The 216,236-nt window shown below is 34.6% G+C and overlaps 6 protein-coding genes and 1 long non-coding RNA gene across 9 annotated transcripts; 3 read left to right on the top strand and 4 right to left on the bottom strand.

The window, feature by feature from the left end:
- Positions 1–67,005: 67,005 nt before the first annotated feature.
- Positions 67,006–72,798, bottom strand: LOC128549880 (protein THEM6-like). Of its 2 annotated transcripts, XM_053527551.1 has the most exons (4): positions 72,546–72,798; positions 72,069–72,131; positions 70,163–70,374; positions 67,006–69,668 (listed from the first exon to the last, which is right to left on the bottom strand). In XM_053527551.1, the coding sequence occupies exons 1-4, from the start codon at positions 72,688–72,690 to the stop codon at positions 69,444–69,446; spliced, it is 645 nt and encodes a 214-aa protein (XP_053383526.1). In that variant the 5' UTR covers positions 72,691–72,798; the 3' UTR covers positions 67,006–69,443. The 2 variants fall into 2 exon arrangements, with proteins under 2 accessions (XP_053383526.1, XP_053383528.1); XM_053527553.1 differs by having other exon boundaries at positions 72,069–72,798.
- Positions 72,799–73,963: 1,165 nt separating this feature from the next.
- On the bottom strand, positions 73,964–82,647 carry LOC123535842 (protein THEM6-like). The gene is made up of 3 exons (XM_053527554.1): positions 82,339–82,647; positions 77,764–77,975; positions 73,964–74,501 (listed from the first exon to the last, which is right to left on the bottom strand). Exons 1-3 carry the CDS (start codon positions 82,544–82,546, stop codon positions 74,460–74,462), a joined length of 462 nt encoding a protein of 153 aa, XP_053383529.1. The 5' UTR covers positions 82,547–82,647; the 3' UTR covers positions 73,964–74,459.
- On the top strand, positions 77,972–82,345 carry LOC128549881 (uncharacterized). Its single transcript, XR_008367990.1, has 3 exons — positions 77,972–78,831; positions 80,829–80,958; positions 81,897–82,345. It is a non-coding gene; the product is annotated as an uncharacterized LOC128549881 (long non-coding RNA).
- Positions 82,648–87,600: 4,953 nt separating the features above from the next.
- Positions 87,601–117,133, bottom strand: LOC123537146 (putative ammonium transporter 1). Its single transcript, XM_045320723.2, has 12 exons — positions 116,929–117,133; positions 116,496–116,693; positions 112,324–112,413; positions 111,482–111,709; positions 110,714–110,820; positions 107,777–107,914; positions 107,170–107,403; positions 106,160–106,298; positions 105,470–105,564; positions 101,608–101,734; positions 89,180–89,317; positions 87,601–88,711 (listed from the first exon to the last, which is right to left on the bottom strand). The coding sequence occupies exons 2-12, from the start codon at positions 116,623–116,625 to the stop codon at positions 88,593–88,595; spliced, it is 1,545 nt and encodes a 514-aa protein (XP_045176658.1). The 5' UTR covers positions 116,626–116,693; positions 116,929–117,133; the 3' UTR covers positions 87,601–88,592.
- A 3,006-nt stretch (positions 117,134–120,139) lies between these two features.
- On the top strand, positions 120,140–126,075 carry LOC123535841 (uncharacterized). The gene is made up of 2 exons (XM_045318595.2): positions 120,140–120,375; positions 124,869–126,075. The coding sequence occupies exons 1-2, from the start codon at positions 120,140–120,142 to the stop codon at positions 126,073–126,075; spliced, it is 1,443 nt and encodes a 480-aa protein (XP_045174530.1).
- Positions 126,076–138,081: 12,006 nt separating this feature from the next.
- LOC123536427 (caspase-6-like) lies at positions 138,082–167,247 on the bottom strand. 2 transcript variants are annotated; one of them, XM_045319613.2, is made up of 4 exons: positions 154,022–154,516; positions 151,653–152,136; positions 139,342–139,391; positions 138,082–138,869 (listed from the first exon to the last, which is right to left on the bottom strand). In XM_045319613.2, the coding sequence occupies exons 2-4, from the start codon at positions 152,098–152,100 to the stop codon at positions 138,357–138,359; spliced, it is 1,011 nt and encodes a 336-aa protein (XP_045175548.1). In that variant the 5' UTR covers positions 152,101–152,136; positions 154,022–154,516; the 3' UTR covers positions 138,082–138,356. The 2 variants fall into 2 exon arrangements, with proteins under 2 accessions (XP_045175548.1, XP_053383530.1); XM_053527555.1 differs by lacking the exons at positions 151,653–152,136; positions 154,022–154,516 and adding an exon at positions 166,755–167,247.
- A 21,571-nt stretch (positions 167,248–188,818) lies between these two features.
- Positions 188,819–190,564, top strand: LOC123535840 (uncharacterized). The gene has a single exon (XM_045318594.2). The coding sequence runs from the start codon at positions 188,819–188,821 to the stop codon at positions 190,562–190,564; it is 1,746 nt and encodes a 581-aa protein (XP_045174529.2).
- The last annotated feature ends 25,672 nt before the right edge of the window (positions 190,565–216,236 follow it).

Here is a 216,236-nt window from a genome sequence, read left to right on the forward strand (position 1 = left end):
CATATCTTAGATGTTCCTCTAATCATTTCTTGAGAAATTTTCTTTGGACCTCTTGTGCACACAGGCACCCCCTCAGGGACTGGAGTATAAGGAAAAATGGCCCATTTTCTATGAAATACTGACTTAGTAAAAAGAAATAATGATCCCGATTATAACTTCATTGCCTAATTGATCACTAACTGAATATATATTAACGTCGGTAACCTAAGAAATCATTCTATATACTTGTTGTTTGTTAGTTGTTGCTCTTGTTACTGTCGCCTCATTAATACTATATAGACTCTACATGAACAAGTTTCGAATCGATCTAGATATCATCAAAAAAAAATCATGTGACTCAAGTTTGGTGAAGATTTCGTCAAAATGTGATTTCTAAAGCATTCACTTGTTTTTTCTAAGATTTGACCTGGTGACCTAGTTTAGACCCAACATAACCTAGTTTCAAACGTGACTTAGATATCATTAAATTATTCATTTTGACCAAGTTTGGTGAGGATTAGGCAAACATTGTGATTTTCGAACTGATGACCTTCTTTTGACCCCACATGTTCCAGACTTGATCTGGATTTTATTAAAGTTGATATTGTGACCAAGTTTGGTCATGATCGAACCAAAATGTGGCCTGTAGTTAAAGTGGTCGAAAAGTAAAGATAATCGTATTTCCATGATACTCGCTATGTATATATACAATGAGACCTTCGGTTAATTTTGTATGTTTCAGATTTTTCGTATTCCATTTCGTTGCCTAGCAACGGGCTTTTTGTGCAACTGGTGAACATTTAAGAATTCTTTTGCATGAATTGCTTATTCTTTTAGTGTTAAATGATTTCTAAAACCACTTTTCGAATGCTCGTGAAAAGGGAAACAGAATGATAATTATAAGTTTGTTACTGATAGTTCCATTTTTTCACTGTGTGGGGCGTTTAAATGTAACAAAATTCGCAATTTTGGGGATGCAAAAACCATACAAACTTTGGTGAGAGATTTGGTCTACGGAAAATGATTCAAACCACTTGTCACTTACAGTGATTTTGCTTAAATATGTGGTTGGAGTTGCCGGGTGGTTAAGGTCGTTGACTCCTAATCCAGCGGCCCGGGATCGATAATATGAAGGTCAGGGACATCTGTATATAGATTACTTTGTATGTCTTGCCACAAGGTTTGTTGCGTGTAACTATGAACTAGATTGCGGCTGCTCTTTTTGATCTCTCTGTTGACCCTTTAGCCACGTAAAAGAAAAATAGCCACATTAAAGCTTACGGAATGAATGACATCAAAGAAAAAGTACGGTTACATCTTGGCCCTCTAGCCACCTAAATATGCAATGTAAGCACGGACTAAGGAACAATCGAAGAGTTCAGTCGCTATAGCCAGTGGCATGAAAAGGAAAATTTAAGCAGAACTTTGCGAAATAAGTAAAAGGTTACAGGACAGTTTTTTACAACATATGATTTCGTTTAACTATTAACTTGTGATCTTTTTAAATAGAAGACAGACTGACAGACAGTCAAACAGTTTTTATTTACATTCAGGTTCTACAGCATGAATACATGAGAACAATATGATTTATTGTATTACCAAATGTGGGTGTATATATATACCTAGCAATTATATTAAAACAAACATTTACATGTTTTTTGTTTTTTTCGTGTGTTTTTTTTTTTTTGTAAATGGGGACAGTGGCACCAGCGTGTTTGTTCCGCGCGCACACGATTAATAGGCTGAACACCACTAAATCCGGCTGATCTTTATTTTATATAAAATTCACTCACTTTAAAACGGGGTTTCGACATTTTCTAGCATATCAGATTTTCAGAGACTTACATTTCCATAAAGAACTATATCGCTACTTTAGAAAAACAAAAAGAAAAGGGGGTGTTAACCTTTATATAAGAAAACTACAGTTCGCTAAATACATATATATATAATGCTAATATTAATTTCATTTTATTGTAAAAAGCGTTAAAAGTAAGGTATCAAACTGACAATTCTTTTAAGGTATTAGGCCCCTAATAGTAATGTTTAGAAAATGGCATTTGCTTGGTATATTCTTACAGTTGACCGTGCTTCACATTTTGTTGCAAAATTTTAAAAACTTTTACCGTGCCGTTTTTTATAAATTTTATGTAATTTATTGTATTTCCGCAAGCTCAAGTAGAGACAAATTTCAAAGTGGCGGCCTTTATCCAAAACGTTTGCAGAAAATTTCATTATACCATTATTTTTTTTGAAAGACATCAAACTATTGGTAAACAATTATAAAACTTAAAAAAAAACAGTCATATCATTTTTCTAGGATGCCTCAATTAAACGGTTTTTATGAGACAGAATTCTAACTCGAACATTGAAAAATTAAGGTCAAATCCTGGGGGGTCTGTTTTGAATTTGCTCACTTCATTCAAAAATAACCTTGGGGCAGAAGTAAAAACCTACCACATTTCTTCCAAAATATGTAATCTAAAGAATTAAGGCAAAATAGGAACTTTACCGCTTTGAACTCAGTATTTTAAAGATGTCTAACTCTACCCTCATTTCAGAGGTAAATTCACTTTGAACAGCAAGAAATCGCTTATCAAATGAATTTTTTTCCACTTTTGTACAATAAATCAATAACAGGTCTTTAAAGAACTTACTAGAAAAAAAAAAGGAAAATAAAGAAAAAAAAATTTCGAGATGTGAACATCTTTTATTATACCTCTTTTTTGTCTATAATGATAAAAAAATCCCATTACCCGAGAAAGAGATATTTTGACTATCGAAAACTTTTTCAACCTTTATAACACGTGACTAAGTGAATGTGACCGTTAGGTCATGTGACCGCGTTGATATTTAGAATCTCATATAAGGGCAATTAACTGCTTCAAGGCTATATACCAATAAAAGAAATTGTTCTTTGCTACATATAAAATTCAGCTACTTCAGAACAATTTTGTTACAGTTCTAGATTTTCACTCCGTCGTGACCTATTTTCCAAAAGATTCCATACATTTGCTTCGAGAAAACGAAAGAAAAAGGGATGTGAATACCTGTAGTATGCAGTGAAATGCAAGTAAACTAAAGTCAGGTACCCTCATTTTGGGCCCGCATTTCAGAAAGCGGTCCGCAGAATAAACACTCTATTTTCCTATTCAAGTAAACAACTCGAAATCATGCAAATACTAGCAAGAAAGTGTTCTATTTTTGTAAAAATTTCATTTCACAAGTGAATCCCCTTTTGGGCCCCCTGATTTACGCGAAAAATGCGCGAAAAAAACGGAAAAACGAGGATCTATTTTTCAGGGGGCTTCTTTTGACTACATCACGGAAGCACCATTATTGTCCGAATAACTGCTATATAACCCCATCTTTTAGCCATATGATTGCCTCCCTTTTACACATAATTATAGTAGTAACGTCACTATTCAGTGTGTACACAGGCAATAACCGCGCTAAAGATAAAACTGTTAAATTAAATTAATTAAAAAACATTTTAAAACATCTTGTACAAAAGTTTGTTCGGTATAATAAAATAAATACTATATGGCAGCGTATGTGACATTGGATTGTCAACCTCGAAACAGAAAGTCACCACGCGGCATTCGCCTCGGTTGACATTCTGCCCTCGGGTTGACAAAATTTAATTTCACACACGCTGCTGTATGATATTATATATGAGTGTCGACATCTATCTCGACAGTATGACATAATATTTTGAGCGCAAGACATCTTATTTCAATCGCACAACATCCCATCATGAGAGCATGACTTTTAAACTCCAGCACTCGACATGTTAATTCGAAAGCACGAAATCACGTCTCGATCACTTGACACCTTATATCTACTGAAAAAATATGATATATGCGTTATAGAAAGGCCCTTGCCACCGAGGGATCACACCCTAATATGTTGATAGCAACCAATGGCAAACTGATTGACCCTGCCAAGAAGTGTAAACTGCACCGATCTTGTGCCTTTGCACAAATGAGACTTAAATCTGTCCATGGAAGTATTCCTGTGTACCAGTGAAGCTGTGGGAAAAACGAATGATTTCCTGTCAAGTGATCATGGGTTCTAATTCTGTGTTGGAATTTTAGTAAATGTCATAAGGCGACAATCCAGCTGAAGATCATTGTGTTGTCCTCATTGCACTGTTTCAACCGAGCAGGTTACCCTTTATATTTTGCATATCTTAGTTTCTTGGCATTGCCTCCTAGTATCACATTTTATTCTACCTTTCCAAATTGATCCCCTTTGTCATCCACCCTACCCCACAAACAATTTCTGTTTCCTTAAAATTACTTCTTTACTATATTTTAGATTCCTGTATCATTATTAATAATAACAATATTATCATTATTCATTCAATACCTTCCCCACCTTTACCCCATCCCTATCACACGCCTCAAATACACGACATTAACATCCCGTATCATTTAAGTGGAAACTTTAACATCTCCCTGTCAAAAACGCTGTCCCTATTTCAAAATAATTTCACTTTTTTTCTTGCGTGACCCTCTATCAAAACAGCCAACTATAAAGGCAAGGTGAGCAAGGTCCTCGTCTTTCAATATGTACAAGAAAGTAGTATACATGTGTATAGATAATTATACATGTTAAGACTGCTGCCTTCAGAAAGTATACATGTAATAGAATGTATAACTTCCGTTGGGCTTAAAGCTAATACCACATTATTTTACTATTGAAGATCCAAGCCTATTACATAATTGATTATAAATACATGTCTTAGTTTTCAATAGGCATTGTCGACATAAAAGTTCATGTTACGATATATATCTGTTTTACAAATTCTTGCGACATTTAATGTCAAAAGTGCAACTTATAGGCAGATGATTTTGCGGCAACACGTTGCTAACGGTGGATGCAACATTTAATTTCATTCTTGCGACGTTTAACGGTACTTGCGACATTTAACGCTAGTGCGACAGTAAATGGTGCTAAAGTAAGTTGCGTAATGTTTTGGGCCGTATGTTAAATGCCCGGATACGTCAGTTCCTCAGTGAAAAATCATATATATGGGGGACCGCTGCTTTGTGGAAAATACATATTTCTATCCTATAAATTGACGTAAATACACATGTTTTGATACTTGTAAAATAAATATGGTCATTATATGACCTTCACATTCGTTATAGCACATTCTAACACGACCCGATTTATTTTCATACTTAACAAAGAAGACTGAAACTGTTTATTATTATTCAAAACACACAATGATCGTACGTCAGAATCATTACGCCAAGCGTAACGTCATAACGGTGCGCTGTTAAAGAAAATCACATGGAACATGCAAATATCTAGAGAATATCTTGAAAGATGTAGACAGAAATCTTTAATAACTTGCTAAAGTCAAAAGTATATTATCTCAAATTTCGCGCCCTGTGTGGCTGCGTTTCTTTAGTAAAGCACCGTTGAACGTGTTTATCATGATGATGATGATGATAATAATAATAATGATGATGATAATGATAATAATAACTTGGTCATGCCTAAAAACCAACTTAATCACTAATGATTCCCAGCCGAACGTGTAGGACATAGCTCGATTTGTCAACTAGAGGTTTCCCTTGCCATTCATAAACAACAATTTAAGAGCTCTATCTCTCCGCAAAATAGTCTCTGTGTTTAAGTATTGTCATTTAATAATAATTACATATATATACAACTAAAATTGCACCGATGCACTTAAAATTCGCTTGCCTGACACGTTACACTTCCCAACAAATGCTAGCTATCTGTCATCGGTACGTATCCCTGAATTAAATGTACGACAGTGACGTAATAATAATGCGAGGTCACTGACGGCGACAAGAACGAGATTATAAGCCAGTGGGCGACTTTCTACGGGTATTGCAAAATGCTCATTTAGTAACATAGTATATTTTGCACAAAACTATTTGATACATATTTTTCTTTTCGTTATTATATATTGCTATGTTCACAATCATTTCCAGAAAGCTTAAGTACCTCAATGTTCGCAATTAAATTTAGATAAAGATTGAAAGAAAACTTTAAAGCGCTAAACCTTTTTATTCGGATTTCTTTTCTTTTCTTGGGCGGCTTAGATTATCCAAGCCTGAAAAAATCCTCGAGCCATATATAACATCAAAGATTAAGATACTGTGATAATAACTAATATCGTATTTCATATTAAACGAAAGAAATTTACTTTTTATAAATGTAATTGGAGTAATATATGTATTGTTCTAAACAGAAAAAAATATATGTCATATGATCACCGTTATATAATATTACAACTACTCCTTGCCACTGAAAATCAATTAGCATTTACCCCAACAATGGTGAGACAATCTTTGTAGCAAGATTCTGTGCTTGTCGATTTAAATGTGCCAACATAGGAAATCTAAAATCTTCTCTGTTCCTCTTGTATTGTATTTCATAATCACTAAAATTATCAAACTTCCTTTAAATAATAAATTAATTGCCATGGCAAAAATTAAAAAAAAAAACAACTGAGTTATCGATATGAAACAACATATTTCTACCAATACATTCGTTTGGAGATAGTTAAAATCACTTTTGATGAAAAATTAAAAAAAAAATTGTAGCAGTGAGCACAATGCCCAACTATAGTGCTGCCTCACTAGAATATCACGCCGTAAAAACGTGATATGATACCCCATCTAGTAACATTATACTGACACCGGGCTGACAAGTCCTAGGAGCGCCAAGTGAGGAAGCTTCTAGAACCATTTTTTACGTCTTTGGTATGACGCGACCGGGCATCGAACCTATAACCGGTTCCGCTGGTGTGTGACTTTCTACAGGTTTTGCAAAATGCTCATTTTTGTAACATAACATATGTTGCACAAACCTATGTGCAAGGGAAATTCTGATACACATTTTTCCTATTCGTCATTAAAAATCGCTGTATTCACAATCATGTCTTGAATGCTTAAGTACCTCAATGCAGATCAAGAATATACGTTTGAAATACACATCCCTAAAGACTTAAAACACTAAATACTAAGTCGCGATTTATTTCTAAAATTTATCAAACTGTGTTTATATCTGATAAATGCATATTTGTAAATTGAATGAAAATGTACATTAGAAAATGATTTAGTCACACAAAGCAAGAAAAAGTCTTACAGAGTAATTATTGACCTATCATCTCAAAGGTTTATGACCATAGTGTAAATAAAATCACCTCACATAAAACATATTCGGGCACATTCTGTGTTGGCTTATAATTTGATTTGTTATCCGAATATAAATCTTACGCTTAGTTACGTAAGTTTGCAAAATACACAGATTTCAATGGTATTAAGGAGATAAATTTCCTTGTGGCATGACACACACATCATGACGTTACAAAGAGTGAAATAGTTTTGCTAGATTTATAGATACTTTTAACTGAAAAAATACACCCCATGTCTATATATAAATCACATTGTTAAAAATATCGCATTTAAGTAAGATATATTAAAACATTTTGGTTCAATTCTTGCACATCTGATCTCTGAACCGTGATCATCAGGTGACAAACCATTCGAAGGCCTTTATTATTTTTATTCTTACATGGTCGTTGAAATGTTTTGATAAAATTTTGCTTTATCCAAGTAGTAATTAACCGGACGTCATGCGACAATTTGACGTCATAATGGACTTCAAAATGCTCTTTTACCGGTTTGCGCGTCAACCGTTGTTTATCGCAGATTCTAACACAACCCGATTCATTTTTCTAGCTGAATATAACATATATTTTCCTGACGTCACAATTATTACGTCAAAGCGTTAGACGGCATACAATCGCGCAGGAAAAGATAGCAACTGAAAACAGGCAAATATTTGATGGATGTAGTCAAGGGTGTACTTTAAAGTTCTTCGTAACGTATTAGAATCGAAATAATATAACTTATTTAGCGATTTGTTCTTGAATAAAATTATTGTTATGTATGTCGTTCAGATGCGTATTATTATATCGCTCGAGCTGCGCCGCTTATTTCTTGGATATTCAAAGATTCACTACTTTCGTCTTTGTTTATCTGGCACCCAAAATCCAGCCATGTTAAAATGTGCAATATATTTAATGGTAAATCGCTCTCTTTTTCATATGTGATCGATTTATTAACTGCAGCTAGACTAGCAGGACTTTGTGAAAACATGTACGATATAACAGTGTTTGTATTTTTCTATGAAAGATTTCCCTCATTTGTTCTTTTGTGCCCACGAACCTTTTAATCTAAATAAGCTCCCGGGAACGCGTAACTAACCAATATAATAACACATTAATCACAGTTATGCGACAAATATGCACAATCTATTTCCATGTACTGATTTCCTCCCTTTTAATTGAGTTAACTGATGTTTTTCAGAAAAATCATGTATTTGATCGCGGATAATGTTACAAAATTGTAAATTGTATTGTTATAAGGGTTTTGTATTGAAAAATGAATATTATATTACACTATTATTATAATACATGTTACGGTAATTATGGTAAAAAGGAAGGATCGATAGCTGTATATAAATCACAATGAACGATTTTTGTCTTTTTTTCTGAAATATATGATTTATTTATATTTTTTTCAATTCTGTATTCCTAAAAAGATAAATTATATAACAATTTTGTTTCATTAAAAGATATAACTACTTGAGAGCAAACATGCATTTATTACTATAAATAGAAAGATATTAACACAAAACACTTAAATCCCAAAAATCCATAATTTTTGTTTAAAACTGAGCAAAATATGACGATTAAAAATGCAATTTGCTGAAAATATCCATAATATGAGTTGTTTGCCCCTGACAAGAGTAAGTGCGAAAAGTTAGTGTTCCGTATCCAGATTTCTATTTGACATTAACCTTCAATAATTGTATGTTCATAGTTTGTCTCTGCTAAAAAGTGCAAGATTGAGTAACTTATGAGCGTAGCTAAAATAACTGGGTGCAACGTTGATGAGTAATAAGTCCTTCTCAGCCATCTTGGGGGGAAGGGGTGGTGGGGGGAGGAGGGGGGCGAGTACGGACACCCTCGGCCCAGCCCTGGATCCGGACCTGGCAAGGCTATCAATATGACCGCTAGGATTTCTGCCTCACCTTGCCTGAATAATGTCGTGAGGCAAATGATATTCTTATATATTCTAATGATATTAACATACTTCTTTGAACTTTTATAGTTGAATTTTTCGTCAGTGTGATAGGCGTACTTTTTACATTTTTTAACTCCTCAAACTTTAACCGAGGCAATTGCCTCGGTTTGTTTCAGTGTGGCTACGGTGCTGACAAAGGAAGTAAAAGCCCTTAACCCTTACAGTACAAACAAATTTTGAACAATTTATGAAAAACTAATATTCTTTCTCACGACTTGTATTTTTAAGAATACTCCGAAAGGTTTAAGGCATATTGAATATTTTCTCCAAATTAGGAGCTCATAATGTTCTTCTACATCATGCAAAGATAGTTTAAAAGAATTCCTCTAACCTTATGACACCAGTAACTGATCAGACATCTTTAAGTTTCCTTCAACGTCTCTACACTAATCACTATCAGCACAAATATATAAACATGGAAATATTCAAAATAATCCATATATACTATAATAGTCAAAAACTAAAATTTAAAAACATTTTGACATCTAAGGTAGAGTTTGCCTGTATACTGCAACTAATAGATTACTAAATACAAATACTGTTATTATTAGCAGAAACACTCATAACGCCATTGATGACTTGTAAACTGAGTGTGCCTCACGCGCTATAATCAAACTTGATCTGGTTAAACAAAACGTATCCAAAGTCTATCGTTGACATTACTAAGTTAAGCAGATTAACATTGGGGATAATATGGTGCAAAAATCATAGCATTTGGTATCATATGAGGTGAAAAACACAGTGCTAAAGATGCATATAAGTGTAAGTAGAATAGATAAAATAGAGCTGAAAATGAATCACAGGTATATTATCGAAAGGATAATGAATAGCTTGACTGACCCTACTGATTATAGAATCACAACTTGTTTCAAAACGGTCCTCGTTTTGAAGCGGTTGTATCCTCATAACACCAGATATGCAAATCACTTAAGCCGCAAATTAAAAAGACATCGTCAACTTCATGGGCAATGGTGTTCATATCATCAATGCCCATGTTAATTAACATAATCAATTAATGTGATTTCTCTTGGCGTATGAGGAAGCAGTGTTAACAATTTCATAATAGAGAACATTTATAAATGTGCGAAAATAATTAAAGAATATTGATACAAATGAGGACGTCTAGGTACCCGTCTGAAATCCAATCAGTCGATGTTTGTATTCCATGACACCACGCAGCGATAAGCTGAGATCATATTAAACTAATAAAGAGGTAAATTGATTAAAGACTATTTTGGATGTTTTTCTTTCTACCTTTCCCTCTGTATTTAATTTTGCTTAGTAAAAATAATTTAAAAATAAGATAAAAGACAGATTCAACAAAGAAATATGTGAAACAAATAATTAACCGTACGTATATTAAGCTGATTTCAAGCTGATTTGACCGGGTGAACAGCATACTATTTTTTTTTTTTGTAATTTGAAACACGGAAATAAAACAGCGAAAGACAGACATTGATTTCCTTAATTATTTTTTCTTGGGCATTGAAACTGTAATGAACATAGAATTGTTTCACATTAGAGACGGATAAGTACTCCTCCTAAAATAACTTTCTGTTTTGTCTGTATGTCAAATCTTTTGCATTATTCGCAGTATATACGGAGTAAATATCTAAAATATTTCATGATTTTGGTGACTTGTACGTCTACGTACATACACATCTCGTAGTGTATCCTGGAAAAAGTGGAAACACCACTGGTCACCCAAAAAGACATATAAGAAAATGCTACAGGCTCAGTTTGACTGATGCGTGTTCATTGACGGTAGTGAAAATGCATGGTACATGATTAATGAAAAAGTCATCAACATTTTTTATCATTTCGTAAAGTGTCGTCAGCGTATAAAAGCGAGAACGTATTGACAAGACTTTGCGTTGATGGGAAGACTGAGGGAAAAAGCCAAATATTTCTCAATTAATGCTTGACCCTTAGAGTATTCGGTATGTATCCTTCAAAAACAGTCACGATATTTGTATGACTGAATCGAGAACAAATCAGATATCAAAATACGATTTTCGAACAGAAAACCCGTACGGAACAAACTATCGCTACCAGGGGAAAAGCCAAGAGATCCAACACATATGCCTTGTTTAAGTATTTGCATCGTATTTAGTGGGTCTAGGAAATAGCAAAATAAGGTTTTCCTAATAATCAAGATAGAATGCAAACATCATTAAGGATAGAGATATGTTGTGAAAGCGTACTGTAACACTGTTTGCAGTATTGCGTTTTATTTAGTCCGATGTGTAGGAAAATTACTGTTCTTTCGCATTCAAGTGTAGTTCCGTACCAGTGGAAAATAAAAATGACATTTTTTCTGTTTGAAACAGTGGAAATGTCAATTTTATTTCACTGATAATTTTCAGTATTTCACTGAAGAGCATAAAATAATAAAGCTGTATTAACGACATGATAGAATAATTATACTATTGCATAAAAAATAGTTTTAAAATACTGAAAAATCATTGTCTTATCTTCAAATAGAAACTGGAAACTAGTATTTTCAGTTATTTACTGGAAATCAAAGTTTGCCTATTTTCCAAAAAAAAAAAAAAAAAAAAAAAAATGATGTGTGTAAATGTGTAAATTTCTTTTCTATTGTCATGGAAACCGATTCTAAATCACCCATGCACCATTAGAATATAGAGATGTATAGATAAAGAACCTGTGATGAAATGTTAAGAAAAATACACGGTTACGTTATTTTTTGGTCATACGGGAAAACCGAAAGTTTTTTCCGTCTTTAGATAATGTGTACGTGTATATGTCAAAGTAAACCTATATATCTTTCGACTTGGGAATATTTTCTATACCGTCACCGTTTTCATCGGAACTGGCACCGCGAAGTTCGCAGTAAATAATTTTCAGGACGACATTCGATAAAATAAAATTGCTTATGTACAATCATAAGCAGTGCTACCGGCGCCTCATTACTGTTTCAGATGTGTGAAAAAGAAAACAGATTATCCTTATTCTATTGTATTCTAACGAGTTGAAAGTTTGCGGTATTAATAGAATCGGTGTTATTCGGGTTTCTTCATGTAACGAGTTAATGGATGATTCAAGCGGCCCGCATATTGTTTCCAATATCAAATAATAATGTACATTACAACAGTGTTTGAATAGCAAAATCACCGCCAGTTTTTTTTAAATGTAGAAAAGCCAGTTATGAATTACAAAAATGGCAATGTAAAACGAATCCAGACACGCTGCCGTAGCAAAATTTATTAAATAATTTTATTATAAAATAAGGTCACAGTTCCCCATGGTCCAATGGTTAGCGTACATGCTTCATATGCGCGAGGTCCGGAGTTCGAACCCCAGAAATCATTAATATGTATAGTTAACCAATGTTCTGCCTGTAACAGAAATTCAAAGGCATGGAAAAGTATATGTTGCTTATCTTCCCTCCCTTCAACAGTCTTCACATACATTGCAACTACTTTCTTAAAAATTAATTTATTGACTAGAATTTTACACTTGGATAAAATGTTGGCTGTAAACTTGAGAGGCCTCAACTACGATCACTATCGAGCTAAGAAATTAACCTTGATCATAATCAAAAAGGCCCTAGATTATTAGGAGTTTGGTAAATTAAATTGGAATTTCTTGAATTTCGACCAACAGTGTTTGTGTTATGGATAAAATTCTAGTCAAGAACATTTTAGAATGAATTTGAAATAAGACTTTTACATGTAAATTGTTGTTTGTCTTTCTCCCATACAAGAGGTTTACCATAGCTGTATATGTCCTAAAGAGTGCCTTTTGACAATAATGGCATACAAAAGAATTGCAATAGTCAGTGTTTAGGATAACAGGATTATGTAAGTTCCGGTATCTATACTATAAAAGTTTTTAGAAGAACATGAGGTTGTATGTAAAGTGTTGTTTTTTGTGTTTTTTTTTCTCAAACTATTTGTAACACACGAACTGAAAAGAAACTTTGCATTCCCGGATTCAGAAATTTGTATTAGAGAAACAAATCGATAGCAAAGACATGATCGTTGAGGCGCAAAGCGTCGAGTGTAGGTATGTACCGAAGTGGGTATACTGGACAGTTTTAAATATTAGTACGTATGTAACTGGTGGCTTATGGTGCAATTTGGAACTAGATTCTGAGCACCCAAATATCACTATTATCTTTAACTCATGAACATTATTTTCCACCGTCAGTCTAGTCTTGACACATTAGAAGAAATAATTAGAGCTACGGTTCATTTAAACCAAACATTTAAAAACATTTGCCTCTGTTAATAATTTTCATACCAAGAGCAAAACCGTCAGGCTTACTGTCAAAATTGAAAATATCAGAAAGAACAATTTATGCAGAAAGAAGAAAAAATCCGTATGACTAGGTTTTCCCGTCAGATTGGCAGCTCCTAATTTCATATTATCATTCTATAATGTGTTATTTTCAAATCTTTAATGTTTAGTAAGGCATAATCTGTCGCTTAAATAACATGAAAAATACACGCCATATACGGCCACATCATACTGCTTCCATGACGTTCTTAACGTCAAGTTCCTAAGTGCCTTCGGATACTTACTTAAAAGCACTTAAGGAGGTAGGTTACCTTTATATTTGTATGTGCGCATGTCCAACCGGAATAGCACAGTAAAATGGTGTAAAAATACTTCAGAAAATGGGAAAAGCATGAAACTTGGTACATAACTACTTTAGGGCAAAATACTAAAAATGAGCATGAGACCCACTCCGAAAAATCCAATATGGCCGAAAAATCCAAGATGGCCGCCATATATGTATATATTTTCAAAAATACATAATATCATATATAAAATTTCTATTGACACTTACAGTTATCAGTATAATAAGCTAAAACCACCTGCCTGAATAAATCCAAACATATTATATTAACAAAAATACCGCTCTTCCAACAAAAATGAAAAAAGTTGTCTCCCTTGGATAAAATGTGCTATTAAGCAAAAGAAAAGTCATAATGCATTTATATGAATCAAAATTAAGTATATAATGGTAACTGGCATATCAAGAAAGTTTAAAAATGCAACAGTCTTGTGCAGAACTTTACAACAATTGTAAATTAATTAATTATAAATACATTCGAACTTCGGTAACTGGAACCCATCAGGACCGACTAAATTTATTCGAATTATCGGTAGTACTAGTATGAGTGATCGAAAAATATATTATAAAGGAATTTGTTTGGGACCTGACGATAGATTAATTGAAGAATGGTGTTCGAATTATCAGAGTTTGAGCAAACGAAGTTTTAGTCTGTAATGTGTATTAGTGAATAAATGACATGTGTTTCACTTTGTCATTAGTTTTCGTGACTCAGAATTTGTAAGTGTTGCTGTATTCATTTCAATTTATTTACACTAAGAGAACTAATGACAGTTAATAAAACTATATAATTCATTAATTATGTTAGTGTGATAGACCATGTGAACATCCCTGGCCTGTCAGATCATCATGATTTCTTTGGGAAAAAGTCATTGCCGGTTGATCAACGTAATCAAATTTACATTTGCATGTCCCTGTAATATTCTGTTTTTGTCAAATTGTAGCACATTGTGCCATAATAATGGTTTTATAGTTTAATGTCATAAGCATATAATGTACAGTCACTAATGTCCTGATCACTCTCAGGCAAAGACCATGAAGATCATACTGCTTCCTGATAATTTTGACTCGGTGGGGACGGGGATCAAACTCGAAAAATGTGCAGTTCTAAAGTTCATACTGCGCGCTTTTAACATCCTTGCCAGGTTCTCACGGCGTCTAACACGTTCACACTAATTTTCTTACCACGCGCTTCTTCACGTCCAGTGTGTTCTTACTACATTCTTAGTACGATCAGTCAGATTGCACCTCTCGCTTACCATGCTTTAACCATATGCTTATCACCTTTTCACTGCATTCGTCGGCTACTTATAAATACTACGCCATGTGCCTCTTTTTTTTCATTCCTTCTGCAAGTTATATTGACATAATTGTGTCCGCATCTACACTCAACAACCATAAATAACAATAAATGACGACCCCCCACCCCACCCCAACGCCCCAATGAAGAAAAAAGAGCAGTCTTATAGAGAGAGACTGCGGTGGAATAAGCAAAAGCAGTGTGAAGGATATACGGAGGTCCAAAAGTCCACTACAAGCTGCCAGTGCTGCTGAGTCCATGATTATGTGGCAATTCCTGATGATGTTCGATACCCATTGCTGATTGAAAACGAAGTGATTGGGAATTGGATCCAGTATTCATACTTAATTATCAGAATCTGAACCAATCATGGTGAGAACCTTCTGCAAACGTGACATAGATGTGTTAAGAACCGAAAGAACGTATTAATAACCTTATGCGGTATACTACAATGTGGCATGCACGTAGCATGGTCATAGCACACAAGCGTAGATAAGTTGTAGTAAGAACTCCATTGACGTAGCAAGAACGCAATGATAACCCAATGAGAGCGCAGTGAGCACGCCATACAGCCTTTCCCGTCCGCACCACGCTTGTACTATGTCCTACTAGGTTTTAGTTAATTATTACTACGTCCTTCCTGCTTCCTGATTAGACCGCGTTCTCACTACATTTGTTTTGAACATGTCCAAAATTCGACCGCGTTCTCTACACTCATGGAGACCATAATTATTACTTATCATGTTCTTATCGGAGTCTACTGTATTTCTTCTACATTGTACAAGTTCTTACTGCGTCCTGCTAGTTTTTACGACGTAGTGGGAACGTGGCTGAGTGTAACGGGGGTATAAATTAAGAGCAGAATCTATCATTTCTACAAGAAAAATGTGCTCTAATATCTATTTCTGGACATTTTACTGAAATTAAAATTAAATTAAATGTGAGTACTTGAGGATTTTTTCTAATGAGCACAGGTACATTCGAAACACAATTTTAATACCAATTTAAATTACTAGTTTTAAGACGACAAATATTATCTATTTACCATTTGTACTTCCAGTTAAGCAGTCCAATGTAAGAATAACACTGTCTTGTCAAACAAAACAAACCAGTACAGCTCGCGCTTACCGGTGAATCAAGCTTTTAAATGCATTTTCTACATCTTCCTACAAACAAACTGTTCGTATTATAGACTATTATATTTCTGGGGTATAAATGGAGGCTTTCGATACTCTTCTTTACAGCAAAACATGTCAAGTAGCTTGACCAACCATCTGTTCACATATAGATTAGGGCTATAATGTGCATTCCTGCATCGTCTGCACACCTCTTGAACATACTAAAAAGGGTTGCCCATTAGGTCGGGCACATATGGGTGTCGGGTGTTCTATCATTTTCCTAAAATTCCTAGTCAAGATAAATAAGGCTGACCAGAGAGATCTTTGATATACTGGAACCTTTCCAATAGTTTTTGTCTCAAGTACCCGAGTCTCGTACCAATAGCTCCTCAAGTGCATTTGCAACCTCGATAAAGTCTGTCGAGGAAGACGTAATTTGTCAAACGTGCTGAAATGCTCTGCACTGCCTTATGCAAGTTAACTAAAGTTCTCGACAATCTCGTGCTTGTGTGTACTGACAAGAGTAACTGACATGTACCTTATTTCAGATTTCAGCTCACTGTTCAGAGTAATATATTTCACAGAATAGTTACTAAGTGTTGTCCATGACAACAACTTTTATATTTTCAGCCTTACTCTTCTTTGTTACACAGTTAGCAATTTATTACGCAGACATTGTGACTGCGGGTGCATAATAAGGAACATTGTTTCATTTGATCCTACTAGCCCGTCGCTATAATCTATTCTTGCATTCCGAAGTCCCAAACTGAAAGGGGTAGTTGTCGTACTTGGTGTCAAAGAAACTACAATTTTATATAGCAACTAAGTTAATTGACCTTCACATTCTCCATATTACTTACCATCTATAAACAAGGTTTCATAAAGAAGTCTTTAGAATTTGCAATTTTGAAGTTATTGAAGAATCCGCCATTTGCAAATGATGGACCGACATACAGACGGACAAAATGATGTACAAGAGGAGAAAATAAGATAACAAGCATGTTCTCAATTTGTCCCTCGGTCTATGTAAAATTTCTCAAGAAACAATCTCTCCTTGTTTTGAAGAAATGCAGGATGACACTTTGTGTCATATTCGTGCACTATTTGTTGCCATAGCAACAACATTTGTTGCCATAGGAACAAAATTAAATGACATTGGCATTCTCTGCGTTGCCATCTATCCATGTACCACGTATCATGAAAAATTCTGCTGTAGTTTCAAATTTATTGCAGTATCCCACTCTGCATGGCTGACGTATTGACATGCATACAGGGGCAACCCATAAGCCCCATCTGGCTAAATACTGGTAAGGGAATAACAACAATGTTTCAATATGCTGCTGTGGAGGGAATTCAAGTGAAATAATATAAATTACATATATTAAAACAAAATATTCTTAAAAATATGAAAACTACACAATGATAATATTAAACTAAGTTTTAAAGGTTAGATTTTTGCCGTTACCATGGGAACAGAAAGAAACTAACATCATTTGAATTGATATTTTTGCATTTGATGCAAATTTAGGATTTATTTTATTATATACATTTATATTTAGTGCATTTTGAGGGTGAATGTAAATATAATGACCTTTCATTAGAGTCTTCTAAGGTAAATATTGAGTTTTGGCGGCCATTTTTGAAAATGGCCGCCATATCGGCCATCTTGACAGATATCAAATGGGTCCCATGAAAAAAATGTTTTTAATGCTTTAAAAAATAGCTGTGCCAATTTTGGTGCTTTTCCCATTTTCTGAAGTATTTTGGCATTTTCTGTTACGAATTGATCGCACTAGAAGCTAACGTGACGATTTACGACGACGTTTACGACAAACTAAATGTGTTTGTATATTTATTCTTCTGAAAACAAATCATAGACCTGTCTTCGATCTGACGCTTTATGGTTTAATATTGCAGAAATAATGAATAAATTGGCGCAGAAACGCTTCAAAACAATGTTGCCTTAAAATGACGTCATTGACGTCATGACGTTACGTGTCAGTTACCGCGCAAAATTTATAGCTTTTATCTTGAAAGTACGTAATTCTGTGCATTTTCTTTATTCAAACTATTTTCAAATAACCATTTTTTGCTGAAATATTTTTATGAGTCTTTTGCTCTAAATAATAATCAATATTTTGCTTCTTTATATAGTTATATTGAAATGTTATGCGGAATGTAAGTAAATGGATGATGGTAACCAATGTTATTTGGAATATAGTTGGGTGAGAGGTTACTTGTTACGGCCATTTTCAAATAAAAAATCTAGCAGTTTGATTTGTAATACCTATTTTTCAGGTTCCGTTGATAATTTGTTACTTATATACTAAAACTAAGATCTAAAATTGTTCAAATTTCAGTAGAAAATTGTGGTTTCTTGAATTGAATTAATGTTACCATGGAAACGAAGCCCGTGACCTATGTATCTAAATGTAAAATTCAAAAGCGTTGACACTAGTCTATTTAAGAAACACAGCTTCGGCTTTTTATTTTCATTTCAACAATATCCATGAGAATAATAGTAGCATGCTGAACGATTTTTTCATGAAAAATGCCAGACGAGGGGTACTGCTGTAAGTATTCTAAGCTTAGAAATTTTTTTGAATAAATGCAGATAACACGAAAATATATCTTACGTTAGAAATAATATGTTTTAAAGCTACATCGACTAGAAAGATAATCTTATTCAATATTATTTTATAAGAAATTACGACAAAAAGCAAGATATGAGCCATTTTAAACATCTCTGTTGCCATGGTTACTTTAAACCTTAAGAAAAATAGGGTACCATGTATAGTGCTTGGTATTTTGCTAATAATATTACCCAAATATTCCATGTTGGTCATTAACAGAATGGCACTGAAGCCGTCGAAAACCCCTATTTTTATACATAGTTGTTTAAAAATGAGAGAAAATGCGTTACCACGGAAACACGAGCCCCGCGACATATACATTTTAAGCTTATATTAGAAAGCTAACGCGCATACTAGTAAAATTAGAGATTATGCTGACTTCTACGGATATCAATGAAACTAACATACACTGAAAAGTGTTAAATATCCGTATTTTCCTTCTTCTTTCAATATGAAATACCTTTGGAGGGTCATGTTCTTAAAACCTGGATAAAAATTGAACTTGAAGGGACAGAGACAAACGAAACTGAGATTTTAGCAGTTAAAACTTCATATTACACGAAATACAAAAAGATGCTGCGGTTCAACTAATTTGAATTTACCCTTGTAACAAGGTAACCTACCTCCTTAAGTGTAGTGAAAATAATACCTTCAAATTTTCAGATTAGAAAGGTAAAATAATGTTCTTTATGGCTATTTTGTCATCTTAGTCATGGGGGCCGTTTAATGACAGGTTTTGAAACGGAACTGTGGTACCTTCTTGATTTTGCTATAAGGATTAATGGCAAACTAGGCTATAGCATATATTCGGATATAGAAATCAATTTTTAAGGCCTGTCATAGTAACTTTTTATTCTTTAAGTTCTGGTAAAACGGACTCGTATATAGAACACACTTGATACAAATAACACTTACTTCCGGCCAAAACGTATACATTCGATTACAAAATCTTCGTTTGCAACGAACAGAAAGGTCCTATTGTTTAGGATAATACACACAGTTTTGTGCTCTTGGATAAACTGAAGTTTTTAAATTAATTTTGGACATTGGAAAGTTGAAATTTATATGTGGATGGGAGTTTTAAACTGGACTTTATTTAGGACTATTTTTTAATCATGAGTGATAGTTCACTTTGTAGAAAATAGACACTTTTTGTTTTTCAATATACCATAATAGATTGATAAAACAGGTTTGGATTATACATGTATAATGGTATTCTGTATGACCTACAGCATGGATTTAGGGAAAAAAGATCATGCGTTACTCAGTTAGTTATGTTAGTAAATGATCTGGTCACTTCAGTCTACAATAAGAAACAAGAAGATCTTATACTACTAGATTTTAGAAAGGCTTTCGACAACGTAAGCCATGAGAAAGTCCTTCTAAAAATGCACGGATATGGAGTCAGAGGTAACACACTAAGATGGGTCAAAGGCTTCTTAGATAATAGGATCCAATCAGTAGTCCTAAATGGCGCTACCTCTGATTCCATTCCAGTATCATCAGGTGTCCCACAGGGGTCTGTACTTGGTCCCCTGCTCTTCCTAGCTTACATACATGACCTCCCACAAAACGTCAGTTCCAAGTCCGTCTGTTTGCAGATGACACGGCAATATATCTAACTCTATCTCACTGTCATCTGCAGACATATCTGTCACTCTCCAAAATGACCTAAAGCTTCTAGAAAAGTGGGAGTTGGAGTGGGATATGGAGTTCAACCCCTCCAAGTGTCAAATGATCCACGCCACTAGAAGGAAACATCCTATCCCTACTCAGTATTACCTACATGGAGTCCAACTTGAACCGGTCAGCTCAGCTAAATACCTAGGCGTGAATATCTCAAATGACCTATCATGGGACAATCACATAAACAGGTCAACCAAGAAAGCTAACCAAACCCTAGGGTTCTTACGAAGAAACATTAATGTCAAATCCCAACCCATTAAGACCATTGCTTACCAGACTCTGGTCCGACCCCAGCTCGAATGTGCCTCCGAGGTATGGTGGCCCCACACCCAAACTCAAATTGACCAAATTGAAAGCGTCCAAAGGAGAGCCGCCCGTTGGATCAAAACCGACTACGGCCGTACTTCCAGTGTAACAGATATGCTACACTCCCTAAACCTTCGTCGACTGGATTTAAAGCGTATAGATTCTAGGTTATCACTCTTCAATAAGATTCATCATGATCTGATTGCTATCCCAGTCGTAGATTACCTGACCCCAATGACCCGTTGTGTCCGCTATGGCCATTCCCTAAGTTACAGGTTAATTACTGCAACCACTGACTATTACAAACTTTCTTATTTTCCGAGAACAGTGTACCATTGGAATCAACTTCCCCCCCAGTGTCGCCCACCTCCCTACCCTAGAGCAGTTCAGTGTTGCAGTTTGCAGCCTTGACCATGTCTCGCCCGAGTTATCCTGCAAACTCAAGTTTTAACCTTTTTATATCACCAAAATTATTTTTAGTTTCTTCCACTCTAAATTTTTATCATTATATTCTTTCTCTTTTTGATTTTGACGCGCAAAACGTCTACGTTCCCGCAAGGGGTTTGACGTCAACGGCAGATAGATAGATAGATGTTTACTCAGCCATTACAATAGCTGACCACATGAATACCTGTACCTGTAGGTTTACATAAGATATACAATTGATTAGCGTTATTATAATGTGAAAAATGTAGCCTGATGAGAAATATGGAAGACTGTTGTAGACATAGATATTATTTTCTGAATTATCTTTTGGAGTATTTCTGACTAATTGCTACGAAATGTGGATTGATATTAATACATTTAGGGCTAGAATCGGACTGTTTGCCCTTGCTTGCAAAACACGTCAGAAATTATTAAATATGGAAAATATAAACCATTTACAACTTGCAGTGATATTCATCTCCGGAGTTTCGCTTGCTGCATTCTGGTATTAGATGTTTTGGGTTTTTGGTGCGGACTGTTACATAGTTGTAGCCTGATGAGAAATATGGAAGACTGTTGTAGACATATATATTATTTTCTGAATTATCTTTAAAATTTGGAGTATTTCTGACTAATTGTTAAAAATTATTAAATATGGAAAATATAAACCATTTACAACTGGCAGTGATATTCATCTCCGGAGTTTCACTTGCTGCATTCTGGTATTAGGTGTTTTGGGTTTTTGGTGCGGACTGTTACATGATTTTAGTTTTATCAAAGGCTATCTTGTCACACCTGAGAACTCTGCAGCTCCAGTCTTTTGTGAGACGGTGTCTATGTCATTCACACATACATCTAGGGTATTAATAACAAATAAGAGTCCTCGATGTTCAGTTGAAATGTATGGTGGGCAGTATATGACATACTCAAAACGGTTAATCCTATTATCAGCGGATGTAGAGATAAATCCTGGGCCTGTAGAAGATTAAAATACACAGAACATCTTGAACGCTATTATTGAAACTAAGGATGAAATCCGAGGCGTTAAAGATGAAATTAAAGGATTAAAGTTTGAATTATTCTCTTTCTATTGGAACAAAGGTTGAAACAGTTAAAGGTAATCAGTCGCAGTTGGAAGAGAGAATGAGAAACATTGAGGACAAGATATATTAGGTGAATGATATTTCGGCATTATCATTAAATGAAGAAAAAGGTGAAAATAGGTTAAGTCATATAGAAAAACAGCTGGTGATAATAGAGTCTAATAAATTGAAATCGACTTTGAGAATCTTTGGTCTAGAAGAGAAAGAAAATGAAGATAAACCGCTGATGTTTATAATTGAGGAGGAAATCCTGAGTGTGACTGAGGAAATTTAAAAAGGAACTATAAGGTTTCTCCTGAGGTTATAGTTCATGCTTAAAGAGTTCGCACATACTTATGCTCTGAATCGGGGCTAATCGATTGCACTTCTGACATTATTTGAATGAAAAAACAAAATTAAACCAATGACAAATCAATATGAAATTATTTGTTTAAATTTATTTGTTTAGATCAAATATACCGAAAATGACACTGAACACAATCTGTAAGATATCTCTCATTATACTTCAAGCGTTTGATATACAGTTCATTTATTGTGAACTATGTCCGCTATACAGAAATAGCGGTCCATAGATATAGTAAAAAAAATCTTTCCCCTGGCCCGATGTGTTTCTTCTATATGTAGATAAATATATATATTTATTTAAAGCTGAGACTTTTATGAGGTTGATGTATTGCGATTTACCATGGTTTCTCTTGCTCACTTCTGAAAGTTTTAATAATGTATCCTGAATATCTAATCCACAGGTCTAAAGTTTTATGATTCTATAGCTGCTTAAATGTTTTGTCTGTCTTTCTAAACATTTTTCTCAAAATTATTTTCACGGAGATGCACTGTTTTTTTTTTCATACAGGAGTTAAGCTTGTTTATGTTTTATACATGCCGGAATCCTACGCCAAAAATCGAATTTTCATTTTGTTAAAGCTTCTATACGAAATTACTCACTGTGCACTTTTCTTTCTAAATGATACATTGTATACAGTGTCCATATGGACAGCATGGACAATTTCTTACTTATGTTCGCATTTGGCATAACATACATGTTGACTTTTGACAGTCCACTTATGTGTTTTAAACTATGTAACAGACCTGTTTGTCTTAGCTCTCCAATTCAGACAGTTCTGGTGTTTCTATTCGCGACATTTTTTCTTTTCGATATTTCACAAATTTCAATATACAAATGATTGCAGTTACAACAACAAACATCAGAACTGCAAAAAGACCTTTTGATTCATCAGAGAACGCGTCATTTTCTGAGTCGTTATCTTCAATTATATTAATGTCAGCACTATTGTCCACGGTTTTGCTTGTTTTCGGTTTGAATGTTTGTTTCAACTTGATAAACTCCGCTCTTAACGTTGCAACGTGTCCTGCAAACATGTAACTCGAATTTATATTTGTGAGGTTTTGGTAAACAACATCAATACAGACAATCATGCCTCCTTCAAAGGAAGATGAGAGCATCTGTTTGTCCTTTAGACCAACAATATCATGGTACATGTCTGCTTCGTTTTCACTTAACTCAATTCGGTAACACAAATTTGCATTAGAGACATACATCTGCTTAAATCTTTTGTCCGGTTTTTTTATATTTACGGACTGCCTTTAAATCTTTTCTATCAGCCCTAAGTGTTCCACCAATGAAAACTAATGTCGGACTATTGGATATCGTGGTTACCGTCAGGACTGATGCTGATCCAGTTTTAATTTTCAAAATGCCAATTTGTTTCTGAAATTCCGAGAATGCCATTAACATATCGACATAGGTATTCTTGCTGGGAAACATGATAAACGATATAACAAAGATATCGTAGTTATTCTCAATTTGCCATAGACCATACGTAAATTGCTGGAATAGCTCTGCAGCAGTTGCTGAAACTCTGTCAACATAGACTTGACGGAATTTATTTCGACTGGCTTGGTCTAACTTCTGAATGCGCCTGACATCAAACATCGCTGTGAAGAAGATATTTTCTAAGTGCGTGAATAACGGATAACACAGACCGTTCTGAGGATAAAATAGAATAGGGCACAGCACACGGTCACATGCAACCTGAAAACAACATAAAACAGATTTTTATATAAACATAAAAATAGATGATCTAATATGAAGACATCAAATGTGACTGAAATTGAAAATATAAATATTATTTCCGTCCCATGGGAAAGCCATTTCCCATGGGGAAATGACCGTTTCCCATAGGAAATCGGCCATTTCCCATGGAAACAGAATATTATAATAGCAATATTTATTAAAATAATAAGACTAGAATGAAGAAAGTTGTTGGCTGCTATATGGATGATATGGGCTATCATTCAGTACCATTTAAAAGTTCAAAGCTTTTGTAGAAGTACTTGACGTTTTTGCCAATTATTGTCCGTGGCAAATTAAAATTGGCGGCCATTATAACATCAATCTACATTATTTTGGTAAGGGTAATTACGTATTTATGCATGTCATTTTTCTGTTTTCTGTTTTTTCTGTGGTCCAAATGATCAGCATTTGTATACGATAGTGGGTAGGGTAAGGAATTTACATCATGAGTTGTGATCAGGCCCGTTTAGATTTTCCAATTTTCCAATCCTCGAGTAGAATAATGATAATGCACGTTAATCACCATTTCAGACCTTAATTGAGACCTAGTTTCAAGAAATTTAATCCTTTAAGAAAGTTTAAAGTTAGAACAAGATGCTGTTCATAAGACAGCATGCTCGACTTTTCTTAGTGCTGGACCAAAGCTTTGCCAGTAAAAGGGCCATAATAGTCAAAAGCTTTGAAAGTAACAGACCTATTGGACGCTATATAAAACTTAAACAAAAATATTCTAAGTTAAAATGGCGCATAACTCTGTCAAAATTGAATCTGAGTTATGGGGATTGTTTCTCCTGGTGTAGATTTTGATAGTAAATAACTGTTTTAAAGTTTCAAGTCAAAAGCTTTTATAGTAACAGAGATATTTGACTTGATCAAAAACTTCGAAAAGTCGAGCGGAAATGCTACATTTTCATAGCAGTAAATATTCAAGTCACATCACATATCTATGTTATGATAATGGTTTAAGGTTATGCATTGTTATATATTATATAATTTCTAACAGCCTTTCAAAAGCATACATTATTTGATTACACTGTACCGTATGCGGTATCACGAGATTGCTTTGTTGTGGGTCTGCAGGTCAAATTCTCTCAATCCCTGGTGAATTTTTTTAAATGTAAAATGGCTTTACATTCTATTCTAAGGTTATTAGTCAATCGAGAGCCAGATCAAGACAAATATATTTCTTCGCTCTCCGCTCACTCCTGATTTTCTCAAAAAAAAAAAAAAAATATTTTTCCGCTCACCGCCTCAATTTTTTTCAGAAAAAAATCCGATGAACAACTTTTCAATTTGGTGTGGCCTAAATCTAAGGTATAATTACACTAATGTACTCAACAACTTGTCTGAAGTCAAGAGCACCAAGAGCCTAACTTTTAAGGGCACGACTAAGAAAGGTGCAAGACAAAATTCCGCTCCCTCTGTCAGTTTTTTTTTTAGGATTTGGGAGAAAAGCATCAAGGAGTCTTACCTTTATTAGTCATCGCACCATCAAAAAGGAAAGCGTAGCGATTAACTGTAGAGGGGTCAATCACCAAACATGCACTGTGCTTCACGATTTTCACCTTGTATCCTCTTTTGAAAAACATTTTAACACATTTTACAAATATCTGATTAAAATATAGACTATGTTTAGTTTTCGGAATTTTATAAACTACATCTCCATAGTATTTCGGATGTGTAAATCCAAGTTTTAAAAATATTTTAAGGTTTGTATTATATATCTTTAACAGTTCGGACGATCTGTTGTACAATTTAGTGAAAGCTTTCCGTAGCTTATGATAACGGTAACCCTGTTGTAATAAGTTTTTGGTGGTATGAAGATTTCTATCATTAAAATCCTCTATCTTTGAGAAAGCTCTTGCAAAATGATTAAGTAGTGAAATTTAGACACCGTATGATGTTGCTCGAGGGACACCTCCATCAAGGAGGGGGAAGTAAATAATTTCAAAATTAAAATCTTGTCTGTTATCATGTATTTTCTTTTCTAGATTATTATTCGCAATTGTTAGATTTAAGTCCAAAAAATGACGCTAAAATACAAACGAGAAAAAATCAGTTTCATAAGAGCAGAAAAGAAAGCATTTTTGTCGGACATCACGTAGCAAATTTCTTTCCTTCTCAGTTTGATGAATGCGCCAGTAAGAAAAAAGTTTTGATGAGCGTGTCTTTCCATACACTCTAAAACATGTGAATGTGCGTTTCTCAAGCACACATTGGTGGCTTACCAGTAAGCGTATCCAAATATTTTGTTCAGTGTGTTTCAATACTTACCGTTTGCATAATAATATTGACAGTAGCTGCGCAAATGTTACATGTCATTCTATATACCGAAACTAATAATAATTTATCAAGGCCAATTTCGCATATGGGTCATGATCATTCAATAAGTAGGTCACTAAAGGATGAGTGATGAATAATACTGGTGGTGATGATAATATTGTTGATTGACGATATTTGCTGATGGTGAACGATGTTGATGATGATGATTCATGAATGGTTCAGATGATAATGACGAATAGTAATGGTAATGAATGGAGATAATAATCAGTTTATAGATAAAAAAGCTCTGAGTTAAGAAAAATGATTATATAGGCTTCTATATCCATTATCATAACAACGAGTCAGAATGACTTCTTTTGCACTGTCTTAAAACTGCTGATTTTGCATAGAAACTCTTCAATCTGTATTTAGTTTCGGATTCATGATATCTGACAAAGTGTGAAGCAACTTATTGTGAAGCAACATTACATGTATGATACGCTACACATTTAAATGAATACGTGCAGAAAGTTGTCTTATTTCTAATAACATTGTGTGCTTGTTTTAATTAATATTTTGAACATGCCAGCTGCTTCAAATCGTTAAATTTTACGTTTATATGCACGTGCATGTAATTTGTCGTTATATTTCGGTTTTCTATATTTACAAATATCTTATAAAAGGTTGCTCGTCTCTTGTGATCCAGGTTTGGCAAAAAAAAACCATTGAGTCAAATACAAGATCCCAGATAATGCTACTCTTACAAACCATACGTACATCACTAATGATGCACAAACGGTTGTTAATTGCTCTACTCTTTTTTTAATATCAGCAAAATACCCATTCCATTGCCAGATGATAAAACACGTGTCAAAAAGTTTCTGGTAGTCTGCTTGCTCAAGGGATTGTTAAAAGGTATAAAAGAATTTCAGCCTATGGTCAAATGAGTTAATAGACATAGTGATTTACAGTTATATTTTTACATATTTAAGCACACATAAACTTTTTGAACTCAGTTCCTAGACACACATATTGCCATTAAAATATATCATATATAATGCCAACAAACAATCTTTGATAATTGTATATTTTGTAAATAATTCAATACAGGTATCTTAAGCATTGATTTATATAGAAAATTGGGTTCCTATTTTATCGGTGACGTATGTATCAATACTTAGGTTACTTGCTATTATAGTTGAAAAGAAAACAACGTTACTGTACTACTTAGATATGATTGAAAATGTATTTTTTTTATATCCGGTATATCGAGATAATATTCATACAATATGAAAGAAAGAAATGTCGATCTTACAGTTCTTTTTTATGAATAAATGACAATATATGATTCGGTGCATGAAATGGTCTTAAACGGTCTGCCATGTTTGTTTTGTGATTTATTTGATCATTACCTCATATTTCACTTATAGTTGAAACAGAAAACAAATTAACAAAAGTGTTTTTTTTCCTTCATTTTTAAATGAATCATATATATATATATATATATATAACAAATAAAAAAGAACCCGGAACGGGAACAAAATATCGTAAAATTATAAAATGACTTCACACGCTCGCTTAGTTTTTCTTAAATTTTAATATAAAAGTCACAAACTAGTTTCGCCGTGAATGGCTCATCAGTGTGTCTAAATATATAACAATAAGAGAAATATTGTTATATATTTAGACACACTGATGAGCCATTCACGGCGAAACTAGTTTGTGACTTTTATATTAAAATTTAAGAAAAACTAAGCGAGCGTGTGAAGTCATTTTATAATTTTACGATATATATATATATATATATATATATACTAGCGTATAAAACACTCTGATCGAGAAGGACTGAACATCGGAAAGAATTTCTAATATATTCATCACAGGGTACATGTATTATTTAAGTATTTCTTCGTATTTTATTTATCAATTGGAAATAAAAAATAATTTTTGTTTTTAAATGAAAGAAAGACAAAATACTAGTCAACGCATAAAACACGCTGATCGTAATTGGAAATGACCTGATGTATATTTATCATTGCACTTTATTTCATTATTCTTTTATGAGTCATATAAACACATATAGAAAATAAATGCAATTTTAGCCAATTCAATTCAATTCATTTTATTTTTTCTCAGGTCACAATACATGACAACATGAGGTATACATAATATTACTTAAACAAGTGAAAATTAATCGAATTGAATCAGATAAGATCAATTTAAGAAACACATTCTTCGATTAGTTCTGATTGAGTTTGACTGGATTATCACACCTATCGATTATAACCATTAATTAGGATATTTATAAGTAAAAAAGTTTGCACGCGACAATTTTTTCCGCACACTTTTATTATACCTTTGACTTCTAAAAAGCTGACCACCTCTATGTCTTTCTATGTGCTTTCTTCAAAGAATTTTGCTTTGATACTAAGGATGTAAAGTGTTTTTTTTTTTACTATTCATGTTTTTCAATAAAATACACAAAGGATTATGTGTGCTCTGTTTGCATGGAATTTTTGTTTGGCATGGAACAGTGTGACTGCATATCCTGTAAGGTAAGTGCATTTAGATATGACTGTACAACATATGACATAATTATCCATATCATTTGAAAGTGAAGAACAACAGGTTAATTTGATATAATATTCTATTTTTAGAAAACGAAGATACAACCGTATTCCTGTAAATTTTCAACGAATGATATGTCAGAGCAAGATGGATTTTTATGTTTCCGTTGTTTATTTTATTCCTCCTCTTTTCTCTCAGACGTTCATGTCGACAAAATAAGACCAGTCATTTTCGAAATAACCCACATCTCTATTTCTTAATTTAATTTATCGGAAAAGAAAGTTGCTTCGAGATCTACATTTTTGTTATCTAAGTTCGACATTTGTAACGTTTACAAGATGAACAGGTTCGATGTAGATTCAATATAACTCCGTAACCGTGGCCTCGGGTACATAACAAAACTTCATATTTAGCAGCAAAAAACGAAACACTATACTTTACTTTACATGCACATATTAGAGGATAACAAACCCGCATTCTATCTCTATACTATCTCCACTTGTCATGTCCCTGGAAACTGGATCCGCCCCTAACAATCACCGTGAAAATGAACCAATGACAATCACCGTGAAAATGAAGACTATGTGTACTCTTTCCATGCAATATATTTTGGTAAAAGTCAGTTTTTAGTTAATTAATATTTAAGAAATAATAAGTACCCAATCGTGTTTTATCGCAGAATAATCCGTGATTTGAGTTCTTACGCGTAATAATACATCACAAAGTCCGAGGCCTGAGTGATATATTGTTTCGCATAAGAACGAAAAACTCGGACTATTCTACGATAAATCACACTTAAGAAATTATTATTTCGATTCTAACACGACACACTAGTATCAACAGTGTTAGAAGAAAAAAGGTTACTACTTTTTATGACCGAGGTACACACCTGGATAGGATAACGTCATTGCACGCCCGTCGGTTATTGCAGAATAACCCGCGATAGATTTTGCTCTACATGTATGTATGTTATTTGCTGGTTAGAATTTTTAATATTACAAGTTTGAAGCGTAGTACACTAAAGAAAAACAGTGGTGTCGCACTATGTGAGCCGCGCCATGAGAAAAATCAACATAGTGGCTTTGCGACTATAGCATGGATCCAGACCAGCCTGCGCATCCGCTGTCCATGCTGTTCACTTTCAAAGCCTATCGCAATTAGAGAAACCGTTCGTAAACAACATGAATCCTGACCAGACTACGCGGTCTACGCAGGTTGGTCTGGATCCATGCTGGTCGCAAAGCCACTGTGTTAATTTCCTTATGATGTGGCTCATGTATATATAGATATTTGATGAAAATGTTTAAGAGTTTAGAATAATTGCTGATTTACGTAATGTTAAGGCAATGTCAAGATGCCAAGATAGTTGATCGTCAATAAAGTGATAAAGTTTCGGCCACACGGTCTAGTGTCACATGTGATACGCTTTATGCACGCGTCTGCATTCTCTGACATACCTAATTATGCTGATAATGCATAATGGAAAAAGGATGACACTGAAAAGTTAAATGATTTGAACCGCGCCATGAATAAACCAATATAGTGCGTTTCCGACCAGCATCCGCGCAGTCTGGTCCATGCTGTTCGCTAACGGTTTCTCTAATTGCAATAGACTTTGAAAGCAAAAAACATTGATCCGCGCAGTCTGGTCTGCATCCATGCTGGTCGCAAAGCCACTGTGTTGGTTTTCTCATGGCGTGGCTCATTTGTGTCATGCGTAATCAAATTCATGGGACATAAAAAGTTGAATATTATCTTTTATTATTAATGGTTACATTCTTTTCAGTACCTGATGCACTATGTTGACTAGGTAAATCTCTGTGATTTATATGGGAATGGAATACTGTCTGTATGTGAAAAATGTACAATTTCAAAATTGTACATCTTCAGGCGCGTAGGAAGGCCTAAGGAAAGCTGATTCACCAAAAAGGCGAGGGATATGGGGACGGCTTAGGTCCCCATCGGGTCCAGGACAGAGCCCCCGGCGAAAAAAATGGTTTGCAGAAAATAATATAATATTTAAAGCTCTTACTGTTGATATAACCAATTAAAATTTTACAATTTATGGTAGCTCTAATTGAAGAAACCTTATAAACCAATACAAATTTTAAGCCATATATAACCCAATTTTAGACCATGATTTTAAAAATTAGGAGACAAAAGCTCGCACCCACTTTACATTTCGGCAAAGATGGTCATCGGTTTTAACTAAATTATTTTTAACTTTAATTTTAGAACAGAATTTTAAATATATTTTGGTACAAATAAAAGTCAGAAATCTTAGTCTTTGTGTTTCCATTTTTCGGCAAAGGCCGACTCTGATTTTATCAAAATTTACCGATTTTATCGAATTTTACTCTATTTTAGCAATTGCGATGTCGATATCTATTGCCTCCGGGTATTATCACCTGGATGTTTATTTCAATTTCAAGAGGTTTTCCATAAGAAATTAAACAAGCATAATCGACATGCACTTTTAGTTACAATCTATGTAAAAGAAGGGACTTTTGATAAGAAATTAAAAAAAATATTTTACCAAAAAATACTTAATATGTAGTTTCTTAAATGTTAATTTGTAGTTTTGTCTTTCAAGTCACAAAATATCAATAAATAAAACAAATAACTTTTAGAATTGACATTGTAAAATCATGTTGATTTATAGTTAATACTGGTCTTTTTTTCTGTGTGACATGTAGTATATGTTATCAAATGTTTCGGACCCCAGGTTAAAATCCTGATAATGACCTTGTTAGATTTTTACAACCACGTCCATTTAGTCATATATATATACATATATAAGTGTTGCAAAATAACACTTAAAAAGAAATGATGCGAAAAGTAAAATGGCATTATAATTATATTCAAAACGCATTTATAGCCTTATCAGTGTTGTATATGTCTGTGTTGTTTTAACGCTCCTTATTAAGTGGTAATTGGGGGCCAATAAATCGGATATATACGCGAGACGGATCAACAATTTCTATCAGCTTTCATTACAGTATAGAAACGACATTCATGTAAAATCATTTTAAATTGGACATGTACAATCAATTATAAAATTTTCATAACGACGATTTTATAATAACAAAAAAAAAATCTTGAAACCAGTTCAAATTTTCACGAAAGTAAAATCATATTTCCACACAATGAAAACAAATGATCATGATCATATTTTTTTCTAATTTTTAGTTGATATCATGAAAACATACGTATTGCTGATGCAGTTTAAAACACTTACTAAAAATATTTTTATATTTATCTTGCATTCATAGAAAATTTATTTGTTATCATGATATATTTTTAGTTTTTATTAAAACCGTCATTATTGTTGCAAAAGTTTAATGAAACTTATGTGGTTGAAAATCAATTCCTTTTAAAATGCAGATATTTTATTTACATCAAAATCCTCCGTACATAATTTCCGCCTTTAATTTGACCTAGGTGGACCTTGAATTTATTATCTTTTTCATTCGTTGTTATAATTGGTTATACTGCGCTACGTAGTTTTGGTAATTTATCATCTAAAAACTAAAAATAAAATTTATACCAAAGTTTTTATACAAGTTTACAAGTTTATTCATATGAATTTCAGAAGGTCTTAGACCCAAGAGGACATGTGATACATTATATGGCGGCATATATAAGACAGTTTTACAATGAAATTTGACAAATATAAACCACACACACACATATATATACTGCTAGGCGCTTTGCCGTAATTGGTCTGGTATAGTGTGGTGGTGATTTAGTTCGTATAAATTCTCTCTAGTATATAATTTATAATGCGAACTGATCTCACGTATGGGAAAGTCAACTGTTCTGAATATAATTATATCCCTTAATGCAAACTATCTCTATATATTCAATGTATCTTATTGGGTTAGTGGACTTGCTCTGGCATGTGCGTGTTCGTTTGTACTGCTAGGCGCTTTGCCGTAATTGGTCTGGTATAGTGTGGTGGTGATTTAGTTCGTATAAATTCTCCCTTATATCCTAGCGGATCTCACGTATGGGAAAGTCAACTGTTCTGAATATAATTATATCCCTTAATGCAAACTATCTCTATATATTCAATGTATCCTCGAGATCCAGTTAACTTTCAGAGAGAGAAAATATAGCTTCTCTGGTCCCAATCAGTTAAAAAGACTAAAATGTCACTAATGATTTGTGAGACATGAAAACAGAGATTTGAGTATATATATGCAAATGTTGAACCAGTACAAATGTGTAGTACAATTCGGGCTCGTATATAAAGCAGCATCGAAACTAATCTTATTGGGTTAGTGGACTTGCTCTGGCATGTGCACGTTCGTTTGTACTGCTAGGCGCTTTGCCGTAATTGGTCTGGTATAGTGTGGTGGTGATTTAGTTCGTATAAATTCTCTCTACTATATATATATATATATATACGCTAATTGTAAAATTTATATGTAAATAGAAATATATATATATATATATATATATATATATATATATACGCTAATTGGAATAAATTTATATGTAAATATAAATTTGTCAATGACTACGGCTGACAATAGTTGCAGACAATGGCTACTGACAATGATTATATGGCGGTATATGTAACACATTTTTATATATATATAAATACCGAGCGTTCCTCACTTTTTCTTGCCCAGAAAAGCCTTTCGACATTGTATGGCCAATAGAAACCTTTCTCGTTTCATTTTTAATTGACATACATTGTAATTGGCATAACTGACACTGATATTTAATTGAAAATTTAAAAAATGTAAGAACAATCACATAAAAATAAATGCGCATCTCTTTCTTTTTAGAACTAGGATAATAACTGCAATATTTCATTGAATTTCTTATGTTGTAAAATTTGTGATATTAACACAAAATGTATTATTCGCAAAGGAAAATTGATTTAAAACTTACACGTCGAATAAAAAAAAAATCAGTCACAAATTAACTAAACTGATTAAATCATTTACTTTAACCTTTTGATCACGATACCGCATGTTCACGCGACACTAATATGTCGTCTGCACATGACGCTACAACAACAACTTCGCACAGAAGTTAATAATTCTTTAAAATCAAATGGAAATTAACCGTCTGAGAACGAATCAAATTTTTATTTTACAAAAATGAAATAAATATCATTCAAAAGATAAATTTATTGAGAGTAGGAAACGATTTGCACCTAAGCTTTCATATTAATGTTTATATCCAAAGAATTACTTTTAAGAAACGCATGTATGAGACTTTTCCAAATTTTATATGGAAAATAGAAGGGAAAAAATGACAAATCGATGGCATTAAACATCATGTTAGGAAAGAGTCAATAATAAAAATAAAATTCAATTTGAAAATAGCATGTGGTGAATCAAATGTTGAACTTTGGTAATATTTTTGCACCTAAGGTTTCTTATTTTTAGTAATTTTGTTATTAAGTAAAATGTGTACATGTCCTTCTTATTTCTATATAGAAAATCTGACCGCTATCGATTACTGGCCGGAGAAATATTCTTCGGTATATTTTAAACAGTATAATCTTTAATCTAAAGAGAACTAATATAAGTGGCCTCGAAATAACTTTTTGAAGGACACAATTAAGAACATTACAAAATAAACATTAAAAGTTAGGCCAGCATTCTTTTGTGTATGTGTTAGGGACCTATGGTGGCATACAAGCGCACGGTCCGGGACACCGGCCACCATAGGAAAGTCCAGCGGTGATGATGTACACACCGCAAAATTTAGGCGTTACACAGTGATAGTGTATTCATTATTTAATATTATCACCTGAAACTTTCAGCACCGCTAGAAAATTTAAGGCAATTTTGATAAGATAATAGCAGAATGTTTCAGCAAAGATAAATAGAAACAACCGATTTTTTTTATATAAAATTACCTGTAAAATTTCATACAGCGCGATCGTAAATAGCTATTTTGTTTTATAGTAAATAAATGTAATACATTACGGGCAGAAGATATCAAAAACAGAATAGAAAAATCTTTAATAACTAAAAAATGGCAGCATTTTAAAAACATAGAGTGAACAGTGTTATCAAACAAATTTCTGTTAAATTACCTATAGCTGCATCGTTCGTGTATAGTTTATAGCGGATTTTAATAAGTTCTAAATAAATCTTTTTTCTTAATTTTATTATGTTGTTTTTAATGGTAAAAAATAGAGTATAAACAGTCCAGGGCTGTGGCAGTTGTCCCCTTGGATGTATTGTGTCTAAGTCAGGAAGGGAAACCGCGGGAATCCTTGTGGATGAATTCGTAAATTAATAACTTGCATACAGTATTAAAACATTTTTGTAACATCTATTTGAAATTTGGAACGCTGGAAAGTAACACCTAAAACATTAAAAAACCACAAAAAAAACACAATAAAACCACCACCAATACCCAGACATTATGCATGGCCGTATGGACTACTGAGGCAACCGAGGCACTTGCCTCAGTGGATTTTTTGCAAGGCGACTATTTTTGGTATCCAGGTTTTGTTTTGCCATAGCTCTATGAATTACCAGCCGTTCTTGAAGAATCTGATCTCGGTTTGGAAAGTATTATTCGAATAGATGTGTTATAAAAACTATGGAACTAACTATAGCATATATCTACGACGTCGCAACTGTGTGACGTATGTGAGATATGTCAGTATCGTACTACGGTTGTTCAAAGTGCGCATTTCAGATTAGTATTTTCAATAGGCTCAGCAGCATCCGAAAATACCAGCGTAAACTGTATTTTTGTAGATTTGTAAATTTCAGAAGTAAATACAGGGCTGTAGCTTGACTACTTTGTTTAATCTTAAATACCACATACCTCAATCTCCTCCCCACAATAAAAACTGTTACAAATCATTGCGTAAATTATTGCATCTATTTCGGACTCCTTCTTACGAGGACATGTTTAAAAAAATATAAGATCTCGATTTTTCAGTCGTTCAGTTAAAATGTTCTACTTTTTAATGTTATTTATATGCTAGTTCAGTGAGTGATAAAACATTCGGTTTCATATGCATATCTGAAACTATGGGATATGGTCAAAATAAATGTTTAATATTTACCTTATACAGATTTTGATAATCCTAATCCTACTGCTTAGTAAATATTAAACAACTGTTATTTTTATAATAATTTCTATTGTAGTCGCGCACTTTAATTTCACAGTAAATGTTCACCGTGCTCAAATGTAAATGATACCATACTGGTTTATGTCAAAATAAGTTTTACCACTATTGCAAAAAGTGGATGGATGTAACATAATTTGATATCCTTTCAATCATGATCCTTCCATCATTCAAACACGTCAATGAAGAAACTTTAGTAATCTTCAAAAGATTCATCAGATACAATGGCGGCCAAAATGTGTTTACTGTGTAAAAAAGACAGTATATCATATCAGATACATTTGTATCATAATCGAAACATGGCGGCTAAATGCAAAAAAAAGTTTTTACAATACAATGGGAAAATTGCATTTAAATGTAAATAGCGACATGAATGCTGCAAACAAAGTATTTTGCGTTTCAGTTGCTTGGATCACATTACTATATTATATGCACATAAGCTGCAGCGTCATTGCATTTGTAAAACAATATGAGAAAAAAAGCTGTTGACAGCTGCTTTCTAATGATATCAAGAGACAGAAACTTCCTGTTGCACGTTTACACTAACCATTCCTTCAAAATTGTACGGGTATTTTATACTAATAAAAAGTTGTGTTTTTTTTTTGTAATATATTTTTATTTCCAATAAATACAGCACATTTACAACAAATACATCAGTGACAGTTTATTTCTTTTCAATATTGATAGACAAGTACTTTCTTAATTAATCTTCATTTTATTTTTATTATATATGTCTATATTATTGGAAAAATGTGATAAAAAAGGAGGAGGGTAAAAAAAAAACATTAAAGGAGAAAACGGAAAGAAAAAACAAAAAAAAAGGAAATGAAGATTCGGATGTTCTAGATAGAATTTATATACTGTTATTGATGGAAAAATGCATTTTTAGCTCATACAAAATGGTATTAAGACAGCTCATATTATTTCTCCAATACTATCAAAAACTGACCATTTTTGCCTGTGTTGTTCTATTTTGTTATGTATTGTGGCTATTTCCAATTCTATTTCAATTCGAAGTTTCAAATATAAAATGAAATTGTCAAAGGTAAAAGTTTTCTATTTTTCACCTGAAAAATATAGGATTTCATTAAAAAAGATCAGAAAATTTATTACATTTCTATTTTACTAATAAAAAAGTTATGATACTTGAATAGCTGCTTAATTAATACCTGTAGGTGAACGCTACGGCATGATGTAATGTATACCTTTATCGCAGTTTAACATTAAATGCGTGACAAAAGTCTCTGAATCTTTATTTCATCTTACACCTCATCTCTTCAGCCTTTAAATTTTATTTATTGATTTTCTTTTTTTTATATTTTATTATCGAAAAATGACGATCTGTTTGTCTGTGCGTATGTTAGTATGTTGAGTTACGTGCCTGCCTTGTGCATTATAGATCTACTCCGGTCATACTGGCCAGTCGGTTTCAGAAGAAGCTACAAGTTCTATTTCTTTTCCAACAATCTTCACCCTTGGGGAGATTCAACTGACCTGCACAAAGGGAAGTGGATTCCCTTTTTCACATCCTCCCGCTGAATAGCTTCAGAATTGGTTGCGCTACGCCTTGACCCCCTATATATGTAATAAAATAGGCGTGTATAAAACGTACCAAATAGCTATTACCAAACATTCACAAGGATTGCATTTATCATTCGTGTAACATTCGGATCCCAAATTGAAATTCGCGCTCTTCGCATCGTCATTTCGTACTTAGGCACTTACAACCGGAGCAAAAAAAAATCCACAAGAAAAGTTTACATCCTACGTTTTCTGGCGATTTTATGTTTAATTTCCTACAATATAAATTCATTTTTTTTCGAAACCTAATCTGATTTCAAAGCATGGTTTAGATTCAAAATAAACCGACCGACGAATTTGTTGGAGCCAAATGCAAAATCACTTGAAACTTAATTATTTATCATTTTAGTTTATATCATATGTATTTCATTTTATTAAGCGCTACGTTGCTGTTGAAGCGTTCTATGCAGACGATAGGTAATGCCGCGGGGTTATGTGGTTTCATGATCAATTGATGAAACTTCATTTATGCTGTAATCATCAATTAATTAAGAAATAATGTATAGCAAAACAGTGCTTTATCACTATTTATACACGATGGGCGGTTATACGTCGGGCGTAATAATTTCACGAGGGCGCACTGATTTGCTATAAATTATTTCGATTCTAATATGTTCTTTATTGTAAAATTTATATCAAATATGATGGAACTGTTTCTTCGCGCAAGCATGGCGCCAATAGTAGGTATTTGTTAAAACACGCCAGGACCGGAAACGGTAATACGTCTTGCTGCAGAATTCAGTTTGAGCGAAAATTATTGCACAAATTACTCAGCAAAGCGAATAACTAATTCAGTATGACATTGTGTATAAATCAAACAAATCATTTGTGCAATGTGACATTTCGTTTAAAACATGTTATTAAGTAAAATATTTCATGAAATTTGAAAGCGCTATTCCTTGATGCGTACATGGCGCTAAATATCACGTTGACGTGACGTCAACATCACATCGTTGTGATGATTAAAGCATTGTTAGCCATATTAGAATATCTATTTGAATGTTCTTTTCAACCTAATGAGGTTTAATTCTAAGTTAACGTCACAATGTGCAATGTTTTGTCAATGTTTGTTTGTTTGCAGTTACCGCCAAAATTAGTAAATATACAATCCATTCATAAATATGTCAGTCAGTGCAGTGCATTTCAACGCTGTCTAGTCTAAAATTCCATCCCGTCCAATAAATTTGTATTCGATGCATTGTATTTTGAAACCATTTAACACAAAACTTCATTCCATCCATCTAAACATGGAACGATGCATTGAAAAACTTGTTGCGATGCACCGTACCATGAAATCATCCAACAAAACATGATACCATCCAGCTCAATGTGAAGCCGTTTAACACAACATGAGTACGTGCAGTGTAAAATGAAATGATTTATTACAACTTGACGCCATCTAATGCATATTGAAACCGCTTTGTGTAATTAAGAGCGGTGTATTATAACTTGATGCCATGCTGTCCAATGTGATGACGTTTAACGCAACATTCGTGCAGTGTAAAATGAAACGATTCATTAAAGCTTGGCGCCGTCTAATGCATACTGAAACCGTGTTGTGTGATTTGGAGCGGCGTATCAAAATTTGATGCCATGCAGCCAGATGTGAAGCCGTTTAACGAAACACGAGTATGTGCATTGTAAAAGGTTAATAAGGCTATCAGTTCATAAGTTTGCCAGTCAGTCAAGCACACAAACTGAAAAATTGGCTAAAAAAGAGACCCCAAATTATACTGGTGGTGTATAATTTAAGTTTCCATGAAAATTTTTTGTCATGTTGTTATTTCATTATCAAAATGCTACCTACATGTCAAGCATAGATCTGTCATGTGATTTTACCCCAAAGAATGCAAAGAAAGTAGGGAAAATAGCTCTACAGAGCAAAAAAAAAAAAAATGAGGACTATTTGCATCCGCCATTACTATTTTTTTCGCGCCATTTTTCTATTTAGTGTCTGTATGCCTATAAACGAAAGTAGGGTGTTTATTCTGCGGACCGCTTTCTGAAATGCGGCAATATGAGGGTACCTGATTTCGTTTAACTTACATTATGCTGCATACTATTCAACACCCCCTTTTTCTGTTTTGTTGAGGCAAATGTATGGATTTTTGTGGAAAAATAGGTCTACGACAGAGTGAAAATCTAGAAATTGTTTTGAGGCAGCTGAATTTTATATGAAAAAAAACGAACATTTTTATTGGTATATAGCCACACCAGACATGGAAGTGTGACCTATTTGCCCTCGAGCCAGCCAGTCATTAAGAACTAAATAGGTATGTATTTAACAGATGTTAGATGTTAAAACAAGGATTATCTTATCATAGAAAAATAAATCTACAAAAATTGATTTGTTTCAAGTGAAATGATGCTGTTGCACCGACATTTTCGAAACACAGGTTGATATGAATGTTACATGATTGATTCTTTAATATAAGATTCTTTCACTGGTTATAGGTGCAGATGGGAATTTCCGGCCTCGAGGGTAACTGTTTAGGCGGTAACGAGGTTCCTGCCGAGTTACCGCCTAAACAGTTACCCGAGAGCCGGATATTCCCATCTGCACCTATAACCAGTGATATAATCTTTTTCTTGCATACCGATATCAAGATATAATAATAAAAATAAAATCAGTCGAACGGCTTTCTTTTTAGAACTATTTCTTATAGCAGCGTATTTAACCCTTTCGCTGCCAACGGAAAATTCAAAAGATGCCAAAGTGACGTCGATGACGTCGAAAACCGTTAGAGAATCTTGACGTCAGCGGTTATGTTCATGCTAATTGATGCTTTAATTGAATTGTTTTACATTGCGATTATAATTAGGGGTTTTTGTCAGTAAATGAAATTTTCTTAAATCCGATCATATACAGGTTATTTGTTTGTGTGAGATTAAAGTATCTTTCACGAGTGAACACCGAATACAATATTTTCATGAGTGGTTTACCCACAGGTGAAAATATAAGATATGGCGTCCATAAGTGAAAGATATTTAGATATTACATGTAAAAACAAAGAAATTTTCTTTTTATTTCTGTTTTGACTAACTTTACCCATTTTATAGTTTCTTACAAGTGAAAAATATCTTCAGTATTTAATATTTTTCACTGAAAATACCAGCTATATTTCACTCTAACATTTCGATAAATCACTGAAAAACATTTAATAAGACAGTTAATTCTATATGTTTAGAGCTAAAATGAATACTTTGGCAATACACTGTACTTGTTTTCTCGGGTCGTGGGTTCGTTCTTGGGTAAATCACATATATAACTGTAAGCTTCAACATGCATATTCTGATCACTCTTAATTAGGGATAAGAACAGACAATTTTTCTCTTTTGTGAAACATCCGAGGACATAAAACTATGAAAACACTTTATTATGATGTTACATATGACAATTTACAGAAGACAGAACATGCGCGAATGCCGAGAACTGTTGGATAACCCGTGAAACAAGATATTTTATGCTGTGAAAAAAAGTATATATTTCGTCTGTATATTTGGCGGATAAGAAACAAAAACAAAGACTTCTCGTTTGCAGTACATCGTAAGCTGATCGGATTTTACGTTCGATATATGACAAACAAATTTTAAAATTGATAATCGCTGTGGCAGCATTATGATTTACATAGACAAATTGCCACACTTGATCTTTCCTAATACGAATACTCCTGAAACTCATTCCAAAATATTCCGTTGCTTTGTGGATGTTTACAACTTTGAGCAAGATAATTAATTACCCCTTAAATCTCCTTATGAGTTGTGCATGATTTGAAAATATTTGAGCGTTTTTCTTCAAACCAATTTTAACCGATTCAATTTTGTCTTAATATTTGCTTTTATTTTTCTTTTGCCTCAAAGGGACAGCCTCAAGACGAACAGATAGCAAACGTTCACTATTGTATACATATTGGATATGTATACATACTGGATATGAAACGTCACAAATCATTAGTATTTCAAGTTTGATATAAAACTACGTGCAGCTAATTTATTCTGTTTTACATCACATTGACTGACTACCGCTTTAGGGAGCTTTTAGGCAAGCCCCTTAAGGTTCATGTAAAGTGTTTGAGACTGCCCCTCGAGTAAATTTTTGTTTCATGTTTTGAGACCTCATAGGCCTTTGTTTTGCATACATTGTATAACCAAACCGTTCAGAAGGAGTAGACATGTCATTCAAGAGAGGTTGTTTTGCTCTGTACAATAATATTTCTCTTTTATGACATGTACTTTGCTTGTCCATATTCGGTTTTGTAAAAAATATCAAACTTCTTTTTCAAAAATATTTTGACATTAGGTATTTACTTATTGTGTGCCTAACATATTCTCCAGGTACTCCCAGAGTTAAAATTGCTACAATACATCTACATTTCAAAAATTTGCCAAAATTGCAAAACGAAAGTGAAAGTAGAGCTGTCAAAATGACAAAATACTCCTATATTTCAGGAAATATGTAAGTTAACTGTATTCCAATACTAGGAGTACCTAGATAAATATGTTACAGACACAAACAAAACGTATTTAAAGAAAAAATACTTTTGAAAAAAAAGTTTGATATTTTTCTACAAAATAGAACCGTGACGGTCGAAGTACCTGCAATTTTAGACAAAATACTTATTCTCAAAGAAGCTTACCTTTGTGTAATGTATTCCCTACTTCCTCTAAACAATTCAGTGTATTTATAATAAATAGAAACGGTCTTCGAAGAATAAATTTCCAAAATCAAAATTCACCTGAGGGGTGGTGTCCAAACACTTTACATGAACCTTAATGGCGTACAATAGGGGCCTCCGTGGCCGAGTGGTTAAGGTCGCTGACTTCAAATCACTTGCCCCTCATCGATGTGGGTTCGAGCCTCACTCGGGTTCGAGCCTCACTCGGGGCGTTGAATTCTTCATGTGAGGAAGCCATCCAGCTGGCTTACGGAAGGTCGGTGGTTCTACCCAGGTGCCCGCTCGTGATGAAATAATGCACGGAGGGGGACCTGGGGTCTTCCTCCACCATTAAAGCTGGAAAGTCGCCATATGACCTATCATGTGTCGGTGCGACGTTAAATCCAACAAAAACAAAAAACAGAAAAAAAACCAACATATTGAAGACAATTATAGTTATGCCTCTGACTATGTAATTATTGTAATTTGCAACAACAGCTCCATTACAATCATTGCCAACATAATATTAGACATTCTTAACTAAATAAAAAATATCAACAACGGTAGTTACTTTCAACATACATGGAACTGAAACTGAACTATTTATGCAATTTTTCAGAAGCGATTTAGTTACATGTGGTTTTAAATTAATAAAATATATGTTGATGTTTTTATGGATTTACCGATATTTTTTCACGAGCATTTTAGTTACATACGGTGTTTCTTTACCAGTTTCCCCCGATCTTCAGCCGATCACCACAGGGAGCCGTGATATGTCTCGCCCAGGATCCGAGCTCCTGAATATGAATATATAGCTTCCCGGCGAGCATAATATAAAGTAAATACATTTCATTGTACTTGTCTTTAAAAGTAGATATGGCATTATTTCTTTTAATTATTTTATTACGATTTCTTTACATAAACCTGAAAAGAAGAGCTTAAACGCTGTCATGTTACAATAAATGATAATCGAGAGAGTTTTAGCCAAATTTATAGGGAATCGATCCTACCGATTTTCGTCGCTTTGAAGTCGGGATCGATCCCTCTACAGTAGCATGCGATATACCGAATGTGATATATACTATCGAATTAAAAAAATATGTGCTTCCGGCACGTGCACAGAGCGTCTGACTTCGGACTTTGGAAGAATAACGCTTTTTCCTTGTGACATAACTTGCGTCTTGCACATCATACAAATATGGGCAGTGTTGTTTTTTATTCAAAATCTACCTTTAAATTGATAGGGAATCGACCCTGCGCGAAACGACGAAAATCGGGATCGATCCCTCTACGGTAACATTCGATATACCGGATGACATATTTATTATCGAAAATGTGTCCTTCAATTTCTCATTAAACAATCGAGCATTTTCATCATTTTTTTTTCAATGGTTGAAAGTGCGGATAGAAATATGTAACTCTCGGGTAACTGTTTTGCGGTAATGCGGCCCGCTTGAAGATGCGAATGAAAATATATGGCTCTCGGGTAACTGTTTAGGCGGTATCAAGGCTCCGAGAGTCATAAATTTTCAATCCACACCAACTAATGGTAGATTCTTCTTCCTGCATACCGTATTCTTCAATTAAATATAACAAATGATTTCCTTTTAAGTACTATTTCATCATAGTAGCGTATGAATTTACGCATTCATTCATAAATTACAGTATGTGAGTCATCTTAAACCCCGAGGGTAAGTTCACATCGGAGCTCTAGGGAAGGGTAGGCTGTTGTGTAAATGATACTTACCCCACCAGTAAAGTAACTGACCAATCAAAAATTGGGCCGTGGAAGTATGTAAGACTTTTTTCCCTGCACACTGAGCGCTGTGATAAAAGCAAGGAACCAGTAAACCCTACCCCGCCATGGAGTTTGCGGAGTTCAGGTCTTCAGCAGGGAAGATACGATGGTGTACTAACTTATACCGTTCAAGTGGGTTATCGAGTACAGTGTCAGTCTCTACTCTACCCTAGAGCTTCGATGTGAACTTACCCCGAAGTGTATGACGAGTTTTTCCAGCACCGGCAAACCTGTCTGGTATGCAAGAAGGTTTTTTCCAACACCGACAAAAACACGGGAAAATCCTGTCCAGCATGCAAGAAAAGGCAAATTGCGTTGCGCATATCATGTGTGACTTCTCTAATTTTAAAAATAAAAGTTCACGTACTGAGGTGTTACAATGTAACTATAATGTGAGCCTAAAAATCTACTTTTACTCTTAACTCGGCTTTCCCTCTACTATGGAAACACGTGTGCAACTAAAAATGTGAACGTTACTTTTTATATTTCAAAAAGAGCCATGAAAGGGAAATGAATCACAAAAAAAAATAAAACAAACAAACAATACATTGTACGATAAAGATGAATGTAGAAACTGTGTTCCGTCGTTCATTTAAAAAAAACAACAACAACATAAGTTTGAAAATATCCTAATTATCCTAATAGTATTCAATATCTAAACACACCATAGTTTAATTAAAAGTTCTTTTGTTTTCATATCGACATCGTTTCAAATATTATAGGTAAAAACTATATTTTTATTTGTTTGTCTGTACTTGAGTGCGCGTTGTATGCGTTGTTTGATTTCATTTTTTTCAACACCGGCAATGATTATAATATCTTTATAAACTAATTACAACACACATATTTATATATATTTAGTATTATTTACATACTTCATTGGATGTCTAGTGTATTTTTATCACATCGGTACCGTACGGGGAATGTCTCGAACAGTCGCACACTTATTTATACAGTTCAAATTATTTGAATATTGATTCAGTCTCCTTCGAGATATGAAGTATAATCATATTATATTAAAAATGAAATAAAATGTTGTTTAGTTTTTAAAGTCAGATCGACATAATTGTATGTCATGTGGCGACTCTCTAGAACCGTTGACCTTCCGTTTGCCAGCCGGATGCTCCTCACATATAATAATTCAACACCCTAACGAACCAGCGACGGTGAAGGTCAAGTGATTCGAAGTCAGTGACCTTTATCACTCTGCCAATGAGACCCCTAAACACAATTCAATGGGGTCTAACTGTAAACATTCTCTAGATTCAGATTAATGTAAACATTACTCAAGCTGAAGGCACCTTAACAATAAAATCTTGCAAAGTATTACTTTATTTCAGGATCACAATTATTTTTTATATCTGTAAAATATTCATCATGATTTTATGAAAGATATAGGTTACAAGTTTGTTAAACTGTCGAGACATTTCAAAGGCAGTGCACGACACTTGGAAGTTCCTTACACAGAGCGTGAAAAGGACTTTTTCAGTAAAATATTTTATGCCTCCAGTTTGATTCAATAGAACTTTGTTCGACTTTTTATTAGGAAATATCTTAGTTTTTAAATGGTTTGCTAGGCTGAACAAGTACTATCAACATAATATTTAGTAATTTGTTCAATGTATTTCGATTTACTGAATAAGAAACATTTCAATTGAATATTTCTTCTCGCAAAACGTGCGTTGTAGTCATTTTATCACGTTTCTTCGGTCAGTCGTACAACACCCAAACCAACGATAGGTATTTATTATTTCGGCGGGAACTTTTGATACGTTAACGTCTTTAAAGTGACGTCAACTCGAAAATGACGTCATAATATGCCAGTAAGATTGTTATGTTTTCATTTCCATAGAGACAATAGTATGTATATCTGCTTGGAAAATAATAACACTGACATCAAATAAACGGGGTAAATGTTCAGTATAGATCGGCCCAAATCGGCCCTTGGCACTCAACGTAGTAAACAACATCGGCCCAAAATCGGCCCTTGGCACAGAAGTGGTTAAACAAAGCGCGGGAAATCAACGTCCGTAAACAGGAAAGACGTCATGACGTTTCAAAGACAAATAACAATGTTTAGTTTCGGTTTTGTTTTATCAGTTGCAGCGTAACGTTATGAATTTTTGATAAAATAACGTGTTTTGAATCGAGAAATATACTATCAGGAACAAAGGGGAACTGTCAAGGTATTGGATTTTTATTTCGTTTTTCGAAATAAAATATAAATAACTACATAAATCTTGTACATATATGTAGTTCGTAATACGTCATTTAAAGCACGAGAGTCATCTTACACCCCGGGGTGTAAGATAGATTTTTCCAGCACCGGTAAAAATACCGGAAATCCCCGTCTGGTATGCAAGAATACTTGTTCTATTGACATATTACTCTTTAACAGCTCAATCACTTTTTCCTTTTATAAAGTGGAAAGAAAATATCGCGTTTATTCATAATTATTATTGTTATTATCATTAATATTATTATCAAAAGTATAAGGGATTACAGATTATTCTTTTCTTTTTAACCTGTGCTATACCTGCTTGAGTTTAGCTCCACGAATATACTAAACCACGGTCACATTTTTCTGAACTTAACGCTAATAAATACAGACAGACAGATGGACGGACGGACGGACAGACAGATTATTGACGTAAACTGTGTTGTTTTTTTCAAACAATATAAACATAATTATACATTTAAATATTGCCGTGTGATTGTATACAAATAACGTAAAGAGTAAGCATGTTTCAATAAAATATTTCTATTTTCATACTGACTGTATCTGACAACATTTGAATTTAATTGAAAATATTCGGGAATTTGGCTGTTAACAACAACAACAACAACAACAACACATTTATTAGCAAAATTCGGCAATAACATGCCTTTGGCTAATGAACAGAAAAAAAACAACACATTTTATATCTTAATCACAATGTGCACATACATGACGATATTTAACAATATATTTAGATAGTACTATCAAATATAATTGTGGTAACCATATATAAATTATACAATTCAACACAAAGTTAACATAGACGCAGTGCTTCCGCTGCTGTCACCAACATGATAATTATATTTGTAATAAATTACATGATCACCCCTAGTCCTCTAATAAAAAGGTGTTAATAAGCGATAAACATGCAAAAAGATATTGATTGGTAATAAAGTTCTTTGCTTTCTACGGCTGTCTCAGGCGCTCCGAAAACAATTTACTCACAATGTTGCATTATATCAATTCAATTATATATGGCTAAAAATTTCGGTATATATATAATTGTGTGAGTCTTCAAAATACGAGACAAAGGCTATATCGTATTTTTATTTAAGAAGAAACAGATATAATCTATAATGCGTATAACAGGCTAGTTTGGCTATATGGAAAGAAAGATATTATAATTCACAATGTGTAGCAAAGCTGATTATCAAGTAACTATCTACTTGCAAAGTACATTATATGTTATGAAATATAGCCATTTTTATTTATTAACATGATATGTCAGCAGTGTAATTTTGAAATAGAAAAGCAAAAAAACATAAAACCATAAAATACCTATCACTTATAGTATGTGGGGTAACATATTTTTATGACCCGCCTTGAAACAACACTGACCGGATATTGTTTACCCCTAGGCAATATTGTAATACATAATAAAAGTCAAAGGCTAATTTTAAGATATTTGTTACAATTAAATCAAATAATAGATGTCGCAATTTTTTAAAACGAATGATTAAAGAATGTACCAAAAACATGCATTAATTGAAGAATACAGAATAATATATACAAAGGAGGTTCGGAAAGAAGCAGAATTATCAGTTCATCAAGGCTATCTTTCAAATTTAAGTTTGGTCATATTATGAATAAAAGAAAATGATTTTTGTTTGTTTAAAAATTATTTAAAAAATCCCATGTGAAGAAAAAAAGATGACCGCGTCGGAGATCGGACCCGGACCACTGCCGCAATAAAAAAGTCTCCAGATCGTTCGGCAAAAAATAATAAAGATATCTGGAAATTAATAAATTAATCATCGTTATATTTCTTAAGAATGCTTTGAAACTCAATTACTGACAGATTATATTTTACGGAAAAACATGCGAATTAGTTGCTTTAAGTATATTTTGCAATGAAAATTAAAAGAATTTGTATATTTAATGCGAATTGAACACTAAATCCTCCATAGCGTTATTTTAAACGACAGCGGATCTAGGTTTCGGCGTTTCTGAGTTGGTTTTTTTTCTGTCAATGTAAAATGCCTGCAATTTATAGGCTTTGAACTATAGGCTGAACACCACTAAATCCAGCTGTTCTTTATTTCATATAAAATCTACTCACATCATAACGGTTTTTCGACATTTTCTAGCATATCAGATTTTCAGAGACTTATATTCCCATAAAGAACTAGATCGCTACTTTAGAAAAACAAGAAGAAAAGGGGGTGTTAACTTTTATATAAGAAAACTACAGTTCGTTAAATACAACCCGCTGAATTTACTACTTTTCGCTTCTTTCAATTTCTCTTTACTGGTCATTAAATTCTTACGCCGCCATTTTTACCTAGCATGCGATAGGAACATGTCGATTTCAATAGAATGTAAAGTGATACATACTGAAACGCGGTAGGGTAAAAGTAAGCACGTTGCTGCCGAGAAAATGCACTAGGAAAGGAAAAAAGATCAGTACTATTTATATTGGACTACTTGTGACTAGACCTGCGTAGGCTTACATTCTATTTGGTAGTGATCAGCCTATAAGAGAAAAATTTTATTTAGTCTTTCCATGAATTTGCATTCATTCTCAAAGTACACCTGTTTTACAATGATTCTGCTTAGTTTTGGTGCAAAATATTGAGAAAATCTAGAGAAATGACAATTCATTACAGGCCACCCCCATCCTCAAAATTACCCGCAATTTAGCCCTGAGCAAGCAATAATTCAATTTTTTTACCTTATTCGTGGAGTTTTCATTTAAGATTCATTTAATCATTACGATGTTTGTCATTTTCATTCAGAAGCATGCTTATTTCAATAATATACAGACAATTGAAGAGCAAAAATGCGAGAAAAGACATTTACTAGGTTCTAAAACGAACCAAAATAGAACCACCTGGTCGAAAATTCGATCTAAATTCCAAAAACACAAGAAATTTAACAGTTTTCAGTCATTTGTTACCGTTTTACATCATAAAAAATAGATTAATTGCATTTCCAATCATTTTCGAGGAGTTTCAGAAAATACCATGTATTGCCCCTTATAGGCTGAACACCACTAAATCCAGCTGTTCTTTATTTCATATAAAATCTACTCACATCATAACGGTTTTTCGACATTTTCTAGCATATCAGATTTTCAGAGACTTATATTCCCATAAAGAACTAGATCGCTACTTTAGAAAAACAAGAAGAAAAGGGGGTGTTAACTTTTATATAAGAAAACTACAGTTCGTTAAATACAACCCGCTGAATTTACTACTTTTCGCTTCTTTCAATTTCTCTTTACTGGTCATTAAATTCTTACGCCGCCATTTTTACCTAGCATGCGATAGGAACATGTCGATTTCAATAGAATGTAAAGTGATACATACTGAAACGCGGTAGGGTAAAAGTAAGCACGTTGCTGCCGAGAAAATGCACTAGGAAAGGAAAAAAGATCAGTACTATTTATATTGGACTACTTGTGACTAGACCTGCGTAGGCTTACATTCTATTTGGTAGTGATCAGCCTATAACAATTTGTACCCACAAAGTCAGACTAGCAGACGACAACATTTTCCGTAACAGCTTCCGAGTACTTACGGATAACGGCGGAAAAAGCCGGAATTTTTTAAGAAATGTTCACTGTACACACTAAAATGCAAAAAGGACCAAACAAACTATTATAAAATTTAAAACAAATTACACATAACGAAAACTGAATAATTTTTCTACATTTTTAGGGGTATCGAATTTTTGATTTTTTGCTGAAAAAATCTCATTTTATCTGTTATATTTGAAAAAGTCAGTTTTTTTTACCCGTTTCCTTCAGAGTCTATATGAGCTGAGGTGGGTCTATTTAAAGTAAAAAAGGACCAACCAAATATTAAAATATTTTTTTAAAAAAATATTCATAATATCCGGAATAAATTAAACTTTAATTTGTGGGGTATCGAATTTTTGATTTCCAAATAGAACTTTTTCTATTTAAGTTTAAGTATTTTTTTCCTTCTTTGTTTATATAGGCAAATTTATCGATTTTCCTATTCGCGCAGTCTGGTCAGGATCCATGCTGTTCGCTAACAGTTTCTCCAATTCCAATAGGCTTTAAAAGCGAACAGCATGGAGCCTGACCAGACTGCGCGGATGCGCAGGCTGGTCTGGATCCATGCTGGTCGCATACCCACTATGTTGGTTTTCTCATGGCACGGCTCATATATGTTCAATGGCCAGGAAATTACATCTTTTTTCTATAATATTCACAACAAGCGCTTTCAGTGTTAAAGATATCTTCAGGCTGTTACATTTTGAAATAATAAAATGTCATGACGTCATAACAATACAACATGAGACAGTCGTGAAAAGACGTTGCGGAGAACTTCACCTGGACGTTTATGATAATTCTATGGATGTTTTATATATGCTGACGTTTTCGTCACTTTGACGTAATATATAGTGCCATACATCCAATAAGAAAACGTGTTCCCTATTTCATCCGCTTTTTAATATAAATACACATTAGAATTGAAATGGTATATGGCAGAACCAAGTTTAGATGCGTTTAAAAACTCCGAATCTGTTATACTACCCGTAGAATAATTTTCCCAGCCTAAGCCTTTTTAACTGTTTTCCACTTCGTCGTGTTCAGGTATATTAAAACATGGTTCTGTCATATAAATTTCTAAAATGACAACAGGCATTATTGTTCTCTATGTTTTTATGTGAATTTGGATTTCAAACAAAAGCAAATCATAAAGCATATTTCCATCTTCAATGTTGGATAATAGCCTTGTATAACGAGTGATTTTCCGCTAATATTTGACATAATTCAAGACTGGAAAGAGTGAGCCAAAAGAAAGCCAGGAATCTTCTTCACACAAAAGAGTTATAAAATTTCTTTTCCACAACGGTGAGGGGCAAGTGTTTCCAATACCAGCACAACTATACCCACTTGGCAATGGAGGCCTTATACTAAAATCAGTAATATTGTGTTGAAATTCGAATTGAAACTAAATTTGCTGCATTTATAATATTGTGTTCATCTCCATGTCCTACATTTAAAAATGCTCTTTTCGGAAATAAAGGTAAACAAGACTGATTTTGACACAAATATTTACAATGTAACAGTACTTATCTGAATCAACTTTTTCCTACAATATATTTGTCAATTTCTTTCATATTTAGTATCAAGATACAGTTTTTAAAATTTCTCACAAAATTTAAAAATGTATATTGACAAAAACATGAAAATATCTACCAGCTCAAATGATGGTATGATATAATTTTATACATTCAACAGTCTCATCTAAATTTTTAAAAAGTTACAGAAATATACATAAAATGACTGAATTCATTAATTTAAAAGGCAAGAGAGTTTTAACAAAAGAAAAAGAAAAACCTCTGTCTTGTTAGGTCTTAGGAATAAATCAGAATTTGAATTGATAATTGGCCATGTATAAATGAAAAGGCTTGTTTTATAAAAAAAAAAAAAGCTGTTTGATACAAATGCATGTATTTTGGTGACATTTTAAAATGAATGGAGGTCGTCAAATGATTGAAATGATGACTTTTCAATGAGTTGAAATTTTAATTTTGTATGAAAGCATATTTGTATAATTGTGTAAGATATTTGATAAATACTCTGCTAGAATCATGAATGATATCATCAAACATATTGGGGTGGCGGGACTTAGAAGTTTCAATTAGTATATAGCCGAAATTGTGTAATTACAGTAACAAAAAACTACGAAGACGTATATTGTCAATATCTGAAAGTTTTTTATTTCCCCTGGCAGTCAGTGTGGAACTTTGCCACTTACTTAAGACATACAAAGTGTGATTTTATGTTAAAAACTTTTATGTTACATTCTACATTAATTGAATGGTTACTATCCCATTTGTTGTAAACTTCACGACAATTCTAACACCTTCAACAGTTTTGAAGTTCCTTATATTACTGGAAGTGCATCTTGAAACTTCTCTAACGTTTTGAAAATTTGCTGCTGTAAGTTCAAGATGAGGATGGAATGCAATGGAAGGACACTACTTTTGATTTCATTGCCTCTCCCAAATTTTAGTTTCCAAAACATGAAAAAGAGAGTTATCGAACCTATATCGATCGTTTGGTATCATAATGGGAAAGAAGGTATGAATGAAGTTCCATTTCATTGAGCTAGCCGAGAATCGTTCACACGGTGTCTACATACGATCTTGAAACCAACACCAATGTCGTATTACTACAACCAAACCGGTAATTGTCATCATGGTGAGCTAAGAATGTACATCAAGAAGGAAATGTATGTATTAAATGGACATATACTAATATACCAACATGAAAATATCAACAAACTCAAATGATGGTATGATATAATTTTATACATTCAACAGTCTCATCTAAATTTTTAAAAAGTTACAGAAATATACATAAATGTCTGTTATTTGTAAATGACTGAATTCATTAATTTAAAAGGCAAGAGAGTTTTAACAAAAGAAAAAGAAAAACCTCTGTCTTGTTAGGTCTTAGGAATAAATCAGAATTTGAATTGATAATTGGCCATGTATAAATGAAAAGGCTTGTTTTTTTTTAAAAAAAAACTGTTTGATACAAATGCATGTATTTTGGTGACCTTTTAAAATGAATGGAGGTCGTCAAATGATTGAAATGATGACTTTTCAATGAGTTGAAATTTTAATTTTGTATGAAAGCATATTTGTATAATTGTGTAAGATATTTGATAAATACTCTGCTAGAATCATGAATGATATCATCAAACATATTGGGGTGGCGGGACTTAGAAATTTCAATTAGTATATAGCCGAAATCGTGTATTTACAGTAACAAAAAACTACGAAGACGTAATTTGTCAATATCTGAAAGTTTTTTATTTCCCCTGGCAGTCAGTGTGGAACTTTCCCACTTACTTAAGACATACAAAGTGTGATTTTATGTTAAAAACTTTTATGTTACATTCTACATTAATTGAATGGTTACTATCCCATTTGTTGTAAACTTCACGACAATTCTAACACCTTCAACAGTTTTGAAGTTCCTTATATTACTGGAAGTACATCTTGAAACTTCTCTAACGTTTTGAAAATTTGCTGCTGTAAGTTCAAGATGAGGATGGAATGCAATGGAAGGACACTACTTTTGATTTCATTGCCTCTCCCAAATTTTAGTTTCCAAAACATGAAAAAGAGAGTTATCGAACCTATATCGATCGTTTGGTATCATAATGGGAAAGAAGGTATGAATGAAGTTCCATTTCATTGAGCTAGCCGAGAATCGTTCACACGGTGTCTACATACGATATTGAAACCAACACCAATGTCGTATTACTACAACCAAACCGGTGATTGTCATCATGGTGAGCTAAGAATGTACATCAAGAAGGAAATGTATGTATTAAATAGACATACATGTGTATACTAATATACCAACATGAACATGTGAATAGGTAAAATAAGTTTTCTTTGATATTATAATGTTGCCTCCGCGAAATGCGCAAGAGCAGCTCAAGAAATATTCTAGAATCATTCAAATACTAATTTCATGAACTGTCCCTTAACTGTTATTAAGAGTTCTAAAATATTTCAGGTACACAATGAACAAATAGTTCATCAAATATTCTTGACCAAAGTTCTGGACAGTTCAAGAATTTGACTTCAAGTTTATGATCATTTCTTGGATATATTTTGCTCATTAGACTTATTTCTTGTGGAAAAACCTAAAGTTTCAAACGTGTAGATATACGTGTAGTCATTTTGACGATAATTTTACACTTTTCAGCAGATGCTTATCAGTATGTAGAGGAGTTGTGTATATTAAGTAGAAGTATAGAAACCTCGACAGCTTAAAACATTTTAAATATCTACGAAAAGAAGCTTCCATCTATAATTTGTCAATTTCTTGATTCTTACTAAAAGTACATTTATGGAAATACCCATCAAATTAAAAGAGGATACAATGCGAAAATCAAGAAGTACGATTACTGATATCATGAACTCAGGAAAGCTTTTACTAAATTTTACCTAAGATGGTCAGAACTGTTAAAGAAATATAATATTTACCTTAAAACACTTTTAAAACTTGGTCTTACAATCTGGAATACTACGGAAATGTAGTTTATGAAATTAGGAAAATTAAACACTGTTCTTATTTTAATCAGATATTTGAAAAATGTCTTTAAAAGATTATCAAAAGAGGATACAATGCAAAAGTCGTGTAGCACAGCGCATGTTTGGTGGTTGGCCCTCTACAGTTAATCGCTACGCTTTCTTATTTGGTGATGCAATGACTAATAAGGTGTATGACCCCTTGAAGCGTTCCTCCTATATCCTTCAAAACGGACCGAGTGAGTGGAATTTTGTCTTGCAGCTTTTTTAGTCGTGCCCTTAAAAGTGAGGTTCTTGGTGCTCTGACTTCAGACAAGGTGTTGAGTATATTGGTGTACTTATACCTTAGATTGACCCTAATTTTATGTTTTACTTGATATGATCTGGTATAATGTCACTAAAGTTAGAGCCTTTCTCAGCGGGTAATGATCTTATTTAAAATGTGTGTGTTGTCTAACTTTTTGAAAATAGGATAAGTGGGAGATTGGCATGCTCTAAACGCTTTAAATCTCTAGTTTTCTTTATATAGGTTACTGACCGTTCCAAGGCGGTGTCCCTATTTTCAACTTGTTTTCTGTCCGTCTTGTATATTATGTTGCGTATATTATCTTGTTTTTGTAAGCGTTTCTTTCCTCTTTCTCCTCACTACCCCATTGCCCCCTCCATTCTTTTCCATTGCATTAGCGCTCCATTGCTTTTGCATCCCCTCTGCTTTTACTATGAGTACGTTATCGTTCCCGCCTTAATTTTGTGGCTGCCGGTGACCAGCTGTTGTTTATTTTTCCTGCTTATGTGTGCGCATGCGTGTGCTTGTACGTCTGTGTGTCTTGGGCGGTGCCCCACAGTATTATTATATCTTACTTGTCTGTTTGTTTATCTATGTATGCTAGTTGTGTGTGTTTGTGTATGTGCGTGTGTGTGTGCGTGCATGTCGTTTGTACGTATGTGTCTGCTCTACTGTGGTTTATGTTGTTTGGTAACTGTGTTTAAGGAACGTAGCATTCCCTTTTGAATAATCATCCTTGTTCCACTCCCCACCCCCCTCCACAAGACCTGTATTCCAGCCACGTATGTGACAATAAGCCCAAACGATAAACCATGGTATGATTCTGTAATACGTCGTGTATCCAGGCAAAAAATCGCCAAAAACGATAGCTATTAAACCAAAAAATATGTGTCTGATTGGAACGAATACTAAAAATTACGTAATTAAGAAAGGTATTTAATAAAACATGCAAAACATATTTTTTTCAATAATTTAGAATTTACTCTCTTTGATACAAGTTCTAGCAACCCGAGATTTTATTGGAAAATAGTTAAATTATTAGTAAAACAGTGCAAAAGTAGCGAAGTTATTCATACACTTGAAGTAAATGAAAACGGTAATATTTCTCATTTTATTTCAGATATAGAAAAAGTAAACTGTCTTAATGATTACTTTGTTTATATTTCAACTGTTGACTCCTCTAGATCTAACCTTTCACCATTTGCATTGAAAAGTACGAACATTTTGACTGAATTTTTAATCAATAAACTACAAATTACTGATATTCTATCATCTTTGCCTTGCTTTGCAGATGAAGTTAGCCACAGAATGCTAAAAGAATGAAAAATTCAGTGTATACTTTTTAATGATCTTTGACTGAATGTGAATATCCAGACATGTGGTTCTTATAATTATAGATTATAATTTCTTGTAATTTTTCAAAACACTGTTAACATAACAACTGTTTTTTTTAATTTGTTTAGTGATCATTTGAATTCACATATGAAAATCCTTTTTCTTTCATTTAATTGAAACACTAATAGCGTTTGATAAACATTCAAACAAATCATAATCCGAAAGTTTGAATTTTCCCCGAGGATTTTGTCTTCGTCAAATATAAAAAACGCGAAATTAGCATATATTTATCATCATTATTGAAATGTTATTGTACTTACTGGCATAGCATAACGCCATCTCGTAAGTGTGTGTTTAAAAGTTTTCCAGTCATAGTTGGGATAAAAAAAAACACAATATACAGGGATGATATTAGAAACATTTGGAATACATAGTTTGGACTGAGTGAACAACCGAAACTATTTAAGGATAAAGTAAACAATCGTGGCTGCATCATGCCTAGATAATGGATTTATGTACATGTACATACACTGAGCTAGGGGATGGTGTTGTGTAACATAGATTGATTTTGATATAATTAAGTTACAGTTCAAAGTTTGAATGCAGAACTGATGAAGGTATCATAGTAAGTAAAATGAAGATACTAGTTCGTATGCTAAAAATTACTTTTATTTTGCTTGAACTTTATTTCGCGAATTTGCTATTAATTGTCCTATTGAATTTATTCGTGCAATGTTGGATCTCGACGCTGTGTAAAAAGAGACTAACAATGAATTGATATATACCAGATTTACACTGGGACAAATCTGTCCAAAGTTTCCCGAAAACTTTCCGTTCGTAAGGAATAAATCTCATGAAACTCAGTAAAGGTAAGGGGGCTCCGTGGCCGAGTGGTTAAGGTCGTTGTGTTCAAATCACTTGCCTCTCATCTATGTGGGATCAAGCCTCACTCGGGTCACCGAATTCTTCGATGGTTCTACCCAGATGCCCGCTCGTGGAAAAATAATGCACAGGGAGCATCTGGGGTCTTCCTCCACCATCAAAGCTGGAAAGTCACAATATGACATTGAGTCGGTGCGACGTTAGTACCAACAAAATAAATAAATCAGCAAAGGTAAAGTTCTCATGATTGATAAGCATTCTACAGTAATGTCTGCTTACAATAGGGTGGGTGCTCCATAGCCAAGTGGTTAAGGTCGCTGACTTAAAATCACTAACCCCTTACCGGTGCGGTTCTAGCCCACTCGTGGTGTTGAATCTTCATGTGAGAAGCCATCTAGCTGGCTTACGAAGGTCAGTGGTTCTACCCGGGTGCCCGCCCTTTATGAAATAAGCACGGAGGGCACGGTCTTCCCCCACCATCAAATCTGAAAGTCGCAATATACATATTGTGTCGTGCGACGTTATACCAACAAAATAAATAGATCAGCAAAGGTAAAGTTCCTCATGATTGATAAGCATTCTACAGTAATGTCTGTTACAATAGGTGGGTGCTCCACAGCCGAGTGGTTAAGGTCGCTGACTTAAAATCACTAACCCCTTACCGGTGTGTGTTCGAGCCCACTCGTGGTGTTGAATTCTTCATGTGAAGAAGCCATCTAGCTGGCTTACGGAAAGTCAGTGGTTCTACCCGGATGCCCGCCCTTGAAATAATGCAAATAATGCACGGAGGGCACCTGGGTCTTCCCCCACCATCAAAGCTTGAAAGTCGCAATATGACATTATTGTGTCGGTGCGACGTTAATACCAACAAAATAAATAGATCAGCAAAGGTAAAGTTCTCATGATTGATAAGCATTCTACAGTAATGTCTGCTTACAATAGGTGGGTGCTCCACAGCCGAGTGGTTAAGGTCGCTGACTTAAAATCACTAACCCCTTACCGGTGTGTGTTCGAGCCCACTCGTGGTGTTGAATTCTTCATGTGAAGAAGCCATCTAGCTGGCTTACGGAAAGTCAGTGGTTCTACCCGGATGCCCGCCCGTGATGAAATAATGCACGGATGGGAACCTGGGGTCTTCCTCCACCATCAAAGCTGGAAAGTCACAATATGACATTGTGTCGGTGCGACGTTAGTACCAACAAAATAAATAAATCAGCAAAGGTAAAGTTCTCATGATTGATAAGCATTCTACAGTAATGTCTGCTTACAATAGGGTGGGTGCTCCATAGCCAAGTGGTTAAGGTCGCTGACTTAAAATCACTAACCCCTTACCGGTGCGGGTTCTAGCCCACTCGTGGTGTTGAATTCTTCATGTGAGGAAGCCATCTAGCTGGCTTACGGAAGGTCAGTGGTTCTACCCGGGTGCCCGCCCTTTATGAAATAATGCACGGAGGGGCACCTGGGTCTTCCCCCACCATCAAAGCTGGAAAGTCGCAATATGACATTGTGTCGGTGCGACGTTAATACCAACAAAATAAATAAATCAGCAAAGGTAAAGTTCTCATGATTGATAAGCATTCTACAGTAATGTCTGCTTACAATAGGTGGGTGCTCCATAGCCAAGTGGTTAAGGTTGCTGATTTAAAATCACTAACCCCTTACCTGTGTTGGTTCGAGCCCACTCGTGGTGTTGAATTTTCCATGTGAAGAAGCCATCTAGTTGGCTTACGGAAGGTCAGTGGTTCTACCCGGGTGCCCGCCCGTGATGAAATAATGCACGGAGGGGAATCTGGGATCTTCCTCCACCATCAAAGCTGGAAAGTCGTAATATGACATAATTGTGTCGGTGCGACGTTAATACCAACAAAATAAATAAATCAGCAATGGTAAAGTACTCATGATTGATAAGTGTTCTACAGTAAATTATAAATGTCTACTTACAACATAACCAAGTGGTTGAGGTCGCTGACTTAAAATTACTTACACCTCACCGATATTGGTTCGAGCCTACTCGGGGCGTTAAATTGTTCATGTAAGGAAGCCATCTAGTTGGCTTACGGAAGGTCAGTGGTTCTACCCGGGTGCCCGCCCGTGATGAAATAATGCCGAGAGGAGCACCTGGGGTCTTCCTCCGTCATTACAGCTGGAAATTCGCTATATGACCAATAATTGTGTCTAACCGACGTTAACCCCCCCCCCCTCCCCCGCCCAAACAATACTTACAATAGGATCATGCTCTCCCAGGCATACATCATGCATCCAAATCTTGAAGCCTTTGGTGTTCCAGCCGCCTCCGCTAGATCATAATTCTACAAAATGATAGACCAATCATACAATAGTTTTATAACACAACAATTGTCGTGATTTTTTACAATAGAATTCACAAAATGGGAACTGAGCTCTCATATTGAACGAGAATTAATTTATCACTTATGCATTGGGGTAAACAAAAAATATTGTCTACCATTTATCAGCATGTATGTTTCTCCATAAAACCTTCCATGAACATAAAAAGTATCTCTGCAAACACAGGAATATTGTTAAACAGTCACCCCCGTCTTCAAGCAAATCCCGTGACGATGGTAAAACCATGTGCTTGTAAAATAGCAACGCACTTGCCTGGTAAATCAAACGTATGTGTAAGAAAATAAGAAGAAGAAAACTTTTACTGAACTCAAAATACTTTCAAATAATTTTATTGTTTACATCATTAACAGGTGCGTGTAATTATGCATATATGTTTTCTGATAAAGGGAGTACTGCCGAGGAACTGAGTTCAAAAACTTTATGTCGGCTTAAATTTGTAAAATATACAAAAATATACATCACTATGTCTATTTACTCATTTGGCCATAGGCTGAAATACTTTTATACGTTTTAACTATCCCTTAAGCAATCAGATTACCAGAAACGTTTTTACACAGGTTTTATCAACTTGCAATTCCTTTCGTCACATTTAGATACATAGTGATAGTATGTATAGCAAATAAATAAAGCGCATAACTATATACCCCTACACTATAAAATCTATAAGAAAACCTTTTGGAAACATAGAATGCAACCAAGCAAAATAATAGCAGATTCGGTTTGATTGAGTCTCTTTATGAGAGGTAATGGATAGTGCAACACCCCTCATGCCACCTAGCATAACTTTAGCACAATTCTATGACATTGATATTGAATGGACCCCATGATCAAAAAGGACCAGACAAAATAACACTGAATCCAATACGAGGAAACGTTTTACGGCCGTCACACGGCACATTAAGATTGTTGTTTTGACAGTTAATAGAATATACAAAGAAATTAATAGCTGACGTCTTGTCATGAGAGGTCATGTATAGTGCAATACCCCTCATGCCACCTAGCGCCTGCTTAAGCGGAATTCTATTACATTGATATTGGATTGACTCCTTGTTCCCAACGTACTAGAAAATACAATGACACTGAGTCATAGTACGAGGAGACTTTTTACGACCGCCACACGGCACTTAATTATTGCTGTTGTGATAGTCTGTAAAAACTATAAGAGGAACAAGACGTTATATGCATAAATTCGAAATATTCAAAAATATATTTGGGGTACAATTTTCCTGAAAAGATAAGAGTACATAATCAATTATATTTAAGCTGCACAAAAATCACAAAACCAGAATTTAATAACATGATGTTTTAACCCCTCTTATTTACATAAAACAGTGCTACATTTCAATTGGAAACAGCTGCCAAAGTAACTGGGAAGGTTCACGCTTTAACATAAGTGTTGTGATCTAGGGGACATACTAGTAGTATATCCCTTAGAACACCTGACCGAAGTCAAGACTGCCCTTAAAAGATTGACTTCTAGTTTTACTTTCGCTGTTTTCCTAGACCTTTAACGGTAGCCTTGCTGTATTCCTTATTAGCGGATATTTATGTTTGTATGTTCTTTCTGTGTTTTGTCATTGAATTCATTTGTGTTTATATATACCTGTGCTCGGTGTACATTTATGTGTACTTCAATTTCCTTAGAACTGCTGACTGAAGTCATTACTGCCCTAAAAAGATTGACTTCCAGTTTTACTTTCGCTGTTTTCATAGACATTAGTGGATATTTATGTTTGTATCTTCTTTTTGTGTTTTGTCATTGAATTCATTTGTGTTTATATATTATACCTGTGCTCTGTATACATTTATGTGTATTCCTTCTGTTTTCTTAGAACACTTGACTGAAGTCAGTACTGCCCTAAAAAGAGTTACTTCTACTTTTACTTTCGCTGTTTTCCTAGACTTTTACCGATAGCCCTGCTGTATTCTTTATTCATGGATGTTTTATGTCTGTATATTCGTTCTGTATTTTGTTCTTTATTTTTTTGTGTGTGTTTATGTTTATATGTGCTAGGTATATATTTATGTGTACCTCTACTTCCATGGGAAGTGTTGTATGTTCGGATAGTTTTAAGAGAGCTGTAAAACTCCATACCGAACAAGAGTTTAATTAAGAATTCTGACACGGCCAGCAAATAACCTATATACATGTAGAGCAAAATCTATCTCGGGTTATTCTGCAATATACCACTCGCGTGCAATGACGTCATCCGATCCAGATGCGTAGAACGGTCGTAAAAAGTAGTTACCACTTTTTTCTAACATTTTTGATACTAGTATGTCGTGTTAGAATCGAAATAATTAGTTCCCAAGTGTGATTTATCGTAGAATAACCCGAGTTTTTCGTTCTTATGCGAAACAATATATCACTCAGGCCTACGGCTTTCGTGATATATTCTTACGCATAAGAACTCAAAACTCGGGTTATTCTACGATAAACCACATTTGGGAACTTATTATTTCTTAAATTCTACGATAAACCACGTTTGGGAACTTATTATTTTTTTGAGTTCTTATGCGAAACAATATATCACTCATGCCTTAGTTATTCTACAATAAATCACACTTGGGAACTTATAATTTCGATTCTAACACGACATACTAGTATCAAAAGTGTTAGAACAAAATGGTAACTACTTTTTACGACCGTGCTACGCACCTGGATCGGATGACGTCATTGCACGCGAGTGGTTTATTGCAGAATAACCCGAGATAGATTTTGCTCTACATGTATGCAGGTTATTTGTTGGTCGTGTTAGAATTAGTATTAATTTTTATTTTTTTATAGTAATGTGTATTTCTCAAAGTAGTACATAAAAGACAAATACAAAGATGTACACCTGAAAAAGATTTGAAGGACTGTTTGATCATCTGCAAAAATTTGTTATGATTAGGATTTTTTATTACATGAGAAGGGACTGATTTGACCTTCTTGATATCCTTTTTGAAAGGTAAACTGTAAACAATACGTAAATATCTGGCAATAAACATGTCTGTTGTAAGAATTTTGAAATAACAAAATGTCTTAATTAACCCTTAGCCTGCTGGCGGATTTGGTTTTGCGACCAGTGCAGATCAGCAGGCTGATCATGGTCTGCACTGTTCGCTTTTTCAGTCAGTAAATTTTCAGTGAACACTACTTTGAATAATAAGTGGTACTGCCCAAATAAAATGATGTACCAGTCCAATTTTAGAAATTTAGCAGGGTAAAGGTTAAGTGATTCTAAAAGGCTTATATTGTCTAAGGTTTGCTATACTGACAGAGAAAGTCGTGGATGCGTAAGAGCAAAAAAGAGGTCCGACATAGACAGTCCATAGGAACAATATAATTTTTGTATACGATGTGGCCACGACTCTGGAGATCAAAATCAGGGTTTAGGATGTCAATGATGTAACGCTTGAGAACATTCGCAACGAATTAAAAACAATACGCCAAATTAGTTTAACTGGAATAAAAGATGCAAAACTGGTGGCAATTTCGAAAGGGGTAATAATTAAGCTCAGAAATGCCAAACGTAAAAAATATAAGTAATGGATGAATTTAATTAAGATAATTTTTTATGAAAAGGTCTTTAATAGGAAAAAATGAAAGCCAGAAGAAAATGAATGCTGAAGCGTTGAACAGCAACTAATTGAAATTATTTCAAACAGTTTTTTTACATTAAAACTGTGTTTTTAAATTGGATTTGAAATGTTTTGTTTAGTTTTTAATTGGGTTTCGTGTTTTTAAAGGAAGGCATTAACGCGTTTTCTACTGGTACAATGAATGATTAACATTTCCATTTAGATCTTTAAATGATTCCGCTTTCGTAGCAAAGGAAATTTTAAACTAACATCAAATCATGAAAAAAGGGGATAAAAGTGAATGATGCACATGACGCTGTACACTGATATATATGGTATTTTTCACAAAAAATAATTTTTCAAAAACCTCTTTGATGGCATATAATTCACAACAATTCACATTTAAGTACGTGTAGATCTTTTGTCATATGATAATTATGGTTTTTAAAAGTAGCATTATCTGGAATGTTGTAATTTGTTTTGCCAAACCTAGATCATAAGAGACGAGCAAACTTTTATAAGTTATAAGCTATTTGTAAATATAGAAAGCCGAAATATTACGACAAATTACATGCACATGTATATGAATATGATTTACATATACATGATTTTAAAATGTAACGATTTGAAACAGCTGGCATCTTAGATTGCAATCTGACTAAAGTACATCTTAAAAAGTTTATCAAAAGAGGATACAATGTGAAAATGTGAAAATCCAAGATGGCACTAGGTCGCTCACCTGAGAAACACACCATAACAGTGTAAACATGTTTGACCTAGTGATTTCATGGAAAAAAAAATATTCTGACCAATTATCATTAAATTGTAGCAAAAATCTCGAGTACAAACAAGTATTTTCTTTTATTTGACCTAGTGACCTAGAATTTTACCCCAGATGACCCATATTCGAACTTGACCTAGATTTCATCAAGGCTATCATTCTGACCAAATTTCATGAAGATCCATTGAAAAATACAGCTTCTATCGCATACACAAGGTTTTTCTTTGATCTGACCTAGTGACCTAGTTTTTGACCCCAGACAACCCATACTCTAAAAACTTCTATAAGAACTCATATAAATAAAAAACTGAATTAGCAAAACCAGCACAAAAGTGCGACAGAAAAGAAAAATGGTTTTAGGAAATCAATTATCCCCTCAAATCAGATTTGAGAGGAACTGATCAGCAACTTTCTCACAGAGAGCAAATACATTCAATATAATATTTAGGAACGTAGTAAAACAATCAGTGCAATCACAAATGTGGCCTCTAGAGTGTTTACAAGCTTTTCCTTTGATTTGACCTAGTAACCTAGTTTTTGACCCCATCTGACCCAGATTAAACTTGACCTATAGATCATCAAGATTAACATTCTGACCAAGTTTCAATTAGATATGGTCATAAATGTGGCCACTACAGTGTTAACAAGCTTTTCCTTTGATTTGACTTGGTGACCTAGTTTTTAACCCCAGATGACCCAAAATCAAACTCGTCAAAGATTTTATTTAGAGTAACATTCTGACCAAGTTTCATTAAGATTGGGCCAAAATTGTGACCTCTAGAGTGTATACAAGCTTTTCCTTTGATTTAACCTGGTGACCTACTTTTTAACTCCATCTGACCCAGATTTGAACTTGACCTATGGATCATGAAGACTAACATTCTGACCAAGTTTCTTTAAGATATGATCATAAATGTGGCCTCTAGAGTGTTAACTAGCTTTTTCCTTTGATTTGACCTGGTGTCCTAGTTTTTGACCCTACATGATCCAGATTAAAACTGAGTCTTGAGATCATCAAGATTAACATTCTGACCAAGTTTCATGAAGATATAGTCATAAATGTAACCTCTACAGTGTTAACAAGCTTTTCCTTTGATCTGACCTGGTGACCTAGTTTTTGACCCCAGATGACCCAATATCAAACTCGTCCAAGATTTTATTGAGGGTAACATTCTGACCAAGTTTCATTCATTAAGATTAGGTCAAAATTGTGACCTCTACAGTGTTAACAGTCAAATTATTGACGACGGACGGACGGACGACGACGGACAACGGACACAGGGCGATCATAAAAGCTCACCTTGAGCACTTCGTGCTCAGGTGAGCTAAAAATACAGCCTCTATCACATACACAAGGTTTTCCTTTGATTTGACCTAGTGACCTACTTTTTGACCCAAGATGACCTATATTGAAACTTGATCTAAATTTCATCAAGGCAATCATTCTGACCTAATTTCATGAAGATCAATTGAAAAATATAGTCTCTATCGCATACACAAGGTATTTCTTTGATTTGACCTAGTGACCTACTTTTTGACTCCAGATGACCCATATTCAAACTTGACCTAGACTTCACCAATGCAATCATTCTGACCAAATTTCATGAAGATCAATTGAAAAATACAACCTCTATCACATACACAAGTTTTTTCTTTGAAATGACCTAGTGACCTAATTTTTTTATCCCAGATGACCCATATTCGAACTTGACCTAGATTTCATCTAGGCAATCATTCTAACCAAAATTCATGAAGATTAATTGAAAACTACAGCCTCTGTCGTATACACAAGGTTTTTCTTTGATTTGACCTAGTGATTTAGTTTTTGATCCCAAATGACCTATTTTCAAACTCGGCTAGATTTTATCAAGATAATCATTCTGACAAAATTTCATGAAGAGCAGTTGAAAAATACAGCCTCTATCGCATACACAAACTAAATGTTGACAGACAGACAGACGACGGACGCCGGACATCGAGCGATCACAAAAACTCACCTGAGCATTGCTCTGGTGAGCTAAAAAACGGACGGAGGGACTGGAATTTTGTCTTGCAGCTTTCTTTTTCGTGCTCTTAAAAGTTAGGCTCTTGGTGCTCTTGACTCAAGACAAGTTGTTGAGTACATTAGTGTAATTATACCTTAGATTGACCATAATTTTATGTTTTACTTAATATGATCTGGTATTTTTCACTAATGTTAGAGCCTTTCTCAGCGTAGAATAATTTTATTTACATTGTGTTGTCTAACATGTTGAAAATAGGGAAAGTGCGAGGTTGGCATGCCCTAAACGCGTTTAAACTCCCTGTTTCCTTTATATAGGTTACTGACCGTTCCAAGGCGGTTCCCCTATTTTCAACTTGTTTTCTGTCCGTCTTGTATCTTGTGTTGCGTATGTCGTCTTATTTGTGGTTAGCGTGTCCTCCCTCTTTTTTCTCACTAGTTTTAATGCATTATTCTGCGATCTCAGATTTCTGGATGGCGTATATATTTCTAATATGTTTACTACATAAGCTGGTGATTGATCTTCGAGTGCCTTATATGTAATCTACCCTACACTGCACAGGAAGCCAATGGAGTCCGCACTTTCTTCAGATAGCTCTGACTGGTTTTGTGTACATTGTGTAATTCTTTGGTCCCCAGGACAGGCCCTTGAGGTACACTGTACTTCATGAGCACTGGTTGTGATAGCTCACCATCTATGCATACTTATCATTATCATTTATCATCATCAATAGTAGTATACATCCAACACTTTCATCAGTATTAATTTTTTCATCAGTACTGTTTTTCGGCATCACCAATATTATTCTTAATCAAAAAATCATTCATCATTATCATCATGATCATTTATCATCATTTTCTCGTCAAATCAGCCATCATCAGTACCGTCCATTTATTCATTTATCATCATCTTCAATATCACTCATTATCATCATCATTTCCTTGCCATTATTATAAAAATCCAATCCTAATTTGAAAACGCCTAATTCAGACCATAAGGACTTTGATTCCAATCAGAAGGACCTGTTTTTAGAGTGGCCATTTTTATACATTTTCATAAAACTAATTGATAATTTTGACCGAACCTTTCCAGAATAAAAAATGCAAACAAAACAAATTGTTAATAATTTGTTATGACAGATAAACATAGAGTATGTAAAATATACATATATACACCGAAAACTAAAACAGTTTTTACTTGTATCTTTTAAACAACAATGAACTAATTGTGAATAAGCATCTCTATATATGAATAAACATGCACTGATAAATGTTTAAAAGAAGAGTCGGTCAAAAACTAAGAGAGGAAGGCTCAAGACTTTTGCGCATATAATGGTGGTTAAAATGTCGGAATTAATTATAGTTATACATGGGACACTTTCTTGCACAACTTAACATATAAACAGCGTAATCAAAATACAAAGAAACTAACTGTGAATGCACAGAGCACCAATTGTACTGCACTCATAAGAATGTATGTCATTCATTTGTGTGGTTCATTGTTCTATACTATTTTATATACATAATACATATGTCCAAACAGAACGGGTATTTAAGGTTCAATTAGTCTGCAAGTTATAGGAAATAACAACATTAATGATATTAATAGAATTGAATGCAGTCATTTTAAAGTAACATTATCCGAATGATTTTTAGAATGTTTTGTATTTCTTGTTTTCATATTGATATTCAATTGATAGTAAACGAAATAAAAAAGGGATGACATTGTTTCACTATCACAGCCTCCACAAAAAGAAACCAAACAACACTGTGTACAATGATATATTACATACAGAAAATAAATAATTATTATACAACAAGGACAAAACATTCAAATGGAGAATTGCATTGAAATAGTCAATGGCAAAATCCCACTGGGAAATGACACGCTTAACCCGATCATATTCCATAAAATAGAATGTAGGAATAGACTCCCTTGAGTCACTGAAAACACCGCAAACAGAGTCCGAACCACACTGTGCGTAGTATATCGTTAGACTTATTATCAATATGTGCAGATGTATCTTGATACATAAACAATGACTTCAGTGGCGCTTAAGGAAACTCTAAGGGGTGGAGGGGTGACCTGTTTTAACATTTATTATGCAAACGGTAATTAGAGTTTTCTCCACATTTCTCAGAAAAAAAACCATAAAGTGTAGCATACCAAATTGAAGGTAAAAGATAGAAATATACTATGGTACTATTTTAATAACATTTGTGCATTGAGAGACTCTTTGAATATAACCAAATAGGTAAAACTCTCTTGTCATCTTCAAACAGATTCAAATCTCTCATCAGTACATGTACTTCGAATGAGCCACAACTGTGTGTGCAGTATGGGAGGTCAATAAACTATCAAAGTGTTTCACAATTTTGTCCTAAATTGCCAGGAAAAAAAGAGTCACAGACAAATCAATTATTTTTCTGTTTCCTTCCCCCCATTGAATTAAACGTGATATAATTCAAGAATGGGCTCAATGTGATACAATTTTATAGCTCATCCTGCCATGTATTAATAACATTATTAATACTTAATATTCACAAATAATTAGGCCTTTCCACAAAGACAGCCAGTAAAAAGCCATTATATCTAGCTGGTGAAAATCAGTTACTCAAAGCAATATAACTCCCACTAATGCTCCCTCTAGAGCCTTGGATGACCACATTCTTCTTCTTCTTATTATTATTTATTATTATACCAGGTTTATTTATCGCCCTTTTCATGATAAACACGTTCAAGGGTGCTTTACATATACTGCAGCCACACAGGGCGCTACTAGTACAGACACAGAGCGACCTGACCAGCGGGACAGAGTGAGATAAGGCCCCTAGAACAGACAGAGAGAACTTTTCAGATACAGATGTGTCCGGTTAACTTAGCCTAGCTCTTTTCGAATAGACAGTCTGGTTCTTTAACGTGCCCGGTGTATAGCACCGATACACGCGAAGCCGTTTTTCCTGGGAAGAACCAGTACAGGCCTCTAGTTAGGTGGGAGACACTCAAGAAGAGCATCTCAGAACTTTCCATTGCCTGGACCGGGATTCGAACCCCGGACCTCTGGACTGACAGTCAAGCGTGTTTCCACTAGATCATCGGCCCACCTATTATCAGTATTGAGATTCAGGAAATCAGATACTAAGCTGATGGTCCGAGTACTGTGAATAAATTTATAGCCTTGCTGTTCTTTTCAGAAGAGTGTTATTGTAAACACATGTCAAATATTTACTGTTTATCCTGGAAATTAATCAAATGGAGGTTTTATAGTTGAACTTTTATTATTTATTTTTATTTTTTTGCATCTAATAGAGGAAAGTATAGTGAATTGATATGAAAAAGAAACTAAAACAATGTCCAAAAATGTTTCACCCCTTAGAGTATCCTTAAATAATTTGATTATTTAAAATGTGCAAGCAAATTTAACCTATAAGGTTCATCAGTGTGAACATGATTTATTTCCTTTTCCAGGTTTAGTTCCATGCATAGTTTATGTCATTGTCCAATGCACTTGATGACACAGCTGAAGCTTGAAATGCATTAACTAATTTAACTTTATAGCTTCTTAGAAATATCCATGTTTATTTCTTGAAGCTTACGAACCAAATTCGATAGAACTTGTTTACTTTGGACACAATCCTTTCCCAAAACATTTAGTACTTGTGACGTTGTTACTCCAGTCAGTCTGTGGATTGATAAAATTGTTGCACATTCCTTCTTATCAAGGTTCCTCATCACTGTCTGCTTCATATAACATGACGTATCATCCCAGTATACAATCTGAAAAAAATGTACGTTTCCCAAATTGTAATCGGTTTACAAATTACAAATAACAAAAGAAATGGATTTTAACATCGGTTTTGCTCAGTACAGACCTTGAGCGGTCGTTCTACGCATGTCGCACCCCGCTGAGGCACCTGAGTAAGTCACGTGATATTCCATTATGTCCAAAATGGTCGACAGTAACGATTTCCGAATAAAGTAAATATGATAGATATGCAGTCTTTATGTTAGCGTCACTCTTTTAATAATTTAAGTTTACAGCTTTGAAACAGACATGACTATTTACATCACAAGTTACTTTTTGCACAATAATGCAGTTTTGCCATGAAAATATGAAATATATCAATATATACATGTATATACAATGACAAAAGGTGCTATGAACAGATCAGTTTGTCATTGGTTTAAAATGTGATTACTTAAATGTGAGTTCCTGAACTGTATTTGTTTTATTTTTCACATGTTTATACTTATTTGAAAGGCATACCTACCTTAGCAATTATTTTGAATGTTTCAAACATCTTAATCGGGTATTCATATGTCATATGATATGCTGTAACTTTTATTTCTCCTTTCAGAGTTGCCAACGCATCATGGACGAAATTCTCTACCCAGAATTCAGTTTGACCAAAGCCACATTCGCGCAGGAGTCGTCCAGTTGTTATCTGTAGACCTATATCAACGTCTGTTGGCAAACATATCACTGCAGAGGAAAACATATATTATATGAAAGACTTATAAACATTTTCGTTGTAAACAACTCATTCGATTCTTTCGGACTGGTAATAACCCAGAGGATAACAGTGACGTTTTTCACGATTTGCCTGTGTACATCGGTGATTTATATGTCCTAAATTTAGTTTTACATGTGGTGCGTTTGAAGAGCATGTAAATCAGGCACTTTTAAACTATCGCTAGCAATGCATTTTTATTCAAATCTGTGAAAAGATGCTTTGAAAGCATAGAATGCAACCAAGCAACATGATAGCAGATTGTTCTTGGTAATGAAATGTGGAACAACCCTCACGCCCCCTAGCGACTTTTTGCGCAGAATTCTCTATAATTGTAAATGTCTAATGTAAACACAATCAGAAAATGCGGTTAGGGGCCTCCATGACCGAGTGATTAAGGCCGCTGACTTCAAATCACTTGCCCCTCTTCGATGTGGGTGCGAGTCTCTCTCGGGGTTTTGAATTCTTCATATGAGGAAGCCATCCAGCTGGCTTACGGACGATCTGGGTCCACCATTAAAGCTGGAAAGTCGTCATTTTGTTTGGGTTAAACGTCGCACCGACACAATTATAGGTCATATGGTAACTTTCCAGCTTTGATGGTAGAGGAAGACAAAATGTTGTATCATTTAGCGTCGGTTGTATCATTTAGCGTCAGTTTTGTATCATTTAAGTTAAACGTCAGTTGTATCATTTAGCGTATTGTATCATTTAGCGTTCCCACACCCCTCCGTGCATTATTTCATCACGAGCGGGCACCTGAGTAGAACCACCGACCTTCCGTAAGCCAGCTGGATGGCTTACTCACATGAAGAATTCAACGCCCCGAGTGAGGCTCGAACCCACATCGATGAGGGGCAAGTAATTTTAAGTCAGCGACCTTAACCACTCGGCCACGGAGACCCCCGAAAAGTCGTCATACGACCTAAAATTGTGTCGGCGCGACGCTAATTTGACAAAAAAAGGAACCCTTGTCTGCACAATAGCAGCTGCATTTATGATTTGATATACAACAAGTGAAATCAGATAGGGGACAGTTTTGACGTCAGGGGCAGGAATGAAAATATTTTGTATAGAACCACTTGATGATACTACATACCAAATATTTAAGCTCTGGGTCTTGCGACTTTGGACAAGAGTGTCAAAGATTTTTCTCATTTTAGCTCTGTATGTTAAGTCTAGCGAAACCTTTTCAATAAAATCACAATGCGTCCGGTCAAGTTTGGTGAAGCTGAATCAAGCGGCACGAGAGTAGAAACTGTTTGGTGCAAATTTTGGATAAACTGACGGATAATGAACAGCCAATTATCCTGAAATATCACCATGAATACTAAATGCTCAGCAGAACTAAACTTGCCCTTTTTTATTTTCTGATATTTGCCCACATGTATGTTTTATTTATATATATGGCATTATTTACAGTATAATAAGTGTCTGCTTTATCTAACCTTTTCTTCTAGTACATATAAACTGCCCGGTCTAAAAAATAAGTAAAAATTGAACCTGATCCAAACGGCCACCTTCCGTCCGATATTCCACTATCACCCCTATACATAATCTTTTAAACTTGATTACTCTGGTATATGGCATAAATACTGTGTATATTTTATTGCATTCAAAAAGGGTCATTAAGGACAGTATACATGTGAAAATTGATCATTTTTACCTTTGAAGATATTGGTGTCCATCAATTTCTTAGGTTTATACCTTCTCCTCATCTTGCAGAAATGTAATACCAGCAATCTGACTAAAGTACATATCCTATTACGCTACGCATAGGATCTGAGAACGACCTATTCATGGCCTCGTTCTGACGACCCTTTCGCTAGCCAATCTGAGCCTAGCTTACAACATTTTGCAAATCTACCTGTAGCCTTGACTTTTAATATTTACAATTCTGATGTCGTATTGTGTCAGATGACCGGTTAGCTCAGTCGGTTGGCCACTTGCTTTGTAAGCGAGGGGTCCCGGGTTCGAGCCTTGAAATAACCGCATATTTTTCTTACTCTTTGGCATTCGAACAAGTCGTCTGATTGGTTAAAATAAAAATAGCAATACTGGAAATCCAAAATATACAGAAGACGTATGTGAATGGGTCGTTCTCAGATCTTCGTTTAGAAGATCAAGTACTTCAGTCAGATTGGTAATACCAGCACGTTCCTCCATATTGCATGAACATCACAAGTTAAACATATAAACAACCCAACCACAATACACAGAAAACCATTGAACATCCACAAAACACCAGTCAGAATGCACAATATCAAATATAAACATGTGTAATTCATTTGTACACGTGGTTGATTATATGTTTATTTCACAGATCTATAACTTCCAATACAACGGTTATTTTATAAATATACAATCTTCATGTAGAACGGCTATTTTACAGATGTTTAATGTTCAAGTAAAGCGGGTATTAAGCAAGTCATATTCAAATGTTTACACACAATAAATAGATAAAGTTACATACTTCGTACACGGTTTATTTTTATGTATGTACTAATTTTGTATCGTCAAATAAGAAGGGTTAACTGTTTAACGTTTTTTGTTGTTGTTTTGTTTACAAAATGTCTGGTTATTGCATAGTTGTTATTATGGCTAATGCAATCTTTTCATACATTTTACAGAAAAAAATAGTAAAGATATGAAATAATATCATACTAACTTTCAAACTGGTTGGTAAGTATAACAATTAAAAACAGTTTTCACTTTTTGTATAGCGCGTATAAATATAGCTAAATTTGCTAGTCTTTTAGTGACCTATGTATATCGGATCCCTCCCTGTGGTAAATAATTAAACGGATCCCTCTCAGTTCGCGCACAGGACACTCTTTGTGGTAAACAATGAACTCTAACGTCAGGGAGCTCAGAAAATCAAAATTTTCGTCCTAAACACAGGTTTCTGCATAAAAACATATGAACCACGGGAAGACGTAGCTATATACCATTGCCTTTTCATCATTACATTTTTATTATCAGTTAACACAAGTCCAAACGAAGATGAGCGCCAAGCGAGGAAGCAACTAGAGTATTCCCTAACACGCGCAATGGTAACAGAATGCATGGCACGTGAATAAAAAGATGTTTTAATAAATGATATAAAAATCAAGTCTTGAGAACTATCAAAGCAAGTACTAAATGTACGCAAGTGGTAGAAATCCCATTCATCTAATTAACTGTCATAGCCAAAACTAAATGGTACAAATAAAGACACCGGTCACCGTGGCCTAGTGGTTAAGGCGTCCGCCTCGGGATCGGGAGGTCGAAGGTTCGAGCCCCATGGGGATCGTTCGTCCGGGGGATGTTTGTCATAAGACTCGTTCCGAAATGGCCGGTTCGTGAGCCGCGAGCTAGTAAAATGAATGGTTACCGACTTCTATCCGCCTGGCGCCTGGCATAGTGGTAGGAGTTGGGAGGTAATTGGTACGCACAATAAAAGTGTCTCATAAGCCAAATTGGCTGGCCCTTTCAGTAGGGGTGACACTATAATAAACAACCTTTACCTAAAGACTACGACGAAAGAACACTGGTCTATATAAAAACACATATATTTTATAATATTTTTATTGAAATGTTTTCTCTAAATAACCTAAATGTGCGCTAAACATGCTTTCAAAGTACGGCTCTGTGACTATTTTTGTAATAGAAAGTTCCATGTTTGAAGGTAAATTTGGCGCTTTTTTCCGATCATACAGTTGACAAATTTGGTACCATAAAGCCACAGAAAATCAGAATTCCTCTAATTACTATAGACACCAATATTTGTATTTTTACTTATAAGCTGATTTAACTCATATTTGATGCCAACACCATCTTTTTATAAACAAACGGGTGTATTTTTGTAATATTCTCACACACTTTTCCATTTGTGTTTGACCTTTTTGAAATATGTAGAGTGAAATTCTTGAAAGCTCTGTGTCACATTTACGTAATCATTTTTCTGGAATTCTACGGTTTTATCTTTACTTCCAATTAGAGTAGACACTTCAGTTCCTTCTAGGTGATGCACGGATAAAATGGTGGCGCATAAACACTTATCAGTATATCTAAGAACTTACTGTGACACGTAAAATGCAGTTTCATCCCAGGAAATGACCTGAAAACGTATAAACACAAAAGTAAGGTACTAGTAACTGACTTTGTTCACCATATTTCCTACGAAACTATAAACATGACTGAATTATGATTCGAATATTTCACTTCAGGTGTGCTTGTTTTCCCCGCCAACACCGCGTGCAATGACATCACGAAATATTATTTATCAAGTAGAACGCTTGGTCTACAGGGTATATAAAAATAGAGAACGATAACGAAAACATTATCGGAAAAGTCGATTATGTCTTTATTGGTAATTCAGGGTTTACTTCATGGTAAATCAGGGTTATTTTTATAGTCAATACAATTCAAAAGTAGTACAACTATTTTGTCACGGTTAATGGTTTCACTACCCGATTCCCCTTTTCTCAAAAGTAACATTTAACATGTTATTGTTACAAATATTAATGGATCGCGATAATTTTATTTTAACGGTACCTGGTAAAATCCAAAAACAGGTAAAGCAGGTGTATTTTCCGATAAGTGGTGTTCATTTGTATATTGTAGTATTCTTTACTCTAGACACGATGCGTCATTCCATAACAGATTTGTAGTCAAGTGGATAGTGTGTTGGATCTCTATTCTTTTTATGTTTGTATGGTGTAGGTTCGAGTCCTTCTTTTTTAAAAATGATTTTACTAATTCTTTTTTTGCAGGTCTTTTTTATATCATCTTTTGTATTTATTTTTGCTTTCATTCTTACAAGAGTTTTCTCTATTCATTTTGCAATGTTAATAGATTTAACATCGATTCTCATATGAGATCTTCTGAAAAATATTAATATGTACTTAGTATAAGTGCACAAGAAAATCATGATACAAATAGTTTTGCCTGCATTCTTTTCCAGGTAAAAACATGTTAAAAAATTTAAAAAAAAAGTAGCTCGTCCCATATTCGAACCAGCACCGTAAGCTTACAAATCATACGTGTAATCCACTAGACCACGCCGCAACTTACATCGGTTTTGTGATATAAGATATTTGTCATGTAATGTTTCCACCTGATTCCCTATTTCATTGTTATGGGTTGATCCGGTATTAGTAAATAAAGGCCACAGTTATCGCGTTTTGTTAATACCGTGCGAGAGTACAGTCCATAAAATAAACAAACGTGTTTGTAAATATGGACGGATCCAAATGGAAGGGGAAGAAGCATTTCATAGAAATATTTCGATGGCAAAATACAATACATATAGCCCTGACCAACCTATAAACCGGGACAGTCTATTTTATAAGTGCAACAACACGGTTGACCCCCATTCTTATTGACGAATTGTATTTAGAATGTTTTTGTTTATAATTTTGCTGCCGCATTTGTTGTTATAAACATAAAATGTGTGTTTCTTCTTAATGATATTTCCTATTATCATATAAATTTGACATAGCATTCTTTAAGTCTCGTGTGTCTGTTGTAAAACGTCTCCCCATACTCGGACTCAGAGTTATTATATTTCATTGTCCTTTTGGTTCATGGAGAACATTTATTTTGTCTTTCGTAGATTTCCGCTTAAAGTTTGTGTCATGGGGCGTGAGAGGTGTTGCACATTTCATTACCTCTTATGAACAGACTCAATTTTACGCTCTAAATGATGTTTTGACAGATTTTAAATATCAAAATATCACAACAGCAGTCTATAAGTGTCGTATGGAAGCTGCAGATAGGCCACCCCGCACAGTTCCGCTTAAAGCCGGTGCTAGGGGACGTCATTACCTCTTATAAACAGACTCTATCAAACCTAGTCTGCTGTTATTTTGCTTGGTTGCGTTCCAGAGTGTCTTTGACATATTTTATCAACTATCACAACAGTCTTTAAGTGCTGTGTGGCTGTTGTAAAATGTCTACCCGTACTCGGACTCAGTGTTGTTATAATTCCTGGTCCTTTTAGATCATGGAGAATATTCATATTGCCTTTAATACAGTTCTGCTTAAAGCCGGTGCTAGGAGACATGAGTAGTGTTGCACATTAAGCCCCCATTACACTCAGACGAAGACCATGAAGACCGCACTACGTCTTGAAAATTTCGATGAACGCGGCGGGAACGGGGTCAAATTCGAAAAATGTTACGTTCATACTACGTCCTTACAACGACCCTGCTAGGTTCTCACTGCGTCTAACACGTTTCCACTAATTTCTTACCACGCGCGTCTTCACGCGCTCACCACGTCCTTACTACGAGCAGTCAGATTGCACCACGCGCTTACCACGCGCTTATCACGTTCTCGCTACCTTCGTTGGCTCCAATGACGTAGCAAGAATGCAGTGACAACCCAGTGAGAACGACATGCAATCTAATCCCGTCCGCACCACGCTTTTACCTCGTCAAATAAGTTTGTTTGTTTGTTTTAGGTTTAACGCCGTTTTTCAACAGTATTTCAGTCATGTAACGGAGGGCAGTTAACCTAACCAGTGTTCCCTGGATACTGTACCAGTACAAACCTGTTCTTCGCAAGTAACTGCCAACTTCCCCACATGAACCAGAGGTGGAGGACTAATGATTTCAGACACAATGTCGTTTATCAAATAGTCACGGAGAACAGACGCCCCGCCCGAGGATCGAACTCACGACCCCGCGATCCGTAGACCAACGCTCTTACCTACTGAGCTAAGCGGGCGGGCTTCGTCAAATAAGTACCTACTAGGTTTCGTCAAATAAGTACCTACTAGGTTTTAGTTACGTTATTATTACGTAAATGCCGTCGTTACTACCGTCCTTATTAAGTTCTCACTGCGTCCTGATTCGACCACGTCCTCACTGCGTTTGCTTTGAACATGTCCAAAGTTCGACCGCGTCCTCCACGTCCATGAAGACCATATCACGTCCTTATCGGTGTCTACTGCGTTCCTTCTACGTTGTACAAGTTCTTACTGCGTCCTGCCAGTTTTTTTAGGACGTGATGTGAACGTGGCTGAGTACGATGGGGGTATTATATAACCTCTCAGGAACAGACACAATAAAACCAAGTCTGCTATGATGTTGATTGCTTGCGTTTTATGCTTCCAAATAATCTTTGGACAGGTTTTTATAGATTTTTCTATCAGAGTAGAAAGTATTTTGATTCCACTGTTTGGGGTGTTCTGTACTTCCGGGAAATCTACCCTTAACTTAATAATATACCATTCTTTGATTACCTCTCTTAATGCTTCTAAATGTACGCGTTCATCACTGAAATTTTGCATGTCCTCCAATTAGACAACTTAAGTATTTTTATAAACTAAAGTTTAAAGTGTAACTTGATTTTTACTTCATCAAAAAACAACTTACATGAGAAATTATTTCAAAGCTTTCAAACAACTTTATTGGATATTTGTAGCGTATATACCGCCCTGCTACATGTATTGCTGCCTGTCGGGAATACAAAGCGTCGTACATGAAATTCTCAGTCCAAAATTTTGTGTGAGCAAATGTACATTCTTGTAGCAGACGACTTTCTGTTAGATGTAAGTTCATGTCTACGTCTGTTGGAAGACACATAACTGAAATAAACATAGCGTACAATAAGTCACAAAAGTGACTTCCCTTTCATCATTTAGTCAAAACTGATAATAAAACATTACTAGAAAGTAAAAAAAAAAATTAATCGTTAACAATTAACTTTAAAACATGATTCTCGAACAAAAGAACGGAATACTCTACGGCTATTATCCATACCATGAACGTTATGTATTGAATCCACAACAGCAATCGGCAAATTAAGAATTCTCCGTACGAGGTTTCGGCATTTCCCGCTTTTGTTCGGAGTTATGGTGTCACCCCGGTATAGAAGTACTTCCGGGTCGTTGTATCCTAGAAAGTAGTTCTTTGAAATTTTGAAGTTCCCAATTTAACGCTATCCCTACTTTGACATGTTATATTCCAAATGTATTTATTGATACTGTGTACATTTTTTGTCATTTCTGATGTCTTTAACAGTTGTTCTATGTGTGTTTTTCAGGATTACATTTCTGTGCGGAAGGATTAAAAAACTACACCAGACTGGTGGCCATGACAGATGTCAGTGGGAAATTTAAACATGGACTAGATACTTTGATGTGTAGCAAAAAAGTTCATCGTTGATGGTGGTGTTTTTCTGTGATATATTGACTGGGATAGTATTACTCTTCAGAAATACAGAGCTGTCAATGCTGCAATTTTGTTGTGAAATTCACAATCCATGTCCAAAAGTGCTTGTTTTACTATACAGCAAAGAAGGAGAAATTGTACCGGGCCGACACCTATATGGCAAATTCAGAAAGTGGAATATCTCAGCAACCATAGGGTTTACAGTCATGAAACTTCACACACTAGTAGCTGATAACAATACAAATCAGTGGCTAAAAGGATATTTCCAAGGTTTGTGAAATTTTAATTTTATTCAAATTTTAAAAATTCAGTAGTTGAATTTTCTTTGAAATTTGAGTAATAGTTGTCTCCTCTTGATTTGTCAGTCTTCTACTATAGTGCAAAGATACTGAACAAGCAGGAAGCTTTAAAAAGGCTATATAAAAAGAAGACACATAGTTTTTCACTTTAATTTTAAGAAAAAAATATAAATTTAAATTTCTTAAATTTTTTTTAAAAAAATTCTATTTCGCATAGCGTCTCTTTTCCGAAGAATTTATAAGTATATATATGTGAACATGTTACAAAGTGCCGCAGTAGACCGTGGATGAACAGTGTCGTATGTGTGGAAGCTGTACATTTTGGACAGGATGGGTTTATAAATGAGGCTATAGTCGGTTTCGTAACAGGAGTCGGAGAGACTGATTGCTTGTCGGGCCTGGATCTCGAACCGGCCCTCGGGCTATTATCACCTTGCCAGGGTCATTATCACTCAAAGGCACCGCTCTCCCATGTATTTACCTGTTTATTAAATGTTTACCTATAATATAGTAAGAAATGTATTTTTGTGTCATTTCTATGGGTAGGTCTACTTGCATCTTCTGGAACAATAAATTTCAGCTTTTCAGTTTCTATATTATTTGTATAAGAGTCTATTTAGATCTACTGTATAAAATCAAATACCTGGATAGTTGTACTTTCTTGCTTATTCCACAATTTAGGGATAAAAATACGATATTTCACGAATAATACACGATGTTACGCTCAAGATGATAAAATAAAACGGAAATATTCGCTGTTTTACCTCCAGGAAACGCGATGACGTCATTTCTGTTTACGGACGTTAATTTCCCGCGCTAACGCCAGGGCCATTATCGATAATGGCCCCGGGGCTTATTATGATAATGTGATAATGCATGACGCAATGCGATAATGGGATATTTTTCAGCACAAATTTGTTACTATTTATAGGTACTCATGTAATAAACTGATGTTAAAGCCAGTCAGCAGGCGTCTCATATATGATATAAAGAAATTGCGTGAATGTTCGTTCCCTTGCGTATGAGACGCATAACTAATATTACACGAAATAATTATTTTTCTCATTTCAGTCAAATCCAATGTGCTACCGGCATTTTGGCATTGAAGGACATTGCTTACCGGTGTGCCGAGTGCATTTGTCGGCATTATTAATGTATAACAAGTTTTCTTTACACTGACAGGACATTGGTTGTATTACACAGGGAATTACATGGAGGTTGCTTCAGTGTGATAAAATAGTTGTTGTTGTTGTTGTTGTTTGTGTATTATTTTATTTATTCATTTGTTTTTTTCAGTTTAGAACATATTCCGAGCTTTCAGCTTCAGCCCGCATCAGGCCGTCGTCAGATACATTCTGCCTTGAATGGGATGCTTCTATTCTGATTTGCTTTTCAGGTTTACAATGCAGGTCTGTGTTACTAAGAAAATATTTAACGGGGCTGATTCCTGGGTCGGCCTCGTGCAGTTTCCTTAATATGTATTTGTCCTGGTACCGACTGGAAACACAACTTGACGGTATTTGTATTTCAGTTTTGCTCGATTCATTCTACTTCATTCTTTAGATAGGACTTTTCCTGTTGGGACTTTTATTCATGTTTTTCTGTATGTTATTTTTTCATAGCATTTATGTGTTTCAATTTTTAAATGTGCATTTCAGATACTTTGTTGTCTGTGCTGAAAGAGGTTGTCTGGTAATAGTTATTTTAATATTCTTTTCACTGTTTCAGCTAACATATATGTAGAAAAGTATTCAGTTGCAGTGTTTTAATGACAGACTTCCTGTAAAGTTCCTGAACCAGTTGATATCAGAATGATTAAAGAAATGATAGATGGTACCAATCTGTGAATATTATGTCACTTTTTTCTATAGGTGTTCCTGATCACACTTAGAAACTATACACAACACACTCAGCTGTTTCTCAGAAAGGCCGACACCCGGTTCACAATCTTTCTTTTGTCATTTGCAGGCGATGAATTCCATATGTCAGAAGGAAATTTAGAATCGTACAACTAGTCAGCAGCTACCATAAACCAGACCAACCTATTAAGTCGAGCGGGCAGAAGCTGTGATTCCCAGTGTAACACCGCAGAATGACGGTTTAGTTTTCGGTAAGCGATTTACATGTTCCACCGGTGCATTGCCCTCTGGTCCTAATGTCTTTAGTCAGAACTGTAGCCTAAAATGTCAGTAACTGCTTGATAGTTTCAGGGGTACCCTGAGCTGTGTCTGGCTCCAGTTGGAGTTCTTGACCTTCCGCACTTGCCTGCTTCCAAGATGGCGCGGATCGGCTTTGCATTTGGCGCTTCAGGCATTGTTCGGCTAGCCGAAGAAATAATTCATTTTAAGATAGGCTGTGATGTATTGATCTGTTTTACTTCCAGTAATTGTCATAATATAATCACATATTGGTCTTTGCTTGTGGGCTTTGGTCTTTCAATCATTAAAAGGTTTCATTTTTCTGCAATTGTAGTGGGTAAATTATGCATTTTTACTAAAAATTGCATATTTTAAAGTAAATTTTCATTTTGATACATCATTTTTCAAAATAAATAAGCTTAAAGTTACATAAAACATACTATAAGCATTAACTAGTGATATCACAGTTGATTTCATGAAAATCTGATTGAAATTTTCAGAAGGAAGGCAAATTTTGTAATGTGCCTTTTTCTCTCAAAATTCCGGTTTCCGAGCCAATTTCTCCGCAAAGTAGGTCTAATGTTTGAAATGTTTCTGCGGGACAAAATTTTCTTTGCGATGACAATGTCTTGTGTAACTTTTCTCGCAAAACCCTAAGTTACAAGATTTTATGGGAAAAATTTGGCTAAATTAAAAAATTTGATAAGATTTAGGTGTCACCCCGTATAGAAGTACTTCCGGGTCGTTGTATCCTAGAAAGTAGTTCTTTGAAATTTTGAAGTTCCCAATTTAACGCTATCCCTACTTTGACTGTTATATTCCAAATGTTTTATTGATACTGTGTACATTTTTTGTCATTTCTGATGTCTTTAACAGTTGTTCTATGTGTGTTTTTCAGGATTACATTTCTGTGCGGAAGGATTAAAAAACTACACCAGACTGGTGGCCATGACAGATGTCAGTGGGAAATTTAAACATGGACTAGATACTTTGATGTGTAGCAAAAAAAGTTCATCGTTGATGGTGGTGTTTTTCTGTGATATATTGACTGGGATAGTATTACTCTTCAGAAATACAGAGCTGTCAATGCTGCAATTTTGTTGTGAAATTCACAATCCATGTCCAAAAGTGCTTGTTTTACTATACAGCAAAGAAGGAGAAATTGTACCGGGCCGACACCTTATGTCCGAAGAATGCCGAATTATCAAACGAGAATATGTAATCACACGGAAATTGCCGAGTGTTATTACGGGTCCATTACCTTAATACAAAGAAATGATACTTTGCAAGTTAAGAATGTAACAAAAGAAAATTAAGTTTCAAAAAAAAAAGATTGTTACCTTTGAACCCATTTGCGTCCATTAATTTCTTAGGACTAAACCTTCTTGTAATTTTGTAGTAACAGATGTAGAAGATTCTTTTTATAATGTTATACATGTCATACAATACGCATATAAAAAGCGCAAGTAATAAGCATAACAGGGATTCGAAACTCCAAAACACGCCGAACACCAGACAGAAAATAACAAACAAAACTGTAAATCCCATTCCTAAAATTAATTAAAATAAAAAACTTAAGATATTACATACAATTCGTTTGTTTTTATACAATAATATATAACATTCGCTTTTATAAATCAGTCGATATAATTTTAAATAGCACATTCTTTTGTTTATTGTAATACAATACATGAATAATCAATCAATAATGCGTTAAAGTTCGTTAATTTAAACTACTGGTATTCAAATGAGATTAAGAGAGCATAATGTTAATAATAACTTAGGTTTATAAAATTTATAAACGTTCCCTTTTTGTCGGTATCCTATTTTTACCTAATTTAGAGATAAAATTATTGTTTGAATACAATAGATAAAGTACCGTGTGAAACGCTGACTTCAAACAAATACGAGTAAGAACAGAAAGGAGTTACAGTATAGATGATTGCCGAGTATAATCTGGTATAATAATAATATAATAATAATAATAATAATAATAATAATGATAAAACCACAAATATTGTGAATTAAAGAACATGCGTACAGTGGCTCGTTTTAGTATGTTGCGAATATATAAATTCTTTTTGAGATAGTAAACACATTAATCTACTGATAAGGATATTCTTAAACATTCGTACAATGAGATTGTCCGGTCAATTCGAAAACAGTATGTTGAATTTACAACTGATGTGTACTTTATTCACAAAAATATATTGTAAAATGACAAGAGATTCAACAGAAATACCCATGCTCCAACAAAAACAGAAACCTTTATCTGTGTATGTATGGATATGTAAATGATAGACATGTAGACAAAGTAAAACAAATAGACCATAGGGCTAATACTAACATATTTAGGAATACAGTAGGTCACCGCCTTAGAACAGTTGGTAGCAAAAACAGAACTGAAGAGCTTCTACTAATTTACTGAACGCAAATCCAAATACTAAGCCTTAAGCCCAACCAGGGCAAAGTGGTTACGGTCGCTGACGTTGAATCACCTGCCCCTCACCGATGTAGGTTCGAGCCTCACTCGGGGCGTTGGATTCTTTATGTGAGGAAGCCATCCAGCTGGCTTGCGGAAGGTCGGTGGTTAAATAATGCACGAAGGGGCACCTGGGGTCTTCCTGCACCATCAAAGCTGGAAAGTTGCAATATGACCTATAATTGTGTCGGTGCCACGTTGAATCCAGCAAAACATACAAACTTAAGCCCAACCGTGTCCCAAAGTTGCATAACAGTGTAAGTATAGGAGTTATCCCCTTACATAAGTAATGGTACTGAGAGGCACAATGTACAAAATGCACTAGTATACATAGAAAGGAAACATCAGAAACCATAAACACAGTTTAGTTTAGTTTAATCATATTTTATTGCTTATTATTATTTACATTAACATATATCAATAAGTGTACATGTACAGCCAAAAAAAAAATAGCAAATGGGTCGAGCCACAAGTTCTTGCAACAACAGTAAACGGCCCTTCCCAAAACCATATACACATGTATACTCAGTGCCTTTAAAGAAACCAAAGCAACAGGAGAAACACAATTTAAGGCCTGCCGAAACCGGCCTAAAGACAACTTTCAAAGCACCTCAGTACCTGTGGGGTTTTAGCACTGCCTATGATGTAGTTTTCCATATGTACAGCAGACACAAAGACGAAAGCAATGCGTAAAACTGTAAAAGGGCTGAACATCATGCATGCGGTGTGTCTCAAAATAGTCGGGTCATAGCCACTTATGATAAAACGTTATAATATAATCTGTTCAAAAGCGTTTACAAAAACAGTATAACTAAACTATTTTATCCTGTTAGAATGCCTTCTTGGCGGAAAGTGATTTTGCCTTTGCGACCAGTGCAGACAAAGATCAACCTGCACGTCCGTGCAGTCTGATCATGGTCTGCACTGTTCGCTATTCAGTCAGTATATTTTCAGTGAACACCCCTTTGAATAATAAATTTTACTGCCAAAATTCAATGATGGACCAGTCCATTTTAGAAATTTAGCAGGGTAAAGGCTAAGGTGTATTATACTCAGTCATGTTTGTGATATCCATATCGTGTTTCCCCTTTTTTACCTGTTTTTCATTCGCAATTACTGAATGCAACTTATAGATTTTATTAACCCTTATCATGCTGGACACGGCTGATTCTGCCTTTGCGATCAGTGTAGATCATGGTCAGCCTGCACATCCGTGCCGTCTGATCATGGTCTGCACTGTTCGCCATTCAGTCAGTATCTTTTAGTAAGCACCCCTTTTAAAAGCTAACGGTACTATCCAAATTTAAAGATGGGCAAGTTAATTGTAGAAATTTAGCAGGATAAGGGTTAAAAAGGTCAATATTTTCATAGACATTTACGTTATTAACTTCTACAGTTAACTTTCCTATTAAATCCTTCCATGAAATTTCCTGAAATTTTGTTTGTTTTTAGACATCAACCAATAAAAATGTTAGTCATTAAGTTTGTTATAAATTTCTAAAATCTGCACAAAAATGCCAAGTTAGGTTAAAATGTCCTTGAAATATTTTATAGTGTTTTGTAATTTATTTTTTCTTTATTACAATTGCTAACAGAAAGGTTTTCAATACTAAAGAAATTTTGACCACAGTTGGAAATGTTTGTGGTAAAACAGACAAACTGAAAATTACATTGACCCATCATTATAATGAATAAAAAACTTCCATTTTAAGAGTTAAAGTTTGACTTTTTTAAAATTGTTTCATAGTTTTTATTCAAAATCATTCCCTAGATCCAGTAAATAGCTTCAGATCGTTCAGTACGACATTAATGTTGTGCTAGTGGTACCGTTAGTTTTTCTGCTTGAACATTTCGGCTTTGGTGGTCCACAATACTCCGGCTTTACTGTGAAATCATTTAAATTCGCTGGCATGATATTTCGCGCAAACACGAAAAAAAACTGTTTCGCGCGGGTTTTAATTCGCGCAGTTTCAATTTTAGAAAAAAAAATAGAATAAAATAATAATAAAAGCGCGGTCTTAAATTCGCGCATCAGTCCTAGCGCGAAATACGCGAAAATTCGTCCTACGCGAATAAAAATGATTTCACAGTATTAGCTTTGGGTATTGTTTAATCACATTTTGGATATGGTGCCTGCTTTTAAATTTTGTCATTTGACTATGCAGGCTCAATAATCTCTGATCCCCGCTCTAAATTCTAGTTGGTTTGTTCTGCCCATTGTTTTAATTGGGTACCATATGCCGCTTTTCATGAACTGCATCCTAGTAGATCATTGACGGGTTCATGTACACCGCCATATGAACACATCTGTGGATGTCTATAAATTACAATTTGATACTTGTCACATGTGCAATGTTGCGTTCTGCTCATCCAGGAGCTACAGGGCGTAGACGGTTGATTAAAATCTTAGCTAAATTCTATCCAAAACACCAAACATTCGGGTTTCTCGGACATCTCATTTCGACAAAAACTACTTTTCATACTTCCTTCTTGATAACAATATTAAAGGTTGATCTTTTCTAAATCATTCAATCCCAATTCTAATGACATTTTCCTGTGATGAAAATTTGCTAAAACGCAACTGTAAAAATTGTCTTTATGCTTTATTCCCACCGACTGATATCCTAGCATAATATATAACACTAACTGTCTTCAAAAGCTTTCTATTTCTTTTACAGATATGACCAGTACATGGGAGTAGACTATATTTAGGTCTTGCCTCCTATCGTAAATACTCTGTTTAACTCAGCTTGCGATAGCTAATATATCTAAGATATCCCATATCTACTGACTTAATATCATACTGCAGAGATTAACCTGACGGGGATTACTGTTATTTACACTGTCAGGTGACTTTGGAACATGGTGGGGGTAAGAGCGAGCTTGGGTGCGCACCATAAACCGGTTTAAGCTCCCCAGTGGTGTTTTTGCAACTGACCGTTCCAAGGCGGTGCCCCATTGTGTTCCTTTATTTGTTCGTTTTGTCCTCGTGTGTTTGCTTTGTATGTGAGTGTGTGTTGGCAGTGTGCACATCTGCATGCTGTGAGTTTTGTTTTGAAGAGGCTGTGTTTTTTGGAACGTGGCATTCCCTGCTTATTATTTATCCTTGTTCTTTATTGTCCAAAATTTAAAGTGGTATGGAGAAAAAATGTATCGATATTTTGTAGGTCAAAAGCTGCAAGGTTGTAAATGTCTCTTTTTACTTTAAACCTAGGTGTAAAAGGTAATTCACATCAACAAATCTACACAAAGATGTTAAGGTAAGCCTAAAAGGTTGTAAGTGTCTCGTTTTACTTTAAACCTAGGGGTACATGATAATCAATTTCAACATGTAAAGGCGAGTATGATCCCCATAAAATAACAACCATATGATAAACTGTTCCGACTGTACAACATATTTCAGTAATAACTACCGTTGTTGAATCACTCTGTGTTTTTTTTTACTTTAAATTCTGTTGTATATCTTCTATTCTAACATGGCTCGATTTGATTGCCAGTTAAACAACGAAGAAATTCAAGCTCTGTATATTCTGCGATACTAGTAAACAACGATTGACGCGCGGACCGTTAAGAGAGCATTATGACGTCAAAAGCCGCATGACGCCCGGTTCATTACTACTCGAATAAATGAAGTCCAGCAAATTTTTACCAAAATACATCAATAAACATATTAGAATGAAAACAATCAAGGCCTTCTTGTGATTTGTCGTCTTATTTACCATGGTTCGTCGTTCAGATGCTAACGCCCTCGTGGTTCAATTCATGCGCATCTGAACTCTTAACCGTGATAAATTAGACGACAAACCACTCGAAGGCCTTGATTATTTGTTAAGCATTTTATTTAACATTCAAAAAGCTCTTTGATGATATTTACAGAAATTATGAACGGTTTGACAATAAAAGAAAGAGGATATCTGACTATAACAGTTTTATAAAAATCATAATCTCAATATAAAGTTTTCAATTTTGGAAAATATTGATAATATAACAGTGCGTATTATAAGTATGAACTTATGTATGATTTATGTTAAATCTGAAGACATCCAGCTATGAAAGAACATATTTTTGGTAGATGACAAATTATGTGTGTAGGCAAAAGGAACTGAGTATTATACGGAAACAAGTTTATAAGTTTTATTAAAAATCTGTTTAAAAATATGTATATAATTAAAACAGCAACAAAAATATCTATATACAAGTATGATATAACGCTGCGTTAACTTTTTAATATATGCCCGTAATATTTCGAAATACATATTATACAATATATTATTACAAAAAAGATGATAAATACCATCGTACTGTACCACTTTTGTTGAAATAATCAATATCTGATAGTACCTATGTCTCATTTGGGATTTTCAACTTTCAACTTTTATTTCAATACTTAGGCTCATACAAAATGAATAGCAAAGTATCCCAGTAAAGAAAAACATTTCAAATAATATCAATGGAGGTAATATATGTATGTTTAATGCAGCGATATATTAGTCAAACGGCAGCCTATCATAGCATGGATCATAAATTTATGCATTGTTTCTGAAGATAATTTAGATGATTTAGCATCGAAATATAAAACTAAAGTTTATTTGTTTAATATTGCAGCTTTCCAAAGGCTTTACAGGTATCCTTTAAGTTGATTATTAATGAAAACTAGATAGTATTAGGGAAATACTAGATGATCGTCTATTCAATTGATTTCTAGGATTATGCTTCATGTAACCATGAACATTCATTCAAAAGATACATCTATACAAATAGTTATCAGTATATAACAAATTTAGCATCGTATTTGTACATACAGTGTACTAACAAAACAATGAAATAATTCTATTTCAGCATATACGTATCAGACAATAGGATACTATTCCAGCATTATAGAAAAATTTCCGCTCTTCAAAAATAGCCGTGGTGTACTAAATATTATGGGGATATGTTAATAAGTTTACGCACCTGAATATTTTATTCCATATTTACTATAAGACAGAGTCTTAATATTAGTTCTTTATTCATGTAAGTTTATTAGTCCCTTCTCTTCTTTCACTCTATATTGTAGATATACATATCTATTTTCAAACCGTTTATATAATATTTTCAAGCAACATTTTCTCTTCATAACTGTGTTGATGAACCAGTAAACGCCGGGTTTGCATGCCCATTTTTGTTTCTCATGGCATTTACTTCCGGGTTCTCTCCGTTGTGTTGTTTCTCCTCGATTTTGATCGAAACATCTAAAACAAATACAGAAAAGGTAAATGTGGTTGGATGCTTTTACTTTGGCATTCATTATATTCCGAAATATATTATATATTTTACTGACTGAATTATTACAAAAAGATGATATATACCTTTGTTTTGTAAATTGCAATTTAGACTTTCTGAGAAAATCCAGAAGTTCATTCTGTGTGATCAATTACAATCGTCCTAAACAGCATGCATGACTTAGAAAAGAGAAAAAACAGCTTTAAATCGAATTATTTTTTTCTCAATATATGGCCTGGACGAGATTTATTTACATATTTCTTGTATTTGTTTCATTTTTTCACGAAAAACAGTAGTTTTAAAATACCATGAGTATAATTGTACTCTTCCGCTAATTTAGGGTCTACAAAAGGTTATGAAAGGATCACATGCCTTTAATCACACTTCTTCCCTGGCTTATTTAGATGCAGAGAAAAAGAAATAAAACAAGTCACTACCTTCTGATATTGCTGTCACTGTACTGGATGCGATGGCCTTTTTCGCCAGACCAGAGAGCGTGTCGCCCCTTTCGCCCCATCCATGACCGTATGCCTCGGCCGGGTAAGCGGTTTCTCCGTGTTTAGGGATATCTAGACCTGAAATATGTAAAGAGAAACTATTAACTGAATGGTTTACTTTAGATATATGTTTTATCTTCACTGAATGACTTTTTCATTACCTCTCATGAACAGACTCAGTGAGGCCGAGTCGGCCACTATATTTTGTTCTTCGACTGGTTGATTTTTCTACGGTTCCAAACGATGTTTTATATATGATCATTTTATATAACAGCACAGGCTTCCAATTACAAAACCAAAGAATCTTCTTACATATTTTACTGCCAATTTCAGAAAAGCTCGCCGAATGGGCGTTTACATCGAACGCAGGTAGTAAATGACGTAGATGTCACTCTAGTTATCGGTGAGAGGATGACGCGTGTAGTTTGCTCCGCCCATAAGTATATTTCTATCGATCGCAGTGGTTTAAATGTACAAAAAAGCGATGTAAAGGGCTAGGTATAAAAGTAAAATATTACGGGAATTTATTTCAAGATAATCCTGCATAATGCATACATACATGTGCATGACACGTCCGCAGCATATGCACATAAAATTATTAAGATTAAAGATTTAAACCGTCTGAAGATCGACACTGATGTACTCTAAACGAAATACAACAAAACTGCTATTATTTCTTAGTTCGATTCTCTCACACCGAATCATTCGGAGAAGTAACAACAAAACACTGTGATGTAATGAGTAGGTACAGTCTCGTATTGTGTATTATACCATAACAATATTTCTTTACAAATATACAGTGTCACTATATCGTAAAAAACAACAACAAAGTTTTGTATAAAATGTTTTCAAACTTTTCAGTCTGTTTGTTAAACACTCGATCTATGTGTCTTTCAATCTAATCATGTGTCAACACTTTCAATGTTCATTCCAAATGTATTACATAAGCACAGTTCAAGTATCGAAATTGTAGAATGACAACTCTCGTTATGTAGTCCAACATAAACAATCCATCATTTGTTTTCCTAGTTCTTGTAAACGATCACTTCAATCATTTGTAAATTTAATGACTATTAATAAACTCTGATAATGTAGCAGTTGACCTCTTTATAATCGACACTGTTTACTTTCAAATACAGGTAACTAATAATTATTTTGCAATATAGCCCCAAGGTAATTTTATGACGGATTATCTTTGAACACCCCTGGATACATAGCTATCAAACGTAATATACTGGGAATAAAGCAGTTATAGGAGGGAGGGTATGGTATCTAAATGTACGTAACATTTACACAATATGAAGACTTCGAATTAATAGAAAACCAATAATTGGAGTATATAAACCTCGGACGCACGATAATCTTGTGCAAGTTACTAAACGGATTACAACTGAATGATTTACTATTCTTGGGATAAATATATTAATTTTACTTCTCATTAATGTCCAATACAAATTTCTCATTAGTTTAACTTGAATAAAATATCATATTCTCCGGTGATTTTATATCTAATGCGCAAAATCGTTTATTTCAATTTCTGCGCATGTGATATGATCCATAATTTCTTATGATCCATAAATTCTTATCACATGCGCAACAGCGCTATTTCGTTTTTTCTGCGTATGTGACATCATTTTTTCATATCTCCTGTTGACAGATTGGTACATTCGCATTGATTAAAGGACTAAAACGATAAATTTTCGGGCGAGGCGCTTATACTTTAGGACTAAACTACATTTTCTAGTGTTCATGCATGTGTTAACCCGATCGAATCATATTTAATGATTGGTTCTACGTGCCAAACATTTCGAAAATAATTCTTTATCAAATATTGAATCGAAACTATCACCATCAGACTGGAAATGATGTAACTAAGAAAACGTGTGCTAATGCTTAAATGTTTTGTTTAGAAATAAGAAAGTTTTCGCCGTTTTCCAAATGTTTAGATATGCGCATAAATATAGAGGCCAACGATATGTAAATCTATCAAAAGAGTTTTATTTTATTAAACAGCAAACTCGTTACACGTGAAGACTCCTTTATTCGGTTAATAATTGTTTTATTTATAAAACATTATATTGATTTTCCAGAAGTTAATGTTTGGACCATTATGTATTTTCGGTATAATCAAAAGTGTTCTAAGAAAAATGTTCACCCCTCAAAATATGAATATAGACCTCGACTGGCGCCTCGGTCGATATTCATATCTTGCGGTGAACATTTTTCATATTGCCATCTCAGAAATGCAATATTTATATAATATTGTCCGTCATTATTGACCTGGAACTCGTGAATATTCCTTATGTTGTTACTGATTTGTTGTACAAAAGTGAAAAAAATATGATAAAGTAATTTCTTGCTGTTCAAAGTGAATTTACCACTGAAACGTAGACATCTTAAAAAAAAACTGAGTTACATGCGTTAAAAGTTCTCTATTTTGCCATAACTCTTTAGAGTACATATTGTGTAAGAAATGAAGGTAGGTATTACTTCTGTCCCAAGTTTATTTTTTAATGAAGTGAGCAAAATTTAGAACAGTCCTAAAGGACTTGACCTTAATTTTTCAATGTAGGAGTTACAATTCAGTCTCATTAAAGCCATTTTACTTGATGATATTCAGTTTTATTTTGTGTTTCATGATAGTTGTTTACCAATAGTTTGACCTTTCTTTTGATCAAATTAATGGAATAATGATTTCTCTGCAAACGTTTTGGACAGAGGCCATCTCTTGATTTTTTTCTCCACTTTAATAAGCTTGAAGAAATATCATGAATTATATAAAACTTACAGAAATCGGCACGGTAAAAAAATTTGAATTTTGCATACAAACAGTAAATTGCTGTAACATTTGAAATATTCACCATTATAAGTTGGTCATAGGTTAGATATTCAACACTGACAAGTGTTCCTTTATTCAACGGTAAATTCAAGCAACCGGTGTCAGTACACGATAAAAGTTAATCATGAAAGAAATTCTTCAAAATGTGAATATGTTTCTGACATATTGTAAAAATAAAGCAATATCAATAAAATTACATTACATCGAATTCATAAAAATGGTTTGAACTGAATTCGAACCCGTGGCTGCGTTCGTGGAAGCCGGAGAGCTTACCACAACACCACCATGTCATAATAAACTATAGGGGTTATTTTAATTAATGTAGATATTTTCGGAATACAAATATAACGTAAAATAACGAACACGCCCGAAAATATGATGACGATTAATAAGCAGATGAGTGCCAGGTCAATACGTACGGACAATGCCACACATTTGTCTGTTATTGTTCAAAGGTGTAATTTGTATTTACTTTAAATTGATATATCCAGTCTTGGTAAAATGTCCACGTATGTCGGTCATGGAAATTTGTTCAATCGCGGAAAATATAGCATACTCCATGTTGTCGTTACACATTGCACTATAAGGTTCATTTTTCAGTTTTGATTTCAGTTGTGAAAAAACAAACTCCGCAACATTTAAGTCCGGTGAATAGCTTGGAGTAAACACATAGTGTATGCCAAGGTTGTCCAAAAATAGCGACAAAGCTCGACCGCCGGCATTCCTGTGCGTTGGGCAGTTGTCAACAATAACTATATCCCCGGCGGTTAGAATAGGAGCCCCGTAAATGTCAGTCCCGTAGACAGCAGCATCTTCCCAAAACTCCAGGTAGGACTGGGTATTAGACGGCCCGTGAACAACGTCTGCGTATACACCGTCAGTCCAACAAGCAAATTCAGTGTGACGTTTTTAGTCTGACGTCGATCCTGTACTTCGATGACTCTTTCACCAACCGGCCCGTGACCATATACTGTCGTATTTGCCTCCGGAAGTTTAAAACCCGATTCGTCGAAAAACTTCAGTTTGTAAGGATTTGCTTCATGCAACTCATCTAAAAACGCTTGAGTGTAGACCAAGTTCTGTAGTGTAAATCTATCCTTACATGGTCTTTGCATTTTTTTGTATGTCCACTCCTGGTCAAATCTGTGCCGTATAGTTCTGCTTATTGTAGGTAGCGAAACGTCGACATCAGCATTCTGAAGAAGTTTCTTTTGATATCAAATCCGTACACTGATGGCTTCTCGTTTACCAAGTACTCGACATATTCCAGTTTTTGGGTCACTCATTATGGGCTTCCGTCCACGGTTGTGCGGATGGGCTTCAACTGTCCCAAAGTCACAGTATTCCTTCCAGACTGTTCTTACTGTTGAACGAGACACTTTCAACTGTAAGGATACCTGCGTGAATACGCCTCTTGGAATTTCTCCTGAATATGGATTACCACCTTTTTCCATAATAACGTTTTTTATGAGATAGCGCATGTCTTTGCTTAAATGCTGTCCAGGAATATATTCCCTACCATATTCATTTACTTTCTTTGCGCACTCTTTTGACATCTTTACGAGACAAAAAGAAAACGTGTTTGACTACTTTTGAATGATTTTGTTACAATTGATTGACAAGTACAGCCAACAGGTGTTAACTGACGTTATCAAACGCGCCTGAGGCTATGCATATAAGGACTTCAGTTAAATACTACATGGCCCATGCTTACACCAATAAATTCCCTTTTTGCTTGGAAATAACCCCGAGTATTAACATATGGAGGGTCAAATTAAACTAACCATTCATTTCATTGGGTAAAATGCAGAGAAAATGCAAAACTAAAATGAGTTAACACTGCGTGTAATGCAGCACTTTTACCTAGGACTCTGATCATGATGGAGGCAGATATTGTGACCGTAAAAGTACATTATTCGTATCATGGCGAACCTAGGTGTTCGCCATTTCCAACGGCTCTAAAAGACTTAGTAAACTTGGGAAGGTGTGGATTTGTTGCATTAATTAAGCAAAATGTGCAATAATCCGTCGATATGATAGTGTTAGGCTTTCGTATTTTGATGAAGATAAAGTGTGGGTTGATTTGACAGATGAAAGTTTCATGGATTTTCTAAAAACTACAACGTGCACTGGCGGAACTGATCACCGAAACTTAATGTAAAAGTGTTGATGGAGCTTCTCCGGCAACTCCCGTTGCAAAACGACAAAAAAGGATTGAAACCGATGGTAAGAAAATTTTCTTAATGCATAGTGAAAATGAAACTACTGTGAAATACTGTGCTGCACGGGAAATGCGCAAAGTTTCTAATTTCGCTTTCTTAGTTTACACTTGCTTCAACTCCTATTTTGCACTATACCAATACAAATGCATCAAAACAACAGCTTTATTGTTTTAAACTCGAAAAAAAAAAATGGTGATCACTATCTATGGAGACCAACAGTATTTCAGTTATAACTTTCAGCGTCTTAAGCGGAAAGAGTGGCTCCTTAAAAGGCACCGAAAGAAGGGGCCGTTGAATTCATGGTCAAAGTCCGCTTTATAATAAGGGAATTGAACCTGTGACCTCCTTCTTAGAGTCCAATGCTCTTACTCTACTCTACAGTTTCTCTTATTTCGCGGATGTGCTTGCTTTTCCTGGCCCGTACTTAACAGCAAATCTGCATGTGCTAGTTTTTTCATGACAGAGCTTGCATTTAAATTTACACTACTCTGGTACTGTTTCACATGGTGTACATTTCTTTAAATAAACAACATTTCTTCGATAGTAGTTTATACAAGTCTAGAAGTGAATGATATTTATTTCGACTTTAAAATATTGCAAACTTACTTTTCACTAAAAAGAGGCGTGACATTTTACAGAAGTGCATTAAGACTTGAAAGTTTCCAACATAATTCCTTCTTTGTGATTCGCACGGCGGGACAAAAATGTTTGCTTGTGTACAGAAAATATATACAATGCTACAGTAGTGTACAAACAAAATTCGTCTCTTTTCGTCTTCAAACTTTGTTCTTAATCAACCTAGTTGCGGAGAAAACATGAAAAAAACCCATAAATCTTCGCATTTTCAGTTTTGTTTTTCAAGCAAAGTTAAAACCACAAATATTCGTAAGAGATTTTTTCAAGTACGCTAAGTGATCAAGTTTCGGTTTTGACTGCCCAATCAAATTTCAAACTCGAATGCTTAAAATTGTAAGATTCGACAGAAAACATTTATATACTAGTAGTCGGGTATAAGATCTTGCTTCAAAATAAAAGAAAACGCTGAAGCACTTCTTTCCACACTTTGTCCGGGGTCATTGCTTTTTCAGATGTTTATAGATATTTGATGGAAATTCGAGAAACTTGATGTAGAGTTATTGTCAGAAATAAAATTTTATTCAACGAATAATTGTTCTATATATCAACTTACTGATTGTTGCCACTGCACTTAAGGTAGTTCTGCACGTTTGATAAACCGAAAGTGCTGGCCAAACGTCATTTATCCGGAAAACGTAGAATAAAGCCTGGATTCGGCGTACGGAAATGGAAATCATTTTATGAATTATTCGAGTAAATTTATTACAATGGCAATGAACCTACATTTTTAAAGTCGAACTATGATGTAAAAACAAATCCCACGTTAAAAAAATCAAAATAATATCTTAAAATTAGCGTGAACTGTCTCAAAAATAAGCACACGGACCTATACATTTTATTTCACTAAATTATAGGACATTATAACTGTGAGAAGTTTCATCAAAACCTGCATTGTAGAAAAAGTTCTATTCACGAAAATGGTATGAAAGTCATGATTTTCCATATGAAATATTGCACGAGGTCCAATTTTTCAAATCAGTCTAGCAAAAAAAAAAACAACAACAAAAAACAAGCACACGACCTTATCATTTTTATTTGCTAAACTTTCAAGGTATATTCTGAAGTTTTGAAAAATCAGTTTAACCAAATTGCTACATTGTAGAAAAAAAGCGATCAAAACGTGCAGAATAACCTTAAGATGTTTCTTTTTCCCTTCGTCTTTTCATCGTGGTGGTGGTGATGATGATGATGATGATGATGATCAGTATCTGATTTTTTTTCAGGCTACTCACGACGGAAGTTGGAAGAAGTATTTAACAATTCTAACCTTACAGAAACAAGATCGGGTACACCAGAGTTCACGTACAAATCTCCTGTTGCTATTGACATTGCCTTGAAAGAAGAGGAACTAGAACTAAAACGTTGTGAACTTCGTAGTCTAGAGACAGCATACGATGAGAAATGCGAAATGTACAATTTAAACATCATAAAAGATAAAAGTAAGAAAAGATGTACAAAATGTCACCTCAGAACCAATCATACGCAAAGAAGCTGTGATTTGGGCCAGTGTGAGGATGTTCGCCAGTGCGGCGAGCTGGATTTTCATCATGAGGAAAAAACTACCATTAACGAACTTATTAGAAGAAAACAAAATGTTGAAAAGGATATAAAAACAATTGAATTAGAGCTGAAGTGAAAAAGGAGGCGCACATTTCTACAGCCAAAACGTTTGAGAGACAGATTAGGGACTTTGTCATTAATAGCAATCCGGAGAAATATCTGGTAAATGGTACCGGACCAGGAGTGATAAACATTAAACTGCAGGCTGATATGCAATTTTAAAGAAACACTACAGTAGCAAAGTACCACGTGACTTAGAACGGGAGTCGCATTATTTCCAGACTGTCATTGCACAGAAAGATAACAGCTATCGTAAAAATTGTAAACTAAAAAACCCTGTTGAGAAACGTTTAGAAACAAACCCAGTTTTTCCGGTGAGGTTTCCGAAACCAACGGCAACAGTTGGTTCACAAGACAAAATGGACGAATCTACACCTTTTGCGTCACCATTTGATGTAACCCGACATGGACAAGTTCCAACACCATTGTATTTTCCGTTTCAGTTTATGGCACCAAACGGGCCTCCTCTACATATACCAGGGATAACGACACCGTTTCCCGTGACCACAAATGACTGCCAAAGGCAATCCGGACAACCATTGCCCGGTGCACCACCTTTGCCACCCTCATATGAAGATGTCGTGCCAACATCAAGTAATTCTGGATGATCATGCTATGACACGAACACACGTCCAGACTGTCGTGTGCATGTTACAGTTCTGTTTGCTTTCTTTCTATCTGGATATCCCAGGAAGGGATTTGAACTCGTTGATAAATTAATTATAATGAGTATGATTTAGTTTTATTACACAAATTTGTTTCAAATAGTTTAGAAACAGCACCTTGATTAGTATTTTGCTATTAATAAGAAATGTAAGACCACATATCTGACATTTGTACGACTTAGTGTTGAAAATAGATTAACCAATATTGTATCTCATTACCGTGTTTTAGTTTTTTGTTTTGTTTTTTTTTTAACAAGGCGAATCAGGTCTTATTCCAGATTATTTCATAGTATGAAACTATTTTGGCGACATTGACTATATTGTAAACACACCATTTGTCAACATGCATACTGTTGCAAGATTTTAATACACTGTGGTAACATACATGACATAATGACCCCATCACTCCTGATCAGATGAGACATTGTGTTTTACATTTCGGAAAAAATTTCTTTCTTTTTTTCGTCAAGACCAGTATATCTAGCTCAAAAATTACCGTAGCTCGTGGCAATGACCTATAATAACTGCTAGAACATACATAATTATATATGTTATGTGAAAAAAAAAACATAATCATGTCGCGACCAGAGATTTTTTGTCATTAAATCGTTTTAAAGTTATGATGACGGCACGAGATATACTTTTATCTCAAGATCATGCAATACTTTTTAGTCCATGCCTCTTATTGTGACTGTTAATTACATTTGATTTATTACTTTAATACATAAAATCAGTAAAGAATAAAGATTTAATAAAGTAAGCAAAAATTTAAGTTGCTTTATTTATTTATTTATTTATTTATTCATTCATTCATTTATTTGTTTGTTTATATACTTAAAATATCTTGTCGAAATACAACTGAAAGCTTTGTCCCTAGAATCGTAAACGTCAGATAATAACTAGTATATACATGTACAGTGCCTTTCTGTTTTTAGAGGCTCAAAGTTCTGTCACACCTTGCTGAAAATAATATGTTACATACAGAATGGAATTCTATGACCTTGTAATAAAGAGATTTATTGTCCAGTCGCCACTCGACGGTTTACATGCAGTCCTCCTGCCATGTTCATGGCTATTTTAGCGCGCCAGTTATGACTGATATCACCTTACTGAACATGCTTTAGGTCACTGATACAGCACTAAGTCATGTTCAATAATTCATTTCTTCTTCACATGTTTATCGCACAGTTCTGTAAAGAGCTCAACGCACGCTGAGTGCGACTGCAGTCTTCGCACTTTTTTATTGTCATTTTTGCTTCAAAAATTACTAAATGTTGCAGATAAACAAGCAGTCAATATTCTTTAAACTAATACGTATTTCCTTTCTTACATGGTAAAAAGCTACATATGATGAGGTGTAATCCGATTGTCGGTAAAATACAATGTGATGAGGTCACTACTAGTATAATTATGCGTCCATCTGAGTTTGGTCTCTAAAATGCTACATGTATTTCGATTTTTCAAAGTTCGACGCCCAGAATTGTCAAAGTTGGACAAGATATGATAGGAAAACTATAGTTATGATTTTAAACTTTCAAAAACACACGTGATTCTGATTAACAGATTAACTGCATATAACTGTATATTGTCAAATTGTACGATCGTTAAATTCTAGTATTTGTGACAGGCAATCTAACGGTGAATAAAGTATATGCAAGATCGCCTTTTAACAATTCAAAGTCTATCATCACAGTTTTAAATGAAAAGATAAAATACTTTTACTGATATTTCTTCAAACGAGTCCTCTTTTGAGACACGTAAGTTCTATCTGTATATATACGCGTGATGTGTAAAATACTAAAGCAAAGGATTGTCATCGATTGAAATTTCATAGGAAAAGTCTTCCATACATTTTTCATAGAAACCCGTTATTACTGCATACAGAAACCAAGTGGTATGCGATGTCATGAATATTTTAGTCAAACGGAAAAAAAATAGATGTAAAAATAAGCTGTTAGTCTAACTCCTCGCCCTAAATCAATGCTGACTTCTGCTTTATTGCAATAATCTACCCGTGTGATTTCTAAACTCCGAATTGTAGTATCCATCCATCGTGTGACTATCCCCGTAGTCAAGTGGTTAGTCGCTAACTTGAAATCACTGTAACCTCTGATTTGGTAAATTGGGTGGGTAGGGAGGGCATGGGTTCGAGCCTTGCTACCGATCATATCTCTTTATCTGAGAAATTTGGTAGTTTCTTGCAGAGGTTCTTCCAATGTACCACGGCTATATTCCAGTTAATTCAAGCCAATATTTGCTAGAATCTCAAACTCACAGAACTGTTTATTACCTTTATAGCTTGAGTAACGTATTTAAACAGGGAGTTTATGTTTAAATTAAATATTGTTTGCTTTTTTTGATATGAAAAGTGATGCCAATCGGGCTATGATTTACTATTGTAAACTTAGATCTGTGACCAAGTGATAAAAATACATGTGTAATTTTACATGTATAAACTTTATGCGCTGACTTAATTTGCATTTTGTAGTGAGGCTAGAATGGATTAATGATTTTTATTATCGGTGACAGTAAAATTAAGTACTTTTAGATAATGCGACACTAATCGGGACAGTTTTACTGAATTGTAATCAGTCACAGATTGTAAAAAAATTTTGATTTGAAACTGATTCTGAGATACGGCTTAAACTGTAATATCTTATCTTTTTAAAACCATAAATACGTCGTATGACTGACAAGTTACGCGTTGTTTAGACAAATTAATGGAAAAACCCCGCATCACTTGACTCGCGTCTTGGGCGGAGTTTATGTAAATGACGATTACAAAATTAGCCACTCACGATAAGAAAATCGATATCAGTCAGTGACTACAAGTGTATGATGCAAACACTGAAACGGCGAGCTATTCTGAAATTGGCAGTATTTACTTTCATAAGAGCATTATTCAACCCGTACGTGGGGACTGTTGTTACATATCCTCGTCCTTTTGGATCATGGAGTCCGTTCAATATTTATTACAGTTCCACTTAAACCATTGCTAGGGGTGGGGATCAGGGAGTGGGGATAATGCACATTTCATTACCTCTCATAAACAGATTCAGTTTGACCCTGTCTGTTATTATTTTATATTGATGCGTCCTATGTTTCAAAGAGCTAATGTTACATATTTTATCATTACATTCTATCACATAAATAGCCGTTTCCTTAAAATTCGGTACACTTCCTGTTCATCTGAGTGATGACGGTGATTATTATATTACTTATTATTACATGACCCTTTATATAAATCGGCGGTCCATAGTTTATGCTATTGACCGGTCTATAGTTCAACACTAAAACTTGTAGAGCTAAAGTCAGAACTTAAAGAACAAGAGCTGTCCGTAAAACAGCACGCTCGACTTTTCTCAGTGCTTGACTCTGAATTAGAACTTTGCCAGTAAAAACTTTATAAAATTTTAACCAAAAACATCTAAGTTAAAAAGGAGCATAACTCTGCTAAAATTCAAATTAGAGTTATGGGGATTGTTTCTCCTGGTGTAGACTTTGATAGTAAATAACTATTGTAAGTTTCAAGTCAAAACCTTTGATAGTAACAGAGATTTTTGACTTTATCAAAAACTTTAACGAACGCCGACGCCGGGGGAGTGCAATAGCTCTACTTTTCCTTCGAAAAGTCGAGCTAAAAAGGGGGAAAATTAATCTGTAATGTCATATCGGAACTCGGTATATAGTTTTGATTATTGACTGGCAAATAGGTCAGAGATATCGTATAAAATTTGGAAAGTTGCATAATTTCATTGCCTTGCAATACGTGTAGGGGACATACTTTGGAATATTGCGATTTTGGACTGCGTATTCCGTACACTAATAGTAACACTTAAGAATTACTCTTTAAAGTTTAAACAGTTCTACAATACCAAACGTGTTAATTAAGTGTTTCGTATATATCTTAACAAGGACAAAGACCCAATTTAAAAGGAATGGCCACGACTCAAGAAATTGGAATCCCTGCAGCAGATCATATATGCAATGTGTACATAAGGATAGGTACAAATCATTCAGGAGAAAGTTTCAATTGAACAGTTCGATATAAACACGTGTACTGTCTCATATAAATGAACCAATTACTCTTCAAGAAAATATTAACATTTTATATATAAACATTGCATTGTACGAACGGAAATTTGTTCATCCATACCAGTTATAAATGATAAAATTGAACATATTTATCTTCGTAACTGCCACGTTTTCCTAAACGATTTATACCCAAACATTACACAGACAAAGTAAAACAAACTGACGATAAGGATAAAATAAATGCAGAAAGAACGTATAAATCCATTGAATGGTCAATGGCAAAACACCCCCGTGATTCAAAGCCATCAGTTTTCAGGTTTGAACAAAAAAACAACAAATAAACATGTGTACCTTTCATCTCATAGTCGAAGGAGACACGGAGCAAGCGGGCTTTCATCAGAATAAAGAAGGTTAGGAAGCTGAGAAGTGCTGACCACGCAAAAATAGCACAAAGTCCGGCTAGCTGCCACGCTAAATGCTGCAATAAAAGACAGAGTTGAAGTGAACACCACTGGAATCGTCCTACATTCTTTACAGCTCCTCGTTCAAAATTGTTTTGTTATTTTATGGGGTTTTTTTTAGGTAAATTTTTTTTTTTTGCAAAACTTGCCCTTTGATCTTATTTATACAATAATTTTGAAAAATATCCCTTTGAATTACATAGTAAATGTGTTGAAATGAGGAAAGCGTTTGTGATTCTCTTAAAACATAGGAAAAAAATCTGCATGGGGTTTTACAAAAATAAAATTATTGTTTCATCTTAATGTCCGATAAACAACTTATATCAAAAAGGGTGAAAATAAAATATTCAGGTTATTAGTTCCATTTTCAGGTATTTGATATGACGTTGCTAGGGAGCGAACCCATGTCCTTCCGCACGTGAAACAGACACCATTAAGCGGCTACAAGCCTAAGGGTGTATTATGGCATACAGACACTAATACGGAAAATGGCATAATGGCGGATTCAAAATTGTCCACAGTTGTTTTGCTCTGTAGAGCTATTATCCTTATTTTCTTTGCAATTTTTGGCTAAAACTAGAATGTGTCTGTAGGACACAGGGTGTGCCCCCCTCCTGGTACATTTGTCACAAATAAGGGGAAATAATTCAAATGTTTGCAGTCTTAAGGGGGTATAGCCTCAAAAAATATTATGAGAAGGATTCATTATTCTATACCATATACTTCTTGAGCTATGAGCATCACATACAAAAAATCCACTATTTTGGCTACTTCAAGGGCCATTACTCTGTAATAAACGCTAAGATTCTCAAGAAGAATGCCAAGTGTGCAAGGTCGCAATATGATAAAGACTCAAGCAAGGTTTCATAATTTACATTAAATACTTTTTGAGTTAGGCACATAATTAGGTGAAAATGTGCATTTTTTTACTATTTCAGGGGCCATAACTTTAAAAATAGGGGGAGGAGCCAGCAAATAAATAAGAGGTGTGCAAGTTCATATCATAATAAAGACCCATGTAAGTTTTCATCCATTCATATCATATACTTTTTGAGCTAGGTGCCTCACAAGGTGAAAATGTTCATTTTTGACTATTTCGGGGGCCATAACTCTGAAAATAGGGGGCGGAGGCAGATAAAAAATAGGAGGTGCGCAAGTTCATATCATGATAAAGACTCACGCAAGGTTTAATCAATTTATATGTAATACTTTTTGAGTTAGGTGCGTCACAAGGTAAAAATGTGCATTTTTGACTATTTCAGAGGCCATAACTCTGGATATAGGGGGCGGAGCCAGATGAAAAATAGGAGGTGCGCAAGTTCATATCATGATAAAGACTCATGTAAGGTTTAATAAATGTATATTAAATACTTTTTAAGCTAGGCGCGTCACCATGTGAAAATGTGCATTTTTGACTATTTCAGCGACCATAACTCTGGAAATAGGGGGCGAACCCAGATGAAAAATAGAATGTGCGCAAGTTCATATCATGATTAAGACTCATGCAAGGTTTCATGAATCTATATCAAATACTTTTTGAGGTAGGCGTGTCTCAAGGTGAAAATGTGCATTTTTGACTATTTCAGGGGCCATAACTCTAAAAATAGGGGGCGGAGCCAGACGAAAAATAAGAGGTGCGCAAGTTCATATCATGATAAAGACTCATGCAAGGTTTCATCAATTTATATCAAATACTTTTTGAGCCAGGCGCGTCAAGAACTTCGGACGGACGCACAGACGCACGGACGGATGGAAAAGAGCAAATCTATATGCCCCCACCACTCATGGGGTAGGGTGGGGGGGCACAATCAATGAAAAAAAAAGTTACCTATTGTTCCTATAGCGACCTAAGTATGCAAACGTAAGCTCGGAAGGACGGAAGGAGAGCGTTCCTATAGTCCCCTCCAGTGTTCCACCAGTAGGGGACTAATAACACACAAATGGAATAAAGCCCCGAAGAGGCTGTATGTTAAATGTGTTTGGCCGAGAGAGCTAAGACGCTTTTCCTATGGAGATAAAGACCCAGGGTTCGATGAACAGCAGAAAATAATGTAAGACGTATTATTCCAAGTAAACATATTTCCGCACTATTTTTTTTCATTTTTCTCTGCACCAAAACTTTCGAAAACAACATTTTATCAAATTTTAAATCGAAACCATCTAAGAATATAAGTCTCAAACTATGTTTAGTTCAGAAATAAGAAAGTTATGGCCGTTTATTTAATATCAATGTTATCTGATTCGGCATTAATGCAAAGCTGACACACGCGGATGAATACAAAAATGATAAACAAGGGGCTCGTATATGTGTGAACCAAATTGTTTGATTAATAACAATAATACTGGAATTATTTATGAGTGAAAGAGAATGAAGAAAAGATCACTCCTGTGCACATTTATAAACAATCTAATAATTTTCATATAATGTTTTAGGATTAAATTAATCAGAATCAATTTAACTAACATCTGTTTCCTGGCCTACTCGACTGGGAGTTAATCGTTCAATTAACATTTGTATGGTTGATATATACAATTCAATGACAAACATTTGAGAGAATTGCATCGATACCTTTGAGGATAAAGTAAGTTATGTTTAATTAAAACAAACCTCAGTTCTTGTCTTGATATTCCGCTGCAGCAAATTGCTTCTAAAAATAACTTGTTTATTGTGTCAAATGCGTGTCTGGTGTTTTGTGCAATCGTAGAGATTAATTAATTTCCCTAGATTAACATTAATGAGATTGCATAAACAAGAAAGTAGAGTGGGCTGATTTTGTACTTCAACGATTTTAATATTTTTACACTAAGTGTCAAAAAGATATTAAAATCCCTTGATGGATGGCAGGGTTATGGATTGCACAGGAAAACCTGAAACCTATTGAAATTTGACCTCCACGTGTGACCTTGACCTTTGTGTTCGGGATCTGGGTGTTGCGCATGATGGACGGACGGACGCTGCAATTACTATATGCCGCTCCCAAGGACATTGAGGCATAAAATCTGCTTACAACGAAATCAAGAAAAATTGTTTCAACTCTGCGTTATTGACCCTCACGAGGAATGGAAATAACCTTATACAATAAAACATTGGCAAACCCGTGTTATGCCGGTAACGTAAACGGCAAGAAAAAATGAATAAACGACCAAGCCGGCGTACGCCGATTACGCGAGCTACAGGTTAAAAACAACAAATTTCTAATTTATTATGATTTTCTATAATTGTGGCCTGTTACAAATAATTTAGAGCGATTTTTTTTTCTTGTCGTATTGTTCTGCATTTACTGGTAATAACTGTCTAATGTCTATCCGAATTTATATCGAGAAAAGAACCGGCGCAAATCGGCGTTCGCCGGATGGAACCGGGAAGTGCACAGAAGCCAAATGAATGCCGAGCTCAGTGGTTGCCAGTCAGACGGCCTACTTCGCATATGCGAAACGAATTGACCCAATAACTGCAACTTTAATGAAGATCCATCAATCCACATGTCAGAAAATGAAGTAAGTTTTGGGATTTACTGTTATTTGTTTTCATTTGTCTTGATACAAAAGGGCATACTGACTATACTAATGATATTTTATCAAATAACTTTAATAAGGAGTTTCCGTCATTTGTTTCAAGTTAGAAGTTTTAAAATTGAGCTAAATAATCATTTTTGTTATCCTCCAATACAAAGGGTAATTAAAAGTTATAAGAAGAGAATATAAATTGCAAGATTTCTTATTTATCATGGTCACTTGTATCAAGTACTCACATATGCAGAACGCTTGTCCCAGTTGTAAATGATCCCATAATCAGAGGAAAACAAAGGCACAGTCAGAACACCAACAAGCCCTCCTCCAAAATGCACTATAAAAGTGAATATTCATATATACTGGTAATTATTATCCTTTAGCCTGCTAAATTTTTAAAATGGACTGGTCCACATTCAATTTGGGTAATACCATTTATTATTTGAAGGGGTGTTCACTGAAAATTTACTGACTGAATAGCGAACTGTGCAGACCATGATCAGACTGCATGGATATGCAGGCTGATCTTGGTCTGCAGTGGTTGCAAAGGCAGAATCACTTGCCGCCAGCAGGCTAAGGGTTATTCAACACTGGTTATTGACATTTATCAGACTTCGGACTGGACACGAATATGCAATCCAAAATGTGTACAATCTAAAATTTGTCTTCCAATTAAGTCATTTCGGTGAAAATATCTAAGACCTTTCTTTCATTTCAGATTTCAAAAGGAAACACCATGATTATTTTTTTGTTTTTTTTAAAGTTTGAAAATCAAAAAGATATTTATACATCAGGTGTAGTTAGGTAGTGTCAAACGAAATATTTCCATCAGTTTTACACTTCTATGCTGTATTTTTTTTTTATCAGTAATCAGTATGATTATAAGGATATTTGTGTCTAATAGAAAAGGGGACAAAAGAAAGAATAGTTACCGGCAGTGGCGTCCAGAGGATCGTCGACCTTCAGTTTAACTACCAGCCATGTAAATATCATGTATGCAATACCGCCCAATATACCAGTTATAAAACCCATGTATGTCTGGAATTGGTTACACCCTGCACATATAGCCACCTGAAAATAAAAAAATGAGCATCTGTTACTAATGTAATCAATATAAAATTGAGATTACATTATTGTACACTGTATGTTAACATGAAATCCCTATCATGAATGCATTAGTACTATTTTTTTTCAAACCATCACCAAAAGAAAATGTTTCATTCATTTTTTGTCTAACTTTTAACAAATTATTTTTAAAGGATTACTCAAATTATTAAGTTGAATTTGAACATACTTGTGTATGTTATTGTCCTATGTTTTCCTATATTCATATTTAAAAAGAACAGTCGAGATTAATTTAGTGACAAGACATTACATGTATCTGGCCCCGTATTCACAAAACATTTATCGGTCTCAGCTGAGTTTGAGTTTGAAATTTTGATATCAGTTTACGAAACTCAAGGTAATACCACTGGAATAATCATCATACTGATAGTCACTTCAAATGTTGTAACTTAAAATTAGTTTAAACCTGCATTTAGATACAAATGACAATAAAGTTTCATATCAAACTCGCTGAGTCTGAAAATGTTGTGAAACGGGCCTGGTTTCTGCTTTTGTTGTTGTTGAAATAATCGAGTTCATTCACCGTCTAATGCCAGAGAAGGGTCGTGTTGGATGTTAAACGTTTGATTGCCCTCGTGAACAGACCCAATCAAAGCAAGTCTGGTATTATTTTGCTTAGTTGCGGTCTGTGCCTAAAGTTTTAAATCAAATGACGAAAAAAGTCTCAGAAATGATACTTGCTTCGCTCTATCACTGCTGCCCGAGTTTTAATAAAAAAATGGAGATGGCGTTTAATTTGTCCTGGAATGTGACTAAAGCACGGGAATTGGAATCCTATAGGCTATACGCGACAAACACAAACCAATAAAATAATTACCATTCCTGTAAGACAACCATTTAATGTCGTCAGAAAACTCCATTTCTTGTCACCAAAGTATTTTATCTTATTCAGAATCAGTGTAGTAAAGGCACCACCACTTGCCGCCAATACTGTGTTGACAACAGCAAGAGCGATTGCAGCGCCATCTCCTTCCGCTGATATGGAACCCTGGGAAGATCCGTTGAATGCAAAGAACCCAAAGACGAGTATAAAACCACCAAGTGAAGCGAACTGTATAAGGAAATAAAAATAAAGTCAAGATAAATATCAATGCACTGGTGTAAATAACAACACTAATATATTAGCCATCGAAGATAAATTATGATAACTTTTAGGTGTCTTTCCATATAATATATTTGCAATCCGATTATTTTTCGCAAAAAAAATAATAATGACCTACTTAGTATCTAATGCGGATATAGGACAGCGAGAGCAAGTTAATTAATTAAGTGTCTGTACATCGGAATTGGGTGTCTAAACAATATAATGACATTCAATACCGAAACTGGGTGTTTAAATGCCGGAATTGAATGTCTGATGCTGAAACTGAAAGTCCAAGTACTGGAATTTAGAGTCGAAATATCAAAATTGAGTGTCTAATTACCGGAATGGAGTGCCCTCTGATATCGACAGGTTTTCCAGTATATTTATCGAACCTACCAATACGTGGACCGAGTGCCCAAGCCCCGACAAAGGCAATTATTCCGCCTACCATATGCACTACCCCGCTTCCTGCAAAATCCTGTAAGACACAAAAAAGTTTGTGATATCATGCACGACGTGCACATGTACATTTTTATTTTTTTCTTCAGTAACGTGTTTGGTGACATATTTAGAAAACACACTAAAATTTAGGCGTCACGTTCAAAAACACTTGCTTAGTTTATTTTTGTAGTTTTCAACAGTGTACATTTACATGTGTAGATACATTTATCTAAAACTGAAACAAACATTTGTTTAAAAACGGCTTTTCCGCACAGATGTACATTTTAGAAGCCGTTCAGATGAAAATACGTGGTAGTATAACATTACCTCAACAGCCAAGTAATTGATTTATTAAGTGGCTGCATAATATGCCACACCATAAAACTCAGTTGAAACAGTTTATCTCAAATATGGTTATAACTATTACCAGTTATTTGTTTTGGGGCGGAGCAGCCACTTTCAGTAATCGATTAGCTATTTATAAAGCCTAACAAAAGATTGTACTTAAAAAAGATATGTTCCTTCCATAAAAAAATATACTGAATAAACATAAATATTCAACAAAAATAATGTTTTTTACGAACAGGTCAATTTGCTACTTAAACAGTTTTCATGCAGAAAAGTCTGGAATATGTTTTAGCATAATCATTTCATTGCATAAGAACTTGCATGCTATCGATGAAATGAGAACATCCAGTACTATAATTACTACAATGTTGTATCTGCAAAAATAATATGGATAATTTTGAAAGCTTAAACACTATTATGTGAAGTATTGTCCCTGTTCACTCTACATTTTCAAATCTGACAACAATTACTCTGCAAAAATCTGGCATAGATGCCTTACCCATTTACAGGTTTGGTCCAACATTTGACCTTTCTGATTAAAAAAGACTGAAAAAAGAAATTCCTTATCACCCCACTCCTCCCCAGTCAGTCTCTCAGAGCTTTGATTAGACACACAATGTACTACATCTCTCTTTCTTAGTTTATTACAGATATGCCCTACTCTAATCATTTTCTGTAGTTATTGTACAAGAACGGGCAATGCTTAATAGCACCTATACCTTTGCATAATTGATAATGATACAGGTGAAGATAAAAAGAGGATGGTGAAGGCATTTCAAATGAAAAGACACCCCCAGGGCACGGAGTGATAATACGCTGATAATGTAAACCTTCACACAGATCGAAACAGCGTAACAGTGCACTTATTTAATGACTGTAATGACATGCCCTTAACCCTTACCTGCTCAATTTCTATAATGAATTTGTCCATCTTTCAATTTAGACAGTACCATTAACTGTTTAAAAAGGTGCTTACCAAAAATATAATGACTGAATGGCGGACAGTGCAGATCTTGATCAGACTACACGGATGTGCAGGCTGATCATGATCTACACTGGTCGCAACGGCAGAATCAGTTGTGTCAAGCATGATAAAGAATATATTCACATTTGTTTACTTGACTGTACGATTATATTACAAGTAAATGCATGTTTCGTCCTTTATACTGTAGGTGAGGGTCAGCCCTTAAGTATGGCAAATCTAGCGTTAAAACAAGTTGTATCAGATCATGTGACCTGGATTATGCACTGTGAATATTATAGACCAGTACTATGCTGGCATGAATGATAAGAGCCGTACCTGGTCGCAAATACACTATGTTGGTTTTCTCATAAATGGATCTCTAATCAGGGATGGAATATACATGTATGTCAGTACCATGCCAGCACGGATGACAAATTCTACGATAGAACGAGGTGCATGTAGTTCATGGGTTATTAAAGAAGGTCAGTACCATGCCAGCACGGATGATAAATTCTACGATAGAACGAGGTGCATGTAGTTCATGGGTTATTAAAGAAGGTCAGTACCATGCCAGCACGGATGATAAATTCATGTAGTTCATGGGTTATTAAAGAAGGTCAGTACCATGCCAGCACGAACGAGCCGCAGGTAGTTCATGGGTTATTAAAGAAGGTCAGTACTATGCCAGCACGGAGGATACATTCTACGATAGAACGAGGGGCAGGTAGTTCATGGGTTATTAAAGAAGGTCAGTACTATGCCAGCACGGACGATAAATTCTACGATAGAACGAGGTGCAGTTAGTTCATGGGTTATTAAAGAAGGTCAGCACGATGCCAGCACGGAGGATAAACTCTACGATAGAACGAGGTGCAGGTAGTTCATGGGTTATTATAGAAGGTCAGTACTATGCCAGCATGGACGATAAATTCTACGATAGAACGAGGTGCAGGTAGTTCATGGGTTATTACAGAAGGTCAGTACTATGCCAGCACGGACGATAAATTCTACGATAGAACGAGGTGCAGGTAGTTAATGGGTTATTAAAGAAGGCCAGCACGAACGATAAACTCTGCAATAAAACGGGCTGCAAGTAGTTCATGGGTTATTAAATGAGGTCAGTACCAGACCAGTGTGAAATGTTAAATCCTGGTCAGTATATAATGAACTGAAGTATGGTCATTGAGCATTAGGGGATGTTAGTGCTAGACCAGTATATGATCCTAACCTTTACCCTGCTAAATTTCTATAATGAACTTGTCCATCTTTCAATTTGGACAGTACCATTACCTGTTAAAAGGGTTGCTTACCAAAAAGATACTGACTGAATGGCGAACAGTGCAGATCATTTTCAGACTACAAAGATGTGCAGTCTGATCATGATCTACACAGGTCGCAAAGGCAGAATCAACCGTGTCCAGCATAATAAGGGTTAAGGTGCAATCATGTCACGGCGTATAGAGTTCATCAGTACCGCGTCACCACGGATTAAACATTTTCCTGCTTTTGATACGATGTACTTACGTTGTATCCGATAGACACAGTTTCACCATCAATTTCGTATGTGTCGCCATTTACAAGCCAGCCCTCTTCAGACCACGCCCAATGTGTAACCACGGGGTAAATAAAACCTATTGTAGTCAGAAAAATGTAGATTAACATTACAACACGTTTGTCATATAAACTCTTATTTTAGATTTGGTACCTAGTTTACTAAAACCTATGCACGTTGCTATGGTTCTTTAAGCAATGAGTTAAGGCAGCAACGTCATCAATATTGCCGTAAGCATCAAAACAGTGTCAAGCCTTGTTTGTTTGTTAGTTAGTTTGTTCATAAAATTTTATTTTATTGGGTTTTAAGTCACAACCACACAATCAAAGTAATAAGACGTCTTTACTGTTGTTAAATGGTGAGGAAAAATACATGTAACCGGCCGCGCAATAATTCTGACACGGGTAGCAACCGGGTAGAAACACCGCCCTTTCGCAAGCCAGCTGTAAGGCTTCCCTCGCACAACAATCCGAGCAGAGCTTGAACCTTCAGAGTTGAGAAACAAGTAAATTAAAGGCAGTGACTCTAACATATCTACCACGGAGTCTAATTACATTTCAAAAGTCCATTCGAAATAGGGAGATAAAACCCTAAATTGTACACGACGTTTGAATTCATTTCCTTAGAATATTTCAAACATAATAAACAGAGAGAATATTGAGATATAGTGTTTTATGTAATTATTTGACTTTTAAAATAATATGCAAAAAGGATTTGGAGGAACAAACATCAAACTTTACCTGTGACTAGTGTACTATATACAAGGTAAGCGGTAAAGTCGCATCTTTCTGCGACGGCACCAGACACTATGGTTGCCGCAGTGGCTGCAAATACAAACTGGAAAAACCAGTGCGCGTACATCGTTTCTGGTAGGCCACTGTGTGCAAAGTAGGTGTAGCCTATGAATGCATTGCCCTTTCCAAACGCCAAAGCGTATCCAATCAGCCAGTACGACACGCCTCCGAAAACTGCAAAAGAGGAAGGGCTTTATCAACATAGCAACAGTTGATGCAACATGAAAGTGATAGTCTTAAATTCGATGTAAACATACAACCATTTTTTATATTAAATTTCTTTCTATCTGTACACACTAACTATGAAATTAATGAAGAGGTGAAGAATGAATGTTATATTATTGTTAATGGACTTTTCAACTGGGCATTATGATATGATATATACCAGCAAAATACATGTATCACTGCACAATATTGCACAGCGGAAAAGTCCATAACTGTTTTATTATATGAAATATAGAGACCCATAACTGTCGTTAATTTCATGACCGTAATAAAATGTAAAAAGTAAATACAGATATATGTAAAATGGCGCTTAAATAAACAAAAAGATGACAAGCGCCTTTGAATTATAGCATAAAATACTAGTATATAGATATTTAAGGTAGTGGACCCGTAATGACAATCAGAAAATAACGTACATGTTTTCTTCTTATGGAAAGTCATGTCCGCGCTGAGCTACATTAACGTGCGAAGAATGCCGAATCGCATAACGAGACAACGTTTTCACACGGAAATAGCCGAGTGAAATTACGGGCATGTACCTTAATTTACATATGTAAACTTACAAGAGTCAAGGGCGTTCTTTATGAGGATATTTACGGTATTCTTGCTCCTAACTGCTCCTGCTTCTAAAAACGCAAAACCAGCCTGCATCACTGAAACAGACAAAAAAGTTTTAATTTACGAAACGAAGATTTATATGAACAAGACAAGGTTTTCTGGACTTAGTAAGGCAGGTTCAGTTACCTGCAGTGAAAACAGCAATGGACCTGATAATTAGCAAATAAAAGTAACGATTTTTATCTGCTACTGTAACACATCTAACTAGCTACTAGAACTGTTTAGAGCAATTGTCATTTTAATTAGGGGGTCTATAACAAATATTATGTAAATAATAATTCCCTAGAACAATCTAAATTACCTTAATATTTATATATAATTCCTTCGCATCTGAACTCCAAACAATGATTTTATTCAACGACAAATCGCAAAATGAGTATATTTATTCTTAAATGAATGATTCCCTAGAAAAATCTAAATTACAGTAAATGATAATTCCCTAGAACAATCTGACGTACACTGACGTACACTAAAAGGATAATTCCTTACAACAGACCAACGTACAGTAAATGATAATTCTCTAGAACAATCTTACGTACATTAAAATGATAATTCCTTAAAACAGACCAACGTATGTAGTAAATGATAATTCTCTAGAACAATCTGACGTACACTAAAATGATGATTTCCTGGAACAATCTAACGTACAGTAAATAATAATTCCCTAGAACAATCTAGATTACAGTATATCATCATTCCCTTGAACAATCTAACTTACATCAAAATGGTAATTCCCAAGAACAATCAAACCTAAAGTTGATTATAATTCCGTAGAACAATCTTAATAACAGTAAATGATAATTCTCAAGAACAATCTAACGTACAGTAAATGATAATTCCCATGCTTATCAAAAACATTGTATCCAAATTTTCCTTCCACCATGTCTGCCATTTTTGTATTTCCTCCAATTCTATCGTCAACTCCGAAACATTAGACGAATTCATCTTTTGCAATATCTTTAATCGATGTTTTAAGTATCTTTAATACGCAGACAGAGCGGCACAGTGTACTACTTCATGCATGTTTTATTTTTTCTTATTTTGTTTTCGTATTTTTCTTTCCTTTTAGCTCATTCGCTTTCTCCGTTAATGCATCTTTTCAACTGGTATAATTACAAGATGTACGCAGCGTCTAACCAGGTAACATACCAGTTCGAATGTATTGAATAAGTCCATTTCCAAGAATTTCTATAAACGCGCTTATCTTTTTTTTTTTCTATAAAAGTAATCTTTTTTACCGTTACTAAGACTTTTAGCAGATTAGCAAGGAATGAACTTGACTAAAACTTTCCTGATATTAAGTAATGCCGTTCAAATCATGGAAAATGATAACTGTTTTTATCTTTGCGGTGACTTGCGTTCGGCTTTAATTAGTTTTACTAAGCTAGAACTACCTTAAAGTCTTGTGGGAGACGTAAATGCAATCTTTTAATGCATCGTTCTATATTTAAATGTTCGTAATTCCATTAAAGCTCACAATACCCTTAGGACACGAAAGGCTGCCCGTTTTTGTATATATACATCAGCCCATGACAACATAAACTGATTTCATATTTCCCATTGGGAAAGTACAGATTACTAAATGTTCCACTGTCTGATTTAATGTATAGGATACATGACATTGGCATTGCAGATATTTTAAACAATAAAACCATGTTACTGAGGATTTTATTTTCATATTGAGCTCTGGCATTTGGTATATGCCAGAAGGACTGCCCTGGGACAAATAAAATAACCAATATGAAATCATTGATTAATGAAAATTTCATTATTCAACACTGTATTAGTCGGAATGTTTTAAAGCAGCATGCCTCCAGATTTGGCTAAAAAATAATCTTTCTTTTAAAATGAAGTTTGATCATATTATGGACATTAGAATATGAATTTTTGTTTCTAACATATTTTAAAAGTTCCAATCAAGAAAAAAGATGACCGCGTCGGGAATCGAACCCCGGACCGCCGCGGCAATAAAGACATTTTCCCGTCGTCGTAACCAATAGCGCTATAGCTGAAGTAGTGAATAATGACTTCATAATATAGATATTTATAATCGAGACAGTTTACCTTGAGTAAAAGCGTGACAAACGCTTTTCGATTTTAATTGTAAAAAGTAGTAAAAACAGCAAATTCTCAAGTGCTTCCGTAACAGAAAGTTTGTCAGTAATTAAGTTTTAAAGCCTTCTTAAGAAATATAGCATTTATTTCAAGATATCTAAACAAAATAGTTTGGGTTTTTTTGTCAAACGATCTGGAGGCATGCTGCTTTAATTTCGTATTAGTCCTATTTCTTCGTATTCGTCTTGATTGTTTTTTGATTGTTTTTTTTTTTTTTTTTTTTTTTTTTTTTTTTTTTTTTTTTTTGTTTTTTTTATTCATATTGGCTCAGTTGAATTTGGTATTGGCTATGTCTGTTTCATGTGATAGGAACAATTTGAATCATATGACGTCAAATATTGCTCATTTGAATAATAAGATCAAATTTAAGAAGTTATTCAAATAAATGCAAAAATTCATTTTCACAATGGCCATCAAAAGCACTGTAGAAATAACTTTAATCAGTCCTAATCAATGTTGCACCAAATTCCCACTAACTAAAGACGCATAAATTTTGCTCGTTGCAACAATGAAAACGCATTTGCCTTCTTTGTTGTTTTAAATAAAGACTTGAGGGCAATTTTCTCTAGGGACCTCCACACAATCATATGATATCAAAGTATATGTTACTGTGTAAAATATGTCACATTACCACGACTTCGCAAATATAGATACTATGTGAATTATATGGTACATATCGGAACAACTATCTGAATGACATACTCATTTATAAACTACGTTACGTTACAATGGAATATTTGCCATACTGACGTTTTAATTTCAAAATAGATTTTATATCCGATGCGTGACGTCACTGACGTCAATTTCATCTATGTCGCCGCATTAAAATGTTCTTGAACGACGATATTTTCAATTCTGATAAAGCTAAAGAATATTTATAATAATGATTATAAGTGTAGATGCGTATGTAATTAAGAGATAATTAGCTTTGCATTGAAAAATACGTGGAATATTTTGCACTCCTAAAGTAGCACAATAACTCCGCAGCTGAGTTTGCGCATATCTCTCAATAAAGCGTGCATATAATTTTCTAGTATTAAACAATTTTCTACCAAGAGAAATGAATAGTCCTATTTATCCTTCCATCGCCATAAATATTAAAGATGAGTTTTCTTTACAACTCAGAATCGCATGATTTCAAAAATCAATGCTTTAGGTCTAAAGGCTAAGGCAATAAAAGTGCTTGATTAATTGATTAATTAATTATTTCATTAACTGATCGAGTTGAATGATATAGAATGCTTATAGTACATTGGAGTAATTCTGCAACTTAGAAGTGTTGCTGGAAACCACCGGCGAAATCTTCGTCAGCAGTGTAGGTAACAGATAATAGAATATACGAAAAGAGAAACTGTCATAAAATGTTACTTAAATGCGACTGAGCACCTTTAATGTTTTACTGCACATGAAGTGCATGATGGATCTATATCGCTTAGAAATATGTTAATTTATGTTTGGGTAAAGATAATCTAAAGGGAAATTGACAATGATTTTGGATTTATTCCATTTTCTATAATAAAACGAGCACTCGCAAAACATACATGCCGCCCACAGTGTTTCCAAAGATTTTAGACTAATGATAAGGTACTACTCTCTTATAGAACATTATGTGCCCAGTCAAGTTCTGTTTATATGCAGATATTGTAATACTTCTATCAATAGATTAGCCGTTCTTTCTTTTTTTTCATCTTTTTTTCTTCTTCATTTTTTTAATAACTCCGCTACAAGCAACAACAAAGTGATGACAAAAGAGTCGAATTCCAACTCCTACCCCAATCCCAAAAAATTCTAAACAATTCATCCAGTAAACGATTTAAACTATGAATTTATGAAAATTAACGGTTATACACAGAGACATCCTCGTCCATCACAGGTTCGAACCAAGGTAGACAATTTCATTGACAATTTCAAAAATTGTAAACAAAAATAAATTTAGTGTTATTCTTTTATAAAATTAGGGAAAACTTTATTGACCAAAAGTTAAATTGTCAAAATGACTTACGATAAATTATAAATCCCATCACTATTAAAAAGAACTGGTCCATATTGTCCGCATTTGTAGCACGGCTTTCCTCCAAACCCACGAGACTCTCGTTCAGTTTCGACAAAAACTCTCTGGTAACTTCAGCCATTTTCCCTCCGATCTCCAGTGAAAATGCTAATTAATTTTACCAAAATTAACAGTTTTTTCCGCTTTTAACTGAAAAATATAAAAAATTGCTATTAAATGCTATTAAATGTTAATATCAACAATAGTATGTTAACATATGTTGAAAAGTTTGACAGAATATTAAAACATAGTGTGGAATAACGTCTATATCAGAAGACGACATCTTGTTGAATGGATCCTGTTTAGTGGTCAACAAGAGTCCAAAATTATCCAAACCAACATTGTAACAACAAAATGATCCTGGCCAAAATGCCGTCCTTGTTACCTGTGCTCATACAATTATTTTTTAGATACAAGTTTGTCGCCCCAGATTTTTCTTCTTATCTAACTATGATGTTATAATCCTTGCACTAAAAGAAATAACGCATGTGTTAGCTAGTTTTAAAATGTCTCCATGCAAACATTAAAGATATCCTGAAATTATGTAAACCTGATTTTATCCTGATGTACGTCGCGTTATTTTTTTGCAGTTTTCAAATTTTCGATCCTATCCTTACCACAGGGACTACGAAAACTACCGATCTGTATATTCTTCATGCATGTAAATGAAATTAGGAAGCATATAACTGGTGCATAGATTCTGCTGTAGACCGGTGTATAGTTCAGACTTGAACTTGGTTTACTTGAAGGAAAAACATGAAAATCTATTATAACAGGATTTTCTATATTATCTGTATTTTCGGTCTATGCTCAATACGCATTTTTTCGGGTTAAATGTAAATTATATGTAAATTTATGCCTTCGGACATAGGGCAAATAGTTTAAGCATTTCAATAGGCAAATCTAATCATTTTACTTCAATCGCGGTAAATAAATAGTTCATGGGGATTTAATGCAACATTTTTTTTTAGTTTAACGCACATTTTTTACCAATTTTTAAATGGTGTGAAAAAAGATGTTTAAACAAAAAACTACTGGTAGGTAAAATGCAGGTTCGCAAGCCGACATAAATGCAAAACTCTAATTTAGCATATGGTGTGATGAAAAAATTCATTGTTGCCTAAAATTAAATGAATTTTAGTCCGAAAATGTGTTAAATGGGTAATTTCACTGGTTCTGACAAGCCTCTGTGGGCACAATGTTCACGGACACTCAAGTTTTAGAGAAATTAGTTTAAAAAATCGGTTAATAAGAGCTGTATTAACATAATCTCGCTATCTAAAAGATCTGCAAATACCTGAAAGAAATGTCAAAAACTTTATGCATTATCATAATTTTTACGTTTATATGCAGAATATGTATCGCAAATATTATGTTTATTTCGGCCGAAGAACCGAATACCGTAGTTCGTCTTTAAACACAACCCTTATTAAGCAATGGGCATGTTCTTTTCAGGGACTCGTGTTACATGAAGTAATATGTATAATATGTATAACAGTGGAAATATTTTAATGAAAATACTACATAGCAAAATTCTGGATTAACTTTTGAGAAATAAAGGCAGACATACTAAATACAGTTCTCATCATACCGTAAGCATATGTATATGGTGTTAAAGAATCACAGTTAAATGATCACATTTATATAAGTAAATAATATTAATGTGACTAAACTTTGATGGAAAAGGCGTGAAAACATTCACGTCTATATACTAGTATACGGTACATACGGACCGAGTCCTTTAACCTTTAGCATGCTAGATAAATTGTCGTCTGCTGGAAATGTCGTCTGCTAAAATTGTAAAGTTCATTCAATTTGCTCCAAAATTGGAAGAAATATTGTCAGAGTAGCAAACAGCTTGGAACCTGATCAGACGCCGATCTGGTTCCAAGCTGTTTGCAAAGGCTGTTAAATTCGCCTGCAGCAGGCTAAGGGTTAAACAGACCATAAAATCAAAACAAGTTGATGCTAAATTACTTCGTCAAAATGTCAGTTAATCAGTTAAAATAATCTCAATATCTTCAAAATTGTAAAGAAACTTGCGGTACAGGTTTTTCCAGTTTCAGTTGCCCCCGGTATTCTCGCCAGCTTGGGGAGTATGATGCAGCTGATAAAGATGTACAAAACCCGCTATGGTCCATACATATTAAACGCATCAAACCATCCATGATCAACCGGTTATTTAAATGTAAATGAATAACACATATTACATACAAATTAAGCGGAAAAATGAAAACTTACTCTTAAACATTACCACTACTTTGACAATAAATTATCGTTGTAAAACTGTTATATATTAGTCGAAAGCGTATTCTAACATATGATAGGGATAACGCATGTTTTAGGGCCTTTTTCGGCCCGGAAGGGCAAGAATACCGACGTATCCTGAACAATTCTGCAGATGTTATAAAACGAACTGAACACGCACTAACGCCATTCTTGTACAAAAACATGCAAAAAGCTAATGATATTATAATGCAATAATGTTATCCATCAACGTCATAAAATGCAATTTTGTATCATTACAAATATATTCTTTTTTGTGTGTTTTACGCCAGAATAGCATTAACGCATGAACGTTTGATATGCAGATGATCCAGATGGCTCATCAATGGTTGATGCCCGAGCTCGGTAAAAACATGCGTTATCCCTTCAAACAAAATGACAATTCATTTTAACACGTCCGATATAGCATATAATACATGTGATACTGAAGCCTCAAACTTACGGCTCTTGCAAGTTTTTAAAAATATTGTTAAACTTTGAATACAAACTACTGTCGGTTTCAAAATTTTTAGTACTCCATTTTTAGATTGCATGAAATAGGATGTACTCTTGGTTTACATGTAAACAAAAATTAGAAAGGATATACATGTATATATAACAAAAACATTTTTATGTTGCTTTATGGGGTGGTTTGGTAAAGTATTCCATTGGCCCTTTATTCGTTATGGTAACGAAGCTATCACATTAAAACTTTAAAGACGACTATTGAGCTACAATAACCAAGCGTCTTTACATGTATATGCAAAATGTATACGAAAATTGTTTTAATGACACTGGACAGAGATTTCTTGACCTACAGTTTACAAGTTTATATGGGTTTGTTATATCAGTTATTATAAAATTAATTGGAAATTTCTACCCAAAATATCCGCTTAATATCTGATTAATACTAAAGTATTAAGAATCCATAACTTAACAATAGGATCACGTACATTAATCCCAAATGAAATACATGTTGTAAAAATATTTCAATAGAATTATTTGATCATGTCATAAGTCCAGTATTTAAGATCGAAACTTCAGAGTGGTCGCTGTGTTTATTTACTTGTTTAATATATACTTAATAAACCATGGACCTGAGCCAGCATCTTTGAAGTAATTTGCGTGGGAATTCATAGAAGCTTTACTTTGTATGTTCGGATATGACCAAAGCGTTTGACTAGCCATTTTATTGTTGACAGAATGCTTAATTGAAGAGAGAAAAGTATTATAATAAATTATAATAATTATAATATAATTTAATTGGAGATTAAAGAGTTTTATAAGACAATGAAGATAACTCTTGTAACTAAGATAGAAATGTGTTAATTATGTCAGAAACGGATGTTCAGAGGCTGTCGCTCGTGGGAGTCAATCCCAACAGCCGCTCTTTAAAGTTTCTTAACACGAAAAACAACATAGCATCACTGAGCCTTAAGAAACAGTTAGCGTTGTTCGAGCGGCAGAAATCCTTCAGTATCGCGCTCATTGACTCACAGAGGCACGATGCCCAAGCGTTGCTGAAACAGGTCAAAAGGCTGGAACATGATTCCGAGGAAAATCAAAGGTTTGTAGAATTTGATTGTTCTATCGCAAGACGAAGGTCAGTGTTTTTTAAACTACATGTATTTTCTTTCATTATTTTGTTAATTTTACAGTTTACATTTTATATGTTTATAAAAGGCTTATTGATAAACTAAAAAATGACTCACGGGTTGAGAACTGCTGAATCAGAAATATATGGACTTTCCGCAAATTTAACAAGACGTAAAACTAAATTGGCATAAAATATTAATTTGGAGACCAGTCTCTGAATGGGCCATATCCATTGGTCAATTTCAAATTTATGATCAGATTCAGTCGGTCAGCTTCTTGAGTTTTGAGACTTTGTCTCCAAATATAGCTTTGTAATCCCTTAAAGTACCGGAACCAGATAATTCTTCGGTTATGCATAAACTTTACTTACACTGAAGCTAGAACAGCTCGGAAAACTAAAATGAATGTTCATTCATTCATTCATTCATCTGTAAAATGTGAAACCTCTCTAATTCTTACTCGGCTAATAGTTAACTCAATTTAGCGAAACTATAGGCTCAGTTGCGCAGTTAGAAATTGTTTAATAAGTCATACATCAGTCAGTTAACAAATTGATACTTCATTTTATTTATTGGCAATTCGGAGTTAGCAACCACGTTTCAGATTTAATAATACATGGTGAATAAAGTTCAAGAAATGGTAAACAGTATCTTTAAAAAAATGTCAATATGAGAGTTTTATTTTATTTGCCGCAAAAATTCCATTTTGAACGAGTATACATACTCCTTCACTTAAGAGCAACCCCAGTTTTGAATCGTTTACTGTTACACACGCAACAACAAAACAAAACAAAACGTTAAGGTTAAAAAGTTTCACCAACTGATACTTAACACGTGAATTTCAATATGATACTGTTTTTTAGAATACAAACTTTAAAAAAAGTGAATTGAGCCTCGTGGGCAGGCAGACCTTTTTAAAAGTGTGAAACGGTAAGAATATAAACTTTAGCTTGCTGGCGGCAAGTGAGTCTGCCTTTGCGACCAGTGCAGACCAAGATCAGCCTGCACATCCACTTCCATGTAGGCTGATCATGGTCTGCACTGTTCGCTATTCAGTCAGCAAATTTTCATTGAAAACCCCTACGAATAATATATGGTACTGCAAAAATTGAATGATGGGCCGGTCCATTTTAGGAATTTAGCAAGGTAAAGGATAATAGGACTGGCATAATATAGCTGGCATTTTAAAAAGAAATATCAACGTGAATCGAAGCTGTATAAAATGTTTATCTTCTAAAATTCATCCATTGTTTTCTAGTAAAAGATGTTTTAACAAGTTATTGTTTGCATTATTTGTTATTTTCCCTTTCAAAATATAAACATTGATATACCATTCCACTGCATAATGAATCATTTATTCATCGTTTTTAACCAAAATCAGCATTTCGTGATGATTTCAGAAAATTTCAAATTATCGAATTGCATCCTTGTTTTTAAAATATGCATTATTACATTGTGCAATAGCTATAATGAGGACCCGGGGAAATCAAGTCACGTAGTTATTTCATCGGATACATGGATAAAAATTCCTAAGGTGGCGAAATGCGATCTACCCTAATTTTATAAAGCAGTTAGTTAAGGTAGTTCTGCACGTTTGATAAACCGGAAGTGATGGCGTAACGTCATTTATCCAGAAAACGTAAGATAAAGCCTGGATTCGGCGTACGGAAATGAAAATCATTTTATGAACTATTGGCAACATGTGAGTAAATTCATTACAATGGCACTGTTACTATCTTTCTAAAGTTAAACTATGAAATTAAAACACCTGACAGTTAAATATTTCAAAATAATGTCTTAAAATTAGCTTGAAGTATGCGGCTCACTTTAATCATAGTCAAATATCTCAAAAATAATAAGCACACGGACCTATACTTTTAATTTCATCACATTATAGGCCATGTGTTTATTTACGACTGTGAAAATGTTCAATAAAATCTACATTTTAGAAACAATTTCTATCCGCGAGCATGTTATGAAAGTTGTGATTTTCCCATAGGCTCCCATTATGAAAAATTGTGTCAGATCCAAATTTTCAAATAAGTCTAGCAAAAAAATCAAGCACACGACCCTATCTTTTTTATTTGCTGAATTTTCTAAGTGTATTCTGAAGTTTTGAAAAGTCACAATTTAATCAAATTCTACATTGTAGAAAAATTTCGATCCGAACGTGGAGAAGTACCTTAATCAAGTAATGATTTTTCGAAGAAATGATATCTTCTTTTACAATTTACAGTTTTCCCGCTTTCATCATCGAGACTTGAGTGTATTCAAAGGTACACATATACTAAATGAGTTTAGTAATGAAAATGTGTATATACAAAATCTCATTTTTTTCTTCTACTAATGCTGTAGAATGTTAGACAATAGATAGATCTCTTCTCAAATGTCTACATGTTAAATCAATTCATCCCTCTCTAAACTGTGGGGTATATTTGCATTTTACATCGTTAGTAGACTCTTTTCATCGTATGTATGAGGTATGCATGTATATCCGCATGGAGTTTTCAGTCCAATGGAAATGAAAATATAAAACTTGAAGCTATCCGCAAAAGCTTCTTAATAATATTTTTGTTTGTGCAAAATGTCAAATATTATCACAACCTCAACTAACTTTTTCTTTTTCCTTTGCGAGTTTAAAACAACCATTTAAATCACTAATGAAAACTTTAATCACAAGAGTTAATCAGTGAGAAGAGATTAACAGATTACGGTTTTATAAACTGTTAGTAATACGATATTTGAAACATGGCCAGTTCATGACCGGCGTAACACGTTTAATAAACCCCGTTCAGGGTAAAATGACGAAATGTCTGTACAATATATATTGTATAGAGTTATAGGATACAAACTACTAAATTAAATGAAAACTTAGCTGGTGTAGTAACCAGTAGTCCAAATATAGATAGTCCTAGCTCGTGCCCTTTCTCAATATCATCATCTTTTCTTTTCTACTACCGCGTTTTAGTGTATTTTGTAACATTCTGCCCCTGTCGCTAGATAAAAATGGCGATGAAAGAATTCTATGTCTAGAAAAGAGGCATTTCAAAGAATCAAAAAGGAGTAAATTCGATGAACGTTATTAAGTAAGTAGAATTCATACAAAGTAAAGAACAGTCGAATTTAGTGTATATTAAACCGTGTAGAACTAAGTTTAAAGACCAGTCACAACACCAGAATCTGACTGGTTGTATCTGTGCATAATTATGAAATTGACCAATTGGAAGGTTGTATTCTGAGGCATGTCTCCACTATGGATTGGTGTATTGTCGGAGCAATGTAGGAAAATGACCGGCGGTGCAAAAGCTAATAAAGAAGTCACAATGAACTTTCGATCTGTTTTAAAGATGTCTCGATTTATAGAATTTTTTAATCCACCCATACTCATATTAAAGGAAACCTACTGAATTTTTACAAGCTGGATGAATGTTATATAATAAGTAAATTTATTAAGCCCTTGTCTGACAGGATTCGAACCTGGACGTCAGTGTTTAGAACACTTGTTCTTTCATTGCAATGTAAATGTTTGATCGGTCATTTCAACATAGTTTTTAATATTTTGGAAACGGTAATGGTGTAGTTTTACTGTAGTTTGTCAGATGAAATGTGGCCGATATAATTAAACTAAAAAAAAAAATACGAGTATCTTGACAATCTTGTTTGATGCTCATCTATTCATGCAGCCGAATATAACTTGGTGCATTTATTAACGGTTAGCTCCATATTTTGAGAAAAGAAATGAAACGAAACCAAGTCATAGAAATAAAAGGTTATTTTACATGAAAATTTAACAGGATAAAAAAACATTTATATTACTGTATAAAACAATTGTCAATTTACTGATATAAACATTGAATTCCGGAAAAGAACTGCAAAAATGGGCCACACTTTCGGACAGTTCATCGCCTTTAAATCTCACTATTTTCAAAGAACTATTTACATATCTTTGTGTTGATGCATTTGCAATAATGTCCAAGTGATGAAATTATTTCTTTACAAATGGCATTCATTTTTAAAAGAGGACAACTTTTTGAGAATATTTAAGTATCCAGTCGTACAGGACAGTATGGTAGAACATGTAATGGACAGGTAGATTGTTGGTAAAGATGTTGTTCGTTTATCAAATATTTCTGTGTTTTGATGATATACTCCTAAACCTTAAAGACGCGCCACAGAATATTTGTATTCCTTTGTTTCCATGATAGCAATCATACATAACTTGCATGAAAAAAAAGAGAAATACAAGTGTCTAGTTACAAACTGACAGTAATATATATTAGGCCAAGACAATGTGTTTAATGCCAATGTTTGGTGTATTAAATAGAGTTTAGACCACACTTTGTTTCTATATTGTAAGACAGTTATTTATCTATGTTTGCAAAATAGTACTGAAAAGAGCTCCAAAACAGGACTTGCACAATAAACAAGTTATGTATTCAAAAATATTACTTGTTCCTAATTTCAGATTACTCGGTCGAGATGGCGATTCTATTACTCCGCCACCCCCTGTAACTCGTCAACGACGACGTCGGAAGATTCGTCTTGCGAGAACAGCACCGGCGCATATGCATCATTCCGACGACGAAACTCAACATACAGCATTTGACAAAAGGCGCCAAGATGTCAGATCCGGTCCGGAGACGCAGGCGGAAAAAGATCAAATGCTAAAATTAGACAGAAAACAATCCGTGTTTCTGCAGTTGCCCGGCAAAGGAAAACAAACGCATGCTTATTATGATATTGATGTGCCTAAAAGACCAGAGTTACCTAGACCCAATCCTAAAACGCTGCTTGATGTAATGGTAGGACTGAATGCGTTTTCGCATTTACCAAGAGCAAGAAGCAATTCAAATGAAATGAGTGATTCATATCGCGGAGACAGTCGAATGTCGATTATTGATGAAGATTCAATTTATGGTAGCCATGAAAATATAGCTAGATCATTCATGACTCAATGGAAAAACAAAGTAGCCTCCCGTAAGTTTAGCATAATTAATAAACTTGATAGTCAAATGGCTCCACCACCAGTGCAAAGGTGCGACTCCATTGCTCTTAGCAGCGTCCCGGAAGAAGACATGTCTATTCGCGGTCATTCTCGAAATCACCGGAAGTCAAAATGGACAGTACGTCATCAAATGAAACAACCGTCTTTACCAGCCATTGATGATGAGGAAGAACGTAAAGAACATTTTTTAGAATGGATGGGTGAACAAAAAGCTAAGCTACGAATAGAAAAAGAATCTGTGTTTGCAAACTACCCAAAAGATAAACAAGCCCAGAGAAGAAAGTCTTTTACATGCTGGTTACAAGACAGACAAGAACATATCAAGCGTGACGAGTTCAGCGATGAAGAAGATGACGACATAGCAGATGGTGTACGGGAATTTCTTGAAGAGGATGATGATGATGTAGACAACGGAAAACCTGCAAATATTGGCGATTTAATGAGAACATTATTGAAAATAAAGACCAGATTTAAAGACCCACTCGATTCCCGTGTAAGGAGATTCAATAAAGAAATTGATGCATTAAAGGCAAGAGATGAAGCTCTTAGGAACAAAGAGCCAACGGCGTCACAGAAACGTCGTTGGAAAATGTTAATGTACGGAATTGACGCGGCTTTAGCGGATTCTAGTGATGACGAAGATTATAACTATTATAACACTATCTGATGCGTGTATGATAACCTTAAATCTTAATATTTGTTTGAATGCAAAATACAAGAAAAAATTCTATGCTGAAGCTGTTGCTGAAAATGCGGGTCGTCCTCAAAAGCAGGAGTCACACCATAATTGATAATAACATCCAAAAAAGCGCAGCGTGTTTCTCTGACATTTGTCTGTGGTCTGTGAAACGAAAGCAATGGCAACGGTTGATCTTGTTAACAAGTCCAAGAGTATATTAATCAGTAATCAACCAGAGGTTCAAACTTAAAGCAAAAGCTGTCAAGTTCACTTTGAACAAAATGCGATGAAAATTGCTAAATAAAAGTGACTGTCATACATATTTACTATTTTTAATTTCGATTTTTTGTCAGAAATAAAACGCCAAATGCATGTGTTTCAACAGAACGACACAACATAATTTCAGCCGACTGGTGTTATGTGTAGATCAAACTTGTTACTAGTACCTTTAATAATGAACAAAAAGTTTATAGTAATAGGTCCGTAAGGAATAGCGATAATTTCTGTGCCGTTACGAATTCCGTATTCTCCGTACAAGCTACATTAGCAAAGTAACCTCTGGAGATTAAGTCATCGCACGTATATTGCCAACTGTCATTAACGGGTATGGGTATATTACCTTAAAAAAATCAAGTTGTTTGCACGTGTCCAAGTATGACTCAGAGAGGCGTTAAGTCCTTCATCTGTGACCGGGTGAGGCATATTGTTTTATGGTTAATTAACTGGATTAAGTGAGTGAGTGAGTTCGAGTTGATTTCTATTAATAGACCGATACATGTCGTTTTCAATTAACATTTCAGTCTGCACGTGGACCGGTCACCAGGGGAGGTAATTAAAGTCACGGCTTGGGATTAGCTTATTACAGACCAAAGTTCAGTTTGAGCTATTTTATATTAGCTTGAAAGAAAGCATGGAGTTTTTTTTTTAACAGCTCCCGTCACACACAAAAAAAAAATCAACAATTTCTTGTTTCTCGCCTCATTTTATTCCATGCCTTTTCACCTCTTGTGTATACATATAATAGAAGCTCGGCCAGTATAGATCGAATAATTAATAACTGGCATTTCGTAAACTGGCGTATTTTTCAGTCGAAACTGGTCTTTTGATTCGGTCATTTTAAATTACTTCATGTTTTTCCCCCAAAGAAAAACACGGAAGAATGTACAACAGATATATTCATCCCTCCTTCCTATCTGGCTCTTTTCTATCTTTTTTTTCTTTTTTACGAGAACACGTTTTGATTGTTCTCTTAGTTTTAGGTTATGTCTAAGAACCAGGTTCAGTCAAATTACTATTCGTAAAATTAAGATAAATATATAAAAATACTACGAATGTCAGTGTATTTATAATTATTATTTCAAGGGGAAATATAAATGGTGCAGACAGTACTTCTTTCGTAGTTCTTTACTGTATTGTGTCCGTAATAACATTATATAGAAGTCTTGTTCATGTATAAAGGGACATCATGAATTCAAGTGAAAAAATATATTTTTAAAATATTGAAATTGGCTACCGCAAACTCGGGTTATTCTACGATAAACCTAATTTTGATATTTATTATTTCTTAATTATAAAATATATCTTGAGCACTTATTACCTCTTAACAACTAAACTAGTTGGTTTTGAGACAAACCCGTCATATAACTGTCAGCTGTTAAGTGCAATTGCATTGACGTACGATGCAGAAGTAGGATACTGAGCCAGAACACATCTAGGATCGTAATTATTTAGAACGACAAGAAACCATAAAATGTGACAAGTCGGACTACACTTGGTGTGCCATATTTCGGACAACTAGAAAACAGAATGTGACAACTCGGGCCGTATTTAGGACGGCAAGTGACCAAAGCAGGTGACTGCCCGGGTCATAATTAGGATGGCCTGTAATCAGAGCCGGTCGGACAACCCGAACACTATTTCGGACGATAACGATTTTCGGACCACACAAAATGTATTTTGTCGAAATGTTCTTGAACAACTCGCATGACACTGAGGTCAACAATAATCATTTTAAACAAATTAAAGTCAGCTATTGCAACTTTAACCTATGTCGACATTTTATAGTGAGCAAATATATCGTAATGCGAAAATCAAGTTTATCTTCAACCAAATTAAGTTTATCAAGTTTATCTTTAACCAAATCAAATTTATCTTTAACAATCATCCTGAAAATAGCGCTGACACATTTGGTCTGAAAAAGAGAAAAGCGTAAGATTTAAACACTCCCAGTTGGTTATACCCACACGAAATAATCCATTGAGCTACAACACCGTGAAATCATTGCGCAGTCTGTAATAACCTCTTTCTCGTGTTTCAGTTATTAAAACACACTTTTGCTATATCATTTTAATATCCAAATTAGATTTTCCTTTAAAATCAGTCATACCTCTCAACGGTAATTAATTTCGGCTTTCCCTATGCAGAGAATAGATGTTTATAGAAAAAAAATCTGCCTCGACTGATCTTTTATTGATACTGTTTACCGTAGTTTTTTGTCAATAATTCATGCTTTATTGATTGGTCAAATATCCTGAAATAGTACTCATACAATACATTAATTACTCATTACCTTCTCTCATTAATAAGAAATAGATGAAAGATGAAAGAAAGAATTGCCAAGTAAGTATGTCGTGCGCTTTTCATTTTTTATACAAAGAGTTACATGGTAAATTTGCCAGAACGATTTCAAAAGTTGAATTTCGTCGACGCTTTTAAATAAATGGTTAATGCAACTGTATGCACTCACAATTAGCTCGGGGAAAAACAGTGTTTAGTTTCCAGTTTGCAGTCCTTCATGCCTTAAAATCATCCTGTATTTTAAAATAACCTCTATGCAACATTATTCATAATTAATTAGGTTTAAAAATCGGTTGTGGGCATTAATTTTTTGCGGACACATATATTTTATAATTATAAATTAATTGCTTGCAAGAGTTATCTTTCCTGTGGTTATTGCTAATGTATGTCACATACCGGTATTCTAAAAACTGATACATTGTGATGCGTACACTTTTCGATATTTTTATACCCAAGGACTTAAGATTAAACTTCAAAGAAAATAAAACACTTACATTCGTTTAAAGCACTAGTTTCAATCACAGGGTTTGTGTGAAAAATGAAGAAAAAAAAAACTGTCTTAAGATAATTCCTTTTTTTTTCACTAAAAAGACTAAAAGACTAAAGCCGGCATTTGTAAATATATTTATCAAATCTATATGCATTGTAAAAAGTTGCCAAACATGATGTAATATTATCATACCATTGTAATTAGGGACAAAGAGGAGATATTTTAAGTGCATGAGATGGAACGCTGTTATAATAACAAAGAATGGCCGCAGGTGAGGAGAAAGGTTTTAGCACGTCTTTATGAACGTTGTAACATTAACAATTTAATTTCTTTTTACGGCGCATTCCTAAAGGGTTTGAGATTGTGCAGATACCGTGATCCTTACAATTTGTTGATGGCGTAGTTGTTCATTATCTGTTATACGTTTTAGAGCAAATATTTTAAAAGACTGCCAAAAAGTGGCAAGCTCTTATGTCAATGTTTTAAGGAGCAAGTCATGGTTTGACAGACTCTTTACTCGCCGAAAGTGGACGCAGTAGGGCGGATTATAACACTGACCCGATTTAAGGTGGTATATATGACGCTTCTTGAGAAATCATTCGCTATAGCCTTAAAGGTTTTATCTCTTTTTAAGTCATAATCATTCCATTTCAGCAAATCATAGGAAAGAGTGTTTATTAATTCATAGGATGGTGTAGAAAATCTTGTTTTCTTCATGAAAATATCCCTTAAACCTTATACAGCACAGTAGTTTCTTTGATTTTCGGTTCAACTTATGTCTACGTTCAACACTGGTTTTCGAATATGTTCTAGACCCTACATGCTGGGTACAATATATGGATGTGTACGTAGATGTATCCACTTTACATTTGTACTATCTAAAAGTCAATAAAAGCAGCCCATTAATATGTCTGGCCTTTGCTGAACGGTAGGTCTTCAAAGTTTGACGATAAAAGGCAAGAGGTTGGGGAGAAATTTTAAGTTAGTAACTCAAAATTTTGAGATACGCAATTCCGGTTAATTAATAAGTTAAACAGACCTGGTATCAATGCTCTTCCATACTAAGTCAAGTTTGCCATTTCATTTTTTAAGTCTATAAACTACTAAAGTGATGTTTATTTTTTTAACTTGCTAGATTCTACTTTTGGTAGGTGTTCCGATATTTTTTCAAAAAAAATGTAGTTATTAGATTATAAAAAGAGGACATTTTATTATATAATGTGATTATATCATAATTATGTATAATCGATTGTTAATTATATAGAGTCGTTATTTCTTTATATGAATAGATCTAGGTACATTTATGCGGGTGTGCATTCAGGCTACTGCTACTACTATACCAATATCCACTTCGTAACCGGAGTCTTTCCGTTGATCTGAGGAGTACAATGTAGCACTTGGTGAATTGTTAAAGTATCAGACTATTATTACACGTGATTGTTGTCTTAATGCACAACCTTTTTTCACGGTCTATGTGTTGAAATAAAGAGCTGGCTTCCAGTGACATTGGTTAATGTCGTGCGAAATGTGTTCGTAATTCTAATTTGAGCTTCGAACTTCGAACTTGCAATCGCTGACATATCTCTAACCGATCACCCGGGCAATAGTCATCGGCAAAGAGAAAGTTCTGCACATTTGGATAGTTCTATAAAAGTTATGCAGCAAAGAAAGCATCATATTGAAGAAGACAAATGCATGTCTGTCTCCTAGCACATAAGAAGTATGGCGTGTCAAACGTTGCAAAATTCAATAACTGTTTATGTGTGTTCTATAATTGCACATATATTATGTTCTATAAAGTTATATTTGTTCAGTGAAGAATTAGATATGTATGTGGTAAAAGTCGTGTGTATATTGTATAACTGTATATTTGTTGTATAATTGCAATATATATTTTATAAAGTTATATTTATATTGTATTTTTTTATATATGTGGTAAAAGTCATGTGTAAATATTGTATTTATAAGCTGATATATATATGGAGTACAATGTAACTTATATTTATGTCCGATAATTCTGTCTTTATATATTCCAAAGTAAGCATTGATATGTGTGTTCTATAATTGCATCTTGGGATATGTTCCCGACATTTGTAACAAAGGATTTCATTGGATGGTAAATGGTTAGAGAACACCAACTGTTTTCCCATAGACTTACATTATAACATTATGGCGTGTTAATCGAAACATGTATATCTAATTACATGTTTTTCAAGAACTATCCTAGTTCTACCAAACTATAGAACGAAAAACATATCAATAGTCATATAGCCACTCATTTCAATTGAGATGGCCATAGCTTAAATGACTTCAGCTTTATACCTATTGATGCTATCCATGATGATATGAGGAGGCTTCTTAAAAAAAATTCCTATAGTTTTTTTTCTTTCATAGATTTTTTTTTCAAATTCACACATATGATAGGAACATTTTTGCTGAAAACAATGAAGAAATAAAAAAACAATGGGTCACCAGGCTTATTTTTGTGAACAATTGTTTTGAGCATACCCACTGTTGCTGCAATTCCTAGCGGTTTTTTAACATTTTCATTATTTTCTGCTTTTCTTTTTATAAATACCAACAAAAACATGAATCAAGACGGCACGGGTCCTGCTTGGCTGAATCTTGGGCCATCATATTTTCAAGGTCAAAAGGCCAAGGTCGGATGAGCGACTAAGTTCCATCATGACTCTCTTTGTAATAATATTGTCCATTCGTCACGAAATAATCTTTTTGTAAATCATGAGATTATTATTAATACCGTTTTGCGTTGGGTGTGTACATATCCAACGTATTTTGGTACTACATTTTTGCAAACTACCAAATTACGTTGAGTGTAACGCATTTTGGTAGTGACTACCAAAACTCGGCCGAATTTTATTGGTGACTACCAAAAATCATGGCTACCATTTTGAGGTGCAAAATTGCATATATATGTGAAGCTTCACGTTTTTAATAAACTGTGTGGTCACTTAAAAATATACATCAACCATCCGAGAAATCATTTTTCTGTCACCGTTTAGAATTATTATTTAGAATATTACAGTACTGTAGGAAATTTACAGTATTCTGTTACGCTGTATTAACTGAACGTATTTAGCACGGTAACGTCATGATTTCTATAATCTAACGCGTCGCGCTTTTCGGCATTTAACAATGATTTTCAAAGTTTTAGCAAAAATCCAGCCAGAACACATGTCTTTTTTATTTGATAAATTTTAAGGGCGGACGCAGCAGCAGACTGTTTCAAAATATAAAACAATTTGAACGCAGGGAAAAGAAGTTATAGGGCAATATACATAAATTTGCATGTACAAATTTTATAACGATTTCGGCGTCAGCCAATTTGTTTTCAGAAAAATGACGGTCTTATTACATTTAGATTTTGTCAAATACATAAGAACAGACAACTCAATGCGCAATCGAAAAAAAAAACAAAACAATGAAATCGTCAAAATATTAGGGAAACTATGACAGAAAAACGAGCATTTAAAGTGAAAAATCGGGTGCCATCAAGAGGCGCATTTAACGTGAACGTACAAGTGTAAAATCGAAAAAGATACATATATCCTGAAAATGTAGGGTTTGATCTATATTTGAGCCAAATTTCATACTTTTCCGTCAAACTTCTGCATTCCGGTCCTAAGGTGTAGATCGACTTTAAATAGAGGGGTTGGCCTTGTCAGAGGAGTCATATCTTCATAACCCGATGTCCGAATTTAATAAATGGTACCTTGTTGCAAGAGGCAAGCCAGTATCCAGAGAAAACAGGCCTAGTCGGGTTCGAACCTGGTCGGCTAGGGGTAAAGGTCATAGGTCAAAGCGCGGTAATATTCCCAAAATATGAACTTTTCAGAGCAGTCAAGGCAGTCCTGAAAACTCAAGCACTACCTTCACTGAGTCAAACGACACCATTGGAGCAATTCTCACGGCTCCCAGGGTCTTGGCCAGTACCCTATCACTAATAACAGGTTTGGTCATTTTCAAATACCTGTCCTGAAATCTGATGGCATCATATGGACTTGTAAGTAGCTTAAATGTAAAGCTAAGACATCTACAAACATATTCATTTAGGTAGGTATCTGGGGTGTAGAGACTCGAACAAGGGTCATTATCTAACATAGTGTCATTATCAACTGAAATTCAGTTTAAATTACAATACCGTACCTCCATGTATTACCTCCCCTTACACGGTCAAAATCTGTAGCCAGAACCCATACCTTGTCGACCATGTTTAAAAGTGGTACAAGTTTAGATCAAAAGGGACCCAACTGAACAAATAACCCGTTTTGAACCCTACCTTTTAGCCGTATATGACCTGCCCTGACCTCTAGGGCTACCCCAGGTACTTTAACATGGTCTCAATCAATAGATCAATAGCCAGGACTCCAACCTACATGAAAATGTATGATATAGTTATATTACTTTTGGCATAGGGGCTCAAGCCCGGTCGAAAACCTCTTAGATATGGTCAAAATAGGAACTTAGAAGACCAAATGGTTAAGTTACGTGTCTCGCCCTGACCCTACGGCTATCCAAGGTACTCGAACATGGCCTCAATTGATAGTTAGGATCAAAATATAGCTCACAAATATTTAAGAAATAATAAATAAAATCATAGGTTGGAGTTCAGATGCGAACGAATTATAGTACGAGTGATATAATAATTACGCATCTACAAACGACGAGTATTTTTTATTCAAGAGCAAATTGCTGTTTGAGTTATATTGTTACGCTCCTGCCCTTGCGTGACGCCTCAGTGATTAAATACCGTTATACGGCCTATATGCTAGGACAGTGATCAGTAGCTGCCTAACACATACGCCGATAAAGCTGACAGTATGTAGCCCTTGGGTGTAATCTAGGACTGGACTCGACTGTACAGTGGATGTGTATATTGATAGTGTTGGCACTATTAATTACTTGGCCTCAATATTTACTAAAATACTGTAGAAGTGACTGGACACTCAACGGTTTGCTCAAGGTAGACTGAAACTAAATGAATGTTTAGTGTGACTGGCACTCTATAGGTTGCCAATTATGACAGGAACTATATAGACTGAAACTCTTTGAACTGGAACTATTGTAGACTGCTGTAGGCTGCTGGCCGTGACTGGAACACTGTAGACTGCTCGCCGTGACTGAAACTCTGTAAGGTTGCTCTCCGTGACTGGACACTGTAGACTGCTCGCCGTGACTGGAAGACTGTAGACTGCTCGCCATGACTGGACGACTGTAGACTGCTCGCTGTGACTGGAACTCCGTAGGCTGCTCGCCGTGACTGGAACACTGTAGACTGCTCGCTGCTTGGCTTGCGTCGAGTGGTTCTACCCTATAAATATCTAGTGTTTGGACTCCAACATTCTTTTATTTCAGATGACCCTTGGGAAATACTTATAACTAGAAAAATACCTCGGAAGACTATTAAGTGAAAATATGCGACCAAACAATCAAAGATGCACGGTAAAACAGTCGCGACGCAACCACTAGTCTAAGAATTAACACCAACCGTCAGCACCCGAGATAAAATTGATCAAGTATAATTACACTGAAAATATCTACAAAAAGAATATTCTGAATAATTACATTTATTTTATCTAACAAATATACTGCCAAACATGGAAAAAAAATAAAGCACACCTTTCAGATTTCGATTCCAAGTAAAAATTTCGTAAAATTTTAATATCAGCCAAAACGGTGTGCAAGTGCGAATTTTGAAGTTGGAGACTACGACTGAAACTGTGGGTGGGTATTTTACCCCCACAGAAACAGCCCACAACCCCACAGCGTGGAGTTATAGAAAACGAACGCGACACAGAAAAATTGTGGGGACCACAGATTTTTCGTGGGATCGTCCACAACTCCACAGTGTGGGACTGTGGAATGAGCGCGCCACAGATTTATCGTGGGAATGGCCAAATGCCTTAAAAATACAAAAATACATATCGTAAATATTGCAAAATTATAAAGAGGTATAATAAAAACCTCATATCTACGTTTCCTTGACATATGAGAGCTGATCATTATAAAAAAACGAGTAAAATGCAGTATGAAGGCCGTCCCACATTCTTCACTGTTGCATAGCAACTGCTCACCGTGAAGATAAATATGGCGAAAACAGTAAGTGCGCTGTGACAAAACATTAAAAATAGCAACGTTATACATCAAATTTCAAGGAATTATTAAGCAGTTATACTTAATAAAGTTTGCTACATCATATGAGATCAGGATTTAGCACCAGGAATGTTTACTGGCAAAATACAGAATTGTTGCGCGGAAATGGAATACATTCACAAACATTGACAGAGTTCTGACAAGGAAAACAGCTGCAAAAGTGAAGGATAGATCAAAATGCTGGTACAATACGTAATGTTGGGTTGATGTCTTGATGTCTTGTGAATTTAACCCAAGACAGCAACCAACTTCATGCGTTGTCGCCAGTAAAAGCTGCAAAAATAAAAATAAACAGCCCGAATGAAAGAAGAAAGAATGAAAAGAAGTCGCAATCAAATTTAATAACACAACAGTTAAAATAACATATTTTTATTAGTCTTAGGCATATTACAGGTCATTGGTATATATAAGCATATTTAGGCATACGCAAAATTACATAGCAGTAGTAGATAATACATAGCAGTAGTACATAATTATAACCTTGTTATCATAAAAAGGAAAATCAGACATAAACAGTGAGTATTAACATACACCTTACACAAACATGTATAAAACTTTTACATACTGTATACTTTAATATACATATGCTACGATTGCCCCGGTCACAATAACGCTACGAGCTCCGTACGTATAGGTTTTTAGTCGAATTTTGGCAAACTCGTACGGCGTCCGTACGGACATCATTAACTCGTACGAGCGTCGTACGGATTTTTTGAACTCGTAGAGGACTCGGGAATTCGATGAAAATGTTTCACCGAGCTCCCGAGTTCTCTATGAGCTCGTAGAGATTTTCGAAGTCGGGAGCAGCTCGCAACACGGGCACCGAAAGAACTCGTACGGCATTGCACGATGTCCGTGCGAATTTGGAAAACTGCGAGGCTTGCCGTTGCCCGCACGATGTCCGTACGATATTAAGGACACCGTGCGGAGAACGTGCTATGTCCACGCGGGGCTCACAGGGCGGTACGATTGCCGTATGGGCTCCGTACGACTTCCTTTGTGATTCAAGGTGGTATAAAAACACAGTGCCTACGGACACCGTATGAGTGCCGTGCGAGCGCCTTACGAACCCACGAGCAACGTATGAGGTACGGCCGGGCACCTTTCGAACTCGACATGACTTGTCTGCGATGTCCGTACGGATATCTTACGATTGCATCCTCTAAAGATCGTACGGGGCCCGTAGGTACTGTGACCAGACGCTACGATTGTACAGAGACCGTAAGGATTCTAAAATTGGTGGACTTGTACATTTTTTTAAGGTTTCGAAGTAGGCCTTGAGAAACAAAAATCAAACAACACCAAATCATAGAAAGAAAGAGTTGTTTGACATGAAAATTAAACAGCATGTAAAACATGTATATTACTTTACGAAACAAGTGTCAGTATACTGCTATAAACATTTAATTCCGGAAAAGGACTGCCTAAATGAGCTCCACTTCCGGACAGTTAAACGCCTTTGAAAACTCACCATTTTCAAAGAACAGTTACACATGTTCGTTTTGATGCATTTGCAATAGCGTGCGAGTGGTGAAATTTCGCATAACAAGGTGGAACACAGTTTTCAGCAATTGTTTATCTTTATTTCTTTACAAATGGTATTCATTTCCAAAGGGAGACAACTTTTTCCGATTATTTTAAGTACAAATGGCATTCATTTTCAAAGGGAGACAACTTTTTCCGATTATTTTAAGTAATCTTCGAGTAAAATGTTGTCTCCCTTTGAAAATGAATGCCATTTGTAAAGAAATAAAGATAAACAATTGCTGAAAACTATATTCCACCTTGTTATGTGAAATTTCACCACTCGCACGCAATTGCAAATGCATCGAAACGAACATGTGTAACAGTTGTTTGAAAATGGTGAGTATTTAAAGGCGTTTGACTGTCCGGAAGTGGGGCCCCTATAGGCAGTCTTTTTCTGGAATTCAAAGTTTATATCAGTATACTGACACTTGTTTCGTAAAGTAATATATCGTCGGAAGCCCTTGAGCCGTCCCTTCCCTTGACCCGTTACCATGTTTAGTTTTGACTTCTATCTCGCAAGATTTCTCATCGCACATGTGCAAACTGTGGAAAAACATTTTACTTTCATTTTAATTTTTTCTTGGAAGAAGATGATGAATTATGCAGTGAAAACATGAATTATCAGCATAATTTCATTTTGAATCAACTAAAACTTACTTTTTATTCCCATCCTCAAAAGATTCATCGAAGATTCTTTGTAATAAAAAATTATTTTTCAGGATAAAATTTACGTCTGCTTTGTTTACATTTCCTCAATGAAAGTCACGTGATGTGACAAATAACTTGGTGTGACGTCACAAGTGCATTCCCAAAATGGCCGATATCTAACTGACAAGTGCTGTTTTTCTGTTAGTTTCTTTTTATAACTTGGAAAACTATTCTGAAAATATTGCATGGATTGAAAGGAATAGGAACATTTATTAAGGTAAGATTAAAATTTTCTGAAAGTGTTAAAGATTTTAAATGCATTTTTGCTGGAAATCATTAACGGGACGGCTCATGGGCTACCGAGGATACATGTTTTACATGCTGTTCAATTTTCATGTCAAACAACTCTTTCTTCCTATGATTTGGTGTTGTTTGATTTTTGTTTCTCAAGGCCTACTTCGAAACCTTAAAACAGTACGGACATCGTAAGGTTTTTATGACCGAGGCATTACTGATTTATGTCTCTGATGAAAAGATTGTCTCTGTCTTAAGGCCTTTCCGAAAAATATACAATGATAGTTTAATAAGTACACTTATATTTGTCAAATTCAAAATTTCAATGAAGTTATAAGCACATGGACATTTACAATAATAGTTACTTATATACCTTTTTCCTTCTGTCTTGCATTTCAGAATTAAATGTAATTCGTCCTCAACTTTAGAAGGTAAAGATACATGATAGATATAAAACCGCGTCTATCACCGCCAATATAAGTAGATATGATATTAGTTGCGTATATATATTTGCATAAAATATTGATTTATGTCAAAGAAACAAATCGCTGAAGTATATCTACAGCGCCGGTCTGTCAGTTGGCATATTTTCAGATTCATCCGCTACGTCTTTAAATATCAGCGGTTCTATTAGCCTATGTACAATAGAGGGTGCATTTTTATATCCGTCATGCGTTTCTCGACTTCTAGCAACACTACCTGCAGCTTCCGTAAGTATTTTAAGGAAGTTCATCTCGGTGTCTTTTTTAAAGTTATGCTCATCAATAGCATTACATAACTCATCAATCAGCCACGAGCCTTTTGACGTATCTCGTTTGGCCCTCTTTCCTGCAGCAGACGGATACACAATCAGAAAATTCTTTGGGATAAAACACTGGGGCGACCCGGTGTTAACTTCCTCAGGATCTGCATCGCTTTCTTCAACTGACGAAGAAACATCCGTACCTTCTTGACGGGCGTCGGCTGTGGTATTGTTAGTGTTTTCCAGCTGATCTCCCTGGCCTAATTCATTTCCGGTCTTTGGCTGCGCATCGTTTCCGTCTGCTGAATTTGTCTCAGTGTCATCGAGGTTCTATATACAAATGTTCACAAATGATATATATGAATGTCTAAGGGTAATTTCACTAAATATTTGGTACATGTCGGCTTAAAGTTCTATCAGAAATCAAATTTTTAACATCAGCCGCCGTGCATTTAACTATAACACAACTTACATGTTAAATATTGATAATAATCATCCAATTTTTTCGTATTGTACGGGTTGTACTTTTCTGTTGATACAAAGACTACTGTAGCTCATCAGCAGATCACTGGACTTGTTATCCCGATGTCATAGCTTCAAATTTCTTAAAGCTTGGTATAATTATTTCGTTAATGCACAGTCCAGGAAACAGTTTACATGTAACCCTGATACCATGGCCTCAACTATCTTCATTCTAGGTATCGATATGTCATTACTGCACCATCCAGGAAAGATTGCACTTAAGAAAGTAAGAACGAAAATATTTAAGACGGACATAGAAGAATTCTATATTTGTACTCACAATGTTTTGTATACCAATATCCACATTGTAACCGGGGTCTTCCCGTTGATCTGAGGAATAAAATGTAGCTCTTGGTGAATTATTAAATTATTAGATTATTATTACACGTGATTAAGGTCTTAATGCACAACCTTATTTCATGTTTTATATGTTGAAATAAAGAGCTGTCTTCCCGTGACATCGGTTAATGTCGTGCGAAATGTGTTCGTAATTCTAATTTGGGCTTCGAACTTGCAATCGCTGACAACTCTCTAACCGATTACCCGGGTAAGACATAGCATCAATATTCATCGGCAAAGAGAAAGTTCTGCACCTTTGGATAGTTCTATAAAAGTTATACAACAAAGAAAGCATCATATTGAAGAAGACAACTGCATGCCTGTCTCCTAGCACATAAGAAGTATAGCGTGTCAAACGTTGCCAAATTCAATAGCTGCTTATGTGTGTTCTATAATTACATATATGAGCCGCGCCATGAGAAAACCAACATAGTGGCTTTGCGACCAGCATGGATCCAGACCAGCCTGCGCATCTGCGCAGTCTGGTCAGGATCCATGCTGTTCGCTAATGGTTTCTCTAATTGCTATAGGCTTCGAAAGTGAACAGCATGGATCCTGACCAGACTGCGCGGATGCACAGGCTGGTTTGGATCCATACTGGTCGCAAAGCCATTATGTTGGTTTTCTCATGGCGCAGCTCATATATGTTCTATAAAGTTATAATTGTTTTGTATATTCAATATGTATGTGGTAAAAGTCTTGTATATATATATGGAGTAAACATGTAACTTGTATTTATGTTCGATTATTCTGTCTATATATATTCCATAGTACGCATTGATATGTGTGTTCTATAACTGCATCTTGGGATATGTTCCCGACATTTGTAACAAAGGATCTCATTGGATGGTAAATGGTTAGAAACTGTTTTCCCATAGACTTACATGATAACATTATGGCGTATAAATCGAAACATGTATATCTAATTACATGTTTTTCAAGAACTATCCTAGTTCTACCAAACTATCGACAACAAACATATCAATAGTCATGTAGCAACTCATTTCAATCGAGGTGGTCATAGTTTAAATGACTTTAGCTTTATACCTACTGATGTTTCCATGATGATATGAGGCTTCTTAAAAAGAATTCCAATAGTTTTTTTTTTCTTTCATAGTTTTTTTTTTTCAAATTCACATATATGATAGGAAAACTTTGCTTTAAACAATGAACAAATAAAAAACAATGGGTCACCAGGCTTGTTTTTGTGAAAAATTGTTTTGAACATATCCACTGTTGCTGCAATTCCTAGCGGTTTTTTAACATTTTCATTATTTTCTGCTTTTTTATAAAAACCAACAAAACCAGGCCCGTAGCTACACTGAGGCACAGGGAGGCCGGTTCCTCCCTGTTTTTCTGCCAAGATTATGAGAAAAAAAAAGGTTTTGAGTCACCATCTTAAAAAGCATAACCGAACTGAGGCACTACTATTTCATTTTAATTTGTTAAACTATTTTCCACCATTTTCTTAATATCACAAATAATTACACTATACTGTGAAAAATGATGACCGAAGCGAGAGACTAAATTTTACCGAAGCAAACGAGTATGTGCATTTGTTCGTGGTTGTTAGGTAAATTTGAATGGTAAAGGCAAAGCCCCGACAAGCATTAATTTGGAAGGTTGTGTCCCACCCTCCTCCATTGGAGAGTTTGTGCGGGCTTCCCAAAATATAGGATATATCATATGAAAACACACTTTGTTGCGCTGTTTTTATATTAAAGAGAAAAAAATACCCTTTCACTCCGCGATCTACCCCGGGTACTAATACCGATTTATGGTTCGTCTGTAATGTCTCTCTTGCGATGGAGGTCTCGGATGCAAACAGGACTTACTTTTTGGGAGGTGTATGTCTATAATATTCTTCTTGATGGAGCTGCTGATTTATCTCATACGAGTAAAATTAAATGTAAAAAATGTTCAAACATTTTCCCCTAAAATCAAAGTTCCATCTAATGTTGCTCTCATGCTGAAAAGAACATTAGTTTTCTATAAAAATAATCTTCTTTCATACAATGACAAGGCCATACCAAATTGATTTGTCGTTCGTCGGAACTACCGCATCAATGATTTCATTCCCGAGAAAAAGAAAAAAAAATTAACCCGCCCGCACGTACATAAAAATCGCCGAAAAAATTTTTTTTTCTGATTACGCGGTCCGGAATGATAACGGTAAAACAGGTTTTATCGCTTATTTAATGCGTCAAAATGATATTGATCGGAATCCATGCGTTCGTAATACATGTAGCTGATGACACAAACTCAAAAAGTCAGGAATTATGGTGTTGTTCATCATTTGTTTTAAATCTGTCTGTGCTAGTGCCACACATGGTCTTCGATGTGCCGGTAGGTGATGAAGTAGGCACGTTCTACGATTGTAAACAGTGAAAAGAATAAAGCCCGATTGTAAGACGTGCACGGCCTCGGGGTTTCTGTTGAAAATATTTGGATTAAACATAGAAATATTGTTCAGATAAAGTTTTCAAACCATTTGTTATCAATTGTTTAGTTCAATATTTTAGATCTACTGTAGCCAGTGCTTTCTTAAAAAAATTGTTCACAGATCCTAACTGATCGTTTTGAACGTAATTTCTTTAGTAGGCCAGTCAGATATTCTATCAAAATGCATATATTTTCATTTAAAATAATAGCATTTCAAATAAGTAGTGTAGATATAAAAAATTATTTCTGTCGTATTGTAACCTAATTTTCCCTGTTTATATATTAAATAATTGGCTGTGAATTGATTGAAAGAAAGAATCTGAAAAAAACAGACATTCCCAACTCAAAATTTCTTGGTCAATCAAACCACAACAAATAACACTTTTAAGAGTGGCCATATTGGGATCATTTTTTGTCCCTCTGTTAACATTTTTGACTGAAATGAACCTCTGCCACAAAAACTTAAGCTAACCTTATCTGTTATGAAATTATTCCACTGGGATTTGAACAATTTCAAAGCATTTGTGTGCCCAACTCCGTTTGGTTTCATTGGTCAAGTGATTTATTACTTTCCCCTCACCTCTACCGTTTGGAGTTTCACTGGGAGCACAAAATTGCTCATGTGTCAAAGCCATCTAACTGGGTTTTAGAAGATATTTTATTCCACTTGGGTGCCCGTTTTGTCTTAAATATTCCTCATCCTCTGCCGTTAAATGGGCACGCCTTTAGATTAATGTAGAACAATCAAAATTAAAATAAGACACTCATCCCTCAGTAATTATAAATACAAAATAAAATCAAAGTGATTCAGTGAGTTTTAGCAAGAATTTATTTGCAAAACCGTTTATGTAGTCTTTAAAACATATAGAAAAGCTATCTACTGTGTTAGTCACACTGTAAATGTTTAAGTTCTGTGTTATTCTTATAGAAATGTTAACTTCATGTATAATCATAACTGCCAAAAAAAAAAATACCCGCTCGCTCCATGTAAAAGCTACCCGCCTCTGAAAAAATCAAAATTGAGAAAAAAAAATAAAAATAAAAATTTCGCTCGCTCGCTCCCATTTTTTGTTTTTTGAAAATTTTTCGAAGAACTATTAATCAATTTGGTATGGCCCAAGGATGTTGCTACAAAGACTGGCTATCAGTATACATGGTATAACTCGCCACAGAGGTAAGAGCAAAAAGCGTTTTAACAAATTGTTTGCGGCGTGAAATTAAAATAAAACTTCATTATGTTGAAAAGAACATTCAAATCCATATTAATTAATGATTACAGCATAAATGGAGTTTCATCAATTGCTCATGATACCACATGCTCTACCTATCGTCTGCTTCAACAAGAATTTCGCGCTTAATATTCTTCAAAATAAATGAAAATAAAGTGCGCCGTTCTCCATCAATGACATTTTGATAAAAATGAAATACATATAAACTATAATGATAAATCATAAAGTTTCAAATGATTTTGCTTTTGGCACCAACAAATTCATCGATTTATTTTGAATCTTAACCATACTCTGAAATAAATTAGGTTTGAAAAAAAAGAAAGATTTATATGGTAGGAAATTAGACAAAGTAGCTAGAAAACGTAGGTATGTAAACTTTTCTAGTGCCCCTTCCTCCCGATCCCGAGGTTCCGTAAATCATTGCTCGAGCTATAAGTGCCCAAGTAGGAAATGACGATAGGAGGGATGCGAATATTAATTCGGGATCCGAATGTTTCACGAATGAAAAATGCAGTCCTTGTGAATGTTTAGAAATAGCTATTTGGTTGGTTTAACAGCCTATTTTATCACATATAAAGGGCATTTATGTTGAACTGTGATAGACGTATACAGTACATTTTGCCTTAGCGGTCACTTAAGGTATTAATCATTAAGTAGCCAATCAAGAAACTTCGCTAACTGACTATTCTATTGTGCCGAATAAAAAATACTAAGACATTGTTTTGATATACTTATGGGAAACACTTCGGCTGATACTACAGTACTGGAGCTTATTTGAAACTGAATAGGGAAGATCAAAGTTTAAACTAGTGTCTACAATATTTGACATAATTTGTTTTAGACAGGCACTGTGGATATATTTAAAGCTGTAAGACACACGAGTACAATTTTGAAGCAATGGTAAGGGTAAACGTGTAACAAGAAGTTATCATTAGGTTCAACACATCTGACCGAAAGAGTTTTGCTAGTGATCATTTAAATTCTAAATTTGACTGGAAACTTATTCTGTCACGCTCTTTGGAATAAAAGAAAAGTAGCTAAATACGTCTCTCATTGGTACAAGACACTTTTGTCCTGCTATTTTTGAATTACAGTATTATGGTTTCTGTCTGTTTATTATGATTATTCGAACGCAGTTATTAGGAGCTTTTTTCTCTCATTTTGTTTTACGAATGCAATGACGCTGCAACTTCTGCACATATTACCAGGTAATGAGATCCAAGCAACTAAAAGGGAAAAAAACTTACCTTGTGGGTATGCATTTCGCTATTTACATTTGAAAGCAGTTTCACCATTTTTTTATAGTATTTTAGATATTTTTTTGTTGCATTTAGCGGCGTTTAGATTATGACGCAAATGTATCTGATAACATATACTTTTATTTTGATACAGACAGTAGACATTGTTTGACCTGTAAGTTGATTCAGTCTTATAAATCTTTTGAAGATTACTAAAATTTCTTTACTGGCGTGTCTGAATCATGAAACGAACATGAAAGGATATCAAATTATGTTAACCTGACATCCATTTCTTGTAATAGTGGTAAAACTTTTGTCGGTATTAACCAGTGTGGTATCATCTACATTTAAGCAAGATGAACATTTACAGTGAAATAAAGGTCTACAGTAGAAATTATTAAATGAATTACAGTTGTGAAATATTTACTAAGCTGTAGGACTAGGAGTACCAAAATCTGCATTAAGCAAATATAAAACAGCTAAATGCGTTGCCCATTTCTACAAGACGCTGTCTTCAGGCAATCTTTTGAATTTCACATCTTTCATAAAATCATTTCATTTACAGTATGAGACTGATGTCAATGTTTCTATTATTCGAACGGAGTTATCAGGAGCTTTTTATTCCTATTTTATTTCACAAATTCAATGACACTGCAACTGCCTATATTACCAAGTAATGAGATCCAAACAACTAAAAAGGCATAAAAACTTACTTTGCGGCATTCACTTCGCGGCATTCATTACGCTTCATACATTTTAAAATCATTTTTTCCACAGTATTGTATATATTGTTTCATTTAGCGTGTTTAGATTACGATGCAAGTGTAACATAATGAGTAACTTTTTTGACTGCAAAACTTGATTTAGTATTATATTTTGTAAATCGTCTGAAGATTACTAAAATTTCTTTTCTTTACTTGCGTGTCTGAATCATGAAATGATATCTTAATATGTCAGCCTGACATAGCCTTCAGTGCTATACTTAGATTTTTAATTTTAAGTACAGTCAAACTTGCTTGAGAGACCACAACACTCAATGACTCAGATAATAATCCTACCTTGCATTCATCCATACATCTGTATGTCACAGCTTACTGAAAAGTCATTTCAATGCAATGTTAATTTTCATGGTAAATATTGAATAGTTTTTCTTATTTTTATATATGATATATGATATGGTTCGAATAACATTATATCTAAATTTCAGATTAAATAGTCGATCTGAATTTATTTTATTAGACTTACAACATTTTCTGATACCATACAATATGCATACATCTTACAATTTTCCGTCATTGAGAGAAGTTATTCCCGCAATAATTATCAATAGCTTGATAGGTAGGACTATCTGCACTTGAAGCCTATCTTCGCAAACATACTATACTTTTAGTTTAGAGACCGATGACAAGATATGTGAAAATGTGTCTTCTTCCTTCTTAACTCATTTTTCTGCCAATATAATTACAGGAGTTTTGATAAGATCATTTAAAAGTTTAGTTTTCGCTTCTTGATTGCCATAATCTGCACGATTTTATAACTTACTAACTTGAACTGACATTGTTTGATCTTTTTATATCGAATAACTTGCACCGTAGAATGAAAACTGAAAACATAGTAATTTGTTTTGTACAAAGATTTGTTAAATCGTACAAAATATCGAAACTTACTTGATGTTTTTGACATTTTTTTTGCTCGGGAGAGGCCATATTGGACAGATCCAAACACACGGCTACCGGTGTATATACATTTACTCAACTGAAGATGCAAGAACCAAGCAAACATGACCACATGTCTTTAAATTAGCGTTTTAGAGTGACAATAATCGCAAATACGTTGGCTATTTCAAAATATTAATCTATATATTAACTAAAATGTATGCGAATCTTTTTAACGTCATTTATTTTTTCCGAAATCGGTATCTTAAAAGTTACAAAAACATGTTTGAAATGCAGAATAATGCACGAAATGGAACCCTCGAAAAAAGAAAAAAAGATCCAGGGGAGCATGCCCCCCCCCCCCCCCCCCCCCCCCCCGCCCACCACACACAAACCCACAAACGCCTCCCTATTTTTTCACCTCTGGCTACGGGCCTGAAAACATGAATCAAGACGGCACAATAGGGTTTATTCTTTTTTACAGATGTTATTATATACTTATTTCATATCATAGTGATATTTGTAATACTATTACAATGATGGGTACAAATAAAAACAAATCTTGTTTCATATTCACTTTTTTTAAACTAAAAAATACTCATAGTAAAAAAATTTTTTTTTTTCAAATTTTGAAAATACTGTTTATAGATTTTTTCCTGTGTTCCTTATTTATAGATAATTGTATTGGGAAAGTAAAAATGGCCAAAAATGTATGGGCCACCATGCTAAATTGTATATTAGGACCGCTTTAATACAACATCTGTTCGGACGAAAAAATGGCCTGAATCTGACCAAATTGATTATATCTGCTAGAAGTTTAAAAAATTCTTGATTCTTTCTATAACTGAAAACTCAATGATCTTAAAGGAGATATTGTCTTCTCAATACAAAGTTTTTATTGTCTAACATTATATGAATAATACTGTCTTTATACAAAGTTGCGCTGTCACAAATGTCAGGCATGATACATGTAAATACTATATAAACCAGTATCAACATTTGATTACTGATAAAACACATTCTAGCATAAAATTGCTGTTCTTATGACTTTTTGGGGGTGTTTTAACAGGAAAGGAAACGTGTGTTAACAGAGAGATTCCCGCGCTCACGTGCTGTTATAACACCTTTTTATATATGCGCGTTCCGCGGCAGAGCGTAAACGTATTACGGCACCAAAACGGATAATTCGAATGGAAATGACGTCAACGTGAAAAAACAACTCGGATATTCCCGCGCATTTCATGGAAATTTAATGACGTTGAGGGATAATGTATTCATTTACTCGATGTTCTTTTTTTCGCGTTTAATGCTAGAATAGCGTTAGCGCATGTTATTTTGGTGTTATAACATCTTCAGAATCCCTCGGGATTCTGCAGACGTTATAACACGAAAAAACATGCGTTATCCCTACATTAAAAAAAATTATACAATATTCCTCATACTAAGGATTGTCTGTCACATATTTCAATAAATGTTGACTTCACTTCAATTTTCCATAGATAGTATCGGCTGCGCCGAAAGATGCGCATAAAAAACTATAGGAATTCCCTTTAAAGAACTTACTGGATTCATAAATTGGATACTATTTTTCCGAAAGGAATGAATTCAAAAGTAATGTACATGTATATTTTTTCCAAAGTCTCTTCTCTTCACAGTGTTTTCTATAAATGTAACACCCTACTGTGGTTTTCTTAATATCAGTAAGTACAATTATTATTACTGGTATTTTTTTGTCTATAACACAATTTACCCGTATCTTTGTGATCCTGTATTTGCTGTTACTATTATTATTTATTAACATTATCATTTTAAATAATGTTTAAAACCATATTATGTATTAAGTAAAACCACTATTAATTTTGTCGCAATACACTTCAGTACTTTAGATATATACATTGTACATTATGTAACCTATTGTACATTGTAATTTTTACGCCAAAATGTCGGTAACGCAACGTCATCTTTTATGACGTCATATATTCATGACGTTGTTTATTTAAGAAATAATAAGTTCCTAAACGTGGTTTATCGTAGAATAACCCATGTTTTGAGTTCTTATGCGTAAGAATATATCACGAAGGCCGTAGGCCTGAGTGACATATTGTTTCGCATGAGAACGAAAAACTCGGGTTATTCTACGATAAATCACACTTGGGAACTTTATATTTCGATTCTAACACGACATACTAGTATGAACAGTGTAAGAAAAAATGGTAACTATTTTTTACGACCGTGCTACGCACCTGAATAGGATGACGTCATTGCACGCGAGTGGTTTATTGCAGAATAACCCGGGATAGATTTTGCTCTACATGTATGTAGGTGATTCTCTGGTCGTGTTAGAATTAACAAATAATCAAGGCCTTCGAGTTGTTTATCGTCTAGTTTACCACGGTTCAGAGTTCAGATGCGTAGGAATTGAACCACGAGGGCGTTAGCCCGAGTGGTTAAATGCTGAAGCATCTGAACGATGAACCGTGGTAAATTAGACGATAAATAACAAGAAGGCATTGATTGTTTTCATTCTGACATGCTCATTGATATATTTTAATAGATATTATACTGGACTTCATTTACGCGAGGAGTAATGTATCGGACGTCACCCGGCTTTTTGACGTCATAATTGACGTCATAATGCTCTCTTACCGGTCCGCGCGTCAACCGTTGTTTATTGCAGAATATATAGAGCTTGATTTCCTTCTTTGTTTAACTGGAAATCAAACCGAGTCATGTTAAAATTCATATTCTAACACGACTAGCAAATAAGATGTCGTTTGAAGATTGTTTCTATTTTTAGCTCTGGCGGCCCTTATGTGCAAAAAAAGCGGAACAATTTGAACAACTTTGGTAGAGGATCATCCAAGGGACATTCATCAAAATATATTCAGTGGCTTTTGAGGAGATGTCTTTTAAACACAGTTGTTGACGACAGACGGACGCACGGACGGACGCACAACGGACGACGGACACAGCGTGATCACTATAGCTCACCCTGAGCTAAAACATTTTGCATATTCATTTTAATATTGTTTCTTCATTACAGTAACTGTGGTGATTTTATATTTCCCTGAAGCGTTTCATAAAATACTAAAATATATTTTAATTTTTAATATATATTATACCCTATAGTAATGGATTCTTCGATGTAACTTACATAAAATACGTTACCAAAATATCAAATCTTCTTTGTATTCTTGCCAACTCTATTAAAATGAAATTTTAGAGCTTAAGAAGTAGTTTTTATCCTTATATAAATTAAATTGTAAATATGTAACATCATCTTCATCTTACGTTACAAAATTATATGAACAATAAACTCAATATAATAATCAATATATTTTATAGAAAATGTATTACACATTAATCTTATTGAATATAAAAGGTAAGGGTAGATTTCGCGGAGGCACAGAGCACCCCAAACATAGCCGTAGAGCTGATATATATAAGTTGCATTTAAAGATTCAAAATAAATTAATATTTATAAGACAAAAGTATTTCTGTAAGATTTGTACATAGCAATTTATCAAACCAATGAGTTATGATGTAATGAATGATGAAAAAATTACGGTATTTTACTTCACTATTGCACAAAATGTCACATTGGTCAATGCTTTTGTTTAATGTTTAAAGTTGTACATGAACTGTTAATTTTCCAGAAATACACCTAATTATTTGGCATGAATAAAATTGTATTGTCACAAATATATGCTTTCATAACCTTCATTATGATATATATGACATTTATTTGTCATAAGAAATAAAAAAAGATGCATATATATTAATATGGGCCCTTCTTAGAAGTAGCAGAAGTAACAACTATGACTATTTTATTTCCCTTTTACGTTCAATAATTTATGGACAAAAGAAAATTCATAAGTATAAAGAAGTATCCATAGTTACAAATCCAAGCATTTACATTTACTGATATGAAATACATTCCCAGTGTGTAATAAATAAATAGCTCATCTATTTTAAACAATTAAAACTTAACAAATGTTGTAAACTGTCGAAGTGAAATATCAAAAAAAATCTAACAGATAATTACAGAATGATTTGTTAACAGAAGAGTGCTTGAAATACATGTAAATCTCATCAAATATAAATTTATAGATATATACTTGTTTATACTAAAAGTTAAAGAATGAACAGTGAAACCAAGCTTTTCAGTAATAACATGCATTATTCCTTAAATTTAGTCTTGTTGTAAGATATGTTACCAAATTACATATGGTTTGTTTACATTTATAAACTAGTTGTCTGTCCACAGGACACTGGCGCCTCCACTTCCTGCCACTGTACCTGGTTTCAAGACTCTAGATGAAATATGTTTTCAAATATATGCAACACAAACGTTAAAGTACTTTATGTGTCTTTTTTTACCAAGCCAATGACCATAACTCAGATCTTGCTTAGTGAAATTGCAAACGGAACACCAGATGTGCACATGATGTATAAAAAAATCCTCTAAATTTCAAGTCTTTAGGGTCAATGGCCCTCTTGTTTTTTATTTGTATATTTATTTTACTGTGTCGACCTCAGAATGTGTAATCATTAGAGATAACCTGAGAGAAGTCCAACCAATAGTGCTAAGATCACCTTTGGTCCATCAAATTCATGAGAAGTTGTTTAAAGACTTTTCTATTTCAGCTCTCAATTTGACTGGCAGCCCCTACCTTCCGTCAAGCGAAAATATTTCAATAAATTTGACATCCACCCAAAGTTCGTTCATACGGAGTTTTCATGAAAAGTATTTTAATTATTTTTCTTTTCTACTTTTAGCTCTGGTAGTCCCTAATAAGCCAAACCGTATGAACAAATAGAGAGAGGTATATTCAATGATGCTGTTGAACAAGTTTAGTGAAGATTATAAACATAAGAAAAAAACCGTTAAAGGGTTTTTCAATTTTAGCCATTGTGGCCCCTATAAAAACAAATTTCGAAGAGGACAATACAGGACTGCTACAGACCGCATTAGATGAAGGTCCATTAAATGGTTCATGAGAATAAGTCTTTGAAAGGGTTTGTTATTTTCTGTTTTTTGGCCCTTAGAGGGGCTAAGCAAAACCATTTGAGAGATGCTACAGACCAAGTTTTGTGGATATCCGTGCTTCATGTGAATATGTTGTTTAAAGGTTCTCACTATTTTTAGTTCTGGTGGCCCCTAAAATTGGCCAGCAATGCCAAGCAGAACTATTTGAACAAATATAAGAGTGGACCATACCATATAAGATTGCTTCAGACCAAATTTGATAAAGTTCCATCAAGCAGTACATGAAAAGAAGTCGTTCAATTGGTTTTCTATTCTTAAGTCTGCCGATCCCTTAAAGGAGCCAAGCAAAACCATTTAAACTAACTTGAAAGCATACAAAGATGCTACAGACCACGTTTGGTGATGATCCATCTAGTGGTTTATGGGAAGAAGTCGTTTAAAGAAGTTTCTTTCTATTACTAGCTCTGGTGGGCCCTAAAAGCATAACCAATTGAACAAACTTAAGAGAGGTTCATGTAAGGAAGCAACAGACCAAGTTTAGTGCTCTTCTGACCCGTAGTTTCACATAAGATATTTAAGAAAAGAGAGTTGACAGAGGACTCCGAATTTTCCACTTACACTAATAGTTTTTCCTTTTTAGTTAATAAAAAAAAGAAAGAAATGCATTTTTCCCAAGGAAGTAGCATGAATATAAATACCTTCAGGAAGGACCGGATTTGACCGACATGCTTGCAAAATCAGAATTCTTGGTTTTCCTTCCAGAGACCGGCATTTTTCGTCACTTAGTGCCTTTATTATTTCGGACAATTTGACCTCCTCACCATCGCTAAATCTGATATACTGCTCCCCTCCGACCTCACTACCATGCGAGCTCATGACCAATAAGAAACACTCTGAATTTTCATGATTTGTGTTCTGAATCTTGCAAGTTATACAGCCGCAATTTGGTGGTGCTTTCTCCGCAGAGTGGATCCATTCTGACTTTTTAAGATCTCTGTCTTGGCCGTGATTTAACCACTTAAATTTGAGCTTTGTGCAGAAAGCTCTTTGCAGATTGTCATCATCTTTAGACGCGCCTTTACGTTCTTTGAACTTAGATCCCCCCACTGCCTTTTCATTCACTATGATGACAGCCTGGCCTCGCATTTTGAAACAGCTATGTTCTATGTCCCTTTTTAATTTCTGTAAAACAACAAACATATTGAAATTACAGCAAAGATTAATATCTTGATATTCTTGGGATTTCTTTCATATAATAGAAGCCAAATATGTGTGTAATGCCGTCATTTATCAAAGACAATCTCTCTGAATTTCCTCACTCAAATCTCAATTTTAAAAAAAAATGTCTGGTTTCAATTCACAGTTTTGGGTCAGTTTTTTTTTAATTTGATTCATAATCTGGCGTTAGTTCAACCAATTGAATAATATCCTCAAGCTATGTTCTATGTCCCTTTTTAATTTCTGTAAAACAACAAACATATTGAAATTACAGCAAAGATTAATATCTTGAAATTCTTGGGATTTCTTTCATATAATAGAAGCCAAATATGTGTGTAATGCAGTCATTTATCAAAGGCAATCTCTCTGAAATTCCTCATTCAAATCTCAATTTAAAAAAATGTCTGGTTTCAATTCACAGTTTTGGGTCAGTTTTTTTTTTAATTTGATTCATAATCTGGCGTTAGTTCAACCAATTGAATAATATCCTCAAATTTTGAGAAAACAATATGCTGGTTTCGCTTGCAATTACTCTTCCATACTTTATATCACACAATATCTTATAAAAACCTCAGTTTTTACAAAAACAATATTAGATATTGCCATATGTTTAAACACGAATATCTTACATTCTTAACAACTGTGACCACCCTCATTAATTACTGTAGTACTTTGAAAAGGTAGTGTAAATTTCCCATAATTTTTCTGGATTATTCTGTTGTTTTTTAACAACAATATAAGTACAATGTATTTAACACACATAACTTTTGTCCATTTTGTTGGTCTCTTTTCTCGTATAGATCACTCATAGTTGTCGTAGATGATTCCTTATGATGTATTTCTACCGATTCTATGTTATTATTCAAAAGTGAAACCCATATTTTCTCCAGTGAAACAGAGAAAACATATTGATCCGGTGGCCGGTGGTAATTTACTTGGTTCCTTCGACACAGCAATTTCGTGATCGGTTTCTTGTTGTGGTTAAAAGTTTGAATTTTTGACTTGACAATATTGAATTCTAATATGATCTGCATGTTTTCTATTGTTGTTTTCTTTTTCACAATGTCACTTTTTTCTACTGCGACAATGTAAGAAACTGATCCACTCAGGATAATACCCGATATCCATTTTGGTGTTTTCACAATGTTCATTTATACAAACTTTGTCTCAAACTTTGAAACTTCTCTTTCTCTTTTAAGTTATGGTATTGCTTACTGTCTGACTGTTTTGAATCTACTTTTGAACTTAAGTGGTACTATCAAAACATTTAAAAGTACCTATACCTATGAAACCATTATATATTATCTCCGTTGTCCAAATACTAGACACCCGAAATGTTTACCCTACATATACTATACATACGTACAGGTTTGCTACCATACTGCCTTAAATTAATAACAAATTTTCCAACTGACACAATATCGCTAGTAATCGCTAGTAATTTTAAACTAGATCAAATTCACACTAGATCAAATATATCACCTTAGCCAAACCCTCCCATTTACATATAGTTTTTCGATTCACCTTTCAACATAGGACCCTGCTATAAAAGCATGAGCCTTCTGTTTTTTCTTTGTTGTTCTTATTTTTTTTCATAGAGAAATGTCTGATTTTAAAACTTCCGGAATATCAGTAAACGAATCTGACATTGTTGCGGAAGCCATTTTGTAAATAATGTCTGAGTTGCTAAGAGCAGCGCCGCTTGATTTCGGTAGGCATGGTTAACTTTTCGCTGTCGTAAGATCAATTTCCGCACACACTGCACATTCTAAGTCAATGCAACTTATTCATTAATTTAAGTGTCTATTATTTCTGCACTTTGTAAATTTCATAGTTTTCTCAAACTTACTTGATAAAACGCTCTTGCATTTGCTCAAATGTGTAATAATTTCACACGTTGCCTTTACCAAGGACGTTTTAAGCTGCAAATTATAAAACCCATGCATTTCCTTTTATTTTCAAACCGCAATTCATATTTTAAATTAACGCATGCATTAACATAACCGTCGGATAATATCGCATTTTATGAATCTCTTTCTTTTTCTTAACTTCTTTCATAAAAAAGACATACGTTTACTAAAATTTCTGATAGTATTGCAGTTCCCGGTATCTCTTTTCATTTTAATGAAAGGTACACATGCAGTCTGAAGTTGCTGAAGTCGCTTTCAATCACAAGTTATGAAAACAAACATGCATCTATTAAAATCTCGGATTACTCTAAAGTTTATTTTATTTCTTAAACTGCAATTTAATCTACCTGAAATTTACTTCCGCATACATAATATTTTTCTCTTTTTTTTACGTTGTTACACAGAAACATATACCGGTACACTCAGACTTTCCGTTCCATCGTCCATTGCGATAACACTGAAGCCAACTCGTAGCAAAGTATCACAAACTAATATCAGTGGCTTTTTCGGAATCAAAATACACTGGCAATTCTGAAGGTACTAACAGTTTCTTTGCCCCATTTCCATTTTGCACCCCCCCCCCCCCCCCCCCCCCCCACCACCACCCTGCACAAGCAGAGCATGTAATGGTGTTAATAATTTCGAAAATAACTTTGTAATCCACACAAATTCCAATTGATTTATCATTTTTTACTATCAGCACGATTGGCGCAGCCCACTCTGAGAACTGAATCGGTGTGATCGTTCCTTCATTTTATAGCCTCTAAAGTTACTTTTCTATTCCTTCTTCTGTGCATACGGCTCTGGTCTGTCTTTATGACAATTTGGCTTTTCGCGTTTTTATCAGCATAGAATTTTGCATGGTACACTAGTAACTTTGCTAAGTCCTTCTTAGAACTCTTCCGGATGTTTATCCAAAACCATTTCTACATCTTTATCTGCAGATCTCACTGGAAATATTTCATCCCAATTTAACTGTATCTGCTCAAGCCAGTTTTCGCCAAACAAATTTGGACCCTCATTGTCCACTACTATCACGCGTATTATGTACTGTCCTTGTACTTCACGCACACTAACATTTTGCCTAGGATTTTTAGGTATTCCACGTAATAAGTTTTCAACTTAGTTCTTTGACTTTTCAAGGTTCCGAATACATTTTCCGTGGTGTGTTGCCTCTCTTTGTAACACACAAACTCCTTATATGGACAATGGCATAGGAGTGATAACACAGCTTCTTTGGTGTGAATAGGTTTAGGACTTGCTCATTATGACTAACATTTCTTCCTGCGTTGTGTTCTCTCTGTCTATTTTGCATGTCTTTATGCACATTGTCACCTCTGGCACTAGCACTTTTATGTTGGTCCTCAGCACTTCAAGCAGCCAGCTCCATGTTCGTTCTCGAATTACGAATGTACCTGTTATAACTTATAGAACTCGTCTTTATCATATGAAAGCATGCACACATGCACACAGCTGGTCATAATGCTCCTAGATGTATAAACGCATACTTTCTATTCATAGTATGTTTCAATATTTCATATTACTGCATAACATATATATGACATGTTGTATGCGAAATAAATCTATCTATCAGCTGATAGGCTATCCTGAAAGATTTACAATAGAAACTACCACATGTACAAAGCCGCTTAACCAGAACATGTATTGTCACATGCGGATACGATCTCCATTAAATCCGACAAAAACATTTTAGAATATGTCAGAATATATAACAAAACAACATTATCGAGTGTCCACACCGCAGTCCCCATTCTGCAAGCCGAAATTTTTGTCCGCCCCTGTTTCAGGTGTAATTGACCGCTACGATAACGAATGGAAAATTGGTGTACAGAAAACTAAAGAACTCTTACCTCTGAAGAAAAACAAATCCAGTTGAAACAGCAAGTAAAATAGATATTCTGTTCAGTTCAAGGTCTAGAGTAACTCTATAGTATTTCTTCAGTGAAGCAAGATTGACTAGTTCCCGGCTTATAATGGTCGTTAAGAATGAGCAGGGCGAAAGCATTTGAACTGTAAAATGTAAAGTGTAAAGTATGAAGTAGGAACCGTGAAGATTAAAAATTAAAGTGTTAACTTATTAAAATAAAGGGTGAATTGTAAAACATGACCTATGAAGTGTGACCTATTAAGTATGAGTTGTGAAGTGTATGAACTGTCACACTTTACATTTTATACTTTATAGGTCACACTTCATACGTTTACATTGTTATAAGATAATCAAAGCGTGTATTTCTAATGCATAAATCTCCACTCTGCATCCACTTTAGTCTAAAGTATCTTCTTGCATAAATACTCATAGCATACATATATCTCGATTTAGGCTTACAAACATTTGTCATCGTGTGCAAAGCTTTATTCGTGTATCTATTATTCTATAACAAAATACAATGTGGCATCAAGTAATATAATAATAATAATAACAAGAGTTGTCCGTAAGACAGATCGCTCGACTTTTCTCAGTGTTTCGCTCTGAATTAGAGTGTTGCCAGTAAATTCTTTTAAGAACTTTAACCAAAAACAAAAATGTGTTAAAAAGGGGAGTAACTCCGCCTAGTCTGTCAAAATTCAATCAGACTTATGGGGATTGTTTCTCCTGGTGTAGACTTTGATAGTTAATAACTTTTTTTTTATTTTTAAGTCAAAAGCTTTGATAGTAACAGAGATATTTGACTTTATCAAAAACTTTAACCAAAAAAATGAGTTAAAAAGAGACATAACTCTGTCAAAATTTAAATCAGAGTTATGGGGATTGTTTCTCTTGGTGAAGACTATGATAGTAAATAACTATTTTAATGTTTCAGTCAAAAGCTTTGATAGTAACAGAGCTATCTGACTTTATCAAAGCTTTAACAAAAATATCTAAGTTTAAAAGGGACTGAACTCTGTCAAATTTTAAATCATAGCTATGGGGAGGGTTTCTCTTGGTGTATACTTTGATAGAAAATAACTGTTTTAAGTAAAAAAACTTTGATAGTAACAGATATATCTGACTCTATCAAAACCTATAGCCAAAAAGTTCTAAGTTATAAAAGGGGCATAATTCTGTCAAAATTCAAGTCCGAGTTATGGGGATTATTTCTTCTGGTGTAGTAATTGATAGTAAATATCTATTTTAAGTTTCAAGTCAAGAGCTTTGATAGAAACAGAGATGTTTGACTTTATCAAGTGCAATATCTCTACTTTTTCTTCGAAAAATCGAGCTAAAATTAATGAGGAGGAGTCGAAGACGATAATCATTATAATTATCATTGCTAGATAATGATGATGATGATGATGATGATGAAGCAATGATGATGATGATGATGATTATTACGACGACGAAACCGTATATGCAGAGCCCGAAACTAAGTGTATCGTGAAAAATGTTTTATAAACGTGCAACCAAAGTGCGAAGTTGTGCATTAAAAAGATCATACAAAAAGCAACAACAACAATTAAACAAATTTGCGGACTTTTCATTCAGTTAAACATATAAACCGGCGGTACCATTTTCGGATACATATTTGTTAATCACTTCAGAATGTGAAATGGTCAAATCAGGAAGAGCGGGGACAGAGACCATACTGGTGCGTTGTTTGTTTTTCTGTAAAATCAAACAAAGAAATACTCCTCGCAAATAATCGGCTAACATAAATGTATTTACATTCACGTATCAAGCAGAACTTTCATAAACTTTTTATATCATTTTACGTATTACAATTTACCTGCTGAAGTTTTCCTTCAATCATCTTTCTGAGTGGTAGATGGAAAGACATATTGATAAATAAATTAATAAAAACTAACAATTAATTATGACGTTGTGTAAGTCAGTTACTTACCTCTTAGATCGGTGTCCATAAATTAAAAATACCCGCTGTCGTGCGGTAACTCAAGCGCACGAGCGTGGGTTTTTTCAATTCAAGAACACCTCCTTCTCGGTTAGTAACCTATACGTAACAGTCACATAATAAGAACATTGAAAACATGATACAGTCGTAAAATTGGAAGAAGAAAACGCGGTAAAATAACTACCCGGGAACTGGAGACAAAAATAGTTTGCAGACGATGGAAAACGTGAATAATTTCATGCATATAGACTTTTGGCTACAGTCAAGGAGTAATAAAATGGTAAAACATTTCCGTGTGAAACATTTGTTTGTTCAATTTACGTCCCTAGATGTTAAAAATCTAAGCACGGAGGAGGCAAAGGTCATTTGATTCAAGTTCGTTGCCATAGTCATTTTGTAAGAACAGTTTTCGCCTGGAAATTCTGACTTAAAGGCACTGACCTCCAGATCTTGCTAAAACAATAATCTTTCTCTCAAATTGAAGTTTGGTCATACTATGATCATCTGAATAGGAATTTTTGTTTCTTAAATATTTTAAAATTTTAAATCAAGTAAAAAAAGATTACCACGTCGGGAATCGAACCCCGGACAGCCGCAGCAGGAAAGACATTAGCGCTGAAGTAGAGAATACTTCAAATGACTTCAAAATATAGATATTTATAATTGAGACAGTTTACCTGGAGTAAAAGCGTGACAAACGCTTTTCGATTTTCATCGTAAAAAGTAGTAAAAACAGCAAATTCTCATGCGTTTCCGTAACAAAACGTTTGTCAGTAATTAAGTTTTAAAGCCTTCTTAAGAACTATAGCATTTTTTTCAAGATATCTAAAAAAAAATTTTTTTTTTGTTGTTGAACGATCTGGAGGCCAGTCGCTTTAAACCCGAGGCACAGTTATTTGTGGTCCAAAATATTCATAAAAAACAGTCAGTCAGGACTCTTTTTTTATTTTTTATGCTCCCTGAAAGAATGGGTGGGTGGGAGAGGGGGGCATATAGTCGCCACCTTGTTCGTCCGTCCGTCTGTCTGTTCGTCTGTCACACTTCTTGTCCGACATCTAAAAAATTGTTGAAGGTATCAGGTTGTATCTTTGTCGCGTTATCACCATCGTACTGTCGCGTTATCATTATCGCGCTATCGCTTTCCGGTGCGCATGTGCATCCGCAAAATTAGAAATTATGCTTTTAGAACTATACAGCTCCCGCTCTCGCGATAGGACGATATGCAGATTCGAACGCGGGTCCTCGTGTGTGAAAATCATGATTTTATTGATGATTCTGCTAAAGCTACAGCTGCTAGTTAGCCAAAAGCAACATAATTAACCATTCATTTCGTATACCTTTTCAGCTATCAGCAACTTAAAGAGACATTTACAGAAAATGAATTTAAGGAGGCAACGTGTGTTGGATGTAGGCTGTGCAGATATAATTTGACTGTATTTCTCATTCCTGTAAAATCATAAATAAAATTTCTGAGTAAAGGGGTATTAACTCTATCACTTTTGGTTGTAAACCGCTCTACTTTTTATTTTGACATGACTGTGAAAATCGAAAATGAAATGCTATCTGTTTTTGCAGAAAATGGCCAGACTTTGATGCATTAAAATGAAATGTGTGCTGTGCAAACTGCAAAAAAATATTCTTCGAAAATTTACGATGCTTCGATTTCAGTGCGGTTATGCGTCTTATGAAATTCAACATCGATAACTTGAGCTTTACAAGACATGCATTTGCTTCAATTTTCAGGGTAGAAATAAAAGCCATCATATTTGCGAAAATATTCATCATCATATTTGTGAAAACATTCATGTCAGACAAAAAGAAACGCTCTGATCATGGTACATTAGGAAAATCAGACCACACATAAACATGGAGTATAAACACACCTTACACATACGTTTGTAAAAAAAATACATTATCATATTCGTTAAATTATATACTTGTGCTATAATTTATCAACTGATGTCTCAAATTGTTTGAGCTTCTAAATAATATACAATACACTTTTAAAGTTCAGAGGACTTATAAAAAATATTATAATACCTATGTAAATTCTGTAAAAAATCGGCTTGCATTTCACAATTAAATATGAACAGGCAGAAAAAAAAAATCCATTTTGTATCTTTTTAATTCCGTATTGTTGCGGGACTACCTTCATTAATAAGCATGACCTGACACAGTTCTATAAATAGCGCACACAAAACTTCACTTAGTTCCATTTTAATATCGATAAACATTGAAGATTTCGTGCAAGCACAAAGGAAGAGGTATATAATAAAAGGGTCATTATAACAGCAGCTAGATCTGGGATTTTGTATGCGGCTCTCGTGGATTTTGCAAGGTCGGACCACACTCGGCGCTTGCTCGCCTTGTGAGATCCGATCTGGCAAAACTCCACTCAAGCCGAATACAGCATCCCAGATCGAGCTAACCCTATTAGATATTCACAATTATAGTCACTTATCTAGTTTTCTCTTTTGTCTGTATATAGCTTGCATTTCAGAACGAAATGAAATTCGTCCTCGGCCTCAAGATCACAAACATTCAACATAACCAGCTGGAATGATACTAACCATTAATAACGAACTTAAAATCTCTGTTCTTTTATGACATATTTTTCTTTTCATGTTGACCAGAGCGGGTTCTCTTGACGGATATCACTACAATGAGTATCATTGTGTTACAAAATGAACTTACTTTATTCAAACACCAAGATACTATAAAAAATAAAAGTAAAGTGAAAATGTTTAGAAATATAAACGATTCAGCCGACCGAATGTGCAAGAATGAATTTAGAAACAGCTTGTGACAAAATGAAATAAAAATTAAAAGACCTATACCACAAGGTTCTTGTTACCTTTCCTGAAATGAAGATAACAGGACAAAAACTTGGTTTGTGATCGTCAGTGTAAAACTATTGAAACATCATTCTCTGAAACTAATTGTAAGATGTTGTCTACCTCAGAATTAGTCCATTTTTGCAAAAGCAATTTTATTATAAAAAGACTGAATTAATTATGTATAATGAATATACACGACCGGTAGATAGTTGACACCAAGGGAATGAATCATGTCAAACGTAAGTGTTAGACAGAAATAATATTAGCTGTGTATATATACTTGCACCAACTACTGATCTTTGTCAAAGAAACAAATTATAGCGCCGGTTTGTCAATTCGCGCATTTTCAGTTTCATCGGCTAGGTCTTTAAATATTAGCGGTTCTATCAGCCTATGTACAATACAGGGTGCATTCTTCAATTTTTTTTTCATTTGTGTCTCGGTTTGCAACACGGCCTGCAGCATTGGTAAGTATTTTAAGGAAGTTCATCTCGGTGTCATTTTCAAAGTTATGATCATCAATAACTTGACACAATTCATCAGTCAGCCACGAACCTTTTGACTTATCTCGTTTGGACCTTTTTCCTGCAGCACTCGGATAAACAATCAGAAAATTCTTTGGGATAAAACACAGGGGCTGTCCAGAGTTATCTTCCTCAACATCTGGATCGCTTTCTTCACCTGACGAAGAATCATCCGGTCCTTCTTGATCCGCGTCGGCTGTAGCATTGTTAGTGTTTTCAGACTGATCTCCCTGGCCTAATTCATTTCCGGTCTCTGGCTGTGCATCGTTTCCGTCTGCTGAATTTGTCTTAGTGCCATTGATATCCCATATACAATTGTACAAATTTGAATTGATAATGTGTAAATGTAATTTCATTGAATATTTCGTACATGTCTGTGAATGGCTGTTGGCTTAAGGTTCTAATAGAAATCACAATTTTAACATCAGTGACATGTTTCTGCCGCCATGCACTTAAAGATACACCACAGAATATATAATTGTATACTTTTTTATTTTCATGAAAAAAAAGAGAGTGACATATATTAGGCCTAGACAATGTGCTTTTGTCTAAACAGTTCATTGAATGAATGTAGTTTGTTTGTTTGTTTTGGGTTTAACGCCGTTTTTCAACAGTATTTCAGTCATGTAACGGTGGGCAGTTAACCTAACCAGTATTCCTGGATTCTGTACCCGTACAAACCTGTTCTCCGCAAGTAACTGCCAACTTCCCCACATGAATCCGAGGAGGAGGACTAATGATTTCAGACACAATGTCGTTTATCAAATAGTCACGGAGAACATAAGCCCCGCCCGAGGATCGAACTCGCGACCGTAGTATTACGCAACTGATGTGATATATAATACACTTGTTTCTACAGGGTAAGACAGTTCTTTATCTATGTTTTAAAAAACATATACTGAAAAGATTGGCTAAATATGTTTGCAGACGAAGTTGTGAAAACACATTAATTCAAAGAGGGCCTAAACTGTCCATCTGTCATCTTACAATATACAAAATATAGCTGTATTTTAGCAGTTTTATATAAGAATAATTTTCACAAAGTCCATGTGGAAGGAAAACTAGGTTGAAGTGGGTCTTAAACCATATAATTAACATGTTAAATATCAATAATAATCATCCAAATATCCGTGTTGCACGGACTTTGCTGTTGGCATTAAGACTAATGTAGTTCATCTGTAGATCATTGGACTTGCAACCCTGGGGTAATGGTTTGTTTTCATTGTTGCACAGTCCATGAATCATTGTACTTCAACTGGCCTTACTAAGTATGCAATCAGTTCCTCAAAAATCGATGAAAAGGCTTTTCATTGTGTCGTCATGGGAAACATGTGTGTGAGGCATTGGGCCAATTCGTTTCACTTTTGCGACGTACGCCGTTTCGCCGCGTACAACCGGCTAGGCATTCGTTTGGCTTGCCAGCACTGCCCGGGTCTATCCGGCGTACGCCGATGTGCGCCGGTCTTGCGAGATAGGCAAAGCAGCAAATCATATATTTTCGCGATATAGATTTGGGTAAACACTTGAAAATTTGGGTAAGTACCAGTAAATGTAGAAACATACTGCAAGAACTATTTGCTAACTTATTTGGAACAGGCAACAACAGAAAATCATAATGAATTAGATTTTTTTTCTTTTGTATTTGCAGCTCTCATGGCCGGCGTACGCCGAAACGTTCCTTTTATGAATAAACCGGCGAGATTTTTTCTTGCCAGCCACGTGACCGGCGTGCCCCGGGTTGAGTGAAACGAATTGGCCCATTAAGATAATCCATCAATTAATGCATATAAAAGTTATGGAGCAGAAACAATTTTACTTGACCTTTAATAGTGGCCTTGACACTTGACCTACATACATGTCATGTACGTGCATAATCCACATATTGCCCTCTATAAACATTGAAAGTTTTATGAACCTAGCTTGAACACTTTTTAGTTATCGCAGGATACAGATTTGCAGAAACAAATTTTTACTTGACCTTGAACTGTGACCTTGACATTAAACCGACATTGTTTCATCATGGGGAACATTGTGTGTAGCATTAAGATAATCCATCGGTGCATTTAAAGTTATGAAGCAGAAACAATTATGACTTGACCTTCAATAGTGACCTTTGCCTATACCAAATTTTATGAACCTAGCTTGAATACCTTTTGACTAAACGCAGGATCCAGATTTGCGGACAGACGGACGGACGTATGGACGGAAGAAGGGCATTCCTATAGTCCCCTCCGGTGTTCCATCGGTAGGGGACTAGTTAAGATGGACAAAGAAGAACACTTTATTTGTACTCACAATGTTTTGCACTGAAACTTCGAAACCATGGTCATCTCGGTCAGGTGAAGAATAATATGTGGCTATTAATGAACTATTAATTATTAGACTGGGCTTAATATACTGTGGTTTTACGTGCTAGTGTTGAAATAAAGAGATTGCTTCCTGTGACATCGGCTAATGTCTTTAACCGACAACCCGGGTTTGACACAGCATCAATGTTCATCGGCAAAGAAAACGTTCTGAACATTGTATAAAAGCTATGCGACAAAGAAAATATCAGTGAAGACAACTGTACGTCTGTCACCTATCACATATACGATAAGAAGGCGGATATCGCTTATGCATGAGATAAGAAATGTTTTATCTAAAAATAATTCAAGATTTCATCCATATACTTTTCATGTCAATACTGAACATTCGCTATTTTCGAAACCCGACCCTAGTTTGTTTGGTGGCAAAGTATTTTTTTAGTACAAATATTTTTTACAGTTGCTTCGTATGGTTCCGTCTGGTGTGTAAGTGCGTTTGATACAACCGTTATTCAAATTTTTCCAATTAAAACCGTGTAATTTTTGCCGATTATAATTATGTAGATACATTTAATATGTAAACGTACACAGATATAGTCCTGTCTGCAACAATCGTAACAATCAGATCACTTCTGCCTTTATGCTTAGCATTGTATTATACAGAAATACCCGATGTTTTACGATCATTGATGCCTTCCCTTTCTACAAGTTCGAAAAAAAAACTGTTTTGCCACATTCGACCCCAGGCCAAGTTTTGTCAATCATGTGCTAGCTACACTCTTGATTTCGTCCAAACTCTTATATAAAAGAGGTTCAAAATCGGGGCAAAACTTGTTACTTATCAGTAATCCCTATAGAACAGAAACGTTGTTTGGGTTTACCGCTGTATTACCTTGCTTCTGGCTTTGTTGAACATCCGTCAAGCAGTTCAGTAAGAATAGTATAAAGCTTCTTCCGTTTTATACTTATTATTTTCATTGTTTATTAAACAAATAATCAAGGCCTTCGAGTTGTTTATCGTCTGATTTACCACGGTTCAGAGTTCAGATGCGTAGGAATTGAACCACGAGGGCATTAGCCCGAGTGGTTAAATACTGAAGCATCTGAACGATCAACCGTGGTAAATTAGACGATAAATCACAAGAAGGCCCTGATTGTTTTCATTCTAACATGCTCATTGATATATTTTAATAAATATTATACTGGACTTCATTTACGTGAGGAATAATGTATCGGACGTCATGCGGCAATTTGACGTCATAATTGACGTCGTAATGTTCTCCTCCCGGTCCGCGCGTCAACCGTTGTTTATCGCAGAATATACAGAGCTTGATTTACTTCTTTGTTTAACTGGAAATCAAATCGAGCCATGTTAGAATTATCTATTTATTTTGTTGTGATGACCTCAGGATGTGTAACCATTTGAGCAACTCTGAGAGAAGTCCAACCAAGAAAGCTAAAGATCAAATATAGTTCACCAAGTTCATGAGAAGAAGCTGTTTGAAGACTTTTCTATTTCAGCTCTGGCAGCCCCTACCTTCCGTCAAGCGAAAATATTTGAGTACAATTAAGAAACGTACATCTAAGAATACTAAAAACAATCTTAGCGAAGACCTTTTCTACCTTTAGCTATTGTGGTTCCTATAAAAAGAACTGTCCTTAAGACAGACCGCTCGACTTTTCTTAGTGCTTGACACTGAATTTTTTGCCAGTAAAAACTTTATAAATCTTTAACCAAAAAATTCTAAGTCAAAATTCTAATCAGACTCATGGGCATTGTTTCTCCTGGTGTACACTTTGATAGTAAATAGCTGTTTTGATATTCAAGTCAAAAGCTTGATAGTAACAGGGATATTTGACTTTATTAAAAAATTCCACCAAAAATTTCAAAGTTAAAAAGCGGCATAACTTTGTCAAAATTCAATTCAGAGCAATAGGGATTATTTCTTCTTGTGAAAAATTTGATACTTAATAACTAATTTAAGTTTCAAGTCAATAGTAGTGATAGTAACAGAGATATTTGACTTTATCAAAAACTTTAACTAACGGCAACGGTTGCCGACGCCGACTCTGGGGCGGATGCAATAGCTCAACCTCAACTTTTTCTTAGAAAAGTCAAGCTAAAAAGGGGAAAAGCCCTTTCGAAGAGGACAGAACAGGTCTCCTACAGACCGGATTTCATGAAGTTCTGCTAAGTGGGTCATTGAAAGGATTTTTTTTCAATTTTTTAGTTCTATTGGCCCTAAAAGGCGCTAAGCAAAACCATTCAACAAACAAAAGGAAATACCTGACATGCTACAGAGCAAGTTTGGTGAAGATCAATCGAGCGGTTCATAAGGATTTTTCTATTAACTCTGATGACCTCTAAAGATTTCAAGCAAAAGCATTTGGTTTTAGTGATTCATGAGAAAAGGGTGTTAAAAGGTCCTTTCTGTTTTTATTTCTGTTTGGCCACTAAAATTGGTCAAGCAAAACAACGTAATAAATTTAAGGAAAGGCCATACAAGAATGCTACATACCGAAGTAGGCGATGAACTTTAAATTATTTGATACAGGTAGCCGTCGGTGTGCACACTGTCGGAATGTAATCTTTGGCCGTTTTTCTGTTTCACGTCTTTTTTTTGTTGTTGTTGTTGTTGTTTTGTTTTGTTTTGTATTTTTTTTTTTTTTTTTTTTTTTTTTTCATTTTCATGTTTTTCATGCTTATAATTTTGTATAAATACCCTAAAAGGGATTTGTTATTTTCTTAGTGCTAGAAAAAAAATATGAAACAGAAAAGATAGAATAAAGGAATAATGATAAGAATAATTTATACTTTTTCCAGTACAATGTATAAGTATTGAAACAAAGTCGAAAGTTCACTACAGTGGTGCGTTGGAAGAAGTCATTTGAAGGTTCTGTTTCTATTTCTAGCTCTGACGGCCACTACATAAAAGAAGCAAAGCGGTACCATTTGACAACCTTGAGAGAGGTACATGCAGCTACAGACCAAGTTTGGTGTCCTTCTGACCCGTGGTTACACAGAAGATGTTTAAGAAAATGGTGTTGACAGAGGACTTCGAATTTTCCCCCTATTAATAGTTTGCCCTTTACATATCAGTTAATAAAAAAAGAACAAATTCATTTTTCCTATAGTAAGTGAAATAAATATAAATACCTTCAGGAAGGTCATAATTTGACCGACATGCTTGCAGGATCAGAATTCTTGGTTTCCCTTCCAGAGACGGGCACTTTTCGTCACTTAGTGTGTTGATTATTTCGGACAGTGTGACTAAAGTTCCGTCACTAAATGCGATCTGCTGCTCCCCCTTGACTTCTCCACCATGTGAGCTTATGACCAGTATGAAGCAGTCGGAATCTTTATGACTTTCATTTCGAATCATGCAGGTAATGCAGTTGCAATTCGGTGGTGCTTCTTTCTCAGAGTGGATCCATTTTGACTTTGTAAGATCTCTGGCTTGACCTTGATTTAACCAGTTAAATTTTAGTTTTGTGCAGAAAGCTCTTTGCAAATTGTCTGCATCAATATCCGCGCCTTCACGTTTTTTAAATTTAGAATTCACGGGATTTTGGTTCACAATTATGACGGCATGGCCTCGCATTTTGAAAGTGCACCTGGCTCCACGTTACGTTTTCCAGTCTTAATTTCTGTAAAACAACAAACATGTGAAATTAATGTGCAGCAAATGGTTGATATCTTGAATAATGAACGGCATAACAATTGTCCTTCAGACTTTGGGCAAACAGTTTGGACTGTTGACCGGAAAGCCATGCAATAATAAAATGCATACAATTTTGTACTAGCTATGTTCTTGAATGACTATATAGACAGTCACGTTTAAATAATAGTATCTATATATAAGGCCGAAATGAAATAAAAATCTAAATCTAACCTATTCCATTATACGGTGTTCCGTTTGTACAATCGTGACTTTTTATTTAATACTAAACCGAGATGCACGATGGTACGATGACGAAAACGCGATGGCGCGATGGCACGATGATGAAACAACGATGGTACGATGGTGAAAACGCGATGACACGATGATGAAATCACGATGTGGCGATCATGGTACGATGATGAAATGTCGATGTAATATTGCGTTTTCATCATCGTACCATCGCGTTTTCACCATCGCACCATCGTGCCATCGCGTTTTCATCGTCGTACCATCGTGGTTTTACCAACGTATCATCGCGTTTTCACCATCGTACCATCGCGTTTTCACCATCGTACCATCGCGTTTTCACCATCGTGCCATCGCGTTATCATCATCGTACCATCGTGGTTTCAACATCGTGCCATCGCGTTTTCACCATCGTACCATCGCGTTTTCACCATCGTACCGTTGTTGTTTCATCATCGCGCCATCGCGTTTTCGTCATCATACCATCATGCATCGCGGTTTAGTATTAAATAAAAAGTCACGATTGTCCAAACGGAACACCGTAGTGTTCCAATTAAATAAAAACCAAAGAGAAATAACTTATATAGGAAAATTATTTTTAATTGTTTATTTCTGATATTATTTTATTTATAAATATTTTAGCAGTTATGATAGTATTCAACAAAGTCTCCACTTCAATTTGATGTAAAATATTCTAATTATACATTTTTCTTGGTTCCAATTTTGTTTTAAAAGGACCACCATAAACTAATTTGATCATACAGTAGAACCCTGCTAACGTGACCACATATGATTCTTTTAGAAATGGTCTTAACAGCGGAGTCGTGCTATTATCGTAATTTCCTTTACAAATGTTTGGAAACTTTTAATACTGTTAAGTGTAATCTAAAGTTCATGACTTAAATCAAAAATAAATAAACACAATTCAGATTGAAATGATATAGAACGTTTTGTAATTAAGATAGCATACACCTGATATTGAAATGGTAACTGGTGAAAAATTATTTTAGAATTATTTCTATTATACAAATATCTATGAAAGTACACTAATTAAGTTATTCTAAAGCGAGCGGAGAGTTGAAAGTACTATACTTTTTTATAAAAAAAAAAGATATACGCTGAAATACTGTATCATTACGAGATACAATGATAGCGAACGCATCTGAATCGTTTTTGAAATGAAAAATCCTGATTTGAAAAAAGTCACTGAAATATCAACTACAGGGTAATGAAAAAAATCCTTCTGTTTACCTGCATTTACTTTTATAGAAGGTTGCAATTTACAGTTATGTGATAATAGAAGAGATAATTTATAGTCGGTCAAATGTACCTGCTTGTTCAACAGCCTATTAAACGCAGATAAAATATGTAAGATAAGATAATAACTTTTTTTTCTGAAGGTTACATATTAAATGTACAAATACAAATATTATACAACTTATTTCCAGTATGGCCTTCAATTAAATTTCATTTGCATTCATATATCTACACAATCATACAGTCAATTTAAAATTAAACATTTATACTAAAATACACATATCAGAATTACTTAAATGCTACTCGACAAACACTCTCAAATAACAGAAATCTTAAATAAACATAACAGATTTATTCGTGAATAGATTTATTCGTGAATATATATGTCAGGAATACAAATATTACAAATTACAAATATCACATTATAAAAGCCAACATTATTACAACTCTTACATTCAATTATATCACAGAAATAGCTATATCTTATATCTCAGAATGATTTTAAAGAAAAATGGACTAGCTCTTTCATATAATAAATAAATTAGATTTTATCACAGGATAACCCATAAAGTATTTCTACTTATTTCCAATGGGGTCCTTGTGAAAAATTATCAAGGTACAAAATATTGGTTGTTTTGAATACAACATTGTTCTAAGAAAGACAACTCTTACTAGCTTAAATGAAAATCTAAATCAAGAGTTACATGTATTTGTCTATCAAAAAAATCCCTGAATATTACAAGTATCACAGTTATATTCAATTACGACATACATATCACAGAATAAATCAGGAAATATTGCACACATATTAATACAATGATATCATACAACTAATAAAAGATAAAATCTGATTTTTCAGCACTTTTCATATATTCAATGAGTTCCTTTTTGACTGCTTTTTTAAAAGTGTACTTGTTTTTTTTTAAATTTTTATGTTATTTTGAAGGCTATTCCAATCATTTATTGCTTGAAAATAAAAAGTAGTCGATGTTGAACTGTCAACCTGAGGTACATGAAAGCTGTTAACACTATGTCTACAATTATAAGAATGTTTCTTAGAGACAAGAGAGAAGTTATTGTGCAAATATGCTGGACAACTATTATTAAAAATTTTATGAACATGAATGAGCCTTAGTTGTTTGGCTCTATTTTCAATATTAAGCCATCCAATTTTACAAAAATCTGACACTTTCAAAGACCTCTTATAATCATAACCACAGATAAACCAGATAACTTTGTTTTGAGTCACTTGTAATCTATTTTTTCAACTGTTTTGAAATACCACTATACCAAGATGAAGAGGCATAGTCAAAATGACACTGTATTAAAGAATAACATAAAGTCATTCTCATATCCATGTTTAAACAGTTACTTTGCCTATATAAAAATTCAGTTTAGAATTTACTTTTTTAACAATGTTAATTGTAGATGTAGCGGTAAGATCATTGTCTAATACACTTCCAAGATATTTAACGGATTTTTGTGATTCTATGGTATGACCATTACAAAATACATTGAATTTGTCAACCTTTGCTAGTTTTCTTTTAGAACCAAACAAGATACATTCAGTTTTGCAAAGATACAGAGATAATTTGTTGTCAACTAACCATTTACTACAGTTTTGAAGCTCTCTTCCTAGAACATTTTCAATTACCTCTGGATCTTTATGAGTAAATAGGATAGCATTATCATCTGCATATAAAGTTAATTTGCACTTATTACTAACACTAATACTCATATCGTGACACAGCTTAGAAAAGTAAAGGACCCAATATGCTTCCTTGTGGAACACTGCATGAAATATTCATAAAATCTGACCTAGAATTATTCACATTGACTGTTTTTTACGTCCGGACAAATAAGAATGAAACCACTCAACTGACTCCACACCCATTTCTTCTAATTTGTCACAAAGAATTATATAGTCCACCGTGTCAAAAGCTTTCTGGAGATCCAACATGATAATATACACAAATTATAACAGTTTTATTCTATTTTATTTATTTCAGTCTCTTCCATTTACAAACTTCAAATATATACAAATAAATAAACATCACAGCATTAAAAACACATGTAAATGGCCATTCAATTTTAGAATTATAAGAGACATACCCGTATAAAACAGCAAAAATAACGATACATACATTAAAAGCAACCAGATTACTAAACAAGTACAAATTTAAGTGTATAGCAAGTGTGTGCATGTGTGTTGTGTGTGCTTGAGTGTGTGTCCGTGTGCAGGTGTCTGTATTTGTGTTACCAGTTGACTTAAAACATACTGGTATGTGTATGTGTGTAACCAAATTACTTAGAAATGTACAGACATGTATATATATATGTATGTATGTATGTGTGTCTGCATTTGTCTGTGTGGTCTGCGTGTGTGTGTGTGTGTGTGTGTGTGTGTGTGTGTGTGTGCGTGTGCGTGCGTGTGTGTGTGTGTGTGAAACTGGTGAGGGAAAGTTACCTCAGAGTGTACTGATATGTTAAGTGGAAGTCAAATCCATATTTCAATGAACATATGACTAAGTTATTTAATTCAGTCAGTGTGTGTCTGTGTGCAGGTGTCTGTGTGTATGTGTTACCAATTGACTTAAAACATACTGACCAGTGTGTATGTGTGTAACCAGATTACTTAGAAAAGTACAGACATGTGTATATGTATGTGACTGTGTATGTGTATCTGCATTTGTCTGTGTGCGTGTTCGTGTGCGTGTGCACGTGTGATTGAAACTGGTGAGGGAAAGTTACCTCAGAGTGTACTGATATGTTAAGTGGAAGTCAAATCCATATTTCAATGAACATATGACTAAGTTATTCAATTCAGTCAGTCACAATCCATTAACAATTATTAAGCATACTAAGTGAAATGAGGAATATGTATGCACTTGTATGAAGAATTTGTAGACATAACTTAAATTTACAATGACTGCAAAATCTACCAGTATAATGGTGGATTTCATAAGAAAACATAAGAAAACAAACTATTGTTGATCACAGACACCCAGTGTGGTCTATATTAAAGCAATTGTTTTGTCTTGTCAAGTAATAAACCCCCTTGTTATCTATTCATGTTCGAATAAGGCAAACATCTTATTCTGAAAATGACTCCAACTTATTAAGTCTATGTTCTAACAATATCATGTCATAGAAACACTATATGTAAAAAAAGTTAATAATAGTAATAATTGATAAAAAGATTACTTTTACAGTAGTGAATTTTGTACATATATCACACTACTATGTACATACCAATGAATAAAATTGAGTAACAACTGTCTATCAGTCCAACCAGACACAACTTTACTTTTTAAAATGTAACTAGAATACTCGGCTTTAAAATGTTGTCGAGGCTGATGCAGTTGTCCCTCAATATTATCAAAAGGTAATCACTTATAATAGATAGATATTATTTACACAAATAAAACTGTCTTCTTTGTATTATTATAAAGCAGGTTTTGGCTAATACCCTAGTTAAAACATCTGAAGTAAAAAGAATTTTCATTTTCCATAACTCTTGTCCATAAAATGTCGTGCAGAAACTATGGCCTTACTAAAAAGTGTATCTCTGGTATCATTGTACATACTACACTCAAGCAAGACATGGCTCTCATTTTCAATTACACTAATCATAGGTACAACAATAACCATGTTTTAAAAGAATTACCATGCGTCACAAAGATTAACCCACGGCAGTTAAGATACGCAAAAAGGAACGTCTGTCCCATAAAATAATATTCATGTTTCAGATTTGGATAATAAGATAATACAATTATTAATATAATTGTTAACAGAATTCACGCTCATTCGGAAGCATATAACATTAATTCAACAAAGTTCTTGTAAACACAAGTAATAAATTGCTGAAAACTATTGTAGCAAGAGGAAATTCTTTAAAGCACGCTTGAACACAGAATATTATTATGAAGTTTTATGTAAGAAGGAAGTGAATTCCATATGCGTGCACTTTTGTAACTAAATGTTTAGTTTCGGGTAGTTCGTTTTAGGTTTAACAAAAGAAAGATCCTTGTGTTCGGATGAACGCACACTGTATTGATCATTATGTGCAAAATGTAGTAAATCTGAAATGTATATAATACAATCTCCTGTTTTACATTTGTACACTAGTAATGAAATATGATGTCACGTATTATTAATAGAAACACGGTAGTTGTTTTTAAACCTTATTTGTACATTTGGCTCATCTTAATAAACAAGGGAAGAAATTGAAATCAATTTTTATCCAGTTCTTCAGTATGTGTTGAAGTCACTAACAGAATTTAAGGTAATATTTGTTTTGCTTGAAATACAAATATTCAGCATGGAAACTACAAATAGAACCTTTTCAGACACAGGAAGTTTGTTTAATTGCTCATCATTTTTTGTTTGTCTGGTTGGGTTTAACGTCATACCGACACAATTACAAGTCATATGGCGACATTCCAGCTTTGATGGTGGGGGAAGACCCCAGTTGCCATCTTGTGCATTATTTCAGCATTATTACGGCCTTCTGTATGCCAGCTGGATGGCTTCTTCACATGAAGAATTCAACGCCCCAAAATCGGCTCGAACCCAAGCGATTTGAAGTCAGCGACCTTAACCGCTTGGCCACAGAGGCCTCTCTCATCATTTTATATTTATACACCGAGTTTTTCAAATAACTTGTCAAATACCGTATTGCTTTGGTTATTGATATTTTAAATTAATTTTGATAACATGACACCTTTAGAATGTCAGAAAAGTGCTGTTATAGGAACAACAGTATTCAAAAAAAAAATAGAAATGTTTTCATATTAGTTGAAAAATATTTTACATGGTATTTTCGAAAGAGGTTTTAAATAATCTGTCGTTTCAAAACAAAAGTACAAAACTTTATATAAATGTTCCTTTTTTGCTATTTTTACATATGAAATCACAAATTGTGTAAAATCATATGATATCAAAAATGTTCAAGTTATCATAAACAGAAATAGTAATGGCCTTGTGACAATTGTTTGACATTTTAATTTATCGCGATACAACATGTACAGAATACAGAATGATAGGTAAAATACTAATGTAAGGGTGACACCTCAATATGATAATCAAGGGACAGAATACCCTTAAAATGAACGCAAGGGTGACGAACTACTTAGCAAGATAATCTTAAAAAGTGCCTAAAATATTGCTAACTACACTAAAATCCACTTTTTGAACATAATCTGTGAAATTTTACATCTGAGTAACTCAGAATCAGTTATTAATACAGCTAGCAAATTCTTTCGTCTTACAAAAATATGTTCGATAGTTTCGGGCGTATATTAGCGTATGGCACACTGTTGGGGAAATTAGTGTAGAAATAATTACTAAACAAACACTAAATAACTCTTACCTCTGTAGGAAGTTAAAGAAGTATAAATGTATACAGTGTGGACTTTGCTACTGGTTACACTCTACCAATTCAAGTCCTTATTTATTTCATATTAATAACAAAACATTCAGACCTCATTTTCAGCACTTTAGAGCATTTCAATGATATGAAAACCATATATGCTCATTTAGTATAACATGTCTTCTTATCAAAAATAGAAAAATATTGACATGTTATGTTGAATATAAGAAAAATAATCTGTTCTGAGAAACATCACCCTCTAAAAATGCCCCCATGAAAACAGCCGTTTAGCAGTTACGCGTAGGTAGACATTTTTCGCAAAGAATAAAACTTATTCCAAGAAATTTACAATGAAAATGGTCTAGATCTATTCTCAGTACTATAAGCAATAAACATAAGCCAAAAATTTAACTGTCACCTCCTCATGTCACTCATTATACCAGATTTCATCCATAGCATGGAACTACATTTTGGACTACTTCACATGTAACACTGAGTAGTCATTTCCGGTTTGGTGTAATCCGTCCTACTAATTTAGGTCAAATGTTGTTATTATTTGCCGGCTTCGGATTGGTTGAAAAATGTGTAGGAAACCCGTAGCATTCAATGAGACTTCAGCTGATTGGTTAAAAATGTGTTGCTTTGAATCATGAAAATATTCTTAAAATCTGGAAATGTAATGTTTTCTGAAGTATTTTATAGCTGCCTGGCTATATATTTAACTTTGAAATTAGCAATTTAGTGAAGTAAGTACTTGTTGGAATTCACTGCTAAATTCCATGCACAGTTGAGGGTGGTTGTCTTTGAATGGAAGTAGAAAAAAATGGATCCCGCATGCCCATGTAAAAATGTTATTTTTTTGTGTCCGGAAGGCTATTTGACAGGGAAAATGGCACCTCATGTGTCAACAAAATTTTTGAGGGGGTCCTACAGAGTCATTTCTTACAATGTAAGCCTATGGAAAAATTAATAGCAGTGTCTGACCTAATTTTATTTTTTTTTTGTGGGGGGGGGGGGTGGTTAACGCCGTTTTTCAACAGTATTTCAGTCATGTAACGGCGGGCAGTTAACCTAACCAATGTTCCTGGATTCTGTACCAGTACAAACCTGTTCTCTGCAAGTAACTGCAGCTTCCCTACATGAATCAGCGGTGGAGGACTAATGATTTCAGACACAATGTCGTTTATCAAATAGTCACAGAGAACATATGCCCCGCCTGAGGATCGAACTCACGACCCCGCGATCCGTAGACCAACGCTCTTACCTACTGAGCTAAGCGGGCGGGCATCTGACCTAAAGAAGGTTTCATTTCAACTATGGCTTAACTGAAGTAACAGGTACAGAAAATAGGTTTTGCTATTTAACATGCTTCTGCTGGTGTTTTTAGCAGAATCAAAGCTTCCAAGGTTGTTCAGTACTATAATTGCAGGAATTTAAACAAGTAGGTAGATACTTTTAGCCAATATCAAGACCAGAGGTGCTCAAACTTTGTATTATCAATATTTCAAATATGTGTTTTCATGTGATCCAAGTGATATTTCAAGTTTTTGGTGTCTGCATGGATTCAGAATTTTCTCAATTTGAGCAGGATATTAAGAAAGGGTAGAGTGTAGGATGAATGCATTGTTATTTTCTTGTAAATCTTTTATTTAGGTCTCAGAACATACTGGCTGTGGTTCCATTAAGATATTTTAACAAGATTGTAGGAAAACCATGTACTGACAGTGCCAGAATGCTTACTGATAAATAAATGTAGAGGTATTACACTAAAAATACATAGTTATAGGCAGACTTAATTTAAGTTTTGCCCCTACAACCTTCAAAATTATATATATATATTTTTTCTCTTTTCCTTGAAGCAATGAAAGTCTCCGGGGCGCCAATTTTGCTATGTTTATTTCTCTTTTTGTAAGAACAAAGATTGTGTATCATATATTTCAGATTTTTTTTACTGATTCAGATGCTCAAAAACTCAATTGGAAGCAGGAAGTAGAATATTAAAATATCTGTAAGCTTCCTGCTCACAATATTTTATCAAAACAGTACATTAAAGGACACATGAATATTGTATAAAGACTCAGCTAGATAGACATTGCTCTAGAAATACTTATTCAGTAAAATGTGTTGTTTGTGGGGTTCAGCTGGAAGTTATATTACAAACATTAGTTATTTTACTTGTATTGTTTAAGTGGCCAGTCTTCAGATACATTATATAGGCATTCTAAGGATCAAACAGTAGTCTGTTGTGTGCTGTCTTGTTGGATAGAGCAGGAAAGGTATTTGTCGTTTGAACACATTTCTTTGGTGGTACGTTGATACATATTTTATTTGCTTTCCAGCATGATGTACAGCTTTTATAACTCATTTTTAGTCTTGTTGGTAGTCAGGTTGTCAGAAAAATGCCAAAATTGAGCCAAGGAGTTATCAGAAATGAAAAAGCAATACATATTTTAAGTGAATTATCTCCCTTTAATTGTTTGTAATTCTTATATTTCTGCTTTTAACTGTTTCAGTGAAGTATTTTGGGCTCTACAATAATTATTTTCATGCAAGAGTAGTTTGTCAGGCATTCTTAATTGCAAAAATATGTTCTAAATATGTATTTTCCATTTCCATGGTCAAAATATGTGTGAAAATAACCTTAAAATGGCACTTCAGAGGTGGTTGACTGTTATTTATTTGAGAGTACAGCAATTTTTAACAGCAAAATTGATATACCTGGCAAGATTATGCCTCCTTTTGCTTACATTTGCATCATTTTTATATAATTTGTTGTCTTTCAATGGGAAAAATGCTAATATCTTTGGCATAGTGGCCAAAAACTGATGAAAAGAATATGCAGCAGAGGTCCGTTTGAAAGACATGTACAATGTAAGCCTATGGAAAAATTAATAGCAGTGTCTGACCTACTAAGGTAACAAGTACAATTCGAATTATGGCCCCCGTTAATATTTTTAATAATAAGAACTTCGTGATTTTGAATGTCTGTAAATTAAAGTGAGAGATAATGGTTGTTAATTCTTTAGAAAATTTAAACAGCCGATACATGTAAAATTCTGATGACAGTTGTAAAATTAACTGCTGCTAGCTTTGTATGATTCGATTAGTTATCTTGGCGCGGGAAATTCAAATCACAGACGGGTTCTGTGCTTGTTGATTGATACCCAGGAACATTTTTGCTGTTTATGAAAAGATGAGCTGGATGGGCCCAATTCCGTTTATATCCTGTAGTTCAGTAGGGACTGTTAAATTGAGAAATGCAATAAAATTGTTCCTGCAGCGGGACCATTGCAGGCTGTTAGAAAAGTGCAAAATTGATGATTTTGGCATGTTATTTTTAATTGATGGTGTAAAACTTTCGTTTTAATAACTTTCTGTATTCTTGTATGAGAGTCCTGATCTTGTCATTAATTAAAAGCACAAAACATGCACGCAATTTATAAAATGGCCACCCTGATTATGCTGATTAGTGCAATATTGCGACTCGCTACATGTAAGCCTGGCCTTGCCCAAAAATTTCGAATCTAAGTGTACCCAGCTACCTAAATACATACCTCTAACATCACACCGTTCAACCGTATCCAGTAAAAGCCGTAGGTCTGCCGACGACAGTTTATATATACATGTACCTCTTCTGGTAAAATGAGTATTGGCCTGATTTTCACATTTTCCCGCAATATCTTAGCAGAAAGAATTAATATATAGATTTATTCCCTGTTTGAAAAGAACTCAACCGACGAAATCATGGCGTAAACAGGATATTATTCAGTGGGAAACTGCAGAAAAAGTGAGCAAATTTTCGATAAAATGAGTCATTTGATGAATCGGCCGCAAATATTCTCTTTTACTTGCAAACCTGAAATATCTGAAACAGTCCATGTTAAAGTCCAATTATTTCTCTGAATTAGTCAAAGCTACAGCTTCCAATTCGATTTATCTGCAAAGATATTTATTTTTGAAGTTGGTACGCCTTGATACGGGGTTTGGTTGATACCGTTTGGACAATCGTGACTTTTTATTTAATACTTAACCGCGATGCGCGATGGTAGGATGACGAAAACGCGATAGCGCGATGGCACGATGATGAAACAACGATGGTACGATGGTGAAAACGCAATGGCACGATGATGAAATCGCGATGGTGCGATGGTACGATGGTGAAATGTCGATGTAATATCGCGTTTTCATCATCGCACCATCGTGCCATCGCGTTTTCATCATCGTACCATCGTGCCATTGCGTTTCCACCATCGTACCATAGCGTTTTCACCATCATGCCATCGTGTTATTATCATCGTACCATCCTGGTTTCACCATCGTACCATCGCGTTTTCACCATCGTACCATTGCGTTTTCACCAACGTACCATCGCCTTCCGGTTAGAAATGCATAGTCCCGTACACTTGTTTTTTTGTCAATAATAGATAGAATAGAATGTATTTCAATGTATTTTGTGAGACGAAAATTACCATTTAGATTCTGCTGTTTTGCAAAATTTTTTACAAATTGTTCAGTGCTTAGTTCATTAAAACTGTAAAATCTTCAAGGCCACGTCTTTTATGTATGCATGAAAGTAAATAAAAAAAAGCTGGGTGTAATAGTCATATGGTATTATTTAAATTCAGCTTATTCTTGTAAGGATGTAGAAGGTACATAGTGCAATGTGAAAATGAGATTGTATCTAGCCTGTATTTTACTGACAAATTTACTGTACCACTGCGCATGACCACCGGAAGGCGATGGTACGATGATGAAAATGCGATGGTACGATGGTGATAACGCGATGGTACGATGGTGATAACGCGATGGTACGATGATGAAAATGCGATGGCACGATGGTAAAAACGCGATGGTACGATGATGAAAACGCGATGATACGATGGTGAAAACGCGATGGTACGATGATGAAAACGCGATATTACATCGACATGTCACTATCGTACCATCGCACCATCGCGATTCCATCATCGTTTCATCGCGTTTTTACCATCGTACCATCGTTGTTTCACCATCGTGCCATCGCGCCATTGCGTTTTCGTCATCGTACCATCGTTCATCGCGGTTTAGTATTAAAAAAAAAGTTACGATTGTCCAAACGGAACACCGTACCTTGATGATTTGGGTAAAGACAACGGCCCTTAATATTGAAATACTGGTACAGATGAATGCAGTTGGATCAGTGGATTGGATAATGTGAACGGCAGTCAAGCAAAAAAAAACTGATTTGTCTCTTCAAGATTACGCTACTACCGGTCTTTCAAACATAATTTAATGTTTGTTTTTATTGCAGTCTGATTTGGCAGGGTGTGTCTAAAGTGCACATTGCACATTTTGTTGTATATTTTGTCTAATCTAAAAAAGCAAGCCTTAAACTATTATTGACATTCAGTGGCATTGAAAACCCAATGCCAACGAAAGATCTTTACTGCGTTTCAAAATCAAGTAGATCTATATGTTTTGTAAAAGCTAGGGATACAACTCCTTAATCTAGAGATACGACTTTGACGTCTTAGCCGTATCTCAAGCGTACAAGTGTGACGACAACGATATTTTACTTAGCCGTCTATGATTATATGGGTTTTCCGTACGCTACAAATACGAAGAAAAAGAACGTCAATTATTTCATTCTCAGTTGAGATTTACCCTTTGTTCATACTGACCATAGCTTTCGCAGAAGCGGTGGTTCCAACGCCGCGGCGGTGGAGAATTCGTCGCAGAAGCGCTGGAGAAATATGGCCGGCTGACTAAATTACGATAAGTTTTATAATGAGTTTTTCACGTTTGAATGGAAACAACCAGTGAGACAGGAGGCCACATATGTACTCTTCCAGCCACAAACACTTGTTCAGTGCAATTCTTTGTCGTTAATGTAAACACTTCTGTACAGTTTGACGAGGGACTGCAATTTTTGTAGGATTTCCAATAAAAAAGGGTAAAATATTATACAAAGCGACCCCTGAGCACGTTTGTATCAAATCGTAAGTATGACACTGTTAAGCAAAAACTATTTCTGAGTAATCAGTGAATCTTTATTGCGAGCACTGAAGATAATCAACCAAAAAGTGATTCAAACGCAGCGGCGGTGGATCTTCTTTCCTTAATGTTCGTGATGGACGTCTAACTTAACTAAACCGCACTTATCCCGGGAATTTGAATGGAATATATCCATGAAATCTCTTTAACATTAGACAGCAATAGAAAATGAATGTTAAGAAATAATATTATATTGATTTGTACTTCCGCTCTGATGAATACACGAAAAGTAAGCTTAATGTTTTGAACCATAGTCATCTACAAAGAAATAACACCATGTTCTTTCGTACCAAATGCATTTCAATTATGAATGTCATATGAACACATGAAATTTTTCGTTATCTTCATTTTCCCTAAATATTAACAAAATATCAATTGACAATATAGACTGTTTGATTAATTGCTGACCACAGGCGACTTTTACATCATATAACATACCAACTTGACTTATGTACAATATTATGATTAATACGTAGCATACCATAACAAAATGCCATTGAGAAGCTGCGTTATACAAGTTAAAGGTTTTTAAAGAAAGGCTGATTCATCTCTACCTCTACAATGTCATTTTCTTTTCTGAGGTTTACCACAGGATTTCAAACTTCCAAAAGAAGTTTTTTGATTGTTTGTTTCAACATTGAAAAATAGATAAGCGGAGAAACAGAGTACAAACAACTAAAAAACGACAAACAGAAAGCAATGATATGATAAATAATAGACAATAACTTGATTCACCTAAAAAAAAACTGTCATATCGCCAATCAAACCTAAGAGATATTTTACTCTTGTCTTAGTGCCAAGAAGACGACAAAGAAACAACTGATCCATAGGCCGTTAAAATACAAAGAAAAATTGATAATTCGAGAGAATAAGATATCGTTGACTATGTTTTATTTTATGAATAAAGATGTTCTATGAAAATCTTCCGAGGCGAGAATTCTTATTTTTCACTATGTTTCTAAACCTTATAAAAATACAAAATATCCCTTAATAACATCGCTCTACTTTTCATCTCGTGAAAGGTAGAACAATTGTATCACTTAAATACCGAATTCAACAAAAGAAGCAGAGCGATGTTATGTAATAGATATTTGTATTTTTGTATTTTTTACACAGTTGTCTGTACTCTTTTTCTCCGTTTATTTTTCAGTGATGAAACAAAAAAAATCTGTTTTTCTTGACAATTTGAAATCTTTTGAAAAGAAAAGAAGAAGATATTGTAAGTAGAGATACATTGGCCTACTTGTAAACAGAATAACGCACATAACACAGCTGCTCAATGGTATTTTGTTATGGTATTCTACGTATAAAAGTAACTGTATTCTGCATTAGTCAAGTTGGTATGTTATATGATGTAAAAGTCGCATGTGGTCAGCATTTAATTAAACTATCGATATTGTCAGTTGATATTTATATATACTCAGGGAAAATGACTTTAAAGAATTCTTTCATGTATTCATATCATCAATCATAATTCAAGCGTATCTGGTATAAAAGAACATGATGTTATTTCTTGGCAGGAGATTATGGTTCAAAACATTAAGCTTACTTTTCCAGTATATATCCAACAGAATGGAAGTGCAATTCAATAGAATATTATTTCTAAACATTCAGTTTCTATTGTAATCTAATGTCAAAGAGATTTCACGTATCTATCGTAATCAAAATCTCGGGGAAAATGATTTTTAGTGAAGTTAAAAGTCCATAATGAACATTAAAGAAACAAGATCCACCGCAATGCGTTGCAATTGTACCCCCCCCCGCCCCCCCCCCCCCCCCCCCCACAAACCCAAACCCCTCCCCCCCCCCACCCCACCCCCAGCCACTGCGTTTGAATCACTTTTTGGTTGATTACTTTATATGCCTGCAATAAAGATTCACAGATTACTCAGAAATAGTTTTTGGCCATACTTATAATTTGATGCAAACGTGCTCAGGGGTCGCTTTGTACAATATTTTACCTTTTTAAATGGAAATTCTACAAAAATGGCAATCCCTCATCAAACTGTACAGAAGTGTTTACATTAACGACAAAGAATTGCACTAAACAAGTGTTGTGGTTGCAAGAGTACACATGTGGCCTCCTGTCTCACTGGTTGTTTTCATTCAAACATGAATTAATATGGAAAAACTCATTAGAAAACATACCGTAACGTAGTCAGCCGGCCATATTTCTCCACCGCTTCTGCGACGAATTCTCCACCGCCGCGGCATTGGAACAACCGCTTCTGCGAAAGCTATGACCAGTGTGTTGTTGCTTCAATCATTTCCTTTATAAATCAGCAGTCAATTAAGATCAGTAGTTGATGTCGAGTAATCTTATATAGTATAAGTACGAATGTTTTTTCTTTTCCGGATAAAGTAGACGCATTGGTCGAGTGGGCTAAGACGCTGTCCTACGGATATGAAGGCCCCGACTTCGATTCCTGGCTACTGGGTAAGGTACTTTATCACGATTGCCTGAGTCAACTCAGCTGTAAAAGGGTACCAGCAAATTGCTGGGTGTAAGGTATAATTGGTTTTAACTGTTCTTAAAATAGGGTCGTGAACTTTGACCTGTGAATAAAGACTTCTTTTTATCACTCCCAATGGTGGTCTTTTTAAAGAGGTTTGACTGTATCCGTGATCGTCATCAGAATCTAACATTTTGCGAATTTCGTCCCCACTACAAACCCCACGCCACTTAACGTCTTAATGAATAAACCCTAACTTAAATACAGTAAACTTGTATGGTTGTATGGTTGAAATTACTATAGAAGTCCAAACGTGACGTAATTACTCCTTCCTTTTCATTTCAGACTGTGGACAGACCGTCAGAGGAGGTACCTAAAGTTACGAACTGGGACTAGGTTGAAGACGAGAATCCATCACACTAGTTTAGCACTTGGCTATGACCTTTCCAAATATATGAACTGCATCGGCTTAACTGCCCCGTGTCTTTTAATGATGGTAGGGGTAAGAGTGAGGTCGGGTGCGCACAATAAACCGGTTTAAGCTCCCCAGATACAAACAATTTTTTATTAAAAATGATTCCGATAGACAGGAATAACAAAAGTAAAATTGCACATATTGCTTTAAAGAAAATAGTTTACATCATAACAAATTAAACTATAATGTCTAAATATGGTCTATACATAAACAATATAATTTTTTCTAAGATTAGATTAATAAACTATACATTTAGCATCAATCTGATAAACAAGAGGGTCATGGATAGCTCTCCGGAGTAATATGAGCTACATGTTTCAAATGACAAACTGATGCTAAATATTAGGAAAGAAGGTCAGTAGGTTAAGTTTATGGTCACTAAAAGCCAGTTTAAAGATCGAAATTCAAAACAGTACATTTCATCCAAATTTCAAGACTGTATCTCAAAAAACAAGAAAGTAGGTCAGTAGGACATATTCATGGTCACTTTGAATATCAGTCTGCAAAACTGTACATATCACCCAAATTTCAAGGCTGCATCATAAAAAACAAAAACGTAGGTCAGTAAGACACATTTATGATTTTCAGTTTACAGTTTCAAGATCAGTCAGCAAAACTGAACATGTCATCCAAATTTCAAGGTTGTATCTTGAAAAACAAGAAAGTAGGTCAGTAGGTCACATTTATGGTCACCAAAGATCAGTTTTAAGATCATCGTGCAAAACTGTACATGTCATCCAAATTTCAAACTTGTATCTTTAAAAACAAGCATGAAAGTAAGTCAGTAGGTCACATTCATGGTCACATAGGTTAGTTTTAAGATCGGTGCGCAAAACTGTTTAGTAGCCGCAACTTGACCGCAATGGTTGATCTTCGGCTGACTATTCATATCTATTATTTCATTGTAGAAATAAATGGTAATTAGGGTAGCCATGTATATTTATATGGAATTAGTTTTTATACAGTGCAGTATCAAAGTATTTATACTTACATTTGATCAGTTAAAACTTTCTAATGCACTAATTTATAATTACACAAATTTATATTTCCACTTTCTCATGCAGCTCGTGTTTTACCTATACCCCGATTCAATAATTGGTTGTGCATCATTATGTATTATAATACAAAGGTCAACTATAGGAGTCAAGTTGCGTCCACTATACATGTCAATCAAATTTCAAGACTGTATCTTAAAACAAAAATAGGGCAGTAGGTCACATTCCACATGACCCAGATTCAAACTTGACCTTAAGATCATCAATGTTAACATTCTAACCAATTTTCATGAAGATACTGTCGTAAATGTGGCCTCTATAGTGTTAACAAGCTTTTCCTTTAATTTGATCTGGTGACCAAATTTTTGACCCCACCCAATCCAGATTTGAACTTGACCTAAAAATCATCAAGATTTACATTTTGACCATGTTTCATTAAGAAAGGATCATAAATGTTGCCTATACAGTGTTAACAAGCTTTACCTTTTACCTGACCTGGTGATCTAGTTTCTGATCCACTTGACGAAAAATTAAACTTGACCAAAAATTAAACTTGACCTAAATATCATTAAGACTAACATTCTGACCAAGTTTCATTAAGATTTGGCCATAAATATGGCCTTAATAACGTTAACAAGCTTTTCCTTTAATTTGACCTTGAGAAATAGTTTCTGATCCCACTTGACCTAGGTTTGAACTTGACCTTATGATCATCAAGTTAAAAATTCTCATCAAGTTTCATTAAGGCATGATCAAAAATGTGGTCTCAAGAGTGTTAACACTTCCTTTTCTTCGATTTGACCTGGTGACCTAGTTTTTGACCCATATAACCCAGATTCAAATTTGACCTAAAAATCATCAAGGTCAACATTCTGACCAAGTTTCATGAAGATAGACATAAATGTGGCCTCTAGAGTGTTAAGAAGCTCTTCCTTTGATTTCACCTGAATACCTCGCTTTTTACCCCAGATAAGCCAAATTAAACTCATCCAAGTTTTTATCGATGGTATCATTTTGACTAAGTTTAATTACGACTGGGCTAAAATTGTGATTTCTAGAGTGTTAACAAACAAAATTTTGACGACGACGAATGACGGCGAAGGACGGATACGGGGCGATTACAAAAGCTCACATTGAGCACTTCTTCCTCAGGTGAGCTAAAAAAAAGAAAAGAAAAAAAAGAAATTTGTTTTAACCTAAATTAGTCAATTCAAAACATAAAACAACCCAGGAAAACAGAAACAAGTCCCTGTATAACTATATTGCTCGTTGTGTGTGAAAGGCTTCAGACCACTATTTCAATTTCAACAAATACCTTAATTTACAACACTTATGGACACATGATTCTAAAATATGGCAGTGTAATGTCTAAAGGAATCGCTTTTCATGGATCAGTATCTAAAGGTTCAACGGAGGATTTTGACCACAGCTGTGAACCATGCTTAGCTATTCTTACCTATTGGTCAGCATGTAAAAGCCATTGGATTTTGTGAGGACCGTCAGGAATACCTGTGCAAGACCTGTTTTGCTTGCCATCAACGAACGAAATCAACTTCTTAAGGAAGTTAACACTGGAAAGGATAATGTAAGGTTTCAGTAGAGTGTACTGAAAAGTGTGTAATTTACAAAAATGCAATCATCAATTTTTTTCTGCAAAAACCATGAATATTTTTGCTGTACATAACCCTGGAACACAGTATGTGCACATTTGAATATGTATCTGATAAATTTGCAAGTATTGGGGACAGTAAAAGGTACTGGGGACAGTAATAAGTACAGGGAAAATCTTGAACAGAAGATGAAATATACGGATATTGTGATCGGATAAGCAACACTACAAGAGAAAGAGATTGGATTCCTATCACGAAATTATGATATAGGAAATCGTTATGTTTCGCAAAGAGATAAATGATCGCTTAGATCAACTACAAAAAAAACAAATTCAAATAGATGCTAAGAAAAAGAAATTAACAAACAAACAAACAAACAATCAAAAGAGTGCTTGATACATGAACTGCTGTTTCTTCAACTATCAAGAAATTGCAGTCGTACTTACAAGATTACTACAAAACCTACAGCAGAATGAACAACTCTACATCATGATGAAAAAGGTCAAAAAAAGTTTGATAATTTGAAAAATGCTCAACAGTCTTTTGAACAGACCAGCTTTTTACTACACATTTGAGAGAAACAAAGAAATACACATCTCCTTACTAAACAAGATATATTTGGGAAGTTGACTTTAACCACTATCATGGATACTCCAAGGAAGCAGAAAATATTCGATAAATTAACTCTCATGGGAGATATAAATGTAATGAAAAGATCAGGTAAAGAAAAATGTCACAGAATTTGCCGTTTTGTCCCCAAACAAAATTACGCTCATGGATAACAGCAACAATAAACTGAAACTTGTAGACACACAAAGTAAAGCTGTCTCAGCAGAGAAATCACTTGACTCGGCACCATGGAATATTGTAGTACTACCTGAAAACCAGATGGCTGTGACAATGCCAGGAAAGGAAGAGATATTGGTATTGGCAACAGCTGATAAAGCTTCAATAATTTGAACGGTTCCATTTTGAAAGAGATTGCAGAGGTTTATCTGATCATCATTGGCTGTCCAAACTATATGCTGCTTAGTAGAGATGCCAAACATATCTACATCAGTGACTGCTGTAATCACTGTGTAGTAAGTGTAACATTACAGGGAGATGTATCTGCAATATACAAGCACAGGGATCTTAACAGTCAATTGGGTATGCTGATGTTAAATGATGATCTTTTTATTTTTTGTTGAAAACTATACCATGTATATATAACAAGTATGTTATTTATATATATTTCTAAAATAAATGTAATAAAACACCAAAAGTCAGTATTGTACCTCTGCACTAAGCTTTTTGGATATTATAACAACATAAAAAGATATTTTGTTTTGGTAATTCTTCAAGAGGATTAGAATGTAACAGCGCAATTCTTAATAGTAGCAAATTACGTTTGAGAGGTAATGAAATATGCAACACTCCTTGTGCAATTTAAAGTACTCCATGATTGCATGATACAGATGGATCAGAAAATATAACAGTGCTATCCAGTGGAAGACGTTTCACGGGGGGAGGGGATGGGAGTTGAACTCAGCACCAAACGATTGTTGTTGTGATGGATAATATCTTTAAGAACGCACACCAAGCAAAATAATAGCCAAAATTTTGTTCTCTTTTAAAAAATAATCAGCTCAGAAGTCCAATTAGAAAATTTTATTTTATAATTTTTACTGCGGGAACCACTGAACTTTGTTGGCACACTATTTTGGAGTACTCACAAATGTGGATTTTTTTTTTTGATTCTGACCTTGAACATACAATAAATAGAAAATTACTGTTTAGTTGGGATTAAATTTCTCTGATGGACTTAACCATGAAACCCAATAAAATAAGTTCCCCAAGAAAATGAATGATTTCATACTATACCACAGAGTAATACATAGATATGTCTTAAGATGTTTCTTTAAGCACACCAGTAAGCAGTATGATCAGTTATCATGCACTTGGTACCTTGAATTATATTTCAATAATCTCAACCACGAAAGACCTTATTTCAGCACAAAACTGAAGCTTTTAGGAACACCTAATATAAAAGCAACATTTTCATATATTAATATTTTCACAGATTAACATTCATACAAAGAACAATGCAATTGATTTTTATCCACACCAAAACTGACTGTTATTTTTTCAAGACCTTAATTTCACCGTATAAACATCATTCATGATTATTTCATCTGTTACAAAATAAAAAATGGAAGGTCATGAAATTCCAGGAATGGTCTGGCGTCTTTCTCAATAGAATTCCTTGGTACCGCAGATCTGCTGACACCAGTCAGTGCAAAGATTCTCTTCCAGGCACGAGCAAGTGAAAGTTTCATACCAGATTCCTTCTCTTCCATGCAAAACTTACGCACATTTCTAATAATTTCTCTAGCGCCATCGCTATGTCTATACACTGGTTTCGACATTTTAACTGTGACAAATTTTACATAAAGTATTCACAAATTTGTATTCACAAATTTGCAAGTTTACTTCGTTGAAAAAGCTGGACATTATAAAATGTAGTTATAAAAATAATCTTACCTTTCCGGGATTCGAACCCACACCTAGAAATAGGTGTTCGGCGTTCACTCTAATCTATTGAGCCAACGAGACAAGTTTAGTACATCAGATTGGTTGGTGTCATTTTATGTATAAAACATGCATTGAGTAAACTATAGCACCCATTTACCTGAGTTAGTTCAATATTAAAAGTACATTTACACCCGAATTCTCAAAGCGGTATTAAAACATTGTTCATGTTATTGTTCCTGTTACTGCAAATTCTTTTCAATATATTGATTTAAATTTGAAATATAATCAAATATTGGTTAATGAGATAGGTACCCAGACTTTATAATTCAATATATTGATTGTGAATTTAGCCAGAGAAAGAGGAAGTTTCAAGTTAACTATCGACTTTTAAGTCATTTAGAATCTTTTTTTTTACATTTCTGGACCTTAGGAACTTTATTTCTGAAGAAAATTATCATGGATTTATCAAATAAAATACCTATGCTTTTCATAGCCATACTGCTTGCTCTATAATGAAAGCTTGGACATTATTTAGAGAGAAATAAATCGTTATGTCTAAAGAAAGGACCATTTGAAAAATTAAAATATCACAAGAGATTAAAAATATGGCAGTGTCAGGTCGGAAGGTTTCTGGTATTCATGGATCAGTATCTAAAGGTTCAGAAGAGGATTTTGACCACTGTTGTGAACCATGCTTGGCTATTGGCCAGCATATACAAAGCCGTGGATTTTGTGTGGACTGTCAGGAATATTTGTGCAAGAACTGTTTTGCTTATCATAAACGAACAAAGGCCTCCAAACATCATCAACTTCTTGACAAAAGTAGCATGGGGAAACATATTGTTGGTAACAAGAGTTTGGCAATGTGCACTGAAAAGTGTGTTATTCACCAAAAAGAGATCATCAAGTTTTTCTGCACTGACCATGAATTTCTCGGATGTACTGACTGTATAACCCTGAATCACAGGACATGTAAAATTGATTATATACCTGATAAATGTGCAGGTATTGGGGACAGTAATGAGTACAGGAACACACTGAGAGAACTGGATCAGAAGATGAAAGATATTGATGCTGTGGTCAAAATGGCAACACTACAAGACAAAGAGATAGAGTCCTCTTATGATCTTGTCATCAAAGAAATTATTAACTTCCGCAAAGAAATAGATGATCGCTTAGATCAACTGCAAAAGCAAGTTCAGACAGAGGCTGACAAAAAGAAGATTAAGGACAAACATACGGTCAAGAATGTGCTTGATACATGTACTACTGTTTCTTCAGCTATCAAGAAATTCCAATCCGACCTACAAGACAACAAAACTTCACAGCAGGATGGACAACTTTACATCATCATTAGACGAGCAAACTCCAAACTAGAATTGGATGACTTGAAGAATGCTCAAGAATCTTTAGACCAGACAAGAGTTCATCACACATTTGAAAGAAACAAAGAGTTAGAGAACATCCTTACTAAGCAAGATATATTTGGGAAGTTGAATTTATCCACTACCCTGGTGAAGAAAGAGGAATTGAGCATATCCACTAACCCGATGACTCCGATAAAGGGGAAAGTATTTGATAAGTTAAATCACATAGGAGATATAATTGTAAAGACAAAGTCAGATGTGAATAAATGCTATATCACGGGATGTGCTGTATTGTCCTCTCACAAAGTTATGCTGGCTGATTACAACAACAATAAACTGAAAGTTGTGAACACAGAAAGTAAGGCAGTGACTGAAGAGAAGACACTTGACTTAGGCCCATGGGACATTGCTGTACTGCCTCAGGACCAGATAGCAGTAACAATGCCAGAGAAGAGAAAGATATTGATAATGACACCAGCTAGTAAATTTTCAACCATTCGCAAGATTCCAGTTAAAGGGGAATGCAAAGGTATAACTTACCATCAGGGTCAACTCTATGTGGTTTGCTGGGATCCTCATAGTGTGCATATAGTAGATATTCAAGGTAATGTCAATAACACGGTTTCACTAGACAATCAGATATTTACCAGCCCATACTACATATTGCCAGGTGAAGATGCCAGTCATATCTACATCAGTAACTATTACAGCGACTGTGTAGTCAGTATAACATTACAGGGTGATATTTCAGCTGTATACGAGCACCAGGATCTTTATGGACCACAAGGAATGCTGATGTTAGATGATGGATCATTGCTGGTAAGCTGCTACTATAACAACACCTTACATCATATCCCAGGAGACTGGAAGCAAGGTCAAACAATATTAGATAGATTGCAGTGCCCATGGTCTATATGCTACAATCAGCATCAACAAGAAGTCTATATTTGTGGATCATGTAATCAGCTGATGATGATGAAATAACATTGACAGTGTAAACAAAACCTAAACATAACCATTTTGTAGCAAGAAATTGCTGAAAGAAGCTTCACATACCACCAGTGTCTGCAAATAAACCATCTACAAAATGAAAAGAAGAAACAAGCCTCTGTTTAAATTCATTCCATCATATTAAACTGTAAATAATATCATCACTGTTTTTTTTTTTTTTTTTTTTTTTTTTCGTTAAAATGCTCTAAGTTCCTTAATATAATTAGAATAATACTCCACATAATAGTAGAGATTCAGTTTGGCCAAGTTTGAAAGGTAACGACATATTCAACCTCCCTTAGACATCTTAATGTACTCCATGATGATGAAGGAACAGAAAAGATAACAATGGACAATGGCGGAAACACGGCACCAGAACATTTCTTCATATCCTCACTGATTGTAACTGTTAATCCAAATATCAAGTAATAAAAAACTAACTGTAAAACTAATGGAATTCCAGGAATAACATAAGCCTATAAGTTTTAATACAGAAAAAGATGCTAAACAAAAGACATTGAATTTATTGCTTCAGCAATTTTCGACTGAACTAAAATAAGCCAGTAGTCAATTACTATGCTATATGGGGATGCAGGAAGTGGTTAAGAAGGGGAGTTAATCCAGTATGAACATATAAGGTACTCTAGAATATAGAACTATTGCTTCAAGATGGAAAAATATGGTATGTTGGGTAAAAGACAACAATATTATTTTCTACATCACATCTGCTGGAGACATAGTTATCCTTTGGAAAAATGTCGACCTGGTTTGTTGTTTAACTCTTGTTATGCTGACACGATTGATTCTGCCCTTATGACCAGTTTGCATCATGGTCAGCTTACTCATCTGTGCAGCCTGATCAAAATCTGCGCCGTTCGATATTTTGTCAGTATCTTTTTGGTAAGTATCCCTTTTAACAGTTAATGGTACAGTCAAATTTGAAAGATTGACAAGCTCACTATACAAATTAAGCTGGGTAAGGGTTAATGTCATACTTCAAATGCAAGAGAATCTATTTTTTTCAAAGGAATGTTCTATCTTACTTACTTCAGACAAACTAAGCATATTCTGTAACTTAACTGTAGCTTTCATTTTGCAGACTTTACGATCCTCCTCTAATTGACAATTTCTGTTAGTTTTTTTTTCTTTTAGAATAAACACAATATGTTCCTTTGTTTTATAACTGAAGTTGCAACAATCCTATTTTTTTTAAAAACGGTGGTGTAACTTTCATCTGTACGAGAAAGTTGATTTTGCATATTGTGTTACCTGGTTTTGTATGGGAACAAGCTATACAGTTTGATTATGACTTTGATTTTACATATCCTTTGCGCACCGGTAACGTAGTGAAACAGGTATAATTTTTGAGTCCTCAAAACGGGCCAGTCTTTACAGTGAATGCCTATAACGCTTTTAAACGGGGTAAAATTTTCTTTCCTCAAAACCTGACTCCATTTTAGCGCAGAAACCCTGAAATTTTTAATTTTATTTTCACTTTTGATTCCTGAAATTGAAACGTTTACTACGTATGGTTCTGAAAAGCCGATTTTTTTTCAATTTTTTAATATTTCACCTGTAAAATTCATGATAATTGAAACGTTTATTACTTTTTGTTCTGAAAAGCGGACTTTTTTTTCACTTTTTTAATATTTCACCTGTAAAATTCATGATAAATAAATTTTGTTAGGAATGTCTTTATTCAAAATACCTATTTTTATCGATATAAATCAATAAACTGTCAAATTTGCATAATTTAAGCATTCTTAAGAAAACCCTGACCTATTTAAATTCAAATCACGCATAATAAAGCCTTATGAGACAAACATAAGACTTATGTAGATTTGAAGACAATATATGTGTTATCTCGATAAAATAGTAAAATTGATCTTATTGGTAATATTGATCATTACTGATTATTTATGAAATACGTATTTGAACGTTGTGGGCATGTTGGCAAAAGTTGAAACTCGTTTCGCAAAACCCGAAACACTGTATCGTTGAAGAACGTATATTTGGTTGTTACCCGAAAGAGCTCTGTATCGTTGAAGAGCGTATATTTGGTTGTTACCTGAAAGAGCACTGTATCGTTGATGAATGTATATTTGGTCATTTTATACTCTTTTAAACGGTAAATGATGTTATTATAATGAAAGTCTGCTCTTGACCTGAAGAAACAGCTACAACCGAGAAAAACGTATTCGGGTTCATTTTAACGTTGTTAAACGTATTTTTATCTCAAAATACGTCAATTCAACGGTCCGGTTTTAAAACCTCAAAAAGGCACCCGTTTCATAACGTAACAGGCAATCGCTGTAAAGACTGGCCCGTTTTTGAGGCAACGAAAATTTTACCCGTTTCGATACGCTACAGGCAATCGCTGTAAAGATTGGTCAGGTGAACAAAAGATATTGCATAACCTGATTTTGTATAGTCACATGTTACAATTTGATCTTGACTTTGATCTTACATATTGTGTTACCTGTTTTTGTATGGGTACAAGCTCTATGTTTATGACTTTGATTTTACATATTATGTTACCTGTTTTTGTACGGGAACAAGTTGTGTTTATAAATGACTTTGATTTTACATATTGTGTTACCAGGATTTGTATGGGTACAAGCTCTATGTTTATGACTTTGATTTTACATATTGTGTTACCTGTTTTTGTATGGGAACAAGTTGTGTTTATAAATGACTTTGATTTTACATATTGTGTTACCTGGTTTTGTATGGGAACAAATTACAATTTGATTATGACTTTGATTTTACATATTGCACAACCTGATTTTGTATAGTCACTTGTCACAATTTGATCTTGACTTTGATCTTACATATTGCGTTACCTATTTTTTGTATGGGTACAAGCTCTATGTTTATGACTTTACATATTGTTACCTGGTTTTGTATGGGAACAAACTACAATTTGTTTATGATTTTTGATTTCACATATTGTGTTACATGGTTTTGTATGGGTCCATTGGAACAACCTACAATTTGTTTATGACTTTGATTTTATATATTGTTTTGCCTGGCTTTGTATGGGACCAAGCTACAATTTGTTTATGATTTTTGATTTCACATATTGTATTGCCTGGTTTTGTATGGGAACAAGTAACAATTTGATTTTTACTTTCCTTGCATATATTGCGTTACCTGGTTTTGTATGGGATGAAGCTACAATTTGATTTTGACTTTCATTTTACACATTGTGCTTTTTGTATTGGAACAAACAAGTTACAAGTTGATTTTGACTTTGATTTTACATAGTTTTACCTGGTTTTGTATGAGAATAAGTTGCAATAGTTTTATGTCATGATTTCACATACTGTGTTGCCTGGTTTTGTATGGGAACTGTTTTATTTATGACATTGATTACACATATAAATTTGCCTGATCTTGTACGGGAACAAGTTACAGTTTCATTTATAGCATTGAGCTCATATATTTCGTAATTTGGTTTTTGTATTGGGACCAAGAATAGTTTCATTTTTTTTTTACGATTATGACTTCTCATACTGTGTAACCTGATTTTGCACGAGAACAAGTTACAGTTTCATTTAAGACATTGCCTTCAGATACTGTGTAACTATATTGTGTACAAAACAAGCAACAATGTCAGTTTTACTTTAAAATTTAACATATTTTTATCAGGTTTTTATTACGAGATAAGTTACAATACTTTCTTTTATAATATTGATTTTCACATATTGTGTAACTTTATTTTGATATTTTATTTTGTATGGGAAGAAGTTACAATTAGCTTGGTAACTTTTAATTCAAATACTGTTTAACTTGATTTTGTATAATAACAACATTAAATTTCATTTTTGACTTGACTTCACATATTAAGTAATAATACTGAATGCAAAAACAAGTTACAAAATCCTTTTTGACTTTGGATTCACATACTGTGAAACTTGATTTTGTATGAGAACAATTTCATTTATTTTTTAAACACTGACTTTACATATTATGTAATTTTACTTTGTATGGGAACAAGTTACAATTAGTGTGCTGAGTTATTTTATATACTGTGTAACCTTTTTGAAACAGAACAAGTTACAATTTCCTTTATGACTTAATTCCCATTATTGTCTTACCTGATTTTGTATGAAAACAAGTTACAAGTTAAACTGTCCAGAATTACTTTGATTCCAATTATTTTAAAACTTATTTTGTAAAGTAACAGTTACAATTTCCTTTATGACTTTCTTTTCACACATTGCATATCTCGACTTTGTAAGTGAAAAGTTACAATTTCTTTTAAGTTATAACTTTGATTTTACATACCGGGTATCGCTTAGCTTACTTGTATGCTATTATTTCTCTCATCAACTTAGATTTCACAAATTTTGTAACTTCACATTGTAGGAGAGCGGTTTTCAACTTTGATTTTACATTTGTACAAGAAACTTTAACTTCCCTCATATTTTAGCTTTAGCATATCTAATGAACTTGAATATTTACAAATACCCTCCAGTTTGTTTTCGGTTTCAGTTTGCCATATGTTAAATCTTTGAATTTTTATTTCCGTGTTTCATCTAAACACATTTCAATCCTTGATTCAGAACAATTACCAATTTGATTCTTCTTTATTTAAGAAGATCTACTGAGTAACTTAATTTTTGTTGTTTTCTTTTCTTAGATCAATTTCTCCCAATATTTTTTATTCACTGCATTCTGTCTGATCATTTTTATCATGTGTAGTACTAAAGAGTAGATATAAATGTAACAAAGCAAATCAGTAAAAGAAGATTGTTGTCTGTTTCACTTTATATGAGTATCATTAAATTTTTCTACAACATTTTCTTGTTGCTACTCTTCTCTAGTTACCATTTTAAGAGGCCAGTACTGGGTCTTCCCAGGAAAGACGACTTTGTGTGTATCGGTCCTATACACTGGGCACCTTTGTCTATTCGTAAAGAGCTAAGCTAAGTTAGTCAGACAGGCCTGTATTTAAAGGATTTCTCTCTTACTCTGTTCTGTTCTGGGGGCTTTGTCTCACTCTGTCCCTCTGGTCTGATCGCTCCATGTCTGTACTAGTAGAGGATGAATTAGCTGCCCTAAATGAATATCTTTGCACTAGTATACGTACAATGCCTCTTAACGTCTTTATCATGAAAAGAGCGCTATATATAAAGCTGGTATAATATAATAAAAAGATAAAACAGAGATATATTTTTCTGAACGGGACAGGTACCAAATACTGTAAAATCGTTTCATTTTTAATGGACATGAGACTTCATATTTTGGGCCAAAAGGGCTGTTTGTTTGTTTGTTTGTTTGTTTTGGATTTGGCACCATTATTTCAACGGTATTTTAGTTATGCAATGATTGACAGATAACCTAACCAGTGTTCCTGCATTCTATACTATTAAGTACCTATTTCCACATTAAACTCCCAACTTCTCTACATCAAAGTCAAAGGTGGAGAAAAAATGACATACACCTCACCCAGGAATTGAACTTATGACTGTGCAATCTATTGATCATAGTCGGCGAACTGAGCTAAGCAAAAGGGCAGTTTTCTGTTCAAATTACACTTTTGGTCTTTGAACTCAAGATAAGAGATATATCAAAATAGATAAAACTTACCTCTGAGATTCATCATAAACATTAACATATGTATGTGGAATGTTGTGTGAAGGACATGATGGTTACGTCTGGAAGGCTCACTTCCGAATCCTGTATTGCCACTGTTTGATAACTGTTAATCTGAAAAACTATATAGATTATGGCCTCCCTGGTGCACAATCTACATTTACTACTTAAAGCCTTCAGACATTTTCCTGGTAAATGGTTCAAACAACAACTCTTCTCATACATAAAATATACTTAATACAATTCAGTTTACTTCAGGAGAGCCCGGTATATTTGTTCTTCACAACCAATGTTACTTGTATCCATCCCTTAAAATAAGATACATCAAAGTTCTAACGAGAGATAAACAATTCAAGTAGGAGCATTATGTAAATTAAAGAACTAACCTCACAAAAATTACTCATAAAAATACACAGAGTAAACTGTGATTTTCTGTCATAATCAAATTGTCACATAAGCAAAGAGTGATTCAACACTGTGACAAGACTTGATAAAACAATAAAGAAATATTGTGCTAACGTCCATTTTCTTTATGTCAAAGTGTGGCTATGTGAAAGTAAGACTCCATCCCTCCGAATCCGAGATAACATTGTTCTGAGTTTCAACTGTATTACACAGTACAACCTGCCATTGTGGCCACCTGTATTAAGCAGCCACTTGTATTAGGCAATCAGTCAGCTAACTTCCTAAACTGACAGCTTGTTCTTATATGAGACGGAGTGTCAGGCGCAAGAAACAGGTCCCTAACAAAAATAGTTAGGTTGAATTGAAAATTAATTATGTATCTTTCATTTGTTTGAAGCGACATCATTGTCATGTATTGGGACCGAAAGACACACTGACCGACCGACAGACAAGCTCACTCCTATATAGCCCGCAAACTTCGTTTTGTTGGGGTATAATTAAAGCACAAACAGCTAAGTTGGGTACACCATACCTCCTCAGGCTCCCATAAATAACACGTAATAATTATGCAAAGTATACGTACTATTCAGTTCATACGTCGCTTGAATACAATACGTCCCTTATTAAAACTATCAATTCTCAAGTAAATTACTAACTAAACTAACTTACGTTAGAGTATGATAAAGATGGGAAGATAATGATAAAAATTATAGACAATAGAATGATTAAGTGCAGCTATTATTTATAACAACAAATTAACCTAATGCAGTGAAAAAAGTGAATTAAGTATTGCCATGCAATACAAAGTTCCCTACTGGAAGGCACCTAATTTTCTCTACTGCAGTATAACATAACGAACTGATATCTGTCAACAATGTATAAACAATATTGAACTACCGGGTATATATACAATATGTAATAACAAAACACTTGGATTAAAATTTGTATATATGAAAACCTATAGTATTTTTTGGCCAATTATCAAAAAGGTAAGTTATTTATAGGAAAATAATTTTATACAAGTCCACATAAAACTCTTTACCAAGTAGAGATAGGTCAAAATACACCTAAAAATGGATATAACATGCATGTTGTACCACGGAAAATTGGTTTCGATTTTCTCTACGGCCTGTAATAAATAAGTTACAATATAAGCTATTTATAGTGTCAACAAGGGGACATAAAAACAAGGATGCCTCATAGTGGTGAACATTTGTACAAAGTTACATCAACATCCCTCCATTAATGAAGAAGAAATGCTTCTGAAAACGTCATTCTTGAACTTGGCATTTGACCTCTAAGTGTGACCTTGACCTTAGACCTAGGGACCCGGGTCTTGCACACAACAATCCGTTTCATGCTAGTGAACATTTATGCCAAGTTACATCAAAATCCCTCCATGCATGAAGAAGAAATGTTCCAGACAAAGTCATTCTTGTATCTGACCTTTGGCTTATTTGTGTGACCTTGACCTTCGATCTAGGGATCTAGGAACCAGGTTCTTGCGCGTGACACTCCGTCTCATAGTGGTGAACATTTGTGCCAGGTAATATTTAAATCCTGTTTTGCATGACAAAGTTATACACCGGACATGAAAAATGTCCTATTGACATTTGATCTCCAAGTGTGACCTTGACCTTTAAGGTAAGGTTCTGGGTGTTGCGCATGACACGTCGTCCCATCATGGGGAACATTTATGCCAAGTTATATTAAAAACCCTTGATGGATGACACAGTTTTGCATCGACTAGGAAAAAACATATTGACCTTTGACCTCCAATTGTGACCTTGACCTTTGAGCTAGGGATCCGGATTTTGCACATGACACGTCGTCTTACCATGGGGAACATTTGTGCCAAGTAATATTAAAATACCTTCCTTGATGGCAGAGTTATGGACCGGACAGGAAAAAAGCTCTGTTGACCTTTGACCTCAAACTGTGACCTTGATCTTTGAGCCAGGGTATGGGATTTCCGCGTGACATGTCCTCTCATCATGGGGAATATTTGCGCCAAGTGATATTAAAATTCCTTGATGAATGACAGGGTTATGGACCGGACACGAAACATGCCCTGTTCATGCCATGTTAACACTTGACAGCCAAGTGTGACCTTGACCTTTAAGATAGGGGTCTGAAAGCATGACACATCGTCTTATTATGAGGTACATTTGTGCCAAGTAATATTAAAATCCCTTCATGGATGGCAGAGTTATAGACTGGACAGGAAAAATGCCTTGCTGACCTTTGACCTCCAATTGTGAGTTTGACCTTTAAGGTAGGGGTCCGGGTTTTGCGCATAACACATCGTCTCATCATGGGAGCATTTGTACAAAGTAATATTAAAATCCCTTCATGGATGACAGAATTATGGACCGGACACTAAATTGCGGACGGACGGAAGGACGGACAGACGGACGGACGGAAAAGCGCATTCCTATAGTCACCGAAACTGGTTTTCAAACAGTAGGGGACTAATAAACATAATGCAGTAGCTGGTATGGACGATATCTCTGTATTATCGGCTACCATGTAACAAAACGGACACTTTGATAGTTGTGTAACACACTGACACACAATGTCTTTAAATTGCAGTTAATTATTGAATATACGGTACAATACAAGTCCAACCATACATTTATTAAAAAATATACAATACAATATAATGCAGTACCGGCATTACATGATTTACAACGAAAGAAATTGACAAATACTATTTATGAGAAAAGTACTTGCTAAATATCATGTTACAAAAATGCCAATATAAATTTTTCACTAATACAAATGAAACTTCCTAGACTCCTCTTTCGAAATAAATAATTATATAAGTCAAAATATTTGATAAATTAGCCTGACAACTCCAAACTAGATAATAGCTTTGCGAAATGTAAACCTTTTACAAAACTCCTTAGAATGAACAACAATTTACTAAATGAAATCACAATTCAAAAATAAGCTAATATAAAAATCTAACAAATAAACTTCGTTTCTCAATCGAGTAAAATTAATTTCTACAAAGAATAGAACACACTGGATAACCGGCTGTCCTGACGCCCGCTGGAAATGTAACCCAGCTGGAAATGTAACCCAGCTGTAAATCGGTAGGTAAAGGTTTTCATTTATTTCTATTAAAACAAAGCCAATTCTTGTAAATCAACTTGACAGTTTTGTCAAGGAATGACCATGGCTTACATTTACAATTTCTGGGCCAAAAACTATCGTTATGTTTTGAGATATTTGCTAACAATGTCTTCAGTTTGAAACATCTAGCAAAAATCCAAAGTTTTGCGCAAATTGTTTTTTATGAACAACCTGTGAAAACGTTTATCATCTGATTTAACAGATGTGTCCTTTCGGAACACCTGTGTGAAGTTTTCGGATTCTACGTTATTCTTGAAAAAGTATATTAGCCGTTAAATAGGCATGGTCGAGAAAAAAAGACTGTCGAAAACGACCGCTGTATTTGAAATAGGCAGTCGTTGAAGTCAGCTGTCGGCTATCGAGAATACAGCTGTATAAAAGTAAAAACAAACTGTCTTGTGGACATGATATATGCCCCGTTGTGTCTCATTTTTATGTATATTTTGTATCTGTTTAGTCTGTCTGTGTTTTTGCGATTTCTTTCATCTTTCATTTGTGTAAAATGTGTATACTTGCAGTCAGTAAACAGTTTGTATATACTTATGTATGGTCCTTATTGCCATGTCGAGTAATACTGGTTGATTTCATTATCATTGTCCTTTTGGTTTAGAGTCTGGAAATTGCTTTGTTCCTTTCGTCCGTCCGTCCGTCAGCCCGCAGTGTCTTGTCCGGGCTCTGATTCTACATGCATGGACTGATTTTTAAGTATTTATTTTTAAACTTCAAACATGTGTTACCGATGATACAAGTATTAGTGAGGCCCATTCATTAATGACCACCTCCAATGTCAGTATAACAAAACAAAACTTTAACACAGAGCTATAAATAAGTATTTTGTGTCAGGCTGGCAATTCCTTTACATGCATAGACAAAATTTCAAATATATTGTGTTGTATAGTAGAACTCATGTTCAGGCGGTTTTATTTGATAGCTGACTGTGTAAGATCGTAAACAAGCAAAGAAGAGTTCCGATCTACCTTGTTATATGTTAATTAAAGCTACATGTGGCTGCCATGTTAAGAAATAACTGATTAACAGTCATGTGACATTTTGCAAAGTTCTATTTAAATTTGAAACAATCGTTTTCAATCGTTTTCCTCTATACATCAGCAACTTGCAGTTTTAGACCACGAATAAACTGGTATTTGTTGAAAAGGTATTTATGAATAAAACAAAATGGCAGATTTACATTAGGAGCAATTAAATAATTATGAATGACCAAAAACGATTATACACCTATCAAGCACCGCACTAAGAACACTTTTCAAAACAAGAACGGGCATTTGAGATTCATTAAAGATACTGAATTCTTCAAACGAAATTCAAAGGACTGACGACCAGAAGCAATCATGTGCACTTGCAAAACCCGAGGTGAAATTACTTTCTGTAGTAGCCCGGAGGCACCTGTAGTGGTTTTCCTCCACCATCAAAAGCTGGCAAAATAGCAATATGTACTATATTGCTTCGGTATAACGGCAAAAAAATATATGGTTGGCTTTCGCATGGCGGTAAAATGGCAAGAACGCGTGAACTAGGTTAAAATTCAGCCCGGGTGTGAAGGAATATAGTCCTAAAGCCTCTTGAAATGAAAGTGCCATTTTAAAAAATAATTATGTTTCCGTCAAATCACTGCCAGTAATACTTTTTACATACAAAAGTATTCAAAATCATCGGAGTTAATGGATAGTCTATAAATGTTAACATCCGAGTTCAACGACAGCACTAGCGGCCGTTTTCGACAGTCTTTTTTTCTCGACCATGCCTATTTAACGGCAAATATATATTTTTTCAGGAATAACGTAGAACCCGGAAACTTTACACAGGTGTTCCGAAAGGACACATCTGTTAAACCAGATGATAAAAGTTTTCACAGGTTGTTCATAAACAAAACAATTTGTGCAAAACTTTGGATTTTTTCTCGATTTTTTCAAACTGAAGAAATTGTTAGAGAATATCTCAAAACGTAACGATCGTATTTGGCCCAGAAATTGTAAATGTAAGCCATGGTCATTCCTTGACAAAACTGTCAAGTTGATTTGCAAGAATTGGCTTTGTTTTAATAGAAATAAATGAAAACCTTTACCTACCGATTTACAGCTGAGTTACATTTCCAGCTGGGTTACATTTCCAGCGGGCGTCATGATAGCCGGTTATCCAGTGTGTAGAACAGCGTGACATTCTCTCAGTACGTTAGTCCATTTGTATGGTTATGTCCTGCCAAATATTGAATTTTGCACGTGAATCACGACAGAGCCGTGAACTCGACTATTTAGTGTGGGACACTTTAATATCCGATATAGTGTTTTTTTGCTGATAAAAACATAAATTGCTGAAGTCTTAAAATATTAACGTCCTTATTTCTGAACAGAATTTAGACAATTTTACATAGATTCTTAATTCACGCCTGGTAAATAACAACAGACCTACCTCTTTCAGAGGTAAACGGTAAATTGCCCTGTCGAAACTTCCAAGCTAGTACACGTCGCGATAAAAGAACACCAACAAAGGTGAGTGTCATCATATATATTTTTTTTTTTTTTTTTGCATTTTTACGAGCATTGTGACAGTATCGAATATAAAAAATCGGGGAATGGTAGGCGATGTAGATATGATTTAACTTTACAGAGAACTTAAAGTTTGCTTATTCATTCTCAATTTGTGGTCGTGGTGATGTTTACCAGCAAGCTGATTTAGCAGTGAATTTGGCAGTTTCGCCATGAAAGCACTTTCATTGTCAAATATTTGCATTTTAAGTAATATTAAGAAGCAAACAGAGTAGGCGTGAGATAGCTGTAAAGTATACAATGCATTTGAAAATAAAATATGTACAGAAAATGGTTTGGGAGTGAAAATATTCCCTTTTTATTGTGAGAGACAGCTCTGTCGCAGGCACACTAGTAGAACAACCTACCTTCCATAAGCCAGCCGAAAAGCTTCTTCACATGAAGAATTCAACGCCCTGTGTGAGGCTCGAACCAACATCCGTGAGGGGTAAAAGATTCAAAGTCAGCGACCTTAACCACTTGACCACGGATGCCCTCTGGTAAAATGGTTTAGGGTGACGATAAAAACAGTGGCAACTGCTTTGATAATCAGAGCATTTCTCGTTAACAAGTATTTTGTAAAACGGTGGAATATTGAATGACAAGTAAAATTCTAACATAAGTCTGGCAATCAATATCAGAGGGAATTGCTTTGATAATCTGATAATCAAGCTAGAGAATGCTCCACATTTCTCTTTATAAGCTGATTTCTAACAAGTTTATCTTAAAAGTATTTTGTATACCAAGGATATTGCAAACTACAGTAAAATCCACTGCCTGAACATTCAACATGGGGTATTTTTTCTTTTATTTAAGATTTCCGCAAGAATCTTCTTCACAACTGTAGGATGTACGTTGTCATCAGTACGCAGTGGTCATGCAGCACGTTTTACCTTGTTAGGGGGATAGTTACCTGGGGCTAAAATAGTCCAAGTATGTGAGGTGAACTACGGGGTCGTACACTGAGTCACTATTCGAGTCATTATAAAGTAACTGTAACCCGCCATAAACTTCCTAGGCTGGACTATGCCTACACACACGGAAGTTATGAAAGTATACACCAGAATTTGTCCATTTTGTTCTAAAAAGTAAGCGGCCAAGTTGTTTCAAATTCATTTATTTTCTAACTTTGAAGTCCAGTAAGGGTTTCTGTCCGGAAGAAATTTAAACTGCTATTGTGTTATATACTGACTTTAAAACGCATGAGGTTATAGTTTTCCATTAAAGTTACGATTTCTCGTCTTAATGAATAAGCCTTACCCTACAGTTAACTTGTACGTTGAGGTCAAGAACTCATCACATTGGTTTAGTACTTTGTTATGACCTTAACTTTAATGGCTTAACACTCCAACAGCCGCAGTATCTACATACTCTCCATATAATATGGCCAAAATGTAATAGAGTCATCTTCATTTTAAATCTTGTTCACTAAATTAAATCTTAAAATAATTTCAAAATAGTGCTTACACTCCAATGGTAGTATGTTTAAGCGATCTTCATGAAACATCTTCAGAATTTGTGTCATTTCAAATCTATGTCATATCGGAAGCATAGTAATCCTGGGTAAACAAGAGATCACAGAGTGATCTTGGCGCCCACCAATGTGCCATTTTTGAGTGTTCCAAATTTCATGACTTATTGACTAGCTCAAGGTCAAATTTCATTTCCGTACCCAACACTGTGCATGTGGTCCAACTTCGAAAGCTGTAGCTGGAGTAATGTGAAAGTAGGTCACTAGATCAATTTCAAGGACAAAGTTCTTTGTACACAAAACTATGCATGTGCATCAAGTTTGAAGGCTGTAGTTTGAGAAATTTGAAAGTAGGTCACTAGGTCAATCTTAAGGTCAAAGTTTATTCGGTACACAAAACTATGCAAGTGGTCCAAATTTAAAGGCTGTAGCTTAAGAAATGTAAAAGTAGGTCACTAGGTCAAAATCAAGGTCAAATTACACTTCAGAACACAAATCTAGGCATGTGGTCCAAATTTAAAGTCTGTACCTTCAAAAATGTGAAAGTAGGTCACTAGATCTATGTCAAGGTCAAAGTTTGTTTCGGTACACAATCCTATGCATGTGGTCTAAATTTGAAGCCTGTAGCTACAGAAATATGAAAGTAGGTCACTAGGTCAATCTTATGGTCAAAGTTCATTTCGGTACACAAAACTATGCAAGTGGTCCAAATTTGAAGGCTGTAGCTTGAGAAATGTGAAAGTAGGTCACTAGGTCAAAATCAAGGTCAAATTTTATTTCGGAACACAGAACTATGCATGTGGTCCAAATTTGAAGCCTGTACCTTCAAATATGTGAAAGTAGGTCACTAGGTCAAAGTAAAGGTCAAAGTTTGTTTCGGTACACAAAACTATGCACGTGGTCCAAATTTGAAGGCTGTAGCTTGAGAAATGTGGAAGTAGGTCACTAGGTCAAAATCTAGGTCAAATTTCATTTCGGAACATGAAACTATGCATGTGGTCCAAATTTGAAGCCTGTACCTTCAAAAATGTGAAAGTAGGTCACTAGGTCAATGTCAAGGTCAACATTTTTTTCAGTGCACAAAACTATGCACGTGGTCCAAATTTGAAGGCTGTAGCTACAGAAATGTGAAAGTAGGTCACTAGGTCAAAATCAAAGTCAACTCATGTCAAGGTTCATCTTGCCACTCAAAACCATACATGTGGTCCAAATTTGAATATTGTAGGTTATTGACAAGAAGATTTTAAAAGCTTTCCCTATATAAATCTATATGAACCATGTGACCCCCAGGGCGGGGCCATATTTGACCCTAGGGGGATAATTTGAACAAACTTGGTAGAGAACCACTAGATGGTGCTACATTACAAATGCCAAAGCCCTAGGCTTTGTGGTAAACCAGACAGCTGGATGGCTTTCTGAAAAGCAACTTTTCTACACCCCTTGCCAGTTATTGAACCTACTCCTGTGTCAGACAGTTAATTTATTAAGTGTTTAATGATTCATCTTGTTAAACTATCTGAAAATTTTAAAAATTTCGTTCATATTCAATGCCCCCTTTCTAGTTAGAAAATGAAAACCATGTACTACTTACTAGCTACTTGTACAAAAAGCAGTAAAAATATTTCAGCAGTTTTGGGAGAAACACCCTTTTACATGTTTACACGAATGACGATATGTGTCAAACTGATGTCATATGTAATGGTTTAAATGCTTAACATAATATGGGGCTGGTATTAGGTTTACCCCAAGTAAACATTTCTCGAGTAATTATCAATGACTTATACATCGATAATGTCATAACAGAAAGAAACAAGAGCTGTCGGAGGACAGCAACGCTCGACTATTCAACAGCCTTGTCAATTGAATGAATACAAAAGTAGAAAAAGGGGCATAATTTTGCTAAAATGGGAAAAGGGTTAAGGAACCGCCACAGTGCTTATCAGCTCATAAAGTGAACAGGTGCGTGAAGTTTCAATCCTTTTTCATAAGTGGATACTGCAATACCAGCTTACATACAAAAATTTAACCAAAAAAATATTTGACCCTAGGGGGATAATTTGAACAAACTTGGTAGAGAACCACTAGATGATGCTACATTACAAATGCCAAAGCCCTAGGCTTTGTGGTTTGGACAAGAAGATTTTCAAAGTTTTTCCCTATACAAGTCTATGTAAACCATGTGAACCCCGGGGCGGGGCCATATTTGACCCTAGGGGGATAATTTGAAAAATCTTAGTAGAAGACCATTAGATGATGTCACAAACAAAATATCAAAGCCCTAGGCCCAATGGTTTTGAACAAGAGGTTTTTCAAAGTTTTTCCCTATATAAGTCTATATAAACTATGTGACTCCCGGGGCGGGGCCATATTAGACCCCTGGGAAATAATTTGAATCATCTTGGTAGAGTATCACTAGATGATGCTTCATACCAAATATCAAAGCCCTAGGCTCTGTGGTTTTGGACAAGAAGATTTTCAAAGTTTTTCCCTATATAAATCTTTGTAAATTATAGAAATAAACAAAGGGCCATAACTCACTAAAAAATTGTTGAACCAGTCTGATTTTCAGGGGGACACAACTAAGGTACCAATACATCATTCTGACAAAGTTTGGTTAAAATCCCCCTGGTAGTTTATGAGGAGATGCGATAACGAGAAATTGTTAACGGACGGAAGGACGAACGGAAGGACTGACGGAAGGACGACGGACCACGGACGCAGAGTGATTTGAATAGCCCACCATCTGATGATAGTGGGCTAAAAATACGTCACTGGGTCAAATCCTAGATATTTATTTATTATATATTAACACAGTATAGGTTATATGGCGCCAAGCACGACTACAAATTTTGGTTCCACATCTCATTTACTTCGAAATAAAAACATGAGGTATGGAATCAAAATTTGCATACCTGCTGGAATCACAGAGTTACTGCAAAACCAAGTGTTAAGACCCTATTAGTCGCCTCTTACGATCGTGCAAGGGTAAAGCAGTGGTTCCAATTCTTTTCATACACAGATCGTCCCAGAACTACATGGGGCCAAATCAACGATATTTTCTTACACTCCAGAGGACATATTTACTGCTTGATTTTCATGAGGCCATGTAAGAATGTGTGCCTTTATGAAATCTATTGCAAGTCTGAAACACTGTTATCAAGGTCAAAACTAGGTCTGAAGGTCATCTCATACAGAAACCTTGTTAACATTGTTGAGGCTACATTATGTATCTGATCTTAACGAAACATGGCCAAAATATTTGTCTGGTTAAAGTCTATGTCAAATTTTAACTGGGTCATCTTGGGTCTTAACTAGGTTAGTGATAAGATAGGTGAAAAACTATGGCAACCCTCTTTGGATCACATTGTTGGGCAGAGTGGTACATGGCTATGTAGCAACATTCTCTTCTTTGCGATCCTAGATTCTTTACCACTTCTATTACTTTCTTCAACATAAAGTAGAACAAACATTCAGAATAACATAAAACAAACACTCATGTTTCGATTGATCCCCTATTTTTATTAATCTAGATATATGAAAATGTTCCTATGAGAATTTTGCAACAATATTAAAATTTAAATGTATAACAAAAATAGGAATACAAAACATACAAAAAGTTTGTTTGTATGAAAATAAATGTTCACATCCATTTAACAACTAAAAAGCTAAACATTCAATTTACAATTTTAAGCTATCTAAATTCTGTTATTCTATATTTTTCTAAATCTATGTAATATCAATGTTAATGCATAGTTTTCCATCAGTATCACAACCGTGTATAGTATTTAACTAACAATATAATTAGGTTATTGTACAACACGAGTTCAGTTTTCATGACCCAGAAAGGGAGGCATTTACTTACATGTAACGAGGCAAGTCGGGACTTTCTTTTTTGTCTCGTGACTAAATGCGTTGGTCACATGATCGGAACATACTACATCAATGGCCTCCTACTTAGCGAAACCATACAGTAGGAGGCCGTATGTTTCCATGGAAACAGGAGTTCATAGTTCAAGTTGAAAGTAAAACCGTAATGACTGCATGGCTATGTTTATAAATTGGTTTAAATCAAACTGACACGTTTCAGCTATGAAGGTAAGAGGAATGTGCTAGATGCCCTTCTGTGTATTACTTCCACATATATATTATTCCAACATATCTTTTCCACATATCATTTCAAGCTCAAACTGGGAAGAACCACCAACCAGACAGCTGGATGGCTTTCTGAAAAGCAACTTTTCTACACCCCTTGCCAGTTATTGAACCTACTCCTGTGTCAGACAGTTAATTTATTAAGTGTTTAATGATTCATCTTGTTAAACTATCTGAAAATTTTAAAAATTTCGTTCATATTCAATGCCCCCTTTCTAGTTAGAAAATGAAAACCATGTACTACTTACTAGCTACTTGTACAAAAAGCAGTAAAAATATTTCAGCAGTTTTGGGAGAAATACCCTTTTATATGTTTACATGAATGACGATATGTGTCAAACTGATGTCATATGTAATGGTTTAAATGCTTAACATAATATGGGGCTGGTATTAGGTTTACCCCAAGTAAACATTTCTCGAGTAATTATCAATGACTTATACATCGATAATGTCATAACAGAAAGAAACAAGAGCTGTCGGAGGACAGCAACGCTCGACTATTCAACAGCCTTGTCAATTGAATGAATACAAAAGTAGAAAAAGGGGCACAATTTTGCTAAAATGGGAAAAAAGGGTTAAGGAACCGCCACAGTGCTTATCAGCTCATAAAGTGAACAGGTGCGTGAAGTTTCAATCCTTTCCCATAAGTGGATACTGCAATACCAGCTTACATACAAAAATTTAACCAAAAACTGCAAAGTCTAAAAAGGGGCATCATTTTGAAAAGTAAAGTTATGGGACCTACACAGTGCATGTCAGATCATGACAGTGAACAAGTGTGTGAAGTTTCAATCCATTCCCATTAGTGGGTACTGAGATACCAGCTTACAAACAAAACCTTAACCAAGAAGTCGTAAAAGGGGGCATAATTTTATAAAAAAAAAAACAAGAGCTGTCCGTAAGACAGCCAAGCTCGACTATTCGAAATATTGTCACAGAAGCAGGAAATTATTACCCAAAATGTTAAATATCAAAAGAGTTTTAAGTTCGAAAGGGGACATAATTTGACCAAAATACATATCAGAGTTATGGGACTTGATGTTATCAACTAGTTTTATAACCCCGAAGAAACATGTTAAGTTTCAATTCAATATCTGCATTAGTTTTGGGGATAGTAACTTGCATGTAAAACTTTAACCAGAATTTTCTAAGTCCAAAAGGGGGCATAATTTGCTCAAAATACATGTTAAGAGTTATGGAACTTGACCCAGTGAGGTTGGTAATTGACCTAGAAAAAGAATAAAAAAGTTTCAAAGCTATATGCCTTTTGGTAATAGCTGTATGTACTTGCATGCAAAACTTTAACCAGGATTTTCTAAGTCCAAAAGGGGGCATAATTTGCCCAAAATACATGTCAGAGTTATGGGACTTGGTGCTATCAACTAGTTTTATAACCCCGAAGACACATGTGAAGTTTCAATTTAATATCTGTAGTAGTTTTGGAGATAGTTACTTGCATGTAAAACTTTAACCAGAATTTTCTAAGTCCAAAAGGGGGTATAATTTGCCCAAAATACGTGTCAGAGTTATGGGACTTGACCCAGTGAGGTAGGTAATTGACCTAGAAAAAGAAAAAATAAGTTTCAAATCTATATGCCTTTTAGTAATAGCTGTATGTACTTGCACGAAAAACTTTAACCAGAATTTTCTAAGTCCAAAAGGGGGCATAACTTGGCCAAAATACAAGTCAGAGTTATGTGGCTTGACCCAGTGAGGTAGGTAATTGATCTAGAAAAAGAAAAAATAAGTTTTAAATCTATATGCCTTTTAGTAATAGCTGTATGTACTTGCACGCAAAACTTTAACCAGAATTTTCTAAGTCCAAAAGGGGGCATAATTTGGCCAAAATGAAGGTCAGAGTTATGGGACTTAGTGCTATCAACTAGTTTTATAACCCCGAAGACACATGTGAAGTTTCAATTTAATATCTGTAGTAGTTTTGGAGATAGTAACTTGCATGTAAAACTTTAACCAAAATTTTCTAAGTCCAAAAGGGGGCATAATTTGCTCAAAATACATGTCAGAGTTATGGGACTTGACCCAGAGAGGTTGGTAATTGACCTAGAAAAAGAATAAATAAGTTTCAAATCTATATGCCTTTTAGTAATAGCTGTACGTACTTGCACGCAAAACTTTAACCAGAATTTTCTAAGTCCAAAAGGGGGCATAACTTGGCCAAAATACAAGTCAGAGTTATGGGGCTTGACCCAGTGAGGTAGGTAATTATCTAGAAAAAGAAACAAATGAGTGTTAAACAGTCCAATGCCTATTTAATATGTAATAGCAGTAATTATTACCCAAAACTGTTAATATCAAAGATTTTTAAGTTCGAAAGGGGACATAATTTGGACCAAAATACATGAGTCAGAGTTATGGGACTTGATGCTATCAACTAGTTTTATAACCCCGAAGAACATGTTAAGTTTCAATTCAATATCTGCATTAGTTTTGGGAGATAGTAACTTGCATGTTAAACTTTAACCAGAATTTTCTAAGTCCAAAAGGGGGCATAATTTGCTCAAAATACATGTTAAGAGTTATGGAACTTGACCCAGTGAGGTAGGTAATTGACCTGAAAAAGAATAAATAAGTTTCAAAGCTATATGCCTTTTGGTAATAGCGTATGTACTTGCACGCAAAACTTTAACCAGGATTTTCTAAGTCCAAAAGGGGGCATAATTTGCCCAAAATACATGTCAGAGTTATGGGACTTGGTGCTATCAACTAGTTTTATAACCCCGAAGACACATGTGAAGTTTCAATTTAATATCTGTATGTAGTTTTGGAGATAGTTACTTGCATGTAAAACTTTAACCAAATTTTCTAAGTCCAAAAGGGGGATAATTTGCCAAAATACGTGTCAGAGTTATGGAACTTGACGCAGTGAGGTAGGTAATTGACCTAGAAAAAGAAAAATAAGTTTCAAATCTATATGCCTTTTGTATAGCTGTATGTACTTGCACGCAAAACTTTAACCGAAGGTTGCCTAAGTCCAAAAGGGGCTAATTTGGCCTATATACATGCTAGACGTATGGGGCTTGACGTGAGGTAGTATTGATCTGAAAAAGCAAAAAATAAGTTTCAAATCTATATGCCTTTTAGTAATAGCTGTATGTACTTGCACGCAAAACTTTAACCAGAATTTTCTAAGTCCAAAAGGGGGCATAATTTGGCCAAAATGAAGGTCAGAGTTATGGGACTTGGTGCTATCAACTAGTTTTATAACCCCGAAGACACATGTGAAGTTTTAATTCATATCTGCATTAGTTTTGGAGATAGTAACTTGCATGTAAAACTTTAACCAGAATTTTCTAAGTCCAAAAGGGGCATAATTTGCTCAAAATACATGTCAGAGTTAAGGGACTTGACCAGGAGGTAGGTAATTGATCTAGAAAAAGAAAAATAGTTTCAAATCTATATGCCTTTAGTAATGCTGTATGTACTTGCACGCAAAACTTTAACCAGAATTTGACTCAAGTCCAAAGTATAGAAAGCGGCATTTAATTTGGCAAAATGAAGTCAGAGTTATGGGCTTGGTGCTATCAACTATAGTTTTATACCGAAGGACCTACATGTGAAGTTTCATTAATATCTGCATTAGTTTTGGGAAGTAACTTGCATGTAAAACTTTAACAAAATTTTCTAAGTCAAAGGGGCATAATTTGCTCAAAATACATGTCTGAGTATTGGACTTGACCAGAGAGGTTGGTAATTGACCTAGAAAAGAATAAATAAGTTTCAAAGCTATATGCCTTTAATGATAGCTGTATGTACTTGCATGCAAAAACTTAACCAGGTGTGACGCCGACGCCGCGCCGACGCAGGGTGAGTAGATAGCTAGACTATTCTTCGAATAGTCGAGCTAAAATAAGTTTCAAATTATATGCCTTTTAGTAATAGCTGTATGTACTTGCACGCAAAACTTTAACCCGAATTTTCTAAGTCCAAAAGGGGGCATAATTTGGCCAAAATGAAGGTCAGAGTTATGGGACTTGGTGCTATCAACTAGTTTTATTACCCCGAAGACACATGTGAAGTTTTAATTCAATATCTGCATTAGTTTTGGAGATAGTAACTTGCATGTAAAACTTTAACCAAAATTTTCTAAGTCCAAAAGGGGGCATAATTTGCTCAAAATACATGTCAGAGTTATGGGACTTGACCCAGAGAGGTTGGTAATTGACCTAGAAAAAGAATAAATAAGTTTCAAAGCTATATGCCTTTAAATGATAGCTGTATGTACTTGCATGCAAAAACTTAACCAAGGTGTGACGCCGACGCCGACGCCGACGCCAGGGTGAGTAGAATAGCTAGACTATTCTTCAAATAGTCGAGCTAAAAAAGCAAAATAGAGTTATGGAACCTGTGCAATGTAGGTTAGTTTATCATAGTAAACTAGTGATGTTTTTGAGAAAAGCGCATGCCTCCCACAACTGCCTAATCATCTAAATAATAAGTCAGTCTTTATATACTGTTTACGGAATCAACATGTGCATGCGCTTTCTTGACACCAAAAGGACCCCTATACTACTAGTAGTATAGGGGTCAGTTTGGAGGTAAAACTATGCAAGAAATCTGAGTGATTTTGGTAATTCAAGGGCCATAATTCCGAAGTGCCTAGGCCGATTTGGCTAGTTACCGAACTTGGCCGAGCACTTATTGGCAGACACATTTTGTTGAAGTTTGGTGAAGATCGGATGAGAAATGTTCAACTTAAGAGTGCGGACAAGCTTTGTGACAGACAGACACACAGACAGACACACAGACGGGAGTAAATCAATATGTCTCCCACACCACTGTGTGGTGGGAGACATAATAAGTGTGAGAAGTTTCAATCAATTCCCACAAGTGGTTACTGAGATACCAGCTTTCATACAAAACCGTAACCAACAATTTCTAAGTCGAAAAGGGGCCATTAATTTGTTAAAAAGCAAAAACAGAGTTATGAAACCTGTGCAATGTAGGTCAGTTTATCACACTGAATAAGTGTGTGAAGTTTCAATCAATTCCCACAAGTGGTTACTGAGATAAAAGCTTACATACAAAACCGTAACCAAATTGGGACGCCGATACGGATGCTGACACATAGGTGAGTCCAATAGCTCTACTATACTTTGAATAGTCGAGCTAAAAAATAAAGACAAAAAAAAACAATGAGATTAATCTATCTCAGATGTCAATGTGGGTGATGACATGTAATGATAATTAAGGTGATGATGATGACAATAATCCTGTCATTAACATAATAACTATGACAATGATGATGATGATGATGTAAAGTATGATGATAATTACAATAATCCTGACACTAATAGGTTGATGATACAGTGCAGATTGTGATGATGAGGTTAATAATGACGATGATGATGATGACTATACAGATGATGACAATGGTGGTGTCAACAGCATTGCCATTAATATGATGATGATGATGCTAATCTTGCCACTTACATAATGACAATGTGGAGCAGTTATTTATAGATTCTGGAAATTTCATCACGAAAGTTAAAACCACTGACACTGCTAGTGTTTTACAACTAATTCAGAAATACCATAGATACTTCATAATAAACATTCTGACATCACAGAATTTACAATACATTTAAAAAGTTACGGTTTTTACAACCTATGTAATGAACGCCGAAAAATTACAAAATAGTTTAAATGTTTGAAAATATCACTAAAGATTAAAAAGATCAATGACTGACAAATGTAAAATGTAAGAAATAAAATTAAAATGGAATCACGGACACTGACCTTTGAATATTAAAATATGCATAAAATGCAAACATTTTCATGAAAATATACAATGTATTTTTAAAATGCAGATACAAAAGAGGAACATTTATTAGAAATGATTCAGATAGACATGAATAACAAAAGTAAAATTGCACATATTGTTTTAAAGAAAAAAAGTTACGTTACATATTAAACAAACTAAACAATAATGTCTAAACATGGTTTATACATAAGCAGTATAATTTGTTCTATGATTAGATTGATAAATTATATAGATTCTATATATAAACTCTATGTGTTAGCATGAATCTGATAAAAAAGTTGATAGCTCTAACTGAACTAATACCTATAAAATACATTTTGATATTATTATATTCACTGGGAAGACAAAATTTGCTTTTATAAAAAAGTACATGTAATAGGAGCATAAAAATTTGAGATATAAAGAAGTATCAAAACTTTAACTCTTAGTAACCTACAACAGAGCCTTAAACTACCAGTAACTGCAAGGCCTTTACAAGAAAGACAGAAGAGAAAGGCCTAATTTGTCTACAAGTCTTTGACTTTTGGTCTATAACAGGGCCTTAATCTAAGTCTTTATAAAATGCAGAATAGAAAAAGGACTTCTTTGCCTACAAGCTTTAAGCTTAGTATTACCTACTAAAGGACTTTATCTCCTGGTAACTTCAATGTCTTTATAGTAATATGTCTACCATTGTCACAATATGATACATGCATATTTCAACATTATCAATATACTCCTTTTTGAAAACCACCAAATGACACTAAATAATGCTTTTCTGGGTTAATACTGGAATACAAATGTTTTATAATCCTTAAATAAGTGCTGTTACTCTAGCTGCATCACAATTTGTTGTTTATGGCTTTTACATTACAAAACTGTACCTCTACTGGAGAACTATCAAGTTTTGCTTGAAAGTGATCTTCAATATAAACATTGGTATTTTTTTGCCATTACAGAAGTACACACACTAATGTCTACATAAAAGCACTTATTCGCTGACATCTTTAAGTTCTTGCTAAGAATACAAACACATTTACAACATATACCATGTGTATATGTACAAAACCAGTTTCTTAATATACATTTAGGTAATGTCTACCTTCCAACTGACCATAATAATATGAATACATGTATCTGAATTTGACATTTCTGTTCAAATAAACTGGATTACTTATTTGGCCAAAAACAGAAAAGATATTACCATACATGTAACATGCTATCCAAAAACAGTCAAATTGCTCCAGCTCAATACAAGAATACAAGTCTAGACAGGTACTAGAGTTAACATATTATTCATATAAAGTAAAGTTGTTCCAGCTTAAAACAAGTGTCGACAGGCAGATATTACATGTTATCCATATACAATCAAGTTGTTCTGGCTTAATACAAGCCTAGATAGGTAGATACATTTTATCCATAGGTGCTTTACATGTAATACATATACAGTCATTTTGATCTGGCTTAATACAGGCCTAGACAGGCAGATACATTTTATCCATATACAGTCAAGTTGTACTGGCTTAATAAAAGTGTTGACAGGCAGATACATGTGCATTACATGTAATCCATATACAGTCAAGTTGTTCTGGCTTAATACAAGCCTAGACAGGTAGATACATGTTGTCCATATAAAGTCAAGTTGTTCTGGCTTAATACAAGCCTAGACAGGTAGATACATTTTATCCATATACAGTCAAGTTGTACTGGCTTAATAAAAGTGTTGACAGGCAGATACATGTGCATTACATGTAATCCATATACAGTCAAGTTGTTCTGGCTTAATACAAGCCTAGACAGGTAGATACATGTTGTCCATATAAAGTCAAGTTGTTCTGGCTTAATACAAGCCTAGACAGGTAGATACATGTTGTCCATATAAAGTCAAGTTGTTCTGGCTTAATACAAGCCTAGACAGGTAGATACATGTTGTCCATATAAAGTCAAGTTGTTCTGGCTTAATACAAGCCTAGACAGGTAGATACATGTTATCCATATACAGTCAAGTTGTTCTGGCTTAATACAAGCCTAGACAGGTAGATACATGTTGTCCATATAATGTCAAGTTGCTCTGGCTTAATACAAATCTTGAGTACCAAAATTGACTGTTAAATGGTAAAGCAATCGAAATGAAAATGAAATTGTGAAATTAAGTGTAGTTTTTAAACATAAAGAATAAAACATATGGACAAATTAATCCTTGCAAATTCCTGCTAGTTCAAAGCTTTAAGCATTAATACACTGTGAATGGTCACTTGAAAATATATATTTAAGATTTACAAACATGTATAATCAAATGGCCATTAAGACAAGCTAAAAACATGCAAAAAATCTGCAGAGGATGAACATCTGTCAAAAAATGTTCATAACAGATCTTTTCCCATATGATTTATGTTCTTTGTGTACATGCTTACGTACAATAAAAGAGGACATACTACAGTCATTTCAGCCTTTCTATTACTATACATTTATAGAACTGACTGACAGAGTAATTCATTTTTCTAGTACCTGGTAATGCCTAATCCAATAAAGCCTTTTTTCACGACATGCAATTTTTCAGGTAATGCTTATAAAGCAAAATTTATATATTCATTT

This window comes from Mercenaria mercenaria, chromosome 17 (assembly GCF_021730395.1).
Source record: "Mercenaria mercenaria strain notata chromosome 17, MADL_Memer_1, whole genome shotgun sequence".
NCBI lineage: Eukaryota > Metazoa > Mollusca > Bivalvia > Venerida > Veneridae > Mercenaria > Mercenaria mercenaria.

What these genes read in the sequence shown, in the direction of transcription:
- LOC123535842 (XM_053527554.1), bottom strand. Translation starts at nt 82,546, where the DNA reads ATGGGATTTACAGTTTTGTTTGTTATTTTCTGTCTGGTGTTCGGCGTG. An exon ending in GGACGCAAATGGGTTCAAAG is followed by an intron (nt 77,976 to 82,338) that starts GTAACAATCTTT and finishes TGTTTATTTCAG; the next exon opens with TTATGTGTCTTCCAACAGAC. An exon ending in GCTTTGAAATAATTTCTCAT is followed by an intron (nt 74,502 to 77,763) that starts GTAAGTTGTTTT and finishes ATACGTTTTCAG; the next exon opens with GTCATTTCCTGGGATGAAAC.
- LOC123536427 (XM_045319613.2), bottom strand. Translation starts at nt 152,100, where the DNA reads ATGCGAGGCCAGGCTGTCATCATAGTGAATGAAAAGGCAGTGGGGGGA. An exon ending in AAATCCGGTCCTTCCTGAAG is followed by an intron (nt 139,392 to 151,652) that starts GTATTTATATTC and finishes TTTATTCCTCAG; the next exon opens with ATCAACGGGAAGACCCCGGT. An exon ending in ATATTGGTATACAAAACATT is followed by an intron (nt 138,870 to 139,341) that starts GTGAGTACAAAT and finishes ATTTGTATATAG; the next exon opens with AACCTCGATGACACTGAGAC.
- LOC123535840 (XM_045318594.2), top strand. Translation starts at nt 188,819, where the DNA reads ATGGCAGTGTCAGGTCGGAAGGTTTCTGGTATTCATGGATCAGTATCT.
- LOC123535841 (XM_045318595.2), top strand. Translation starts at nt 120,140, where the DNA reads ATGTCAGAAACGGATGTTCAGAGGCTGTCGCTCGTGGGAGTCAATCCC. An exon ending in GATTCCGAGGAAAATCAAAG is followed by an intron (nt 120,376 to 124,868) that starts GTTTGTAGAATT and finishes TCCTAATTTCAG; the next exon opens with ATTACTCGGTCGAGATGGCG.
- LOC123537146 (XM_045320723.2), bottom strand. Translation starts at nt 116,625, where the DNA reads ATGGCTGAAGTTACCAGAGAGTTTTTGTCGAAACTGAACGAGAGTCTC. An exon ending in TCAGAGGGCACTCCATTCCG is followed by an intron (nt 107,404 to 107,776) that starts GTAATTAGACAC and finishes TTCCTTATACAG; the next exon opens with TTCGCTTCACTTGGTGGTTT. An exon ending in TCCTCTGGACGCCACTGCCG is followed by an intron (nt 105,565 to 106,159) that starts GTAACTATTCTT and finishes TCACTTTTATAG; the next exon opens with TGCATTTTGGAGGAGGGCTT.
- LOC128549880 (XM_053527551.1), bottom strand. Translation starts at nt 72,690, where the DNA reads ATGAATTACACATGTTTATATTTGATATTGTGCATTCTGACTGGTGTT. An exon ending in GAGGAACGTGCTGGTATTAC is followed by an intron (nt 72,132 to 72,545) that starts CAATCTGACTGA and finishes TGCTGGTATTAC; the next exon opens with ATTTCTGCAAGATGAGGAGA. An exon ending in GGACACCAATATCTTCAAAG is followed by an intron (nt 70,375 to 72,068) that starts GTAAAAATGATC and finishes TTTCCTCTGCAG; the next exon opens with TGATATGTTTGCCAACAGAC.